The sequence below is a fragment of the Coregonus lavaretus genome (assembly GCF_964263955.1).
Source record: "Coregonus lavaretus genome assembly, chromosome: 5".
Taxonomy (NCBI): domain Eukaryota; kingdom Metazoa; phylum Chordata; class Actinopteri; order Salmoniformes; family Salmonidae; genus Coregonus; species Coregonus lavaretus.
Window position 1 is genome coordinate 59,284,873 of NC_139992.1, and position 235,628 is coordinate 59,520,500.

Here is a 235,628-nt window from a genome sequence, read left to right on the forward strand (position 1 = left end):
ACAAAATCACACAAAAATTATCAATGGAAATCAAATTTATCAACCCATGGAGGTCTGGATTTGGAGTCACCCTCAAAATTAAAGTGGAAAACCACACTACAGGCTTATCCAACTTTGATGTAATGTCCTTAAAACAAGTCAAAATGAGGCTCAGTAGTGTGTATGGGCTCCATGTGCCTGTATGACCTCCCTACAACGCCTGGGCATGCTCCTGATGAGGTGGCGGATGGTCTCCTGAGGGATCTCCTCCCAGACCTGGACTAAAGCATCCGCCAACTCCTGGACAGTCTGTGGTGCAACGTGGCATTGGTGGATGGAGCGAGACATGATGTCCCAGATGTGCTCAATTGGATTCAAGTCTGGGGAACGGGCGGGCCAGTCCATAGCATCAATGCCTTCCTCTTGCAGGAACTGCTGACACACTCCAGCCACATGAGGTCTAGCATTGTCTTGCATTAGGAGGAACCCAGGGCCAACCGCACCAGCATATGGTCTCACAAGGGGTCTGAGGATCTCATCTCGGTACCTAATGGCAGCCAGGCTACCTCTGGCGAGCACATGGCGGGCTGTGCGGCCCCCCAAAGAAATGCCACCCCACACCATGACTGACCCACCGCCAAACCGGTCATGCTGGAGGATGTTGCAGGCAGCAGGCGTCTCCAGACTCTGTCACGTCTGTCACATGTGCTCAGTGTGAACCTGCTTTCATCTGTGAAGAGCACAGGGCGCCAGTGGCGAATTTGCCAATCTTGGTGTTCTCTGGCAAATGCCAAACGTCCTGCACGGTGTTGGGCTGTAAGCACAACCCCCACCTGTGGACGTCGGGCCCTCATACCACCCTCATGGAGTCTGTTTCTGACCGTTTGAGCAGACACATGCACATTTGTGGCCTGCTGGAGGTCATTTTGCAGGGCTCTGGCAGTGCTCCTCCTGCTCCTCCTTGCACAAAGGCGGAGGCAGCAGTCCTGCTGCTGGGTTGTTGCCCTCCTACGGCCTCCTCCACGTCTCCTGATGTACTGGCCTGTCTCCTGGTAGCACCTCCATGCTCTGGACACTACGCTGACAGACACAGCAAACCTTCTTGCCACAGCTCTTATTGATGTGCCATCCTGGATGAGCTGCACTACCTGAGCCACTTATGTGGGTTGTAGACTCTGTCTCATGCTACCACTCGAGTGAAAGCACCGCCAGCATTCAAAAGTGACCAAAACATCAGCCAGGAAGCATAGGCACTGAGAAGTGGTATGTGGTCACCACCTGCAAAACCAGTCCTTTATTGGGGGGTGTCTTGCTAATTGCCTATAATTTCCACCTGTTGTCTATTCCATTTGCACAACAGCATGTGAAATGTATTGTAAATCAGTGTTGCTTCCTAAGTGGACAGTTTGATTTCACAGAAGTGTGATTGACTTGGAGTTACATTGTGTTGTTTAAGTGTTCCCTTTATTTTTTTGAGCAGTGTATGTTAACGTGTGCTATTTTTAGCACTTTTCTGGGTTGCTTGATTGTTTTCATTGCTTTACTGGGAAGCTTAGCAGAAGTAGACATGCTCATGTTATTTATGTTAGTGCAGGGTGAGTTGCACACAGTGGACTTCCTACTAGGGCACGCCGCCTCAGTGCTAACAGTATAACTCTGGTTCATAAGTACATGATTACTGCATACAATAGTTGTAGGATCAGCAGAGGCATTCAGGGAAGTTAGAGGGTACATAAATTAGGTTACTTACACTGTGTCTACCAACGCCCCTGGTATAATGTACATTTGCTGAAGCATTATCACAACTCAGCGACACAATGGTAGGGATTAACTGAGCTGAGCTTGGGTCATTGATAAGTAATTGTCTCAATGCAGCCTTATAATGGTATGAAAGGATCCAGGAACCCAAATTATTCGGATGGATCCCATCATCCTTATAGAACGTGTCTTGTTTCTAAAAGGAATCGAAATTGTCAACAAAACGTACACCCATTGAGCTGCAATAATCACTTAGCCAGTTGTGAAGAGAAAGAATCCTGCTAAAGCGTTCAATGCCACGATTCAGAGAGGGAACAGGGCCAGATATGATGGGTCTTTTATTGTCTAGCAGAGAATCAATCAGCTCTTTAAAATCCAGTTTCAACTGTTCAGAGCTGACCTTCATAATGTCATTAAAACCCACATGGACTAAGATAGAATCGATTTCCATATCTTGGCGTAGAATATTCATTAGCAGCTTAGTAATGTCATTTACTCGAGCTCCGGGATAGGACATTGTTTTTGCACCAGGAACAGTGACATTTCTTACCATGGAGCTGCCCAAAATCACGGCTGGTGAGAAGGACGAGGAAATGCGCCCACTCCAACACTTCACAGGATTCGGAGAACCCTTTATTGATGGGCGAGAGGCAGGATAACTTGAGCCCATAGCTCTCTGCGCCTGGTGCAGGCCTCCGACAGATGGAGAAGTCCCTCTTGGTCCAGAGCGGGGACGGAAGGTTGCCGACGTCGACTTTGAAATCGTAGGGGAAGGAGTCGGCACAGCGGCCGCAGACACAGATACCCCCAGCAACGAAGGTGCAGGAAGATCAGGCTCCAGGGCGGCGAAACTATTTGTTGTTTGTATCCGCCCCGGGCCTTTCATTGGGAGTGTAGCCTGCTTTGTGGGAGGCCGCTGTCTTCGGCTTCCATGGCTCGTGGCATGTGACCATCGTTGATTGGAATGCTCCTCTTGCTGTGCTCCTTCGACTCCGCTATCAGATGGGGAGGAAAGGCAGGAGATGTCTCCCCTGGCGAATGAACTCCGGGCAGTCGGACAACGACAAGGCTCATCCACCTCTGGCCTGCTGGCTCCCCTACCTCTGCTGAAGCACAGTTCCCGCTCAGCCCAGTCAAAACTGTTCGCTGCTCTGGCACCCCAATGGTGGAACAAGCTCCCTCACGACGCCAGGACAGCGAAGTCACTCACCACCTTCCGGAGACATTTGAAACCCCACCTCATTAAGGAACACCTGGGATAGGATAAGTAATCCTTCTACCCCCCTTACCCCACCCCCCAAAAAAATAAAAAAAAATAAAAATAAAATAAAAGTGGTTATCCCACTGGCTATAAGGTGAATGCACCAATTTGTAAGTCGCTCTGGATAAGAGCGTCTGCTAAATGACGTAAATGTAAATGAGGTGCATTCAACAAGCTTGAACGCCGTCCAGCCACTGGCGTAGAAAAGGTAAACATTACACTCTGCGTTTTCCCCAGTTTCTTACTTAGGCTGGTAACCTGCTTGATCAAGAAAGCCACTTCAATCCTGTAGTCCTCGGCAAGCAAACAGTTGCTATATTGGAACTCCGAGTGATCCAGTTTGTCCCGAAAACAAAACGTAGTATGTACAGCTCCTACAGCGTTGGAACCGTTAATTTACTCATTTGTGACTAACTTAGTTAGCTTTATGGCTAGCAGCTTAGCTAGCAGCTTAACTAGCTAGCTAGCTAAGGTTAGCGGCTCTGTCAAGCAAGCTTCAACCTGTCTGTTAAGCGGGATTCTGGGACAAGAAATAGCGGTCCTAGCTGTTAAAAGCTAACCGCATTGCGGAATCCTTGCAAAAACAAGTTCAGTATTTATATCTAATGAAGATTGATTATTTTTTTGTCAAAAACAACAAACCAAGTGTTTCCAGCATACAGTGTTCAGCTGCGCACTCAGCTGCTAGTAACCACTCCCCAACCTCTCTGCTCCAACGAGGCCCGGCTTCTACAGGGGAAAGCCCAGAAGTAGATGACCCCGCTGACCTGAACCTGGACTCTGATGACCCCGCCGACCTGAAGAGATGAAAAAGAGGACACAAACATTATGGGGTTTTCTCCGGGTCAAACATTATCTTACAATTAGCTAGTAACGTCTCTGTACTACAGAATGTATCAGATTGTTGGGTTTGAGGATTGTTACCAGACAGTGCTGAATCTATGCCATTACTATCTATACCCCTCGGTGCTTATGAAATATTGATGTGGACCAAAGCATGTAACCTTACAGACAGAGAGCTTGATTGGGTGTAGTTTAGGGTGTTTTATCTCTGCCCAAGCAACCCATCACCCTGGCCTACTCTCCCCCAGGTTATTTGTGTTATATAGCAAATGGAACCGGTCTCCAGTTGGGAGAAAGTCATTGTAAGTATAACCTTTCTGTCTAGAAAACATATCCCTGCCCTTACTGTTGAGAAATGGAACGTTCCACCCTAACATGATGTTGGGAATACGTTATAAACTAAAGAATGTCAGTATGTATGCTAAACCTTGTTCCTCAGTAAATGCATTATCTGCATACGAATTGGTCAGGATCCTGCTATGCTGCCGCTGTTTTGCAGTGGTGGTGGCAGAATGTTGTACTTACATTCCGGATTCCTCCATTGGGGTTGCTGAGTCTGTTGCTACTATCAGACAGGTGGTAGCTACTGTAAAGAAGTGAAATAACGAGTGGGGTTGGGATCTGTTTGCATGGGTAAAATCCAGCCTGGGGAACATTGGAACTCTCGTGTTGCAAGGTCTCCTAGCCCTGGTTGGAGTACTTGTGATATTGTTCTGCCTGTTCTCTTGCCTGACAACCTTGTTGAGGAGATTGTGTGAAACAGCAGTATCTCCTCCCCACCAGATGGTCATGACCATAGAAGTAAACTTGAATGGCCTGACGGATCTCGCCACTCTTTCACCCTTTATTGGGGATCTAAATTGCCCTATGGGAGATGATTGTCCCTACTGTGCTCGAAATGACCCCGATCCCTATGAACCCCCCCTTTTTCCCGGATTGTTATTATTAAATTATATTTTCGGGGTTCCATTCAGACCACCCCTTTCTGTGTAAAATGCCAATTTCCCCGAAACCAGAAGATGTTCAATTCTGTCTGACAACAGCTCAGATATGTAATGTATGGTGATGCCTATGGTTTTCATGGCATCAAAGTGGGAATTGCGGTGGCAGAATTTGGGGTGAGCTGTTGTAACTTCTCAAGGGATATGTTCTGTGTTGGACTGTAATGTTATGCCTTTCATAGACTCCTGGTATGTCTGCACCCTAACACAAGGCCATGTTGCTTGTATTGAAATAACTGTTGTGTAAACAATATGATTGTATTACCATCTCCCACTATATAAGGGACATGTAACCATTTATTCTTTGAGTTCTTCCCTGTGAAATCAGAGATAGATCTCCCCATGCAGCTGCTTGATTAAAGATTGTTCTATTATATCATTAAATAGCCTCTGCCTTAATCTTTGGATCTAATTTTCAGACCGAACGCTCGTTGGCGACAACAACACCAGGCTCCAGAGCATCGAAGCTGTAAAACCGGAAAATAGAAGAAAAAAAAATTATAAGACATTACAACCTTGCGAAACATCAATTCACCTCCCAAGTTTAGATACTAAGAATAACATCATACAATGCAATGAAAATTATATTCACCTTAAGCGCTGGTACTGCTTGGTCTGTGGCAGCGGCCTGAAGTACAGAGTCAGGTGTTGTTGCCAGCCATAGCTTTCCACCAGCATCGTACCATCCTCCAGTCCAACCAGCTGTGGGATGTTGACCTCTGTCACAGTGCTGTCCTTTACCACACCAGCAATCTCTGACAAAGTGTTCACTCAGGTCTTTCTGAAGCGCTGCTTGATGAGGCCGAAACACCAGTCAGGGGCAAACTTGGTGTGGCCTGTGATCAGGAAGTGAAGGTCCAGACTGTGGTGGAGCTTGTGCATGGTCCACCAGGCACAATACCAGAGCACAAACTTGTTCTTGTTAAAAAGTAGATGGGACCTGGCTGCATAGGGTCTGAAGGATAGCGCACCTGCAAACAACGACAAAAGAACATTAGAGAAACCAAAAATGTATTGTCACATCCCTGTCAGTCTTTACACAGGTCAGTGAAAGACGCGTGCCTGCTTCCCATTTATAAACATAAATAAAACATAACCTTTATTTTATCAAGGAGTCATACTGAGACCAAGGTCTCTTTTACAGATGAGCTCTGAATTACATAAATTACATAAAATACACACATCAATATAAATATAAAAGAGAAACACATTCATCAGTAATAAGGTCCTCAATCAGTATAAAGGAGGAAATGTTGCTTACATTGAGCAAAATCAAAGCTGTAATGCATCCTGATGTCTTTGCTTGCTGGTTCAGTAGGGCCCCCCAGAGACAACTGCATGTCTTGACAGGTGGTCTTACAGTCAGCAACCATCTTCTGGTAGACAGACCGCTCACTCTGAACAAGCAGGAGATGCTGCTCTTGCTTCTTCAGTTTGGCTGATTTAACAGCTTCTGGCAGATCTGAAAACCTGAAAGTTGTTCCTCTGGCACTGCCAGCACAGGTCTGTCCTGGGCTTAGTGCTTGAGATGTGGGGCAGCAATTGTCTCCACAGATTCCTGAAGGAAGACAGCCTGACACCACGTACAGTGGGGAAAAAAGTATTTAGTCAGCCACCAATGCATGATCTCCCACTTAAAAAGATGAGAGAGGCCTGTAATTTTCATCATAGGTACACGTCAACTATGACAGACAAATAGAGAAAAAATATCCAGAAAATCACATTGTATGAATTTTAATGAATTTATTTGCAAATTATGGTGGAAAATAAGTATTTGGTCAACTACAAACAAGCAAGATTTCTGGCTCTCACAAACCTGTAACTTCTTCTTTAAGAGGCTCCTCTGTTCTCCACTCGTTACCTGTATTAATGGCACCTGTTTAAACTTGTTATCAGTATAAAAGACACCTGTCCACAACCTCAAACAGTCACACTCCAAACTCCACTATGGCCAAGACCAAAGAGCTGTCAAAGGACACCAGAAACAAAATTGTAGACCTGCACCAGGCTGGGAAGACTGAATCTGCAATAGGTAAGCAGCTTGGTTTGAAGAAATCAACTGTGGGAGCAATTATTAGGAAAGGGAAGACATACAAGACCACTGATAATCTCCCTCGATCTGGGGCTCCACGCAAGATCTCACCCCGTGGGGTCAAAATGATCACAAGAACGGTGAGCAAAAATCCCAGAACCACACGGGGGGACCTAGTGAATGACCTGCAGAGAGCTGGGACCAAAGTAACAAAGCCTACCATCAGTAACACACTACGCCGCCAGGGACTCAAATCCTGCAGTGCCAGACGTGTCCCCCTGCTTAAGCCAGTAAATGTCCAGGCCCATCTGAAGTTTGCTAGACTGCATTTGGATGATCCAGAAGAGGATTGGGAGAATGTCATATGGTCAGATGAAACCAAAATATAACTTTTTGGTAAAATCTCAACTTGTCGTGTTTGGAGGACAAAGAATGCTGAGTTGCATCCAAAGAACACCATACCTACTGTGAAGCATGGGGGTGGAAACATCATGCTTTGGGGCTGTTTTTCTGCAAAGGGACCAGGACGACTCTTTTTGACAGGAGGCATTGGACCATTCTCCTTGTATGACTGGTCGAGGAGTCAGGTGTGTTCTACTGATACTGAAAGACAAATTCCAGATACAAATATTTTAGCATTATTAGGTGAGGCTTACCAAGACACACTTCTCTAAATTAATGGGTCATGTGAAAGAGAGGCTATAACCACCCCCAGCCACATCTAGCTAAGTGGGTCTCTATTTTCTAGACCTGTTCAAATGTTCATGAAATACAATAGATGGCTGTAATCACCCCCAGACAATTTGATGGGTCATGTAATTATCTGGCGAAGGGGAGTCTTTTGTTAGCTAACATTAGGCTATAACTAGCAATGCAAATGGATTTCTGAGAAACAAAAAATAGTACTACACAGATCATGTAATCATCTGGCGAAGTGGAGTCTTTTGTATATACACATGTAAGTTAGCTAGCTAACTAAACAATTAACCATAATCCCAACCCATAGAGTACTAGCAATACAAACTGATTGTCATAGCTAGCCACCATGCATGAAATGCTGTAGTATGAATCTGCAGGTAGCTAAAGCTAACCAACTAGGTTCAATGTTAGCTAGCTAGCTAACATTAGGCTATAACTAGCAATGCAAATGGGTTTCTGAGATAGTAATAATATTACTATCGCCGTTTCTTCCCCATCACTGTCATCAGAAGACTACAATGTCTGGTTCAATGAAAATGTTTTTACCTAAATCAGGGATTTCCTCATCGTCCGATTCATTTTCAGAGTCAGAGAGAGTCAGCATGGCATGATCGTCTGCCAGAAAGTAGTCCATCACAACTTTTTCCCCACTGATCTTTGTTGATAGCGTCTGCTAAATTCAGGGCAGCAATGTTGTTGAGAGCAGTAGCAACACTTTTGCAGTTCTCCATGATATCTTTCAAAAAAGCTGCGCTAGCAAAGATTATCTACACATACTGAGCAGCTCAGAAGCATACTACATGGCAGACCATTCCCAAACTATTCTCTCAGCATGTCCAGCCCATCCATTATCTCAGCCAATAATGGCTAGCGGGAATGTTCCTGTCTTTTTCCTTGGGTAAACCAACTAGGCTCGTAATTTAACCATTTTATTTGTATTTACAGATGGCATACCAGTTTGCTATTAAGGCACATGAAAATTCACATGTTCCCGAGGGCATTACTGACAATTGTATTTTCTACATTAAAATGCCTCTCCTGTGAAGTAGTGACGTGCGACATAGGCCTATCTTCCTGAAACGGGTCTCATCAGCCCAGTCAGGCAATTTATAAACTTTATCTCCACTATAAAAATCATCTAGACATTATCTCGCATTTCTTTTAGACTAACATTTAGTTTCCAACAGCGGAGATTTGTATAAACCTTGCTGTCTCTCTCTCCGAGATTTGCAACATTGTTTCAATATTCAAATTCGATCTCCTGCTGTCGCATAGTAATGAACGTGTTGGGAGTTGGGATGAGACAGACAGCAAGGCAGCTTTTCTCAGCCAGTCGAAATCATGAATCAGCATAATTTGTATGGATATATACAAAGAAATATAAATTTAAAAAAGGTACAACAAAATGAAGTGCAGCTAGTTTACAGTCTTTCCAGCTTCAGTTTGAAGTGATTGTGTTAGCTGTGTTGTTGGCTAGCTCCTCTGAACAACAGTGTCCTGACAAGAGAGCACATTTTCTATGCCAGGTGAAATCACGCCTCATTAGATTGTTTTACTTGAACTATGAAGCTCCACTCTCCATTTAATTATTATTGCCTACTGCCTGCTAAATCTATTGTTCAACTATAAAAAATTATGTTTCTTTGCAGGATCCTTGTCCTGACTTTCAAGAATGGCTGAATTGCTTCGCTTTGCTTTTCCGGTTAGCAATGCAAGTTTCACCATCCAATTATTTCAGATCTAAAGGGGTGCAAGTTTCACCATGGCACGGACAGTGACGATACATTGGCACATGAGAATTATTAGAATATAGTCAATTCTTGCATTCTAGCCATGCTGGCCTTTGTGGGCTACACTCTTAGAAAAAAGGGTTCCAAAAGGGTTCTTCGGCTGTCCCCATAGGAGAACCCATTTTTGTTCCAGGTAGAACCCTTTTTGGTTCCATGTAGAACCCTCTGCGGAAAAGGTTCTACATTGAACCCAAAAAGGTTCTACCTGGAACCAAAAAGGGTTCTTCAAAGGGTTCTCCTATGAGGATAGCCGAAGAACCCTTTTAGGTTCCAGATAGCATCTTTTTTGTGTATCTGAGACATGAAACAGATAGGTTAAGGGCATACAGCTGTCGCCATTTTATTAATGCGCAATTTGCGTAAATGGGTAATGGAAACACTTAAACCACTTAATTTATCAACAAGATTGTTAAATGGAAAGGCACCTTAGCAGGCAATTGTGAAATCTATTTTCTATGCAAACTTTCTAAATGTCGCCAAAAAGAATCACTGGACACAAGTTAATGGAAACATAGCTGATGACAATGATATGCCAATTGCACAGTTGTTTTTCATTCGTTTCTTAATTTTCCCTTTAATACACTTCCTGTAGCCATTAAAGTTGTCTTGAGAATGCAAATGCATTTACTGTACAGAAAGAACTGAACATACCGTGCATTCATCCCAGAAATGGCTAAATGAATTAGAGTTAGCCAACTAGAACTGCAAGCCTCTTCATTCAAAACACAGTCAGCTGACTGATGCCCTAGATGGGCGACGGCCATAGATCAGGAGTGCATCCCAGGAGCTCGTCTCGTGGAAAACTAGGTGCATTCATTTTAGCTTGTCGGGGTCTCTCACTGCTAACTCACTCACTGCTCCCAGATCATTGATCCTTATAAGGGGCCCCATGCCAAGTGTCAGCCAACGGTCAATTGGTCTCAGTGGTCCCCGGAAAAAGTGAGCTGCTTAGAAATGAGGAATCCTGTGATTTTATGAGAAGGACGAGGGAGCCCAATTCTGATATTTTCTTCACTAATTGGTCTTTTGACCAATCAGATCAGATCTGAAAAAGATCTGTGAAAAGATCTGATTTGATTGGTCAAAAGACCAATTGGTGGAAAAAAAAGATCAGAATTGGGCTGCTTGTGTTTCTCTATCCATTTCGATGTTGATTAGGTGTGGTGCACTGATTGAAGTCACCTCGTTAGATCTATTGGCCCAGAACAGATATAGCCCCTGGTTCTCCTCAGACTTGACTGCCCTTGACCAGCACAAAAACATCCTGTGGCGTACTGCATTAGCATCAAATAGCCCCCGCGATATGCAACATTTCAGGGAAGTTAGGAACCAATATACACAAGCAGTCAGGAAAGCAAAGGCTAACTTTTTCAAACAGAAATTTGCATCCTGTAGCACTAACTCCAAAAAGTTTTGGGACACTGTAAAGTCCATGAAGAATAAGAGCACTTCCTCCCAGCTGCCCACTGCACTGAGGCTAGGAAACACTATCACCACCGATAAATCTACAATAATCGAGAATTTCAACAAGCATTTTGCTACGGCTGGCCATGCTTTCCACCTGGCTACCACTACCCCGGCCACCAACTCTGCACCCTCTGCTGCAACTTGCTCATGCCCCCCCCCCCCCCCCAACCCCCCCCCCCCCCCCCCCGCTTCTCCTTCACACAAATTCAGACAGCTGATGTTCTGGAAGAGCTGCAAAATCTGGACCCCTACAAATCAGCTGGGCTAGACAATCTGGACCCTTTCTTTCTAAAACTAGCCGCCGAAATTGTCGCAACCCCTATTACTAGCCTGTTCAACCTCTCTTTCGTAACGTCTGAGATCCCCAGAGATTGGAAAGCTGCCGCGGTCATCCCCCTCTTCAAAGGGGGTGACACTCTAGATCCAAACTGTTATAGACCTATATCCATCCTGCCCTGCCTTTCGAAAGTATTTGAAAGCCAAGTTAACAAACAGATCACCGACCATTTCGAATCCCACCGTACCTTCTCCGCTATGCAATCCGGTTTCCGAGCTGTTCATGGGTGCACTTCAGCTACGCTCAAGGTCCTAAACGATATTATAACCGCGATCGATAATAGACAGTACTGTGCAGCCGTCTTCATCGACCTGGCCAAGGCTTTCGACTCTGTCAACCACCGCATTCTTATTGGCAGACTAAATAGCCTTGGTTTCTCAAATGACTGCCTCGCCTGGTTCACCAACTACTTCTCAGATAGAGTTCAATGTGTCAAATCGGAGGACCTGTTGTCTGAACCTATGGCAGTCTCTATGGGGATGCCACAGGGTTCAATTCTTGGGCCGACTCTTTTCTCCGTGTATATCAATGATGTCGCTCTTGCTGCTGGTGACTCTCAGATCCACCTCTACGCAGACGACACCATTTTGTATACATCTGGCCCTTCATTGGACACTGTGTTAACAAACCTCCAAACGAGCTTCAATGCCATACAACACTCCTTCAGTAGCCTCCAACTGCTCTTAAACACTAGTAAAACTAAATGCGTGCTCTTCAATCGAACGCTGCTGGCACCCGCCCACCCGACTAGAATCACCAATCTCGACGGGTCTGACCTAGAGTATGTGGACAACTACAAATACCTAGGTTAGACTGTAAACTCTCCTTCCAGACTCACATTAAGAATCTCCAATCCGAAGTTAAATCTAGAATCGGCTTCCTATTTCACAACAAAGCCTCCTTCACTCATGCTGCCAAACATGCCCTCGTAAAACTGACTATCCTACCGATCCTTGACTTCGGCGATGTCATTTACAAAATAGCCTCCAACACTCTACTCAGCAATTGGATCTAGTCTATCACAGTGCCATCCGTTTTGTCTCCAAAGCCCCATACACTACCCACCACTGTGACCTGTGCGCTCTTGTTGGCTGGTCCTCACTACATGTTCGTCGTCAAACCCACTGGCTCCAGGCCATCTATATCACTGCTAGGCAAATCCCTGCCTTATTTTAGCTCATTGGTCACCATAGCAGCACCCACCCGTAGTCTGCGCTCCAGCAGGTATATCTCACTGGTCATTCGCAAAGCCAACACCTCCTTTGGCCGCCATTCTTTCCAGTTCTCTGCTGCCAATGACTGGAACGAATTGCAAAAATCTCTGAAGCTGGAGACTCTTATCTCCCTCACTAACTTTAAGCATCAGTTGTCAGAGCACCTTACCGATCACTGCACCTGTACACAGCCCATCTGAAATTAGCCCACCCAACTACCTCATCCCTATATTGTTATTTATTTTGCTCTTTTGCACCCCAGTATCTCTATTTGCACATAATCTCTTGCACATCTAGCATTCCAGTGTTAATACTAATTGTAATTATTTTGCACTATAGCCTATTTATTGCCTTACATCCATAACTTGCTACATTTGCACACACTGTATATTTTCTGTTGTATATTTTTGACTTTATGTTTTTTTTTACCCCATATGTAACTCTGTGTTGTTTTTATCGCACTGCTTTGCTTTATCTTGGCCAGGTCGCAGTTGTAAATGAGAACTTGTTCTCAACTGGCTTACCTTGTTAAATAAAGGTGAAATTAAAAAAAATAATAATAATAATTAAAAAATGCATCAATTGGAAAGAAGATGTTGGGAGAGCTACACCTCACGTTAGCTGCAGTGTGATTTACAGCTCAACCACTTTAGTTAGCCAAAAGTAGCCAGAGTTTTGTGTTTTCCTGTCACGACTCCCTCCGAAGCTGCCACCTCTCCTTGTTCGGGCAGGCTTCGGCGTTCGTCGTCACCGGCCTTCTAGCCACTGCCGCTCCTCATTTCATAATTCCATTGGTTTTGTCTTGTTCAATACACACCTGGTTTATATCCCCTCATCAGTACCTGTATAATTGTTCCCTCTGCCCCCTTGTCTTTGTGCGATTGTTTATTGTGGAGATAGTGATGCTCGGTGGAGCTCTTTGTATTTTGCATCGCCAGGTTATTTTCCCTGTGTGCCTTGTTGGTTCCAGTGCGCCTGTTTTGCACACTGGACTGTTTTGACGCATTACTGCGTAATTCTGTTTTCTGGAATAAATCCTGTTATTCTGTGATTTACCATTCTGCGCCTGACTCCTTCAACTCACCCATCACATTTCCGCTGTTTGTTTGGCTCCATATTAGTTTTACTCCCTATCCTAAATTGGTGTGGGGTTTTTCTTTAGTTTGTCTTTTCTGAGGTAAAACTAGTGGGTTGTCACGTTCGTCGTGTAAAGGATTGGACCAAGGTGCAGCGTGGTATGCGTACATGTTTAATGTCAATAATAAACACTTGAAAAAAACAACAAAGCAACTGAACGTGAAGTTCTAAAGGCTATACATCAAAACAAGCCAAACAAACAGAAACAAGATCCCACAACATAGGTAGGCAAAATGGCTAACTAAGTATGATCCCCAATCAGAGACAACGATCGACAGCTGCCTCTGATTGGGAACCACACCCGGCCAACATAGAAATACACATACTAGATAATCACATAGAAATTCACACCCTGACCAAACCAACTAGAGATCTCTATGTCAGGGCGTGACAGTACCCCCCCCCCCCCCCCCCCCCCAAAGGTGCGGACTCCGGCCGCAAAACCTGACTCATTAGGGGAGGGTCCGGGTGGGCATTTAGCCTCAGTGGCGGCTTCGGCTCCGGGCGCGACGTCAACCTTACTGTCCTCTCCTTTTCTGGCTCCCCGTTGCACGCCTGGTCTGGTCTGGACCCCGGCGTGATGCTTCCCCTCTCAAAACTCCCACGATGCACCAAGCCCTGTCTGGACCCTGGTGTGGGAGGCCCCGACCCTGGAGAAGGGCTGACGTCTGGGCCTGGAACGGAAATCCGCCCGTGAAGCACCAAGCCCTGTCTGGACCCTGGTGTGGGAGGCCCCGACGTCTGGTTCTGGCTCTGCAGTCGTCCCGCGATGCACCAAGTCTTGTCTGGACCCTGGTGTGGGAGAGTAGACGACCGGACCCGGACTGGGCACCGGTGGAGTGGACTGCTCTGGCACTGGAGTGGAGCCGCTGACCGGAGCTGGACTAGGCACCGGTGGAGCGGACTGCTCTGGCATTGGACTGGAGCAGCTAACCGGAGCTGGACTGGGCACCGGTGGAGCGGACTGCTCTGGCACTGGAGTGGAGCAGCTGACCGGAGCTAGACTGGGCACCGGTGGAGCGGACTGCTCTGACCCTGGACCGTACCGGGCTGGGGACACGCACCACTAGTCTGGTGCGAGGAGCAGGCACGGGCCGTACCGGGCTGGGAACACGCACCACTGGTTTGGTGCGAGGAGCAGGTACAGGGCGCACCGGGCTGGCGACACGCACCACTGGTTTGTGTGGGGAGCAGGTACAGGGCGCACCGGGCTGGCGACACGCACCACTGGTTTGTGCGGGGAGCAGGTACGGGGCGTACCGGGCTGGCGACACACACCACTGGTTTGGTGCGAGGAGCAGGTACGGGCCGTACTGGACTCGAATAACGCACCACGGGTCTGTGAAGGCACCCTGGCGGCACAGTGCGCAAGCCGACGCATAGCCTGGTGCCTGCACGGTCACACGCTCCTCAAAGCGAGTGCGGGGAGTTGGCTCTGCTCTGCAACCTGGCTTCGCCAGCCTCTGCTCTAAGTACTGAGCTCTCTGCTGCTGAAGGGTTAACTCCTCTCTCAGCTCCTCCTGTTGCCTGGCCAACTCCTCTCTCAGTGCATTTACTGACTCCTTCTCCCTGTGAGCCTCCTGCAGTGCTTCCCTCTGAAGGGAGAACTCCTGCTCCTTCTTCGTTGTCAGCCCCCGTAAGGTGGTTGTCTCTTCAGCCAACCACCCCGTGTGCCCCCCAATTTTTTTTTATTGGGGTTGCCTCTCGGGCTTCCTTCGCGGTCTCAAACTTCGATTTCGCCGTTGATCCTCTCCTGCCTGGGCTTCTTCCTTCGCCCAGGGTCCTTTACCAGCTAATATCTCCTCCCATGTCCAAAATGTTTTCCCCACCTGTGTCCAGAGTGTCTGCTCCTCCTGGCCACGCTGCTTGGTCCGTTGGTGGTGGGATCTTCTGTCACGTTCGTCGTGTAAAGGATTGGACCAAGGCGCAGCGTGGTATGCGTACATGTTTAATGTTAACAATAAACACTCGAAAAAACAACAAAGCAACTGAACGTGAAGTTCTAAAGGCTATACATCAAAATAAGCCAAACAAACAGAAACAAGATCCCACAACATAGGTAGGCAAAATGGCTACCTAAGTATGATCCCCAATCAGAGACAACAATCGACAGCTGCCTCTGATTGGGAACCACACCCGGCCAACATAGAAATACACATACTAGATAATTACATAGAAATTCACACTCTGACCAAACCAACTAGAGATCTCTATGTCAGGGCGTGACATGGGTATCCATGGTGGGTGTCTTTTAGAAACCCTTTACTAGTTGCTTTGCCAACTTTCAGTGGACACCCCCATGGGTGTGTTTGAAACCCTTTCTGTTTTGGTTTGGTTGTCGAAGTGACTTCTTTGTTAGTTCCCTATTCTGTGAGCGACAACACATTGAGTTTGTATTTTGGGAGCGTCACAAACTCCTGAAATAATCAAGATTTTGCACACAACAGAGCATAGCTACAGATGTAGGATCTTAAATTGATCTTCTTTTGTAGCCGAGAAGTTTAAAAAGGCTTCTAAAATGTGTAATGTCCACTTTTAAATGTCAGACTTGATTTGCCCTAACAAAAAATGTATCAACCCCTACAAATCCATGAATTATAATCCACATAATAATTCACATTTCCTGTTGCTGCAGGATTATTTTCCTGCTGTAGCAAATTGACTCAAATTACGATCCTACATCTGTACCTACTGCACAGCTCTTAGCTCTCTCTCTGCTTAAGGCCTTCCCACACTGTACGTCAGATTAACTATTTTACGATTATTACATGTCACACTGTGCAACGTGACCAAATATAAATCTTGATATCAACCTGTCCAGATTTTACGATTTGCTTCAGTTCTGTCATCAAATTTTGCGATTGGCTTACAAGGCTACGTCAGCCGACATAGGCTACGTCAACTGCAACTGGGCATATCAAGCATGGTATTGAAAGAACAACAAGCTGTTGCTATGTTGATGATTGACAGACACTGCTCCTCCTACCTTTGTGAATGTGCGCTCCTCGTAATGAAAGCTCAACTCTCAAATTAAAGAGGCACATCACAACATGAAAACAGTAACGCTGAATATAAACCCCATAGCTCGAATGTGATATGCGCCTCCACATTATCATTGGCATTACTCAATACAAGCATTGCGATTTTGACATTCAAGGTGTGTTTGTTATTTGTAACTAGACACAGCCCATTACTTGCACCAAGTTTTCATTTTACGATGTGTGAATTCTATAGTATAATTTTTTTATAAACAAATGCATTTCTTCATTGCCGGTCGTGTTCCTATTAGTCAGTCACCGGGATCGGCTCGTAACGCCAGCCACACTACACGATGAAGGCTCAACATTTATGACACTGCCAGAACTTTGTCGAACCCTACAACCGCACATAGTGGTAGTTAATCGGCAGACCTAGACCCTGTCATACTGAACGAGCCAAGACGTCCGACAATGGTTTACGACCATTTGCCCACAATGTCTGGAATGGCAAAATCGTTGCATAAGACAGCTAAAATCATACAGTTGGTGTGGGCCTTTAGGTAACAGCTTTTTAAGGGAAGGTGGTCAGTTCAGTCATCTGGCTGGGCTTGTAACATAGGAGAGGGGTGGAAGAGGTGCCCTAACCCTTCGCTAGTACACCTTAGCCTTCATGATGAAGTGTCTTCCAGTTCCACCTTGAATCACCCCACCGTAGGCAGTCACATAAATACTAGTGGTGAGATGTTGAAGTTCAAGTGTACTAGATTTCCACTAGACCTGTCAGTATAACCTGGAAAGTGAGGATCTGTTGCGAGAGCTATTGTTTTCCCTTTCAGTTGTGTATTGAGTGATTTGCTTAAGTTAATTTGAGAGAAAGTAACAGGACGTCCTCCTGCTCTCCCTGCTACTTTGCCTCCATATGTCATATGTCATGTCCTGAAACGCCCATGACGGAAACAGTCCCAACACTTTGACACATTGTATTGAGGCACAATCACTAATACCACACACTCACTCACACTCAGCCAAGGCTCACTTGAAAAAGAGATGTCAATCTCAATTGTGACTTCCCTGGTTACATAAAGGATAAATACACATTTTTATAAATATACTCATGGGCCAATTATATTATGCTATTATTGGCCATGCTTACTAACCGATTGTCTAAACTCAATCAATATGAATAACTTTTTAGGAAAAGTTTTTCATATCATTTATATTTATTTAAGGCTTATTAAGGCTTAATATGGCCTACCTCTTATGTCGACAATAGAGACAAATTCAAATAGGAATCAACATCATACAAATTCACATAAGGATTTATTGCGTATTATTGAGCCTGACCTTTTGAAGTAAGGGCATGGAGGCGGAGACTTTCTTCTCTCTTGTTAACAAGACATGTGATTAACATTGCTGGACTTGCGCCCTTATGCAGTCGGTCTGTCAAGTTCTCTCAAGGGAATGTGCCACAGGGAAGGCTACGAACAAAGTTAGCGCGCAGGTCAAGGTAAGCGTAATATTTTACAGCATTACTGTGCTAATAATAGGCTACATTACCACTTTGTAGAAGTATAGGCCTATCGTAATGGCCCTGATGTAAAATAGGTTATTACCTTTTGCCTTCTACATTCCCAAATGTAACATGAGGGATGGTGTGATAAGGTCCCTGTTTTGAGTTGTTTCAGCATTCCCTTTGCAACTTTGATCATTTGACAAATTGATAGATATACTGTTTTCTTGAATCACTGTCAACATTGTCCGCACCATTGTTTTTGTTGGATAGCTGTGCATTCTTGCCCCAATAAATATTAATTCACTGATAAACAAGGTTTAGCCAAACTGTATAATTGGAATTTGGTGAATTAAGGTATTTTGAGAGATTGAGTATTTTATAATGACTAATTTCCCATAAGTGCAAATATATGTTCACCTCAAGCATCATACTTTTTGCAAATAGTGAAATGATACTGAGGACATTTAGCCTATATCAGTGGAGGCTGGTGACTTGAAAAATTTAGAAGGATGGGAGACCCACAGTATAGGCGCGGAATGCACGGAGACTACAAAGTCTGTTTCAAAAATCGTCAAAGACTAATTATTTTAACCTAAAGCATTTAATAAAGACATTTATAGTACAATATTATGGGGAATGGGAATGAGAGGGCTACTTACAGTGTTGGAAAGGGATCACAGCAGTGATTGAATGAGGGTATGAGGCATGAGTTGAGGTGTTCAGAGGCTTGACCAGTGCAGGACAGGATTTGACTGGGAAGACAAAAAACAATAACACAACACACTACACAGTTAGACAAAGAACAAAGAATGAGTTAGTCCAAGCAAGGAGTAAAATCATTGATGTTTAATAATGTGATTGTGTTTGTGTATGTGATTGACTCTACATACAGTAATGAGAGAAAATTGATAGGAGTACTCACAGTGCTTGGAGGGGAAACATTCAATGTGCCAGTGGATGAGCGGGCACATGAGATGTGGCTTCAGTTCATGTGAGGAGAAAGTTGACAATGGTAGTGTAGTGGAGTAGTCATCACCTCTTAATCAGGGAACAGGAGGGGACTTAGCTGTAAATACAAATAGCAGATACATTCCATTACAGCTGCGCCATCATAGGTTTGGACAACAAGTTTCTCTATGAAGTTAAACTCAGACATCTCAGAATTCATAAAGTCAAACACAGACTGTGCATTTCACCCACTTGACACATCAAAGTAGCCCAAGAACCGTTCCTGAATAAAGCCCTGATCATCCACATATCTGACGATAACTGACAACTGCAAGCAGACTGGTGGCACCATAGGTCCCAGAGCAGTGGGGCAATATTTACCCCTGGGGCCTGGAGTTTTTCCTTATATGTTAACCTAACTAGGAAGACTCTGGACCCTATAAGGTATGACAGTGATTCATCCATTGTAAAAAGGTTTTATATGGGCTATGATGCGACCAGTTATTCCTAATCAAGTCACATGGTTTAAAAAAAACTATACTTTTTTACGTGTCTGTCTGTCTGTCTGTGGGCATGAGTGCAAGTTGCCTCATCTTCAGCTTATCTCAATAAATGTATTGTGATGCCTGGGTCTGGGAAAATGTGCACAGGCTAAATTGCATGGAGTCCAGACAGAATGGCTATAATCCCCTCCACTGGAGAGTGATGTGATGGTTCTGAGTTATGCCAACACTAGGTCACATGATAGCGCTGGGCGCAGCAGACAGAGGAACCTTTCCCCACAGACAGAAGTAGGGAGTAAAATAGTATTTTAAAAATATAGGGGAATGAGGTGTGATTATGATTAGTGTTGGGCACCAATATTGATCATTCAATATGATATCGATATCATTTCATAGCGATATGACAGAGGCATGTGATATCGTTTAATACTTATTTTACCCACTTCCGACACTCTTTTGTAAAAAATTTATACAATAATGCCGCACTAGGCGGATAGCTAGCAAAGCAAAGTAATAGCATTGGTTCACCAATGCGACCAGCTTGCTAGTTCACCCAAATTACAAAATGACACATTAGTTTCCTTACCCTATAAGCAGTCTTTCGACAAGGTATGACAGCAATCCATGCTATGGTTTCGTTTCCCTGGCACCATTTCCACATGCTAACATTTTAGCATTCGTGGCACAAATCCCATTCAAGTCATGTGACCGATATTAGCATATTTTGTGCATCATGTCCAAATCAACCAAAAGTGTATAAAATTGATTGTGAAGCCAAACAATGACACTTATAGATGTTTTGAACATGATGCGCAAATATGCTAATATATACATTTTTTGCAAATATATTGAAAACGAAATACAGAAATATCTTATTTACATAAGTATTCACATCCCTGAGTTAATACATGTTAGAATCAGCTTTGGCAGCGAGTAAAGCTGTGAGTCTTTCTGGGTAAGTCTCTAAGAGCTTTACACAGCTGGATTTTACAATATTTGCACATTATTCTTTTACAAATTCTTCAAGCTCTGTCAAATTGTTTGTTAATCATTGCTTGACAACCATGTTCAAGTCTTGCCATAGATTCTCAAACAGATTTAAGTCAAAACTGTAACTCGGCCACTCAAGAACATTCACTGTCTTCTTGGTAAGCAACTCCAGTGTAGATTTGGCATTGTGTTTTAGGTTATTGTCCTGCTGAAAGGTGAATTTGTCTCCCAGTGTCTGTTGGAAAGCAGACTGAAGCAAGTTTTCCTCTACGATTTTGCCCGTCCTAAGCTCTATTCTGTTTATTAAAAAAAAACTCTCTAGGGCCTCCTGAGTGGCACACCGGTCTAAGGCACTGCATCACGGTGCTAAAGGTGTCACTACAGACCAGGGATCGATTCCAGGCTGTGTCACAACCGGCCGTGATCTTTAGTTAAGCGGACAGGTGTTAAGAAGCGTGGTGTGGCGGGTCATGTTTCGGAGGACGCATGACTCGACCTTCGCCTCCCGAGCCCGTTGAGGAGTTGCAGCGATGAGACAAGATCGAAATTGGGGAGAACAAAGGGGGAAAAATACAAAATAATCCAATAATAATAAAGTCCTTGCCGATGACAAGCATATCCATAACATGATGTAGCCACCACCATGCTTGAAAATATAAAGAGTGGTACTCAGTGATGTGTTGTGTTGGTTTTGCCCCAAATATAATGCTCTGCATTCAGGACATTAAGTTAATTTCTTTGCCAAATTTTTTGCAGTTTTACTTTAGTGACTTATTCCAAACAGGATGCATGTTTTAGAATATTTGTATTCTGTACAGGCTTCCTTCTTTTCACGCTGTCATTGAGGTTAGTATTGTGGAGTAACCACAATGTTGTTGATCCATCCTCAGTTTTCTCTTATCACATCCATTAAACTCTGTAACTGTTTTAAAGTCACCATTGGCCTCATTGTGATATCCCTGAGCGGTTTCCTTCTTCTCCAGCAACTGAGTTAGGATGGACACCTGCATCTTTGTAGTGACTGGGTTATTGATACACCATCCATAATTAATAACTTCACCATCCTCAAAGGGATATTCAAAGTCAGCTTTTTTTTTACCCATCTACCAATAGGTGCCCTTATTTGCGACGCATTGGAAAACCTCCAGGGTCTTTGTGGTTGAATCTGTGTTTGAAATTTACTGCTTGAAATTCACTGCTCTGAGGGACCTTACAGATAATTGTATGCCTGGGGTACAGAGATGAGGCAGTCATTCATGTCACTTTTTGGGCAACCTGACCAAATTCACATAGAAATGGTAGTTACAGATCTGTCATTCTCATTAAAAGCAAGTCAAATAAGCGGTATAACTGTTCTATGGGCGCTATTTCTATGATTCCCATGCTTAAGATTCGTTTTTTCGTCTTTTACTTTCGGTTTTGTACATCAGCTTCAAACAGCTGAAAATGCTATATTTTTGGTTATGGAAAAGATATTGTATTTCACAGCAGTTTAGATGGCACAATTATTCTCTACACTATCCTTGCTTGTTTTGTCACATAAACTGAAATTAGGCGAACTATTAGAATTTTAGCAACCAGGAAAGGGGATATCTTTTCATTACACATTTTCGATATTCTAGAGAATACAGACCATTTCCAATGCACATTTAGAGTTTTGTGGATTTGCACAATATCCTGACAACTTCTGAATCCAGATGTGTCTTATAGACATATATGATATCACACATGGACATTTCCTTTGGAGACTTCCTATGGCCAGATATGGGGCGGCAGGTAGCCTATCGTTGGGCCAGTAACTGAAAGCTCACTGGTTCGAATCCCCTAGCTGCCTAGGTGAAAGATCTGTTTATGTGCCCTTGAGCAAAGCAATTAACCCTAATTGCTCCTGTAAGTTGCTCTGGATAAGAGCATCTGCTAAATGACTAAAATTGAAATATGGACTCATTCAATATCCTGAGATATTAGACATCCTATTTTCTCCCTTCATGTTGACAAATACTGACTGTATACATCGCATATCTGTGTTTTCTCAGCATGTTCAAGATATTAAGCTATATTGATTCCAAATATGCTTATCTTGGTTGAGGTCCATAACCAGATCTTGATATGCTTTTTGATATGCTGAAAATACGGACGATTTCTGATGCATTTCAGAGTTTTCAGCACATTCTCAATTACATTTACATTTACATTTTAGTCATTTAGCAGACGCTCTTAACCAGAGCGACTTACAGGAGCAATTAGGGTTAAGTGCCTTGCTCAAGGGCACATTAACGTCATTTAGCAGACGCTCTTAGCCAGAGCGACTCACAAATTGGTGCGTTCACCCTATAGCCAGTGGGATAACCACTTTACAATTTGGGGGGAGGGGGGGGGGGTTAGAAGGAATACTTTAGCCTATCCCAGGTATTCCTTAAAGAGGTGGGGTTTCAAATGTCTCCGGAAGGTGGTGAGTGACTCCGCTGTCCTGGCGTCGTGAGGGAGCTTGTTCCACCATTGGGGTGCCAGAGCAGCGAACAGTTTTGACTGGGCTGAGGGGGAGCTGTGCTTCCGCAGAGGAAGGGGAGCCAGCAGGCCAGAGGTGGATGAACGCAATGTCCTCGTTTGGGTGTAGGGACTGATCAGAGCCTGAAGGTACAGGGGTGCCGTTCCCCTCACTGCTCCAAAGGCAAGCACCATGGTCTTGTAGCGGATGCGAGCTTCAATTGGAAGCCAGTGGAGTGTGCGGAGGAGGGGGGTGACGTGAGAGAACTTGGGAAGGTTGAACACCAGACGGGCTGCGGCATTCTGGATGAGTTGTAGGGGTTTAATGGCACAGGCAGGGAGCCCAGCCAACAGCGAGTTGCAGTAGTCCAGACGGGAGATGACAAGTGCCTGGACCAGGACCTGCGCCGCTTCCTGTGTAAGGCAGGGTCGCACTCTCCGAATGTTGTAGAGCATGAACCTGCAGGAGCGGGTCACCGCCTTGATGTTGGCGGAGAACGACAGGGTGTTGTCCAGGGTCACGCCTAGGCTCTTCGCACTCTGGGAGGAGGACACAGCGGAGTTGTCTACCGTGATGGCGAGATCATGGAACGGGCAGTCCTTCCCGGGGAGGAAGAGCAGCTCCGTCTTGCCAGGGTTCAAATTTTTCTTGCCAGGGTTCAAATTTGAAATCTATATTTTTCTTTCATGCACTAATCATTTTTTGATTCGTTCCCGATATCATGCATGGTATGGCCGGATATTGACTCATTAGATATCCTGTGTGGACATCTTATATTCTCTATATGAAGACAAATACTGACAGTAGGCCTACATAGTATATTTTCTCAGAACATACAATGCATATGCTCTTGACTGAGGTCCATATCAGGATCTTTATATGCTTTTTGATATGCTAAATAAGGACAATTTCTGATGCGTATCTTAGTTTTGAGGACATGTTCAATAACTTGATAAATGTTAAATCTATATAATTATTTCAGACACTAGCTAAACTTTTTGTATGCCATCTGCATAAAGGCACGCGCAAACTGCAAGCACTGTAACTGGTAGCCTAGCAACAAGAATCACATATTGTGGAGTTTTACATTTTTGTCATTTAGCAGACGCTCTTATCCAGAGGGATTTAGAGTTAGTGAGTGTATACATTTTCATACTGCCCCCCCGTGGGAATCGAACCCACAACCCTGGCGTTGCAAACGCCATGCTCTACCAACTACACAGGGGGCATTTCTGAATTTGGGCGCCACAAATGAGTTTGTAAACGGTGTGTGTCGGACTGTCAACTGGAAAAACAAAGAAGTTAACGCTAAAGTGAGTGGCTAATTTGAGATGTTTTATTTCTCTTAGTAACTACAATCAAGAATGTTAGCTAATTTGGCCAGCAGCCAGTAGGGCTAGCTAGCTAGCTAGGCTTGATAGGGAGGTAAAAGCTAGCTGGTAGCCTAGCTAGCTTACAAATAACAAAATGTCCTTCCCTTCAGGATTTTTTTAACCCACTATCAAGCCTCAAGGTGACACCTGTTAATATAAGATAGCTAGCTAGCTCCCTAGCCACTTGGCTAGCTAGCTTGTTCCAGTTAGTTTTCACATCATGAATGAAGCAGGTAGAGTGCTATGGTCATGTGAAATGACAATATTTTCTTGCTATATCTACACAATATTGATTCATGATTTATGCATTGACAGTTTGGAGTGGATCACAGTCCAACACTACCACGTTGGTTCCACGACCCCATCTTGTCCATCGTCCATAACAAACAGGGCAGGCAGGGGTATTGAGGGTGTGCAAATTGAATTTTCTGTTAAATAAATAAAATAAATGTTTTGCAAAGATTGGCCTTAGTTTGCATCTTTACAGAAAACATGTGTTGTGATAAGAGTTCTGGATTTGCTATGCTGCATTTTTAAACAGAAATAGCAGAAATGTGCTTTGGATTAAATATGACGGTGTTTGCTTTTCTGTGGCTTGTAGCCTACTACTGAATATGGTGCAAATGTATGCTCAGATATGTCACCTTCATGTGAAGAAGCACAATGATTTTCGGCACCTGAACAGGTAAAATAATTTGGCGCTGGACATTGATCATGAGTCAGATTTAGTCCATTTTCGATCAGACATACACTATATATATACAATAGATTTTGATAATTCAGCCACACCCGTTGTTGACAGGTGTATAAAATCGAGCACACAGCCATTGAATCTCCATAGACAAACATTGGCAGTAGAATGGCCTTACTGAAGAGCTTAGTGACTTTCAACATGGCACTGTCATAGGATGCCACCTTTCCAAGAAGTCAGTTTGTCAAATTTCTGCCCTGCTAGAGCTGCCCCGGTCAACTGTAAGTGCTGTTATTGTGAAGTAGAAATGTCTAGGAGCAACAACGGCTCAGCCGCGAAGTAGTAGGCCACACAAGCTCACAGAACAGGACCGCCAAGTGCTGAAGTGCGTAGTGCGTCTGTCCTTGGTTGAAACACTCACTACCAAGTTCCAAACTGCCTCTGGAAGCAACTTCAGCACAAAGCTGTTTGTTTATTATGAAATTGTTTTTTTAATGAAGATCACCATGTGCAATGCAAAGTGTCTGCTGGAGTGGTGTAAAGCTCACCGCCATTGGACTCTGGAGCAGTGGAAATGCATTCAGTGTACAGATTCTTGCGACATGGGGCTGTACATTATCATGCTGAAACATGAAGTGATGGCGGCGGATGAATGGCACGACAATGGGCCTCAGGATCTCGTCAAGGTATCTTTGTGCATTCAAATTGCCATTGATAAAATGCAATTGTGTTCGTTGTCCGTAGCTTATGCCTGCTCATACCATAACCCCACCGCCACCATGGGGCACTCTATTCACAACGTTGAATCAGCAAACTCCTCGCACACACAACGCCATACACGTGGTCTGTGATTGTGAGGCTGGTTGGACGTACTGCCAAATTCTCTAAAACGAAGTTGGAGGCGGTAGAGAAACATTACATTCTCTGGCAACAGCTCTGGTGGACATTCCTGCAGTCAGCATGCAAATTCCATGCTCCCTCAAAACATGAGACATCAGTGGTATTGTGTTGTGTGACAAAATTGCACATTTTAGAGTGGCCTTTTATTATCTCCAGCACAAGGTGCACCTGTGTAATGATCATATTATTTAATAAGCTTCTTGATATGCCACACCTGTCAGGTGGATGGATTATCTTGGCAAAGGAGAAATACTCACTAACAGGGATGTAAACACTTTTGTGCACAACATTTGAGAGAAATATGCTTTTTGTGCCTATGGAACATTTCTGTGATTTATTATTTCAGCTCATGAAACATGGGACCAACACTTTACATGTTGCGTTTATATTTTTGTTCAGTGTATACAGATGAAGTTATCCCCTGATATTGACCCTTTTCGCCCAGTGCAGTGTCTTCCTCGATTATTGAGCCTCTAACGTACACTCACTGGCTAGTTGACTAGGTAAACCACCCTGTTCTCGGATCGCTCTGACAGACATTGAGTCACGTGGCCATGGCTTGCTATATAAAGCAGGCAGACATGCATCGAGGCATTCAGTTACTGTTCGATTGAACGTTACAATAGGCAAAACGAGTGACCTAAGCAACTGAGAGTGGTATGATCGTCGGTGCCAGGCACGCCGGATCCAGTATCTCAGAAACGGCAACCCTGCTGGCTTTTCATGCACGACAGTGTCTAGGGTTTCCCGAGAATGGTGCGACAAACAAAAAACATCCAGTCAGCGGCAGTCCTGTGGGAGAAAAAAACAGCTTGTTGATGTTGCAAGCTAACAGGCGGGCCACAAACAGACGAATAACAGTACAACAGTGGTGTGCAGAATCTCGGAACGCACAACTCATCAATCCTTGTCACGGATGGGCTACTGCAGCATACGACCACACCGGGTTCCACTCCTATCAGCTAAAAAGAAGAAGAAGTGGCTCCAGTGGGCACACGATCACCAACACTGGACAATTGAGGAGTGGAAAAACATTGCCTGGTCCGACGAATCCTGGTTCCTGTTGCGTCATGCTGATGGCAGAGTCAGGATTTGGTGTATGCAGCATGAGTCCATGGACCTATCTTGCATGGTGTCAATGGTACAGGCTGGTGGCGGGGGTGTACCGCCGTCCAATCTGCAGCAACTTTGTGATGACATCGCATCAGCATGGACCAACATCCCTTTGGAACATTTCCAATTTGTAGAATCCATGCCCTGATAAATTCATGTTGTTCTGGTGGCAAAGGGGTTCCAACTTGGTACTAGATGGGTGTACCTAATAAACTGTCCGGTGAGTGTATATCTTCACCAATATCTGTACTACAGTTTTGTTTTGGAGAGAAAATGGTGTATAAAAGAATGTTGAAACACTTAAACCAATGCTATTCTATATGAGAACCAACATGGTTTTCGTAAAAACTACCCCACAGATATTGCTCTTTTACAACTTGTGGGTAACATCTTTACAGCCCTGAACAACAATGAATACGCTCTTGGCATTTTTTTATATTTATCCAAAGCATTTGACACGGTTGATGATCAAATATGACTTGCTAAATTGCATTATTACAGTTTTCATGATGATACATATAAACTGAACAAAAATAGAAACGCAACATGCAACAATTTCAAAGATTTTACTGATTTACAGTTCACATAAGAAAATCAGTCAATTTAAATAAATTCATTACGCCCTAATCTATGGATTTGCATCTGTTGGTCACAGATACCTTTAAAAAAAGGTAGGGGCGTGGATCAGAAAACCAGTCAGTACTGGGTGTGACCACAATTTGACTCATGCAGCGCAACACATCTCCTTCGCAGGCTGTTAATTGTGGCCTGTAGAATGTTGTCCCACTCCTCTTCAATGGCTGTGAGAAGTTGCTGGATATTGGTGAACTGGAACACTGTCGTACACGTCGATCCAGAGCATCCCAATCATGCTCAATGGGTGGTGACATGTCTGGTGAGTATGCAGGCCATGGAAGAACTGGAACATTTTCAGCTTCCGGAAATTGTGTACAGATCCTTGCGATATGGGGCTGTGCATTATCATGCTGAAACAAGAGGTGATGGCAGCAAATGAATGGCATGACAATGAGCCTCAGGCTCTCGTCACGGACTTGCCAAAACTATAGTTTGTTAACAAGAAATTTGTGGAGTGGTTGAAAAACAAGTTTTAATGACTCCAACCTAAATGTATGTAAACTTCCGACTTCAACTGTAGATATAGAGATAGATATCTAGATAGATATAGATATAGATATATATACACTCGTCACGGTGTATCTATATATCTATATACTCACTTGAATGAGTAGGTGTGTCCAAACTTTTGACTGGTAGTGTATGTGTGTGTATATAGGTGCGTATAGACAGTATGGACAGTTTATGAATAAAATGTTTAACATGTTGTCTTTACATTCTTTAGTTTAGTTGATGCTTTGCACAGTTCATTTGTTTTTTTACGTGTGTAGATAGCCAACTGCCAATTTTTTTCCCCATCTGCTTTAGCTAACGTTACCTAACGCCCCTCAGCTAGATGCTAGCTAACTAGCTAGCCAGCAAGCCATGTAACTAGTGACTAGCCCCTAAGTCAGTGGTGGAACCCATCCGACAAAATAGCCAGCTGCTAGCCAGCTAGCACATGATAAGAAAGATGGATAGTTGTAACAAACATGTGTTGTTTATATTATGTGTGGCTTAAGTTTAGTTGATGCTTGCGCACAGTTAATCTGGAAAGAATAAATAAATGCTGGGCCTCCCGAGTGGGGCAGTGGTCCAAGGCACTGCATCGCAGTGCTAGAGGCGTCACTACAGACCCGGGTTTGATCCCGGGCTGTATCACAACCGGCCGTGATCGGGAGTCCCATAGGGCGGCGCACAATTGACCCAGCGTCGTCCAGGTTAGGGGAGGGTTTGGCCGGGGGGGGGCTTTACTTGGCTCATCGCGCTCTTGCGACTTCTTGTGGAGGGCCGGGCGCCTGCAGGCTGACTTGTTAGTTGAATGGTGTTTCCTCTGACACATTGGTGCGGCTAGCTTCCGGGTTAAGCGAGCTTCCGGGTTAAGCGGGCAGGTGTTAAGAAGCGCGCTTTGGCGGGTCATGTTTTGGAGGACGCGTGACTCGACCTTCGCCTCCCGAGCCCGTTCGGGAGTTGCAGCAATGAGACAATATCAAAAAAGGGGGTTAAAAAAAAATATGCTTGTTGCTTGCAATTTCTTTCATCTGTTTTAGTTAACGTTAGCTAGCTAGCTCCATTGGGTTGAATTTTTTCAAACACGCTAGCTCTACTCTCTCCTACAGATCTGTGGATGGTGACGTTTTTAGCGAATTGGACAGAGATGGAATGGGCACAAATTATTTGGAAATCTAGCTACAGATTTGTTGTAGCGGTACAGCTAGTTTGTTGTAGGGCGGCAGGTAGCTTAGTGGGTAAGAGCGTTGTGCCAGTAACCGAAAGGTCGCTGGTTCTAATCCCCGAGCCGACTAGGTGAAAAATCTGTCGATGTGCCCTTAAGCAAGGCACTTAACCCTAATTGCTCCTGTAAGTCGCTCTGGATAAGAGCGTCTGCTAAATGACTAAAATGTAAATGTAAATGTTTACTCCAGTTTAGATTTAGCTAGCCAGCCAGTTTGCTTCATCCATTCGAGCAGTGACAACTATGGTGGCTCATAAGGAACTGAAACCACAACGTTACGGTGGAAGATAAAACAAATTTTTTGCCTACACATGTTGTAAAATTACGATATATGATATCGATATCAAATTTTTACAAATCTACTGATGTCGATAATGACTTTACATATTAGTGCCCATCCCTAATTATGATCTAAAAGACAAAACTGATCCTAGATCAGCACTCCTACACTGAGACTCATATCAACAACCCACACCAATGACAGCAATTTAATCTAAAGTAGTCAGGGAAGGGAAGAAAACAATTGCCTTTGGGTCTTGGCCTTGACAATTGTAGAAGCCAACATAGTAGGCCAGTGTTTCTAAGACTGAGTTGTGACAACAAACATAGATTTTATTCAAATGGGGTTCATTTCATGGGTCGTGAGAACTTGAAAAAGGCTCTAGTTGGATCATAGGCCTGAAATGTTTGGGAAATCCTGAAATAGAATACTGACCGCTACACATGGCTACACATGGATTATCTTGAAATTATACTATGCAGTAGGCCTAGACTATAAAAAGTACACAAACTGTTTAGAATACCAAACATTCATTAGAGGCTTAAGTAATGCTGTATTCCATCTTTCGATGTTACATTTTCTAATAACTTTTATTGATAAGCCATTATAAATGGTTATATATGTTTATAAATGCTGAAATGCTTATTTAGCCTAATAAAACCTAAACATACTATAAATAAATAGTTTATTATAGTATTAGCCTACTGTCTGTTCACTGTTCAGATTAAATGAATTGCCCAATTCCTTGGAGACCTTACACTGCTGTAGTCCAGAACGCTGCTGTTAAACTCAGATATTTTATGCAATGTGTTGGGATTTATGACCACCTTAATGGGAGCAATTAAAAAATACTGCCAACTATGGGACTGGTTTGGCATGGGGATACAGTGGATATGTGTGGTTATACAACGGGTGTGTCTAATCCTGGATGCTGATTGGTTAAAATTGCATTCCAGCCGGTGTTTACTCCACACGTTACTACCGGCTAAATCTATGATGTTGAAATGCCTATTTACTCTGTTCCATCTGACTGCACAATCCACTGTCTCATCAACTCAGCCAGGCAATTTATATACTAGATCTACACTGTAAAAAGCATCTAGACATTTATTTTAGCCTGGCATTTGGTTTTTAACAGCGGAGATTTGTAATAACATTGTTGTCTGTCTCTCCAACATTTGCAACATTGTTTCAATATTGAAATTCGATCTCCAGCTGTCTTATGGTAATGAACGTGTCGGGAGTCGGGACGAGACAGACAGGCTGGCAGCTTTTCTCAGCCAGTCGAAATCATGAATCAGCATCATTTTTATGGATATATACAAAGAAATGCCCCCCCAAAAAATAAAATCAAAAATAAAATAAAATAAAATAAAGAAATGCCAATTAAAAAACACGAATTCCAGCTTCAGTTTGAAGTGATTGTGTTAGCTGTGAGAGAGAAAATGTTCTATGCCAGGCGAAATCGCACATCATTAGCTCATTGCGCACAATTGGCCCAGCGTCGTCCAGGGTAGGGGAGGGAATGGCCGGCAGGGGATGTTGGTAGAGCATGGCGTTTGCAACGCCAGGGTTGTGGGTTCGATTCCCACGGGAGGGGGGGCAGTATGAAAAAATAAAAATATATAATGTATGCACTCACTAACTGTAAGTCGCTCTGGATAAGAGCGTCTGCTAAATGACTAAAATGTAAATGTGAAAATGGATGTATCCCAAAAAATCACTAGAAAACAGCTTAAACAAACGCAAATGCAGCTACTTTGCTGTTATTCTGGCTGCACTGTTTGACGTGACTGTGTTAGCCAAAGTTGGCTAGCTAGCAAGCAAGGGATAAGAACGTTGCCAGCCATCATGGCAACGGAACATTTAGAACGAACGACTGGGTCGCGTCCATAGATCTATAACAAAAATACTTAAAGACTGGGTCGCATCTCTGGCAACCGAACCGATAGACCGAATGACCAGCCGGCTTGGGTAGCAACCCTATATTTGTGTTGGGACTATATCTCATGGAAGGATTAAATAGTATGAATAAATTAATCAAAATAAAGTTTTTAATTAAAATATGTCAATCATTATTTTAATATGTAACAACACCCGTGCCAATATAGCCTTCAAACACCGGCTTCTCGATCATTATCACTTAAATACATGCGGATGCACTGAGTTGGGAAAAGGCAACTTAGCAAGACATCTAAACTAAGTGTTGGGTTACTTGAATGATTATGCTTTTGACAATAAATAAAAACATTACTGAACACCTCCCTACTGAACATTTCACACAAGATGAATACGTTCCATATGCCATTCACAAATGGGTTTGAATAACATTGCAACACAATATGAATACCAGAAATATGATTGCATTAACAGCATTTCTAAATGTATACATTTCTGGTGGGGCTATCTAACCCTGACCAAATGATGAGGAAAAGGGACATTTACGGTGGGTAGGCCTAATGTTGCAGTATTCTGGAGTGTGTTAACGGTTCCTCTGATAATATGTATTTTCTGTACTTTGTTTATGTTGGCTGTTTTGCATTTAGTCAGTCCAGAGGAACTGGTTAATGTAAAACAGAGGCAAAGTGTACAAAAATGAAAGAGCCCCCAAGTCCTCCACAATTCCTCTTACACTCTAAAAAAAATGCTAGGTTAAAAACAACCCAATTTGGGTTATTTGGTAACCCAGCGCTGGGTAAATATTTTGTGAATAACCCAACATGTTGGGATTACTCAAACATGGGTCAATTTAACCATCAGTTGGGTATTTTTTACTTTCATGCTTGGCTGACCTAGCAGCTGGGTCTTTTTTAATGTAATCCTTAGGTTATTTTCAGGAGGAGTGTCTTATTAGGGGCGTGGCTTTCAGATAGTGCTAATTGGCCACCCGTGAGAGTAAATGTAATTCCTGTTCATCATGTTAAGTTTACATACTGCAAATGTAATTTGTCCTTAAAATGTTAAGCTTTTTACACATTCTTCTAGAATTTTAAGATAATTTATTACATGTTATAAGAAGGTGGTATCTATCCAAACAATGGGATTTGCATAGGCATTTTACAGACCTTGTACACTTCTGTAAGCCTCATTGAAACTACAAAAATGTCAATGTTCAACCTTAACATGTGACAACTATACAACAGAACAGATGAACAGGAATGACATTTCTCTCACAGGTGGGTAAAAATAACAATCTGAAAGCCATGCCTCTACTAAACTACGCTTCCGGTCTTCTGATCTGACCAATTGGGTCATATCTCAATAACCTAGCACCGATAACCCAGTATCAACAATGGAACCTTTCTCTTTTTAAAGAAAACAACCCAACTAAGTGACCCAACGCCTGCAAACCAGCTGTTGGGTCAACCAAACAACCCAGAATGTTTGAGTGTCCTGCATTCCCTACCTCATGTTGTTTTGTCAGTTACACTGTCTGCAAGTATTTGTATTACTTTTGTTGCAATATAAAAACAGAGACATATTTTCATGTGTGTGGATGACAAGAGGTGAACTACATCAAAGCAAAGCTTGCAGTTATTTTTTTTGTCAAATTGCTATAGCTTTACTACTCCATCCAGCTGTATCACACATTGACTTTGGAACATCAACTGTAGTGTTTTGTGTTGTAGTTATTAGGGGATTTGGCTTTTCTTGGTTGAGTTCCTGTTCCAGGTACTTTTTTTCTATATTTGATGCCACGGTCGTTTTGTATTATAATGGTTTTGAGTAAACATTTGTCTTGTGTCTTTCTGTTGCACTATGGTGGCAATCTAACTGGTTTTCTCTCCCCATTCTTGCAGTCCAATATAAAGCAGTGAATGGTCCCCAGGCACCCAAGGTGACCATGATGCCTACCACCGCTATGGGGAAGAAGCTGGATCTCTCCACACTGACAGAGGAGGAGGCCCAGCACGTGTTTCAGGTCGTCCAGAGAGACTTTGACTTGAGGAAGAAAGAGGAGGACAGACTGGGGTAGGCAAACCTCTTTTCATTTTATGTATTATTTATCCTTTTGTTTATCCTTTTATTTGAACATAGAGGTTTGTTGGTTCACAAAAAAACACATCTCTACTTTGTTGAAATGAAAGCAAACATCACCAAGAGCTGGACTCATACAAAAGGCAGGGGCTCTCTTATATGTTTCAACTTAAGAAGGTTGTTGTTTTTGTTGCCAAATTGTTGGTTTGATTTCAGTAGGTTATATTGAAGTAGTATGGAAATATTATGTATATTGGATCATATTAGCTATTTATCACTATTCTGTCTGCCAGTGACCGATCTCGCCTAAGAATACAACAATGTCATATCTTAGTAACAATCTAATTGAGCTACTGGATATGTTGAAATGTCAGAGGTTTACTGCTCTGTAATTTGGAACAGCAACTTTAAAGATCACTTACCATGCAGGATCAATCAGTTATTCTTTATTCATTTAATGTAATTATTTTGATACATTTGACCATATATCAGAGTCTATAGACATTACATCACATTTGAATAAGGATTATCATTCCACTTTGTTGAGGGAATCATACTTTCTACCCAGAGAATACCAGAGTTGGGTCCAGCTGACAAAGGCTACTTTTGAAGATATCTACCATTGAATGTACACTGTGTGACCACGTAGATTAATAGTGTAAATTAGTGCAGATTAGGATATTTTGTTGGTTCAGACGGCTCTCTCTCCAGGAGACGTGTTAATCTGTCTCATTTTAATTGCAGTTTTCTGTAGACTGGGATTAGGAGTGACCTCAAGGTTCACCTCAGAGTCAAATGCAGTATACAGTACATACTGTACATACTTTTCGTTCCCTTAACTCCCTCTGGAGAGACACCCTAAGGCTTTTTGTTGATATTTGATGTCAACTAAGCATGTTTGACTAATGTTAAATTAACTAAAGCCTTGACGCCTGTGGTGGACTTCAGGCAAGACCAAAATAGAATTTTTAAAATCCAATTTGATTTCCATGTTGATACAATGTTGAAAAGTCGTTAAAGCAATGTCCTTTCAACCTGTTTGTACCCAGTGGGTAGGCATGATAGTAAACACTGATAGAGGGCCTCTATATATCTAAGCTCTACTGGGATGTCTGGGAGTGAGCCACAGATCACATGACCTGTACTGAAGCCCAACCGTGTAATGCCAGATAATTGGCACATTCCTGATTTTTTCTCTGGTAGAGATGGAGTCTACTAGTCAGCTGATTGGGCAGTTCATTATATTATTCCATAAAGGCAAGGTTGCATGATCCAGTTGTGGTTTGACACTCACATTTGTTTCACTTGAACTTTCACCTCACTTGTATGGTTTGGCCTTAATTAAACAAAATAGGGAAACCCCTTAAGACATTTTACAAAAACACCCTCCTATATCATAAAAAGCAGATCAATTGGTTAAAAAAATATATTTTTTTACTTGCATTGATTCTCATAGGAGTCAGGTCAGAGCTAGCAATGTTATGAAGAGCATTGACTCTCCCTTCTCACGCTGTGTGGGTTTCTAGGTAATGAGTCTCAGGACTATCTGTGCCATGCAGTAGTCAGCAGACGATGTGGACTATGTCCAGACTCCGGGAGGCACTGCTCGGCCTAGCCCGGCCATCACATGACTCTCTGGAGCGCCTCTGATGGCAGGGAGAGATAAGCATGATGGTATGGGGATAATGGGACCATCCCTGGCTGTGTCGTTGATTAGTTCTGCTGAGTCAAATCTAAATCTTGTTCATCCAATATGCAGAATTGGACGAAGTTCCATCTTACCTTTGTTTCTTTACCTCTACCAATATGCAGTAGGCAGATCTTAAACCAACCACTTGGATTTACACTTTTTGACATCACATCTAGGCCTCTGATGGAGTATATACCATGTTGGATTTCTATGTGACTCCAGTTCAAGTTAGGGATACTACTTTGATCAGCAAACAATCAACCCTGTTCAACCGTGGATCAACCCTATCACTTAGTAGTCTATTATAATTCTTCACAACATGCTGTCTGATCACACCTGAGAGGTATCTTACGAAGCAAGCTAGATCTACTCAGGGTTTTCTAAAGCTAACCAGCTTCAGTTAGCATCACATTCCAGCTCAGGCTTCATCCATACTACGACAGTGGATACTGCTCGTCCCCCTGCCTCTAACTCTAGCAGGCTTGTAACTGCGCATGCATGTTGCACATGGCTCTTCATTGAGACAATGTTAAAATATCAATCCAAGGGCGAATCAGTGCCACATTTTCATTTGTTCCCGAAATCAAAATGAAAATAAAAGTTATCTTGCAAAATCAGCAGGCTATGGTGTGAATTAGGCTTTTAGAAGTGCTGTCTTTATTTGATTACTTATCAACTTTGGTGTGCTTTGGTGTGCTTATCAATGCACAAGCACCTTTTTTCCCACTCCTATCGATACAATTATTTGTACCAATTGTACTATTATGTGTGTTTTTCCGTCATACAAAAGTGTTACTGTGCGTGAAGCTTAAAATACATTGTCATTACTAAATGTGTAATGGGATATATTTTAAAACTGAAAAATTATACCACTATTTTTTGATTTATTAATAAAATATTGAATCAGTCGTTTTCCTCAAATGAAGGGGATGATGACGCAATCTTTGCAAGAGGGAGGGAATCTGATTTCATTGGTCCTTAACTCATGGCTCAGTCATTTCATTCAGTGTAAGTGGAGTTCAGTGGCGGTCAGTGCCGTTTAAGATGAGGGAGCATGGTCTTATTTCTATTACAGCATATTGGATGACTCTCATTCATATTCCATTCACCCAGTTCAATGTAACAGCAATAGGTTTAGGCTACTACATGATACTCAAATGTTCCCTATACCCATCATTAGGTTGCTACAACCTAGCCTATGAATGAAAGTTTACAACGTAGGTGCACACAGGTCGAGAGACACATTTGAGGTACGTTATAAATGTTCCATTGCCAAACTGGCTGGCAACGTTCTTATCCCTTGCTTGCTAGCTAGCCAACTACGGCTAACTTACAGTCACATCAAACAGTGCAGACAGAATAACAACAGTAGCTGCATTTGCATTTGTTTTAGCTGTTTCCTAGTGACATTTATTTGGATACATCCATAACAATGAGCTAATGAGGCGCGATTTCGCCTGGCATAGAAAATGTAATCTCTCGTCAGGAGAGTGTTGTGTCAGAGGAGCTAGCCAACAACACAGTTTACAACAATAAGGTAATTATTAGTCCAACAGCTACAAACGAGAGTTTCTATTGGACAAATTCAGGTATGTTTATCCCCGTTTTGTTCCGTTTGCTTCCGTTTAAGAATTTTTTTTCAACAGAATCGGCAGAATGAATACACCCCTGATCACGTGTAAACAGAGTTCACTCTCATAACAGCCACATTGTATTCCTTCTCTTCCCTTCGCGTGTGGACTCCAATGCACAACAATTCAGCTGTATGTGACCAGGCGAAAAAACCTTTCCAAGCCAAACCTCTTGAAACAGCCTACATCGTTGTCACCATATTAGCTAAAGCAACGTCATAGTCAGCATAGCTAATAGAACTAAGGAGTTAGTAAACCCGCTACAATCATGCAGTAATGTTAGTGTACAGTCAGTAAGCAGTTACACCGGTGGGCCGGTGGCAATAAATTAGTAATACCAAAAGCTTAACGTTACCTTGACTTGGAAGAGTTGCAGTGTTGTGTTGGAAAGTCATAGCCAGCTAGCTAACATAGCATCTATCTGTTTGAGCAGGGTGTTTCAGTAGGCTAAACTAGCTAGCTGCATTTGCTAGCTAAGTAACTGAAACTGAAAGTGAAAAAAAATTCTCTCTTGCTTCTCCTTCATTTTGGAAGAAATTAATGTTCAAAACTGTTCAACTATTGTCTTTCTCTCTCTTTGAGTCAACTACTCACCACATTTTATACATTGCAGTGCTAGCTAACTGTAGTTTATGCTTTCAGTACTAGATTAATTCTCTGATCCTTTGATTGGATGGACAACATGTCAGTTCATGCTGCAAAAGCTCTGATAGGCTGGAGGACGTCCTCCGGAAGTTGTCATAATTACTGTGTAAGTCTATGGAAGGGGGTGAGAACCATGAGCCTCCTAGGTTTTGTATTGAAGACAATGTACCCAGAGGAGGACGGAAGCTAGCTGTCCTCCGGCTACACCATGCTACCCTACAGAGTGCTGTTGAGGCTACTGTAGACCTTCTTTGCAAAATAGTGTGTTTTAATCAGTTATTTGGTGACATGTTATTATATTTAGTATAGTTTTATCTAAAAAGGATCACTTTTAAAATGTTTTATAATTAAAACATTTATGAAATTCACTGAGGAGGATGGTCCTCCCCTTCCTCCTCTGAGGAGCCTCCACAGGTGGAGTTAGACGTGAGTTAGCCTGCCCGGAGCGGGTTAGTTCTAAAGGGTTCATTGCCATAGAAATGTACCTGGCTAAAAGGTGAGACACTAAAAGGTGAGACACAGAGGGATACCCTTCTGGTCAAGTCTTTTACAACATTAGCCGAGCGCTTGTGACCCAAGCCGCTCGTTTCCTTCGGAAAACTTGTCTTTGTCCCAAATGGCACCCAATCCCTTTATAGTGCGTTACTTTTGACCAGAGCCCTATTGGCCCTGGTCAAAATTAGTACACTAAATAGGGAATAGGGTGCCAACTGGGACGCAGACCTTGTTTTTATTCCTCCTATGTGAAATATCCTTGTTACATAACCCATTGTAAATTGATTAGCTGCTGGTTCCCATGTGTACATAAGGCAAGTTATATTTAACATGTTAAATGTCATGTCTGATTTTTCCACTTGCATGTCACATATATTACATTAAGCATTTAAATGGTTGTAATTCTTCGGTAGTAACAGGCAGGGATGTAGATATGGAATACTGATGTTCTACAGGTGTTTGGGAATGCCTGGGGAGGTGTGTGCGTGCATGCACACATATGTACTGTATGTGTGCATCTGGCCTTATTTGTGTGTATGGTTGGGTTTGAGAGCGAGAGACAGACAAGGGAGGGACATAGCAGAAAAAGAAGCACCAGTTTGGCACAAGCCCTGCCCTTTGGTCAGAAATCTAACCTGATCTAATCAACCAATAATTCCTGGCATGCTCAGAGCTCTTTTGCAGATTTGCAGAAAGCCCCCAGGTCCCCTGATGCCATGATGGTGACCTCTGCTGCTCCACATGTCTCTATAACTTAATATAGAGAAAATACAAAAATATACAGATGCACAGTACAATTAAACAGGACTAACGGTCCATTTTGTGTCCAGATAAATCTCCCATGTATATATATATATATTCAGTGTGGTTAGAAAGCCTTAGCTACAGTCACAGCTATACAGTAGGCCTAAGCATGCTTGGTTACAGTTGCTGATGGTCTATGTTTTCCAGGCCATGTGTGTCTCTATGGCTCTGGAATGTAAGTGGAATTTTATTTCCCGTTACACGGCCATGTTACAGTCACAAGGCCAATTTTAGCTAGCCAATTGCAATCTCTGAATGAAAAACAAGATTCTCTCTCTCTCTCCCCCTCTCCTTCTCTCCCCTCTCCTGGTCTGTCTCTTTCCCAAAACACAAACAACACACTGTCTCCTCTTCCTTTCCTAATTCAGCCACACAGTCCTTTGCAACATCTTGATCCAGCTATTTATTCTCTGTGTTCTCCTATGGTCTCTGTTAAAGTTAGAGCTGTTTTTGTCATGGTGCTTGTTGTTGATTAAGTCCATTGAATCTAGGACACAAATTGTTACTCGTGGTTTTAATCAGTTTTAGGCCTAGTCTCTTAGAACTGAATAAGAAATGGAATAATGGGGTTTGAGAGATTCGTGTACTGGTATAGTGTATGTGAAAATAGTATATTGTGAAGAATATCAACCACAAATCACGTTTCACTATTAACAATGGAGCTTATAACAATGGAGCTTATTCATCACTGCCTACTGTCCTTAACCCTCTAAGGTCGATGTCCACACACCCTCGGAAATCTAGAATGGCGCCGGAGAAGATGGCTGCCGTTTTACAGCCCTCTAACCAATTGTACTATTATGTGTGTTTTTCCGCGTTATTTTTAATTTATTTTGTACATAATGTTTCTGCCATCGTCTCTTATAACCAAAAAGAGCTTCTGGATATCAGGACAGCGATTACTTACCTGGACAAAGATTTTTTCTTCAACGAGGCGGCCGCAAAGGATATCCTACAGACACCCGACAAGGCCCAAATCCCTGTCATTCGCATGAGGAAGAGACGGAGATATCTTGGACGTAGGTCGGGGTGCCTTGTAAGAATCCGACGACGAGCGAGTAAACTGCCTCTCCCATCAATCCTATTAGCCAATCTTCAATCATTTGAGAATAAATTGGATGACCTAAGATTACGGTTATCCTACCAACGGGACATTAAAAACGGTAATACCTTATGTTTCACCGAGTCGTGGCTGAATGACGACATGGACAACATACAGCTAGCGGGCTATACGCTACATCGGCAGGATAGAACGGCTGACTCCGGTAAGACAAGGGGTGGCGGTCTGTGAATATTTGTAAACAACAGCTGGTGCACAAAATCAAATACTAAGGAAGTCTCGAGGTTTTGCTCGCCTGAGGTAGAGTATCTTATGATAAGCTGTAGACCACACTATTTACCAAGAGAGTTTTCATCTATATTTTTCGTAGCTGTCTATTTACCACCACAAACCAATGCTGGCATTAAGATTGCACTCAATGAGCTGTATAAGGCCATAAGTCAACAGGAAAACGCTCATCCAGAGGCAGCGCTCCTAGTGGCCGGGGACTTTAATGCAGGGAAACTTAAATCCGTTCTACCTAATTTCTACCAGCATGTTAAATGTGCAACCAGAGGAAAAAAAACTCTAGACCACCTTTACTCCACACACAGAGACACATACAAAGCTCTCCCTCGCCCTCCATTTGGCAAATCTGACCATAACTCTATCCTCCTGATTCCTGCTTATAAGCAAAAACTAAAGCAGGAAGCACCAGTGACTCGGTTAATAAAAAAGTGGTCAGATGACGCAGATGCTAAGCTACAGGACTGTTTTGCTAGCACAGACTGGAACATGTTCCGGGATTCTTCAGAGAGCATTGAGGAGTACACCACATCAGTCACTGGCTTCATCAATAAGTGCATCGATGATGTCGTCCCCACAGTGACCGTACGTACATACCCCAATCAGAAGCCATGGATTACAGGAAACATCCGCACTGAGCTAAAGGGTAGAGCTTCAGCTTTCAAGGAGCGGGACTCTAACCCGGACGTTTATAAGAAATCCCGCTATGCCCTCCGACGAACCATCAAACAGGCAAAGAGTCAACACAGGACTAAGATTGAATTGTACTACACCGGCTCTGACGCTCGTCGGATGTGGCAGGGCTTGAAAACTATTACAGACTACAAAGGGAAAAACAGCCGCGAGCTGCCCAGTGACACAAGACTTCCAGACGAGCTAAACCACTTCGATGCTCGCTTCGAGGCAAGCAACACTGAAGCATGAATGAGAACATCAGCTGTTCCGGATGACTATGTGATCACGCTCTCCGTAGCCGATGTGAGTAAGACTTTTAAGCAGGTCAACATTCACAAGGCCGCAGGGCTAGACGGATTACCAGGACGTGTACTACGAGCATGTGCTGACCAACTGGCAAGTGTCTTCACTGACATTTTTAACATGTCCCTGACTGAGTCTGTAATACCAACATATTTCAAGCAGGCCATGTAGCCATGAAGTGCTTTGAAAGGCTGGTCATGGCTCACATCAACACCATTATCCCAGAAACCCTAGACCCACTCCAATTTGCATACTGCCCCAACAGATCCACAGATGATGCAATCGCTATTGCACTCCACACTGCCCTTTCCCACCTGGACAAGAGGAACACCTACGTGAGAATGCTATTCATTTACTACAGCTCAGCATTCAACACCATAGTGCCCTCAAAGCTAATCACTAAGATAAGGATCCTGGGACTAAACACCTCCCTCTGCAACTGGATCCTGGACTTTCTGACGGGCCGCCCCCAGGTGGTAAGGGTAGGTAACAACACATCTGCCACACTGATCCTCAACACGGGGTCCCCTCAGGGGTGCGTGCTCAGTCCCCTCCTGTACTCCCTGTTCACCCATGACTGCATGGCCAGGCACGACTCCAACACCATCATTAAGTTTGCCGACGACACAACAGTGGTAGGCCTGATCACCGACAACGATGAGACAGCCTGTAGGGAGGAGGTCAGAGACCTGGCCGTGTGGTGCCAGGATAACAACCTCTCCCTCAACATGACCAAGGCAAAGGAGATGATTGTGGACAACAGGAAAAAAAAGAGGACTGAGCACGCCCCCATTCTCATTGACGGGGCTGTAGTGGAACAGGTTGAGAGCTTCAAGTTCCTTGGTGTCCACATCACCAACAAACTATCATGGTCCAAACACACCAAGACAGTCGTGAAGAGGGCATGACAAAGCCTATTCCCCCTCAGGAGACTGAAAAGATTTGGCATGGGTCCTCAGATCCTCAAAAAATTATACAGCTGCAAAATCGAGAGCATCCTGACTGGTTGCATCACCGCCTGGAGGGAAGGCCCTCAAAATTGTCAAAGACTCCAGCCACCCTAGTCATAGACTGTTCTCTCTGCTACCGCACGGCAAGCGGTACCGGAGTGCCAAGTCTATGTCCAAAAGACTCCTGAACAGCTAATCATGGCTACCCAGACTATTTGCGCTGCCCCCCCACCCCCACCCCCCACCCATCTTTTTACGCTGCTGCTACTCTGTTAATTATTTATGCACAGTCACTTTAACTCTACCCACATGTACATATTACTTCAACTACCTCAACTAGCCGGTGCCCCCGCACATTGACTCTGCACCGGTACTCCCCTGTATATACAGTGGGGAAAAAAAGTATTTAGTCAGCCACCAATTGTGCAAGTTCTCCCACTTAAAAAGATGAGAGAGGCCTGTAATTTTCTTCATAGGTACACGTCAACTATGACAGACAAATTGTGGAAAAAAAATCCAGAAAATCACATTGTAGGATTTTTTATGAATTTATTTGCAAATGATGGTGGAAAATAAGTATTTGGTCACCTACAAACAAGCAAGATTTCTGGCTCTCACAGACCTGTAACTTCTTCTTTAAGAGGCTCCTCTGTCCTCCACTCGTTACCTGTATTAATGGCACCTGTTTGAACTTGTTATCAGTATAAAAGACACCTGTCCACAACCTCAAACAGTCACACTCCAAACTCCACTATGGCCAAGACCAAAGAGCTGTCAAAGGACACCAGAAACAAAATTGTAGACCTGCACCAGGCTGGGAAGACTGAATCTGCAATAGGTAAGCAGCTTGGTTTGAAGAAATCAACTGTGGGAGAAATTATTAGGAAATGGAAGACATAAAAGACCACTGATAATCTCCCTCGATCTGGGGCTCCACGCAAGATCTCACCCCGTGGGGTCAAAATGATCACAAGAACGGTGAGCAAAAATCCCAGAACCACACGGGGGGACCTAGTGAATGACCTGCAGAGAGCTGGGACCAAAGTAACAAAGCCTACCATCAGTAACACACTACGCCGCCAGGGACTCAAATCCTGCAGTGCCAGACGTGTCCCCCTGCTTAAGCCAGTACATGTCCAGGCCCGTCTGAAGTTTGCTAGAGTGCATTTGGATGATCCAGAAGAGGATTGGGAGAATGTCATATGGTCAGATGAAACCAAAATAGAACTTTTAGGTAAAAACTCAACTCGTCGTGTTTGGAGGACAAAGAATGCTGAGTTGCATCCAAAGAACACCATACCTACTGTGAAGCATGGGGGTAGAAACATCATGCTTTGGGGCTGTTTTCTGCAAAGGGACCAGGACGACTGATCCGTGTAAAGGAAAGAATGAATGGGGCCATGTTTCGTGAGATTTGGAGTGAAAACCTCCTTCCATCAGCAAGGGCATTGAAGATGAAACATGGCTGGGTCTTTCAGCATGACAATGATCCCAAACACACCGCCCGGGCAATGAAGGAGTGGCTTCATAAGAAGCATTTCAAGGTCCTGGAGTGGCCTAGCCAGTCTCCAGATCTCAACCCCATAGAAAATCTTTGGAGGGAGTTGAAAGTCCGTGTTGCCCAGCGACAGCCCCAAAACATCACTGCTCTAGAGGAGATCTGCATGGAGGAATGGGCCAAAATACCAGCAACAGTGTGTGAAAACCTTGTGAAGACTTACAGAAAACGTTTGACCTGTGTCATTGCCAACAAATGGTATATAACAAAGTATTGAGAAACTTTTGTTATTGACCAAATACTTATTTTCCACCATCATTTTTTTTTCTCATTTTGTCTGTCATAGTTGACGTGTACCTATGATGAAAATGACAGGCCTTTCTAATTTTTTTAAGTGGGAGAACTTGCACAATTGGTGGCTGACTAAATACTTTTTTTCCCCACTGTATAGCCTCCCTACTGTTATTTTATTTTACTTCTGCTCTTTTTTTCTCAACACTTTTTTGTTGTTTTATTCTACTTTTTTATTTAAAATAAATGCACTGTTGGTTAAGCGCTGTAAGTAAGCATTTCACTGTAATGTCTGCACCTGTTTTATTCGGCGCATGTGGCCAATAAAATTTTATTTGATTTTAATTAGCATAATAAACACATTCCCATAAAGATCCAAAGGTGACTCTCACGAACACGTACACTACCAGTCAAAAGTTTGGACATACCAACTCAATACGCCATCCCATCTGGTTTGGGCTTAGTGGGACTATCATTTGTTTTTCATCAGGACAATGACCCAACACACCTCCAGGCTGTGTAAGGGCTATTTTACCAAGAAGGAGAGTGATGGAGTGCTGCTGTACCTCCAACAATGAAACTTTGTGTAAGTAATAACCACAAATCATGTCTCTCTATTAACAATGGATCTTGTTTACCATTGTCACTTGCACTTTCTATCATTTAATTTCACAGCGTAGCATATGGGTTAGATAATACCTTGGAGAGTCAATAAACATCAGTTGACAGCTAATCCTCATTTGAGAGGGGTTACATTTTCCTAGGCCCATCTGTCAGCTGTGTACCAAAACAAGTGGCGGGATGAACATTTCGTTGTTTTTTAAATCCCAGAATGAAGCTTTAAATTAATAATATTATCATATTTGATTGCATTTATATAGAGGAGAGGTGAGGTGTGATACTATGTGACAATTATGAATGAGGGGGTGATTAGGTGGACATGATGGAAATGGGGCTATGTTGGGAATTTAGCCAGGACACCGGGGTTAACATCTTAAGATAAGCACTCCTACTCTTTTATATATGCATTCACATTGATCCCCGCATTATGTAACTGTAATGTTGAAACTCGTCCATTTAGCAGAACTGCTTGGCCAAAGATTTATCAAATCCAGCTGAGGTTTTTGGGAACAAAAGGGAAAAGCGCTCTTAATGCTTAGTAGTCTGCTCTGAGCTGTGGGTTGCTGTTCAGTCTCTGGAAACCATTATGTTATGGTTTTATAATTCTGTCTTTCTCTCTCTCCCTCCCCTTAACTAAATGTGGGCTATGGAGGATGTGGCAAGTGGGGGGTAGGGGGGGGAGGGACTGGTGTTGATGGGCATCCAGGAGATATCCTTGTATGGGAACAGTCTGCTAAATTGGATCTTCCCAGAAAATGGATGTCTGGCTCCCATACCAGGATTCCCTAGGAGTGCCAGCTAAGCAGATTACTTTCTGGTTTAAGGCCATGATCAATTTAGTTTAATATAATCCTAGGGACATGCTATCCTGTGTATTTTATAAAACCTCTCAAATATCTGAGCGTGTGTCTACCTGTGAAGTTATTTAATTTTTAGAACCCTTACACAGACTCAAACTTGGCTCAGTCTGTCTACACTAAAGATCACATTGAAAAAGAAAAGATAAATATCTACTGTTTCTATAGCATGTAAAAAAGATAATGTACAAAACATTGATTTTTATTAGTTTGTATGAAATAAAATTCCAAGGCACTCTTCTTTGAAAGTTAAATTGCTTTTATTGACATAGCATATTAATGATAAAGATGATTTTTAACACATTAAAAAAGATATGTTTACACTTGCACATTTCACATCTAGCCTTCATTGTAAGGTAGTTCTTTTTCCGGGTGCCTTGCAAAAGTATTCATCCCCCTTGGCGTTTTTCCTATTTTGTTGTATTACAACCTGTAATTTAAATGGATTTTTATTTGCATTTCATGTAATGGACATACACAAAATTGTCCAAATTGCTATGAAGCCCCTAAATAAGATCTGGTGCAACCATCTACCTTCAGAAGTCACATAATTAGTTAAATAAAGTCCACCTGTGTGCAATCTAAGTGTCACATGATCTGTCACATGATCTCAGTATATATGCACCTGTTCTGAAAGGCCCCAGAGTCTGCAACACCACTAAGCAACGGGCACCACCAAGCAAAAGGCACCATGAAGACCAAGGAGCTCTCCAAACAGGTCAGGGACGAAGTTGTGGAGAAGTACAGATCAGGGTTGGGTTATAAAAAAATATCAGAAACTTTGAACATCCCACGGAGCACCATTAAATCCCACGGAGCACCATTAAAGAATATGGCACCACAACAAACCTGCCAAGAGAGGGCAGCCCACCAAAACTCACGGACCAGGCAAGGAGGACATTAATCAGCGAGGCAACAAAGAGACCAAAGATAACCCTGAAGGAGCTGCAAAGCTCCACAGCGGAGATTGGAGTATCTGTCCATAGGACCACTTTAAGCCGTACACTCCACAGAGCTGGGCTTTACGGAAGAGTGGCCAGAAAAAAAGCCATTGCTTAAAGAAAAAAATAAGCAAACACTTTTGACGTTTGCCAAAAGGCATGTGGGAGACTGCCCAAACATATGGAAGAAGGTACTCTGGTCAGATGAGAGTGAAATTGAGGTTTTTGGCCTTTAAGGAAAACGCTATGTCTGGCGCAAACCCAAGACCTCTCATCACTCCGAGAACACCATCCCCACAGTGAAGCATGGTGGTGGCAGCATCATGCTGTGGGGATGGTTTTCATCTGCAGGGACTGGGAAACTGGTCAGATTTGATGGAATGATGGATGGCACTAAATACAGGGAAATTCTTGAGGGAAACCTGTTTCAGTCTTCCAGAGATTTGAGACTGGGACGGAGGTTCACCTTCCAGCAGGACAATGACCCTAAGCAAATGCTAAAGCAACACTCGAGTGGTTTAAGGGGAAACATTGAAATATCTTGGAATGGCATAGTCAAAGCCCAGACCTCAATCCAATTGAGAATCTGTGGTATGACTTAAAGGTTGCTGTACACCAGCGGAACCTATCCAACTTGAAGGAGCTGGAGCAGTTTTGCCTTGAAGAATGGGCAAAAATCCCAGTGGCTAGATATGCCAAGCTTATAGAGACATACCCCAAGAGACTTGCAGCTGTAATTGCTGCAAAAGGTGTCTCTACAAAGTAGTGACTTTGGGGGGTTGAATAGTTATGCACGCTCAAGTTCTGTTTTTTTGTCTTATTTCTTGTTTGTTTCACCCCAAAAAATATTTTGCATCTTCAAAGTGGTAGGCATGTTGTGTAAATCAAATGATACAAACCCCAAAAAAATATTTTCCGGTTGCCTTGCGAGACCATGCTGCCACACGCCACCATGCAGCTAGCTAGGACTCTGTCTATGGTGCGGATATCCTCGCTATTCAAATCAGACAGGCACAGGATATATACCAAGTCCCTGGGATTTGGGCTTTCAGAGGAGGACAGATTTAACAGATATAACTTTTGTATCCCATTGCTAATGCCAAACAGCTGTACCACTGTATCTCTGAGGCACCATCTTGATGACCGGCCATAGCTACTAAGCAGTAGCCTTTCTATTCTGACTCCTGAGAACCGTGCACAGTTGGAAAAGAATGCCCCCATATCATGGCATAAGTCCGTTTACCAGGGGTGTATTCAGTGATTTGAAATGTTCAGAACCTTGCAGACCTGGGATATCTATAGTTTTAACTATGCTTTGTGAAAAGGTTTTTAAAAATAGGGGGAAAAAATATTTACTTTGGAGGTGACTACAACTATTTGACTACAGATCACAGAAAGTAACTACTTTTTTCAAACTATTTGAATACATATCTGAAAAAGTAACTACTTAAAAAAAAAACGTTTGAAACAGATCTCAGGATGTGACTACTTTTCAGAAACTGTTGGATTGGCTGCCTTCAACTAATGCCCGGGCAAACTGTCCAAACAGATCCTCAAGGAAGGTGGATCATTTTAAATATGTTATTGGACCATAAGCAAATGATGATCCACACTTCTTAGAAAATATCTATATAATAATCTATCGAGCTCACAAGCAACAAATGACTCAATTATTATGGTGGGAGATTATAATATGGTTTTAAGTACCAAAATGGACAGTAAAGGAAATCACACTACAAACTATCACCCTGATGCAAATACGGAAAGTATTCAGACCCCTTGACTTTTTCCACATTTTGTTACGTTACAGCCTTATTCTAAAATTGATACAATTACTTGTTTTCCTCATCAATCTACACAATACCCCATAATGACAAAGCAAAAACTGATTTTTAGAAATGTGTGCTAATTTATTAAAAATAAAAAACAAATATTACATTTACATAAGTATTCAGACCCTTTACACAGTACTTTGTTGAAGCACCTTTGGCAGCAATTACAGCCTTGAGTCTTCTTAGGTATGACGCTACAAGCTTGGCGAACTGTATTTGGGAAATGTCTCCCTTTCTTCTCTGCAGATCCTCTCAAGCTCTGTCAGGTTGGATGGGGAGCGTTGCTGCACAGCTATTTTCAGGTCTCTCCAGAGATGTTCGATCGGGTTCAAGTCCGGGCTCTGGCTAGGCCACTCAAGGACATTCAGAGACTTGTCCTGAAGCCACTCCTGCATTGTCTTGGCTGTGTGCTTAGGGTTGTTGTCCTATTGGAAGGTGAACCTTCGCCCCAGTCTGAGGTCCTGAGCGTCTCTAGAGCAGGTTTTCATCAAGGATCTCTCTGTACTTTGCTCCGAAAATCTTTCCCTCGATCCTGACTAGTCTCCCAGTCCCACTGAAAAACATCCCCACAGCATGATGCTGCCACCACCATGCTTCACCGTAGGGATAGTGCCAGGTTTCCTCCAGACATGACGCTTGGCATTCAGGCCAAAGAGTTGAATCTTGGTTTCATCAGACCAGAGAATCTTGTTTCTCATGGTCTGAGAGTCTTTAGGGGCCTTTTGGCAAACTCCAAGCGGGCTGTCATGTGCCTTTTACTGAGGAGTGGCTTCCATCTGGCCACTCTACCATAAAGGCCTGATTGGTGGAGTGCTGCAGAGATGGTTGTCCTTCTGGAAGATTCCCACAGAGGAACTCTAGAGCTCTGTCAGAGTAAGCATCGGGTTCTTGGACTCCTCCCTGACCAAGGTCCTTCTCCCCCGATTGCTCAGCTCTAGAATGAGTCTTGGTGGTTCCAAAGTTCTTCCATTTAAGAATGATGGAGGCCACTGTGTTCTTGGGAACCTTCAATGCTGCAGAAATGTTTTGGTACCCTTCCCCAGTTCTGTGCCTTGACACAATCCTGTCTCAGAGCTCTACAGACAATTCCTTCGACCTCATGGCTTGGTTTTTGCTCTGACATGCACTGTCAACTGTGGGACCTTATATAGACAGGTGTGTGCCTTTTCAGATCATGTCCAATCAATTGAATTTACCACTTGTGGACTCCAATCAAGTTATTACAGACCTCTACATGCTTTGTAAGTAGGAAAACCTGCAAAATCGGCAGTGTATCAAATACTTGTTCTCCCCACTGTAATTCATCCTGATCAGACAGGTTTTTTTTTACATGGACGATACTATAAGACAAGTACTTGAAACAATAGAACACTATGGAAAATATAGGAAACCTGGTCTGGTATTCCTAGAAGATTTTCAAAAGACTTTTCATAAAGTACAACTAGAATTTATATATAAATTCCTGGACTATTTACATTTAGGATAATCTCTCATACATCTTGGTTAAAGTTAGATATAGCAACCCCAGGTGTAAAATAGTAAATAATGGTTACTTCTCAGAAAGTATTGAACTGTGAAGAGGAGTAAAACAAGGTTTTCACTGGCAGCGAATCTATTTATTATGGCCATCGAAATGATAGCTTTTATAATCAGATCCAACTATAATATAGAGGGGCTAGAAATCCAGGGCTTAAAAACAAAGGTGTTATTGTACGCTGACGACTAAAGTTTCCTTTTAAATCTGCAATCTGGATCCCTGCACAGCCTCATAGAGGATCTAGATAATTTCTCTAACCTCTCTGGATTACAACCAAACTATGATAAGTGTACCAAATTACTTATTTCATCGTTAGTAAATACCACTTTTACATTACCGTTACCAATAAAATGTTCTGACGGTGAAGTGGACGTACTTGGTATTTATATCCCTACAAAAACAAATGTTTATAGAAAGTTATTTTAAAAAAATTGATACGATCTTGCCATAATGGAAAGGTAAATAACTGTCTATTTGATACAGATACACTACATGACCAAAAGTATGTGGACACCTGCTCGTCGAACATCTAATTCCAAAATCATGGGCTGTATGGACCTCGAGCCATGGAGCTCGAGGTCTATTTTCTTTGATATTCAAATACCGGTCTCAGAAAATCAATATATATTTGAAAGTATTTTGAATACTCTCAGAAAACCCAATAATATTTGAAGGTATTTGAATTATGCAATATTTATTTGATGGCTGCCAAATATTTGATGAAGAACTAAAAACTACAACAGATAGTTGAATTGGTCTAAACATATGATCATAAGCACATGGTTTGAATCTTAATATAGCCTATAATCTAGAATTATATAGATGAGGACATGGAATCACCTTAACACTAGAGTAGATCACTTTTGCAGCTTCAAAATGACTGACAAATATATTTTCATAATGAGTGAGACATAAGGTGGTCCTCTGTAGCTCAACTGGTAGAGCACGGCGCTTGTAACGCCAAGGTAGTGGGTTCGATCCCCGGGACCACCCATACACAAAAATGTATGCACGCATGACTGTAAGTCGCTTTGGATAAAAAGCGTCTGCTAAATGGCATATTATTATTATTATTATTATTATTATTATTATTATTATTATTATTATAAGGTAATACAGTAACACTTGACATCAAGTCCTTATAAATGTACAGTAATTTTGGGATTATTACAATAGCAACATTGTTGACACATACGACTTTGGAAATTGCTTAGCAATAGAGTTATTACATGGAATAAGGAACAGTCACTATTCATATTGTGTACACAGTAGTAACAAAAACTCTCCGCTCAATGACATGCAATTAAAATGCAATTACCAACATATTTTGTAACATGCTAATACAATGTTGCTCCAAAAGTAATACAGTTTTATTACACAGGTACAAGAACAGTTTAATGTTGAAGACATGCTCCGGAACTTTGGCGAATACTAAGTATTTTTTTTAAACCTCCTGCTTTGGCCTGGATGTGCCAATGTGTAGTTCATACACACATAATCTGTGAAAAGAATTACGGTCTTATCTCAATTAGCTACAAAATTCCTAGTTAGAAAGATAATATTTTTCTGGAAGCTGTACTGCGCCATTTTCCCAAAATCTTCCCCGACGTGGCCCAGCCCCCTAGCAATTCGAGTTCAACCAATGAGCTTCAGTCCCTCGCCATTTGAGTGAAAGCTAGCAAGATACACACAGCAGAGTAAGAGAGAGATCAATGATGTGGTGCAGATACACTATACAGTGAGGGAAAAAAGTTTTTGATCCGCTGCTGATTTTGTACGTTTGCCCACTGACAAACAAATGATCAGTCTATAATTTTAATGGTAGGTTTATTTGAACAGTGAGAGACAGAATAACAACAAAGAAATCCAGAAAAACGCATGTCAAAAATGTTATAAATTGATTTGCATTTTAATGAAGGAAATAAGTATTTGACCCCCCAATCAGAAAGATTTCTGGCTCCCAGGTGTATTTTATACAGGTAACGAGCTGAGATTAGGAGCACACTCTAAAAGGGAGTGCTCCTAATCTCAGCTTGTTACCTGTATAAAAGACACCTGTCCACAGAAGCAATCAATCAATCAGATTCCAAACTCTCCACCATGGCCAAGACCAAAGAGCTCTCCAAGGATGTCAAGGACAAGATTGTAGACCTAAACAAGGCTGGAATGGGCTACAAGACCATCGCCAAGCAGATTGGTGAGAAGGTGACAACAGTTGGTGCGGTTATTCGCAAATGGAAGAAACAAAAAAGAACTGTCAATCTCCCTCAGCCTGGGGCTCCATGCAAGATCTCACCTCGTGGAGTTGCAATGATCATGAGAACAGTGAGGAATCAGCCCAGAACTACACGGGAGGATTTTGTCAATGATCTCAAGGCAGCTGGGACCATAATCACCAAGAAAACAATTGGTAACACACTACGCCGTGAAGGACTGAAATCCTGCAGCGCCCGCAAGGTCTCCCTGCTCAAGAAAGCACATATACAGGGCCGTCTGAAGCTTGCCAATGAACATCTGAATGATTCAGAGGAGAACTGGGTGAAAGTGTTGTGGTCAGATGAGACCAAAATCGAGCTCTTTGGCATCAACTCAACTCGCCGTGTTTGGAGGAGGAGGAATGCTGCCTATGACCCCAAGAACACCATCCCCACCGTCAAACATGGAAGCATTATACTTTGGGGGTGTTTTTCTGCTAAGGGGACAGGCCAACTTCACTGCATCAAAGGGACGATGGACGGGGCCATATGCCGTCAAATATTGGGTGAGAACCTCCTTCCCTCAGCCAGGGCATTGAAAATGGGTCGTGGATGGGTATTCCAGCATGACAATGACCCACAACACACGGCCAAGGCAACAAAGGAGTGGCTCAAGAAGAAGCACATTAAGGTCCTGGTGTGGACTAGCCAGTCTCCAGACCTTAATCCCATAGAAAATCTGTGGAGGGAGCTGAAGGTTCGAGTTGCCAAACGGCAGGCTCGAAACCTTAATGACTTGGAGAAGATCTGCAAAGAGGAGTGGGACAAAATCCCTCCTGAGATGTGTGCAAACCTGGTGGCCAACTACAAGAAACGTCTGACCTCTGTGATTGCCAACAAGGGTTTTGCCACCAAGTACTAAGTCATGTTTTGCAGAGAGGTCAAATACTTATTTCCCTCATTAAAATGCAAATCAATTTACAACATTTTTGACATGTGTTTTTCTGGATTTTTTTGTTGTTATTCTGTCTCTCACTGTTCAAATAAACCTACCATTAAAATTATAGACTGAACATGTCTTTGTCAGTGGGCAAACTTATAAAATCAGCAGGGGATCAAAAACTTTTTTCCCTCACTGTATATACAAAAGTATGTGGACACCCCTTCAAATTAGTTGATTCGGCTATTTCAGCCACACCTGTTGCTGACAGGTGTATAAAATTGAGTACACAGCCATGCAATCTCCATAGACATACATTGACAGTAGAATGGCCATACTGAAGAGCTCAGTGACATTCAATGTGGCACCGTCATAGGATGCCACCTTTCCAACAAATCAGTTCATCAAATTTCTGCTCTGCTAGAGCTGCCCCGGTCAAATATATGTGCTGTTATTGTGAAGTGGAAATATCTAGGAGCAAAAAGGGCTCAGCCGCGAAGTGGTAGGACACACAAGCTCACAGAACGGGACCGGAGAGTGCTAAAGCGTGTATAAATCGTCTGTCCTCGGTTGTGACACTCACTACCGAGTTCCAAACTGCCTCTGGAAGCAACATCAGCACAATAACTGTTTTCGGGAGCTCCATGAAATGGGTTTCCATGGCCGAGCAGACGCACACAAGCATCGGCTGGAGTGGTGTGAAGCTCACCGCCATTGGAAATAAGTTGCTTTAATTGGTGCAGCTAATAGCTAGAAGCCACAGGCACCCACAAAAGAAATTCAAGCAACTTATTTATCAATTTTGTTGTGCTGTTGTTACATTTGTATTGGTGTTTTGTGTCTGATGAGCTCAGGGTGTTGTTACATGTCATTTACGATGTGCATCATGAGCAAAGTTATTGTAGCCTATCATTTCACTTCCCCTGTGAGAACCATGAGCACGGGCTGACTTGGCTTTGCTGCCCTTACGAAAAAGGATTGCAGTTAAAGTGCAGTATAACTACAGTACATTGCAGTATAACTGCAGTTAGAGTGCATTATAACTGCAGTATGCTGCAAATACTGTGTCCAAAATAACACAGTTTTTTTTACTGCAGTAATTTTGCAGTGTAACTGCAGTTAGAGTGCAGCAAAGTCAAAGATACTGGTTTCCATCTGTGGCGAAGTTTTCCCTAAATGCTTATGATAAATCCAGAACCAGCCTATTCAGCTGGCTAATCTTTTGAATATGGTGTAGTTTTAAAAAAAACAGCAACCACAGACAACACTAGCTAGCTAGATAAGGTTAACATGATATCTAGCCAAGGTTAGCATGCTAGCTAGCTACACTGACATCTGTCAGTTCCCTATATGTTGATGTTTCTCATCCACATGGAAATCACCACAAAGTTCTTTCCCACCCCCAATTTGTGAATATGTATAAGTAGCCTGCATCACTCTTCGGAGGGTGAACCTATACAAGCATTTCCGCTACAGGGCAGGAATTACGTTGAACTGGGGCGGAATTGCCCTCTGGTTGGTGCCTTCTTAAAGTTATAAAACTGTTCTTGTAGTACTGTTATTTGCTGAACATGGCAATGCAAGTTATGTCTCCCTTCTGTGGGTTCCATGTGGTATTAAGACACAATTTATACGCCTTACATTATTGACTTTATCCTCTAATAATACACTGAAATGGTTGAGTTGAGTGGTATACTAATTTATATAATCTCTGTCTTAATTACAATTTACAGTAAATATAGGGTCTAAGTAAGCACAGTTAAACCGCGTCACATCTGCCTCCAGGAATTTTCCTACCCTCAGTCTGAGGGGGTGGAACAAACAAATTGGTGGTCCTGTCAGTGACAAACGAATAGCAACACCTCACAGCACAATGCCTCTCCCCTATTTGACCTAAATACTGTATTTTGTATGTATGTAATGATATATAGGCTATGTGTGCTGTTTTTAAATTTGTAGTTCTGTCCTTGAGCTGTTCTTGTCTATTAATGTTCTGTATTGTTTCATGTTTTGTGTGGACCCCAGGAAGAGAAGCTGCTTAATGGGGATCCTAATAAAATACCCCGCAAAAAATAATGTTGTTGCTTAGGGGTGTGGCAAGTCTGCCTCTCTGTATTCTAATGGTGCAGGTGAATATTATGATATTACCTTGTAAGCGCAACGCTTCCAGCTGTATATATTATTGGGTCCTTGAGATCAAGGAAAATGTGAGTTTCTTGCATGTATGTCCAATGTTAGAATTCAGCCCATTATGCATACATGGAACTTTTCTGTCAGGCTCTACTAACTCTACAAGTCCAGTGCTGTTAAGGTACTGTATCATTATGCATGCTGTGCCTGATTACTGGCACATACTATTGGATTAGTACGCCTCAGAAACGACTGTATATCAACATCGCATGTCACGAGATCCATGTATAGCCAAGATGGCCACCAAGTACTTTCTGCAATCCACCATAATGTGAGAGACAGACAAGGGAAACCTGTTTCAACTGGCTCAAATGACCCTCATTTAGCCCCCCAAAATCACTTGTTTTCATGTGGAAAATAGAAAATAGAATTGTTAGCCTTCTCCATGTCTACATCTGATGCAGCATATATTCCTAGTTCTCTCTTCTTACTTGTTGTCTCATAAGGTTAGCGGTTGACATTTGATATGTAGGGGTTTAGTTGTATCAGGGATTCAGACTTTCCCCAGGTCAGAGAACCCACAATCTCCTGAGTTTAAAACCTTTGATATTTGGCCCCCAAAAAGTACATATGGTCCCGCTTAAAGGAAGCAATAATGCTTCGGTTTTCATCTGCAAAGTGATAGCATTTTAGCCTTTGGGCTAGTCATGTTGCTGTATATGAGATGGCTGACAATAGAAGAGGGATACTGTAAAAAAAACGGACTTGTTTCCCGGGGCCATATTTGCAGCTTATGTAAAATATATGTAACCACAGATGTGAGCGCATTTCTGTGCCATGCCTCTCGGGCTTCATAGAAAGCCTTCATAGATACCAATGCACCTTCATTACTTTGGATAGCCCAAGGATATGCATGCCTTGGTCCGTCACTGAACATATTACAGGATAGGAAAGGGACTGAATGCAGGCTTACAGAATAATTGGGCCATAGTCTTCAACTCCCATGACTGGTATAGAATAATCTATCTACTGTCTGTCCTCTCCATTTGTCCTTTCCTATGTCCATTCTTCTGTCTTTACTTCTGTCTGTCCATCCATCACTCCACTACAGCATGGTTCCCCAGCTGTCAATTTGGCCTGCAGGTGATTTTATTTGGCCCCCCAAGTTTTCTTAGCAAAATAAGCGATCGTAGCTTTCACCCCCCACTTTTTTGGATCCACTTCAATCAGTGTAGATGAAGGGGAGGAGACAAGTTAAAGAAGGATTTTTAAGCCTTGAAACAATTGAGACATGGATTTTGTATGTGTACCATTCAGAGGGTGAATGGGCAAGACAAAAGATTGAAGTGCCTTTGAATGGGTAGTAGGTGCCAGGCTCACCAGTTTGTGTCAAGAACTGCAATGCTGCTGGGGTTTTCACGCTCAACAGATTCCTGTGTGTATCAAGAATGGCCCACCACCTAAAGGACATCCAGCCAACTTGAAACAACTATGGGAAGCATTGGAGTCAATATGGGCGAGCATTCCTGTGGAATGCTTTCGACACCTTGTAGAGTCGAATTGAAGCTGTTCTGAGGGCAAAAGCGGTGGTGCAACTCAATATTAGGAAGTTGTTCCTAATGTTTGGTATACTCAGTATATGTGATCATACACAAATGTAAGCAAGGTTTGAAATTATTATGTTGTAGTCTAACATTATATCTGTTTGGGCTTCTTGTGGTCAATTTGCAGTCTACAAATTATTAGTAATTATGTTCCGGCCCCCTGACCATCCTCTCAAGAAAAAATCGGCCCGCGGCTGAATCTAGTTGAAGATCCCTGCACTATAGCCTCTCTGTCAAGCTATCCATCATCTTCTGTTTATATTTCTCTGTCAATCAATTTATCCATCCTTCCTTGGGTCTTTTGCAGGGAACTAAAGACGCAGCTAGAGAAGGAGGACACCAAGAGAGAGCTGCTGGGCACTGGGACCAGCCTGACAGAGTCCCACTGCATCCGCTGCCTGCAGCCCTTCAAGTTCCTGGTGAACAGCAAGCGCCAGTGTCTGGACTGCCAGCTATACGCCTGCAAGGCCTGCAGCCGCTACAACAAGAAGGAGCACGGATGGGTATGCGACCCCTGTCGCATGTCCAGGTGAGCCGGAAAAACATACTAATGCTAACATCTCAGCATAACAACCTTCATGCTAATATATGCTGACATGCTAGGGCCTGAAGCCTCGACAACATAAAGTATCGCAGCTGGGTGTGCGACCCCTGCCATATGACCAGGTGAACTGAAGAAACATACTAATGCTAGGACATTAGCACAATAACTGTAATGCTAATATACAGTGCCTTCAGAAAGTATTCAGAATTCTTGACTTTTCCACATTTTGTTGTGTTACAGTCTGAATTTAAAATTGATTAAAATTGAGATTTGTGTCACTGGCCTACACACTACCCCATAAGTGGAATTATGTTTATAGATTATTATTTTTTATTCATTAAAAATGAAAAGCTGAAATGTCAATGAGTATTCAACCCCTTTGTAATGGCAAGCCTAAATAAGTTCAGGAGTACAAATGTGTTTAACAAGTCACATAATAAGTTGCATGGACTCACTCTGTGTAATAGTGTTTAACATGATTTTTGAATGACTACCTCATCTCTGTGTCCCAATCACACAATTACCTGTAAGGTCCCTCAGTCGAGCAGTGAATTTCGATCACAGATTCAACCACAAAGACCAGGGACAAAGACCAGTTTTCCAATGCCTCGCAAAGAGGGGCACCTATTGGTAAGATGGGTAAAAATAAAAAAGCAGACATTGAATATCCCTTTGAGCATGGTGAAGTTAATGATTACACTTTGGATGATGTATCAATACACCCAGTCACTACAAAGATACAGGCGTCCTTCCTAACTCAGTTGCCGGAGAGGAAGGAAACCACTCAGGGATTTCACCATGAGGCCAATGGTGACTTTAAAACAGTTACAGAGTTGAATAGCTGTGATAGGAGAAAACTGAGGATGGATCAACAACATTGTAGTTACTCCACAATACTAACCTAAATGACAAGGTGAAAAGAAGGAAGCCTGTACAGAATATCAATATTCCAAAATATGCATCCTGTTTGCAATAAGGCACTGAAGTAAAAACATTATGTTTGGGGCAAATCCAACACGACACGTCACTGAGTACCACTCTTCATATTTTCAAGCATGGTGGTGACCGCTCCATGTTATAGGTATGCTTGTCATTTGCAAGGACAACAAAAAAATACAATAAAAAATGACACAGAATAGAGCTAAGCACAGGCTAAATCCTAAAGGAACACCTGGTTCAGTCTACTTGCCAACAGACACTAGAAGACAAATTCACCTTCCAGCAGGACAATAACCAAAAACACAAGGCCAAATTTACACTGCTTACCAAGATTACATTGAATGTTCCTGAGTGGCCTAGTTACAGTTTTGACTTAAATCGGCTTTGAAAATCTATGGAAAGACTTGAAAATGACTGTGTAGCAATGACCAACAACCAAGTTAACAGAGCTTGAAAAAATAAATAAAAATAAAAGTGCAAATGTTGTACAATCCAGATGTGCAAATCTCTTAGAGACTTACCCAGAAAGACTCACATATGTAATCGCTGCCAAAGGTCATTCTAACATGTATTGACTCAGGGGAGTGAATAATTATGTAAATAAGATATTTCTGTATTTATTTCCCCCAATTTTTTTTACATTTTCTAAAAACATGTTTTCACTTTGTCATTATGGGGTATTGTGTGTAGACGGGTGAGGAAAAAAACACAATTTAATCCATTCAGGCTGTATCACAACTAAATATGGAATAAGTCAAGAGGTATGAATACTTTCTGAAGGCACTGTATGCTAACTAATATATGCTAGCAACTGTAATACTAATATATGCTAGCTAATATATGCTAGTTTGCTAATATATACTTGCTTACATTTTAGCATCACAAGTCTGTTACAACCCCCAAAACTAAATGGAGGAAGGCTTCAGGCCGCTTCAGGCAACCAGGAAGTTAGCCGGACAGAATATAAAAGTAAAGGAGAATTTACATCTAAAGTTTACATCCCAATTCCTACTCAAGGTCTGAGGGCAAATAGATAGACCCTTTTATCCACCCCTCTGGCAAATCTCCCACACACCTGGTCTGATGCATTTCGCAAACTCGCATACTGTATATCTAACATACTGTGTGTGATCCAAGTACTGAAATATTGGCTCTTGGGAGAGTGGGGTAAGTCAAGCCAAAGGGTTTGTTGAGCCACCCCTCGTTTCTAGGAAACTATACACAAAATTAATCATGTGAACAAATATTTGGGAAGAGGTCATCATTTCATGCAGTCTGTGAAGGAAAGAATCACATTGAAAAAGGTGGTAAACAAGCTAGTTCCAAAAAACAGATTTTCGCAGTCAAATGAATTTATTGTGGTACAGGTTTCATGATGATTGTTTCTAAACCAAAGTAAATACTGTAGTTTTAAAACTGTTCTATACATCAGTTGGGGTCTCTAAAAACTTCAATATGAGGTCGTAAACATACCAAGAAAGTGCATCCTTGTAGCTGTGTGGGCTAATACAGTAAAAAAGCTTCCTGTGGGGAATATTGAGCAATTTGGCCAGGGGCAAGTTGAGCCAATGGTTGAGCCAATGGAAAGTTGAGTAAATTTAAGTGTTTTCTTCCCAGGTTTAATGCAAGGCATTATCGCTGGGTTATGAGGTAAGACCATGGCCTGGCCCATGTTAAAAGTGTTAAAAAAGTACAAAGTGTTTGTTAGGTGTTAAGCCTATGGTAAAATATGCTTAAAATGATGAAAATACAAAGTGATTGGGAAATAAAGATAGACATGGGTTTTAAAAAGGTTGTGGTAATATTTAATTCAGTATATACATTTGTAGGCGGCTCAACTTACCCTGTCCCTATGCTCAACTTACCACATACCCAGGATAAGGTATGTTTTAAAAACTGTTGTGTTTACATAAATTCTGATTATTTCTAGGGATACACAACATCCTGAAATATACAGCTAATGTCGGAAGTGTACATACACTAAGGTTGGAGTCATTAAAACTAGTTTTTCAAACACTCCACAAATGTATTGTTAACAAACTATAGTTTTGGCAAGTCGGTTAGGACATACTTTGTGCATGACACAAGTCATTTTTCCAACAATTGTTTACAGACAGATTATTTCACTTATAATTCAGTGTATCACAATTCCAGTGGGTCAGAAGTTTACATACATTAAGTTGACTGTGCCTTTAAACAGCTTGGAAAATTCCAGAAAATGATTTCATGGCTTTAGAAGCTTCTGATAGGCTAGTCAATTGGAGGTGTACCTGTGGATGTATTTGAAGGCCTACCTTCAAACTCAGTGCCTCTTTGCTTGATATCATGGGAAAATCAAAAGAAATCAGCCAAGACCTCAGAAAAAAAATCTGGTTCATCCTTGGGAGCAATTTCCAAACACCTGAAGGGACCACGTTCATCTGTACAAACAATAGTACGCAAGTATAAACACCATGGGACCACGCAGCTGTCATACCGCTCAGGAAGGAGACGCGTTCTGTCTCCTAGAGATGAACGTACTTTGGTGCGAAAAGTGCAAATCAATCCCAGAACAACAGCAAAGGACCTTGTGAAGATGCTGGAGGAAACAGGTACAAAATTATCTATATCCATAGTAAAACGAGTCCTATATCGACATAAACTGAAAGGCCGCTCAGCAAGGAAGAAGCCACTGCTCCAAAACCGCCATAAAAAAGCCAGACTACGGTTTGCAACTGCACATGGGGACAAAGATCGTACTTTTTTGAGAAATATCCTCTGGTCTGATGAAACAAAAATATAACTGTTTGGCCATAATGTCCATCGTTATGTTTGGAGGAAAAAGGGAGGAATTGCAAGCCGATGAACACCATCTCAACCGTGAAGCACGGGGGTGGCAGCATCATGCTATGGGGGTGCTTTGCTGCAGGAGGGACTGGTGCACTTCACAAAACAGATGGCATCATGAGGAAAATTTAAAAATTATGTGGATATATTGAAGCAACATCTCAAGATATCATTCAGGAAGTTAAAGCTTGGTCGCAAATGGCTCTTCCAAATGGACAATGACCCCCAGCATACTTCCAAAGTTGTGGCAAAATGGCTTAAGGACAACAAAGTCAAGGTATTGGAGTGGCCATCATAAAGCCCTGACCTCAATCCTATAGAAAATGTGTGGGCAGAACTGAAAAAGCTTGTGCGAGCAAGGAGGCCTACATACCTGACTCAATTACACCAGCTCTGTCAGGAGCTTTATTGTGGGAAGTTTGTGGAAGGCTACCCGAAACATTTGACCCAAGTTAAACAATTTAAAGGCAATGCTACCAAATACTAATTGAGTGTATGTAAACTTCTGACCCACTGGGAATGTGATGAAAGAAATAAAAGCTTAAATAAATCATTCTCTCTAATATTATTGTCACGACTTCTGCCGAGGCTGCCCCCCCTCCTGGTTCGGGCAGGCTTCGGAGTTCGTCGTACTAGCTACTGCCGATCCCATTGTCATCACTCCACTTGTCATGTTTTGTCAATCACACATACTTGGTGCTCATTCCCCTAATTAGTATGTGTATAAGTGTTCTCTCTGTCCCCTTGTCTTTGTGAGTGATTGTTTGTTGTGAGAGTGGGTAGCTCGGTTGAGCTACTATTCACTGTGTTTATGCCAAGGTGGATGTTTTCCCTTGTAATAGTTTTGTTTGACGCTTGGGGCGTTTTATTTATGTAAACGGAATAAACTCTGGACTTCGGTATTTTACCTCCTGCGCCTGACTCTTTCATTCACACCTCGTCACAGAATCACTCACCTGATCTGATATGGAGTCAGCAGGAGAAGACCGCATGCTTGGAGTTGTGGCAAGGGTTCAGGAGCATTCCTCGATGTTGGCCAGCTTGGGGGAAGCGATGGATTGGGTTCTTCAGGTGGTAGAACACCTGGAGAGGAGAGGATCCGATCTATCGAGACCAGCTGGTCAACCGGATCCAGCCACCTACACACCAGCCCCTGGAGGAATCCAGATATCCCGGCCACCGGCGTTTGATGGGACAGCAGCGTGATGTAAGGGATTCCTCTCCAACTGGAGTTGTATTTCTCCAGCATCTGGCCGCAGCCCCGGGAGCGGGAGAAGGTATCCGTCCTTGTTTTCTGCCTTTGTGGGAGAGCCCTGGAGTGGGCCAACGCGGTGTGGAACGAGGGAGGTAACGCATTGGAGGACTATGGGGAGTTTGCTCGTCTCTTTCAGGCCGTTTTTTATCACCCGCCTGAGGGTCGAGAGGCGGGCAAACGACTGTTTCATCTGAGGCAGGGGACGAGGACCGCTCAGGACTACGCGCTGGAGTTCCGAACGCTGGCAGCGGGGTCCGGGTGGAACGAGTGAGCCCTAATCGACAATTTCCGGTGCCACCTAAGGGAGGACGTCCGATGGGAGCTAGCCTGCCGGGATGCCATGCTATCATTCTCCCAACTGGTGGACATGGCCATCCGGCTGGACAATCTGCTAGGAGCCAGAGGACGTCCTGGTAGGGGTCTGCCCATTCCCACTTCGGACGACTCTGACCCCGAGCAGATGGAGCTGGGGGGAGCCGCCGGTCGAGAGAGAGCAGGAGGACAGCGACAGTGCCACTCTGGTGGCACGAAGGGACAATCTACCTCACGTCGCAGTAAACCTTATTTTGGGTCTGGAGGCGGTAGACAGGGTACTCACGCAACACCCCAGGTAATGAACACCCAAACGTGTTCAGAGCCCATTGTGGCGCACTATACTTTATCTATCTCCTTTTCCGATCACTTGGTAGGTTCCCAGTGTAAGTCGCTAGTCGATTCAGGCGCAGTTGGGAATTTTATGGACAGGGAATTTGCACGCCGTCAAGGCATTTCATTGGTTCCCCTAACCATTCCACTCCCCATCAGAGCACTTGGTAGTCGACCATTAGGGTCTGGGTTGGTTAAGGAAGTTACGGTACCAGTCAACATGATTACGCAGTAGACGCATGTTGAGCAGATAACCTTTATGATTATTGAGTCTCCTGCTTACCCTGTAGTCTTGGGTATCCCGTGGTTAGCCCTTCACAACCCCAATTTCTCATGGCCGCAGAGGGTTCTTACGGGGTGGTCGCGTGTGTGTCCGGGTAGGTGTCTAGGTGTCTCCGTTGGTGCGACCACAGTGGAAAGACGGTACCCCCACCGTGCGCATTCCCCCCGAATACCATGATCTGGCACTCGCATTTTCCAAGACGCAAGTTACTAAATTCCCACCTCATCGGGAGGGGGATTGCGCGATAAACCTTCGGGTAGACGCTGTACCTCCCAGGAGTCATGTGTATCCTCTGTCGCAGGCTGAAACGGAGGCTATGGAAACATACGTCACCGAGTCCCTGCGCCAGGGGTATATACATCCCCCCACTTCACCTGCCTCCTTGAGTTTCTTCTTTGTGAAGAAGAAAGATGGCAGTTTACGCCCCGTGCATTGATTATCGACCACTGAATAATGTGACTGTACGATTTAGTTATCCTCTTCCCCTCATTCCTTCAGTGATTGAGTCAATGCATGGGGCCCGCTTTTTCACCAAATTAGACCTCAGGAGTGCCTACAACCTGGTGCGTATGCGGGAAGGGGATGAGTGGAAAACAGCATTCAGCACAACCTCGGGGCATTACGAATACCTGGTGATGCCCTACGGTTTGATGAATGCTCCATCCGTTTTCCAGTCCTTTGTGAACGAGGTGTTTCGGGACATGCTTGGTCGCGGTGTGGTGGTCTACATCTATGACATCCTGGTGTATTCCGCTACGCTCGCTGAGCATATGTCCCTGGTTCGCAAGGTACTGGTCTGACTGCTGGAAAATGATCTTTATGCCAAGGCAGAGAAGTGTGAGTTTTCCAGCAATCAATCTCCTTCCTCGGATATCGCATTACCACCACAGGTGTGGAGAAGGAGGGAGACCGCATTGCAGCCGTGCGTAATTGGTCGACTCCAACCACGGTAAAGGAGGTGCAGCAATTCCTTGGCTTTGCCAACTACTATGGAAGGTTGATTCGGGGCCTTGGCAAGGTCGCAGCTCCCATTACCTCCTTGCTGAAGGGTGGGCCATCCCGGCTCCACTGGTCTGCTGAGGCTGATTTGGCCTTCAGTAGATTGCGGGGTTTGATCACCTCAGCCCCGGTACTGGCTCACCCTGATCCATCACTACCGTTGGTAGTGGAGGTGGATGCGTCCGAGGTAGGGATAGGAGCTGTCTTATCCCAACGCTCGGGCACGCCACCCAAGTGCCTTCTTTTCTAAGAAGCTCAGCTCGGCAGAGCAGAACTACGGCGTTAGTGATCGGGAGCTGCTGGCTGTTGTCCGAGCATTGACGGTGTGGAGACATTGGCTCGAAGGGACGAAACACCTTTTCCTCGTCTGGACAGACCACCGTAACCTGGAGTACATTCGGGCAGCGAGGAGGCTGAATCCTCGCCAGCCCAGGTGGACCCTCTTCTTCACCCGGTTTGATTTCACACTCTCATACATTCCGGGTACAAAGAACGTAATGGCAGACACGCTGTCTCGGCTGTATGACACAAAGGAGAGGCCCAGAGACAACACCCCCATACTCCCGGCCTCATGCATTGTGGCGCCGGTAGTATGGGCGATGGACGCAGATATAGCGCAGGCATTACGCACAGATCCATCTCCACCATAGTGTCCAGCTGGGCTGCAGTACATGCCTGCGCTTATCCGTGATCGTCTGATCTACTGGGCACACACGTCACCTTCCTCTGGTCATCCAGGTATCGGTCGTACAATGCGCTGCCTGACCGAGAAGTACTGGTGGCCTACCTTGGCAAAGGACGTGAGGGTGTATGTTTCCTCATGCTCAGTGTGCGCCCAGCTTAAGGCACCTAGGCACCTCCCAGCGGGTAAGCTACAACCTTTACCAGTTCCACAACGACCATGGTCTCACCTGAGTATTGATTTTCTCACTGATCTTCCCCCCTCCCAAGGTAACACCACTTTCCTGGTCGTTGTGGACCGCTTTTCAAAGTCCTGCCGCCTCCTTCCTCTGCCCGGTCTCCCCACGGCCATACAAAATGCGGAGGCTCTGTTTACTCATGTCTTCTGGCACTACGGGGTACCAGAGGATATAGTGTCCGACAGAGGTCCCCAGTTCACGTCTAGAGTCTGGAAAGCGTTCATGGAACGTCTGGGGGTCTCGGTCAGCCTGACCTCTGGATTTCACCCCGAGAGTAATGGGCAGGTGGAAAGGGTGAATCAAGATGTGGGTAGGTTCCTGCGGACCTACTGTCAGGACCGGCCGGGGGAGTGGTCGGTGTATGCTCAGAACTCTCTCTGCCACTCCTCCACTAACCTAACACCCTTCCAATGTGTTTTGGGTTACCAACCGGTCCTGGCACCGTGGCACCAGAGCCAGACCGAGGCTCCTGCGGTGGATGACTGGTTTCGGTGCGCGGAGGAGACTTGGGATGCTGCCCAGATTCGCCTCCAGCGCGCTGTGCGTCATCAGAAGGCCAACGCTGACCGCCACCGCAGGGAGGCCCCGGTGTTCGTATCGGGGGATCGGGTCTTGCTTTCGACCCGGATTCTGCCCCTCCGTCTGCCCTGCCGGAAGCTGAGCCTGCGGTTTGTGGGGCCATTTAAAGTCCTGCGGAGAATAAACGAGGTGACATACAGGTTGTTACTCCCCCTGATTACCGTATTAAACCCTCAGGCCGGTGGTAGCTGGTCCGCTCCAGGAGTCTGAGGTATGGGAGGTTCCTCCACCTCCTCTGGACATTGAGGGGGCCCCAGCGTACTCGGTCCATTCCATCCTGGATTTGAGGCGTCGGGTGGGGGGCCTCCAGTATCTCGTGGAGTGGGAGGGGTACGGTCCGGAGGAACGGTACTGGGTCCCAAGGCGGGACATCCTCGATCCCTCCCTTCTGAGGGATTTCCACCGTCACCATCCGACTCGCCCTGCTCCGCGTCCTCCTGTTTTCGGCGTTCGTCGTGACTGGAGTACAAGCTGCTGCCGATCCCATTCTCATCACTCCACTTGTCATTTCTTGTCAATCACACACACCTGGTGCTCATTCCCCTAATTAGTATGTGTATAAGTGTTCCCTCTGTTCCCCTTGTCTTTGTGAGTGATTGTTTGTTGTGAGAGCGTGTAGCTCGGTTGAGCTACTATTCACTGTGTTTATGCCAAGGTGAATGTTTTCCCTTGTAATAGTTTCGTTTGACGCTTGGGGCGTTTGATTTATGTAAACGGAATAAACTCTGGACTTCGGTATTTTACCTCCTGCGCCTGACTCCTTCATTCACACCTCGTCACAATTATTCTGACATTTCACATTCTTAAAATAAAGTGGTGATCCTAACTGACCTAAGACAGGAAAGTTTTACTAGGATTAAATGTCAGGAATTGTGAAAAACTGAGTTTAAATGTATTTGGCTAAGGTGTATGTGAACTTCCGACTTCAACTGTATGTAGATATCTTTGTTAGAAAGAATACTATATTTCCCTTGACTTAGTGATGTGTCAATATAAAAAAAAGTCTCAACATATACCCCAAGAACAGCTGCTTCAGATTTAAACCTTGGAGCCATACAGTAATTTACAGTGTTTATCTATTGAGTCTATGTCAATGTCTGTCCCTGTTCTGTCCATCCGTCTGTCTGTATAGCCAGTCACATATGCTTATTGAAGTCCTCTCTCTCTCTCTCTCTCCAGGGTCCTCAAGATTGGCACTTTGGAGTGGTACCATGAGAATGTGCGCTCCCGTTTCAAGCGCTTTGGCAGTGCCAAGGTGATGCGCTCGCTCTACAAGAGGTTGAGTGGCGATCTCAGCGCCTCCCAGAGTGACCTGAGAGGTGGGTACTATGGATTCCATGCCCACACCTGAACAAGCCCTTAGTAGACCACATCACCTCTATATAAACCCTTAGGAAACCCCATAGCACATGGCAGCAGTGCTACAGAGCCCACTGGGTACAGTAGGGAGTTTATTGTTGCTCAAGGTCTGCTGAAGCTTATTGTTCTAAATCCACAATAAATGAAAAGCTTTCTAGAGACACAGCTGCTTTATACAGTGGCTGAATGTTAATAATCTCTTGTCGTGATGGATGGAATGTATATACTGTAGGCTGCATCTATGGTATGGAAAAGATCACCCATAATGATTACAATGTCAGGCCATGTCAGGTTAGTGTTGTGGTGTATGCATCACCATGTTAATTCTGGAATCGGAAATTGTTTAAATCACTGGTCGTTATTTTTTGTGAACACTACTCATAAAATTATGGTGTTTATAACAGCCTATGCAGGCATCCCTTCTCAACTTACCATTTAAACTCCATAAATCCAACATTTGCATGGTATCTAACGCAGGAGCTTTTGTAATCTGTTAAAGTAACATTTTATCCATCTTTGCATAATGCTTTTTGGGTGTGTGGAAGATTTATATGCAAACTTTACTGGAGTGATACACATTACTAATTTGTCCCACTCTGTGAATTCTGAATCATAGGAAATAAGTTTATCTTTCTTTCTCTCTTTTCAGCCAGTAAGCCCTTCTCAGGGAGCTGCCTGCCAAATAGGACAGAGGGACTTAGTATTTTCCATATTTTCTGTTTTTCCGGCTCTGGCTTCCTACAACTGTGTGTGTGGAGCCGTGTTAAGAGTACTGCAGCACACAAAGGCCTGGATTCGATCTAAATGTCATGCCATTTTGTCCTCCACTGACTAGCAATGTTATAGAAATGTTGCCTCCGTTGGTCCCTTTATGACGCGGTCAGTTCCAGACGTTGCCTACGTTACCAGACATATTTACATAGCAATGAAACGCTTTGTGTATGTTTGTCTGACATGTTTAAAGTTTAACACAGTGACGATTGGGTTTAATCAAAGCAAAACTGACATTTTATTTGCCTGATGTTAACTGTACAATGGAGCTTATCTGCTAGCAACACCCAAGGCATCTTTAAAACGATGAGACCTATTACGTATTGGCCCTCATGAGTTTGTGACGTTGCTTAAAGGAAAAGTAAATCATGCAAATATGAATTATAGCGAAAAAAAGCAGAGTCACAATGGAGGATTGTGGGGAGGGTGCGGAGGCAGCTGGTTTGCTCGGTCCAGCGGTCCGCATGATCGCATGATCACATGTCTCGCTCTGTGTCTGGAATTTCATGTCTCTGGTTGATCCAATCATGCAGGGTTCAATTGGCCAGATATAGGGCAAAAGAGAACAAAGACACCGGTTTTCCTTTTTGTTAAATTATTAACACGAATTTGGGCAAATGTACATGCACACGTATTGAATGTATAGATATATACAGAAACACCCACACCTACAAATACACATACAAACAGATGTATACACAGTCTATACAGAGTCCACACGCAAGCATGTACCAGTGTGTGACGAGGTGTGAAAGAAGGAGTCAGGCGCAGGAGGTAAAATAACGAGGGGTGGCAGCCTCGGCGGAAGTCGTGACAGTACCCCCCACCAGCAGTGCATCGACCCCGGCCTCGGGGACGGCCAGGAGGACGCGGAGCAGGGCGAGTTGGATGGCGATGGTTGAAATCCCTCAACAGGGAGGGTTCGAGGATATCCCGCCTTGGGACCCAGCACCGTTCCTTCGGACCGTACCCCTTCCACTCCATGAGATACTGGAGGCCCCCCACCCGACGCCTCGAATCCAGGATGGAATGGACCGAGTACGCCGGGGCCCCCTCAATGTCCAGAGGAGGTGGAGGAACCTCCCGTACCTCAGACTCCTGGAGCGGACCAGCTACCACCGGCCTGAGGAGAGACACATGAAACTAGGGGTTAATACGGTAATCAGGGGGGAGTAACAACCTGTGTGTCACCTCGTTTATTCTCCTCAGGACTTTAAACGGCCCCACAAACCACGGGCTCAGCTTCCGGCAGGGCAGGCGGAGGGGCAGAATACGGGTCGAGAGCCAGACCCGATCCCCTGGTACAAACACCGGGGCCTCCCTGCGGTGGCGGTCAGCGTTGGCCTTCTGACGACGCACGGAGCGCTGGAGGTGAACGTGGGCAGCGTACCAAGTCTCCTCCGTGCGCCGAAACCAGTCATCCACCGCGGGAGCCTCAGTCTGGCTCTGGTGCCACGGTGCCAGGATCGGTTGGTAACCCAAAACACATTGGAAGGGTGTTAGGTTAGTGGAGGAGTGGCGGAGAGAGTTCTGAGCATATTCTGCCCATGGCAGGAACACCGACCACTCCCCCAGCCAGTCCTGCCAGTAGGTCCGCAGGAACCTACCCACATCTTGATTCATCCTTTCCACCTGCCCATTGCTCTCGGGGTGAAAACCAGAGGTCAGGCTGACCGAGACCCCCAGACATTCCATGAATGCCTTCCAGACTCTAGACATGAACTGGGGACCTCGGTCGGACACTATATCCTCTGGTACCCCGTAGTGCCAGAAGGCATGAGTAAACAGAGCCTCCGCAGTTTGTAGGGCCGTGGGGAGACCGGGCAGAGGAAGGAGGCGGCAGGACTTTGAAAAGCAGTCCACAACGACCAGGATAGTGGTGTTACCTTGGGAGGGGGGTAGATCAGTGAGAAAATCAATACTCAGGTGACACCATGGTCGTTGTGGAACTGGTAAAGGTTGTAGCTTACCCGCAGGGAGGTGCCTAGGTGCCTTACTCTGGGCGCACACTGAGCATGAGGAAACATACACCCTCACATTCTTTGCCAAGGTAGGCCACCAGTACTTCTCGGTCAGGCAGCGCATTGTACGACCGATACCTGGATGACCAGAGGAGGGTGACGTGTGTGCCCAGTAGATCAGACGATCACAGATAAGCGCAGGCACGTACTGCAGCCCAGCTGGACACTGTGGTGGAGATGGATCTATGCGTAATGCCTGCGCTATATCTGCGTCCATCGCCCATACTACCGGCGCCACAATGCATGAGGCCGGGAGTATGGGGGTGTTGTCTCTGGGCCTCTCCTCTGTGTCATACAGCCGAGACAGTGCGTCTGCCTTCACATTCTTTGTACCCGGAATGTATGAGAGTGTGAAATCAAACCAGGTGAAGAATAGGGCCCATCTGGCCTGGCGAGGATTCAGCCTCCTCGCTGCCCAAATGTAGTCCAGGTTACGGTGGTCTGTCCAGACGAGGAAAGGGTGTTTCGCCCCTTCGAGCCAATGTCTCCACACCGTCAAAGCTCGGACAACAGCCAGCAGCTCCCGATCACCAACGCCGTAGTTCTGCTCTGCCGAGCTGAGCTTCTTGGAAAAGAAGGCACAGGGGCAGAGCTTGGGTGGCATGCCCGAGCGTTGGGATAAGACAGCTCCTATCCCTACCTCGGACGCATCCACCTCCACTACGAACGGTAGTGATGGATCGGGGTGAGCCAGTACCGGGGCTGAGGTGAACAGACCTCGCAATCTACTGAATGCCAAATCAGCCTCAGCAGACCAGTGGAGCTGGAACGGCCCACCCATCAACAAGGAGGTAATGGGAGCTGCGACCTTGCCAAAGCCCCAAATAAACCTTCGATAGTAGTTGGCAAAACGAAGGAAGCGCTGCACCTCCTTACCGTGGTTGGAGTCGGTCAATGCACGGGTGTAAACCGCCATCTTTCTTCTTCACAAAGAAGAAACTCGAGGAGGGAGGTGAAGTGGAGGGACAAATATATACCCCTGGCGCAGGGACTCGGTGGGAATGCGCACGGTGGGGGTACCGTCTGGACTTTCCACCATGGTGGAACCACGGAAACACCTAGACACCTACCCGGACACTCATGCGACCACCCCGTAAGAACCCTCTGCGGCCATGAGAAATTGGGGTTGTGAAGGGCTAACCACGGGATATCCAAGACTACAGGGTAAGCAGGAGACTCAATCATAAAGGTGATCTGCTAAACATGTGTCTCCTGTGTAATCATGGTGACTGGTACCGTAACCTCCTTAACCAACCCGGACCCTAATGTGCTAGTGCTCTGATGGGGAGTGGAATGGTTAGGGGAACCAATGAAATGCCTTGACGGTGTGCAAATGCCCTGTCCATAACATTCCCAGCTGCGCCTGAATCGACTAACACCTTACACTGGGAACCTACCAAGTGATCGGGAAAGGTGATAGATAAAGTACAGTGCGCCGCAAAGGGCTCTGAACATGTTTGGGTGTTCGTTACCTGGGGTGATGTGTGAGTACCCTGCCTACTGCCTCCAGACCCAAAAGAACGTTGACTGCGACGTGAGGTGGTTGTCCCTTTGTGCCACCAGAGTGGCACTGTCGCTGTCCTCCTGCGCTCTCTCGACCGGCGGTTCCCCTCAGCTCCATCTGCTCGGGGTCAGAGTCGTCTGGAGTGGGAACGGGCAGACCCCTACCAGGACGTCCTCTGGCTGCTAGCAGATTGTCCAGCCGGATGGCCATGTCCACCAGTTCGAAGAACGATAGCATGGCATCCCGGCAGGCTAGCTCCCGTCGGACGTCCTCCCTTAGGTGGCACCGGAAATGGTCTATCAGGGCCCGCTCATTCCACCCGGACCCCGCTGCCAGCATCAGGAACCCCAGCGCGTAGTCCTGAGCGGTCCTCGTCCCCTGCCTCAGATGAACCAGTCGTTCGCCTGCCTCTCAACCCTCAGGTGTTTGATCAAAAACGGCCCGAAAGAGGTAAGCAAACTCCACGTAGTTCTCCAACGTGGTACCTCCCTCGTTCCACACCACGTTGGCCCACTCCAGGGCTCTCCCACAAAGTCAGGAAACGAGGACGGATACCTTCTCCCGCTCCCCAGGCTCCGGCCTGATGCTGGAGAAATACAACTCCAGTTGGAGTAGGAATCCCTTACATCGCGCTGCAGTCCCATCAAACGCCGGTGGCCAGGATATCTGGATCCCTCCAGGGGCTGGGGTGTAGGTGGCTGGATCCGGTTGACCAGCTGGTCAACCGATAGATCGGATCCTCTCCTCTCCAGGCGTTCTACCACCTGAAGAACCCGATCCATCGCTTCCCCCAAGCTGGCCAACATCGAGGAATGCTCCTGGACCCTTGCCACAACTCCAGGCATGCGGTCTTCTCCTGCTGACTCCATATCAGATCAGTTGAGTGATTCTGTGACGAGGTGTGAAAGGAGTCAGGCGCATGAGGTAAAGTCCAGAGTTTAATCCGATTGCATAAATCAAACGCCCCAAGCGTCAAACGAAACTGTACAAGGGAAAACATCCACCTTGGCAATAACACAGTGAAATGTAGCTCAACCGAGCTACACGCTCTCACAACAAAATAATCACTCACAAAGACAAGGGGAACAGAGGGAACACTTATACATATATTAATTAGGGAATGAGGACCAGGTGTGTGTGATTGACAAGACATGACAAGCAGAGTGTTGAGAATGGGATCGGCAGTAGCTAGTACTCCGGTGACGACGAACGCCGAAGCCTGCCCGAACCAGGAGGGGGGGCAGCCTCGGCGGAAGTCGTGACACGGTGCGAAAGTATTGCTTCACACACACATGCCGCATACGCCAGAACAGTGTGCATGTGCACACACAAACACACACACACAATCCTTTCTGACAGTGGTCCATGAGGCCCCCAAAGCTCAGAGGGTGTCATCCCCACACCACTGTCTTCTGGTGTACAGAGAGACTATGACTAAACTGACGTTGAGACTTTCCATTCTGTTGAGGAGCAAAACGACATAAAGTTTCTTTACGCATGCACAGTACAAGTCTCATTCTTCACATATGAGCATACATTGAAATTAGCAGCTATAGCAACAGTGTATCTTTATGTGTATGTCATCAAGATTATCTCTGATTGTGCATTTATTTACAGAGGGACCAGCATTACTGATGACGTCAGGGACCTTTCCTTTGAATTGTTTGATTTTACCTCAGATAGTTAGTCTTTCTCCCTCTGTCTCTCCCTCCCAGAGCCTCGTGAGGATGACACACACAGCATGCCCGAAAGCCACAGTAAGTAGAGCTCTGTGTATCTGCACAATTCACAAGCACAATGTCTTGGTCCAGTGTCATTCCATAGACACTACCAAGAATGGCTTGTCTCACTGATCACTCACTCACTCCATCCACATACAGTACAGTATGGGCTTTTCAGACTCAGTCAATTTTAAGGAGTTTGGAATCTGATTTCTTCTGTGAAGCACAAACATATTTTACCCTTTTTCAGTGACTTACAACTTTTCAGGTAATATTTAAAGTGTATGCATTTAACATTTGTAGATAAGGGCAGTCTCTCTGACAGACATTCATATTAACCAGCTAGCTAGAGCAAGATTTGATTATGGCTTAGGAAATCTGATTAGGGTAAATTGAAATGAAGTGGTATTTAATGTTTTTTTTGACTGAAAGAGACCCACGTTGTAGCTCTAGGCAGAGCCGTGGGCACTGTAGCTTGGCCACTTACCAAGCGCCCTTTGGGTTGGCTGGCACAGAGTTTGCCTGTCAAACCCCGACACATTGGTATGTCAACAGGGGTATTAGAGTCCGGGAAGTTTTAGGTCAATTAGAGTCTTATGGAATTTATTAGAGGGTAATTTTGTGAATTTTGTTTGTGTGTGCGCGCACGTGCGTGTGAGAGCATGTGTGAGCATGTGCGTGCGCATGTGTGTTTTTAGAATCTATTGTACCGTTTTTTTGCTGCATGGCCATTAGTTAATGTGCATGATCTTAACATTTACAATCTTGTTTCAGTTTTTAGTTGTTGATTTTTCTGCTGAGCAGAGCAGCTGCTCATCCTTAAATCTTCTCCCACTTAGCATCTATTTTTGTCCCTCACTCTCTCTTTCTCACTCACTCTATTCCTCTCTCTCCCTCTCTCTCTCTCTCTCTCTCTCTCTCTCTCTCTCTCTCTCTCTCTCTCTCTCTCTCTCTCTCTCCCGCTCTCTTTCCCACTCCCTGTCTCCTTGTGTCCTCTGATTCAATAAGCGCAGGAACCGGTAGAACAAAATGTTACTGAGCAAAGCAACTCACTCATAAACACACACATAAAAAGAGACTGAGAAACACATTGTGTGCTCGCACTTTACCTCCTTGTGCTGCTTTTATGCTGGCAGACAGAAGAACCATTTGATTTGCTCTCTGACGTGTGTTTCTTAAAAAGGCCACTTAGGTCCTGCACTTCCATTACCTTATCTATTTAGAGAGTTATAAAAAGAAACAAACACTATACAGCTACAACTTTGAAAAGAAAAGCACCTTTGCGCTAATGCTAAATGAGTGTTTGCTAATATGCTAATTTGTTTGGACGTTCAATGCCTTCAGAAAGTATTCATACCCCTTGACTTATTCCACATTTTCTTGTTACATCCTCAATTCAAAAAAATTTTAATAGATTTTTTTCCTCACCCATCTTAACACAATACCAATAATGTCAAAGTGAAAACATGTTTTTAGAAATGTTTGCACATTTATTGAAAATGAAATACAGCAATATCTAGTTTACTGTACATAAGTATTCAACCCACTGAGTCAATACATGGTAGAATCATCCTCGGCAGCAATTACAGCTGTGAATCTTCCTGGGTATGTCTCTAAGAGCTTTTCACGCCTGGATTGTACAATATTTGCCCATTATTCTTTTCAAAATTCTTCAGGCTCTGTCAAATTGTTTGTTGATCATTGCTAGACAACCATTTTTAAGTCTTACCATAGATTTTCAAGCAGACGTACACTACTGTTCAAAAGTTTGGGGTCACTTGGAAATGTCCTTGTTTTCGAAAGAAAAGCTATTTTTGATCAGAAATACAGAGTAGACATGTTTTATGTTGTAAATAGCTATTGTAGCTGGAAACAGCTGATTTTTTTTATGGAATATCTACATAGGTGTACAAAGGCCCATTATCAGCATCCATCAGTCCTGTGTTCCAATGGCACGTTGTGTTTGCTAATCCAAGTTTATCATTTTAAAAGGCTAATTGATCATTAGAAAACCCTTTTGCAATTATGCTAGCACAGCTGAAAACTGTTGTGCTGATTAAAGAAGCAATAAAACTGTCACGGTTCAGACAGACGACCAGAGGACCACAATTGCGTCACACCAGAAAGTTTATTAAACTTAAGGGAAAAGGGAAGTAGGGAGTGAATGAAGGCTCCAGGGGTAACAGGGATCCCGTCCAATACGCTGGGTCTGTGCCCCCCCCAGTGGCAGCGATGCGTCCTATGAAGCCGGTGGTGGGTGGTCCAGAAGTCCTGGGGGGGGGAGACACAGACACAACAGGGCGGAATGAAACCAGGCAGCAGTACAGTTCAAGGGAAATCCAAAATACGTAGTAGCAAGGCAGAAGGCTGGTCAGAGTTACCGGGATTGAAGAGTAGTCAGGAGTCGTAATGGCAGAAGCAGGTCTGGATCTCCTGAGGCAGAAGAGTATCCAAAAAACAGGCAGGTCCGGGGTCACAAAACCAGGGTGAGCCAGAAGCGCGAGCAAACAGGTTCCGGGTGTGAGCTTTGCAGACGATCTGACACCGGAGAGCTGAAAGACAGGGCCTTAAATACTGGGAGAGGTAGTGGGTAATGCAGCGCAGCTGGCAGAGTAATTAGAGCAGAGCAGAGCAGGGACAGGTGGAGCTAGTTAGGCTGAGTAGAGAGAGTGGTGAGCAGAGTGGAAGAAAATTAAGGTGGTAACCCGGTGGAGTGAGAGGCCCATGACAGAACCCCCCCCCAAGGGACGGCCCCAGAAGTCCCAAGAGCAACACCACGCCGGGCGGGAGGAGGGGAGCCGGAGGAGGGCTAGAACTCCTCCGAACGGTCCGAGTGAACGTCCTCATCCTCGGAGGAAGCCGAAGGGCCGTGGTCGGGAGATGGGACAGGTCCCGAGACAGGATCAGGCACAGGACAGGAAGCCGAGCGGGCCGGACGGTTAGGGACCCCTCTGGGGGCGGCCCCTACGGATTGCAGGTTGATCAGGATGCCGTTGGTGGAAAGCGGTGATGAGAGTCCTATCCACAATCCGACTAGCTGGCACCCAGGTCCTTTCCTCAGGTCCATAGCCCTCCCAGTCAATGAGGTACTGGAGACCCCTACCCCTCCGTCTGGACCGAAGCAGGCGGCGGACGGTGTAAACCAGACCACCATCGACGAGCCGTGGAGGAGGAGGACCAGGCGCAGCAGGGACCAGCGGACTCTCATGGATGGGCTTAATCTTAGACACATGGAAAGTGGGGTGCACCCTCAGGGAATTAGGCAGTTGGAGCCGGACAGCAGTTGGGCTAATCACTCTTATGATAGGGAATGGGCCAATGAACCGAGGTGCCAGCTTCTGCGACTCCACCCTGAGTGGCAGGTTCTTCGATGACAACCACACCCTTTGACCAACATGGTAGGTGGGAGCAGGAATTCTCCGACGGTTGGCCCCGGTAGTGTAGCTGGCAACGGATCTGAGGAGTGTGGCTCGGGCTTGTGACCAGGTGCGGCGACATCGACGGGCAAAAGCAAGTGCAGATGGGCAAGTAACCTCCTCTTCCTGGCTGGCAAATAGAGGAGGCTGGTATCCATAAACACATTGGAAAGGGGACATACCGATGGCAGAGCAGGTCAGAGAATTGTGTGCGTACTCCACCCATGTCAATTGCTGCGACCAGGAGTGGGGGTTGCGTGAAGTCATGCATCGCAGTGCCTTCTCGAGCTCCTGATTAGCCCGCTCTGACTGCCCATTGGATTGGGGATGGAATCCGGAAGTCAGACTGACTGTGGCTCCCAGCAGGTGACAGAACTCCTTCCAAAAAGCGGAGGAGAATTGTGGACCACGGTCAGAAACTACATCCTTTGGCAGTCCGTGGATCCGGAAGACGTGTTCCAGGACCACCTGGGCGGTCTCCTTGGCGGTTGGGAGCTTGGGGAGGGGAATGAAGTGTGCCATCTTGCTGAAACGGTCAACGATGGTGAGAATGGCGGTCATGCCACTTGAAGGGGGCAGCCCCGTGACAAAGTCAAGGGCGATGTGAGACCAGGGACGTCTGGGCACAGGCAGGGGCTGCAGCAATCCGGCTGGGGGCTGGCAGGACGACTTGTGTTGGTTGCAGATGGGGCAGGCTTGGACGAATTCCCGTACATCCTTCCTCAGAGAGGGCCACCAGAACCTCTGGGCGAGCAGGTTGTAAGTGCGGGTGGAGCCAGGGTGACAAGCTAGGCGGGAGTCATGTCCCCACTGAACGACCTGGGACCTCAGGTCTTCGGGGACAAAAAGGCGGTCAGCTGGGCAAGTGCTGGGACCTGGCTGGTTACGGAGAGCCTCCAGCACCTGTTCCTCAACAGCCCAGGTCAGAGCTGCAACGATGCAGGGACTTGGCAGAATCGACACAGGGTCCTTGGAGGGGGTGTCATCCTTCTGGAATTGACGGGAGAGGGCGTCTGGCTTGGTGTTGCGTGATCCAGGCCGGTATGACAGAGTGAAATTAAACCTGGTGAAGAACAGGGCCCAGCGGGACTGCCTGGAGTTCAACCGTTTGGCCGTGCGGATGTACTCCAAGTTCTTATGATCGGTCCAAACGAGAAATGGAATGGTGGACCCCTCCAGCCAGTGACGCCACTCCTCCAAGGCAAGCTTCACAGCCAGCAGCTCACGGTTCCCTATGTCGTAATTGCACTCAGAGGGGGACAACCGACGTGAGAAAAAGGCACAGGGATGGAGCTTCCTATCCTCCGCAGCCCACTGAGAAATCACAGCACCAACTCCCACATCCGAGGCGTCCACCTCCACAATGAATTGCCGGTCCACATCAGGCATCTGGAGGATGGGAGCGGAGGTGAACCTCACCTTGAGGGTACTGAAGGCTTTGTCGGCTGCTGGGGTCCAGGTGAAGGGTTGCTTGGTGCTGGTTAGAGCAGTGAGAGGGGCAGCAACGGTACTGTAGTTCCGGATAAACTTCCTATAGAAGTTAGCAAACCCCAGAAACTGTTGCAGCTTCTTTCTGTTCTCCGGAACTGGCCATGAAGTGACTGCTGATACTTTGGCAGGATCCATTTGGATACTTCCCTCTGCCACAATGTACCCCAGGAAGGCCACTGTCTTGACGTGAAACTCACATTTCTCTGCCTTGGCGTAGAGGGAATTCTCCAGAAGACGATGAAGGACTTGCTGGACATGGCGGGTGTGTTCAGACAGGTTTCTGGAGTAGATTAAGATGTCATCCAGGTAAACGAAGACAAACTTGTTTAACATGTCCCGCAGTACATCATTCACTAGAGCCTGGAACACAGCAGGAGCATTGGTGAGGCCAAAAGGCATAACCAGATACTCGTAGTGGCCTGTTGGTGTATTGAATGCGGTTTTCCATTCATCTCCCTCCCGGATCCGCACTAGGTGGTAAGCGTTTCTGAGATCCAACTTGGTAAAAATAGTGGCTCCCTGGAGCAACTCAAAAGCAGAGGTGAGCAGAGGCAGAGGGTAACGGTTCTTCACTGTGATGTCGTTGAGTCCCCTGTAGTCGATGCAGGGGCGAAGAGATCCGTCCTTCTTCCCCACAAAGAAGAAGCCAGCACCAGCAGGAGATGAAGATGAACGGATTAATCCTGCGGACAGAGAGCCATTGATGTAGTCCTCCATGGACTTTCTTTCAGGAGCAGACAACGAATAAAGACGACCCTTTGGAGGAGCTGTTCCAGGGAGGAGGTCGATGGCACAGTCGTACGGTCGGTGAGGGGGCAGAGATGTGGCTCTTGCTTTGTTAAACACCTCTCTGAGACCATGGTAGCATTCTGGGACATTGGAGAGGTCAGGAGCGGAGTTAGTAGGTACTGGCCGAGGGGGTAGTGCGGCAGCAAGCAGGCAGGTTCGGTGGCAGTCCTCTCCCCACTCCCTGATCACCCCGGTCACCCAGTCGAGCTGAGGGTTGTGCCGGCGGAGCCATGGGTAACCCAGGATGAGGGGTTGGCCTGGAGAGGGGAGCAGGTGAAACTGGATAGTTTCTTGATGGTTTCCGGACAGACCCATCGAGACCGGGGCCGTGACATGAGTGACCGATCCGAGTAAGTGTCCGTCCAGTGCCCGGGCAGGAATAGGAGGTGTCAAACGGAGGTTCTCCAGTCCCAGTTGGCGTGCCAGCTTGATGTCCATTATGTTGGCTTCGGCGCCAGAATCCACCAGAGCAGCCAGGGTGTGAGTTGAGTCAGAGAGGCGGAGGTGAACTTGCAGCAGGGGTTTGCGGTCGGAGGACTGGATGGTCATTGAACTCAACCGGACTCCCCCTATGCCCGGTGAGCTTCGGCCCTTTAAAGGGCAGGTTACCACACGATGTCCATCACCTCCACAATAGAGGCAGAGGTTTGAGGTGAAGCGGCGCTGGCGCTCTGCAGGAGTGAGGGAGGCTCGCCCAATCTCCATAGGCTCAGACTGATCAAGCTGACCTGGGTGAGTGGCAGTAGATGACAGGAGCCCAGTCGGATCTCTCCGAATGCCGGTAGTAGGTGGACCTTGGCGCCCCCTCTCACGACGACGGGTCTGTATCCTTCTGTCGATCCTGACAGTCAGTGCGATGGCTTCATCAAGAGTGGAAGGCAGTTCATGGGAGACCAACTCGTCCTTGATATAGTCAGCCAAACTATGGAAGAACGCGTCCACCAACGATGGTGTGTTCCAAGAACTTCGTCTAGCCAGGGTTCGGAAGTCGATGGAATGGTCTGCGACTGAACGTCTGCCTTGTCGAATACTGAACAGTTCACGAGACGCCTCTGCGGTGGGTGAATCCAGGTCAAACACCTTCAGCATCTCCTCAGCAAACAGGTCGAAGGTTGCACATGCGGGGGTTTGACGTTCGAACTCTGCTGTTCCCCAGAGTCGAGCTCGGCCCGTCAGGTGAGTGATGGCATACCCAACTTTAGCCCCCTCCGTGGCGAAGGTCCTTGGCTGCAAGGAGAACTGAAGTCGGCAGCTAGTCAGGAATGGCCGGACCTGGGTTGAATCGCCGTTGAACCGCTCGGGGTTTCCAATCTTGGGTTCCGGAGCAGCGGCTGCAATGACCGGGGCAGGTAACTCGGGGGCTGGGCTGGTGGGCAGACTGGCTGGGGTAAGGTTGGTGAGGAGTTGAATGATCATGGCGAGTTGTTGTTGCTGCTGCTGGAACTGCTGCTCATGCTCATCGGTTTCCATGTCGGGGAAAGTGTGCGCTGAGTCCATAATGGTCAGATCGTACTGTCACGGTTCAGACAGACGACCAGAGGACCACAATTGCGTCACACCAGAAAGTTTATTAAACTTAAGGGAAAAGGGAAGTAGGGAGTGAATGAAGGCTCCAGGGGTAACAGGGATCCCGTCCAATGCGCTGGGTCTGTGCCCCCCCCAGTGGCAGCGATGCGTCCTATGAAGCCGGTGGTGGGTGGTCCAGAAGTCCTGGGGGGGGGAGACACAGACACAACAGGGCGGAATGAAACCAGGCAGCAGTACAGTTCAAGGGAAATCCAAAATACGTAGTAGCAAGGCAGAAGGCTGGTCAGAGTTACCGGGATTGAAGAGTAGTCAGGAGTCGTAATGGCAGAAGCAGGTCTGGATCTCCTGAGGCAGAAGAGTATCCAAAAAACAGGCAGGTCCGGGGTCACAAAACCAGGGTGAGCCAGAAGCGCGAGCAAACAGGTTCCGGGTGTGAGCTTTGCAGACGATCTGACACCGGAGAGCTGAAAGACAGGGCCTTAAATACTGGGAGAGGTAGTGGGTAATGCAGCGCAGCTGGCAGAGTAATTAGAGCAGAGCAGAGCAGGGACAGGTGGAGCTAGTTAGGCTGAGTAGAGAGAGTGGTGAGCAGAGTGGAAGAAAATTAAGGTGGTAACCCGGTGGAGTGAGAGGCCCATGACAAAAACTGGCCTTCTTGAGACTAGTTGAGTATCTGGAGCAATTGTGGGTTCGATTACAGGCTCAAAATGGCCAGAAACAAATAACTTTCTTCTGAAACTCGTCAGTCTATTCTTGTTCTGAGAAATGAAGGCTATTCCATGCGAGAAATTGCCAAGAAACTGAAGATCTCTTACAACGTTGTGTACTACTCCCTTCACAGAACAGCGCAAACTGGCTCTAACCAGAATAGAAAGAGGAGTGGGAGGCCCCGGTGCACAACTGAGCAAGAGGACAAATACATTAGAGTGTCTAGTTTGAGAAACAGGCGCCTCACAGGTCCTCAACTGGCAGCTTCATTAAATAGTACCCGCAAAACACCAGTCTCAACGTCAACAGTGAAGAAGTGACTCCGGGATGCTGACCTTCTAGGCAGAGTTGAAAAGAAAAAGCCATATCTCAGACTGCCCATCTTAATCTTTTCTTTTTATTGGCCAGTCTGAGATATGGCTTTTTCTTTGCAACTCTGCATCCCGGAGTCGCCTCTTCACTGTTGACGTTGAGACTGGTGTTTTGCGGGTACTATTTAATGAAGCTGTACAGGCTTCCTTCTTTTCACTCTGTCAATTAGGTTTGTATTTTGGAGTAAATACAATGTTGTATCCATCCTCAGTTTTCTCCTATCACAACCATTAAACTCTATAACTGTTTTAAAGTCAGCATTGGACTCATGCTGAAATCCCTGAGCAGTTTCATTCCTCTCCAGCAACTGAGTTAGGAAGGATGCCTGCATCATTGTAGTGACTGGGTGTATTGATACACCATCCAAATTGTAATTAATAACTTCACCATGCTCAAAGGGATATTCAATTTATTCTACCAATAGGTGCCCTTTGCGAGACATTGGCAAACCTTCCTGGTCTTTGTGGTTGAATCTGTGTGTGATATTAACTGCTCGATTGAGGGACCTTACAGATAATTGTATGTGTGGGGTACAGAGATGGGGTTGTCATTTAAAAATCATGTTAAACACTATTATTGCACACAGAGTGAGTCCATGCAACTTATTATGTGACTTGTTTAGCACATCTTTACTCCGGAACTTATTTAGGCTTGCCATAACAAAGGGATTGAATACTTATTGGCTCAAATCAGAATGCCGCCTGAGGAGATGGCTGCCATTTTACGGCCCACTAACCAATTGTGCTATTATGTGTGTTTTTTCGCGTTATTTCTGCCACCGTCTCTTATGACCAAAAAGAGCTTCTGGATATCAGGACAGCGATTACTCACCTTGTATTGGACAAAGATGTTTTCTTCAATGAGTCGGACGCGAAGGATATTCTACAGACACCCGACAAGGCCCAAATCCCTGTCATTCGCATGAGAAAGAGACAGAGATATTGTGGACGTAGGTCGGGGTGCCTTGTAAGGATCCGACAGCGAGTGAGGAATCTGCCACTTCCATCAGTCCTATTAGCCAAAGTACAATCATTGGAAAACAAAATGGACGACCTAAGATCAAGGACATTCAAAACTGTAATATCTTATGTTTCACCGAGTCATGGCTGAACGACGACATTGATAACATACAGCTGGCGGGATATACGCTACATCAGCAGGATAGAACGTCTGGTAAGACAAGGGGTGGCGGTCTGTGTATTTTTGTAAACAACAGCTGATGCACGAAATCTAATACTAAGGAAGTTTCAAGGCTTTGCTCGCCTGAGGTAGAGTATCTCATGATAAGCTGTAGACCACACTATTTACCAAGAGAGTTTTCTAATATATTTTTTGTAGCTATCTATTTACCACCACAAACTGATGCTGGCACTGAGATTGCACTCATTGAGCTGTATAAGGCCATAAGCAAACATGAAAATGCTCATCCAGAGGCAGCTCTCCTAGTGGCTGGGGACTTTAATGGAGGGAAACTTAAATCCGTTCTACCTCATTTCTACCAGCATGTTAAATGTGCAACCAGAAGAAAAAAAACTCTATACCAACTTTAGTCCACACACAGAGACGCGTACAAAGCTCTCCCTTGCCCACCATTTGGCAAATCTGACCATAATTCTATCCTACTGATTCCTGCTTATAGCCAAAAACTAAAGCAGGAATCACCAGTGACTCGGTTAATATGGAAGTGGTCAGATTACGCAAATGCTAAGCTACAGGACTGTTTTGCTAGCACAGACTGGAATACGTTCCGGGATTCTTCTGATGGCATTGAAGAGTACACCACATCAGTCACTGGCTTCATCAATAAGTCAATCAATGATGTCATCCCCACAGTGACCGTCCGTACCCCAACCAGAAGCCATGGATTACAGGCAACATCCGCACTGAGCTAAAGTGTAGAGCTGCCGCTTTCAAGGAGCGGGACTCTAACCTGGATGCTTATAAGAAATCCCGCTATGCCCTCCGATGAACCATCAAACAGGCAAAGAGTCAATACAGGACTAAGATTGAATCGTACTACACCGGCTCCGATGCTCGTTGGATGTGGCAGGGCTTGCAAACTATTACAGACTACAAAGGGAAGCACAGCCGCGAGCTGCCCAGTGACATTAGCCTACAAGATGAGCTAAATCACTTCTATGCTCGCTTCGAGGCAAGCAACATGAAAGCATCAGCTGTTCCAGATGACTATGTGATCACGCTCTCCATAGCCGATGTGAGTAAAACTTTTAAGCAGGTCAACATTCACAAGGCCGCAGGGCCAGATGGATTACCAGGACATGTACTCCGAGCATGTGCTGACCAACTGGCAAGTGTCTTCACTGACATTTTCAACATGTCCCTGACTGAGTCTGTAATACCAACATGTTTCAAGCAGACCACCATAGTCCCCGTGCCCAAGAACACTAAGATAACCTGCCTAAATGACTACCGACCCGTAGCACTCACGTCTTTAGCCATGAAGTGCTTTGAAAGGCTGGTCATGGCTCATATCAACAACATTATCCCAGAAACCCTAGACCCAATCCAATTTGCATACCGCCCCAACAGATCCACAGATGATGCAATCTCTATTGCACTCCACACTGCCCTTTCCCACCTGGACAAGAGGAACGCCTACGTGAGAATGCTAGTCATTGACTACAGCTCAGCGTTCAACACCATAGTGCCCTCAAAGCTCATCACTAAGCTAAGGACCCTGGGACTAAACACCTCCCTCTGCAACTGGATCCTGGACTTCCTGACGGGCCGCCCCCAAGTGGTAAGGGTAGGTAACAACACATCTGCCACTCTGATCCTCAACACGGGGGCCCCTCACGGGTGCGTGCTCAGTCCCCTCCTGTACTCCCTGTTCACCCATGACATGGCCAGGCACGATCATTAACACCATCATTAAGTTTGCCTACATGGAGGAGGTCAGAGACCTGGACATGTGGTGCCAGGATAACAACATCTCCCTCAACGTGATCAAGACAAAGGAGATGATTGTGGACTACAGGAAAAAAAATAGGTTTGAGCACGCCCCCATTCTTGTCGACGGGGCTGTAGTGGAACAGGTTGAGAGCTTCAAGTTCCTTGCTGTCCACATCACCAACAAACTATCATGGTCCAGACACACCAAGTCAGTCATGAAGAGGGCACGACAACGCCTAGTCCCCCTCAGGAGACTGAAAAGATTTGGCATGGGTCCTCAGATCCTCCAAAATTTATATAGCTGCACCATCGAGAGCATCCTGACTAGTTGCATCACCACCTGGTATGGCAACTGCTCGGCCTCCGACCGCAAGGCACTACAGAGGGTAGTGCGTACGGCCCTGTACATCACTGTGGCCAAGCTTCCTGCCATCCAGGACCTCTATACCCGGTGGTGTCAGAGGAAGGACCTAAAAATGGTCAAAGACTCCAGCCACCCTAGTCATAGACTGTTCTCTCTGCTCCCCCACGGCAAGTGGTACCAGAGCGCCAAGTCTTGGTCCAAAAGGTTTTTAACAGCTTCCACCCCCTCTTTTACGCTGCTGTTTATTATATATGCATAGTCACTTTAACTCTACCAACATGTACATATTGCCTAAATTACTTTGACTAACCGGTGCCCCCGCGCATTGACTTTGTACCGGTACCCCCTGTATATAGCCTCCCTACTGTTATTTTTTTACTTAACAGTTATTTTTCTTAAAACTGCATTGTTGGTTAAGGGCTTGTAAGTAAGCATTTCACTGTAAGGTCTACAACTGTTGTATTCGGCACATGTGGCAAAAAACATTTGATTTGATTTTGATTTGATTTGAAAACATTTCTAAAAACATAATTCCACTTTGACATTATGGGTTATTGTGTGTAGGCCAGTGACACAACATCTAAATGTAATCAATGTTAAATTCAGGCTGTAACACAACAAATTGTGGAAAAGGTCAAGGGGTGTGAATACTTTCTTAAGGCACTGTATTACGTACTGTGTGTATGCATGTACCTAATGTATTTAAACGTGCACTGTTTTGCCCAGCACAGTTGCCTTTTGAGGGATAATTGAAGTGATATGGAATTGAATTAAATAAATGTCTTAAACTCACACAAGACACTTCTCCCTCCTCAGCAGATCTCTATGATGAGAACAACATGGACACCGTGGCAGATGGACGACACTACAGAGCGGTATTGCCCACTCTCTATTCTTCCTGAATTACAGTATTACCTTTTTCACACTACCGAGCCAAACTGTACTGGGCTGGCCTGGGTTCACATACACCAAAGTTCCTAGAACTGTACGCGAAAGGACAATATAAAGAGAAAATATCAGAGCCAGCACAGTATGGTTCGGGTTGGCCCTATAGTGTGAATCAGTCAATTGTGTCCTTGACTGTTTATGTTGGTGGGTAGAGGATATCCCTCTATGTCAGTGTTTCTTAGCTTGGGTCCTCGGGTGTGCCCGAGTGTTGCACATTTCTGTTCTAGCTCTGCATTAACACATGCGATTCAACTAACAAAGTGTCTTGATGAATAGTGGAATAGTTGAGTCAGTTGTGCTTGTGCTGGGCTAAAACAAACATGTACAACCTTACCCGATGAATGATTTTGGGAAACGTTTCTTTGTGGTATACTGTACATTCCATATCTTCATAAAACAAACACAAAACATAAACGTAAAAGAAACAGTGACTCATTAATGTGCATTCAGCAGTATTTGGCATCTTTTTAAATGTTGCTGGGTCTTCTCAATGGTAATCCACGCTGAAGCATTGAGACCTTGACACAAAGTAACGTGTATACACAAATGAAAATATCACATTTACATAAGTATTCAGACCCTTTACTCAGTAGTTCCGTGTAGCTCAGTTGGTAGAGCATGGCGCTTGCAACGCCAGGGTTGTGGGTTTGATTCCCACGGGGGGGCCAGTATGATAAAAAATATATATATATATGTATGCACTCACTAACTGTAAGTCGCTCTGGATAAGAGCGTCTGCTAAATGACGTAATGTAAAATGAAAACCTAGTCTAACTCTTGAGATATGCAGACTACAGTGCCTGCTTTATGTCTTTTAAGTTTTTATATGTTTGTTTTAACCCTCATACAACCAACTGGGGTCATTTTGACCCCAGAGGCATATTTTTGATCATAGCCCAAAGGTGGTTTATTCAATTCTTCCAATATTTCATGACTTTGTCAATGGATTTTTTTATTTATTAAGACACCTAATTCAGCCTGTAGTAATTTGATAAATAGGACCTTTATTTGAATATAGGTTTATCTGGGGACATAATTACAAATTATCTATACCACCAGAGGTATGAAATAAGTCTGTTTTGGTTATTCTTTATTTCAGATAACATTATTTACATGTCTAATGATGTTTTTATAAGAATTAAGTTGATATTTTGCTATGATTGTTGCTTTTTCTAATAGTTTCTTCTTGGGGTCAAAATGACCCCAGTTGGTAATCCATGTATGTATCCGTGATTTTGACCAGATAGACAGATCATCTGCTGAGATAATACACCCCATGTACTCGCCTAAGATTGTACTTTTCTATACCACGTATCGTATGACTGTACAAAACGAAATTACCTTATTTATGTGCATATACAAATCTGCCAATGGTATAAATACTTGATATAATTTCAATACAGAACTCAGATACACTCTGAATCTACATAGAGAGGTGTATTGGTGTGTATTCTCTGAAAATTAGTTATTTTAGGGCAAATCTAAAAAAATATATATATTAATTTGAAATTGGAGACATAATATTAAGTTATACATATCCTCTGAGGGTGGAGGGGGACCTGTATTAGTGATTGTGACCAGATAGACAGATCACCTGCACAGAAGGAGCACCTTGTGTACTCACCTATGGCTATAACTGGTTATAACTAGGTATGACGGTGTGCAAAATTAAAATTAACTCACATATATGCATAGTTGCAGTCAAAATAGCAAATAAAAGTATGTCAGTGGTAATTGTAATTTCCACTCAGGATCAATGGATGAATCACTTTTTTTCAATAAAATTAAGCATATTAAAAATGTTGGTGTACCGCCCCTGAATATGGCAAAATTAGTATTTACTTCAAAATTCTAAAAGCTAAATGATACTACAATCAAATTATGTAAAATCAGCTTTTTAGTAGATTGTAATTTGGAAAAAAGATGGTCACACTTTATTTGATGGTCATACTATCAACAAACTATCTGTTGATAAACAATTGTTTCTTAAGGTTAAGGTTAGGGTTAGGGTAAGGATAAGGTTTAGAATAAGGGTTAGGATAAGGCTTAAGGTTAGGCTAGTGTTCGGGTTAGTAGATAGTTAGTTGAAATGTTACTGATAGTCTGTAGATCTCTACAGATGGACTGTCCAAATAAAGTGTTACCAAAGGCTGCACATTATTTAAGGGGAAAATGTATATTTTCATTTGACGGAATATGCAAATTAACTGTAGCTGAAATAAGTCTGTTTTGGTTATTCTTTATTTCAGATAACATTATTTACATGTCTAATTATGTTTTTATAAGAATGTAGTTGATATTTTGCTATGATTGTTGCTTTTTCCAATAGTTTCTTATTGGGGTCAAAATGACCCCAGTTGGTAATCCATGTATGTATAATACAGTATGTTGGTAGTATGAGGGTTAAGTTGCTTGTACAGGTCTTTTTGAATGTTTGAGACACCTAAGTTCATGTTTATGGTTGAGACATTCCTGTGTGCAAGTAAAGGTGAATTCAGACTTCAAAAAGTGGACATGTTTGTACAGCCCCTTTATAAAAATGAATGTAGGCCCATAGTTTAGGAAAAGGCTGAAATTATATATCAACCATAAGTCATTTAATTGGTCCTACAAGAATGCTATGTGGTCTTGTATGGCTCAGTTGGTATAGCATGTCGCTTGCACCTCCAGGGTTGTGTGTTTCGATTCCCGGGACATCCCATATGTGAAATGTATACATGCATGACTGTAAGTCGCTTTGGATAAAAGCATCTGCTAAATGATATATATACTGTATATATTATTTTATTTATATTATTATACTATGTAGCACCTTCTGTATCATCGGCCTAAGCTAGGCGGTCTAAACTGTAGATTCCCTAATCTTTCATCATACAGATCTACCCATGCCCTGTTGTTTGACAGTTGGGATGATTTATAGATCTGGTCATTTGTGCTGACCCTTGTGAATGAGCAGCTGGTCAGTGTTAAGGCATTGCAGAACCAGCGCTGGCCCGGTGCATCATGGGTAAATAAATACCAGGCTGTCATAGATCATGTCACACATTAAAGAGTCCTAGGGTGCATCACAAATGGCACTCTATTCCCTATATAGTGCCCTTCTTTTGACCAATGCTGATGGGCCCTGGTCAATTGTAGTGCACTACATAGGTAATAGGGTGCCTTTTAGGACGCAGTCCCAGAAATGTCAAGTGTATGAGAAAAGTGATAGAGAGACCCTGTAGTGTCTCCTGCTGGTTTTTGTTATGACTGTTGTACAGTCTAGATTGGTTGTTTAGTTCCAAATCACAATGAATAACCAACACTAAGCACTTTCTCTCATTGTTGTCTGCTGACACAATAATCCTTGGCTCATATTCACAAAGTGTCGAGTAGGAGTGCTTATATAGGATCAGTTTTGTCTTTTAGATCATAATGAATAAGATAATATGGACCTGATCCTAGATCAGCACTCCTACTCTGAGATGCTTTGTGAATATGGGCCATTGTGTCCAAGTTTAGAAATGTAATATCACATATCCATGTATGTAGTGTAGCCTATGATTTAAACCTAATTTTGTTGTTGCAATTTAAGTGATAGTGAATACTGCTGTTTTCATGTTTATGACCACAACTTTTCCATGGTCTTACCAGTACCTCCTGCTTTGGTTACCTTGTGAAAGACAGTGATAGAGAGGGAGAGCACCCTCAAGTGGTGTAAGCAGAAAAAGTAATTTGAATGACTCAGGGACACATGAGCCAGTGTAGTTGGGTAAAATGCTTTTTTCTGCTTATGAACTGTTAATTTCTGAAACAACTCAAATCCCATCTTCAAGAGCCTCAGTTTAGCATATGGTGATCCTTTGTTATTCCAAAAAAGAAAAGGTGACACCATCTCCCATAAATGACCACAACAACAAACTTATGGTGATATTTCCATCATATGGTGATATTTACTCAAGGAACATTGTCCTCATTGTCATTCAACATATGGCAGCCCACCCAAAGCCATGGGAATGATGCATTTGCATGGCCTGCATAATATCCGTCATTTAGCAAACACTTTTATCAAACCCATGTCCCTAGCATTGCAAGTGCTGTGCTCTACCAACTGAGCCACACAGGGAGCCACACGTGCATTCCTTATTGACTCATACAGTATTGGAAAGAAGAACATCTGTTGTCACATTCAGTAAAAGCATAATCTTCCTAAAAGAACATGTCAGCATGGTAATGCTTATTTGACCAATGCTAACCCCACTGGTATACACATTAAGAGGGAAAGGTTGTATTCCAGGTATAAGGTTCTCTAATTTGAAAAAGGACACTTTTTGTTGGGACACCAATGGTCCCCTCCAGAGCTCTTGAGGGAGTGTGTCTCAGTAGTTGTTATTAGTGGAGAGTTGTCACTTCTCACCGCCTTTACCCATCTTTGGTGTCCTCCCTGTCTCCTCTCCGCTCTCCTGGTTCTATGTGTGACGGTGTCTTTATCTCTACTCTCCTGAAGATGAAAAAGGCCAAACGACTGCTCACTGTGCACCCCGTCGATTTCGGTCTGGATCTTAACTACTCCACCCACTCTCTGTCTCAACGAGAGTCCTGTCAGGTAATGTCTCGAAGAAAAAGTCCTCTGTCCCCCTTAGACTCTCTCTTAGCCCTTGCTAGTCAATTTGATGTCAAAATAAAAAGATACACCCATATAACCACACAAAGCATGCATAGATACACACACAGACACACATTTTTGTTTTACTATCGTTGTGGGGACCAAACAATTGATTCCCATTAAAAATCCTATTTTCCCTAACCCTAACCCTAATTGTAACCCTGAACCTAATCCCTATGCCTAAAATAGCCTTTTTTATGTCCCCACTTGTCAGAATTTTCCATGTTTTACTATCCTTGTGAGGCCTCTGGTCCAAACACACACACACACACACACACACACACACACACACACACACACACACATTAGTGTCTTTCTTGGCATTAACTTTAAAACAGTAACTATATTAAATTGGCCATATTTCAATATCTATTGTTTTATTCAAGCAGTCTAGTCAGCATGGTTTCCTTGGTTTCGCTTTCAAAGTGGAAAAGTGGACAATAATTCTTAACTGTGAATGTTGAGTTGCTCTATGAAGTCTGGAACACATTTGGGCTTGATTCAATAAAACAATCACATTGTACCAGCCAGATACACTAGGGGAGGCCCAAAATATCTCCATACCTACACTACCGGTCAAAAGTTTTAGAACACCTACTCATTCAAGGGTTTTTCTTTATTTTTACTATTGTCTACATTGTAGAATAATAGTGAAGGCATAAAAACTATGAAATAACACATATGGAATCATGTAGTAACTAAAAAAGTATTAAACAAATCAAAATATATTTTATATTTGAGATTCTTCAAATAGCCAGCCTTTGCCTTGATGACAGCTTTGCACACTTTTGGCATTCTCTCAACCAGCTTCACCTGGAAAGCTTTTCCAACCGTCTTGAAGGAGTTCCCACATATGCTGAGCACTTGTTGGCTGCTTTTCCTTCACTCTGCAGTCCGACTCATCCCAAACCATCTCAATTTGGTTGAGGTCGGGGGATTGTGGAGGCCAGGTCATCTAATGCAGCACTCCATCACTCTCTTTCTTGGTAAAATAGCCCTTACACAGCCTGGAGGTGTGTTTGGTCATTGTCCTGTTGAAAAACAAATGATAGTCCCGCTAAGCCCAAACCAGATGAGATGGCGTATCGCTGCAGAATGCTGTGGTAGCCATGCTGGTTAAGTGTGAAGTACGGTGGAAAATACACATGCGGAGATCATCCGTTCACCCACACGCGTCTCACAAATAAACGGCGGTTGGAACCAAAAATCTCCAATTTGGACTCCAGACCAAAGGACACATTTCCACCGGTCTAATATCCATTGCTTGTGTTTCTTGGCCCAAGCAAGTCTCTTCTTATTATTGGTGTCCTTTATTAGTGGTTTCTTTGCAGCAATTCGACCATGAAGGCCTGATTCACACAGTCTCCTCTGAACAGTTGATGTTGAGATGTGTCTGTTACTTGAACTCTGTGAAGCATTTACTTGGACTGCAATTTCTGAGGCTGGTAACTCTAATGAACTTATTCTCTGCAGCAGAGGTAACTCTGGGTCTTCCATTCCTGTGGCGGTCCTCATGAGAGCCAGTTTCATCATAGCGCTTGATGGTTTTTGCGACTGCACTTGAACTTTCAAAGTTCTTGAAATGTTCCGTATTGACTGACCTTCATGTCTTAAAGTAATGATGGACTGTCATTTCTCTTTACTTATTTGAGCTGTTCTTGCCATAATATGGACTTGGTCTTTTACCAAATAGGGATATCTTCTGTATACCCCCCTACCTTGTCACAACACAACTGATTGGCTCAAATGCATTAAGAAGGAAAGGAATTCCACAAATTAACTTTTAAGAAGGCGCACATGTTAATTGCAATGCATTCCAAGTGACTACCTCATGAAGCTGGTTGAGAGAATGCCAAGAGTGTGCAAAGCTATCATCAAGGCAAAGGGTGGCTATTTGAAGAATCTGAAATATAAAATACATTTTGATTTGTTTTATAATAATAATAATAATATGCCATTTAGCAGACGCTTTTATCCAAAGCGACTTACAGTCATGCGTGCATACATTTTTGTGTATGGGTGGTCCAGGGGTTCGAACCCACTACCCTGGCGTTACAAGCGCCGTGCTCTACCAGCTGAGCTACAGAGGACCACATCTACAATGTAGAAAATAGTAAAAATAAAGAAAAACCCTTGATTGAGTAGGTGTTCTAAAACTTTTGACCTGTAGTGTATGTACACTACTTGACTTTATGTGCTAGGGCTAACATTGCATTTTTGTGAGCAACAGGTCCGCACTTTGTAAATACAAGGGATTGTAGCTACAATAGCCTGACTGCTCTTGTTTATTGTCAATTTGTCAGTTGGTTATTGTAACTGTTGTGAATGGGCGGTATACCGTATATACCATAAACCGGGGTATTTGGAAATAGCCAGGGGATGGTTTTTCAATACCATTAAAACTATTTCTTAGAAGTTTTTCAATATTTTGTTATATTTGTAGCTACTTTTTAAGTAATTACCTGCAGTCAACTTGTGCAATACATTACGAGATAAAGCAGATCACATTCTTCATTTCACCTGTCACATTATTTTACATTATGAAGCTTACCATAGTTCCCCGGTAACAGTTGAACCAGTCATGCGTTTGTAAATAGCACAAAGGATGAAAGAGGGAGCGGGTGAGTCCAGCTGTGTATTGACAGGGGTCGTGTTTTATATTGAAAGTCAACAGTGTTTTTTTGCTTCAATAGAGTGATCAGGGACGTGCAACTATAGTTTTCCTTCCCTTCACAGAAAATACATTAGTGCAACACATTCGGCAGAAAATAGCTTAATTTTCATCAGATGACAAAAGCAGTGCAATGCTTTTTGGCTGGCAGCCACACAAGTAGCCTAAATGAGCTTACAATGAAAAAGCAAGGTATGTTTTGCAAAAACGATGCATGACCATCATATTTCTGTTTATCATAAAAAAATTATGTAGCCAGCTGCATGTCCTAATATTTTGTTTAAAGTTCATCTTGAATTTTACCAGAGAAAAGTAGGCTGGCTACACTGAGAAAAAAGTAGGTCTACCAAGTACCAGAGGAAAAAGCTACACATCAGTCAGAGCGCACTGTCTGCTGATAGAATGCCCATTTGTGAATTCTCATCCAAGTGGAGAAGTGCAACAGAAGAACAAAGTTAGTCTGACGCAGAGTAGAAATTACAATAAGAAGCATTTTAGATCTGCGTTTACAATGCGCAGCAAGAGATTTCTTACACGTTTTATTATATCCAGAAAAATGCATGTAAAAATTTTTATAAATTGATTTGCATTTTAATGAGGGAAATAAGTATTTGACCCCCTCTCAATCAGAAAGATTTCTGGCTCCCAGGTGTCTTTTATACAGGTAACGAGCTGAGATTAGGAGCACACTCTTAAGAGTGCTCCTAATCTCATCTTGTTACCTGTATAAAAGACACCTGTCCACAGAAGCAATCAATCAATCAGATTCCAAACTCTCCACCATGGCCAAGACGAAAGAGCTCTCCAAGGATGTCAGGGACAAGATGGTAGACCTACACAAGGCTGGAATGGGCTACAAGACCATCGCCAAGCAGCTTGGTGAGAAGGTGACAACAGTTGGTGCGATTATTCGCAAATGGAAGAAACACAAAATAACTGTCAATCTCCCTCGGCCTGGGGCTCCATGCAAGATCTCACCTCGTGGAGTTGTAATGATCATGAGAACGGTGAGGAATCAGCCCAGAATTACACAGGAGGATCTTGTCAATGATCTCAAGGCAGCTGAGACCATAGTCACCAAGAAAACAATTGGTAACACACTACGCCGTGAAGGACTGAAATCCTGCAGTGCCCGCAAGGTCCCCCTGCTCAAGTAAGCACATATACAGGTCCGTCTGAAGTTTGCCAATGAACATCTGAATGAATCAGAGGAGAACTGGGTGAAAGTGTTGTGGTCAGATGAGACCAAAATCGCGCTCTTCGGCATCAACTCAACTCGCTGTGTTTGGAGGAGGAGGAATGCTGGCTATGACCCCAAGAACACCATCCCCACCGTCAAACATGGAGGTGGAAACGTTATGCTTTGGGGGTGTTTTTCTGTTAAGGGGACAGGACAACTTCACCGCATCAAAGGGACGATGGACGGGGCCATGTACCGTCAAATCTTGGGTGAGAACCTCCTTCCCTCAGCCAGGGCATTGAAAATGGGTCGTGGATGGGTATTCCAGCATGACAATGACCCAAAACACACAGCCAAGGCAACAAAGGAGTGGCTCAAGAAGAAGCACATTAAGGTCCTGGAGTGGCCTAGCCAGTCTCCAGACCTTAATCCCATAGAAAATCTGTGGAGGGAGCTGAAGGTTCGAGTTGCCAAACGTCAGCCTCGAAACCTTAATGACCTGGAGAAGATCTGCAAAGAGGAGTGGGACAAAATCCCTCCTGAGATGTGTGCAAACCTGGTGGCCAACTACAAGTAACGTCTTACCTCTTTGATTGCCAACAAGGGTTTTGCCACCAAGTACTAAGTCGTGTCTTGCAGAGGGGTCAAATACTTATTTCCCTCATTAAAATGCAAATCAATTTATAACATTTGTGACATGCGTTTTTCTGGATTTTTTTGTTGTTATTCTGTCTCTCACTGTTCAAATAAACCTACCATTAAAATTATAGACTGATCATGTCTTTGTCAGTGGGCAAACGTACAAAATCAGCAGGGGATCAAATACTTTTTCCCCTCACTATATGCCTCCTCGTCTGTATACCTGAAGACACCAACACAAAAGTGAGCAGTTCAGTCATCTGCACCCAATACAGCTAGCCTTCAACAAATTCTTATAGCCTACAGTACATATTCTTACCTCTTTATTGACTGATATCCATTGAATTGTGTCCATTTTCTGTTTTAGAAAGATTTGCACAAATATGAAAAGATGGATAGTGTCATCAGAAAACAATATCAATTTAGATCATACAAGGGACAAACCTTACCTTAAACACTTTTTAATTTTTAATTTAAGTGCCTGCACCTGCTGTCCTTTCAAATTCAAATCCAAATGTTTCAGTTGGGCAGTTAGTTTCCTGCATGAACCTCCACCAACTTAGGAGGTTCCTCGATGAACCCCACCTCCTATGGGGGTTTTGGAATAACTTTTTGGGTGCAATTTTCAGTCCCAAGAACCCTAAAGGTTCTTTGAAGATCTTAGAAGAACCCTTGTTGAACCCTTAATTTTTAGAGTGTACTTTGCATCCTTCTCCAACACGGCTGAGTGGCATGTTTCAGGACTTTCCAGAGGGACGCAACACATCAAACTCCTGAGTTTTCTGGCTTTTCATGACACTTACTGTAAGCATAAAAATTAACGATTGGCATAATCTGGGCATGCAGGACATGACATAACAGTAACACACAGTAAAATATCATTAACAGTCAGAATCTAAAATGTGGTAGCAAAGGCATGTTTGCTCCTCTGCCCCTTCATATTGAAATGAACTTAGCTAGCTAAAACAACTACCGGTAGCCATATCTATGAATAAAAATAGAAGAGGTTTTACAATTGAGATCTTTTGTCTCTCGATTGTAAAACCTCGTCCTTTTAGTCGTAGATATGGCTAGCTACTAAACAGCAAGCTACAACGTTACAACCAGCCTTGAGAAAGTAGATAACAGTTTATTACTAAAATATAAATGAGTATGAATAATTTACATCAAATAAAACTAATTTCAGTGATGTGCATTGACAAACAATGAAAATATTGTTGGAGTTTGTGTTGCAGAGATGCACTTGGAAAGTGAAGGAAGAAATACACAAGATGGGTTGAATAAATGTATATATAATATTTTAGACTTTGATTTTTTTTACAAATTGCATATCAAAACAAACAAAACAAACAATTAAATCTCGACCTCCGTCCCTATATTGTCACAGAAATCACAATAGAAATCCAGCTCCACAGCCACCTCGATCCCACTGCACACACCTGCAGTGGAACCAGTGTCAAAGCACACCCATGGCACCTCAGACTCACACTCCTGCGGGGAGCTTGCAGGCGGATCACGCTCCCCGCAGCGAGCACAGCAGGTGGTGTCTTCTTTTATAAAACAAAAATCAAATTGATTAACATGGTTTGCAAATGTAGAAATACTACAGCAACAATAGTAATTGATACAACTGAGAGAGAGAAAAACCAACAGATTATGAAGTACCTGAGGGTGGTGCCATGGTTGGCGTGACAGAGGTGGCCGGTGGAGCTTTTCTGTGCTGCAGTTGAGATAAAAGTAGTGTTAGACAGAGCATGTCAATAACTCTGGAGGAAGCTGCAGAAGTTTTGGAGGAGGTGGACATACCTTGAGGGCTGGTGCTATGGACTGTAGATATATAAAGTGAGATAAAAAACAACAACATTGCAGTTCTTTTTTTTAATCATACTTTAACATATGTTTACTTGTGAAGGTGGCTGTATTCGAATTGCAGGGGGCAGGGACACCAGACGAGGCTGTTGTGGTGGTGTGACCAGGGGAGATGGAGGAGGCAGTTGGTCCAGAGGAGGCCGCTTCGGTGGTGACAGACAGGAGAGGTGGTGTGCATCGTGGTGGTGGACGAAACCTCTGACGATGGCTTGGAGGAGCTGGTGTTTGTAGTGGTGGGGTTGAGGGGACGACTATGGTGTGGCCGGGAGAGCAGGCACGTGGCCTTCTTTTGCAGCTGTGGGCTCCGGCGGCTCCTACAGGTGTTGCACACTGGGAGGCACTGGCGGTGGTGATGCAGCTGTCAGGAGTGGTTCCAGCGGGGGGTTCAGCAGAGGCGATGTCGTCGACGATCTCATCCATAGCAGCCCTCTCCTGTGCCCTCTGTGTTCTGAGGGCTGCCCTTTCCTTTGCCCTCTCCTTCTCACCCCTCTGCTGCCACCGGCAAGTCTTTTGTATCAGTCTGGCCGATACTTCAGGACAGTAAGGATGTGCCCCAGGTCCTTCGCTATCAGCCCCCCCCCCCTCTATTAGGGGGTGCTCTTCTAGGGATGTGACTGAAGCAGGGGCTGGGACTGGAGCAGGAGCTGAGGGTCCTCCTGTGGTTCCAGGAGAGGCGGTGCTGGGAGATGGCAATAAACAGGACCCTTCGATGGCTGAAGAGTCAAAAGGGAAGAGGCAACACTTCTTAAACCCTTCCACCACATAGCGCATGTCCTTGCAGTGCTGGTACGGGTAGCGTTTGTTTACCATGTAGGAGTGGTCAAAATGGCTGAAGTCTCAAGCTACCTTGGAGAACTCAGCCTTTAAAGTGCCAAAGTATGCCACATCCAGCGGCTGCAGGACATGGGTGCAGTGTGGTGGAAGACAAAGAAGTATAACCCCTTCCCTTAGTGCCGCCGAGAGCACCTCCGGGTCTATGTGGCTCTTGTGCCCATAGAAGAGGAGAATGAGAGGGCGCGCCTTCCCTGCATGCTTAATGAAGTGTTGAAACTACTTCCTGAACAGGTCACCATCAATGTAGCCACTGTTGGACCGTCCATACAAGGCTTGGGGGGGGTCTCCCAGTGTGTAGTGGCCGAAAGATAACCGGGGGGACATCCTCCCCAGCTGTGTTGAAGCAGGCCAGCACTGTGATGTGCTCCTTCGTCCCTGGAGCCTGCTGGTACACATGTTTTGCGCCCCGGGGAGCCAGGACTTTGTTCCTGCTCTTATCGCTACGAAACCCAGACTCATCGCATTTATAGATTTGTCTGGGTTTCTCCCTCAACCCACTCTCCTCCAAGTGCTTCTCATAAGAAGTGAAGAAGGTGTTCATCGTCGGACGTGTGACACACTCAGCTCTCCCCCTGTCCAGTGTGTCCTGCCTCCTAATGCTCAGAATCTTGTGCCTCCTGAACATTTCCCACCACCTCTTCCCCAGTGGTGGGATTGTCTCCCCTGGGTGCCAAAACCTAGAATAGAATAGAATATAAAATTGTCCATCCAGGATGAAAATGTTTATTTTGGCATCATCATACACATACACATTTACATCACACACAGTCAGTCCAGCATTCTACATACATAAACACATAGAACACCAAATACCTGCGTATTTCATCAGCCTCTGTCTGGTGAATGGGAACCCATGGCTGGTGCAGTAGATACAGTACTGCACCAGATAATTTTCAACCTCTGGTGCATGCAATGTGGGTGGTCCACTGCAACAACCATGAGTCAGCTGGCCGCTCAGCCTGTCCGCCAGGGTCTGCCGAGGTACACCATGCACCTTGGTAGATAAGAAAATACAACTGTTATTAGCAGATAACATTCACATACACGTGGTAATCTCCTAAAAACGAAAGATGCCTAACCTCGGCAGCCTGGCGGATAGCCATCCCTGCCCCGCAGTCCTCCATGGCATGGAACATGTCCACCTACTCCACTGCTTCCTCTTAACCTTCTCCATGCTGTGGTAGGAAATACATGTAGTTAAATAACTTGCCATTCTATACACATTTTAGAAAGATACCTCTATCTGAATATGTATAAACATTTACAATTCAAAACTAAGGCATTGAAAGGTGATGATGAAAGGTTTCACAATAACTGAAAGTGTACACACATTTTTTGTTTGACGCTGTCTAATGAAAATGTGTGTCCCAACTAGTTTAATATTGATGCATACATTGTAACGTTTGACTAAATACTGCCTCTATGTAGCCGTTGTAAGATGAAACATAGCCAACAGTGATAGGTGTCAAAAAGTTCATGGTTTAAAGATCAAAATACATTTTTACAGATTGCGCAAATGCACCCGGCAGACGACTCCAATTTTGATACGGTAAAGCTGGACAACATTCAGCTGTTTTTGGGATATGTATTATCTAACACAATTTCTTTCCTTTTATGGTTACTAAGCAGTTCTATCAACATTTAGCAACTAAGCTATCAACATTAGCAAATCCGTTAGCTATATTTCAGAGGTTAAAAGTTGGATATTAAATGTGTGGTCTGACGCGCAGTCAAATTTTGTCCCACAAAATATGTATTCGGAAATTATTTGTTCAGAACCTTTCTCTTTTTCCACATTTTTGTTACGTTACAGCCTTATTCTAAAATGTATTAAATTATATTTTTCCCTCATCAATCTACACACAATACCCCATAATGACAAAGCGAAAACTGTTTTTTTGAATTTTTTGCAAATGTTAAAAATAAAACAATAAAAATATGTATTTACATAAGTATTCAGACCCTTTGCTATGAGACTCGAAATTGAGCTCAGGTGCATCCTTTTTCCATTGATCATCTTTGACATGTTTCTACAACTTGATTGGAGTCCACCTGTGGTAAATTCAATTGATTGGACATGATTTGGAAAGGCACACACCTGTCTATATAAGGTTCCACAGTTGACAGTGCATGACAGAGCAAAAACCAAGCCATGAGGTCGAAGGAATTGTCCGTATAGCTGTGTCAAGGCACAGATCTGGGGAAGGGTACAAAAAAAATTCTGCAGCATTTAAGGTCCCCAAGAACACAGTGGCCTCCATCATTCTTAAATGGAAGAAGTTTGGAACCACCAAGACTCTTCCTAGAGCTGGCCGCCCGGTCAAACTAAGCAATAGGGAGAGAAGGGCCTTGGTCAGGGAGGTGACCAAGAACTCGATGGTCACTCTGCCAGAGCTCCAGAGTTCCTCTGTGGAGATGGGAGAACCTCCCAGAAGGACAACCATCTCTGCAGCACTCCACCAATCAGGCCTTTATGGTAGAGTTGCCAGACAGAAGTCACTCCTCAGTTAAAGGCACGACAGCAGTTTGCCAAAAGGCACCTAAAGGACTCTCAGACCATGAGAAACAAGATTCTCTGGTGGTGGCAGCATCATCCTGTGGGGATGTTTTTCAGCGGCAGGGACTGGGAGATTAGTCAGGGTCGAGGGAAAGATGAGAGCAAAGTACAGAGAGATCCTTGCTGAAATATTGCTCCAGAGCGCTCTGGACCTCAGATTGGGGCGAAGGTTCACCTTCCAACAGGACAATGACCCTAAGCACACAGCCAAGACAACGCAAGAGTGGCTTCGGGACAAGTCTCTGAATGTCCTTGAGTGATCCAGCCAGAGCCCAGACTTGAACCCGATCTAACATCTCTGGAGAGACCTGAAAATAGCTGTGCAGTGATGCTCCCCATCCAACCTGACAGAGCTTGAGAGGATCTGCAGAGAATAATGGGAGAAACTCCCCAAATACAGGTGTGCCAAGCTTGTAGCGTCATACCCAAGAAGACTCAAGGCTGTAATCACTGCAAAAGGTGCTACAACAAAGTACTGAGTAAAGGGTCTGAATACTTGTGATATTTCAGTTGTTGTTTTTTAATAAATTAGCAAACATTTCTAAAAACCTGTTTTTGCTTTGTCATTATGTGATATTGTGTGTAGATTGATGAGGGAAAAAAAACTATTTAATCCATTTTAGAATAAGGCTGTAACGTAACATTTTTGGGAAACAGTTTGAATACTTTCCGAATGCACTGTATATTACTTTTTTGAAAACCCTCATAACCTAACTTAACTTACATAAATTGTAATGAAAATCGGTTGTCAGCTAGCTAGAATGGTGTATTTAGTCGCAAAACGTACCATTATTTTCCAGTTCATTTATATTTTGAGCTTGAGGTGACTTAGACCTCCAACGTCCAAAGTTAGGCGGTGTCAGATGTTGGAGGGAAATTAACTAGGATTCCAAACAGATGTAAATAACAAGTATTGCATATCCAGCAAGCTAGCTAGCTATGTTTACTAGGAAACTGTGAAGAGAAACAATAATACAATTTACTTTTGTAAATCTCTAAAACTGAAGCTGGTTTTACAATAAGTATATTTGGCTAAGCATGCTTGATAGGCATGGCTGTAGGTAGATACTGTCTGCCTACCTACATATCTGTAAGGTCTGTTCACTGTACAACGGTTGAGGGTTATGCCATATTTCTTTATATTAGGCTAGATATTGTTGTAAATGTAATCTCTGTGCCTGTGCACATGTATGCATGTTCAACTAGTCTACCCTAATGTTGATGCTATGCTGGCACGGTTCCACTGTTGTTCAAACTGTACAATAGAGTATAATTTTTTTTTTCTTCTGTCATACAAAATATACTGTGTGGTGTCTGGGCTTCTTCCTGGAGTGGATTCTAGATACAGAAAAATAATTCCTTTGCCTGCGTATGTCATTGTAGTCAGTGGCGGCTCCTGAAAAAATTCTCAGGGGGGGCAATTTTTCTGATGATTTAGGTGACCTACACACATTTTAAAAAAGATATGTCCAGCAACAACATGAAGACAGGGGCAGCATATAAGTCAATACCAGAAGCATTTATTGACTGATCTCAAAAGTGTTGGCTTACCAGGGTTGGTGGAGCCCTCAGTTTCATCTTTGCCTCGCAAAGCTAACTCAAACACTCCGCAAAACTTCACACACTGGATTAGCCGGCTGAGGATGTGGCGGTTCTTGCTAATGTCGTAGTAAATATATTTGTTATAGTGAATATGGAATATGATATGTTGAGTAAAATGTTGTGCTAAGATCTATTTAGGTCAGGAGCTGGTTATAAGTTCTGTTCCTATCCAATAACAATGGACAAAAGGGTCCTATCTTGTCAGCCTTGTCAGCAGGTGGCCAAGGACAACACCCACGCCATAGGCCTCTCAGTTCTTCCAACTCACGAGTTCTTGCTCTGAGGACACACACACACACACACACAAACACACATCATCACTGTTAAACACACACACACACACACACACACACACACATCATCACTGTTAAACACACACACACACACACACACAAAAATCCCCTCTCTTAGGCTGAACATTTGAAGACAGAGAACCCGACTCAGAGCCAATGCAACAGTGACAGTAGCCTGGAGGGGACCTCGCCCAACTCATCAGGACCAATCAGAAGATCAGAACTACTAGATTCAACCTACTTCATTTATTGCATAAAATGTCTGCACACAATGTTTCGGGGCTCTCTTCAGATAATAATAATAATAATAATATGCCATTTAGCAGACGCTTTTATCCAAAGCGACTTACAGTCATGCGTGCATACATTTTTGTGTATGGGTGGTCCCGGGGATCGAACCCACTACCTTGGCGTTACAAGCGCCATGCTCTACCAGCTGAGCTACAGAAAGTGGATACTCATGGATGCGCATCGCAATTGTAAAATGTCAACACAATTGGAGACACCACGTCATTTTTGGAGACATGTTATTGACAGTAAACTATTGTAGATGCGACTGCTAACTAAATAAAACATTTTAGCTGGCTAGCTAATCATCTTAGCTAAATGTGGGGCAAACAATTCAGTTATTTACCGTTAATTTGAGGGATTGGGGTGAAAGAAATCGAGTTACATAGTGATACTTTACGATATACTGTATTGACAATATCGCAATATTTTAGCGCTAGTTGGCTGTACCTGCACCAAAACAGTAAACTCCCCCGGATTATTATTAAAAACACCATTATTGTTCCTTCATAGCTTGTTCTCAATCTTTTCACATTGGGAGCCAATTTGTTTTCAGCACTTTTATTTCCATGACTGATCAAAACTCGTTCTCATGGCTTTCTGATCCCTCTGCAACAGACATATGGTGCGCAATAAAATCACAGTATCGAATCGCAATACGTATAGAATCATGAGACTCGCAATGCTGATGCATATATCTTATCGTGAGGTTCCTGGCAATTCCCAGCCCAAGTTCATTTGCCACAACAAATCTCTTCGCTAGCAAACGCGATGTCTTCTCCAAAACGGCAATGTGTCTCCAGCAATGTTTACTTTTTTGACGTTCTATGGCATCTCCACTTTCCAAGCATATATGACCACATGTAATATTTTGGTAAGTGATGCAAATAGTGAACTATGTAGGGCCAGGATGTAAAATATATGTAGCTGCAGCAATTTCTCTTATCTGATATGGTAAGTAATGGGGCTTAATTTATAGCTCCCTAAGAGTTTGACGAACGGGTCCGTGCACGCGATTCCAGATATCTTTACCTCTGAATAAACTGCCTTTATTATACCATATCCACCCTGTCCAAAGTCTCTACTTGGTCTCAGTTCTCCAGTAAACTTGTGATTATCAACACTAACCTCATCGTTGTGGCGGCGGACAGCTAGCCTGTATCCCTCATCAAGTTGAGTGGCAATGTTATTTTTCCGTTCGTACCAATTTTTGGAAAATCCTCGGGTGTAGGACTTTCCGCCTTTAGTAGAAACCTGTTGAATTATTAAATTTGGTCTGGGAGGTCCTAATTCTTTCGTTGCCAATTTATCTTCATTTGTTCGCCGACAAAAAGGAACTTCTTTCAAAGACACAATCCGCTCTTTTCTCAGTTACGTTCATGGTTACGTTACGTTACGTATGACGAAAGCGCGTAAGTGCAAGCCCTCAGACACCCATAGAGATTGTATTGAAGGCTCTGAAATTTGAAAAAAATAGATTTTACATTAGAGGCTATGAGAGACTTCTGGGCGATTTTCAACCTGACTGAAATCGCCCCAAAAGGGGGGGGAGCCATTTGAAGCACGACTTTAGCCTGATTCGACATTTAGTGGCAGTGTGGCACTGTGGCAGATCAGACGTATAGATTACAACACTGATAACTACTGTTGCCGTGATATAATTGATTAGAAAAAAAATCCCTTCCTTTTCCCGTTTGGCAGTGCGTCGCCCATATCGCCCTATTGAACAGGCCGCCCCTGATTGTAGTAGAACTGAATCCCCTGAACTGAATTCCTTTCGAGGAATTAGACATTATGCTGGATTTCAAGCAGATTACTCATGAGGAGCTGAATGGCAGTTTGATCATGACAACACTCCTCCCATAGCTTTACAAGTATTCCCTGAACTTACTGTATGTTTCTTTGGAATGGCAATTTGATCATGACCACCTCTTCCATCATTTGCTGATCACGTGTTCTCTTAGCTACAGATTGTTACACCAGATAATGTGATTTAACCAAATCTTTTTGGTATACATTACTGGGAGTTACAGGATAGGTACTGTGGTGTAGCACAGAATTTTCAACCAACCTTAGCGATGGCATCTTCATCCTCGATTCGGGGAAACAGGAGTCTCATAATGTCAGTGTCCATTTGCAGGGAATCAGTTTGAATTTAGAAAATGCTCCGTTATTAAAATAAATATTTGTTTTGCTCCATAAAGTAATCCAACAATATGTGCGCTGCCATCGTGTCTATTTCAAGTCTTCTCACTCATTGATCGAGACAGGTCTCTGTCATCATGACAATATGTCGTCAAAAATCTTTGGGTAAATCACATTATCTGGTGTAAAAATATGTAGCTACAGTTTTCTGCACTTGCGTGCCTCTACACCTGAGACACACTCGGACACACTGAACTGTACTACACTGTTCAGAATTTTACAAATATCTTTGGATATCTGAATGTCTAGCATCTGTTTGATGCCACAGAGCCCTGTATAGCTTATATAAATATATTATGTGAATCCATAAGGGCAGACACATTTCAAAGATTGATAGAAGAGATCCATATTCATTTTATGGTGGGTTTTAAACCTAGTTTCCATGTGTTTGATGCCATTCCATTAGCTCCGCTCCGGACATTATTATGAGCCGTCCTCCCCTCAGCAGCCTCCTGTGTGTTCTACATGCTCTTATGCTGAGCCACACTGGCTGCGTTTACACAGGCAGCCCAATTCTGATATTTTTTCCACTAATTGGTTTTAATCACATCAGATCTTTTTCAGAACTGATCTGATTGGTAAGGCTGACACCATTTAGTCGACTGGTCGATTGTTTGGTCGATGGGCTGTTGGTCGACTGAGATTTTCTTAGTCGAGTATTGGCAAATATATTTAAACAAATGATGGTACACTAGACACTGTCTGATTCACGCCTGTCTGAGTGGACTAATCCATTGCAGAGGGGATGGCACACCAGTATCACCAGTAGTACACTTACCGTAATTACCATAGTTTCTAAGCTACAATGTTTGTTTGGTTATGGTCATTTCTGTTAATGCATTCAATATATTATTATTACAGTCTTACCATTGTCATTGTAGGAGTGGACACGTTGTTTGCAGAGCGCACAACCTAGGCTACACTTGGGAGGAAAAAGTTTTGGTTTATTTCATTCCATTTCCGAGTTGTCAATTTATTCATTGTGTTTTGTTTGGAGCGCTTCTGTCAATCTTGAGTAAGGACACGCACCTGATTACGCATAGAACTAGGCCTAGGCTACCTGGCCTGTTATAAATGTGCCCATTTAGGGATCTGATACTATTTCTGATTGTCTTAACTCACCATCACTGTGGAGCTTCTCAAAGTAATTTTTTCTTTGCCTCAAAAAGCAAGTAAACTTAGTATGTTTTTACATCCATTGAGAATGACAATAGTTCCTCAACGTAGCCTATTTAAAAAATGTTGATCACCACTCAGCATGAAAGGGGAAAAAATGTCATGCTCTGATCCAGTGGAAAAAAGGCCTACCTGATTACTTCTTATCCCTTGCGCAAATAGCCTACAACTGTGTCTGTCTGTCCGGAGCTCACTGGTATGGGAAACTCTGAGGGCCCAGAATATTTTATACAGTGTTGCAAGTTTGCTAGCATTAGTTTCAGGCCTGACCCAAGTTAATAGTTGATACTATGTTTCAAGTTCCTTGCAGACCAATGCGTAGCCAATGTGATTTATAGGATATTTATTTTTATCAGGATATTTTCTACCTGCGGGCTGCAATGTTTTTATTTATTGGCTTTATATAGGCTATTTTTACATATTGGCAATGGCAATAGAAGTTACTTTTAGATTTGTATCATTTTCATTTAGATAGAATTTTGATTAACCACATGCCATTGATTTTGAGATATGAAGACAGGTTTTTTTCTTCTGGTTAGGCTATATTGATCTCTGGCTCCCTCTTTAGTAATTTGTGTGTCTTGATTTATAATTGCAGTGCTTAAAGCGTCAGGCAAGGTAAAAAATTATCAGAATTGGGCTGCCAGTGTAAACACAGCCATAGTCCTTTATCCGGCTTCGGTAGACTGGCAATTGTGTTCGGCATGGTGAGCTGGGGAAGCTAAGACTCTTTGTGCTTATGGCGATGGGCTTGTCCTGTCTGCAGTGAACGGCCAGCTGGATAAGACTCTGACGAAAGTGGTGTAGGGCTTCTTAACCACCAACTGTCCTCTTGCCGAAGATGTGTTGGTGCTGCACGAGTCCTGGAAAGACAGACATGGTTGTGGTGTTAGCATTTTACACTTTTTGTGAAAGTCACATAGGGCAACACGCCTTTGTTGGTAAAGGTATCAACCGAATGGGACTGGCTAGCTTATTGTTTAGGAACGATGAGGGGACATTGGGAGCTGCTTTTGATGGGAAAGATCAGTCAACAAAGTGAATGGGCTGGGGGGGCTAAAGAAGGTCTTAGAAGGCAGTTCTTACACAGTATGAATACACAACAACACATTTATTGTCTAAGCACAACCCTGCACAACCCAAACCCCATCAAGGTACTGTCTGTAAACCTCCCCCAGCACATTTACTTTGATAGATCATTCTTGTCAATAGTAGCCCTTTGCAGGGGAATTTTGTAGACATGTCTTTGTATAGTGTTTTGAAAATCTGCAGACAGAAGAATGAGGTGGTTGTGTCATTACTGATGTAGCCTTCATTTTATACCTTTCAATGCCTCTTGCTGGTTTCTGTCCCACAATCTTGTTGTGCTCCATAACTTCAAGGTGTGTCCGCTCCCTCATGCTTGTGTACCCAAAATCCCCCCTTTGGGGTATTTTTTTGCAGGGCACTATGTAAGTTTTACAAAAAGAAAAGGTAAAAAGAGAAGAGGGGTAGACTAAATTGATAAAAACAATTTTTAAAAGGAGTGGTTGTCCCACTGGCTATCCTAAATTGAATGCACCAATTTGTAAGTCGCTCTGGATAAGAGCGTCTGCTAAATGACTTAAATGTCAAATGTAAATGGTCTGAAAGTTATTCTGTGGTTCTCAGTCTACCTCTAACCACCTGTTACCCCATAACACAAACACAAACCATAGAAACACTACCCAATTCATGTTTATACCCTGCTTACTGTAAATTCAGCTATCTTAGCCGTTAGCTTGTAAATATTTTGTCCAACTTACCTTCACCTTGTGCAGAGCTAGGGGTTAGAAGCGCATGTTGGTGGAATCAGATTCTGTACCACCTACAACAGGATACAGAACAATACACAATTTAACCACCCCACTAATTGTATTGATCTCGCTAGCTAAGCATACCTAACATGGACATTTTAATATTGTTAGCTAACTAGCGTCACTAAATTAGCAGCAAGATTGCTAGCCAGCTGAGACTGGCTGAGAATCACCTAACCAACCATAGACGATTTATACACATTCATCATTGCTACCAACACACAAACAGAGAGTGAGTTAGCTATATCGACAGTTCTATTTTTAGTAACTGAGTGTTTTCCAAAAAAGGGTGGAATAGATAGCTATCAAATTCAGATACCAAATAAGAGTAACATTAGCTAGCTTACGTTAGCTAATGTCAGTCAAAGATAGAACGAACAAACAATCATGTTTACTCTGCTGAAGGTAGCTAACATTCTAGCAGTGACTACCAGTATCATGCCATAAGCTAAATTGATTGACTGTGTATACCAAAAGATAGCTATTTGATTTAGCTCATGGCTTTCAGAGTTCAATACAGGACTGTAAAGTTAGCTAGCAAGCTAACTTACCCAGCTAGTCCAGCTAGGCTAGCTAACTTCCAGATTACACCAGTGAAATGAAAATGTGTGAGCTCTAGCTTTTGGTTTGGATAATTGTGATGTTTATGATAAAAACGTTTTGTTGTTTATATAGTAATGACTATATGCCGTGCCAGAGCCAGGGTGAAATTCCCCTTTAATCCTAAAACTAAACCTAAACTTAACCAATTTCTATCCTTAAGATCTGCCAGCTGAATATACACTTCCTAACCATCATTTATGGGAACATCAAGCACCACTGTAACCTGTAATTGGAGATTGTATTTTGGAAGATTCTGAAGATTACAGAGATAGTATATATTATTGTTTTATGGTGACTGAGAGACATGGTGGTGGTGATGTCTCCAGAGTCCACAGAGCAGTCTGGAGGGAGGCACACGGGAGTCTCTGACAGCCGAGGCTGACATGGCCTGCATGTTCCAGCAGATCCTGGAGGAGCAGGGTGAGAGAGACCCCGAGTTCAACACTGAGATCCTCCACAGCCGCCAGATGAGTCTGCTGGACAAGCCGGCGTGCTTCAGTGAGGACGGTGAGGACTACACCACGTGTGTTGGACGTACACGCCCACTAACATAAACGTATTCTATTGTATATATTAATGTAGGTCCTCATTAATATTAGGACACAAAGTACATACACATACATACAATGTAGGCAAGGATCAAGCCCAAATGCCTTAACTATTCTTAGGGTTGAAAGGGTGGGTACAGTGCCTTCGGAAAGTATTCAGACCCCATAACTTTTCCCAAAGTTTTTTTTAGGTTACAGCCTTATTCTAAAATTGATTATATTGTTTTTTCCCCTCAGAAATCTACCCCATAATGACAAAGCAAAACAATTAAAAACGGAAATATCACATTTACATAAGTATTCAGACCCTTTACTCAGTAGACCCGTGTAGCTCAGTTGGTAGAGCATGGCGTTTGCAACGCCAGGGTTGTGGGTTCGATTCCCACGGGGAGCCAGTATGAAAATGTATGCACACACTAACTGTAAGTCGCTCTGGATAAGAGCGTCTGCTAAATGACTAAAATGTAAATGTAAATGTACTCTGTTGAAGCACCTTTAGCAGCGATTACAGCCTCGAGTCTTCTTGGGTATGACGCTACAAGCTTGGCACACCTGTATTTGGGGAGTTTCTCCCATTCCTCTCAGCAGATCCTCTCAAGCTCTGTCAGGTTGGATGGGGAGTGTTGCTGCACAGCTATTTTCAGGTCTCTCCAGAGATGTTCGATCGGGTTCAAGTCCGGGCTCTGGCTGGGCCACTCAAGGACATTCAGAGACCTGTCCCGAAGCCACTCCTGCGTTGTCTTGGCTGTGTGCTTAGGGTCGTTGTCCTGTTGAAAGGTGAACCTTCGCCCCAGTGAAGTCCTGAGCACTCTGGAGCAGGTTTTCATCAAGGACCTCTCTGTACTTTGCTCCGTTCATCTTTGCCTCGATCCTGACTAGTCTCCCAGTCCCTGCCGCTGAAAAACATCCCCACAGGATGATGCTGCCACCACCACGCTTCACGGTAGGGATGGTGTCAGGTTTCCTCCAGACGTGACGCTTGGCATTCAGGCCAAAGAGTTCAATATTGCTTTCATCAGACCAGACAATCTTGTTTCTCATGGTCTGAGAGTCTTTAGGGGCCTTTTGGCAAACTCCAAGCGGGCTGTCATGTGCCTTTTACTGAGGAGTGGCTTCCGTCTGGCCACTCTACCATAAAGGCCTGATTGGTGGAGTGCTGCAGAGATGGTTGTAATTCTGGAAGGTTCTCCCATCTCCACAGATGAACTCTAGAGCTCTGTCAGTGTGACCATCGGGTTCTTGGTCACCTCCCAGACCAAGGCCCTTCTCCCCTGATTGCTCAGTTTGGCCGGGCGGCCAGCTCTAGGAAGAGTCTTGGTGGTTCTAAACTTCTTCCATCTAAGAATGATGGAGGCCACTGTGTTCTTGGGGACTTTCAATGCTGCAGAAATGTTTTGGTACCCTTCCCCAGATCTGTGCCTCGACACAATCCTGTCTCGGAGCTCTACGGACAATTCCTTTGACCTTATTGCTTGTTTTTTCTCTGACATGCACTGTCAACTATGGGACCTTATATAGACGGGTGTGTGCCTTTCCAAATCATGTCCAATCAATTGAATTTACCACAGGTGGACTCCAATCAAGTTGTAGAAACATCTCAAGCACCTGACCTCAATTTAATGTCTCATAGCAAAGGGTCTGAATGCCTACGTAAATAAGGTATCTGTTTTTTATTTTCAATAAATTGGCAACATTTCTAAAAACCTGTTTTCACTTTGTCATTATGGGGTATTGTGTGTAATTGCTGAGGAATTTGAATTTATTTAATTAATTTTAGAATAAGGCTGTAACGTAACAAAATATGGAAAAAGTCAAGGGGTCTGTAATACTTTCCGAAGGCACTGGAACTTTTTAAGTTTACCATTACACTACCCGAATTTTGGTAACGTCCAAGTTTTTAAAATTAATTTTAACAGATGACAGTGGCATTTTCGGGTACTTCAGATTATCACAGGTGTCTGATTATCTCTGGCCCTCTGTCTGGCCTCGTAAAATGTATAAAATAATACAATTAGATGATTTAAAAATAAAAAATTGAATGGCAAAGCTGTAAAACATTATCCTAAATATAAACCATCAACGTAGTGAATACCATTGGTGTTTAATATTAGGGTTTCAGCATGAAATATTTTTTTTACAATTTCAATATGTCTTTGTTGTAAATGTTTTGGCGCCAAACTGGTGGCAGTTGTGAAAAAAGTCAATAGACGGAAGAGATGCATCTCATTGAAAACAATGCCATTGTTGATTAGATGCTTTTTTCATTAATTAGGCTATTTTATCTTGAACCAAAACTCATGGACAATATGGAAACATATATAAAAAACGAATACTATATATAAATACATTTTTTAAAAGTTATTCAAGTACAAATGACCAAAGTTACCATAGATTGCCATAGATTACTTTGGTATTTCATTTGATAAATTACCGGTAGCTTTGCAACCCTTGCTGTGCTTGATTGAGCTTGCCTGGAGCAAAATGGAATAGTCCCAAAAGTGCAAACCCAACCTATCTGGCACTCAATATGGTATTCCAGTACTCCAATACTATTTGAACCAAGAATGCACTCTGGCAAGAATGCACTCTGCTCTAGAGGTGAAAAATAGAATGACATAACTGATCACCCAAAAGGTACACATGTTATTGCACTTGATACATAATCTCTTGCTCTTTCCTACACGGACATGGAATCCATAATAATAACTTCACTAGGCCCCCCCGTCTATGAACTCTCTATTCGGCCAGACGAGGTGCCGTACCCAGGGAACTGGATGATGCGGGCACGATCCTTCTCCAGGATGAGCCAGTCTTCGAGTTCCAGTGCCAACAACGGGCACCTCCGCAGCAGCGGACAACTGTATGGCCTGGAGGACTCGGAGGAAGAGGAAGAGTACCAGCGTCTGCCGTCGCGCCGACGTAGCCACTTCTCCTCACAGGAAAGCCTCAACCACGGGGCGCCGCCACAGGTAAAGGACACACACACTAAGGGGCTCCGCTCCGCCAGATGTATAGGACATTGGAAATGACACACCCACAAACACCATGGGACTCCAACTAGGTTTGCAGGATGGAGGATGTCTATAATGAATAACAAATGAATAGATAACCATCCATTAAGACCAACTGTCTTGCCAGGATAAGTGTATGTAAGGCTGTGTTTACACAGGCAGATCAATTCTGATATTTTTCCACTAAATGGTATTTTGACCAATCAGATCAGCTCTTCAGCCAATAATTGGGCAAAAGATCAGAATTGGACTGCCTGTGTAAACGCAACCTGAGTGTCTAATCTTGCATAATCGTTGGAGTCTTATGCTTAGAGTGGATGTCGGTGCTATAACATAGACGGGAAGAGATCACTTGAGCTGAGTTGCTTTGAGATTCTCATGCACGCATTCACCCAGGGTCCCCACTAACAAAGGGAACAACATCATTGTGACATATGGAGTGATGGAGAGGAGACACAGCTGTTAGATCAGACAGGAGAAGAGGATATTGCATCATATTCATATGTTACTACTGACTCCGACCTTTACGGTGCCTATCATAAATATTCACCCACCTTGGATTTCTTAACATGTTATTGTGTTACAAAGTGGGATTAACCCTATCAGACCCGAGACTCCAGCAAAAAACGACATTTCCTTTATCTGACTTTCATTTATCTGCATGTCCAACCCCTATATTTAGCCTCACAATTAAGTTTTCAGGACAACCAGGGATACAAGTAGAACACAAAACAATTTGACATAAACTGTTGCATTCTTGAGTTTTATTGACAATGTGTCTGGATCGTTCAAGTGAGCCGTAAGACCGATGTTCCTAATTCACAGGAGAGACGTTTGAAAAAAAAAAAAGTTTTTTCATAGCAATGCTTTTTCGGGGGGGGGGGGGGGGGGGGGCTTCTTGAACATGTGAACTTTCATGAAACAAAGGATTCTTCCTGGCTAGCCTTGATTGGCTGAGATAATGGAGGGGCTGGTCATGCCGAGAAATGAGTCCTGATTGGTCTGCCATGCTACAGGGTACTGTCTATAACATAATGGGGGCTTCCCTGATCAGTAGTAGTCTACCGCAGATTTTAAAAAAAGATAATAGCAATGGACAACTGCAAACCAGTTGCTACAGCTCTCAACAACATTGCGACCCTGAATTTAACTGGCGCTATCGACAAAGCTCAGTGGGAGAATGTTGTGATTGACTACTTTCTGGAGGACGACGACTGACTCTCTCAGACTCTGAAAATGATTCAGATGATGAACAAATCCTTGACTTTGGTAACAACAACACTGTCATTGAACCAGACATTGCAGAGTTTTCTGATGACAGTGATGGGGAAGAAACGGAGATCAATGTTATTGAACACTGTCAGTGTGAACTGGAGCGACATGACACAACTTCCCAAGAAAACTGAGCAGAAGAAATGCAAACAACAGAGGACCTTTTACTTAAAGATGCACTATGGAGAAATGCACCGCCATTTCCTGGTTGCTAAAATGATAATAGCTAGACTAGTTTAAGTTTGTGACAAAACAAGCAAGTAGAGTGTAGAGAATCATTGTACCATCTAAACCGCTGATAAATATATTTTCTATAACCAAAAATGTGACCGACCGACTCGATCTTATGTAGCAAAATTTGAAAATGTGTTTTTTACATTGGATAAAAGTAGAGACTCAGAGCTAGAAAATGGTACATCATACACTACAGTTAAGGAACAATGGGAAAGTAATTGCTTTGAAAGTTGATAAACTTGTAACCTCACTTTTAAGAAAATTGCCTTGAATGTTTTGGTAAACCTACTGGAGAGCTCTTCTTTGTCTACACCCATTCAGCATCGTTCACACCCTCTTAAGCTTTAGCCCCAACCATCTCTTTAAAGATTCATATGAGAGGCCATGTACTAAACAACAAAGACTTTTAGAACTTGGACACTGTCTCATTGGCCTAACATTATATCTTAATTTGACTTTGGTACAGGTAATGTTCTTCACATTACCGTCTCTGGTAAACAAATACTATATCAAATCAAATCAAAGTTTAATTGTCACATGCTCAGAAAACAGAAAGTGTAGTGAAATGGTTACTTGCATAGTGGAGTCTTTTGTTTAGACATGTAGCTAGCTAGCTAGCTAAACAATTAACCATAATCCCAACTCATAACGTTACTACCCTGCATGAATCCGCAGGTAGCTAACCAACCAGGTTCAATGTTAGCTAGCTAGCTAACATTAGGCTATAACTAGCAATGCAAATGGTTCTGAGATACAAATAATTTTACTACACAGATCATACACGTAATGTTAGCTAGCGAGCCAGCCAGCTAACGTTAGCTAGCTAACAGTACACTTTAACTTGAAATGAAAACAACTTTCTGACTAAATTAGTAGCTTATAATATCTGAAAATCTTACCCATATACATGGATGATGCTACTCCCGCTCTGTCACGGCTGCCATGGTTGACCTTAGTTTGAAGATGTAATCTGTGTGTTCTCTTTTTGACTCCCGGATATTTGCAATCAAATGCCAGAATTTTCTCCATCTCCTTAGCTATCATAATCTAATTCCAACTGATTTTAAAACTCAGTCCTCCAGAAAGTGGAGAGTAACACTTTTGCAGTTCTACTACTATGTGATATCATTCAAAAAAGCAGTGTTAGAAATTATTACATAAACATCTTCTTCTTCTTCTGTGGGTTTTATGGCGGACTACAACCCAAAAATATGTATTGCCGCCACCAACTGGACGGGTTGAAAAACCAAAACAAGGTAAAAAGAAAATCCATACATGATTAGGAAACTAACTTAATCCACGCAAATAAAATTAGTACATTGACAAAAACAAAACTCCAGCTACTTCCTTCTTTCAAATCTCCATATCTCTCTTCTCAGGCTCTAGGTTCTGAGAGGGTGGTACGGCTTGTGACAATATTCCAGGTAATTCTTCCGCCGCCACATCCACAATGATATCTATTTTCCTGCACCGTCTCTCCACCTTGGCAGTATCATTAATCACCATAGCTATAAAGGGCACACAGTCCACCTTCTTAACCTTTAAAATGTCAGGGTCCTGCTGGTGAAAGGCAACCCCTGCAGCCTGCAGTGAAGGCCAATCCACCACCATGGACTCTTCAGGAGCATCATTCAAACACTCAACCCTTTCACCAGCAGGTTAGGCATCTGTTTCTCAAACTAAACACTCTAATGTATTTGTCCTCTTGCTCAGATGTGCACCGGGGCCTCCCACTCCTCTTTCTATTCTGATTAGAGCCAGTTTGTGCTGTTCTGTGAAGGGAGTAGTACACAGCGTTGTATGAGATCTTCAGTTTCTTGGCAATTTCTGGCATACAATAGCCTTCATTTCTCAGAACAAGAATAGATTGACGAGTTTCAGAAGAAAGTTATTTGTTTCTGGTCATTTTGAGCCTGTAATCGAACCCACAATTGCTGATGCTCCAGATACTCAACTAGTCTCAAGAAGGCCAGTTTAATTGCTTCTTTAATCACCACAACAGTTTTCATCTGTGCTAACATAATTGCAAAAGGGTTTTCTAATGATCAATTAGCCTTTTAAAATGATAAACTTGGACTAGCAAACACAACGTGCCATTGGAACACAGGACTGATGGTTGCTTATAATTGGCCTCTGTACGCCTATGTAGATATTCCATAAAAAATCTGCCGTCTCCAGCTACAATAGCCATTTACAACATGAACAATGTCTACACTGTATTTCTGATCAATTTGATGTTATTTTAATGGACAATAAAATTGCTTTTCTTTCAAAAACAAGGACATTTCTAAGTGACCCCAAACTGTGTATATATATATATATATATATATATATATATATATATATATATATATATATATATATATATATATATATATATATATATATATATATATATATATATATATATATGTGATGGGATGTATAGACATTGTGGACAGTATGTGGACCGAATATATAGTATATCTGAAGAATATGTGTATATAATAATATATGTAGAGCAATAGTTGACTAGGATGGACTTGACTAGAATACATAATATGCAAATGAAATAGGTAAAACGGTATGTAAACATGATTAAAGTGACCAGTGTTCCATTATTAAAGTGACCAGTGTTCCATGTCTATATACATAGGGCAGCAGCCTCTAAGGTGCAGGGATGAGTAACCGGGTTGATAAACCTGTACTGACCTTGCCTTCTGGATGATAGCGGGGTGAACATGCCGTGGCTTTGGTGGCTGATGATCTTCTTGGCTTTCCTTTGACCCCGGTGCTGTAGATGTCCTGAAGGGCAGGCAGTGTGCTCCCGGTGATTTGTTGGGCTGACCGCACCACCTTCTGGAGAGCCCTGCGTTTGCGGACGGTGCAGTTGCCATACCAGGCAGTGATACAGCCTGACAGGATGCTCTCAATGGTGCATCTGTAAGAGTCTGAGAGGGTCTTAGGGGCCAAGCTGAATTTCTTCAGCCTCCTGAGGTTGAAGAGGCGCTGTTGTGCCTTCTTCACCACAGGTTCTGTGTGGGTGGACCATTTCAGATTGTCAGTGATGTGTACGCCGAGGAACTTGAAGCTTTTCACCTTCTTCATGTGGATGGTGGCGTGCTCCCTCTGCTATCTTCTGAAGTCCACGATCAGCTCCTTCGTTTTGTTGACGTTGAGGGAGAGGTAATGTTCCTTACACCACTCCGTGCAGACTGAGATAGGGAGAGATTGAATATGTCCGTAAACACTCCATCCAGCTGGTCTGCACATGCTCTTAGGACGAGGTTAGGGATGCCGTCTGGGCCGGCAGCCTTGCGAGGGTTAACTCGCTTAAACGTCTTACTCACGTCGACCACGGAGAACGAGAGCTCACAATCCTCAGGAGCAGCCTGTGTCAGCGGCACTGTGTTATCCTCAAAGCGAGTGAAGAAGGTGTTTAGCTTGTCCGGGAGCAAGACATCGGTGTCCGCGATATGGAAGTTTTTCAGTTTATAATCCTTGATTGTCTGGCGTCCCTGCCACATACGTCTTGTGTCTGAGCCGTTTAATTGTGACTCCACTTTGTCTCTGTACTGACGTTCTGCCTGTTTGATTGCCTTACGGAGGGCATAACTAAACTGTTTGTATTCGATCATATTCCCAGTCACCTTGCCGTGGTTAAATGCGGTGGTTCACGCTTTCAGTTTTGCGCGAATGCTGCCATCTATCTACGGTTTTTGGTTAGGTTTTAATCGTCACATTGGGAACAACATCCCCTATACACTTCAGTCACTGTGTCAGTGTATACATCAATGTTATTCTCAGAGGCAACCTGGAACATGTCCAAGTCTGCGAGATCAAACAGTCTTGAAGCATGGATTCGGATTGGTCAGACTAGCTTTGAATAGACCTTAGCACGGGTACTTCCTGCCTATAGGAATGGAGGGGCAAAATGGAGTCGTGATCTGATTTGCCGACGGGAGGTCGGGGGAGGACATTGTAGCCATCCCGGAATGAAGAGTAACAATGGTTGAGTGTTTTTGAAGGGCGAGTACTGCAGGCGATGTGTTGATAGAACGTTGGTAGCGTTTTCCTCAGATTTGCTTTATTAAAGTCCCCAGCTATAATAAATGAGACCTCAGGATATGCAGTTTCTAGGTTGCATAAGGTCCAGTGTAGTTCCTTAAGAGCTGTCATGGTATCAGCTTGATGGGGAATATACACGGCTGTGACGATAACCGAATAAAATTCTCTAGGGAGGTAATGCGGTTGGCATTTGATTGTGAGGTATTCTAGGTCGGCTGAACAAATGGACTTGAGTTCCTGTATGTTACGACAATCACACCATGAGTAGTTAATCATGAAACATACACCTCCACCTTTCTTCTTCCCAGTGAGTTCATTATTCCTATCCTCACGATGTATTGAAAACCCCACTGGCTGTATGGATGGGGACAGTATATCCGGAGAGAACCATGATTCTGTGAAACAGTATGTTACAGTCCTGAGGTCTCTCTGGAAGAAGAGCCTCGCCCTGAGCTCGTCAACTTTATTGTCCAGGGACTGAAAATTAGCGAGTAATATACTTGGAAGCGGTGGATAGTATGCACACCTCCTGAGTCTGACTAAAAGTCCACTCCGAATACCTCTTCTCCGCCAGCGGCATCTTGGAGCAGCCTCTGGGATAAGTTCAATCGCCTTGGAAGGTACAAACAAAGGTTCCAATTTAGGAAAGTCCTATTCCTGGGCGACATGCTGGTGAGTTACCACCTCTTTGATATCCAAAAGTTATTTCCGTAATAATGTAAAGAACATTCTGGGCTAATAACGTGAGAAATAACTTTTTTTTTTAATTATACTGCAAAGTTGCTTAGGAGCTAAACAAGAAACAAGGTGGCCATGTCTATTGGCGCCATCTTCACATATTTTTTGTCCTTGTTGTTATATATAGTGTATCGTTTTTGATATATAGTGTATTTACCAGAAACAATGTGAAGAACATGTTAAGATATAGGCCAAGGACTAGATAAAGTGTATTTTTACCTGGAGAAGTACATAATTTTAGGCTACTACTTCCACCACTTGTTTACTACACTACCTCAATCACGCAGTTTAGCACATGGCCTCACCTGAATACTTAAAGAGATGTGTGGAACTAAGACTTAAGAGGGTGTGAACGATGCTGAATGGGCGTATTCAAAAAAGAGCTCTCGAGCGAGTGTGAAAAACATTCAAGGGGGCTTTCTGGTACCTGTCTACAAGGTGGAATAACAACTCTATCACATTTCAAATAAGCATGTTTCCACCAACTGCAGTGAAGCTATTAATTAGGCTTTGGATGATGTATCAATACACCCAGTCACTACAAAGATACAGGCATCCTTCCTACCTGAGTTTCATTATGAGGCCAGTAGTGATTTTTTGTACATTTACAGAGTTTAATGGCTGTGATATGAGAAAACTGAGGACGGACTAACAACAGTGTAGTTACTAAAGTAAATGACAGAGCGAAAAGAAGGAAGCCTGTACAGAATTAAAATATTCCAAAACATGCATCCTGTTTGCAACAGGGCACTAAAGTAATACCTCAGAAAATGTGGCATTTCCGAGATTCGTTTTTTGTACATTTTATAAAAGTACATACTCAGAGCTTCAAAATGATATATCATACACTCCGTGCTCAAAGGGATGTTCAGTGTCTGCTTTTTTCTAGGTGTGGCGCACACTATATTTTATTTTATTTTATTTATTTAACCTTTATTTAACTATGCAAGTCAGTTAAGAACAAATTCTTATTTACAATGACGGCCTACCCCAGCCAAACCTGGACAACGCTGGGCCAGTTAATTAATTGATGCTACCTCAGGTTGTTAGTCAGGACGTTAGTCAGGTTGTGTCACACCCTGACCTATAGAACTCTAGTTAGTTTGGTCAGGGTGTGAATATCATGTGTGTGTTGATTCTATGTTTGTATTTCTGTGTTTGGCCGGGTGTGGTTCCCAATCAGAGGCAGCTGTCGCTCGTTGTCTCTGATTGGGGATCATACTTAGGCAGCCAGTTTTCCTGCCTGTGTTGTGGGATCTTGTTTTGTGCTTGGTGAGTTTGGCTTGTGTGTGTATAGCCTTAGGACGTCACGGTTCGTTGCCTGTTGTTGTTTTGTATGTTTATTTGGTTTAATAAACATGGATGCATTTCACGCTGTGCCTTGGTCTGACCCGTCCTTGTGACAGAAGATCCCACCACCAATGGACCAAGCAGCGTGCCCAGGAGGAGCAGAGAGTATGGCTTTGGAGGGAGATAAGAGAGGATCTGGCCAAGCAGATGCAGGCCCTGAAAGGGATCAGGGTGGAGAAGGAGAGAGAGCCCCAATAATTTTTTTGGGGGGCTAAAAGGGTGGTCGGGGAGCGACAGAGAGGAGCCCCGACCACTGCACTCGTGGGGGCTCAAAGAGGAGTCCTCACTGGAGGAGGAAGGGGCGTGGAGTGTAAAGGACGGAGACAGTCGTAGACCTCCAGCGCCGGTTCCCAGTCCGGTACGCCCCGTACCTGCTCCCCGCGCCAAGCCAGTGGTGCGTGTTCCCAGTCCGGCCCGGCCCGTTCCTGCTCCTCGCACCAGACTTGTGGTGCGTGTTCCCAGTCCGGCCCGTGCCTGCTCTTCGCACCAGACCTGTGGTGCATGTTTCCAGTCCGGCACGGCCCATGCCTGTTCCACCGGTGCCTGGTTCAGCACCGGTCAACGGTTCCACTCCGGAGCCAGAGCAGTCCGCTCCACTGGTGCCCAGTCCAGCTCCGGTCAACGGTTCCACTCCGGAGCCAGATTAGTCTGCTCCACCGGTGCCAGATCCAGCTCCGGTCGGTTGCTCCACTCCGGAGCCAGAGCAGTCCGCTCCACCGGTGCCCAAGCCAGCTCCGGTCAGCGGCTCCACTCCGGAGCCAGAGCAGTCCGCTCCACCGGTGCCTAGTCCAGCTCCGGTCAGCGGCTCCACTCCGGAGCCAGAGCAGTCCGCTCCACCGGTGCCCAAGCCAGTTCCGGTCAGTGGCTCCACTCCGGAGCCAGAGCAGTCCGCTCCACCGGGATCCTGTGCAGCTCCGGTCAGCGGCTTCACTCCGGGTCCAGACGTCAGCCCCTCTCTAGGTTCGGAATCTCCCACACCAGGGTCCAGACAGGGATCGGTGCATTGTGGGAGGACTGAGAGGGGAAGCTCCGCGTTGAGGTCCAGACCGATCCAGGGGTGCAACGCGGAGTCAGTAAGGGAGGAGACGTCAAGCCCAGAGCCAGAGCCGCCACCGAGGCTGGAAGCCCACCCGGACCATCCCCTGTTAAGTCAGGTTTGTGCGGCCGGAGTCCGCACCTTTGGGGGGGGTACTGTCACGCCCTGACCTATAGAACTCTAGTTAGTTTGGTCAGGGTGTGAATATCATGTGTGTGTTGATTCTATGTTTGTATTTCTATGTTTGGCCGGGTGTGGTTCCCAATCAGAGGCAGCTGTCGCTCGTTGTCTCTGATTGGGGATCATACTTAGGCAGCCAGTTTTCCTGCCTATGTTGTGGGATCCTGTTTTGTGCTCGGTGAGTTTGGCTTGTGTGTGTATAGCCTTAGGACATCACGGTTCGTTGTTGTTTTTGTATGTTTATTTGGTTTAATAAACATGGATGCATTTCATGCTGCGCCTTGGTCTGACCCGTCCTTCAACGAACGTGACAGGTTGTGTTTCACCCGTGCTAGCCCAGTGAGTCATCTCGTTACTCAAGATGTGTTTCACCTGTGCTGGCCCAGCTGACATTTAAGACCTGCTGGCCAAGTGCATCAGTTGGAGAGAAGATGTTGGGAGAGCTATGCTTCTTGCCAGCTGAGGTGTGAGTTATAGTGCTTCCACGTTACGTAGCCAAACAGCCTAAATCTGGCATTTTCCATTTTTTAGTTTGGTCCATATTCTTTGTTACTCCCTAACCCTAAGTTTGTGGCTTTTTCCTTTAGTTTGTCTTTTCTGAGGCAAATCTAGTGAGTTTGAGTTTATTTATTCTTGCTCACAGATAAAACTGAAGAAATGCAGAATTTACTTTACTAATAATTGCAAAACACATTTAAAATACATAACACAATACGTGACAAATAGAATACAGAACACTTAAAACATTACGGGACATTTTTCATGATGGAAATTGAAATATTAAAATGTGATTGCAAAAAAAGAGTTATTATACAGTCTGACAGCAGTGGGTAGAGTGGCGGTTCGTACGGGCAGTTATACAGGACAGTTCGTGGCTGTTTCTCAGGAGCCTAGTGGTGCAGTTACCTCTTTTTGGAGGGAGCAGGTCATTCAGTGGATGGTCAAGAGTGTGCATGTCCTTCACCAGGTGCACTGCAGCCTGCTCTTGCCTCCTCTGCAGTGACGGGAGCTGTGGTTGGACTGCTCCTCAAGGCCCTCCTCTGCACCCAGTCTAGTTGGGCCTGCTGCGTTTTACAGCATCCAACTAACAGCACTCCACTGTATTCCAGACAAGGCCTGACCAGTTTAGTATAGACTGTGACCAGATCTTCAGTGGGTAGGCCATTTCTGGCAAGAACAGTCAAAGTGCATGCGTTTTGAGGCCTTCCTCACTGACTGCTCCACATGTGTGTCACCACTGAGGTTAGAGTCTAGATGAAAACCAAGATACTTGGTTGGTGTTACCACTGGTACTTCCTGTCCTCCTAGGATTAGTGGTGCAGGTTGTGGATGGTCTCTAGAAAAACATATCCGAATTTCAACAGACTTGTTCCCATTCAGGAGCATGTTGTTGGATGTGGCCCACTCTTCCAGTTGCTTTGCCTCCAAGCCCATGGAAGTGTCCTCTTGGATGCTGGTTAATGGTATGGCTCGGGACAGCCCTACATTGTCTGCATACCCAGTGTCCAGAGTGTAACTGAAGACAACTTTTCAGGTGGACATGTGAAGGAGAAACAGATATTGTGAAACCACGCCCCCTGTGTGACACACCAGAGGTGACCTCTGACCAAGGGCTAAATGTGCCATTTGCCATCACCTTCTTCCTTCTTCCAGTGGTGTAGCTGTGGAGCCAGGCTAGTAACCTTGGACACAGTTCAATGTCAGAAAGATGTTTCAGGAGCTTTGCGTGATCTACTTGATCAAAGGCTTTGGACATATCAGCAAGTAGTGGACATCCATGGTGGCAATGTTCCCTCTAAGCTGTGCCATGCAAGACTGCAGCGCAGCTCCCCAGGACTGCCATGCAGAAATATGAGCCCACAGAGAGAAGCACGAGATTGAACTTCACTCAACTTTCTAGAGCAGTGGTCACCAACCGATCGACTGGTCGATCTCCAAAGCATTCCTAGTCGATTGACAAACAATTCTGAAAAAAACAACAACGATATAGCCTTGTGTTCCTATTTTTTTATTCATCTTGGGCTGTTCGCGCACCCGATTCAGCTGCCCTGTGCGCCATGTAAGCGAACTGTTGCCATTTTGAACCATTGTATGTGTCTGAAGGTACAAACTCTGCCTTCTCAGTGGGCCCAGAGAGCAAATTAAGTGCACTATAGGCCTACCGCTGGCCAGTCGGATGGCTCAGATGACCGTGTCTGCAGTAACATAGCAGGCATAAAAGAAAGCTACGAAGCTGATACTGTGAGATTTCAAAACGTTTAAAACCAGGACTAAAGAGAGACTGTCAACGAATACAGCAAAGAGATGCTGTTTTTATGAGGGAGTTCATGTTTAAGTTCTTACTCAGCACTGTCAACACTTTGTATTCAACACATTTATAATCCATAAAATGTGCGCTCTTCCTATTTCCACTCAGTGCTACAACAACAAGCACTGCAGCAGTTATGAACGAGTAGGAAAGTGTATCTATAGGCTTGCGTTGTTATTACTCGCGGCTTGGGTCTTTTTTAATATCGAGGAATATTTCACTTCCTCTGTTCATAGGATTAACGACATGAATTTGTGCATGAGGCAGAAATAATGCGGTGCGACTTGAGTTTTGCCAGCTGGAAGTCTGTGTCCCTTTTTGGGCAGTGTCAGTGGAGGAAAAGGAGAATGGAGGGATGTTGAGAGGCAGACCCTCAGTCTGCTGCTCTCTCCCTCCGCTGAGACTGACCATCAGATGCAGGCACCATCAGCCCAGTAAAATAAAAATAAAGAGCAAATTATTTAAATGTAAGCTCACTCAGCTGTGCTTCACACGTAATACAACAATGGATCTATTACCAGTGTGATAATATAGCCTACCTCAATTTTTATTATATCATTTAAAAAAATGGTCCGAACAACAATGCATTGGTAGGGCAATTCAAGCAAAGCCAATATGCAGTGATAATGTATTGGGCCTGTAGCTTTCTGCACAAACCTCATTGCTACAGTACTGTTTTTAATTGGTTAATGTTGCATAGGCCTGCTTTTTTTAGTCATGTTGAAAAATAAATATCTGAGCGGTAGATCTCAGCTTGCATTTTGACTCAAAGGGATCTTGACTTAGAAAAGGTTGGTGACCACTGTTCTAGAGTTTTCCCTGTTAACACTATCAACGTTTCACTTTACTGTGGCAATTGTGATCGAATCAACGCAATATTAGCCACTTTAAATGCAACACACCAAAACAAAATGAACTATGCAAGAGATTTTGTTGTAGGCAGAACGCATCAGAGTAGGATTCTATTGCATTGACACGCACTACTCAGCCCGTACTCTACACAGAGCGGTATAAACAATCAGAGAAGCAGTAGACGTATATGCAAATAGACCATTGCCATATATGGATCTGTGTCACTTCCTTTGAACTGGACTGTGTTTACAGCATGAGCAGTCGTGAGTAGATGCGCTTGTTTTGAGATCGAAGCAAGAGCTGCATGTAGCCTCGGGTGCACATGTTGTTAATATCCTTAGCTAGTTAGTGAGTTAATAGCCCAGCTATAGATCATTTGTAGTCAGCAATAGGGGAGTGATTGCTTCCTACAAGAGCACAAAATGTATACATTTCTAGACATCTTTAAAAAGTGAGTCAGGTAAAGAGCTTTTTTTTGTCTTAAAGGAGCATTGTTGTATTTTGAGACAGGCTTGAATAAGTAGCCAATAGGCAGAGGGTAGCATAATTTGTCGTATTCTCTGTAATAATGGTATGGGAATAATAACGCTTTTTATTTTGTAAAGTGGTTTCTTGCATCAAACAACACATCAACATTTTCAGTCACCTTGTCTGAAGGACAAGTGGATAAAAATGTTAATGTCAAGCCCTGCATGTTTTTGTTCTCCAAAAGTTTAATGGAATGTAGGCCTACATTGAACACCACACATTGGCTGCTACTGTAGGCTGAATGATAGAACGGCTATTTCCATGTTAAAATGTTATGGGATGCATTTTCTCCATTGTTTTTGATGGTAAGCCACTCGGGTAGGCCTACATTATGATCAAATAGCCACAGTAGCCTACATGGCCATTGTTAAAACTGTAACTTAAAGCGGGTACAGCCTCAGTGTCCACAGTAAACACGCACTGGAAGTTGCACAGAACTTTCACAATATTCAAGTTTGGGCTCAGCAGACCTGAAATCTGCTCAGTGCCCAAAACAATTAGAGGGAACATTGCATGGTGGGTGTCTTTTAGGACCCTGGTGGTGTAAAGCTTGACGCCATTGGACTCTGGAGCAGTGGAAACGCATTATCTGGAGTGATGGATCACGCTTCACCATCAGGCAGTCCGAACGACTAATCTGGGTTTGGCGGATGCCAGGAGAACACTATGTGCCCGAATGTATAATGCCAACTCTAAAGTTTGGAGGTGGAGGAATAATGGACTGGGGCTGTTTTTCATGGTTCAGGCTAGGCCCCTTAGTTCCAGTGAAGGTAAATCGTAACGCTACAGCATACTATGACATTCTACACGATTCTGTGCTTCCAACTTTGTGGCAACAGTTTGGGGAAGACCCTTTCCTGCTTCAGCATGACAATGCCCCCATGCACAAAGCGAATTCCGTACAGAAATGGTTTGTCGAGATCGGTTTGGAAGAACTTGACTGGCCTGCACAGAGCCCTGACCTCAACCCCATCGAACACCTTTGGGATGAATTGGAACAACGACTCTGAGCCAGGCCTATTCGCCCAACATCAGTGCCCGACCTCACTAATGCTCTTGTGGCTGAATGGAAGCAAGTCCCCGTAGCAATGTTCTAACATCTAGTGGAAAGCCTTCCCAGAAGAGCGGAGGCTGTTATAGCAGCAAGGGATAAACTGTCCTTAATTTTGGAGGGTGTTTTGCCTTTGTCTGATACTTCAGCAATTTATTACAGTGTTAGTTCAAGGCATGGAGATGGGCTGCATGGAAGTTAATTTGTATAATGTGGAACTCGAGTCTGATCTTGTTTTTGGTCCTGAGGTTGTTGGAGTGAAGCCTTGCCTACCTGTATAGGGGTCTCATTCATTTTGGGCAATGATTTGGCTGGAGGGAGGGTTGTGCTAAAATTCTGTTGTTTGTAAGGTGCCCAGAGTAGAGGAACCTGGTGGGTTATCAGAGAAATACCCTAGTGTTTCTAGCATGTACTGCTACACGTGCTATGGCTAAGAAGATTGCAGAGGGCAGTGTTGAGGAGGATGTCAGTGATCCCACCATGTTTGACCTTTCTGGGACTTTGTGTGGTCCTGACATCGGTAAACTGCCTGAGATGACCTGTCCTTTAAAAAAACCAAAGGTGACCCCTACAGTTGACACATCTACAGTATGTATAGGTAACAGCTAATTCCTATTTTTGCTGAGATATGTCCAGAGGAGGAGTTTGATTTAAGTTTTTGTTATTTTGACAGAGATGGTGTTCTGATGAGGAAATGGCGTTCCCACGCCACTTCTGGGCAAGACGATTTGCCCAGTATATCTCAAGTCATTCCAGTTACACTCCGACAAGAGATACTGAGGTTGGCTCACAATGGTAGTATGGCATTTCTTGTGGTCAACAGACATATGACTATATCTTGTGTAACTTCTTCAGGCCTGGTCTGAAAAAGGATGTTGTGGTTTCCTGTATATCCTGTTTCGTTTGCCAGCTGATGGGTTAACCGAACCAAACTGTGCCGGTTGCACCTTTGCAGCCTATACCTTTTCAGCAGGATTCTGGTGGACTGTGTTCGTGTTTTGCCCAAATCAAAGAGTGGTTACCAACTTCTCTTAACCATCATGTGTGCTGCTACTCGTTTCCGCAAAGCCATTCTACTGAGGAATATCACAGCTCCCAGTATTGTTAAGGCCCTTTGGGCTTCCACAGATAGTGCAGTCAGACCAAGGTAAACATTTCATGTCAAAGGTTTTCAAGCAAGTTGGGTGTTACCCATTACAGCAACTTTTTAGTTTGGATCATTTGCTGGGATTGCTAGTCTCTGTCCAGTGATCCTGCTGACCAAGGACGGGTCTGAGGAGCTATTTGGCGTTGCAGCTAGTCTAGCTGATAGCTAGCAGCATATCAAGCTAGCTGGGTTTTCTTGAGGGCTTTAACACAGCCCGCGACGCATTTAGACATTGTGGCTGGGACCACTGATTGTCCCGGGTTTGTGGCTGTCTAGATCCCTGCTGTTTGTTGTTTTCAATCTTCCCTGTGACCTGCCCTGTCTGGAACTGCGAGGAGTAACAGCGTAGCCTACATTGCTAGCTACCATGACAAAGACCAAAGCCGGCGGGAGTACCATTTTCGAGGACAGTGGTGTCTCTCTATCACACGTGAAGGATATTTTAAACAAACAAAAATAGTTCTACAAGCAGCTTCAAGTGCTTTGTCCAAATACTGGTGGATTAGACTAATAAATTAATGGACGACCTGACCAGAGAGGTCCAGGACCTAAAGAACAGTTTGCAGTTCTCCCAGGGTCAGCTTGGTGAGTTGAAACAGGAGAATGGCAAGATTACAGCAATCTGTAAATCATTGAGAGAGGACATCAGTTCTGTCTGTGAATCCATGATAACAATTATGGATAAATCAGACTCTCGAGGGACAATCAAGGCATAACAACATGGTTGTGGACGGAATTGCAGAATCTCCACATGAGACCTGGACGGAGTCTGAGGACAAAGTGAGGGAAATTATCTCTGAGAATATGAAGATGGACCACAGGAAGATGGAGGTGGAGCGCGCCCACAGGACTGGAAAACCCACCACCGGCCCAGGTGACAGGCCCAGGCCGATAGTGGTTAAGTTCCTGAGGTTCAAGGACAAGGGAGCTGTTCAAAAAAGAGCCAAGAACTTGAGGGGAACGTATATCTTTCTCAACGAGGACTATCGTGAAGCTGTGCGCCAGAAGAGGAAATAACTTATCCCAGCCATGAAAGCTGCCAGAGCGCATGGGGACATTGCTTACATCCGCCATGAGAGGCTCATTGTCCACCCTCCCTCCCAGAAGCCTGGAAGGGATGAGAGAGCCAAGCCTATGGGTTCGTATCTTGAACCCCGCAGCACACACACACACCAATTGATTAATTGACTGCTGAATGTATATTGCTTTGTTTGCTCTTTTCAATATTATGTCTATCTCTGATAAGCTACCCAGGAAAGGGCTGAAAATAGCCCATATTAATATATGTAGCCTTAGAAATAAGGTTCATGAAATCAATAACTTGCTAACATCAGATAACATTCATATATTAGACATTTCTGAGACTCACTTAGATAATTCATTAGATGATACAGCAGTAGTACTACAATAATATGAATGCTTATGGGGAGGTGTTGCTGTATATATTCAGAGCCATATCCCTGTAATGCTTAGAGAAGATCTTATGTCAAGTGTTTTTGAAGTGTTGTGGTTGCAGGTTCACTTGCCACATCTAAAGCCTTTTCTTTTGGGGTGTTGCTGTAGGCCACCAAGTGCGAACAGTCAGTATATAAATAATATGTGTGAAATGCTTGATAGTGTATGTGATGTAAACAGAGAGGTCTACTTTCTTGGGGACCTGAATATTGACTGGTTTTCAACAAGCTGTCCGCTCAAGAGGAAGCTTCTTACTGTAACCAGTACCTGTAATCTGGTTCAGGTTATTAATCAATTTACTAGGGTGTTTACAAACACTACAGGAACAAGATCATCCACATGTATCGATCACATTTTTTTTGGATCAAATTGCTTCTTCCAATTATTGCTAAACATGCACCTGTTAGGAAACTGACTGTTAGAACTGTTAAGGCTCCACAGATAGATGAGGAATTGAAAAACTGTTTGATGTTGCTAATTTTTTTAATGATTACTTCATTGGTAATGTGGGCAAACTTAGGCAGGAAATGCCAACAATGAACAGTGAGCCATCGTATTCATGCATAAAAAAACAAATAATTAAAGAAAAGCATTGCAAGTTTGAATTTTGTAAGGTTAGTGTGGGAGAGGTGGAAAAATTATTGTTATCGATCAATAATGAAAAACCTCCTGGCATTGACAACTTAGATGGAAAGCTCCTGAGGATGGTAGCTGACTCTATAGCCACTCCTATTTGTCATATCTTTAATCTGAGACTAGAGGAAAGTCTTTGTCCTCAGGCCTGGAGGGAAGCCAAAGTAATTCTGCTACCCAAGAATGATAAAGCGGCCTTTACTGGTTCTAACAGCAGACCTATAAGCTTGCTGCCAGCTCTTAGCAAACTATTGGAAAAAATGGTGTTTGACCAAATACAATGCTATTTCTCTGTAAACAAATTAACAGACTTTCAGCATGCTTATAGGGAAGGGCACTCAATATGTACTGCACTGACACAAATGACTGATGATTGGTTGAAATAAATTGATAATAAGAAGATTGTGGGAGCTGTACTGTTAGACTTCAGTGCAGCCTTTGATATTATTGACCATAACCTGTTGTTGAAAAAATTTATGTGTCATGGTTTTTCAACCTCTGCCATATCATGGATTCAGAGCTATCTAACTAATAGAACTCAAAGGGTTTTCTTTAATGGAAGCTTCTCTAATGTCAAACATGTAAAGTGTGGTGTACCATAGGGCAGCTCTCTAGGCCCTCTACTCTTTTCTATTTTTACCAATGACCTGCCACTGGCATTAAACAAAGCATGTGTGTCCATGTATGCTTCAACCATATACGCATCAGCAAATACAGCTAATGAAGTCACTGAAACCCTTAACAAAGAGTTGCAGTCTGTTTTGGAATGGGTGGCCACTAATAAACTGGTCCTGAATATCTCTAAAACTAAGAGTATTGTATTTAGTACAAATCATTCCATAAGTTCTAGACCTCAACTGAATCTGGTAATGAATGGTGTGGCTGTTGAACAAGTTGAGGAGACTAAATTACTTGGCGTGTAATCAGAGGGCTGATATAAATACTATGCATGCCTGTCTCTCTTGGCTAAGAGCTGAGGAGACTGACTGCATCACTTCTTTTTTTTATAAGAAACATTAATGTGTTGAATATCCTAAATTGTTTGCATAGTCAACTTACACACAGCTCTGACACACACACTTACCCCACCAGACATGCCACCAGGGGTCTTTTCACAGTCCCCAAATCCAGAACAAATTCAAGAAAGCGTACAGTATTAAATAGAGCCATTATTGCATGGAACTCCGTTCCATCTCATATTGCTCAAATAAACAACAAACCTGTTTTCAAAAAACAGATAAAGCAACACCTCACGGCACAACGCCTCTCCCCTATTTGACCTAGATAGATTGTGTATGTATTGATATGTAGGCTACGTGTGCCTTTTTAACAAATGTATGTAGTTCTGTCGTTGAGCTGCTCTTGTCTATTCATGTTCTGTATTATGTCATGTTTCATGTTTCATGTTTCATGTTTTGTGTGGACCCCAGGGAGAGTAGCTGCTGCTTTTGCAACAGTTAATGGGGATCCTAATAAATACCAAATACCCCTCTAGTGCATATCAGCCAGTCTCAAGGCGCTCTTGAGATATTTCATCAGACTTTGAAGTCTATGTTGAGAGCTTACTGCTTTGAGTTCGAGAAAGACCGGGATGAAGGGGTGGCCCTAGTGCTATTTGCAGCATTGGAGGATGTTCAGGAGTCTGTCGGTTTCAGTCTGAATGAGCTCGTGGTTGGACATTATGTGAGAGGTCCGTTGGAGCAGGTAAGCACTTTTCAATACAGATTGAACCGTGCCTTTGAGTTTGCCAGTGATAATATGGAAAAGACTCAAACCAAAATGAAAGTCTGGTATGATCGAATGGCCCGATGTCACCGTTGTAAGCTCGCTTTTCAGGCTCTTACCCCATAGAGAGAAAAGTTATTAATCTGGATTACCTTACTGCCACACCGGAGCAGAGACAAAAAACAGGCTGTGTCATGTCAACATGTTGAAGCCATACATCTCCTGTTGCAATCTGGCAGAGAAGTCTGCGGGAACCGGTAGCGATCCTCTGCCTGTAGCCACTGCCGTCACTGTTGACTCTAGCCATGATGGCTTTTTGGCACACTTGTCTACAGAGGAAAAAGACGACATTGCTGCACTGCTTTTAGAATATCAGGGTTTATTCGCAGATGTGCCAACTCAGACAAATGTACTAGAGCAAGACATTGATGTTTGGGACTCTGCCCCGAAATAAACAGCATGCCTATCGAGTAAACCCTGAAAAGAGTGAGAAACTCCACAGCGAGGTGGAGTTCATGCTTGCGCACGGCATTGCACAACATGGCAACAGGAGGTCGCCCTGTATATTAGTACTTAAGGCGGATGGGTCTCTGCATTTTTGTTACGATTTTCACAAGCTCAATGCTGTTACTAAGCCAGACACATACCCTTTGCCTAGGGTCGACGATTGTGTGGACCGTGCTGGCACTGCTAAGTACGTTAGCAAGTTAAATCTGCTGAAGGTATATTGGCAGGTCCCTCTGAGCTGTCGGCTTTTGTCACTCCTGATGGGTTGCAAAATGCAGGGGCCACGTTTCAAAGGTCGTTCTATGTGATCTGGAAAATGCTAAGGCATATCTGGACGATGTGGTAGTATTAAGTGCCACCTGGCCAGAACACCTTCAGGACATTATGGAGCCTGTTCAAACTATTTGCATCTGCCAACTTGACAGTTAACCTGTCAAAGAGTGAAATCGCCCAAGCAACAGGGAAATACCTCGGAAAAGTGGTGGGCCAAGGAAAAGTCGACCGGTCATGGCATCAATAACCTTCCTGTGCCAACTTCTCGCCAGGACCTGCGCCAATTCATGGGGATGGCTGGCTACTACCGGGCATTTTGGAAGAACTTTGCCCAGGCTGTTGCCCGCTTACGGATTTGACCAGTCCCAAAGTCACTTTTCGTTGGAACTCAGACTGTCAAGTGGCGTTTTAGAAGACAAGAGCCATTTTAGTCTCCTCACCGGTGCTTGCTGCTCCAGATTGCCATTCTCCATTTTCTTTGTACACATGCCAGTAATTAAGGAGCAGGTGCTATGTTCATACAGCAAGACAGTGGTATCGAGTACCCTGTGGGGTACTTTCTGAAGAAGTTAGCCTCCTATCAAAAACACTACTCCACCATCAAGAAAGAAGTGTTCGCTTTGATCCTGGCTCTTCAGCACTTTGAGATTTTGTGTCAGCTTCTACCCCGCTAGTTGTCTATACAGATCATAATCCTCTCGTATTCCTGCAAAAGACTAGATCCACAAAACGCTGACTCCTTTCACTGGAGTCTGATGTTGCAGGAGTTTCCCCTTGAAGTTTGGCATGTCCGTGGTAAGGACAACTTGTTCTTTCGAGGGTGGGCAGTCAATACGATTTTTGTGTTTAGCCAGTGAGTAGACCTGGTGCACATTTTGGTTTGGCTGCACGTTTTGCCGTATTGTAGATGTACGTTTTGTTTTGGATTGGCTCGTCCCGAGGGAATAAGTATAATAGAAAAATTGTAAATGTTAAAGTGCCTTTTTTGTCTTGTAAGGATTACTATTGTATTGGGGTGTTGACAGCCAGTAAACACCATATTTAAATTGGAGAAAGCCACAAGGACGCATTTAAGTTGATCATGTTACGTATTGGGTTTATTTTCTGTTGGTTGTGAGAACTTCTTGTGTTTGGGTTTGCACAACCACATTGTTTGGGGTGGTCCTGGGCCGAAAATGCTGTCAACCACCTAGGTAGCTAGCATTATCATCAACAAATGAAACACACTATCATGTCACCAATCTGCATATCTAGCTTTAGCTAGCTAACATTAGCTAGTTGAAATAAAGGCATTGGGCATCTTGTGGGGTTTATGCAGTGTAGCTACATGATGCTATTGTTGGATTCCTTTGAATACAAAACAGTCAGAATACAGAAGATGTTAGCTAGCTAAGTAGCCTTGTTAGCTAGCTTGAACAATGAACCCACTAAGGTTAGCAACTAACGTAGCTATCAGGCTAAAAACGCAACCCAACACTTACAAGTGAGAACGGTGGCCATTTTGGAATCACTCTTCCACCTTTCAAAATTCATTCCAATGTTTATCCGGTTTATGGATTGGTCATGAGCAGTCGTTCTCGCTTCTTTTTCTCTATTGGGGTCGAGTTGATTTAGATCCAAGAACAGAAAATGATGCTAGTTGGCTTCGTCTGCTCTGTTTGTTTCTGGCGGCTGTAGCATTAGGTTGCAAGTGACTTTCACTTCCTTTCCAGGTCTGGGGCAGCAGGGTAATTCGAGTAGATGGGATTTAGTGCAAAGACACACCTTGCCCAGAAGGTCAGCCCAAAGCAGCTCAGGGCTCAACCCCCTTTTTTTCGTTCACAGTGAAAACACTACAGAATAAGTGGGGCGGCATAGGGTTGGCCACGACCTGCGGATTTCAGTTGGAAAGGAGATGTTGGGATAGCTACACCTCACATTAGCTGAGGTGCGAGATACAGCTCTTTCACTTTACGTAGCCAAAAAAAAATCACGATGTAATCCATTTAATTCCCACTTTGTAACGCAACAAAATTTGACAAAATCCAAGGGAGGTGAATACTTATGATAGTCACTGTACATGTACGATTATTGACATGGTTATGTTTACATCTGTCAATCAAGCAAAAATACTAAACTAATTAGTTGGTCATTTTATCAGTGAATCAATCAATCAATCAATGTCCTCTCCACAACATAAATGTAGCTTATTTCACTACTTGTATCAAGTTATTTATCAGAAGATAGGAGACAGAAAACACAACATATATTTTTTAAATAAACATTTTAGCAAATATCAATGTTTCCCGAACCAATCAGACCATCTACCACTGAGGAGTAGATAAGGCCAAAGAAAACAACAAAACAAAAGGGCATTAAGACGATAGTCTGTCACAATATCAAAGAGCTTTATCTTCTCAATCCCAGTTGTACTCTCTCTCATTCCCACCTTAGAAAAGATTGAGATATCCTGTATCGTGCTAAATTAGTCTCACAGCTGGGCAACACTAGGGAAGTTAGGGAGACGTTGAAAAGAAGAGAAGAGAGCAGCGCAGACAAGTGTGCCAACAGCAGAGCAACGTGTTTGTCAGCGATCAAAAGAAGCCGTGACATCAATCTGTGCATCAGTCTCCAAACTCTTATCGGCAGCCAATGGCAAGCCTTTCTCAGAAGTGTCTATGTTAGCTCTTCCGGCATATGATCTGTCTGTTGTGTACTGGTAGACTAAGCATTCATCTTGTGTTTTCAAATCAAGAGCTAGATTCAATCAAACTGGTGCTGTACATACACTATGCATAAAAAAGTATGTATTTGGTTGCAACACTCACTATCAAGTTCCAAACTGCCTCTGGAAGCAACTTCAGCACAAGAACTGTTCGTCGGGAGCTTCATGAATATTTCCCTCATTAAAATGCAAATCAATTTATAAAAATTTTGACATGCGGTTTTCTGGATTTGTTTGTTGTTATTCTGTCTCTCACTGTTCAAATAAACCTACCATTACAATTATAGACTGATCATGTCTTTGTCAGTGGGCAAACATACAAAATCAGCAGGGGATCAAATACTTTTTTCCCTCACTGTAGCAGCAAAGGGGGGGACCAACTCCATATTAATGCCCATGATTTTGGATTGAGTTGTTTGATGAGCAGGTGTCCACATATGTTTGGTCATGTAGTGTACACTGAACAAAAATATAAACGCAACATGTAAAGTGTTGGTCCCATGTTTCATGAGCTGAAATAAAAATTCCACGCACAAAAAATGCATTTATCTCAAATTTTGTGCACAAATTTGTTTACATCCATGTTAGTGAGGGATGTAAAATGTCTTTAATAAAGCCCTTTTGTGGGGAAAAACTCATTCTGATTGGGTGGGCCTGGCTCCCCAGTGGGTAGGCCTGGCTGCCAAGTGGTTTGGCCTATGCCCTCCAAGGCCTATGCCCTCCAAGGTCAACCTATGGCTGCACCCCTGTCAAGTCATGTGAAATCCATAGATTAAAGCCTAATGCATTTATTTCAATTGACTGATTTTCCTTATATGAACTGAAACTAAGTAAAATCATTAATTGTTGCATGTTGCGTTTATATTTTTGTTCAGTGTATATATAAAATGCAGATAGCATAAATGGTGGGTCAAAAAGCACCCATTCATTAAAATTGAAAGGAATGCGGTTTTGTTTGATATAGTAAATTATGACACCAAACCTCACAGAAAAGTACATATTGTTTTAAATCGACTTTTGTTTTCTATAAAAGCTTTTAAATCTCAGCTCTAGTGATGGACTCCTGTTATGGTTTTGTGCGATTCATTGTATGTGAGGACCTCTCAATAATTGTGGAAATGTTTTTCAGAATTTAGTGGTTTGGGTGGGAACACACTGCTTCAGATAAAGTGCCTTTAGAAAGTATTAATATCCCTTGACTAATCCCACATTTTGTTATGTTACAGCCTGAATTCAATATTTTTTTAATAAATAAAAAATCTCACCCATCTACACACAATACAATGACAAAGTGAAACATGTTTTTAGAAATGTTTCCTAATTTATTGAAAATGAAATACAGAAATATCTCATTTACATAAGTATTCACATCCCTGAGTCAATAAACGTTAGAATCAACTTTGGCAGCGATTACAGCTGTGAGTCTTTCTGTGAGTCTTTAAAAGCTTTGCACACCTGGATTGTACAATATTTGCACATTATTCTTAAAAAATGGTTTCAAGCTCTGTCAAGTTGGTTGTTGATCATTGCTAGACAGCCATTTTCAAGTCTTGCCATAGATTTTCAAGCCAATTGTCACGGATTCAGCCGAGGCTGCCCCTCCTCCTTGCTCGGGCAGGCTTCGGCGTTCGTCGTCACCGGAGTACTAGCTGCTACCGATCTATGTTTCTGTGTTCGACTTGTTCTGTCTTGATTGTGTACACCTGTTTCCCATTATGTTGTATTGTCTTCCCTATTTAACCCTCTGTCTTACACTGTGTGTTGTGTGTGATTGTATTCGTGATCGCAGTCGTTAGTGTGCGGGTTATTTCCTAAAGTACGTTTTCGGATCAGCTCTGTGTCCTGCGTTTGACTTCGCCCACCGCAATTCACTGACGCCTTTGACAGAATCACACACCTACGACATGGAGTCAGCAGGAGCAGTGGTGCCAGCCGGATCAATGGAAGAACGCGTACAACAACAAGCGGCCATGATCCAGGCTCTCGGCACCGCCATGGAACGTGTGGTGAACACCATGGAGCGATGGGAGAGAGGAGGTCTTCCTATACCTCCTCCGATTACACCACCACCATCATCGATACCCATCGCTTCACCTCCGGGGTCCAGTGGGATTCGGCTCTCGCTCCCGAGGGCTTATAACGGCACAGCTGCCGGGTGTCAGGGTTTTCTGCTCCAGGTAGAACTCTACCTGGCAACCATCCACCCAGCCCCCTCGGGATACGAGAGCGTGTCCGCCCTCATCTCCTGTCTGTCCGGTAAAGCACTGGAGTGGGCCAACGCCGAGTGGGGGGGAATAGACGCCGCTACTGTCAGCTATGCGGAGTTCACCTGCCGCTTTAGGGCGGTATTCGATCATCCACCAGAGGGAAAAGCGGCGGGTGAGCGTCTAGTCCACCTCAGACAGGGGAAGAGGAGCGCGCAGGAATTCGCACTGGACGTTCGGACTCTGGCTGCCAACGTGGGATGGAATGAGTGGGCCCTCATCGACCACTACCGATGTAGCTTGAGGGAGGACGTGCGTCGGGAATTGGCCTGCAGGGACACCAACCTAAGCCTGGACCAACTGGTGGACATGTCGATACGACTGGATACCCTGTTGGCTACCCGCGGACGTCCGGATCAGGGGCCGTCCATTCCATCCCCCAGCACTTCCGAGTCTACCCCTATGGAGCTCGGAGGTGCTGCCATGAGGGAGACCAGGAGAGGGGCCGTCCCCTGCACCAACTGTGGCCGCAGAGGACACACAGATGGTCGGTGCTGGGGAGGGTCTCCTAGGAGTCGAGGCAGTAGGCAGCGCACTGATGAGCCATTCCAGGTGAGTAGGCAACCAACTCACCCATAGCTCCCTGTTGCGCATATGTGTATGAATGTTGTGTTTCCCGAGTTTTCTCCTCAGTCCCAGCATAAGGCGCTAGTAGATTCAGGCGCAGCTGGGAACTTTATCGATCGTCAGTTTGCCCATAAGTTAGGGATTCCTGTTGTGCCAGTCGATGTGCCCTTCCCTATCCATGCCCTAGATAGCCGCCCTTTAGGGTCAGGGTTGATTAGGGAAGTCACAGCGCCTTTCAGGATGAAAACGCAGGAGGGGCATGAGGAGATAATTAGTTTGTATCTGATTGATTCTCCTGCGTTTCCCGTGGTGTTGGGGCTTCCCTGGTTAGCTTCTCATGACCCCACTATTTCATGGCAACAGAGGGCTCTCAAGGGATGGTCTGATCAGTGCTTGGGGAGGTGTGTAGGTGTTTCCGTAGGGGCAACGACAGTGGAAAGTCCGAACCAAGTTCCCACCATGCACATTCCGCCTGAATATGCCGATTTGGCTCTCACCTTCTGTAAAAAAGAAGGCGACTCAATTACCACCCCATCGACAGGGGGATTGTGCGATAAACCTCCAGGTAGGCGCTGTGCTTCCCTGGAGTCACGTGTATCCTCTGTCTCAGGAGGAGACGGTGGCTATGGAGACATATGTCACCGAATATCTGAGACAGGGTTACATACGGCCGTCCACTTCCCCTGCGTCATCGAGTTTCTTTTTTTGTGAAGAAGAAGGATGGTGGTTTACACCCGTGCATTGACTACCGTGGTCTAAATCAGATCACAATAAAATACAGCTATCCACTACCTCTGATTGCTAGTATGACGGAGTCATTGCACAGGGCGCGCTTCTTCACAAAATTGGATCTCAGGAGCGCGTACAACCTAGTGCGTAATCGGGAGGGAGATGAGTGGAAGACAGCATTTAGTACCACCTCGGGGCACTATGAGTACCTCGTCATGCGATACGGTCTGATGAATGCTCCTTCAGTCTTCCAATCGTTCGTGGATGACATTTTCCGGGACCTGCATGGACAGGGTGTAGTGGTGTATATCAATGACATTCTAATATACTCCGCTACACGAGCCGAGCATGTGTCCCTGGTTCGTCGGGTGCTTGGTAGACTGTTGGAGCATGACCTGTATGTGAAGGCGGAGAAATGTCTGTTCTTCCAAGAGTCCATCTCCTTCCTGGGACACCGCTTGTCCGCGTCAGGTGTGGAGATGGAGATTGACCGTGTTTCGGCCGTGCGTAATTGGCAGACTCCAACCACGGTGAAGGAGGTGCAGCGGTTCTTGGGTTTTGCCAATTACTACCGGAGGTTTATCCGGGGCTTTGGGCAGGTAGCGGCTCCCATTACCTCCTTGCTAAAGGGAGGGCCTGTGCGTCTGCAGTGGTCGGCTGAGGCGGACAGGGCTTTTAGGCATCTGAAGGACCTGTTCACTTCGGCTCCGGTGCTGGCTCATCCGGATCCTTCCTTGGCATTCCAAGTTGAGGTGGATGCGTCCGAGGCTGGGATCGGTGCTGTACTGTCTCAGTGCTCGGGTATGCCACCAAAACTCCGCCCCTGTGCTTTCTTTTCTAAGAAGCTCAGTCCGGCAGAGCGCAATTATGATGTGGGGGACAGGGAGCTGTTAGCTGTGGTTCAAGCCCTGAAGGTGTGGAGGCATTGCCTTGAGGGGGCTAAACACCCTTTCCTCATTTTGACTGACCATCGTAACCTGGAGTACATCCGGGCGGCGAGGAGGTTGAACCCTCGTCAGGCAAGATGGGCTATGTTTTTCACTCGATTTGTGTTTACGCTCACTTACAGACCAGGTTCCCAGAAGGCTAAGGCAGACGCCCTGTCCCGACTATATGACACAGAGGAGAGGTCCATTGAGCCCACTCCCAAACTCCCGGCGTCGTGTCTGGTTCACCGGTGGTGTGGAAGGTTGATGCGGACATCGAGCGGGCGTTACATACCGAGCCTACTCCCCCCCCCAGTGTCCGGAGGGTCGGATGTACGTGCCGCTCGAGGTTCGATTGATCTATTGGGCTCACACGTCACCCTCCTCTGGTCATCCTGGCATCGGTCGGACAGTGCACTGTCTTAGTGGGAAGTACTGGTGGCCCACTTTAGCCAAGGACGTGAGGGTTTATGTTTCCTCCTGCTCGGTGTGCGCCCAGTGTAAGGCACCTAGACTCCTGCCCAGAGGGAAATTACAACCCCTACCCGTTCTACAACGGCCGTGGTCTCATCTATCGGTGGACTTTGTCACGGACCTTCCCCCCTCACAGGGGAACACTACGATCTTGGTCGTTGTGGATCGGTTTTCGAAGGCCTGCCATCTCATTCCTATTCCAGGTCTCCCTACAGCCTACAAACTGCTGACGCCCTGTTTACAAACGTCTTCCGGCACTACGGAGTAACTTGAGGATATAGTGTCAGATCGGGGTCCCCAGTTCACCTCTAGAGTCTGGAGGGCGTTCATGGAATGTCTGGGGGTCTCGATTGCCTAACCTCAGTTTTTCACCCCGAGAGTAATGGGCAGGTGGAGAGAGTGAACCAGGATGTGGGTAGGTTTCTGAGGTCCTATTGCCAGGACCAGCAGGGGGAGTGGTCGGGATATATCCCCTGGGCAGAGATAGCCCAAAACTCACTTCGCCACTCCTCAACTAACCTTACGCCTTTTCAGTGTGTGTTAAGTTATCAGCCGGTCCTGGCACCTTGGCATCAGAGCCAGATCGAAGCTCCTGCGGTGGACGAGTGGTTCCGGCGCTCGGAAGAGACCTGGAACGCTGCGCATGTACACCTTCAGCGGGCTATCAGGCGACAAAAGGCGAGCGCCGATCGCCACCGCAGTGAGGCTCCGGTGTTTGCACCGGGAGATCGGGTCTGGCTCTCGACCCGAAACCTGCCCCTTCGCCTGCCCTGCCGGAAGCTGGGTCGGCAGTTTGTGGGGCCATTTAAAGTCCTGAGGAGATTGAACAAGGTTTGTTATAGGTTATGTGACGACCCTCCCACTCTGTCTGCCGTATTCTCTCTTTGCTCTTGTTTCCTTATTAGGATGCCGGTGGGCGGAGTTGGGAGGGTCGTCAGCTACATGGGAAACACCTGGGCCGGGTGTGTCCCAGCATAAATGGACCTGTTCCACATTCATTGACGAGACTCTCTCCAGGCAGATACTTTGACTTTGGTTGTGGTATTTTTGTGGCTTTTTGGTTGTTGCTTTGGCACCTCTCAACACCTTTCCATATTACATTTATGCATGCAAACACTCACTTACACTACTGATTACTGATTACACACACCATTGTTATTTGATTTAGTTTACTTTAGTTAATAAATATATACTTTGAGTATTCCTTGTCTCCACGTGTCTCCCTTTTGTTACGAACTTGAGCCGGTTCGTGACAAGTGGGGGTTCGTCCGGGATCTTGAACTGGTTGTGTTTGGGAGAACGTGGAGTTAATGTCCAATTATGTAGGGTCTTTCTTTGTAAATTTTGTTAGTTTGTTTGAGTTTGATAGGACCAGTATTGGTTGCCTTTGGGTTGTGTACTGCGTTGGAGAGAGTACATTGGTTAGTTTCCAGGCCCTGCCCAGCCTGGAAACTCTTGCTCTACTCGCTGTTGGGACATCGGTCGGAGGTGAGTACAATCGGCTGTGTACCTCAGTGGGAGATTGGGTAGGGTAATGACATTTGCTACCTGGAGCTATAGCTTTTTCCCCTGATAGGCTTAGTGACGTGTTTTGTTTTGGGATACGTTGGGCATGGTTAAATGTTTGTTATTTTTGTGTGGTGTCTGTGGACTGAGCAGTTGTCTCGGGGGCACATCCGTGGCTTGGGGGAATCTACCAGCGTGCTGGGGGGTTTCATTCCTTGCCAGCGGGCTACAGTGCGTAATTACCCACCGCGAATCTGCACGAAGACTAGGGTTGAGTTATTGTAGGTTTTGGGGAAGCTCTATATCCCATCTCTCTTCTGTGGTGCTCGGTGTGATTGTCATTTCTCTTGTGTCTGGTGTGCTCAGCAGATGGGGTTGAGCGAGTTTATTATGATATATATATTTTTTTTTTTTCCTGATTATGGCGTCTAATGTAGACGAGTTCATTCGCTTTCCATCAGAAGAACTGTTAGAATTATGTACTAAAGAACAGCTGTTGAAGGTTGCTGAACACTACAAGGTTGAAATTAGTGATAAACGTCAAAAAAATTATATTAGGTTAATATTGAAGGCCAATTTGATGGAGAGTGGTATTCTGGATGTTACCACTGGGGCAGCCTCTGCTGAGGACACGTTGTCTCCCCGATATGTTACAATGACCGCTCCATCGGTTAGTCATAGTAGTATTCTTTTTGAACAGCAGAAAGAACTGCTTCTGTTACAAATGGAGCATGAACAAGCTAAAATGGAGCATGATCGTGTAAAATATGAAAGGGAATTGGAATTTAAACAGGATATGGAGCGTGCTAAAATCAAGCTGCAACAAGAGCGACTAGAGTTGGTTAGGGAAGGAAAGCTCTCAGGGCAGAGTTTGCTCTGGGAAGGTGATCCAGAGTTACCTAGGGGTCGTTCCTCTTTTGGTCGTAATCCAGACACATTTGATATTGTTGGGAATTTACGGTTGTTGCCCCAGTTTAATGAAAAGGACCCGGAGACATTCTTTTCGTTGTTTGAGCGTGTTGCTAACGCTAGGAGTTGGCCTGATTCTGATCGCACTTTGATGTTGCAGTGTGTGCTGACTAGTAAAGCGCAAGAAGCATATTCAGCTCTTAGTGTAGCCAACAGTGTTAGTTATGATAAGGTTAAAACGGCTGTGTTACAGAGTTACGAATTGGTCCCTGAGGCTTACCGCCAACGATTTAGAACTTTAAAAAGGGATGATCAGCAGACTCATGTTGAGTTTGCGTGAATATTATCTTCACAGTTTAATCGCTGGTGTTCCGCCTCTGCAGTTATGACTTTCCAAGGGCTGTGTGATCTGATTATGTTAGAACAATTTAAGGACACAATCCCTGATCGTATAGCGACGTACATTAACGAACAAAAAATAAAGACTGTCGCTGAAGCTGCAGTTTTGGCAGATGAATATGTGTTGACTCAAAAAAATGTTTTTGCAGAACCCCGTATTCGGAGTGAGTGGGGGCGTTCGCAGAGATTTGGGCCTCGCTCGCCGAGATACTTCGGTTCCCGGGCAGAGTTTCATTCAACTAGGGTTGAGCCTGATACCCGTGGTAAAACTGACTTTGGTCAAGAGTGTCACTACTGTCAAGAATTAGGTCATTGGAAAAATGAATGTCCGATTCTTAGGTCTAGGGGTAAATTCAGTACAGGTGCTTATGGTAAATCGAGGCCTACAGCGTTAGCAGCGCCTGTTCCACATCAGTTCACTCCTGACGCATTGTCTCATGCCCAGAGCCATGTGAAAGGCTATATTGTTCCATACTATTTACCTTTCGTTACAGAGGGTTTTGTGTCTATGTTAGGAAGTAAGAACCTAGTGCCAGTAAAGATCCTAAGAGACACAGGTGCCTCTGAATCATTTGTGTTGGAATCTGTGTTACCCTTCTCTGCGGAGACTGATTCGGGGAATAGTGTTCTAATTAGGGGAATAGGTTTGAACACTCTGTCAGTTCCATTGCATAAACTGATGTTGGATTGTGGACTGGTGAAAGGTGAGGTTGTTGTGGGAGTGCGTCCTTCATTGCCTATTGAGGGTATTGACGTGATCCTTGGAAATAACTTGGCTGGGGAGGGTGTGTGGCCTATCGTGTTTCCATCTTTAGTGGTTTCCACTAAGCCTTCAATTGTAGGGATTCCTGATGAGAGTGCTTAGAACTTCCCAGAGGTGTTCTCTGCGTGTGCAGTGACGCGTTCTATGATCCATGACGACTTGGTCACAGAACTGGCTAACGAGAATACCACAAAGAAGTCTGTTACTGTTTTCCCTGTTATCCCGTTATCTGTATCCCGCTCCGATTTAATCGAGGCGCAACGGACTGACCCTACATTAGAAGAGTTGCGGGACCAAATTGTGCCTGTGGAACAGTTGGGAGATGTCGCACAGGGCTATTTTCTCCAAGAGGAGGTCCTGATGAGAAAGTGGATGTCTCATGGTAGTTGTTTTCTAGGGGAGGCGATTAGTCAGGTTGTGGTACCAGTTAAGCTTCGTGAGTTGGTGCTGACAACTTCTCACAATGACGTTGCTGGGCATATGGGTGTGAGAGAAACCTACAATCGCATATTACGACATTTATTTTGGCCAAGACTAAAGAGGGATGTTTCTGATTTCATCAAAACTTGTCACACCTGTCAATTAACTGGTAAACCTAATCAAGCTATTAAGCCGGTACCACTGTTCCCTGTTCCTGTACTCAGTAAACCCTTTGAGTATCTGATTATTGACTGTGTTGGTCCTCTGCCTCATTCTAGAAAGGGTAGTAATTATTTGTTGACAGTGATGTGTCAGACCACTAGGTTTCCTGCTGCCTATCCTCTCCGGTCTATCACGACTAAGTCTGTGTTAAAAGCTTTGACTCAGTTTCTCTCACTGTTTGGAATCCCTAAGGTCATTCAAAGTGATCAAGGATCTAATTTCACCTCTAATCTCTTTGGTCAGGTTCTCCAACAACTCCATATTAAACACAACTTGTCTAGCGCCTATCATGCCCAAAGTCAAGGAGCACTGGAACGTTTCCATCAAACACTTAAGTCTTTGTTGAGAGCTTATTGTACTGAGATGGATAAGGATTGGGAGGAGGGGTTGCCTTGGTTACTGTTAGCTGCTAGGGAGGTTTCACAGAAGAGCACAGGTTTTAGTCCAAATGACCTAGTGTTTGGACATAAGGTGCGTGGGCTTTTATCTGTTCTCCAGGATGACTGGAAGTCTCCCGAGCCTCCTCAGTCCCTGTTATCATATGTATGTGATTTTCGGCGACGCTTGTATGCCGCTGGTGAAATGGCTAAAGAGAAGCTATCATCTTCACAGGACAGGATGAAGAGCATATATGATCGCCGAGCTGAGCCTCGTCACTTTAGTCCTGGTGATCAGGTTTTGGCTCTGCTGCCAATTGTTGGTTCTCCTTTTCAAGCCAAGTTTCAAGGTCCATATACAGTGGTGCGCCAGTACACTGAGCAAAATTATCTAGTTGCCACTCCAGAACGGAGGAAAGCACACCAACTGTGCCATGTAAATTTGTTAAAACCCTATTATTTGACCTGTTAAAGGGCTATTGGCAGGTGCCACTGACGAGTAGGGCACGTGAAATCTCTGCCTTTATTACACCTTTTGGTCTGTACTCGTATTCGGTTATGAGTTTCGGACTGCGTAATGCGCCTTCCACTTTTCAGCGACTTATGAACAGGGTTGTCTCTGGTCTGGCCGGGTGCGCTGTTTATCTGGACAATGTAGTGATATATGCAGATACTTGGGAGGAACATCTGTCCCGTATTCAAGCCTTGTTCAGACGTCTGGCTGCGGGTCGCCTCACGATAAATTTGGCTAAATGTGAGTTTGCTCAGGCGACTGTTACATACCTTGGAAAGGTGGTTGGGCAGGGTGATGTGCGTCCTGTTCGAGCTAAAGTGGTAGCTATTGATGCTTTTCCACTACCAACTACTAAAAAGGAACTGATGCGTTTCTTGGGAATGATTGGGTATTATCGTGGTTTTTGTAGGAACTTCTCTACTGTGGTCGCTCCCTTGACAGATTTGCTGAAAGCTAAGGCTGTGTACGTATGGTCTTCTCGTTGTCAACAGGCTTTCGAAGATTCAAAGAGGTTGCTTACCTCAACTCCGGTACTGGCTGCTCCTCGTGTGGATTTGTCATTTACCTTGCAGGTGGATGCTAGTCATGTGGGGGCAGGTGCAGTTTTGCTGCAAGCAGATGTGGCTGGGGTTGAGAGGCCTGTTAGTTTCTTTTCCAAAAAGTTTAACCATTATCAGTTGAACTATTCGGTAATTGAAAAAGAAGCATTAGCACTCATATGGGCGCTACAACACTTTGAAGTGTATGTCGGGTCGGGAGTAGTACCTATTGTGGTCTACACCGACCATAACCCTCTCACCTTTTTGAGGTCCATGAGGTGTCCTAATCAGAGGATAATGAGATGGTGTTTATTTTTACAATCCTTCCATCTAGATGTGCGGCACATCCGGGGGACTGATAACGTGATTGCTGATGCGCTCTCTCGTGCGCCCTGTTCCTGAATATTGATGTGACCGACCATTGATTTTGTCATGTTCTATCTTTCCTGTTTGTCCCCTCCTAGTCTTGTGTTCTTCTTTCCTCTTAAAGTTGCTTCCTGTGTAAAGGTTCCTGAGGTCTGGAGAGGAGGATGATGGTTGGGGCAAGTGGAGGTGTGAACATGTACAATTTGTCGGTTTGGGACGCAGGGGCTGGTACGTTGGTCCGGGGTCCTTGTTGGTCCCCGGTTTTATGGGGGGGGGGGGTGTGATGACCCTCCCACTCTGTCTGCCGTATTCTCTCTTTGCTCTTGTTTCCTTATTAGGATGCCGGTGGGCGGAGTTGGGAGGGTCGTCAGCTACATGAGAAACACCTGGGCCGGGTGTGTCCCAGCATAAATGGACCTCTTCCACATTCATTGACGAGACTCTCTCCAGGCAGATACTTTGACTTTGGTTGTGGTATTTTTGTGGCTTTTTGGTTGTTGCTTTGGCACCTCTCAACACCTTTCCATATTACATTCATGCATGCAAACACTCACTTACACTACTGATTACTGATTACACACACCATTGTTATTTGATTTAGTTTACTTTAGTTAATAAATATATACTTTGAGTATTCCTTGTCTCCACGTGTCTCCCTTTTGTTACGAACTTGAGCCGGCTCGTGACAGTTACAACTTCCTATTAATTACCGTATTAACCCCTCGTTCCATGTGTCTATCCTCAGGCCGGTAGTAGCTGGTCCACTCCAGGAGTCTTAGGTACGAGAGGTTCCTCCGCCCCCTCTGGACATCGAGGGGGCTCCGGCGTACTCAGTCCGCTCCATCTTGGATTCGAGGCGTCGGGTGGGGGGCCTGCAGTATCTCGTGGAGTGGGAGGGGTACGGTCCAGAGGAACGGCGCTGGGTCCCTAGGAGGGACATCCTAGATCCCTCCATGTTGAGGGATTTCCACCAGAGTCATCCGACTCGCCCTGCTCCGCGTCCTCCTGGCCGTCCCCGAGGCCGGGGTCGGCGCACGGCTGGAGCTGCGCATCGGGGGGGGGGGGGGGGTACTGTCACGGATTCAGCCGAGGCTGCCCCTCCTCCTTGCTCGGGCAGGCTTCGGCGTTCGTCGTCACCGGAGTACTAGCTGCTACCGGTCTATGTTTCTGTGTTCGACTTGTTCTGTCTTGATTGTGTACACCTGTTTCCCATTATGTTGTATTGTCTTCCCTATTTAACCCTCTGTCTTACACTGTGTGTTGTGTGTGATTGTATTCATGATCGGCAGTCGTTAGTGTGCAGGTTATTTCCTCCCTGTGTGGAGATTGTTTGTTCTCGATTTTACTTTCAAGTAAAGTACGTTTTCGGATCAGCTCTGTGTCCTGCGTTTGACTTCGCCCACCGCAATTCACTGACGCCTTTGACACCAATTTTAAGTCAAAACTGTAACTAGGCCTCTCAGGAACATTCACTGTCATCTTTGTAAGCAACTACAGTGTATATTTGACCATGTGTTTTAGCTTATTGTCTTGCCGAAAGGTGATTTTGTCTCCCAGTGTCTGTTGTAAAGCAGACTGAACCAGGTTTTCCTCTAGGGGTTTGCCTGTACTTAGCTCTATTCTGTTTATTTGTATCCCCCAAAAAACTCCCTGGGTATGCTTGCTGATGACAAGCATACCCATAACATGATGCAACCACCACGCTTGAAAATATGTAAAGTGGTACTCAGTGACGTGTTATGTTGGATTTGCCCCAAACATAATGCTTTGTATTCAGGACATGAAGTTCATTTCTTTGCCTAATCTTTTGTAGTTTTACTTTAGTGCCTTATTGCAAAGAGGATGCATGTTTTGGAAATGTTTTATTCTGTATAGGCTTCCTTCTTTTCACTCTGTCATTTAGGTTATTATTGTGGAGTAACTACACTGTTGTTGATCCATCCTCCAGTTTTCTTCTATCACAGCCATTCAACTCTGTAACTATTTTAAAGTCACCATTGGCCTCATGGTGAAATCCCTGAGCGTTGTCCTTCCTCGCCGGCAACTGAGTAAGGAAGAACGGCTGTGTCTTTGTAGTGACTGGATGTATTGATGCACCATCCAAAGTGTAATTAATAGCTTCACCATGCTCAAAGGGATATTCAATGTATATATATATATTTTTTTTATATATCTACCAATAAGTGTCTTTCTTTGCATTGGAAAACCTCCCTGGTCTTTGTGGTTGAATCTGTAAATTAAATGCACTGCTTGACTGAGGGACCTAACATATAATTGTATGTGTGGGGTACAGAGATGAGGTAGTCATAAACAAAATCATGTTAAACACTATTGCCCACAGAGTGAGTCCATGCAACTAATTATGTGACTTGTTAAGCACATTTTTACTCGAACTTAATTCGGCTTGCCGTAAGAAAGGGGTTGAATACTTATTGACTCAAGACATTTCAGCTTTTCAATTTCTATTAATTTGTACACATTTATGAGAACATAATTCCACTTTGACGTTATGGGGCATTGTGTGTAGGCCAGTGACACAAAATCTCAATTTAATCCATTTTAAATTCAGGCTGTAACACAACAAAATGTGGAATAAGTCAAGGAGTGTAGATACTCTCTGAAGGCACTGTATGTTCTAGTGTCATAGTTTCAAGATTACTTGTATTTGAGACAAAAGTCTCTGTTCCCTTGTTCACAACTGGATTGGTACATTAAGCTCAAACTCAGCATGGTTGGAATGACCCAAAACCCATGGCTGAAGCTTGTGCTTTAATCTTATACACAGTGCTGGTTTTCACACTACAACACATACCATACAGTCACAATTGGTATTTTATTGTCTTCTTCTCTCCTTTCCTCCCTTTCCTTCCTTTCCTCGTCTCTGTGTGTCTCTCTCTCTGCTGTAGATAACTGAGCTGAACAGACGCATGTCGGTCATTGAGAAACTACTTAACCGTCTGGAACAGAAAGTGACATCCCCCTATGACCAGGTAAAGGGCCTTACCCCGAGAGACCATACAAAGAACAGAATGTTTGGGACAGTAGTGCTCTCTACACCAGTCTGTTCTAAAGCTCATCTTTCACTATTATTTGTATGCTCAAAAGCCTTCTGTTAATGAGAGAAGAGAGGCCATACACACTCAAATCTCATGATTCATGATTTGTCACGCAAGTCTGAGGTCATCTTTGCATCAACACTTCAGAGACCTCGTGTCCAAGCCATCAGGTGCCAGGGGAAAACCAGCAGACCTTTGAAAATGTGTCCTATGCTAGTGACAAATTGAATTTCCCCTTTTGAGGATCAACAAAGTTTATTAAGTTAAATTCAAAACAAACAAGGCAGGCTTTGAGCTTGATTGCTCATTATTGTTTGCTTCCAAACCTAATCGGCTTGACATTTTAAAGAATCCCTTCAAAAGTTTGGGGTCACTTAGAAATGTCCTTGTTTCCGAAAGAAAAGCAATTTTTTTGTCCATTAAAATAACATCAAATTGATCAGAAATACAGTGTAGACATTGTTAATGTTGTAAATGGCTATTGTAGCTGGAAACGGCTGATTTTTTATGGAATATCTACATAGGCGTACAGAGGCCCATTATCAGCAACCATCAGTCCTGTGTTCCAATGGCACGTTGTGTTTGCTAATCCAAGTTTATCATTTTAAAAGGCTAATTGAGCATTAGAAAAACCTTTTGCAATTATGTTAGCACAGCTGAAAACTGTTGTGCTGATTAAAAAAGCAATAAAACTGGCCTTCTTGAGACTAGTTGAGTATCTGGAGAATCAGAAATTGTGGTTTCGGTTACAGGATAAAAATGGCCAGAAACAAATAACTTTCTTCTGAAACTCGTCAGTCTATTCTTGTTCTGAGAAATTAAGGCTATTCCATGCGAGAAATTGCCAAGAAACTGAAGATCTCGTACAACGCTGTGTACCACTCCCTTCACAGAACAGCGCAAACTGGCTCTAACCAGAATAGAAAGAGGAGTGGGAGGCCCAGGGACTTTGTTTTTAAAAAAAGAAGCAAAAGGCAAACCTACAGCCTAAGGCCTAAGTAAAAATAGTGAAAATAAAGAAAAACCCTTGAATGAGTAGGTGTGTCCAAACTTTGGACTGGTACTGTGTATATACAGCTCTGAATAGGTGTGTCCAAACCTTTGAGTGGTACTGTGTATATACAGTACCAGTCAAAAGTTTGGACACACCTACTCTTTCAAGGGTTTTTCTTTATTTTCTTTATATTTTTACATTTTAGAATAATAGTGAAGACATCAAAACTATGAAAAAACACACATGGAATCATGTAGCAACCAAAAAAGTGTTAAACAAATTAAAATATATTTTATATTTGAGATTCTTCATATAGCCACCCTTTGCCTTGATGACAGCATTGCACACTCTTGGCATTATCTCAACCAACTTCACCTGGAATGATTTATCCAACAGTCTTGAAGGAGTTCCTACATACGCTGAGCACTTGTTGGCTGCTTTTCCTTCACTCTGCCGTACGACTCATCCCAAACCAGCTTAATTGGGTTGAGGTCGGGGGATTGTGGAGGCCAGGTGATCTGATGCAGCACTCTATCCCTCTCCTTCTTTGTAAAAAAAAAAAGCCCTTACACAGCCTGGAGGTGTGTTGGGTCATTTTCCTGTTGAAAAACAAATGATAGTCCCACTAAGCCCAAACCAGATGGGTTGGCCTATCGCTGCAGAATGCTGTAGTAGCCATGCTGGTTAAGTGTGCCTTGAATTCTAAATAAATCACAGACAGTGTCACCAGCAAAGCACCCCCACACCATAACACCTCCTCCTCCATGCTTTACGGTGGGAACTACACATGCAGAGATCATCCATTCACCCACACCACGTCTCACAAAGACACAGCGTTTTGAACCAAAAATCTCCAATTTGGATTCCAGACCAAAGGACACATTTCCACTGGTCTAATGTCCATTGCTCGTGTTTCTTGGCCCAAACAGGTCTCTTCTTCTTACTGGTGTCCTTCAGTAGTGGTTTCTTTACAGCATTTTGATTATGAAGGCCTGATTCACACAGTCCACTCTGAACAGTTGATGTTGAGATGTGTCTGTTACTTGAACTCTGTGAAGCATTTATTTTGGCTGCAGTTTCTGAGGCTGGTAACTCTAATGAACTTATCCTCTGCAGCATAGGTAACTCTGGGTCTTCCATTCCTGTGGCGGTCCTCATTCGAGCCAGTTTCATCATAGCTCTTGATGGTTTTTGCAACTGCACTTGAGTAAACTTTCTAAGTTCTTGAAATGTTCCGTATTGACTGACCTTCATGTCTTAAAGTAATGATGGACTGTCGTTTCTCTAAGCTTATTTGTGCTGTTCTTGCCATAATATGGACTTGGTCTTTTACCAAATAGGGCTATCTTCTGTGTATACCCCCCCCAAACTTTTGACTGATAGTGTGTATACAGTGGGGTGAACAAGTATTTGATACACTGCCGATTTTGCAGGTTTTCCTACTTACAAAGCATGTAGAGGTCTGTAATTTTTATCATAGGTACACTTCAACTGTGAGAGACGGAATCTAAAACAAAAATCCAGAAAATCACATTGTATGATTTGTAAGTAATTCATTTGCATTTTATTGCATGAAATACGTATTTGATCACCTACCAACCAGTAAGAATTCCGGCTCTCACAGACCTGTTAGTTTTTCTTTAAGAAGCCCTCCTGTTCTCCACTCATTACCTGTATTAACTGCACCTGTTTGAACTCGTTACCTGTATGAAAGACACCTGTCCACACACTCAATCAAACAGACTCCAACCTCTCCACAATGGCCAATACCAGAGAGCTGTGTAAGGACATCAGGGATAAAATTGTAGGCCTGCACAAGGCTGGGAAGGGCTACAGGACAATAGGCAAGCAGCTTGGTGAGAAGGCAACAACTGTTGGCGCAATTATTAGAAAATGGAAGAAGTTCAAGATGACGGTCAATCACCCTCGGTCTGGGGCTCCATGCAAGATCTCACCTCGTGGGGCATCAATGATCATGAGGAAGGTGAGGGATCAGCCCAGAACTGCACGGCAGGACCTGGTGAATGACCTGAAGAGAGCTGGGACCACAGTCTCAAAGAAAATCACTAGTAACACACTACGCCGTCATGGATTAAAATCCTGCAGCGCACGCAAGGTCCACCTGCTCAAGCCAGCGCGTGTCCAGGCTCGTCTGAAGTTTGCCAATGACCATCTGGATGATCCAGAGGAGGAATGGGAGAAGGTAATGTGGTCTGATGAGACAAAAATAGAGCTTTTTGGTCTAAACTCCACTCGCCGTGTTAGGAGGAAGAAGAAGGATGAGTACAACCCCAAGAACACCATCCCAACCGTGAAGCATGGAGGTGGAAACATCATTCTTTGGGGATGCTTTTCTGCAAAGGGGACAGGACGACTGCACCGTATTGAGGGGAGGATGGATGATGCCATGTATCGCGAGATCTTGGCCAACAATCTCCTTCCCTCAGTAAGAGCATTGAAGATGGGTCGTAGCTGGGTCTTCCAGCATGACAACGACCCGAAACACACAGCCAGGGCAACTAAGGAGTGGCTCCGTAAGAAGCATCTCAAGGTCCTGGAGTGGCCTAGCCAGTCTCCAGACCTGAACCCAATAGAAAATCTTTGGAGGGAGCTGAAAGTCCGTATTGCCCAGCGACAGCCCCGAAACCTGAAGGATCTGGAGAAGGTCTGTATGGAGTAGTGGGCCAAAATCCCTGCTGCAGTGTGTGCAAACCTGGTCAAGACCTACAGGAAACGTATGTTCTCTGTAATTGCAAACAAAGGTTTCTGTACCAAATATTAAGTTCTGCTTTTCTGATGTATCAAATACTTATGTCATGCAATAAAATGCAAATGAATTACTTACAAATCATACAATGTGATTTTCTGGATTTTTGTTTTAGATTCCGTCTCTCACAGTTGAAGTGTACCTATGATAAAAATTACAGACCTCTACATGCTTTGTAAGTAGGAAAACCTGCAAAATCGGCAGTGTATCAAATACTTTTTCTTCCCACTGTATATATACAGGTGCATTGTGGAAAAGTTAAGTCATTTAAATAATTCAATTGACAAAATGAAACTCATATGTATCGTGGATTAATTACACAAAAAGTGAAATAGTTAAAGCCTGTATTTGTTTCAATCTTGATGATTACGGCTTACAGCTCATGAAAACCCCAAAATCAGAATATGACATAAGACCAGTGAAAGAAGGAAATGTTATACAGACATGTCAGCATTCTGAAAAGTATATTCTTGTACATGCAGTCAGTACTTGGTTGGGGGTCCTTTGCATGAATCACTGCATCTATGCGGCATGGCATGGAGTCGATCAGCCTGTGGCACTGCTGAGGTGTTATGGAAGCCAAGGATGCTTCGATAGCGGCCTTCAGCTCGTCTGCATTGTTGGGTCTTGTGTCTCTCATCTTCCTCTTGACAATACCCCATAAATTCTCTATGGGGTTCAGATCAGGCGAGCTTGCTTGCCAAGCAACTTGGATTCTGTGCCTCTCCACTCTTCCTCCAGACTCTGGGACCTTGATTGCCAAATGAAATGCAAAATGTACTTTCATCTGAAAAGAGGACTTTGGACCACTGAGCGACAGACCAGTTATTTTTCTCCTTAGCCCAGGTAAGACGCTTCTCACATTGCCTCTGGTTCAGGAGTGGCTTGATACGAGGAATGCGACAGTTGTAGCCCATTTCCTGGATATGTCTGTGCGTGGTGGCTCTTGATGCACGGACTCCTGCCTCAGTCCACTCCTTGTGAAGCTCCCCCACATTTTTGAATGGCCTTTGCTTGACAATCCTCTCAAGGCTCCGGTTATCCCTGTTGCTTGTGCACCTTTTCCTACCACACTTCTTCCTTCCACTCGACTTTCCATGAATATGCTTGGATACAGCACTCTGTGAACAGCCAGCTTCTTTAGCAATTATCTTTTGAGGCTTTCCCTCCTTGTGGAGGGTGTTGATGACTGTCTTCTGCACAAGTGTCAAGTCCGCAGTCTTCCCCATGATTGTGAAGCCTACTGAACTGGACTGAGACCATTTAAAGGCTCAGGAAAACTTTGCAGGTGTTTTGAGTTAGTTAGCTGATTAGTGTGACACCTTGAGTCTACAATATTGAACTTTTACACAATATTCAAATTTTCTGAGATACTGAATTTGGGGTTTTCATGAGCTGCAAGCCATAAATCATCAATTTTAAAACAAATACAGCCTTGAACTATTTCACTTTTTGTGTAATCAACGAAATACAGTGGGGAAAAAAAGTATTTAGTCAGCCACCAACTGTGCAAGTTCTCCCACTTAAAAAGATGAGAGAGGCCTGTAATTTTCATCATAGGTACACGTCAACTATGACAGACAAAATGAGAAAAAAAATCCAGAAAATCACATAGTAGGATTTTTAATGAATTTATTTGCAAATTATGGTGGAAAATAAGTATTTGGTCAATAACAAACGTTTCTCAATACTTTGTATATACCCTTTGTTGGCAATGACACAGTTCAAACGTTTTCTGTAAGTCTTCACAAGGTTTTCACACACTGTTGCTGGTATTTTGGCCCATTCCTCCATGCAGATCTCCTCTAGAGCAGTGATGTTTTGGGGCTGTCGCTGGGCAACACAGACTTTCAACTCCCTCCAAATATTTTCTATGGGGTTGAGATCTGGAGACTGGCTAGGCCACTCCAGGACCTTGAAATGCTTCTTACGAAGCCACTCCTTCGTTGCCCGGGCGGTGTGTTTGGGATCATTGTCATGCTGAAAGACCCAGCCACGTTTCATCTTCAATGCCCTTGCTGATGGAAGGAGGTTTTCACTCAAAATCTCACGATACATGGCCCCATTCATTCTTTCCTTTACACGGATCAGTCGTCCTGGTCCCTTTGCAGAAAAACAGCCCCAAAGCATGATGTTTCCACCCCCATGCTTCACAGTAGGTATGGTGTTCTAACTATCCTAGCTAACTAACTGGCTGAATAAGTTGACGACGGACTCGCTCAAGCTGTCGGGTCTAACCCACAACATTAGACACGGACACGGACGATCTGCTTGCGTGTTGATACACTGGTGGTTTGTTGTGGCTGAGTATTGGCGCTAAACCGTGTTGTTGGAGACTGGCATGCTAGCTGGCTGTGGCGTCTTATGACGAGGTGCCCGGACGTTTTTCACGGAATAATACTGCACCTAGTTAGCTAGCTGAATAAACTAAGTTAGTCTATTCCTAGAAAACATTGAACCGCTGTAGTTTACAACAATTATAGTTTCTGAGGTGGAAGTTGGGAGAGTTATATTTGGGAGTTGTGGTGAGGGAGGCCCCGCTCTCTCCTTTCCCAGATGTTTAGTTAATTTCATTCCGATCTCCTCTGCATTATTGTAGCCATCTGCTGTTGCCTGTCAACTATGCCTCTGCCTATCCCTGTTCTCTCCTCTCCGCACAGGCTACACAAACGCCTCACACCGCGTGGCTGCTGCCTCTCTAACCTGGTGGTCCCTGCACGCACAACCCACGTGGAGTTCCAGGTCACAGGCAGCCTCTGGAACTGCCGTTCTGCTGCCAACAAGGCAGAGTTCATCTCAGCCTATGCTACCCTCCAGTCCCTCGACTTCTTGGCGCTGACGGAAACATGGATTACCACTGAAAACACTGCTACTCCTGCTGCTCTCTCCTCGTCTGACCATGTGTTCTCGCATACCCCGAGAGCATCTGGTCAGCGGGGTGGTGGCACAGGAATCCTCATCTCTCCCAAGTGGACATTCTCAATTTTTCCCCTGACCCATCTGTCTATCTCCTCATTTGAATTCCATGCTGTCACAGTCACTAGCCCATTTAAGCTTAATATTCTTGTCATCTATCGCCCTCCAGGTTCCCTTGGAGAGTTCATCAATGAGCTTGACGCCTTGATAAGTTCCTTTCCTGAGGATGGCTCACCCCTCACAGTTCTGGGGGATTTCAACCTCCCTACGTCTACATTTGACTCATTTCTCTCTGCCTCCTTCTTTCCACTCCTCTCCTCTTTTGACCTCACCCTCTCACCGTCCCCCCCCTACTCACAAGGCAGGCAATACGCTTGACCTCATCTTCACTAGATGCTGTTCTTCTACTAACCTCACTGCAACTCCCCTCCAAGTCTCCGACCACTACTTTGTATCATTTTCTCTCTCCCTCTCCTCCAACACTACTCACTCTGCCCCTACACAGATGGTAATGAGCCGTCGCAACCTTCGCTCTCTCTCTCCCGCTACTCTCTCCTCTTCCATCCTATCATCTCTTCCCTCTGCTCAATCCTTCTCCCTCCAATCTCCTGATTCTGCCTCCTCAACCCTCCTCTCCTCCCTTTCTGCATCCTTTGACTCTCTATGTCCCCTATCCTCCCGGCCGGCTCGGTCCTCCCCTCCAGCTCCGTGGCTTGATGACTCATTGCGAGCTCACAGAACAGGGCTCCGGGCAGCAGAGCGGAAATGGAAGAAAACTAGACTCCCTGCGGACCTGGCATCTTTTCACTCCCTCCTCTCTACATTCTCTTCATCTGTTTCTGCTGCTAAGGCCACTTTCTACCACTCTAAATTCCAAGCATCCGCCTCTAACCCTAGGAAGCTCTTTGCCACATTCTCCTCCCTGCTGAACCCCCCCCCCCCCCTCCTCCCTCTCTGTGGATGACTTCGTCAACCATTTTGAAAAGAAGGTTGACGACATCCGATCCTCGTTTGTTAAGTCAAATGACACTGCTGGTCCTGCTCACACTGCCCTACCCTATGCTTTGACTTCTTTCTCCCCTCTCTCTCCAGATAAAATCTTGCGACTTGTGACGGCAGGCCGCCCAACAACCTGTCCGCTTGACCCTATCCCCTCCTCTCATCTCCAGACCATCTCCGGTGACCTTCTCCCTTACCTCACCTCGCTGATCAACTCATCCTTGACCGCTGGCTATGTCCCTTCCGTCTTCAAGAGAGCGAGAGTTGCACCCCTTCTCAAAAAACCAACACTCGATCCCTCTGATGTCAACAACTACAGACCAGTATCCCTTCTTTCTTTTCTCTCCAAAACTATTGAGCGTGCCGTCTTTAGCCAACTCTCTTGCTATCTCTCTCAGAATGACCTTCTTGATCCAAACCAGTCAGGTTTCAAGACTGGTCATTCAACTGAGACTGCTCTTCTCTGTGTCACGGAGGCTCTCCGCACTACTAAAGATAACTCTCTCTCCTCTGCTCTTGTCCTTCTAGACCTGTCTGCTGCCTTTTATACTGTGAACCATCAGATCCTCCTCTCCACCCTCTCTGAGCTGGGCATCTCCGGCGCGGCTCACTCTTGGATTGCGTCCTACCTGACCGGTCGCTCCTACCAAGTGGCGTGGCGAGAAGCTGTCTCCGCACCACGTGCTCTCACCACTGGTGTCCCCCAGGGCTCTGTTCTAGGCCCTCTCCTATTCTCGCTATACACCAAGTCACTTGGCACTGTCATATCCTCACATGGCCTCTCCTATCATTGCTACGCTGACGACACACAACTAATCTTCTCCTTTCCCCCTTCTGATAACCAGGTGGCGAATCGCATCTCTGCATGTCTGGCAGACATATCAGTATGGATGACGGATCACCACCTCAAGCTGAACCTCGGCAAGACGGAGCTGCTCTTCCTCCCGGGGAAGGACTGCCCGTTCCATGATCTCGCCATCACGGTTGACAACTCCGTTGTGTCCTCCTCCCAGAGTGCGAAGAGCCTTGGCGTGACCCTGGACAACACCCTGTCGTTCTCCGCTAACATCAAGGCGGTGACCCGATCCTGTAGGTTCATGCTCTACAACATTCGGAGAGTACGACCCTGCCTTACACAGGAAGCGGCACAGGTCCTAATCCAGGCACTTGTCATCTCCCGTCTGGATTACTGCAACTCGCTGTTGGCTGGGCTCCCTGCCTGTGCCATTAAACCCCTACAACTCATCCAGAATGCCGCAGCCCGTCTGGTGTTCAACCTTCCCAAGTTCTCTCACGTCACCCCGCTCCTCCGCACACTCCACTGGCTTCCAGTTGAAGCTCGCATCTGCTACAAGACCATGGTGCTTGCCTACGGAGCTGTGAGGGGAACGGCACCTCCGTACCTTCAGGCTCTGATCAGTCCCTACACCCAAACGAGGGCACTGCGTTCATCCACCTCTGGCCTGCTGGCTCCCCTACCTCTGCGGAAGCATAGTTCCCGCTCAGCCCAGTCAAAACTGTTCGCTGCTCTGGCACCCCAATGGTGGAACAACCCCCCCCAAAAAAAAACAATTGTTATCCCACTGGCTATAAGGTGAATGCACCTATTTGTAAGTCGCTCTGGATAAGAGCGTCTGCTAAATGACGTAAATGTAAAATGTGTTCTTTGGATGCAACTCAGCATTCTTTGTCCTCCAAACATGACGAGTTGAGTTTTTACCAAAAAGTTATATTTTGGTTTCATCTGACCATATGATATTCTCCCAATCCTCTTCTGGATCATCCAAATGCACTCTAGCAAACTTCAGACGGGCCTGGACATGTACTGGCTTAAGCAGGGGGACACGTCTGGCACTGCAGGATTTGAGTCCCTGGCGGCGTAGTGTGTTACTGATGGTAGGCTTTGTTACTTTGGTCCCAGCTCTCTGCAGGTCATTCACTAGGTCCCCCCGTGTGGTTCTGGGATTTTTGCTCACCGTTCTTGTGATCATTTTGACCCCACGGGGTGAGATCTTGCGTGGAGCCCCAGATCGAGGGAGATTATCAGTGGTCTTGTATGTCTTCCATTTCCTAATAATTGCTCCCACAGTTGATTTCTTCAAACCAAGCTGTTTACCTATTGCAGATTCAGTCTTCACAGCCTGGTGCAGGTCTACAATTTTGTTTCTGGTGTCCTTTGACAGCTCTTTGGTCTTGGCCATAGTGGAGTTTGGAGTGTGACTGTTTGAGGTTGTGGACAGGTGTCTTTTATACTGATAACAAGTTCAAACAGGTGCCATTAATACAGGTAACGAGTGGAGGACAGAGGAGCCTCTTAAAGAAGAAGTTACAGGTCTGTGAGAGCCAGAAATCTTGCTTGTTTGACCAAATACTTATTTTCCACCATAATTTGCAAATAAATTCATAAAAAATCCTACAATGTGATTTTCTCGATTATTTTTTCTCAATTTGTCTGTCATAGTTGACGTGTACCTATGATGAAAATTACAGGCCTCTCTCATCTTTTTAAGTGGGAGAAACTTGCACAATTGGTGGCTGACTAAATTCTTTTTTCCCCCACTGTATATGAGTTTCACTTTGTCAATTGAATTATTGAAATTACTTAACTTTTCCACAATATTCTAATTTATTGAGCAGCACCTGTGTGTGTGTATATATATTATATATATATATATATTTTTTTATTTTGCTGCCTCTTGGCCCCGCCCACAGGCCTGGGCCCATGGGCTTCTGCCCCAGTAAAACCTGTATTAATCCGGCCCTGTCCATAGATGCCACATATCAAGTTTCGTGCAGATCAGTCATTGGGTGCCAGAGGAGTGGCGTTTTATATGTTTTTCACAAATATGAAAAAGGCGGAAAATCCATCATGGCTGGACCTTATGGGTCCCTGAGGCAAAATAAATCCTTGTGAGGAGAGGGACCTATGTAGGACATTTTACGACTTTCGGTCAAACGGGGTGAGGGGCGTGACCTTTCAAATTTACCATTTTCAATCGCTTGTTATAGCGCCACCATCTCGCCAATCAGTGTAATTTTGTAAATGCCGGATCTCTATGGCCAGATGCATCATTCACCCAAGGTTCGTCAAAATCGGGTCAGTGCTGTCTGCGATGTCGCGTGTGATGAACGTACTAACGGACTGAGACAGATCCTCAGATCCTCTGTCCCTCATCCCCTTATCGTAAGGGACAATAATGAAGAGGATCATAAATGCTTTTCTTTAAAGGTTTTTGATTTTTTTTCATAACATAATAAACATTATGCCATTGTGTAATGAAATTAAGCAAACAAAATAACCATATTTGTAAGTGATGACTGTCATGTCTTCCCGTTCTGTGTTTTCCTAGGGCCAATCCTGTACTTCTCCCCTGCCCCAGTGGGAGGAGGTGGACCTGGAGGAACTGCAGCTGAGACAGAAGCTGGACCAGCTGACGGGCAACATCAGTGACAAGGGCCTGTCCTCGGAGGAGGATGAACCCAAGAGGCCCCTGTCCCCCAAGGATAGCCCAGGGAGGAGAAGGCGCCTTAGTGGGGACGTGAGCCCATCCGTGTCCCTCTCCAGACCCTCCTCCAGACCGGGCATCATGATCAGCCCACCCATCAATGAACTGCTGGAGCCCTCTGAAGTACAGGTTGAGAAACGCAAGGCTGACCGACTGGGTTTGACCTCAGTCATCTGTGGGCCACAAGATTGTTAGCCCGTCGAGCTAAAGCCAAGGCAATAGCTCAGGGAGCTAATGCAAGTCTTTAGGTCTCAAGCAATGTTACTCATCATAGTATTTCACAGAACCACCTCCATTTCACCATATTACACACCTCCAATCCTAACCTGAGATATTTGAGTCAATGGAATATTTGCGTGAAAGTTTACTTAAAAGTTAATCACTAATACTCATACGCACAACATTACAAACATGCGTACACACATATTGTAAACTAACATGCATATTGTAGCAAACACATCACACCTGCACTGTGTTATGGAAATATAAACTTACAAGCAGAAATTAATGGTACAATTGTAAGGCAACCAGCTGCAATAGGATTTTGCAGCTGTTTTTTATTTGTGTGAAATTTTGTTGAGAACTCACAATTATATTGCAGCCTTATAATTGTACGTTGAATCAACATATACTTTTTTTGTTGTGTAGGTTTTGCCTGAACTTTTAATCCTGAAGTCTTTTAGCGATATATTTGACCTTTTTACACTGGATATCATTGGATGGAGAAGAGCTTTTTAAGCCACTTCACTGAAGTGCACGCTCAGCCATTATTCAAGTTTCTGTGCCTCCCTGTTTACATGTTCCTTCACAAACAGCTTGTATCCAACAGATTTACTGAAAAATAGGCAGAACTGGGAACATATTTCCTTTAAGTGGTCACTGCTCCAAATTCAAAACTGTTTCAATACAGATTTCGATCATATTCTCTTGAAACAAGCAAAAGTAGTGGGTATTTTGGCCATTTTTGTATTGAAACGTGTTATTATCACCTGACCATAAAGGATATTAAAGCGTGATAAGGTGTTTATTCAAACAACATGTCATTTAACACCTAATGTCACAAAACACCAAGTTAAAACCAACTTTTTAGAGCAGATATTTGTGAGCACAAACAATGTATCTATTCATTAAGTTGTAAAGACTCAGGGGTGGACAAACATTTAAGATGTGAAGCCATCTAATGGAAAGCACAAACCATGCAACACCTGAAGTTAAAACCATTAAATGTTTTAGGGCAGATATTTGTAAGCACCTAAGCCACATCTATTCATTCAAGATGTGAAGCCAGAATGGTGGACATTTTGTGCTCAGATATTGAAGATGATCATTACTGAACTTACAAACCATTTGTTACCTTAGAAACAGAACAGAAGTTCAAAGGTCAGGCGTTACTCTAATAGAGCTCTTTCTTTCCCATCAGCCCCTGTTTTTAGCACAACCTTTTTTGAAACGCGTCGTCTGGGTTTGACTTAATGGCTAAAGTAATGTATGAATAGCAACTTGATGAAAAGAAGGACATACAGTACATGTAGCCAAAAGGATTATGACTCTCTAAAACCACACTGTGCTGGATAGATACATTTTTCAGGATGAATGAAGAATTCTGTCTCTTTCATATCTTTCTTTAAGATATCATTTTTCTTATCCACCTGTAGCCTTTGGTGAGCAAGTCTAATAGCACAGTTTCTCTTATTCTAAACTTAGCCAGTAAGTGAATAGAAAAATCATCAGTTGCTACAGGTAGGACATGGACGTGTACAAACAGACCAGCTATGACCTCCGTAAGGCAATCAAAGAGGCAAAACGACAGTACAGAGACAAAGAGGAGTCGCAATTCAATGGCTCAGACATGAGACACGTTGCAGGGACTCCAGACAATCACGGATTATAAAGGGAAAGACAGCCACGTCGCGGACACTGACGCCTCTCTCCCGAACAAGCTAAACACCTTCTTTGCCCGCTTTGAGGAAAACAACAACGAACCGCCGATGTGGGCCCCTCCGTTCACTGTGGACTGTGTGGCCGGATCTCTGTGGCCGACGTGAGAAAGACATTTAAGCGTTAACCCTCTCAATGGTTCTGGCCCAGAAGGCATCCCAAGCCGCGTTCTCAGAGCATCTGCAGACCAGTTGGTTTGAGTGTTAACGGACATATTCAATCTCTCCCTATCCAAGTCTGTTGCCCCCATTTCTTCAAAATGTCCACCATTGTTCCTGTACCCAAGAAAGTGAAGGTAACTGAAATAAATGACTATCGCCCCGTAGCACTCACTTCTGTCATCATGAAGTGTTTTGAGAGGCTAGTTAAGGATCATATTACCTCCACCTTACCCGACACCCTAGACCCACTACAATTTGCATGCCGCCCCAATAGATTCACAGACAACGCAATCGGTATTGCACTGCACTCTGCCCTATCCCACCTGGACAAGAGGAATACCTATGTAAGAATGCTGTTCATCGACTACAGCTCAGCCTTCAACTACATAGTGCCCTCCAAGCTCATCTCTAAGCTCAGGGCCATGGGTCTGAACCCCTCCCTGTGCAACTGGCTCCTAGACTTCCTGACAGGTCGACCCCAGGTGGTGAAACACTTCTGCCACGCTGATCCTCAACACAGGGGCCCCACAGGGGTGTGTGGTCTGTCCCCTCCTGTACTCCCTGTTCCCCCATGGCTGCGTGGCCACGCACTTCTCCAACTCAATCATCAAGTTTGCTGACGATACAACAGTGATAGAATGACTACAGTGGTAGTCATTCTATAGCTAGAGGACTCCTAATATCTCCAGAAATGATTAAGACAAATATTATACTGTTGTTGTTTTTGTAATTAGTGGCTGTATTGGAGGGGGAGTGGTTTCTCCTCAGTAATTAGTACCGGGAGGTGTGCTCTTCACCTCTGCAAGGCAATTATCAATTAGTGTTAGTACTTCAGTCTCCCCTGTTTTCTCAGCGGCAGCTGTAAGCAGTGGTCATGTCAGTGGCGGTCTTGTTGCAAAACTAAGACGGTTGTACGGAGTGGTTCGAGGAAGGCTCCACACCACTCTCTCACTTGAATATCTTACCTAGTTATTTTCTGATGATCTCATTTAGCTCTTTTGTAGCTTTGGCAACTGTGTATGTTTTCTATACCTGTTCACTCCTCTCCCTGTAGGCTTTACAGACGCTCCCCATCCCTTGGTTGCAACAGTTTGCAACCCTTCTAATTTGGAATTCCTGGTCTCTAGTAGCGTTCGGAAATGCCGATCTGCGGTCAAGAACGCCAAGTTCATCTCAGCCTATGCTGCACTTCAGTCCCTTGACCTTTTGGCCTTGACAGACATGGATCACCCCAAAGAACACTGCTACTCCAGCTGCTCTCTCTTCATTTGACTACGTTTTCTCTCATAGTCCAAGAGCATCTGGTCGTCGTGGTGGTGGCACGGGGCTACTCTTCTCTTTTCTCCCTCACTCACCTGTCCATCTCCTCATTTGAATTCTATGCTGTCACTGTCAATTGTCCACTCAATATTAATTTGATTTGATTTTGATGTACAGTTGAAGTCGGAAGTTTACATACACCTTAGCCAAATTCATTTAAACTCAGATCAGAAGTTTACTCAATTAGTATTTGGTAGCATTGCCTTTAAATTGTTTAACTTGGGTCAAACATTTCGGGTAGCCTTCCACAAGCTTCCCACAATAAGTTAGGTGAATTTTGGCCCATTCCTCCTGACAGAGCTGGTGTAACTGTGTCAGGTTTGTAGGCCTCCTTGCTCGCACACGCTTTTTCAGTTCTGCCCACACATTTTCTATAGGATTGAGGTCAGGGCTTTGTGATGGCCACTCCAATACCTTGACTTTGTTGTCCTTAAGGCATTTTGCCACAACTTTGGAAGTGTGCTTGGGGTCATTGTCCATTTGGAAGACCCATTTGCGACCAAGCTTTAACTTCCTGACTGATGTCTTGAGATGTTGCTTCAATATATCCAAATAATTTCCCTTCCTCATGATGCCATCTATTTTGTGAAGTGCACCAGTCCCTCCTGCAGCAAAGCACCCCCACAGCATGATGCTGCCACCCCTGTGCGTCACGGTTGGGATGGTGTTCTTTGGCTTGCAAGCGCCCCCCTTTTTCCTCCAAACATAATGATGGTCATTATGGCCAAACAGTTATATTTGTTTCATCATCATGTTTCATCAGACCAGAGGACATTTCTCCAAAAAGTACGATCGTTGTCCCCATGTGCAGTTGCAAACCATAGTCTGGCTTTTTTATGCCGGTTTTGGAGCAGTGGCTTCTTCCTTGCTGAGCGGCCTTTCAGGTTATGTCGATATAGGACTTGTTTTACTGTGGATATAGATACTTTTGTATCTGTTTCCTCCAGCATCTTCACAAGGTCCTTTGCTGTTGTTCTGGGATTGATTTGCACTTTTCGCACCAAAGTACATTCATCTCTAGGAGACAGAACGTGTCTCCTTCCTGAGCGGTATGATGGCTGCGTGGTCCCATGGTGTTAATACTTGCATACTATTGTTTGTACAGATGAAAGTGGTACCTGCAGGCATTTGGAAATTGCTCCCAAGGATGAAGCAGACTTTATTTAAATTTATTTTGAGGTCTTGCCTGATTTCTTTTGATTTTCCCATGATGTCAAGCAAAGAGGCACTGAGTTTGAAGGTAGGCCTTGAAATACATCCACAGGTACACCTCCAATTGACTCAAATTATGTCAATTAGCCTATCAGAAGCTTCTAAAGCCATGACATCATTTTTTGGAATTTTCCAAGCTGTTTAAAGGCACAGTCAATTTAGTGTATGTAAACTTCTTACGCACTGGAATTGTGATACAGTGAATTATAAGTGAAATAATCTGTCTGTAAACAATTGTTGGAAAAATTACTTGTGTCATGCACAAAGTAGATGTCCTAACCGACTTGCCAAAACTATAGTTTGTTAACAAGAAATTTGTGGAGTGGTTTAAAAACGACTTCAACTGTAGATGTAGAGAGGAGTAAAAGGCGCTCAACCAACGTGATATGTGATAAAATTGTATGAGCACCGAGAAGGAAAAGGTGCAACTCTCACTCACAATGAAAAACGTGATACTTTATATATACATCTATTAAAAACATGAAGTTTCGGCCGCCAATGTCCTTTATAAGATGTGCAGATGTATCAGAACATGTTTCATAGATGCAGAATGGTTAGTCACTGGCAGAATTGTGTACATAATGCGTGTTAGAAGTTAGCAACTATGAATAACTAATTCCAGTACAATTAGGTAGGGAACATAGTAAGGCCTTCGAGTATGAAAAATGTATGTACTCACTAACTGTAAGTCGCTCGGGATAAGAGCGTCTGCTAAATGACTAAAAATGTAAATGTAAAAATGTGTTACAGTGGATTTTAGGGTAGCCTAAGGTTATATTCATTTTATGTCATTCATTTAATGTCCCAATCTTTCTCTGTAGGCCTATTTTTCAACAGGATATTCCAGGAGCCGCCGTGAGGACAGTTCTCTGAACCGCTACCGTCCTACCACCACCACGGAGCTGTTTGAGCTGGAAGGCATGGTGGCGATGGCCGCTGCCACAGTACAGAGCACAGTGAGCGAGGTAGGGGTCAATTTACAGTGAGGTCCAAAAGTATTTGGACAGTGACACATTTTTTGTTGTTTGGCTCTGTACTCCAGCACTTTGGATTTTAAATTATACAATGACTACAAGGTTAAAGTGCAGACTGTCAGCTTTAATATGAGCGTATTTTCATCCATATCGGGTGAACCATTTAGAAATTTCAGCACTTTCTATACATAGGCCCCCAATTTTAGGGAACCAAAAGTATTTGGACAAATTCACTTGTGTTAAACTTTGAGTGCTTGTTTTGGACCCGGTACAAAGATCATACCCCCAAGACTTGCTAACCTCTCACCATGACCAATTATGGGGGAGATTAGCATTTTTTGGGGGGTATGATAGTTATGCAGAGGTGGGACCAAGTCACTATTATTTGAGTCACAAGCAAGTCTCAAGTCACAGGGTTGAGTCCCAAGTAGAACGTGTTGAGTCTGGAGTCAAGTCCAAGTCATGCATTCTAAGAGCAAGTAGAGTCGAGTCACAAGTTTCCCCCAAAAAAATAATCTATACATTCAGTGACTTGATCTTTGTCTATTTATTGAGGCTACCAGACACGCTTTTCATTATTTTGTCTACAACACATTTTGATTATGTAATTGTAAAATAGGGACGTAAGGGCATGAAATCAGCAGAAGGCAAGGCAGGTTGACGTGCTCAGAGTATAGATTTATTTACAGGTCTTGGTGATCCAATGGTGAAAGGGCCATATCATACAAAATATACATGTAGATTTACCAAATATACACGGGTAATAGCCTGAAAGAAATAGCTTGTATCTGGCTATCTGAACGGACACAGGTAAAGGGCAAGACTGCACAGCCTCCCCTTGAGAAACCAAATAAAATCTGTCTAACAGGATCTCAATCAGGTAGCCTACATAAAGGTTGCGTTCCCCTGCTCAGACATTGCATGCATCAACCAATGGTTGCAAGTCATCGACTGTGTCATTGACTGACAGATTGCTATAACTTATGATGTGGTTAGCTGATACATAAAATACAGTTTCAGGCATTGTAAGCTGTGGCATGTGTCAGCAACATCTGGGCAGAGGAACACACCCATAAGCACTTGGCCCCTCTCAGGACCCAATTGGCAATTACAGCAAATAAGCTGGTTATACAATGTAAAAGGTAATTTCCACATCCATTGTACATTGGTACATTCGTCTTAATCAGACTTAAGAATTATTCATGATTACCATTCATACATGGAACAATAATTGTATCTTATTCAACATACTGACTCCAAAGCATGGCGCGCAGGCCATGTAGCGCACTAAGGTGTGCGCGCTCCTATTATGCAAAACCAGAATGACCGAAACGTAGGACACAGAACTCCGACATAACTAGGGAAATATGAATAAAGGAAACCATACGTTGAATTAAATAAACAGAACTTGAGTCTTGTGAATGTTCATGTGCACAATAAACATCGCGCCCACTGAGGGTAAGAAATGGTAATTGAAAATGTACCGTATCAAACAAACAGATGTCTAAATGTTGCAATAAATGGTAAGGGCTGGAATAATGAAACGCTAGCAATTATTGTAAGGTTAAATTAAATATAGATTTACCACATATGCATTTAAACATGTGAAAGCAACAGCAAACATTTCAACAAGAGAACAAATCGCTTTCCACTGGCAGGTGTAATGCATATGCAGGGAGTCAGGAGCAGAAGGTGAGTTTAATAATGAAACGATACAAAATAACAAACATTGAGCCGCTTACTGAACGTGAGAGAAAACAATACTGCCTGATGACTGAAGCTTACTGAGGGCTATATGAAGGGAGAGTAATCAGGGTGGTGATGAAGTCCAGGTGTGCTTAAGATGGGGAGCAGGTGTGCGCAATGATGGTTGCCAGGTGTGAGCAATGTGGGTTGCCAGGACAGGTGGTTAGTAGACCGGCGACATCGAACGCTGGAGGGAGGGAGCAGGAGTAGGCGTGACAGCGGGAGTTTGGAGAATGTCTATGGTGCTTCTTCGCCACAGTAATAATTCATTTGAATAACAAATTCCAAATGCACGCTTAATACTGCAAGTAAATGAAAAATAAAATAAAAAGTAATTATACATTTCTGTCAATTTTGACATTCCAAAAGACCAGTAGGCCTGTGCTAGTAATTGTTGCTTAATACCCCATTGTTGATGAGCTTGCAAAGTAAACAGTTAATATTCTTGATCACCAAACAATTTTTAGAACTGCATATTTATTTATTATGGTAATCCTATCTCCCTACAATTTGTCGTTTGCTCTGCACCTGATCCTATAGCTGTACAAGAAATCAGCAATATTTTCGCTAGCTCACCCGACCTGTGTAGCGTGACAGTTTTTTGTTTAATCAGAGGGCCGAGTGTGCGTTTCACTAGCCAAGTTTTTTTTGCAAGGGCGATGCTACGGCTACTGTCTCTAGCTGCTGCGTGGAGAGTAATTCGCTACAAAACCTGGCCAGATCATTTCAAGTCATCAGTCTCAAGTTAAAGTCGAGTCCCGAGTCTTGAGGCTCCCAGTCAAGTCTCAAGTTAATAGAAAATAAAATAAGTAGAGTCTCAACTCATTCAATTTGTGACTCGAGTCAGACTCTACAACTCTGTATTTATGTCTCTGTAACTTTCTCACTCATCATTATTTACGATTCATTCATGACATATTCTATTCTTATTTACAATAAAAGTGACTCTAAAATTACACAATATATTATTTACCATTAATTTCTATTGGGCACAAAATAATCTGAAACACAACCAAAACAAACTGCAAATGCCTCCAACAAGTTTGTAAATGTTCTAAACAACACATAATATTGTATAGTACCCTCATTTTGGTTTCAAAACTACAAGTTCTACAAACACATGCTTAGTACTGTTAGAAAGGTAAGAACTGTATGATTCTGATAAAGGTGTCAGAAATAATGTGAATATCACAGAGCTGGGGGTGTCCCCCAATTGTCAAACGTTGGGGAATAAGAGATTTGAAAGTCTAGGTTTGACATAAAATACAGTGCATTCAGAAAGTATTCAGACGCCTTTACTTTTTCCACATTTTGTTACGTTACAACCTGTTTTCGCTTTGTCATTATGAAGTATTGTGTGTAGATTGATGAGGAATTGTTTTTATTTAATCCATTTTAGAATAAGGCTGTAATGTGGAATGTGGAAAAAGTAAAGGGGTCTGAACACTTTCCGAATGCACTGTATGTCACCAAATAGTGTTCGAAAATTATTATTTTTAATGGTGTCGCTCTAAACATGCACAAATTCCCATAGGAACACAGCCATTTTAAGTGTAACAATTTTTCGTCTTACAATAATATTTTTTTTGTTAATATCTTCATGTTTTTGATATACAATCAATGAATTAGGTACACCCACCTAAAACCATGTTGGACCCCTCCCCTTTGCATCCAGAACAGCCTGAATTCTTTGGGGCATGGATTCTACAAAGTAATGGAAACGTGTGTTGCTCAATTGGTACACCAAAGGTATGTGGACACCCCTTCAGATTAGTGGATTTGGCTATTTCAGCCACACATGTTGCTGGCAGGTGTATAAAATTGAGGACACAGCCATTGGCAGTAGAATGGCCATTACTGAAGAGCTCAGTTACTTTCAATGTTGCACCGTCATAGGATGCCACCTTTCCAGTTCGTCAAAGTTTTGCCCTGCTAGAGCTGCCCCGGTCAACTGTAAATGCTGTTATTGTGAAGTGGAAACGTCTAGGAGCAACAACGTCTCAGTCGCGAAGTGGTAGGCCATACAAGCTTACAGAACGGGACCGCGGAGGGCTGAAGCGTGCAGCGCGTAAAAATCGTCTGTCCTCGGTTGCAACACTCACTACAGAGTTCCAAACTGCCTCTGGAAGCAACGTCAGCACAATAACTGTTCCTCAGGAGCTTCATGAAATGGGTTTCCATGACTGAGCAGCCGTTCACAAGCCTAACATCACCATGCGCACCCCACAGAAATGTTCCAACATCTAGTGGAAAGCCTCCCAGAAGAGCCGAGGCTGTTATAGCAGCAAAGGGGGGACCAACTCCATATTCATGCCCATGATTTTGGAATGAGATGTTTGACGAGCAGGTGTCCATATACTTTTGCCCATGTAGTGTATCAAGGGACCTAACGTGTGCCAGGAAAACATTCCCCACACCATTACTCCACCGCTACCAGCCTGTACCAGGCTGGATGGGTCCATGGACTCATGCTGCTTACGCCAAATCCTGACTGCCATCAGCATGACGCAACAGGAACCGTGATTCGTCTGACCAAGAGACGTTTTTGTTGTACTGCGCCATTATTTGTCTGTTTGGGGTCCTGTTAGCTTGCACGATTCTTGCCATTCTCCTTCGACCTCTCATCAACTAGCTGTTTTCGCCCACAGGACTGCTGCTGACTGGATGTTTTGTGTTTGTCGCACCATTCTCAGTAAACCCTAGACACTGTCGTGTGTGTGAAAAGCCCAGGAGGGCGGCCGTTTCTGAGATACTGGATCCGATGCACCTCGCACCGACGATCATACCACGCTCAAGGTCGCTTAGGTCACTCATTTTGCCCGTTCTAACGTTCAATCGAACAGTAACTGAATGCCTCGATGCCTGTCTGCCTGCTTTCTATTTCAAGCCATGGCCACGTGACTCACTGTCTGTAGGAGTGATACATTTTCCTGAACAGGGTGGTTACCTAATAAACTAGCCAGTGAGTGTACATATGAGAAGAAAGCTGAAGTTTCTACCTATTTACTGATGTAAATATATCCCCTATCTGATTCCCAGTTCGTCCATTGTAAGCAGTAAGAGATCACATGACGTCTCTTGGCCACTTGAAACCAGTTGCGTCTGGTTTGGGTGGTGAGTCACTGTGCCAAAATGGCCTCTTAAAATGACCCTAGCAATCAGGGCTTTCAAGTTATCGAGTTTTCTTAAAACAACACAGACAGGTGAGAACTTCAAACTTATTTTCCCATTTACTTTTCCTATTGTAAACGAGTGAGATAGATCAACGGTGCATGTGGATGATGCATACGAGGCAATGTGGATAGAGAAGAAAATGCATTGCTTAACAATGACCATCAGGGTATACCCTTTCCATGCATACTATATTTTCTGGGGATACCCCCCAAACTCGCTGGACCCAATACCGGGTCCAAAAGAACCGCTCAGAGTTAATTTAAAGCTGACAGTCTGCACTGTAACTTCATAGTCATTATATCATTTCAAATCCAAAGTGCTGGAGTACAGAGCCAAAACAACAAAACATTTGTCACTGTCCAAATAGTTTTGGACGTCACTGTATATACCATAGAACTACCATTTGAATTGTCAAAGTCAGACATTTAGGGGCGCTTTCCCGGACACAGATTAAGACTAGTCCTGGCCTAAAAAGCATTTAATGAAGATTTTCCATTGAGCATGTTTTTTTGTCCAGCACTAGGCTTAATTTTCTTTTTCAGTTTTAAAGCAAATTTCCTGCAATTCTACACATTTTGTAATGACTTATGCCATGCTGATATCAATGGGGGCCCCCTGGAGGTACGTGCCCGGCCGGTATTCGGCCATGATTACCAAATGTTTAGATAGCTGGCTAGACTAACTATATAGCTAAAAATTGTTAGCTGACATGGCTAATTGAGTGACAAGCATTTCACTACACCCACAATAAGATCTGCTAAATACAGTGCATTCGGAAAGTATTCAGACCCCTTGAATTTTTCCACATTTTGTTACATTACAGCCTTATTCTAAAATTGATACAATAATTTTTTTCCCCTCATCAACCTACACACAATACCCCATAATGACAAAGCAAAAACAGGTTTTTTGAAATGTTAGCAAATATATAATATTTACATACAGTAGAAGTCGGAAGTTTACATACACTTAGGTTGGAGTCATTAAATCTAGTTTTTCAACCACTCCACAAATTTCTTGTTAACAAACTATAGTTTTGGCAAGTCGATTAGGACATCTACTTTGTGCATGACACAAGTAATTTTTCCAACAATTGCTTACAGACAGATTATTTCACTTATAATTCATTGTATCACAATTCCAGTTTACATACACTAAATTGACTGTGCCTTTAAACAGCTTGGAAAATTCCAAAAAATGATGTCATGGCTTTAGAAGCTTCTGATAGGCTAATTGACATAATTTGAGTCAATTGGAGGTGTACCTGTGGATGTATTTCAAGGCCTACCTTCAAACTCAGTGCCTCTTTGCTTGACATCATGGGAAAATCAAAAGAAATCAGCCAAGACCTCAGAAAAAAAATTGTAGACCTCCACAAGTCTGGTTCATCCTTGGGAGCAATTTCCAAACACCTGAAGGTACCACGTTCATCTGTACAAACAATAGTATGCAAGTATAAACACCATGGGACCACGCAGCCATCATACCGCTCAGGAAGGAGACGCGTTCTGTCTCCTAGAGATAAACATACTTTGGTGCGAAAAGTGCAAATCAATCCCAGAACAACAGCAAAGGACCTTATGAAGATGCTGGAGGAAACAGGTACAAAAGTATCAATATCCAGAGTAAAACGAGTCCTATATCGACATAACCTGAAAGGCCGCTCAGCAAGGAAGAAAACACTGCTCCAAAACCGGCATGAAAAAGCCAGACTACGGTTTGCAACTGCACATGGGGAAAAAGATCGTACTTTTTGGAGAAATGTCCTCTGGTCTGATGAAACAAAAATAGAACTGTTTGGCCATAATGATAATACAGTGGGGGAAAAAAGTATTTAGTCAGCCAACAATTGTGCAAGTTCTCCCACTTAAAAAGATGAGAGAGGCCTGTAATTTTCATCATAGGTACACGTCATCTACGACAGACAAATTGAGAAAGAAAAATCCAGAAAATCACATTGTAGGATTTTTAATGAATTTATTTGCAAATTATGGTGGAAAATATGTATTTGGTCACCTACAAACAAGCAAGATTTCTGGCTCTCACAGACCTGTAACTTCTTCTTTAAGAGGCTCCTCTGTCCTCCACTCGTTACCTGTATTAATGGCACCTGTTTGAACTTGTTATCAGTATAAAAGACACCTGTCCACAACCTCAAACAGTCACACTCCAAACTCCACTATGGCCAAGACCAAAGAGCTGTCAAAGGACACCAGAAACAAAATTGTAGACCTGCACCAGGCTGGGAAGACTGAATCTGCAATAGGTAAGCAGCTTGGTTTGAAGAAATCAACTGTGGGAGCAATTATTAGGAAATGGAAGACATACAAGACCACTGATAATCTACCTCGATCTGGGGCTCCATGCAAGATCTCACCCTGTGGGGTCAAAATGATCACAAGAACGGTGAGCAAAAATCCCAGAACCACACGGGGGGACCTAGTGAATGACCTACAGAGAGCTGGGACCAAAGTAACAAAGCCTACCATCAGTAACACACTACACCGCCAGGGACTCAAATCCTGCAGTGCCAGACGTGTCCCCCTGCTTAAGCCAGTACATGTCCAGGCCCGTCTGAAGTTTGCTAGAGTGCATTTGGATGATCCAGAAGAGGATTGGGAGAATGTCATATGGTCAGATGAAACCAAAATATAACTTTTTGGTAAAAACTCAACTCGTCGTGTTTGGAGGACAAAGAATGCTGAGTTGCATCCAAAGAACACCATACCTACTGTGAAGCATGGGGGTGGAAACATCATGCTTTGGGGCTGTTTTTCTGCAAAGGGACCAGGACGACTGATCCGTGTAAAGGAAAGAATGAATGGGGCCATGTATCGTGAGATTTTGAGTGAAAACCTCCTTCCATCAGCAAAGGCATTGAAGATGAAACGTGGCTGGGTCTTTCAGCATGACAATGATCCCAAACACACCGCCCGGGCAACGAAGGAGTGGCTTCGTAAGAAGCATTTCAAGGTCCTGGAGTGGCCTAGCCAGTCTCCAGATCTCAACCCCATAGAAAATCTTTGGAGGGAGTTGAAAGTACGTGTTGCCCAGCGACAGCCCCAAAACATCACTGCTCTAGAGGAGATCTGCATGGAGGAATGGGCCAAAATACCAGCAACATTGTGTGAAAACCTTGTGAAGACTTCATTGCCAACAAAGGGTATATAACAAAGTATTGAGAAACTTTTGTTATTGACCAAATACTTATTTTCCACCATAATTTGCAAATAAATTCATAAAAAATCCTACAATGTGATTTTCTGGATTTTTTTTCTCTCATTTTGTCTGTCATAGTAGACGTGTACCTATGATGAAAATTACAGGCCTCTCTCATCTTTTTAAGTGGGAGAACTTGCACAATTGGTGGCTGACTACATACTTTTTTTCCCCACTGTATGTTTGGAGGAAAAAGGGGGTTGCTTGCAAGCCGAAGAACACCATCCCAAAATTTATGTGGATATATTGAAGCAACATCTCAAGACATCAGTCAGAAAGTTAAAGCTTGGTCGCAAATGGGTCTTCCAAATGGACAATGACCCCAAGCATACTTCCAAAGTTGTGGCAAAATAGTTTAAGGACAACAAAGTCAAGGTATTGGAGTGGCCATCACAAAGCCCTGACCTCAATCCTATAGAAAATGTGTGGGCAGAACTGAAAAAGCGTGTGCGAGCAAGGAGGCCTACAAACCTTACTCAGTTACACCAGCTCTGTCAGGAGGAATGGGCCAAAATTCAACCAACTTATTGTGGGAAGCTTGTGGAAGGCTACCCGAAACGTTTGACCCAAGTTAAACAATTTAAAGGCAATGCTACCAAATTCTAATTGAGTGTATGTAAACTTCTGACCCACTGGGAATGTGATGAAAGAAATAAAAGCTGAAATAAATCATTTTCTCTACTGTTATTTTGACATTTCACATTCTTAAATAAAGTGGTGATCCTAACTCACTTAAAACAGGGATTAAATGTCATGAATTGTGACATTTTTGGCAAATATATTTGGCTAAGGTGTATGTAAACTTCCGTCTTCAACTGTAAGTATTCAGACCCTTTGATGTGAGACTCGAAATTGAGCTCAGGTGCATCCTGTTTCCATTGATCATCCTTGAGATGTTTCTACAACTTGATTGGAGTCCACCTTTGGTAAATTAAATTGATTGGACATGATATGGAAAGGCACACACCTGTCTATATAAGGTCCCACAGTTGACAGTGCATGTCAGAGCAAAAACCGGAAGACACTCCTCAGTAAAAGGCACATGACAGCCCGCTTGGAGTTTGCCAAAAGGCACCTAAAGGACTCTCAGACCATGAGAAACAAGATGCTCTGGTCTGATGAAAACAAGATTGAACTCTTTGGACTGAATGCCAAGCGTCATTTCTGGAGGAAACCTGGCACCATCCCTACGGTGAAGCATGGTGGTGGCAGCATCATGCTATGGGGATGTTTTTCAGCGGCAGGGACTGGGAGACTTGTCAGGATTGAGGGAAAGATGAACGGAGCAAAGTACAGAGAGATCCTTGATGAAAACCTGCTCCAGAGCGCTCAGGACCTCAGCCTTGGGCGAAGGTTCACCTTCCAACAGGACAACGAGCCTAAGTACACAGCCAAGATAACGCAGGAATGGCTTCGGGACAAGTCTCTGAATGTCCTTGAGTGGCCCAGCCAGAGCCCGCACTTGAACCCAATCAAACATCTCTGGAGAGACCTGAAAATAGCTGTGCAGCTACGCTCCCCATCCAACCTGACAGAGCTTGAGAGGATCTGCAGAGAAGAATGGGAGAAACTCCCCAAATACAGCTGTGCCAAGCTTGTAGCATCATACCCAAGAAGACTCCAGGCTGTAATCGCTATCAAAGGTGCTTCAACAAAGTACTGATTAAAGAGTCTGAATACTTATGTAAATGGAATATTTCATTTTTTTAAATATATATAAATTTGCTAAAATGTCTAAACCTGTTTTTGCTTCGTCATTATGGGGTATTGTGTGTAGATTGATGAAGAAAAAAAACAATTTAATTAAATTTTAGGCTGTAACGTAACAAAATGTGGAAAAAGTCAAGGGGTCTGAATACTTTCCGACTGCACTGTATGTGTATGCGACCAATAACATTTGTGAAATTTGTCAGTGACTGACATAACAAGAGAAAAACTGGTGGTACACAACCAAATTCCACCTGGTGTATTCTTCCTCTCAATAGTAAGGTGGGGGGGGTGGGGGCTAGCGATCGGGTTGTTATTATGTCGCTTATGTCTGGAACCGGCACTGCCCCTTAGTGTGGTCAAGCATTAGAGATGGGCAACCACCATATCTCAAGCCAGACACTTCAAACCAAGGAGGCACATAGTTCAGAAAGGTCTTTAAAGATAATCTGTTTCTGGACTAAAAAAGCACTTTCAATGGAGATTCTTTATTCAGCTGTCTTTTTAGTCCAACAGCAGGCTTAATCTGCGTCCAGGAGACACAGACCCATTGAGTTATTTTCCTTCTCCCCTGAAGGTGACAGACATCGAGAACAAGATCGCTGCCCTGAGTGCTGCTGGGATGTCTGTGGATATGACCAGGAGAAAGGTAAAGTGGGTGGAGCCTGGGACCTGTCAAAATCAGATTTGAGTATCTCTATACTTACCCATGATTTTGATTAAAACAGGACCCCTCATGTATAGATTGCGTAATACTATGGAAAACAAAACATGGTGCTATGTGTATTTTTCTTAAAGTGACATTTTCACCCATAAAGCCTCATTACAAGGTACTTTTTTCCAGATCAACTCCCATGTCACCATAACATAGCCGTAGAGTGGAAAGAGATGTCTCGGACTGATTCCAATGTCTTTAATTTGAATCAGACTACTGCTGAGTCTTGATGTGCGTCCAGGGTCCTCCTCACAATAGCATTACATTTTCTTCTCTCTTGTTTCTTTTAGTCAGCAGTCCCTCCCCAAAGAAGGAGAAGTGCCTACGACCTTCCCACAAGTAAGAACCGAAAATGCTGCGCTTGCAGAATCTACAGGGGCTCGTAACCCTAAAGTCTTAACCTTGTTTCACTTAGAACATGGTAGGATTGAGAAACACTGCAGAGCTCATTCCTGAGTGTACCAATTGGCCAAGAATCTTTGGAACACTTCCCATGCTTTTGACAGTCATAAGAGTATATGAGTAAAGCCATAACCGTGTCATACATTGTTACAGGTTTATAGTATGTCAGTTATCATATGTTTCTGGTTGGTCGTCAAAATAAGCTGTCACTACATGGCATTATCAAATTTTTATGACAGCACTATGTCAGAGTGAGAGCTATAGTTGAACTAAAGAGTCACCAGGAAGCTAGCTTGATCCCAGATCTGTTTGTGCTGTCTTGCTAACTCCTATGGTGATTGAAGTTGGCAAGACAGCACAAACAGATCTGGAACTAGGCTACCAGGAACCTCCCTACATGAGAAAAGACATGCTTGTGGGCGACCCCAAAAACACTTTATAGAGAGGTTGCAAACAGTGGTTGCATTCTAATAGTCTCTCCTTTCTCCCGAAGTGTGCACTTGTTCACTTCCCTTCATGGATTTGAAAGGAAATTACTGGTATATGGAAACTCACTCTAGCCAATGCCTACACCAATCCAATGTTTTTAAACTTGTTGGGAGTAGTGAACGAGTGCACACTTCAGGAAGAAGGAGACATTATTGGGACGCAACCTGTGTGTTCCAACTTCCAGGTGAAGAGGAAGAGTTTCAGAGGAAATCAGTCAACAAGGGCTCCCTGACCAAGTGGAAAGGCCCCATCTCCAGCGCACCATATCCTGTGTGGTACGACCCAGTCTCAGGGTGGTTGGTGCTGGGTTCACCAGTGGTTGGTTACACTAGGCTTATACAGGCTGGGTTGGCTATGCCTGTTGTTGATTTGTGGTTGGTTTGTGGTTGCTTAATGCTTAATTTGAGCCGGATCCTGGCACCTCTGTTTTGGACTGTTTCGTATCGGAACCCATTTGCCAGCATGTGGTACCTCTCATGGCATGAAAAATAATTGTCACTGTTTTCAATGTAAAAAATTATAATAAAAGCCATTAAAGTTAATTCAAGTTGACTCCTCTGTAATTCTCCTGCCCCCTAAAAAACGTAATGTGAAAACGCATGCTGATATTCAAAGAATTGATTAGTGTTGGGCCGGCCCGGGTTTAGCCTATGGTTTGCTTAACATTGTAGCCTATATAGACCAACGCGTGGCCATTGCTGTGGTGAGAGAAGCGTGCCTGTATCTGTCACAGAACTAGAATGAGATTCACTTTCTATAATCCCTCTCCTTCTCTCTGCTCTGATAGACATGAGCCTTCAACTCTCATCTCTCCAGTGTTGCACTTCATAATTTATTTCCTTATAGAATAAAAGCCGCGGGAAGGGTGCTGAAGGTGCTGCAGCACCCATGATAAATTGAAATACATTTGCCAAAGTTATAGAATTACTTCTGTCTGTTCAGAAATAAATGAAATAATTCCTGAATACTACACCAGGAGTAGGCCTATAATTTAGCCACAGAGTATCAATCGTTTATTTAAAAAAATTGGCTAGCTGTGGATTGTGTGTAGCCCAATCTCAAGGCATGCCTACAGTCGGGAACGTGCGGCAAATCTGTCAGTGAACAGCATGCAGCCAAAACAGGCCTTTCGCAATAGTTCAAAAACAATCGCGGGAAAACACAGGTTGGAAAACAAATGGCTCCTGCTGAAAAGAGAAGACTAATCTGTCTATAGACTACCAAGTTATAAACTTTCAAATAGGCCTATTGAGCGGACAGCATTGTTTTACAAAGTAAAACAAGATAGATAAGCTTTTGGCACGAGCACATCAGCCATCACCGGTGAGTGAGCTGTGCATCATTGAAATGGAAAAAGCTTTTTAAGGACTATAATTTCCTCCTCATATTGTACAATATGTGTGTCTCCACACACCTAGGCCTAGGCTATTGATTGATTTTTTATGCGTTCCGGTACCTCCAGAGCCCCCCAGGTCACCCCCCTCTCGGGCTCACTTTTTGTTCTGGCACCTCCCAATTTACAAATTAAGCACTGGTTGCTCTGTGTGGTGTTTCTCTTGTTGGCGTACTCCATACTCTCTGGGTTTATTCCACATGGGGTTGGCATGTGGTTGGTTTGTGGTCCGTTTGTGGTTGGTTTTGGTTAATATGTGTGTTGATTGGGTTTCTGTTGTTGGGGTACTCTTTCCTTCTCTTTGAGTTATACCACCGGAGCATAAACAAGGTGAAAAATGTACAGAATTTAAACTAAAAAATAATATAATTACCTGAGCTCATAAAATGGTGTTGATCTAAGAATCAAAACATGTTTTCTTGTTTTGGGCTCCAAATGTCAGGCTGCAGAGGTAGAATGATTCTCTTATTTCTACATTGCATAGTCATTAGAACAGGGTGGTGAGGCTTGGAGTCATTCAGGCTGAACCTTTGTTCACTTTTCTTTGTTGTCAGTTGCCCGTGTAGGCCCTAAGCACCGTGATGCACTCAATGACGTTCTCTATCCCATTGATACTCCCATAGAGAAATCAGCCTTGATTGTTTTTGCACTGCTGCCCTTTTAGTGACACATACTTTGAACACTGATAAGAGGAATATGATGAGAGAGATATAGAGAAAAGGGAGGGATGAGGAAAAAGGCGAGCGAGAGAGAGTTGTTTATGGTGCTGTTCTATGCCAGAATGTATTTCTTATTCGGGTGGATTTAAAACATGTGGTTACACCACTAGTTCGGTTTAAGACGGTTCTTAGTGGAGGATTGCTGTATGCATTGAGTTGCCAGACTTCAAGAGTTTTACGGGAGTGCTGTACGAGTTGGGAAGAATACTGTAGCCTACACACAACACTTTCTCATCAGCCCCTTAGGTCTAGTTAGTTATTCAGCCTGTTTTAGGTGGCCCTAAATTATTTACAATTTGTGGTCCCAGTCTTTTCTTTTCAGCTCATCTCAAAACTCAGCGTCAAGAGTATTTATGTGACACATTTTGAACTATTCTTGTGTCCCAATGTCCCAGTCAGTCATGTTTGGGATATTCATCCAATCACTCTCAAATGGATTTAAAGCTTTCTGTCCCCCTCCTCCCCATCTCTCACTCTCTCTATCTCGCTCTCTCCATTCTGCAGAAACCAGTAATGGCACAGGGTCCATGAGGAGGAAGTTGAGCATCTTGTGACTGAGTACAGTGATTCTCATTTCTCCTGGAGCAGGAGTAAATTTAGAATACTGTGTTAAGTTCTTTCATTGGCTATAAGTTATTGTGAACTGAACCAGGGTATAATGCCATTATCTGTGTGTGTGTTTGTTTGTTTATTACATTTATCCAATATTATTTCTAATAATATTTATATTCAAGATTGTGAAATGTTATGCTTCATGTTTCAATGTCTTAATGCATTTATGTTGGGGGGAAAAAATGATGTAACTGCCAACTGTATTAAAATGTACTTATGACTAGACTTATTAGACATCCATAGTACATGAACTGTAATCACATGTTTGAACTACTGTTGAATGAGTCTGTTGAAAAGCTTTTTGTGGGTTGTTTGTAACTGAGATTCTAGAGTAATTTGCTTTATTAACTTCAGATGACACAATTATATGTGGTGTTTTCTCCAGAGAATTGCAGCTGTTTCTCAGATAGGCTTCATTCCATAGGGTTCATGGAACACTTTCTATTAACCAAATCTCAGTGGTCAATTGATAAACCAATTCCAGGAGGCACATATGGTTCTCTATTGGGTTCCTGTCTATATCCTTTCTGACATCAAGGAGATTGAGTCATGGTCTGCGTCCAGACCCGGCGCCAGAACAAATCAGTTGGACTGCCTTTGATTTCCATAGGGGGGCCCGTTTTTTCACAGAACCTCCTATGTGTGCACACGCTTGCGCGTTCACAATTGTTTAAATGGCTCTAATAGTAAAGACCATAGGCAGCTTGTGAGTTTCAAGTTTGGGGAAGCTTACAATTTATCCTATCATTTCCACCGATCTGTGTGACAGTAATGATTATTTTTATAAACACATTTTCAATAATAACGTTTTCATTTATCAAAATCACTGGCTTGGTGATTATCGAGGCCGGTAGTGTTGGAAAGATTTTTCAAATACTGAGGAACTATCATTCGCAATGGATGTTAAAAAAACAGACTTCATTGACCTGTGTGAGAGGAAGAAAAAATTAGTGGTGTTCATGGTGATTTAAGACAATCAGAAATTAGGCATTGCCAAATGGGCACTTTCCTACATATGCATTCATTCTGGAGAGAGATGTACCATATCTTTGCCACACTCCCCCTACCCTTTTTCTTGATGCAGCATTTTAAATTATACTCAAGACACATTATCTTCACACATATTTTAGACGCTTTTCTCTGACATGCGCAACTCAATCAGCTAGACCTATTGCCACGCACACTACCCACATTGCAGCCTTCCCAAACACACTTCTGATTTGAAACAATCCACAGCAAAAAAAATTTAAGAAGCAAATTATCCTCTGTGGCTAAGTCATGCTCCCTGGTGAAGTTTTGAATGATTTTATTTAGACAGGAGTAATTATATAATTTGGGCGAAACATTTATTTATTTTAGGGCAATCCAGCATCTTAACTGTAGACTGTGCACCCGCCAACTTTCCTTTCCAATTAGCAAGAGGCTGAAACCAGAGATCTGTATATAATGACAAGATGCTCATGTCTCCACCCTAACAATGGGAGTCTTTGTCCCAAAGGCAGGAAGGCAGGCGACAAGCTTAGGTCTGCATATTATTCCCATAGAAACGCATTGAAGTTATACTGGACATATTTTGGCAAGAGTGAGCCCTCTTGCTTCTCCTCTTCCTCTCTGCTGAAGCTATATCACAGGAGAAAGCATCCGAGTGAGCGAAACAGCGCCCCTCTATATGTAGCCCATGTATCTGATGCCGTCTGGTCAGAAATGGTATGACATGCTATACTCCTTTGGTCCAGACAGCATCATATACATGGTCTACACATACTGAGACAGAGGGGCGCCGTTTCGCTTGCTCGGATGCTTTAACTAAGATTGATGCGTCTTTCTGTCGGCGCGTGTCTCGGTCAAATAAATGATCAATATTTCAATATTTTATTTGTACGGTAGGTCGGCCCAGGCCCCCTAAGGCCCGCCCATTACGCTGGGCCTGGATGCGTTCAAAATCTCACCCTATTTCCTATATAGTGCAATTATTTTGACCAGAGTCCTATGGGGTTCCAGTCAAAAGTAGTGCACTATAAAGGGAATAGGGTGACATTTCATGATGTAGGTGTAGGAGACAGACTGTTCAAATAGATACAGCCATTTTATGCTGGAATATTATGGCTTATATTCAAGGAATGCACACAATCACGCACACAAACATTGGTGTGTGAATGATGCAAGCAAGAGGTTAGAGCTATGTAGTGATTGCCGCTATTGTACTCTACTTAGTCTACCATGTAAAACAGTCTCTCATTAATTTAGCTATTAGTACAATATACTTAATACTGCATTTCTGCTACTGAATTGCTCTGTATATTTGAGTCATCTGAATGAATGAATTTGAATGAATTTGTATCCTCTGCATGAACTCTTAATTGCTATTTTATATTTATTAATAGATATCCTTAAAATTGTACATTACTACAAAGTATTTTAACCATGTTTCCAATACTAGAGTGCCAAGTAATAACTTCTTTGACATTGTACTAATTAAAATGTAAACAAAGTAAATGTTTTTGACTTTTTGTCTTTTATTCATGCCTCCACTTTTGTAATTAATGACTTGATAAATTCAAGGTAAATGATATTTATTTCAACAACTACCTTTTCTCCCAACTTATGTTTCCTTATCCGTATGTTTAACATCTGTCTGTTATTATTCAGCCACAAGTTTTCACACCAATAATATTTTTTTATATAATGGTGAGTAGCTTTGTACATTTTTTGTATTTCTAGCAGATGGAGTCTTATCTCATCAGATTTTAACCATAGACATAGGATTAATTCTGTCTAAAAGAAAATGTGGCGATATTTTGATCATGACATGCCCTTTGACATAGGGACGGAATCAGATACTCCTAGGATATTCGTTTTCTTTGGGCTGCTGCTTATTGAAAAGTATGCCTCATGCCTGGCCATTGCCTTTGCAAGAATGAACACTCTTTCACTTTGATCCCTCTGAAAGGTCTCGCTAAGGTCCACTGGTGTGAGACTAAGATGTTTTCTATGTCGTTACCACCAGCCTTGTCATGAAATGGGCTCTGAACGAGCTGAATGCCTGTTGCGAGTGCACATAGACACACTGCAGGAATTCCATTACAAATAGCTACCATACATTACTTTATGCATACTGTTTCACTCTTGTCCCATCTATATGGGACCACCCATTACAGTCAAGACAAAATCCACACAACCCACATTGCATTCTGCCCTTACAGTGCCTTGCAAAAGTATTCATCCCCCTTGGCGTTTTTCCTATTTTGTTGCATTACAACCTGTAACAGATTTTTATTTGGATTTCATGTAATGGACATACACAAAATAGTCAAAATTGGTGAAGTGAAATGAAAAAAATAACGGAAAAGTGGTGCGTGCATATGTATTCACCCCCGTTGCTATGAAGCCCCTAAACAAAGATCTGGTGCAACCAATTACCTTCAGAAGTCACATAATTAGTTAAATAAAGTCCACCTGTGTGCAATCTAAGTGTCACATGATCTGTCACATGATCTCAGTATATATACACCTGTTCTGAAAGGCCCCAGAGTCTGCAACACCACTAAGCAAAGGGCACCACCAAGCAAGTGGCACCATGAAGACCAAGGAGCTCTCCAAACAGGTCAGGGACAAAGTTGTGGAGAAGTACAGATCAGGGTTGGGTTATAAAACAATATCCAAAACTTTGAACATCCAACGGAGCACCATTAAATCCATTATTAAAAAATGGAAAGAATTTGGCACTACAACAAACCTGCCAAGAGAGGGCCGCCCACCAAAACTCACGGACCAGGCAAGGAGGGCATTCATCAGAGAGGCAACAAAGAGACCAAAGATAAGCCTGAAGGAGCTGCAAAGCTCCACAGCGGAGATTGGGGTATCTGTCCATAGGACCACTTTAAGCCTTACACTCCACAGAGCTGGGCTTTACAGAAGAGTGGCCAGAAAAAAGCCATTGCTTAAAGAAAAAAATAAGCAAACACGTTTGGTTTTCGCCAAAAGGCATGTGGGAGACTCCCCAAACATATGGAAGAAGGTACTCTGGTCAGATGAGACTAAAATTAAGCTTTTTGGCAATCAAGGAAAACGCTATGTCTGGCGCAAACCCAACACCTCTCATCACCCGAGAACACCATCCCCACAGTGAAGCATGGTGGTGGCAGCATCATGCTGTGGGGATGTTTTTCATTGGCAGGGACTGGGAAATTGGTCAGAATTGAAGGAATGATGGATGGCGCTAAATACAGGGAAATTCTTGAGGGAAACCTGTTTCAGTCTTCCAGAGATTTGAGACTGGGACAGAGGTTCACCTTCCAGCAGGACAATGACCCTAAGCATACTGCTAAAGCAACACTTGAGTGGTTTAAGGGGAAATATTTAAATGTCTTGGAATGGCCTAGTCAAAGCCCAGACCTCAATCCAATTGAGAATCTGTGGTATGACTTAAAGATTGCTGTACACCAGCGGAACCCATCCAACTTGAAGGAGCTGGAGCAGTTTTGCCTTGAAGAATGGGCTAGATGTGCCAAGCTTGTAGAGACATACCCCAAGAGACTTGCAGCTGTAATTGCTGCAAAAGGTGCCTCTACACAGTATTGACTTTGGGGGGGTGAATAGTTATGCATGCTCAAGTTGTCCATTTTTTTGTCTTATTTCTTGTTTGTTTCACAAGAAAAAAATATTTTGCATCTTCAAAGTGGTAGGCATGCTGTGTAAATCAAATGATACAAACCCCCCAAAAATCCATTTTAATTCCAGGTTGTAAGGCAACAAAATAGAAAAATGCCAAGGGGGGTGTGGCCTGGGTGGTCAAGCGGTCAGTGCCGCTGCCAACAGCACACATGTCCGAGCGATGGCATGGGTTTGAATTCGACCAACCGCCTATGTGACTGACCGCCTATTTCCCCACTCTCTCTCTCCTCTCTGTCCAATAAATCATACAATACAGAAGGAGTGGGATTGCACAACTCATTAAAATAAATAAACCATTACAGACATCTAGATAGCTCTAGATACTGTAGTTAAATAATATAATAATTATCATAATCCCTTTGCTGGACATAAAGTATTCCATATACTGCGCCCCTCCATTTTCTCACCCCTTATTCCAAGATTAAATGTAGGATCATGAATAAAGGTTCATGAATGGAGGATCATAAATGGAGGATTGTGGTCATGGCTATTTACAGAAAGCAGCGTACCTTGCCTTTTAATAATTAATTTCTTCAGGCCATTGTATATATGCATATTCATGGTTTGTAGGTATATCTTGGTAATTTTAGATGACACAGTATGGGTGTCACTGAGGATGTGTCACGGTTCAGACAGACGACCAGAGGACCACAATTGCGTCACACCAGAAAGTTTATTAAAACTTAAGGAAAAAGGGAAGTAGGGAGTGAATGAAGGATCCAGGGGTAACAGGGATCCCGTCCAATGTGCTGGGTCTGTGCCCCCCCCAGTGGCAGCGATGCGTCCTATGAAGCCGGTGGTGGGTGGTCCAGAAGTCCTGGGGGGGGGAGACACAGACACAACAGGGCGGAATGAAACAAGGCAGCAGTACAGTTCAAGGGAAATCCAAAATACGTAGTAGCAAGGCAGAAGGCTGGTCAGAGTTACCGGGATTGAAGAGTAGTCAGGAGTCGTTATGGCAGAAGCAGGTCTGGATCTCCTGGGGCAGAAGAGAATCCAAAAATCAGGCAGGTCCGGGGTCACAAAACCAGGGTGAGCCAGAAGCGCGAGCAAACAGGTTCCGGGTGTGAGCTTTGCAGACGATCTGACACCGGAGAGCTGAAAGACAGGGCCTTAAATACTGGGAGAGGTAGTGGGTAATGCAGCGCAGCTGGCAGAGTAATTAGAGCAGAGCAGAGCAGGGACAGGTGGAGCTAGTTAGGCTGAGTAGAGAGAGTGGTGAGCAGAGTGGAAGAAAATTAAGGTGGTAACCCGGTGGAGTGAGAGGCTCATGACAGAACCCCCCCCCCAAGGGACGGCCCCAGAAGTCCCAAGAGCAACACCACGCCGGGCGGGAGGAGGGGAGCCGGAGGAGGGCTAGAACTCCTCCGAACGGTCCGAGTGAACGTCCTCATCCTCGGAGGAAGCCGGAGGGCCGTGGTCGGGAGATGGGACAGGTCCCGAGACAGGATCAGGCACAGGACAGGAAGCCGAGCGGGCAGGACGGTTAGGGACCCCTCTGAGGCGGCCCCTACGGATTGCAGGTTGATCAGGATGCCGTTGGTGGAAAGCGGTGATGAGAGTCCTATCCACAATCCGACTAGCTGGCACCCAGGTCCTTTCCTCAGGTCCATAGCCCTCCCAGTCAATGAGGTACTGGAGACCCCTACCCCTCCGTCTGGACCGAAGCAGGCGGCGGACGGTGTAAACCAGACCACCATCGACGAGCCGTGGAGGAGGAGGACAAGGCGCAGCAGGGACCAGCGGACTCTCATGGATGGGCTTAATCTTAGACACATGGAAAGTGGGGTGCACCCTCAGGGAATTAGGCAGTTGGAGCCGGACAGCAGTTGGGCTAATCACTCTTATTATAGGGAATGGGCCAATGAACCGAGGTGCCAGCTTCTGCGACTCCACCCTGAGTGGCAGGTTCTTCGATGACAACCACACCCTTTGACCAACATGGTAGGTGGGAGCAGGAATTCTCCGACGGTTGGCCCCGGTAGTGTAGCTGGCAACGGATCTGAGGAGTGTGGCTCGGGCTTGTGACCAGGTGCGGCGACATCGACGGGCAAAAGCAAGTGCAGATGGGCAAGTAACCTCCTCTTCCTGGCTGGCAAATAGAGGAGGCTGGTATCCATAAACACATTGGAAAGGGGACATACCGATGGCAGAGCAGGTCAGAGAATTGTGTGCGTACTCCACCCATGTCAATTGCTGCGACCAGGAGTGGGGGTTGCGTGAAGTCATGCATCGCAGTGCCTTCTCGAGCTCCTGATTAGCCCGCTCTGACTGCCCATTGGATTGGGGATGGAATCCGGAAGTCAGACTGACTGTGGCTCCCAGCAGGTGACAGAACTCCTTCCAAAAAGCGGAGGAGAATTGTGGACCACGGTCAGAAACTACATCCTTTGGCAGTCCGTGGATCCGGAAGACGTGTTCCAGGACCACCTGGGCGGTCTCCTTGGCGGTTGGGAGCTTGGGGAGGGGAATGAAGTGTGCCATCTTGCTGAAACGGTCAACTATGGTGAGAATGACGGTCATGCCACTTGAAGGGGGCAGCCCCGTGACAAAGTCAAGGGCGATGTGAGACCAGGGACGTCTGGGCACAGGCAGGGGCTGCAGCAATCCGGCTGGGGGCTGGCAGGACGACTTGTGTTGGTTGCAGATGGGGCAGGCTTGGACGAATTCCCGTACATCCTTTCTCAGAGAGGGCCACCAGAACCTCTGGGCGAGCAGGTTGTAAGTGCGGGTGGAGCCAGGGTGACAAGCTAGGCGGGAGTCATGTCCCCACTGAACGACCTGGGACCTCAGGTCTTCGGGGACAAAAAGGCGGTCAGCTGGGCAAGTGCTGGGACCTGGCTGGTTACGGAGAGCCTCCAGCACCTGTTCCTCAACAGCCCAGGTCAGAGCTGCAACGATGCAGGGACTTGGCAGAATCGACACAGGGTCCTTGGAGGGGGTGTCATCCTTCTGGAATTGACGGGAGAGGGCGTCTGGCTTGGTGTTGCGTGATCCAGGCCGGTATGACAGAGTGAAATTAAACCTGGTGAAGAACAGGGCCCAGCGGGACTGCCTGGAGTTCAACCGTTTGGCCGTGCGGATGTACTCCAAGTTCTTATGATCGGTCCAAACGAGAAATGGAATGGTGGACCCCTCCAGCCAGTGACGCCACTCCTCCAAGGCAAGCTTCACAGCCAGCAGCTCACGGTTCCCTATGTCGTAATTGCACTCAGAGGGGGACAACCGACGTGAGAAAAAGGCACAGGGATGGAGCTTCCTATCCTCCGCAGCCCACTGAGAAATCACAGCACCAACTCCCACATCCGAGGCGTCCACCTCCACAATGAATTGCCGGTCCACATCAGGCATCTGGAGGATGGGAGCGGAGGTGAACCTCACCTTGAGGGTACTGAAGGCTTTGTCGGCTGCTGGGGTCCAGGTGAAGGGTTGCTTGGTGCTGGTTAGAGCAGTGAGAGGGGCAGCAACGGTACTGTAGTTCCGGATAAACTTTCTATAGAAGTTAGCAAACCCCAGAAACTGTTGCAGCTTCTTTCTGTTCTCCGGAACTGGCCATGAAGTGACTGCTGATACTTTGGCAGGATCCATTTGGATACTTCCCTCTGCCACTATGTACCCCAGGAAGGCCACTGTCTTGACGTGAAACTCACATTTCTCTGCCTTGGCGTAGAGGGAATTCTCCAGAAGACGATGAAGGACTTGCTGGACATGGCGGGTGTGTTCAGACAGGTTTCTGGAGTAGATTAAGATGTCATCCAGGTAAACGAAGACAAACTTGTTTAACATGTCCCGCAGTACATCATTCACTAGAGCCTGGAACACAGCAGGAGCATTGGTGAGGCCAAAAGGCATAACCAGATACTCGTAGTGGCCTGTTGGTGTATTGAATGCGGTTTTCCATTCATCTCCCTCCCGGATCCGCACTAGGTGGTAAGCGTTTCTGAGATCCAACTTGGTAAAAACAGTGGCTCCCTGGAGCAACTCAAAAGCAGAGGTGAGCAGAGGCAGAGGGTAACGGTTCTTCACTGTGATGTCGTTGAGTCCCCTGTAGTCGATGCAGGGGCGAAGAGATCCGTCCTTCTTCCCCACAAAGAAGAAGCCAGCACCAGCAGGAGATGAAGATGAACGGATTAATCCTGCGGACAGAGAGCCATTGATGTAGTCCTCCATGGACTTTCTTTCAGGAGCAGACAACGAATAAAGACGACCCTTTGGAGGGGCTGTTCCAGGGAGGAGGTCGATGGCACAGTCGTACGGTCGGTGAGGGGGCAGAGATGTGGCTCTTGCTTTGTTAAACACCTCTCTGAGACCATGGTAGCATTCTGGGACATTGGAGAGGTCAGGAGCGGAGTTAGTAGGTACTGGCCGAGGGGGTAGTGCGGCAGCAAGCAGGCAGGTTCGGTGGCAGTCCTCTCCCCACTCCCTGATCACCCCGGTCACCCAGTCGAGCTGAGGGTTGTGCCGGCGGAGCCATGGGTAACCCAGGATGAGGGGTTGGCCTGGAGAGGGGAGCAGGTGAAACTGGATAGTTTCTTGATGGTTTCCGGACAGACCCATCGAGACCGGGGCCGTGACATGAGTGACCGATCCGAGTAAGTGTCCGTCCAGTGCCCGGGCAGGAATAGGAGGTGTCAAACGGAGGTTCTCCAGTCCCAGTTGGCGTGCCAGCTTGATGTCCATTATGTTGGCTTCGGCGCCAGAATCCACCAGAGCAGCCAGGGTGTGAGTTGAGTCAGAGAGGCGGAGGTGAACTTGCAGCAGGGGTTTGCGGTCGGAGGACTGGATGGTCATTGAACTCAACCGGACTCCCCCTATGCCCGGTGAGCTTCGGCCCTTTAAAGGGCAGGTTACCACACGATGTCCATCACCTCCACAATAGAGGCAGAGGTTTGAGGTGAAGCGGCGCTGGCGCTCTGCAGGAGTGAGAGAGGCTCGCCCAATCTCCATAGGCTCAGACTGATCAAGCTGACCTGGGTGAGTGGCAGTAGATGACAGGAGCCCAGTCGGATCTCTCCGAATGCCGGTAGTAGGTGGACCTTGGCGCCCCCTCTCACGACGACGGGTCTGTATCCTTCTGTCGATCCTGACAGTCAGTGCGATGGCTTCATCAAGAGTGGAAGGCAGTTCATGGGAGACCAACTCGTCCTTGATATAGTCAGCCAAACTATGGAAGAACGCGTCCACCAACGATGGTGTGTTCCAAGAACTTCGTCTAGCCAGGGTTCGGAAGTCGATGGAATGGTCTGCGACTGTACGTCTGCCTTGTCGAATACTGAACAGTTCACGAGACGCCTCTGCGGTTGGTGAATCCAGGTCAAACACCTTCAGCATCTCCTCAGCAAACAGGTCGAAGGTTGCACATGCGGGGGTTTGACGTTCGAACTCTGCTGTTCCCCAGAGTCGAGCTCGGCCCGTCAGGTGAGTGATGGCATACCCAACTTTAGCCCCCTCCGTGGCGAAGGTCCTTGGCTGCAAGGAGAACTGAAGTCGGCAGCTAGTCAGGAATGGCCGGACCTGGGTTGAATCGCCGTTGAACCGCTCGGGGTTTCCAATCTTGGGTTCCGGAGCAGCGGCTGCAATGACCGGGGCAGGTAACTCGGGGGCAGGGCTGGTGGGCAGACTGGCTGGGGTAAGGTTGGTGAGGAGTTGAATGATCATGGCGAGTTGTTGTTGCTGCTGCTGGAACTGCTGCTCATGCTCATCGGTTTCCATGTCGGGGAAAGTGTGCGCTGAGTCCATAATGGTCAGATCGTACTGTCACGGTTCAGACAGACGACCAGAGGACCACAATTGCGTCACACCAGAAAGTTTATTAAAACTTAAGGAAAAAGGGAAGTAGGGAGTGAATGAAGGATCCAGGGGTAACAGGGATCCCGTCCAATGTGCTGGGTCTGTGCCCCCCCCAGTGGCAGCGATGCGTCCTATGAAGCCGGTGGTGGGTGGTCCAGAAGTCCTGGGGGGGGAGACACAGACACAACAGGGCGGAATGAAACAAGGCAGCAGTACAGTTCAAGGGAAATCCAAAATACGTAGTAGCAAGGCAGAAGGCTGGTCAGAGTTACCGGGATTGAAGAGTAGTCAGGAGTCGTTATGGCAGAAGCAGGTCTGGATCTCCTGGGGCAGAAGAGAATCCAAAAATCAGGCAGGTCCGGGGTCACAAAACCAGGGTGAGCCAGAAGCGCGAGCAAACAGGTTCCGGGTGTGAGCTTTGCAGACGATCTGACACCGGAGAGCTGAAAGACAGGGCCTTAAATACTGGGAGAGGTAGTGGGTAATGCAGCGCAGCTGGCAGAGTAATTAGAGCAGAGCAGAGCAGGGACAGGTGGAGCTAGTTAGGCTGAGTAGAGAGAGTGGTGAGCAGAGTGGAAGAAAATTAAGGTGGTAACCCGGTGGAGTGAGAGGCTCATGACAGGATGTGAGTCATCTATGTGCTCATGATTGGCTTTGTGTGACTATTTGAGAAGATGCATGTTCAACTTGACCTCTCAACCAAACTCTAACATTTAAAAAAAATAGCTAAACCATCATTTATACCCATTTATGCAACTGCAACATACAGCAAGTGGTTAGGGTAAGTGGATCATTTTATGAATGCTAACGAGTGGTTAGGGTTTGTTAAGTGGTAGGGTAAGGTCAAGTTTAGCCAGCTAATGTGCGCAGCGTCACCAAATGTACAGATAGGACGCATACAAACGAACAATGAATCGGTTTATTATCATGCCTCTCAAGTAATAACAGGCTCATGATAAAGATGATGTCAATGTTTAATATCCATGTACACAGAAGAGGCGTGATACCTTGTATCTACATTGTGTGTGTGTGTGTATGTGTGTGTGCATGCGCAGTGTGACATCAGCGTCCCCTCTGTGGAGATATAAACAGACGTCCAGAGCAGGTCCTCTTCTGAATGACTCTCCACTACAGCCATACACTGCAACTCCATCCACCTCACAGGAGAAGCAGAGGCAAACCAAAACACTTCAGCTCTCCCTAGACCCATAGACTAAATACACTGAGTAGCTCTGGTCTATCATACTTTTCACACTCTAGTAGCTAGCCATCGGAACAGAAGATTCTCTGAAGATTCTCCATTCAAGCACAGGGACAACCTGAAGCCTGATTTTCTGTCCACCTCATTTTCTGTTCGTCTGTCCATCCTCCTATATCTGAGGTTCCTAAAGCCAAAGGATACTTGGCTCTTCTCCACAATGTAAGTCTTCACTTCTATTCTTTACTCTTAAGTGTCCTTGAATTAACTCTAAGATGTGTTATTTTAATAGCAGTTGTTACATTTTGAGCATATTTGATTCTTGTTTTTTGCATGCCTGAAGCATATTTGATGTCAAGTGAACTCCATGACCAGTCTATCCCCAGGATTCACCAATAAAAAATAAAAAATTGTGTGTTAGAGGCACTTCAATTAATTTCATAGCCACATCATTTCAACCCCAAAAAATCAATGTGAAGACGTTGAATCAACATGGAAAACTGATTGGATTTGCAAAAAGTCATCAATGTAAGGGCATTTTGTTTTTTTTTCAACCAACTTTCAACCAAAAATTTTCCAACCTAAAATTCAATTCATCAGGGCATGGACTACAAGGTGTTGAAAGCGTTTCACAGGGATGCTGGCCCATGTTGACTCCAATGCTTCCCACAGTTGTGTCAAGTTGGCTGGATGTCCTTATGGTGGTGGACCATTCTTGATACACACAGGAAACTGTTGAGTGTGAAAAGCCCTGCAACGTTGCAGTTCTTGACACACTCAAACTGGTGTGACTGGCACCTACTACCATACCCCATTCACCCTGTCTTGCCCATTCACCCTCTGAAAGGCACACATACACAATCCATGTCTCAATTGTCTCAAGGCTTAAAAATCCTTCTTTAACCTGTCTCCTCCCCTTCATCCACACTGATTGAAGTGGAATTAGCAGGTGACATCAATAAGGGATCATAGCTTTCACCTGGATTCACCTGGTCAGTCTATGTCATGGAAATAGCAAGTGTTCCTAATGTTTTGTACACTCAGGGTATTGTTGTGCTATTTTCTTGTGAGTCCATGCAATGTTTACAGAATTGTTTCATGCATAGTTTGGTAGTCAGTGTATTGCGCTTATGATAGTTTGGCAACAGTCTGGCAACAGAAGACAGACATGTACTAGGAGTTTTGTATTGTGTTGTACTGTATCTTCTGATTGTTATTCAATTAACACATTAATCTCTCATATTATAAATTCCAGGACTATAATCAATTATTCGATAGTACCTTTATATTGACAAAGTTATGTTAATTGGTTCTGGTTGGTAATTGATTTCTATTATTATTTGCATGATGAATGCTATTTGCTTTCTATGAACCTATGCTCATTCAGCAGAATTAAATTCTAAAGTAAAACTTTATTGTTCCAGATTGACGTCTGCCCCAGCCTATGACTCAGTGATCGACATCTGTATGGTGACCATGAGGGTGTGTGCTGTGCTCTATGCCCTCATGTTACTGCTGTCACAGACACTATCCAAAACACACGTTGGGTATCCACAGCGCTCCATGGAGATAAGAAGTATGTTCTTTTCCAATCTCTGTCTTTCTTTACTCTTCATCCTCCCTTTAACTTGAACTAATTTACTATAAAGTCGTATGATCGCTCTCGCCACTTTCATTCTTTGGACCCATTTACACACTCGCTCTCCCTACCATGTTCTTGTGTACGCTCCTCTCATTATCTTCTCTTCTAACTTCTCCCACAGTCCCTTTCACCCCACAGGTTCTGTTACAACCTCACCTATATTTCTCACCTCCCCCAACAATGACACCATTATTTACTTTCAGAAAAGTTGTTATCTATTTTTCCTCCAAAAAATTATTTGTGACACTCAGATCCAGACATCGATGCCTCGTGGTACACAGGACGAGGGATCCGACCAGTAGGACGTTTTGGGCGACGGACGACAGGGAGAATCCAAAGGCTGGCCATTGCCACACATAGATTATGTGTTCCCAACATGGACAACGAAGACTGGCGAACGGATTAATGACATCATGAAATTGTTTTGCCTCTTTATGTCCATTTATTTCTCCTTCTTTTTGTTTGTATATTAAGAGGTGATATGACTGAATAAAAACATCTAGAAACTATAGTGTCTCATGATGAATTCTGCTCTTCATATATACAGTACATCTGTCTCATATTGTGCATTTGTCTTGGCTTTGATTCTAAATTGTAACCTTTAACCTTGGACATTTCTGGACAACATTTTTTGTTACACTTTATATTACAGTAATTTTACAGTGAGGTTCAGGGCCGGACTGGGACCAAAAATTGTCCTTGGCATTTCTAACACACCGGCCCATTATTTTCCATGAGGCCCCCACATTGGCCCATTATTTTCCTCGAGGCCCCCACGCCGGCCCATTTTATATTATTAGCCAGTTAATAATTTCTGCAAGGTATGAAGGCTACTAAGGTATAAAGACAGTAACATAGGCAGGAAGCTAGTAGGGAACATCGTACAAGCGATAAAGGTTAAAGGGCTACAGCATAAGAAAACTGTTGGAGGAGGTTCTCTTCTGCACTGTGTGTAGAACAAGTATTTGATACACTGCCGATTTTGCAGGTTTTCCTACTTACAAAGCATGTAGAGGTCTGTAGTTTTTATCATAGGTACACTTCAACTGTGAGAGACGGAATCTAAAACAAAAATCCAGAAAATCACATTGTATGATTTTTAAGTAATTAATTTGCATTTTATTGCATGACATAAGTATTTGATACATCAGAAAAGCAGAACTTAATATTTGGTACAGAAACCTTTGTTTGCAATTACAGAGATCATACGTTTCCTGTAGGTCTTGACCAGGTTTGCACACACTGCAGCAGGGATTTTGGCCCACTCCTCAATACAGACCTTCTCCAGTTCCTTCAGGTTTCGGGGCTGTCGCTGGGCAATACGGACTTTCAGCTCCCTCCAAAGATTTTCTATTGGGTTCAGGTCTGGAGACTGGCTAGGCCACTCCAGGACCTTGAGATGCTTCTTACGGAGCCACTCCTTAGTTGCCCTGGCTGTGTGTTTCGGGTCGTTGTCATGCTGGAAGACCCAGCCACGACCCATCTTCAATGCTCTTACTGAGGGAAGGAGGTTGTTGGCCAAGATCTCGCGATACATGGCCCCATCCATCCTCCCCTCAATACGGTGCAGGGAAATGTTGAGGTTCAAGGAAATGTTAGTCACCACCAAGCACTGTACCCACTCCGTGCCTACAGCGCTCTGCCTCCAGAAATATATCACTCTTTGTCCCCTTGAAACCAGGTGCACAGGGCTGTGTTATGGAAAAACACTACGCTCATATGCCTCAGACGCATTGCGAGATACCCCAGTTAACTGGGACACTCTCAGCCCCTACAGTGTTATTGACTTCCGAGAGTCTGTTTTTCGAAACCTATCCAGAGTGATTCCACAGTCTGTTAGAAATGACTACCCTATGAGGGTTGTTTGGAGGCTCCATTCCCACATAGTGGTGACAAATGCACCCCTAAGGATGGAAGCACACTTTGTCTAGGTTGATGCCCCACGCCTTTCCTCCTCCTTGCCTGGCTCTCTCCACTCCATTAAAATAGGCTTATCCCTCGATGACCAGGGATGCCTTGATATGCGGAGATCATTCTCCTGCTTACAACCAGCCCTGCTGGTTGCCATTACGAAGGGATCCTCAGACCCATGCACACAGAGAAATCTACAATCTTCACCCATGCCATGACCTTCTGGGAGTGACCCGTGAGAGGGAAAGATTGAATGAGACACACCTGCCACTCGGGATCATCAGCATCCAGAGTGCCAGTGCCCCTATTTATGCTCAATGTGGAAACTAGTGATGTGTTTTGAGAAGTGGTCTGGCCTGAACAGATAATTTGTTCATGCTCTGTATTCGGGGTGTTTAATGCTTCATCGCATAACCTTTTTTGGACAGAGGGAAGATCTCCACTGCCAAGGTCCATTTAAACCACTATCTCTGCCTGTCATACAGTGTTATGAGTACTGAGGATACGAAGAGGCAGGACGCAGATGCAGGAATCAACAATGTAAAGGTTTACTCAGTAGGAGAGCAACGGGAGGAGACGTGACAGTACCCCCCGGACGTGCGGCTCCCGCCGCAGGACATTGCCGACCAGGAGGATGACCCCGAGGACGAGGAGCGGCCATTCAGGGCGGCGACGGTGGAAGTCCCGAATTAGGTTGGTGTCCAGAACGTCCCCAGCTGGAACCCAGCTCCTCTCCTCAGGACCATGCCCCTCCCAGTACACCAGGTAACGGAGACGTCCCCCACGGAACCTCCCGACAATATCCAGGGGCGGAGGGGGCGTACCAAAGGGGACGGCATCCGCCAGAGGACCAGGAACCACCGGCCTGAGGAGAGACACATGAAATGTGGGTGAGACACGGTAGTGAGGGGGAAGGAGCAGCCGGTACGATACCTCATTTATCCGCCGGAGGACCTTAAACGGCCCCACAAACCGGGGGCTCAGTTTCTTGCAGGGCAGGCGGAGAGGGAGGTTTTTTGTGGACAGCCAGACACTATCACCAGGCTGGAATACGGGGGCCTCACTGCGGTGGCGGTCGGCTTGGTCCTTCTGCTGACAAATGGCCCTCTGGAGATGGATATGGGCGGCGTCCCAGACCTGTCCGGCCCTGTGGAACCACTCGTCGACAGCGGGTGCATCGGTCTTGCTAGGTATCCAAGGGGCCAGGGCCGGCTGGTACCCCAGGATGCACTGGAAGGGAGTCAGCCCCGTGGAGGAGTGAACGAGGGAGTTCTGGGCATATTCTGCCAAGGGTAGAAACCTCGCCCACTCACCCTGCCGGTCCTGACAATGGCAACGAAGAAACCTCCCCAGCTCCTGGTTCATACGCTCCACCTGCCCATTCGACTGAGGCCTATAACTAGAAGTGAGGCTGGCCGTGGTCCCGATCTTCTCCAGGAAAGCCTTCCACACTCGGGAGGTGAATTGGGGGCCACGATCCGAGACGATGTCCTCCGGAAGTCCATAATGCCGGAAGACCTGTTGGAACAGGACCTCAGCAACCTGGAGAGCAGAAGGAAGACCAGTTAGTAGCAAAAAACAGCATGATTTGGAGAACCGATCTATGACCACCAGGACTGTGGTGAAGCCGTCAGAACGTGGGAGGTCGGTGACAAAGTCTATGGACAGGTATGACCAAGGTCGCTGAGGCACTGGGAGAGGAACCAGTTTGCCTGCCGGGGCGTTCCGAGGTGTCTTCGTTTGGGCAGCAGTTGATATAGCGGGAGACATCAGTAGCCAAGGTGGGCCACCAGTATTTATGTGAGACAGAATGTAGGGTGCGCATCATACCGGAGTGCCCTGCCATAAAGGTGGTGTGCGCCCAGATCAGCAGGTGGTCACGGACCCTGGTGGGTACATACACGCGCCCCGGAGGGCCGTTGACAGGCGCTGGGTCCTCCTGAGCCGCCAGGTGGATGTCTTCGTCCACATCCCAAACGACAGGTGCAACGATGAGAGACGGTGGCAGGATAGGACTCCCCAGATTCTTCCTTTCTCCAGTATGGTGCATCCTGGCGAGTGCGCCGGCTTTCACATTCTGGGATCCTGGGCGGTAGGACAGAATAAACTGAAAGGAAGCTCTGTAGGCCCTTGATGGTGGTGGGGACTGGCCATGACCTGACAGCATCCATCTTCGCTCTTTCCATGAACACCCCCTGAGGTCTGATCCTGTATCCCAGGAAGGAGATGGCCTGTTGGTGGAAATCGCATTTTTCCCCCTTCACCAACAGGCTGTGTTCCCGGAGGCGGAGTAGGACCGCTCTGACATCCCTGACGTGCTCCTCGAACGTAGCCGAGTAGATCAGGATATCGTCGATGTACACCACCACCTGTCTACTCAGCATGTCTCGGAACACGTCATTGATGAAGGACTGGAACACGGAAGGTGCGTTGGTGAGGCCGTAGGGCATGACGCAGTATTCATAGTGGCCTGAGGTAATGCTGAATGCCGTCTTCCACTCGTCTCCTTCCCGGATTCAGATCAGGTTGTAGGCACTCCTCAGGTCCAACTTGGTAAAGTACCGGGCCCCTCGTAGCTGCTCGATGGCCGACGGAACCAGAGGGAGGGGGTACCGGTACTTGGTGGTGACTGCGTTCAGCCCCCTGTAGTCAATGCATGGTCTCAGTCCTCAGTATTTTTTGGCCACCAAGAAGAAGCTGGCGGAGGCAGGAGAAGTAGAGCGTCTGATGAACCCCTGTTTCAGGGTCTCCACCACATACTTCTCCATGGCCTCAGTCTCCGCTATGGAGAGGGAGTAAATGCGACTCTTCGGGGGTGTTGTCCCTCCAACAGGTCAATTGTGCGGTCCCAGGGCCTGTGAGGAGGGAGACACTTAGCCTTGGAGGCAGAGAAGACATCGGAGAGATCTGCATACTCACGTGGAATGTTGGGATGGAGGGCGGACTCCGGACTCTCCACTGACGTGGAACAACAAACCACCGGCAGGCAGGTCCTCCGGCATGAGGGGGACCAGGCTGTGATCCTCTTGGTGATCCAATTGATGGTGGGGTTGTGTAGACTGAGCCAGGGCAATCCCAAGACGATCCGGTGAAGGGGTGACGTGACGATATGGAAGGACAGCTCCTCGTGGTGCTCCGGTAGTGTGGGAATGGTGATGGTGATGGGGAGAGTGACGTGCGTAATGGTGCCTGATCCAAGTGATTTATTGTCTAGCGAGGTGACGTGTAGCGGAGAAGGCAGTGGCACGGTGGGAAACCCCCATTCAGAGACCAGCTCCCTATCTATAAGGTTCCTTGCTGATCTGGAATCTATCATTGCCGTGGAAAGCGAAGAGAAGGAAGAACCATTCACTGTTAGGGGAACTAAAAACAATGGTTTGGTGACAGGTGATGACGAAACACTCACGGAGCGGCGACGGGAGTCATACCGTCTAGATAGGGAGCAGCCAGGATATCTGTGGTCCGTGGTGGTGTAGGGGGTGCTGCCCACCTCCATGGGTGAGGACTCGGAGGCAGGGCGGCTTCCATAGATCAGATGGGGTGAGCGTCAAGGCTCCGGGAGGTGTTGGGAATGCCGTCGGTCTCTCAACATGTTGTCAAGACGAGTGGAGGTGGCGATGAGGGCATCAAGGTCCATCTCGTTGTCCCGACATGCGAGTTCCATCGTGATGTCCTCCCGTAAGCCTCTCCTGAAGACCGTGCGCAGAGCACGCTCATTGCAGCCGGAAAGACACCGCCACCGTGCGAAAGCTGAGGGTGTACTCGCACGCAGCCCACTCTCCCTGTTGTAGCCGGAGGAGACGCACACCCCCTGTCTTTACCCTCCGTGGGATGATCGAACACCACCCTGAACCGAGCGAGGAAGGTGGAGTAGACTGCCGTGGCCCAATCCAGCGCCTTTCCCTTCAGTAGCGAAATCACCAGTGCTATCCTGTCTTGGTCCGACGGAGATGCCCCACGCTGACGCGCCAGATACAGTGAAATCTGTAGCAGGAAGCCTCTATATTTTGTCGTTTTTCCCGTCATAGCGCTCCGGCAGGGCGAGGGGTCCCTCAGACGTTGGTGATAGCCTGGGAGGAGGTGGACTGGGTGCACTCGCCGCTCCCTGAGCTGGAACCGGAGCGATGGTCAGTTTATGCAGCGTTTGGAGCACATCTATACATAACATTTACAGGGGGAACGCTTCTCTCTACCTATAGCCTGCCTTGCTTAAGGTGAGTCTTCCTCCGGCCAGTCACTGAACTCTCACATGCATTCCCTCCCAAGAGCGACCCAGAGCGACGTGCACCAGACGAGACCTCCGAGTCTCGATGGGATAGCGCGTCTGCATTGCCAAGTGCTCTCCAAGTCGCCTCCATCTCCTCTAACTGAAGCTAATTGTAGAGATTTTTTTTCTATTGATAATGTCAAATTAACAGCCACACAGAAAGACTCATGTGAAGGTGAAATTACAGAGGAGGAACTTCTGGATGCAATTAAAGACTTTAAGTCCGGGAAAACTCCAGGGTTGGATGGCATACCAATCGAGGTATACCAAACCTTTTTTGATATACTAAGAGGACCGTTATTAGCATGTTTTAACCACTCCTATGTAAATGGTAGATTATCTGACACTCAAGAAGAAGGTCTGATCTCATTATTACTGAAACAGGATACAAGTGGAAAATATAAAGATCCAGTCCATTTACAAAATTGGAGGCCCCTTACACTTCAGTGTTGTGATGCAAAAATCCTAGCAAAATGTATAGCGCATAGAATTAAAAAGGTATTGTCGGATATTATTCATTCTAATCAGACAGGTTTTTTACATGGAAGATACATTGGAGATAATATAAGGCAAGTATTGGAAACAATAGAACACTATGGAAAATATGGGAAACCAGGCCTGCTATTCATAGCAGACTTCGAAAAGGCATTTGATAAAGTTCGACTGGGATTTATATATAAATGCCTGGAGCATTTCAATTTTGGAGAATCTCTTATAAAATGGGTCAAAATCATGTATAGTAACCCTAGGTGTAAAATAGTAAATAATGGCTATTTCTCAGAAAGTTTTAAACTGTCAAGAGGAGTGAAACAAGGTTGTCCACTATCGGCATATCTATTTATTGTGGCCATCGAGATGTTAGCTATTAAAATCAGATCCAATAATAATATCAGAGGATTAGAAATACAGGGCTTAAAAACAAAGGTGTCATTGTACGCAGATGATTCATGTTTTCTTTTAGATCCACAACTAGAATCCCTCCACAGCCTCATAGAGGATCTAGATACATTTTCTAACCTCTCTGGATTAAAACCAAATTATGACAAATGTACTATATTACGTATTGGATCACTAAAAAATACAATTTTTACATTACCATGTAGTTTACCAATAAAATGGTCTGATGGTGATGTGGATATACTCGGAATACATATCCCAAAGGAAATAAATGATCTCACTTCAATAAATTTTAATAGAAAGTTAGCAAAAATAGATAAGATCTTACTACCATGGAAAGGAAAATACCTGTCAATTTGTGGAAAAATCACCCTGATTAACTCTTTAGTATTATCCCAGTTTACCTATTTGCTTATGGTCTTGCCTACGCCTAGCAAACAGTTTTTTAAATTATATGAGAAAAAAATATTCAATTTTATTTGGAACGGCAAGCCAGACAAAATTAAAAGAGCATATTTATATAATGAATATGAATTCGGAGGACAGAAATTATTAAATATTAAAGCATTAGACCTATCACTAAAATCTTCAGTCATCCAAAAGTTATACTTAAATCCGAACTGGTTCTCAAGCAAATTAGTAAGATTGTCTCACCCACTGTTCAAGAAAGGCCTTTTTCCCTTTATTCAGATTACAACCTCTCATTTTCAGTTATTTGAAAAGGAAATAATCTCCCAAATGTCACTATTTCTAAAACAAGCCATAGAAAGTTGGTTGCAATTTCAATTTAATCCTCCAGAAACGACAGAACAAATAATGCAACAAATATTGTGGTTAAATTCAAATATACTAATTGACAAAAAACCTTTATTTTTTGACAGAATGTTTAAAAAAGGTATAATCTTCGTAAATGATATCATCGGTAGGACTGGTGGAGTTATGTCGCACATGCAGCTAACAAAAACATATGGAAATGTCTGCTCTACCCAAAATTACAACCAAATAATTGCAGCCTTACCGCAAAAGTGGAAGAGGAAAGTTGAAGGGGGAGAAAGTAAGGAACTTGTCTGTCGGCCTTGCATTAAAGAACATAATTGGTTAAGGAAAACTGTGATAAATAAAAAAGTATATCAGTTTCACTTAAGGACCAAAGGATTGACAGCCGTCCCATATAGATTGCAAAATAGTTGGGAAGAGATCTTTGACGTACCGATCCCATGGCATAGTGTTTATGAACTGACACGCAAAACGACACAGGATTCAAAAATTAGAATCTTTCAATTTAAATTATTATATAAAATTCTTGCTACCAATAGAATGTTATTTATATGGGGGATACAATCTTCCCAGCTCTGCAGATTTTGCTGTGAAGAGATAGAATCATTAGATCATTTGTTTTGGTTCTGTCCATTTGTAGCTTGTTATTGGACACAGGTCCAGGAATGGCTAAAGGATTGCAATATTTACCTGGAACTAACCTTGCAGATAGCATTACTGGGTGATCTGAAAAGTCATAGTCAATCAATCAATAATATAATAATACTTTTAGCAAAAATGTTTATTTTTAATTCACAATCTGTAGAAGCAATGAGAATAGAAAGGTTCAGAACTTTTGTAAAACATCACAGTACGGTTGAAATATATATGGCAAATAGAAATCCTATATGGATGGTGTTAAGAGATAGATGGGAGGTATTGAATAGAGTTGAAGGATGGGACTAATAACAAATAACAACAAATAATAACAAAGATAGCTAATAATGTAAGCATACTGTGTCCATAATAAGTATATAGGTTGTATGTTGGGAGCTTTTGGGAAAGAGCACAGTTAGAAAGATATGGCATTTAGAAGCAAACCGGATGGACATCATGAAAATGATCGAAGAGGTTGAGAGTAGAAGAAGTTCAGGAGCAAAAAAATAAATAAATATATATATATATATAGAATTATTGTAAAATTAACTCTGTCCATAAGGTGTAGATAGTAAGTATAGACCGGAAGTAGAGGCCTGGGCGTTGTTGTTCACTAATTTACTCCAAGTAGGGAAAGGATGGTGGGGTTGAAAAGTAATAAAGGGGAATATATATATATAAAAAATAAAAAAAAAACATGGGGGATTGGAAGTGATGCAGACAATTACATTGATAGAAGATACAATCTATCTGCAATATTAAGCTGATCCATTCCCCCCAAAAGAAAAAAAATATATAAAAAATAAAAAAATGAAAAGTGCTCTCCCCGATCGATGAACCACCTGGAAATTAAAGGGTTGGAGCAACAGGAACCATCTGGTTATTCGGCTGTTCGTGTCTCGCTTACCCGCCATCCACTGGAGGGGCGCATGATCTGTGACCACCCGGAATCGGCTCCACAGGAGATAATACCTCAGGTATTCCAGGGCCCACTTAATTGCCAGTGCCTCCCTCTCCATCGTCGCGTACTTCCTCTCCCTGTCGGACAACTTGCGGCTTATGTATAGAACGGGACGTTCCTCCGCCCCGTCCCATTGAGATAGAACAGCCCCCAAGCCGGTGTTGGAGGCGTCGGTGTGGATGGTGAAGGGCTGCTGGAAATCTGCCGGTCTCAACACCGGCTCAGAGCACAGTGTGTCTTTGAGGTGGAGGAATGCCCCTTCGGCTTCAGATGTCCATACCACCCTCAGTGGGGTGACGATGATGGCGGCGTAGTTTGGGATGAACCGCCGGTAGTACCCCGTTAGGCCCCCCTTCTTGTCCCTGGGCCGCGGCCACTCCCGGATGGCCTGGCCTTCTCCACCTGGTGTTTGATCAGACCGCTGCCGATGGTGTAGCCGAGGTATTCAGCCTCGTTCAGTCCCAGGCCGCACATCTTTGGGTTGGCTGTCAGGCCGGCCGCCTCCAGGCTGGCCAGCACGGAGCACAGCTGCCGGAGGTGGTCCTCTCAGTCCTCACTGTGTATTACCACATCATCAATATAGGCGGCCGTGAAGGGCTGGTGAGAACGTAACAGTGTGTCCATAACCCTCTGGAAGGTGGCGGCCGCTCCGTGCTAGCCGAAGGGGCGGCGGACGTACTGAAATAGCCCATCCGGGGTGGCAAAGGCGGTTTTGTGGTGGTCTTCGGGCACCAGAGGCACCTGCCAGTACCTCTTGGTGAGGTCGAGGGTTGATATATAGCACGCTTTCCCAAGCCGCACAATCAGTTCATCGACCCTCGGCATGGGGTAGGCGTCAAACCTGGAGATGGCGTTAAGGGCTCTGAAATCGTTGCAGAAGCGAATAGACCCATCGGGTGTCACCACCATCATATAACATTATTACACCACTACATATCTACAATAGAAAATGTACAATACAAAATGTATAATACCACCATACAACACAATTACAATGTATGCATATGCGTGTCTGTACCTTTGTGTGTCTCTTCACAGTCCCCACTGTTCCATAAGGTGTATTTTTACGTTTTTTAAAACTGATTCTACTGCTTGCGTCAGTTACCTGATGTGGAATAGAGTTTCATGTAGTCATGGCTCTATGTAGTACTGTGCGCCTCCCATAGTCTGTTCTAGACTTGGGGATTGTGAAGAGACCTCTGGTGGCATGTCTTGTGAGGTATGCATGGGTGTCCAAGCTGTGTGCTAGTAGTTTAAACAGACAGCTTGGTACATTCAGCTTGTCAACACTTCTTACAAAAACATGTAGTGATGACGTCAATCTCTCTTCCACTTTGAGCCTTGAGAGATTGACATGCATATCATTAATGTTAGCTCTCCGCGTACTTTTAAGGGCAGCCATGCTGCCCTGTTCTGAGCCAACTGCAATTTTCCTAAGTCCCTCTTTGTGTCACCTGACCACACCACTGAACAGTAGTCTAGATGTGACAAAACTAGGGCCTGTAGGGCCTGCCTTGTTGAAAGTGTTGTTAAGAAGGCAGAGCAGCGTTTTATTAAGGACAGACTTCTCCCCATCTTCGCTACTGTTGTATCAATATGTTTTGACCATGACAGTTTACAATCCAGGGTTACTCCAAGCAGTTCAGTCACCTCAACATGCTAAATTTTCCACATTACTCATTATGAGATGTAGTTGAGGTTTAGGGTTTAGTGAATGACAAATACAATGCTTTTAGTTTAGGAAATATTTAGGATTAATTTATCCCTTGCCACCCATTCTGAAACTAACCGCAGCTCTTTGCTAAGTGTTGCAGTCATTTCAGTTGCTGTAGTAGCTGACGTGTATAGTGTTGAGTCATCCGCATACATAGACACTCTGGCTTTACTCAAAGCCAGTGGCATGTCGTTAGTAAAGATTGAAAAAAGTAAGGGGTCTAAACAGCTACCCTGGGGAATTCCTAATTCTACCTGGATTATGTTGGAGAGGCTTCCATTAAAGAACACCCTCTGTGTTCTCTTAGACAAGTAACTCTTTATCCACAGTATAGCAGGGGGTGTAAAGCCATAACACATACGTTTTTCCAGCAGCAGACTATGATCGATGATGTCAAAAGCTGCACTGAAGTCTAACAAAACAGCCCCCACAATCTTTTTATCATTAATTTCTCTCAGCCAACCATCAGTCACTTGTGTAAGTGCTGTTCTTGTTGAATGTCCGTCCCTATAAGCGTGCTGAAAGTCTGTTCAAATCAAATCAAATTTTATTGGCCACATGCGCCGAATACAACAGGTGCAGACATTACAGTGAAATGCTTACTTACAGCCCTTAACCAACAGTGCATTTAATTTTAACAAAAAAGTAAAAATAAAACAACAACAAAAAAAAGTGTTGAGAAAAAAAGAGCAGAAGTAAAATAAAATAACAGTAGGGAGGCTATATATACAGGGGGGTACCGGTGCAGAGTCAATGTGCGGGGGCACCGGCTAGTTGAGGTAGTTGAAGTAATATGTACATGTGGGTAGAGTTAAAGTGACTATGCATAAATAATTAACAGAGTAGCAGCAGCGTAAAAGGATGGGGTGGGGGGGGGGGGGGGGGGGGGGGGCAGTGCAAATAGTCCGGGTAGCCACGATTAGCTGTTCAGGAGTCTTATGGCTTGGGGGTAGAAGCTGTTGAGAAGTCTTTTGGAACTAGACTTGGCACTCCGGTACCGCTTGCCGTGTGGTAGCAGAGAGAACAGTCTATGACTAGGGTGGCTAGAGTCTTTGACAATTTTGAGGGCCTTCCACTGACACCGCCTGGTATAGAGGTCCTGGATGGCAGGAAGCTTGGCCCAAGTGATGTACTGGGCCGTACGCACTACCCTCTGTAGTGCCTTGCGGTCGGAGGCCAAGCAGTTGCCATACCAGGCGGTGATGCAACCAGTCAGGATGCTCTCGATGGTGCAGCTGTAGAATTTTTTGAGGATCTGAGGACCCATGCCAAATCTTTTCAGTCTCCTGAGGGGGAATAGGCTTTGTCGTGCCCTCTTCACGACTGTCTTGGTGTGTTTGGACCATGATAGTTCGTTGGTGATGTGGACACCAAGGAACTTGAAGCTCTCAACCTGTTCCACTACAGCCTCGTCGATGAGAATGGGGGCGTGCTCAGTCCTCTTTTTTTTCCTGTAGTCCACAATCATCTCCTTTGTCTTGGTCACGTTGAGGGAGAGGTTGTTGTCCTGGCACCACACGGCCAGGTCTCTGACCTCCTCCCTATAGGCTGTCTCATCGTTGTCGGTGATCAGGCCTACCAATGTTGTGTCGTCGGCAAACTTAATGATGGTGTTGGAGTCGTGCCTGGCCATGCAGTCATGGGTGAACAGGGAGTACAGGAGGGGACTGAGCACGCACCCCTGAGGGGCCCCCGTGTTGAGGATCAGTGTGGCAGATGTGTTGTTACCTACCCTTGTTGTCAAATTGTTTACTGTAAAATAGCATTGTATCTGGTTAAACACCATTTTTTCCAGAAGTTTACTAAGAGTTGGTAACAGGCTGATTGGTTGGCTTTTTGAGGCAGTAAAGAGGGCTTTACTATTCTTGGGTAGTGGAATGACTTTTGCTTCCCTCCCAGCCTGAGGGCACACACTTTCTAGTAGGCTTAAATTGAAGATATAAACAATAATAATATAATATGCCATTTAGCAGATGCTTTTATCCAAAGCGACTTACAGTCATGCGTGCATACATTTTTTTTTGTGTATGGGTGGTCCCGGGGATCGAACCCACTACCTTGTCATTACAAGCGCCGTGCTCTACCAGCTGAGCTACAGAGGGCCACTTATGGCAGATATGGCAAATAGGAGTTGTAATATCGTCCGCTATTATCCTCAATAATTTTCCATCCAGATTGTCAGACCCCGGTGGCTTGTCATTGTTGATAGACAACAATATTTTTTTCACCTCTTCCACACTCACTCTATGGAATTCAAAAGTACAATGCTTGTCTTTCATAATTTGGTCAGATATACTTGGATATGTAGTGTCAGCATTTGTTGCTGGCATGTCATGCCTAAGTTTGCTTATCTTGCCAATGAAAAAGTAATTAAAGTAGTTCGCAATATCAGTGGGTTTTGTGATGAATGAGCCATCTGATTCAATGAATGATGGAGCCTAGTTTGCCTTTTTCCCCCAAATTTCATTTAAGATGCTCAATGCTTTTTACTATCATTCTTTAGATCATTTATTTTGTTTCATAGTATAGTTTATTTTTATTTTCATTTAGTTTAGTCACATGACTTCCTAATTTGCAGTACGTTTGCCAATTGATTGGGCTGCCAGACCTATTTTCCATTTATTTTGCCTCATCCCTCTCAACCATACAATTTTTCAATTGCTCATCAATCCAAGGAGATTTAATAGTTTTTACAGTCATTTTTTTAAATGGGTGAACGCTTAATCGTAACTGGAATAAGCAATTTCATAAATGTTTCAAGTGCAGCATCTGGTTATTTCTCATTGCACACCACATACCAGCAAATATTCCAAATAAAATAAAATCAAAATCAAATCATATTTTATTTGTCACATGTGCCGAATACAACAGGTGTAGACCTTACAGTGAAATGCATACTTACAAGCCTTTAACCAACAATACAGTTTTAAGAAATAATACCTAAAAAAATAAGAAATAAATGTAACAAATACTTAAAGAGCAGCAGTAAAATAATAATAGTGAGGCTATATACAGGGGGTACCGGTACCGAGTCAATGTGTGGGGGCACCGGTTAGTCAAAGTAATTGAAGTAATATGTACATGTGGGTAGAGTTATTAAAAGTGACTATGCATAGATAATAAGCAGAGAGTAGCAGCAGGTAAAAGAGGGGGGGGGGGGGGGCAATGCAAATAGTCAGGGTAGCCATTTGATTAGATGTTCAGGACTCTTATGGCTTGGGGTTAGAAGCTGTTTAGAAGCTCTTGGACCTAGACTTGGCGCTCCGGTACTGCTTGCCGTGCGGTGGCAGAGAGAACAGTCTATGACTAGGGTGGCTAGAGTCTTTGACAATTTTGAGGGCCTTCCACTGACACCGCCTGGTATAGAGGTCCTGGATGGCAGGAAGCTTGGCCCAAGTGATGTACTGGGCCGTACGCACTACCCTCTGTAGTGCCTTGCGGTCGGAGGCCAAGCAATTGCCATACCAGGCGGTGATGCAACCAGTCAGGATGCTCTCGATGGTGCAGCTGTAGAATTTTTGGAGGATCTGAGGACCCATGCCAAATATTTTCAGTCTCCTGAGGGGGAATAGGCTTTGTCGTGCCCTCTTCACGACTGTCTTGGTGTGTTTGGACCATGATAGTTCGTTGGTGATGTGGACACCAAGGAACTTGAAGCTCTCAAACTGCTCCACTACAGCCCTGTCGATGAGAATGGGGTCGTGCTCGGTCCTCTTCTTTTTCCTGTAGTCCACAATCATCTCCTTTGTCTTGATCACGTTGAGGGAGAGGTTGTTGTCCTGGCACTACACGGCCAGGTCTCTGACCTCCTCCCTATAGACTGTCTCGTCATTGTCGGTGATCAGGCCTACCACTGTTGTGTCATGGGCAAACTTAATGATGGTGTTGGAGTCGTGCCTGGCCATGCAGTCATGAGTGAACAGGGAGTACAGGAGGGGACTGAGCACACACCCCTGAGGGGCCCCCGTGTTGAGGATCAGCGTGGCGGATGTGTTGTTACCTACCCTTACCGCCTGGGGGTGGCCCGTCAGGAAGTCTAGGATCCAGTTGCAGAGGGAGGTGTTTAGTCCCAGGGTACTTAGCTTAGTGATGAGCTTTGAGGGCACTATGGTGTTGAACGCTGTAGTCAATGAATAGCATTCTCACATAGGTGTTCCTTTTGTCCAGGTGTGAAAGGGCAGTGTAGAGCGCAATAGAGATTGCATCATCTGTGGATCAGTTGGGGCGGTATGCAAATTGGAGTGGGTCTAGGGTTTCTGGGATAATGGTGTTGATGTGAGCCATGACCAGCCTTTCACAGCACTTCATGGCTACAGACATGAGTGCTACGGGTCGTAGTCATTTAGGCAGATTACCTTAGTGTTCTTGGGCACAGGGACTATGGTGGTCTGCTTGAAACATGTTGGTATTACAGAGTCAGATAGGGACATGTTAAAAATGTCAGTGAAGACACTTGCCAGTTGGTCAGCGTACACGTCCTGGTAATCCGTCTGGCCTTGCGGCCTTGTGAATGTTGACCTGTTTAAAGGTCTTACTCACATCGGCTATGGAGAGCATGATCACACAGTCATCCGGAACAGCTGATGCTCTCATGCATATTTCAGTGTTACTTGCCTCGAAGCGAGCATAGAAGTAATTTAGCTCGTCTGGTAGGCTCGTGTCACTGGGCAGCTCGCGGCAGTGCTTCCCTTTGTAGTCTGTAATAGTTTGCAAGCCCTGCCACATCCGACGAGCGTTGGAGCCGGTGTAGTATGATTAGATCTTAGTCCTATATTGACGCTTTGCCTGTTTGATGGTTCGTCGGAGGGCATAGCGGGATTTCTTATAAGCTTCCGGGTTAGAGTCCCGCTCCTTGAAAGCGGCAGCTCTACCCTTTAGCTCAGTGTGGATGTTGCCTGTAATCCATGGCTTCTGGTTGGGGTATGTACGTACAATCACTGTGGGGACGACGATGCACTTATTGATGAAGCCAGTGACTAATGTGGTGTACTCCTCAATGCCATCGGAAGAATCCCGGAACATATTCCAGTCTGTGCTAGCAAAACAGTCCTGTAGTTTAGCATCTGCTTCATCTGATTAAAACTCTCTTGGTAGATTGTGTGGTCTATATCTTATCATGAGATACTCTACCTCAGGCGAGCAAAACCTAGAGACTTCCTTAGATATTCCTTAGATACCAGCTGTTGTTGACAAATATACATAGACCGCCACCCCTTGTCTTACCAGAGGCTGCTGTTCTATCCTGCCGATACAGTGTATAACCCGCCAGCAGTATGTTATTCATGTCGTCGTTCAGCCACAACTCGGTGAAACATAAGATATTACAGTTTTTAATGTCCCGTTGGTAGGATATTCGTGCCTGTAGTTCGTCCACTTTATTATCAAGCGATTGTAAATTGGCCAATAGTATCGATGGCAAAGGCAGATTAGCCACTTGTCGCCGGCTCCTTACCAGGCACCCCGATCTCCTTCCTCGATATCTCCGTCTCTTTCTACTGCGAATGACGGGGATGAGGGCCCTGTCGGGTGTCTGGAGCAAATCCCTCTTGTCCGACTCATTGAAGAAAAATTATTTCGGTAGGCCATGCATTGCTTCCAGGTATCATCAAAGGTATTATCTAAGTGAGTTTCAGAGATAGTCAGAATATGAATGTCATTTGTTACAAGAAAGTTATTGACCTCATGAACCTTGTTTCTTAATATGGGCTATTCTTAGCACTTTTCTGGGTTGCATAATTGTTTTTAATGCTTTACTGGGAAGCTTATCAGAAGTAAACTTGCTCTTGTTATTTATATTGGAGCTGATAGTGCACGGTGAGCTGCACACAGTGGACTTCCTACTAGGGCACACTGCCTCAGTGCTAACAGTGTAACTCTGGTTCATAGGCATGATTACTGCATACAATAGCTGTAGGATCAACAGAGGTATTCAGGGCAGTTAGGGGGACATAAATTAAGTTACTTACATTGTGTCTGCCAACGCCCCTGAGATAATGTACATTTGATGCAGCTTTATGACAACTCATTGTCACAATGGTAGGGATTAACTGAGCTGGTCTTGGGTCATTGAGAAGTCATTGTCTTAACGCAGCCATGAAATGTGTGGACAGAGTCCAAGAGCCAAGATGATTTGGATGGACTCAGTCATTCCTGTAGAGTATCTCCTGTTTCCAGATGGTGTCAAAGTTATCTATAAAAGTGATTCCAACAGAGCTACAGTAATCTTTAAGCCAGATGTGTAATGCCAGTAGCCTGCTGAATCTTTCACACCCGCGGCCCAACGATGGTACCGGACCTGAAATGATTGGCCGCTTTTTGGAATCTTTCAATGCTAGAATCAGTTCTTTAAAATCAATTTTCAGAAGTTCCGAGCTAGCCCTCCTGATGTCGTTTGACCCCACATGGACTTCGACAGGGTCAGCTCCCGGCATCTGTGGTAGAATAGTCGGAAGCAGCCCTGTAATGTCCTGTACTCGTGCTCCTGGGTAGCACAGGGTTTTTGCACTGGGAACCGAGATGTTTCTCACCATAGGTCCGGCCGTTCTTACGCCTCGAGTGGTTTATAAGACCTCTCGAGGACCGAAGGGTGGTGGGGCCCGATGGACCAGAGCCGGCTGTAGTATATGTGGTAGAGACCCCTGGGCTGGAGACAGGGTAGAGGATGAAGGAGCAGGAATCTCTGGAAGCAGGTGGGCGAAACTGTTGGTCAGCAAGATGGGATCCCCCAAAGCCATTTCAGCCCCATTCACCAAAGACCGCTGCCTTGCGCTGGGCTTACGGTGTGTGACGTGCCTCCACTGGGATGCAGGATCGATAAGCGTGGCATCCGCCAGCTCCTCATAAAGCGTCCTTGCTCCTTTATTCTCCGAGGGGGGTGGGAGGGGGGGCTGGGATGGGAGGTCGGCGTAGAATGGGGAGGGAAAGTGAGATGGGAGGGGAGAGGTGACTTCACTAGGGAGGGGTCTCTGCAGGGCAGCTCTGGACAGTCAGTCAGAGAGTGGCAACATGGTGGCGAGGCAGTGGCACGACGACCAGGCTGAGGAATAAAAAAGGAAAAGGTCTTAGAGTGGGACCTATCCAGGATACGGTGCAATGTCTCAATTTGCTCACTCTGGACGTCCAACTCAGACATATTTTTCTCAATAAGCTGACAGTTTCCACATTGGAAATTTGTCCGGACAATATTATCCCGGAACTGTGAAAAGTAGGTGCAGCTCCTACATGGGATGAAATGTTCACTGTAGTCTCTGAATGTGGTTGTTGCCATTCTGGAAAAAGTCAGTTTCCCCGTATGGCGGAAAGTGGTAGACACCATTTTGGAACAATTCTGTTACAATCCATGCAAATAAAATAGGTTGTCGAGGAATCAGCTAAAAGTCAATCAATCCACACAGTGTGATAGTCAGTTAAATTGAATCACACAGTTTGTAGGATCACCACAGTCATAGGCAGCAAGCCAGAACCCAACCACAGGCTAAAAACCCAGCCAGCACTAGGACCCACAATAAACACAACCAAGGCACAAAATTCGCCAGCATAACAACAGCAAGGAGAGAGCGGTGACTTACACAATGCGATTGAATGCTGGGGCCCATCAGCAACGCAATGGAGGCTGTGTTACCAGTATGATAGCCAGGAGAGAAGCACATTGGAGGGGATGTAGTTTCCAGTACAGGTCGGTGGAAAGCCAGGAGGGTGGCAAGCGCTACACAGGGACACGGGAGAGTCAAAAAGAGCGCATCCAAGTGGAGTTCAAGTTAGGTAGTAGTCCAAAAACATCCAAGGCACAATGTCAAGTGGAAGGCACAATGTCAAGCGAAAGGATAGAGAGAAGAGGTACAAAGTGATAGCATTGTGTTGGATGGACTGTACTTCTAACATCAGAGTATAGACTGATGCCAGTATAACATAATGATGAACAGGCTCTCTCTCTCTCTCTTTCTCTATTTTTCTCTCTTTCTCATCACACGCACACATGCACACATGCACAAATAAACACACACAAACTTTGCTTAGGTTCAAGTATGTCTGTCAACGTCTGCTATGGCTCGAAAGAGGCAGCCTCACACTCTAACCCACACATACACAAAGATACATAATCACAACACACTCATGTGTATAGTACATACATAAACACTGACACTTTCACACACAGGCAGTGACACTTGTTTGTGTCATTGGAGAAATATGAGACACATACACATTTCATTTGATGGAAGGGAACAGAGAGACACTGTTTCTAATTGATATCAGTTGAAAAATCTGCCATTGACAAAAAGTCAGGGAGCTTACATTTATCCAGCTAGTGCCTCGATCAGTTTCTTTAAGCCTCAACATGTTCTCAGTCAAATTCATACTGACACCGTCCCAGATTAGAAATGTATTTGGCCAGCTCAATTTTGTTGTTGCATTTCTGTTGTGAACATCAGAGAGGCTATTCTCTTCATATTGGTTCATCTCTGTGACTATTATGAGTGAGCACTGTCTATTGACTTTACATTATCAGTTACATAGCACCATTCTCAAAATATATTTTTTTCTGGTTTATGCCAAACCCCTTCTCTATTTCAGATGGTAAGTTTTAGAGTCTGGTTAGGAGGTTTGTCCACGATCAGTCAACGTCAAATATACGATTGGTGCCTTATCAAGACACAAGGATCTTTATTGTTCCATTTCAGTATAAAGATATGCAGCTACATACATAAGTAAAAGATACACAAAATATACAAAGATGAACAAAGTAAAAGAAACAGTAGAAATTGGGCAGGGGGATTGGATGCAACAACAGGCACTTTAACATTTCCAATGAGTTTTCTTGTACAAATAAGAGAGGTATGGTTTGATTTAGGTTAACCTTAAATCTTTGAACATACAGTTTCTCCCCAAAAAATATCAGACACATTCAAACAGCACACATTAGGGTCCAATGGAGGGGCAACAGGATGCAAGTGGGTGCTTTAGGGTCTCCGAGCGGCGCAGGTTCACTAACTCTGTCTCCTGCCACTCTGTCAGACTGCTTTGATGCTCACTCATACACCTCTTCACCCTGTTGGCTGAGACAGAGAGGGATCACACACACACCTCATCCATATGCCATTCAGCACTTCCACAGCCAGCATTAGTTACTACAGCCACAAAGTCACAACTTCCAGACTTGTCTCCATGCTGTTTGTTGCTATTTGGCTACCTGCCAAACTTTTCGGTTTTGACTTTTAATAACCGTTTAATCAAAATCTGCATTTAACACATTTACAAACGTCTCCGTTTTTTCCTCGCTCAACTTTTTTCATTCAACTTTTTCACCCCGGACGCTTTATCTGGAGATGCTTCTACAGGACCTCCACCAGCCGAAAAAGCTAAGTAGTAATATTAACACTATGCCCCCAACCAAGGATCATCAAAAGCCGTGCTATAAATTCTAGGACAAGCCAAAGATTCCTAGATGCCCTTCCAGACTCCCTCCACCTACCCAAGGACGTCGGAGTTCAAAAATCGGTTAACCACCTAACTGAGAATCTAAATGTAACCTTGTGTAATACACTAAATGCAGTCGCACCCCTAAAAACAAAAAACATTTGTCACAAGAAATTAGCGCCCTGGTATACAGAAAATACCCGAGCCCTGAAGCAAGCTTCCAGAAAATTGGAATGGAAATGGCGCTCCACCAAACTGGAAGTCTTCCGACTAGCTTGGAAAGACATTACCTTGCAATATCTGTCACGGTTTCGGCCGAGGCTGCTCCTCCTCCTTGCTCGGGCAGGCTTCAGCGGTCGTCGTCCCCGGAGTACTAGCTGCCACCGTTGTATGTTTCATGTTCGTTTGGTTTTGTCTTGATGTTGTACACCTGTTTCCAGTTAGTGTTCATTAGTGTCCTATTTAGTTCTCGTTGTGTGTGTCAGGGGTTGTGTGTGATTGCGCTTCTGTTTGGTGTTCTGTGCTACGTGTTTCCCTCCGTTGTTTTGGAGAGGGTTTTTCGCACATGTTAGTGCGCCTTTTGTTTGACGCCTGTGTGCGCCTTTATTTCGCCTCCGGGCTTGTTGAGCTTGTGTACTAAGTGAATATTTCACTAAAGTCTTTTGGACTTAGTTTCTGCGTCCTGCGCTTGATTCCTGCACCACACCCACCTACAGCACCCGTGACAGAATCACACACCTTATAAATGGAATCAGCAGGAGCAACAGCCGCACCTGAGTCGCTGGAGGAGCATGTCCGCGGCCAGGATGACCAGATCAGACAACTGGGGACCGCTCTACAGGATGTCATCAACACCCTGCACCGATGGGAGTCCAGAGGGGTACACACCTCCACCTACCTTGCCACCACCATCGGTCGGTCCACCAGTCCCAGGTCCGGAACCCAGTGGGATTCGGCTCTCGCTCCCGTGGGCGTATGACGGCACAGCTGCCGGGTGTCAGGGGTTCCTCCTGCAGGTGGAGCTCTACCTGGCCACTGTACACCCGGTGCCCTCGGGACATGAGAGCGTTTCCGCCCTCATCTCGTCTCACGGGCAAGGCGTTGGAATGGGCCAACACCGAGTGGAGGAGGATAGACGCCACCACCATCTCCTACGCGGAGTTCTCCCGTCGCTTCAAGGCCGTATTCGACCATCCACCTGAGGGCAAAGCGGCGGGGGAGCGTCTATTCTACCTTAGACAGGGGAGGAGGAGCGCACAGGCGTTTGCACTGGAGTTCCGGACTCTAGCGGCAGATGCAGGGTGGAATGAACGGGCCCTCATCGATCATTTTCGATGTAGCCTACGGGAGGACGTTCAACGTGAGTTGGCCTGCAGGGACACCAATTTCACCTTCGACCAGTTGGTCGACATGTCCATCCATCTGGACACCCTGCTGGCCACCCGTGGACGTCCCGAGTGGGGTCCGTCCATTCCACCCTCCAGCACCTCCGAGCCGAGCCCTATGGAGCTCGGGGGTGCTGGCGCTAGAGAAAGGAGGAGAAGGAGCCCGAGGGGGCCTGTCCCCTGCACCAATTGCGGTCGTGGAGGGCACACTGCGGCCAGGTGCTGGGGGGGGTCTCCAGGAGGAGGAGACAACAGGCCACGCACTGGGGAGCATTCCCAGGTGAGTAGACGCCCCACTTACCCAGAGCTCTCTGTTGTGCACTTTTGTATACCTGTTCGTTTTCCACAGGTTGCACCTCATTCCCAGCATAAGGCGCTAGTAGATTCAGGCGCAGCTGGGAATTTTGTTGATCGGAAGTTTTGTTTAGATTTAGGGATTCCCCTCCTGCCTGTTGACAAGCCTTTTCCCGTTCATGCTTTAGATAGCCGCCCGTTGGGGTCGGGGTTGATTAGGGAAATCACAGCGCCACTTAGGATGTGTGCGCAGGGGGGTCATGAGGAGACTATACAGCTATATCTGATCGACTCTCCTGCGTACCCGGTGGTGCTGGGAATTCCCTGGTTAAGTACCCATAACCCTGCCATTTCGTGGCAACAGAGAGCTCTCAATGGGTGGTCTGCTCAGTGTGAGGGGCGATGTCTGGGTGTTTCCGTGGGGGCGACTTCGGTGGAAAGTCCAAACCAAGTGCCCGCATTGCACATTCCGCCTGAATATGGGGATTTGGCTATTGTGTTTAGTAAAGCTAGGGCGACGCAGTTGCCTCCTCACAGACAGGGGGATTGTGCGATAGACCTCCAGGCAGGAGCAGCGCTCCCACGGAGCCACGTGTATCCTTTGTCTCAAGAGGAGAGAAAAGCTATGGAGACTTACATAGCCGAATCTTTGAGACAGGGATACATACGGCCCTCCACTTCTCCTGCGTCCTCGAGCTTCTTTTTTGTGAAGAAAAAAGATGGAGGGTTGCGCCCGTGCATTGATTACCGTGGTCTCAATCAGATTACTGTAAAATACAGTTATCCACTCCCTCTGATTGCGACCATGACGGAGTCATTGCACGGAGCGCGGTTTTTCACAAAACTGGATCTCAGGAGCGCGTATAACTTGGTGCGCATTAGGGAGGGCGACGAATGGAAAACAGTGTTTAGTACCACCTCGGGTCATTACGAGTATCTCGTCATGCCATACGGGTTGATGAATGCTCCGTCAGTCTTCCAATCCTTCGTGGATGAGATTTTCCGGGATATGCAGGGGCAAGGGGTGGTCGTGTACATTGATGACATTCTAGTGTACTCGTCTACCCGAGCCGAGCATGTAGCCCTGGTGCGTCGTGTATTGAGGAGGCTGTTGGAGCACGACCTGTATGTCAAGGCAGAGAAATGTCTGTTTTTCCAGGAGTCAGTCTCCTTTTTGGGTTATCGGTTGTCCGCGTCAGGGGTGAAAATGGAGGTGGACCGTGTGTCAGCCGTGCGTAATTGGCAAACCCCAACCACTGTCAAAGAGGTGCAGCAGTTCTTGGGCTTTGCGAATTACTACCGGAGGTTTATCCGGGGTTTTGGACAGGTGGCAGCTCCCATCACGTCCCTTCTGAAAGGGGGTCCGGTGCGCCTGCAGTGGTCAGCTGAGGCGGACAGGGCTTTTGGGAGACTGAAGGACCTGTTTACGTCGGCTCCGGTGCTGGCGCATCCGGATCCCGCCTTACCCTTCCAGGTCGAGGTGGACGCGTCTGAGGCCGGTATAGGGGCCGTACTCTCTCAACGGTCCGGCACGCCACCTAAACTCCGCCCCTGTGCTTTTTACTCTAAAAAGCTCAGCCCGGCGGAGCGAAATTATGACGTCGGGGACAGGGAGCTGTTAGCTGTAGTTCAGGCCCTTAAGGTGTGGAGGCATTGGCTTGAGGGGGCTCAACACCCTTTCCTCATTTTGACTGACCATCGGAACCTGGAGTACATCCGGGCAGCGAGGAGACTGAACCCTCGCCAGGCTCGATGGAGTATGTTTCTCGCCAGGTTCGTATTTAAAATCACGTACATCCCTGGGTCCCAGAACGGTAAGGCAGATGCTCTGTCCCGGCGGTATGACACGGAGGAGAGGTCCGTTGAGCCCACTCCCATACTACCGGCGTCTTGTCTAGTGGCACCGGTTGTGTGGGAGGTGGATGCTGAAATCGAGCGGGCGTTGCGTGCCGACCCTAGCCCTCCACAGTGTCCTGTGGGTCGGAAGTACGTTCCGCCCGAGGTTCAGGATCGACTCATTTACTGGGCTCACACGTCACCCTCCTCTGGACATCCGGGTATTGGCCGGACAGTGCATTGTCTTAGCACTAAGTACTGGTGGCCCACGTTAGCCAGGGATGTGAGGGTTTATGTCTCCTCCTGCTCAGTGTGCGCCCAGTGTAAGGCGCCCAGACACTTGCCCAGGGGTAAGTTACAACCCCTGCCCGTTCCACAACGACCCTGGTCCCACCTCTCAGTGGATTTTGTGACAGACCTTCCCCCCTTGCAGGGGAATACCACCATCCTGGTCGTTGTGGACCGGTTCTCTAAGGCCTGTCGTCTTCTCCCTATGTCGGGTCTTCCTACTGCCCTACAGACCGCAGAGGCACTATTTACCCACGTCTTCCGGCATTACGGGGTACCCGAGGATATAGTGTCTGATCGAGGCCCCCAGTTTACCTCCCGAGTCTGGAGAGCGTTCATGGAGCGTTTGGGGGTCTCGGTGAGCCTTACCTCGGGGTACCACCCGGAGAGCAATGGGCAGGTAGAACGAGTCAACCAAGATGTGGGTAGGTTTCTGAGGTCGTATTGCCAGGACCGGCCGGAGGAGTGGGCTCGGTATATTCCCTGGGCGGAGATGGCCCAAAACTCTCTCCGCCACTCCTCTACCAACCTAACCCCCTTCCAATGTGTGTTAGGTTACCAGCCGGTTCTAACACCTTGGCAGCAGAGCCAGATCGAGGCCCCTGCGGTGGATGATTGGGTGAGGCGCTCGGAGGAGACGTGGAACGCTGCACACGTCCATCTGCAGCGGGCCATCCGTCAACACAAGGCGAGCGCCGATCTCCACCGCAGTGAGGGGCCGGTGTACGCACCTGGAGATCGAGTCTGGCTCTCGACCAGAAACCTGCCCCTCCGCCTGCCCTGCCGGAAGCTGGGTCGGCGGTTTGTGGGGCCTTTTAAAGTCCTGAGAAGACTGAACGAGGTGTGTTATAGGTTACATCTGCCTATTGAATATAAGAATATTAACCCCTCGTTCCATGTGTCTCTTCTCAGGCCGGTGGTAGCTGGTCCACTCCAGGAAGGTGAGATAGGAGAGACTAGTTAGTGTTCATTAGTGTCCTATTTAGTTCTCGTTGTGTGTGTCAGGGGTTGTGTGTGATTGCGCTTCTGTTTGGTGTTCTGTGCTACGTGTTTCCCTCCGTTGTTTTGGAGAGGGTTTTTCACACATGTTAGTGCACCTTTTGTTTGACGCCTGTGTGCGCCTTTATTTCGCCTCCGGGCTTGTTGAGCTCGTGTACTAAGTGAATATTTCACTAAAGTCTTTTGGACTTAGCGTCCTGCGCTTGATTCCTGCACCACACCCACCTACAGCACCCGTGACAATATCGAAGAGCCCTCACTGCTGCTCGATCATCCTATTTATTCAACCTAATTGAGGAGAATAAGAACAATCCTAAATGTATTTTTGATACTGTCGCAAAGCTAACTAAAAAGCAGCATTCCCCAAGAGAAGATGGCCTTCACTTCAGCAGAGATGAATTCATGAACCCTATTCCAACTAAACTACTCAAAGAGCTACTTCCTGTGCTTGGCCCTCCTATGTTGAACATAGTAAATGGCTCCCTAACCTCCGGATGTGTACCAAACTCACTAAAAGTGGCAGTAATAAAGCCTCTCCTGAAAAAGCAAAACCCTGAAAATGTAAAAAACTATCGGCCTATATCGAATCTCCCATTACTCTCAACATTTCGACCCCATAATAGCACTGAGACTGCACTCGTGAAGGTGGTAAATTACCTTTTAATGGCATCAGACCAAGGCTCTGCATCTGTCCTCGTGCTCCTAGACCTTAGTGCTGCTTTTGACACCAACGATCACCACATTCTTTTGGAGAGATTGGAAACCCTAATTGGTCTACACGGACAGTTCTTGCCTGGTTTAGATCTTATCTGTCGGAAAGATATCAGTTTGTCTCTGTGGATGGTTTGTCCTCAAATCAATTGTAAGTTTCAGTGTTCCTCAAGGTTCTGTTTTAGGATCACTATTGTTTTCATTATACATTCTACCTCTTGGGGATGTCATTCGGAAACACAATGTCAACTTTCACTGCTATGTGGACAACAAACAGGTGTATATTTCGATGAAACATGGTTGTCACGCCCTGACTTATGGGACTCTAGTATGTTGAGTCAGGGTGTGGAGTTCTATGTTGTTATTTCTATGTTTACGTTCTAGGTGTTGTATCTCTATGTTTGGCCGGGTGTGATTCCCAATCAGAGACAGCTGTCGCTCGTTGTCTCTGATTGGGGATCATACTTAGGCAGCCTGTTTGCAATCATTAGTTGTGGGATCTTGTTCCGTGTATAGGCTTGTATTGTGTTTAGCCTGAGGACTTCACGTTACGTTGTTTTGTTCGTGTGTTTATTTTGGATTTAATAAACATGTATGCATTTCACGCTGCGCCTTGGTCTGACCCGTCCTTCAACGTCCGTGACAATGGTGAAGTCCCAAAATTGCCTACCCTGGAAGCCTGTGTTTCAGACATAAGGATGTGGATGGCGGCAAAGGTTTAACTTTTCTTAAACTCAGACAAAACTGAGTTGCCTGTTCTAGGTCCCAAGAAACAAAGATATCTGCTGTTGGATCTGACAATTAATCTTGATGGTTGTACAGTTATCTCAAATAAAACTGTGAAGGACCTCTGTGTTACTCTGGACCCTGAACTCTCTTTTGACGAGCATATCAAGAATATTTCAAGGACGTCTTCGTAACATTGCAAAAATCTGAAACTTTTTGTCAACAAATGATGCAGAAAAACGAATCCATGCTTTTGTCACTTCTAGATTAGACTACTGCAATGCTCTACTCTCTGGTTACTTGGATAAAGCACTAAATAAACTTCAGTTAGTGCTAAACACGGCTGCTAGAATCTTGACTAGAACCAAAAAATGTGATCAAATTACTCTTGATGGTTGGCTTCCTGTTAAGGCTAGGGCTGATTTCAAGGTTTTACTGCTAACCTACAAAGCATTACATGGGCTTGCTCCTATCTATCTCTCCGATTTTGTCCTGCCGTACATACCTACACATACGCTACGGTCACTAAACGCAAGCCTCCTTATTGTCCCTAGAATTTCGAACCAAACAGCTGGAGGCAGGGCTTTCTCCTATAGAGCTCCATTTTTATGGAATGGTCTGCCTATCCATCAGAGAGATGCAGACTCGGTCTCAACTTTTAAGTATTTACTGAAGACTTATCTCTTCAGTAGGTCCTATGATTGAGTGTAGTCTGGCCCAGGGGTGCGAAGGTGAACGGCAAGGCACTGGAGTGACGAACCGCCCTTGCTGTCTCTGCCTGGCCGGCTCCCCTCTCTCCACTGGGATTCTCTGCTTCTGACCATATTACGGGGGCTGAGTCACTGGCTTACTAGTGCTCTTCCATGCCGTCCCTAGGAGGGATGCGTCACTTGAGTGGGTTGAGTCACTGACGTGATCTTCCTGTCCGGTTTTGCTCTCCTTTGGGCTTGTGCGGTGGAGGAGATCTTCGTGGGCTATACTCAGCCTTGTCTCAGGGTAGTAAGTTGGTGGTCTGTTGATATCCCTCTAGTGGTGTGGGGGCTGTGCTTTGGCAAAGTGGGTGGGGTTATATCCTGCCTGGTTGGCCCTGTCCGGGGGTATCGTCGGAGAGGGCCACAGTGTCCCCTGACCTCCCCCTGTCTCAGCCTCCAGTATCTATGCTGCAATAGTCTATGTGGTGTCCTGTGTGAATTTAAGTATGCTCCCTCTAATTCTCTCTCTCTCTCCCTCCCCTCCCGGAGGACCTGAGCCCTAGGACCATGCCTCAGGACTACCTAGCCTGATGACTCCTGGTTGTCCCCAGTCCACCTGGTCGTGCTGCTGCTCCAGTTTCAACTGTTCTTTCTGCGGCTATGGAACCCTGACCTGTTCACCGGACGTGCTACCTTGTCCTCAACTTTCTCTCTCTCTGTACTGCACCTGCTGTCTCGACCTCTGAATGCTTGGCTAAAAGCCAACTAACATTTACTCCTGAGGTACTGACCTGTTGCACCCTCTACAACCACTGTGATTATTATTTGACACTGCTGGTCATCTATGAATGTATGAACATCTTGAAGAACAATCTGGCCTTAATGACCATGTACTCTTATAATCTCCACCCGGCACAGCCAGAAGAGGACTGGCCACCCCCCAGAGCCTGGTTCCTCTCTAGGTTTCTTCCTAGGTTCCTGCCTTTCTAAGGAGTTTGTCCTAGCCACCGTGCTTCTTCATCTGCATTGCTTGCTGTTTGGGGTTTTAGGCAGGGTTTCTGTATAGCACTTTGTGACATCTGCTGATGTAAAAAGGGCTTTATAAATACATTTGATTGATAAGTCTCACCAAGCAGTGTTGCTTACTCACTTTTCTTCTGTATAGACCATATTGTTCCATTATAAGAAATAATGAACAATATATGTTTGTCTATCTGCTGCCCTCTAGTGGACTATCTTTAGACATACACATTCAAATATGTCACAATTATGAATATCAAAGAACATAAATTGAGAATTATAATGATTCTTATAGGTGCCTGACTACTTACCAATAGCCAGCATCAGATCACTGACTTGATTCCCTGACTTGGCCGAGGTCTCCATAAAATGCAAGCCTCTGTCAATGGCAAGACTATGTCCTTCCTATGAAATGAATAGAGAGGATCAAATAGTAATTGAATATGAGTGGTACATTGCACTGCTGTCACGTGGTGACCAATGTGAAAGTACAGTACAAAGTGTATATGTGTGTGGGGTGGGGGAAGGGATGTTTATGTCAGAATGGTCTTCATATAGGAGTACCGTCAATATATCCACATGGGACATATGTATGAGTCTCCCTACAGTCTGGGTGAATGTGTTTGTTTGATGCTACATGTACAGTGTATGTGGTGTGTTATAAGGGTTGGTGCAAGTGTGACTATGCATGAGTGTGTATTTCTGTGTGTGTTGTTTATATACAGTGAGTAGAGTACCTGTAATGTCACCTGTCGCAGCTCTGAAAGATCCCCCTTGCTCCCTACTGGTACCAGCTCCCTAAGCCACATCTGGGCCCTTATGAAGCTCTCCTAAACACAAACACATACAGTTGAAGTCGGAAGTTTACATACACCTTAGCCAAATACATTTAAACTCAGTTTTTCACAATTCCTGACATTTAATACTAGTAAAAATGCCCTGTCTTAGGTCAGTTAGGATCACCACTTTATTTTAAAAATGTGAAATGTCAGAATAATAGTAGAGAGAATTTATTTCAGCTTTTTATTTCTTTCATCACATTCCCAGTGGGTCAGAAGTTTACATACACTCAATTAGTATTTGGTAGCATTGCCTTTAAATTGTTTAACTTGATTGAAACTTTTCGGGTAGCCTTCCACAAGCTTCCCACAATAAGTTGGGTGAATTTTGGCCCATTCCTCCTGACAGAGCTGGTGTAACTGAGTCAGGTTTGTAGGCCTCCTTGCTCGCACACGCTTTTTCAGTTCTGCCCACAAATGTTCTATAGGATTGAGGTCAGGGCTTTGTGATGGCCACTCCAATACCTTGACTTTGTTGTCCTTAAGTCATTTTGCCACAACTTTGTAAGTATGCTTGGGGTCAATGTCCATTTGGAAGACCCATTTGAGACCAAGCATTAACTTCCTGACTGATGTCTTTAGATCTTGCTTCAATATATCCACATAATTTTCCTTCCTCATGATGCCATCTATTTTCTGAAGTGCACCAGACCCTCCTGCAGCAAAGCACCCCCACAGCATGATGCTGCCACCCCCGTGCTTCACGGTTGGGATGGTGTTCTTCGGCTTGCAAGCGCCCCCCTTTTTCCTCCAAACATAATGATGGTCATTATGGCCAAACAGTTATATTTTTGTTTCATCAGACCAGAGGACATTTCTCCAAAAAGTACGATCGTTGTCCCCATGTGCAGTTGCAAACCATAGTCTGGCTTTTTTATGCCGGTTTTGGAGCAGTGGCTTCTTCCTTGCTGAGCGGCCTTTCAGGTTATGTCGATATAGGACTTGTTTTACTGTGGATATAGATACTTTTGTATCTGTTTCCTCCAGCATCTTCACACGGTCCTTTGCTGTTGTTCTGGGATTGATTTGCACTTTTCGCACCAAAGTACATTCATCTCTAGGAGACAGAACGTGTCTCCTTCCTGAGCGGTATGATGGCTGCGTGGTACCATGGTGTTTATACTTGCATACTATTGTTTGTACAGATGAAAGTGGTACCTGCAGGCATTTGGAAATTGCTCCCAAGGATGAAGCAGACTTTATTTAGATTTCTTTTGATTTTCCCATGATGTCAAGCAAAGAGGCACTGAGTTTGAAGGTAGGCCTTGAAATACATCCACAGGTACACCTCCAATTGACTCAAATTATGTAAATTAGCCTATCAGAAGCTTCTAAAGCCATGACATGATTTTTTGGAATTTTCCAAGCTGTTTAAAGGCACAGTCAATTTAGTGTATGTAAACTTCTTACCCACTGGAATTGTGATACAGTGAATTATAAGTGAAATAATCTGTCTGTAAACAATTGTTGGAAAAATTACTTGTGTCATGCACAAAGTAGATGTCCTAACAGACTTGCCAAACTATAGTTTGTTGACAAGACATTTGTGGAGTGGTTGAAAAACAAGTTTTAATGACTCCAACCTAAGTTTATGTAAACTTCCGACTTCAACTGTACAGTGAACTACAGAAGTATGGGTGACACATTTCGAGCATGCAATGATTACATCAAGCTTGTGGCTCTATAAACGTGTTAGATGCATTTGCTATTTGTCTTGATTGTGTTTCAGATTATTTTGTGCCCAATAGAAATGAATGGTAAATAATGTATTGTGTAATTTTGGAGTAACTTTTTGTGTAAATGTTAATAGAATATGTTTCTAAACACTTCTACATTAATGTGGATGCTACCATGGTTATGGATAGTCCTGAATTTATCGTGAATAATGATGAGTGAGGAAGTTACAGACACACACGTCATAACACCTCCCCCCATGACTAAGTATTTATAGGTCTACTATATAAGATCTCTGTCTCTTTCTGTATGTCGGAGCTCTCGGTCCAACACTCAAGAGTGTGGGGTCGACCAGCCTCATTATTGCAATAATGAATCGATATCAAATAAAGATTGATTGTTTGAAGAAATGACAGTCTCTCTCACTTGATTAGATTTTCCACCACAATACTTGGCGACCCAGATGGGACACCAAACTCTATCTGCTGACAGCTCCTGAGGACCTAGGTTAACCGTGCACGGGGGCCACACAAGGAGCCCACACTAATCAGGGACCTGCCTAAGATCTGGATATGGTGGATATGGTGTCCCGAACAGAGACAGATAAATAGCGGGAGACTGACATTTCTTGAAAACAATTATTAAATGTTTTTTTTGAAGAAAATTGAGCTCTGAGGGAACTGCCATCTAACGTTAACATCCAGACCTGTGTGAACTAGTTAAGATCATTTAACGTTAGCTTCCAAACTTGTGTGGGCCAGATAACCATCCAAACCTGTGTGGATGGAAACTAGAACCTGTGTGGACTAGTTAAGACTTTAAAGCAAAAACCCTGTGTGGGTTAAAGTCCTGTGTGGGCTAGAGACCTGTGTGGACTCAAAAGCACTATAGAAATTTAGAGAATGCATTACAATGATATGGTATAAAATAGTGAGATGTACGTGTGAATGTTTTAATCCTCAACCACTTATTAAAGTTAGAAAATATTCCTGCAGGTTAGAAAGAATATTGTAAAAGAAAATTAATTAATCAGTGGACTGGTAAAACATTTGGTTAGGATTGGGAAACCAGCTATTAATTTAAACCCTACACGTAAATTTGCATAGGAGGAACTACCATGTGGGTACAATATAAAAAATTACATAGTCATTCAAAAAATAAAAAATAATTTGATGGAGAAAAATGACTCCTTTTGAATTATAAGAAAGGAAGACGTTCCTGACCATATAATATTTGTTTTGTGTGTTAGTTCTGTTTCCTGAGTGTGTGTGTGTATTGAAGAGAGAACCGTGACAGATTAGGTGGAAATAGGAGGGCAACTAAGTAAAAAATAAAAAATAAAAAATCCAATAATTATGTGTAAATTGAGATAGGCTGGTGACTGAGTGAAGTATTTTGTTTTCATAGAAAAAAGTAGATAAGATTTAAGTAAGACGTTAAAATAGGTTTGAACAACATTGTTAAAATACAAAAAATTAAATAAATTGAATGATTGTAAAGGAAGGAAAGGGGAAGGATAACTGAACTCTTACAATACAAAGCCTGAAAACTAATGGAAGAATGAAAAATGACATCGATGATACGCAGAAATTGGTTGAAGGAGATTCTAACAGAAATCTAAAACTACTCTGGGAGTGGAACGCGCGGAACAAGAAAATAATATAGACAGCATGGATTTGCCTAAGATATAATTATTTGGGCTATACTGTTGCATGATGAGCGAGGAAGAGGGCTGGGTAGCCTAATACATGGAAAAGAAGGAACTGCACGGGGTCGCCGGCAGTGGAAGTTGCCGAGAGAGAGATTAACTTGGAATTATTGACGAGACAAGGACATGAGGCTGAAAGCTGAAGACAGATATCTCATTAACTGGGCTTACGTGTGGACTTCCATTTACAATTACAAGATGACAGACTGAATTGGCTGGATTAAGTGAAGTTTAAGAAACGCAAAAAGCGTGTGGGCATTGTGACCATTCTTCCCCAAGTTCCTGACTGAAAAATAAATGGCAAAGGTATGTAGAAAAATTACCATCAACAGCTTGCTGCAGTAATGCCTGCGGCGGGAAAATTATTTGTGGGTTAAATTATTGGGTTATAGTTACAGTGGGGAAAAAAAGTATTTAGTCAGCCACCAATTGTGCAAGTTCTCCCACTTAAAAAGATGAGAGAGGCCTATAATTTTCATCATAGGTACACGTCAACTATGACAGACAAAATGAGGAAAAAAAATCCAGAAAATCACATTGTAGGATTTTTTATGAATTTATTTGCAAATTATGGTGGAAAATAAGTATTTGGTCAATAACAAAAGTTTCTCAATACCTTGTTACATACCCTTTGTTGGCAATGACACAGGTCAAACGTTTTCTGTAAGTCTTCACAAGGTTTTCACACACTGTTGCTGGGATTTTGGCCCATTCCTCCATGCAGATCTCCTCTAGAGCAGTGATGTTTTGGGGCTGTCGCTGGGCAACACGGACTTTCAACTCCCTCCAAAGATTTTCTATGGGGTTGAGATCTGGAGACTGGCTAGGCCATTCCAGGACCTTGAAATGCTTCTTACGAAGCCACTCCTTCGTTGCCCGGGCGGTGTGTTTGGGATCATTGTCATGCTGAAAGACCCAGCCACGTTTCATCTCAAATGCCCTTGCTGATGGAAGGAGGTTTTCACTCAAAATCACATGATACATGGCCCCATTCATTCTTTCCTTTACACGGATCAGTCGTCCTGGTCCCTTTGCAGAAAAACAGCCCCAAAGCATGATGTTTCCACCCCCATGCTTCACAGTAGGTATGGTGTTCTTTGGATGCAACTCAGCATTCTTTGTCCTCCAAACACGACAAGTTCTATTTTGGTTTCATCTGACCATATGACATATGACATTCTCCCAATCCTCTTCTGGATCATCCAAATGCACTCTAGCAAACTTCAGACGGGCCTGGACATGTACTGGCTTAAGCAGGGGGTCACGTCTGCACTGCAGGATTTGAGTCCCTGGCGGCGTAGTGTGTTACTGATGGTAGGCTTTGTTACTTTGGTCTCAGCTCTCTGCAGGTCATTCACTAGGTCCCCCCATGTGGTTCTGGGATTTTTGCTCACCGTTCTTGGGATCATTTTGACCCCACGGGGTGAGATCTTGCGTGGAGCCCCAGATCGAGGGAGATTATAAGTGGTCTTGTATGTCTTCCATTTCCTAATAATTGCTCCCACAGTTGATTTCTTCAAACCAAGCTGCTTACCTATTGCAGATTCAGTCTTCCCAGCCTGGTGCAGGTCTACAATTTTGTTTCTGGTGTCCTTTGACAGCTCTTTGGTCTTGGCCATAGTGGAGTTTGGAGTGTGACTGTTTGAGGTTGTGGACAGGTGTCTTTTATACTGATAACAAGTTCAAACAGGTGCCATTAATACAGGTAACGAGTGGAGGACAGAGAAAACTCTTAAAGAAGAAGTTACAGGTCTGTGAGAGCCAGAAATCTTGCTTGTTTGTAGGTGACCAAATACTTATTTTCCACCATAATTTGCAAATAAATTCATTAAAAATCCTACAATGTGATTTTCTGGATTTTTTTTCCTCAATTTGTCTGTCATAGTTGACGTGTACCTATGATGAAAATGACAGGCCTCTCTCATCTTTTTAAGTGGGAGAACTTGCACAATTGGTGGCTGACTAAATACATTTTTTCCCCACTGTATTTAAGGTTGCTTTAGATGTGATTTCTTTTGATGATTGTTTTGTAAGGGAAATGTACTGCTTGAAAAGCATTTTCTGCTGTTAGCGGTTTATAGTTGTTTAAGGTTGTTTTAGATTTGTAAGGGAAATATACTGCTTGAAAAGCATTTAACAGTGGGAAGCAGCGGCCCATTGCATACTACTCTAAGAGACTTGACAGTGTAGTAAGAAGGTTGGGATGTTGCCTCAGAGCTGTAGCAATGTCAATGTGCCCTTTAACCTTTAAAGTTCCTCACACTGTTCATGCTCTCATTTCACAGGCACGTACTGCTCACCTCACCCCAGCAAGGCTGCTCCATTACCAGAATACCTGCTGTCAAAAAACACCTCAAGAAAAACCATTAGTGGCTTATGAGGTAACCACAGCTGCCACTAACATAGAAAGTGCTAAAATACCACCCAATCTGTCAGCTCATGCTGCAGAATTGTTTGCTCTTACTAGAGCATTTATTTTGGCTAAGAATAAAACTGTTACGATTTATATTGACAGCAGGTATGCATTTGGGGTTGTGCATGACTTCGGTACGTTCTGGAAGCAACGTGGGTTCCCCACCTCATCTGGTAGGACAATTTCACATTCTAAATTGGTTGAAAACTTGTTGGAGGCTATTTTGTTGCACTTCCCGTCTCTGTTAAAAACATGTTTTCTTTACAGGATTTTGTATCATTTGATTTACACAACATGCCTACCACTTTGAAGATGCACTTTGAACATTTAAATGTTGCCCCTTAAACCACTCGAGTGTTGCTTTAGCAGTATGCTTACGGTCATTGAGCTGGAGCAGTTTTGCTCCCGAGTGGCGCAGTGGTCTAAGGCACTGCATCTCAGTGCTTGAGGCGTCACTACAGACCCCCTGGTTCGATTCCAGGCTGTATCACAACCAGCCGTGATTGGGAGTTCGATAGGGCGGCGCACAATTGGCCCAGCGTTGTCCGGGTTTGGCCGGTGTAGGCCGTCTTGTAAATAAGAATTTGTTCTTAACTGACTTGCTTAGTTAAATAAAGGTACAATTAAAAATATATATATCCCACGGGGGGCCAGTATGAAAATGTATGCACTCACTAACTGTAAGTCGCTCTGGATAAGAGCGTCTGCTAAATGACTAAAATGTAAAAAAAGAAATAAAAGCTGAAATAAATCATTCTCTCTATTATTATTCTGACATTTCACGTTCTTAAAATAAAGTGGTGATCCTAACTGACCTAAGACGGAATTTTTACTAGGATTAAATGTCAGGAATTGTGAAAAACTGAGTTGAAATGTATTTGGCTAAGGTGTATGTAAACGTATTACTTCAACTGTACATATATAGCTTGACAATAAAGTTTATTTCAATGAGAAATACAAAAAACAAGTGAGTAATTTCCCTGGCTATTACTTTATTGTTGATTATAATAAAACAACTTTAACACAACCATCATACACTTGCATGTCCTGCAGGAATGCATGGCCTGATTTTTTATTATTATTTAAGATTTATGTAAAACCTAATAATATCTTGGCCTGAAGGACCATGTTTGGTATGCTGACCACACCGCCCGCGTCGCGTGCGCGAGCATTGCAAAATAAATGTACACATACATGTTATTCAATCATTGCACCCACATTGCTCACGAGCGTCTGCGTAGCCAGGCGCTAAATAGAACTTGGTTCTATTTGTGACGCTTGATGCGCTGCAAGTCCGGCCTCTCCCATCTCCTCATTGGTTTTTAGGCGCATATACCCACGTGGGTGATTGAAACTGAGGTCCACACTCCAGTCGGTGGTGGCAATGCACCTTAAAGTTGATTGCCAACCACCTGTCAAGGGCTGATGTGGATGTGGTGTTGGAGTCAGGCGCAGGACACAGAAGCTTAGTCCAACAGACTTTACTTGTCAAAACACGACAATACAAAAATAACGGGCCTCAACACAACGGAGGCGAGCGATTACGCATACTGTGCGTCAATACACAAAATACAAGAGATGACGCATACAGTGCGTCAAAACACTAAATACACGAGAGCAAATACACATCACCAACGGACAGGCGGACAACAACACACAACTACAAACAAAACCAAAGGAAACGTATAGGTGACATAATCAATACGTGATATGGAACAGGTGCACTAATCAGACAAAACCAAACAAACATAGATAACATCAAACGGTGGCAGCTAGTACTCCAGGGACGACGAACGCCGAAGCCTGCCCGAACAAGGAGGAGGAGCAGCCTCGGCGGAATTCGTGACAGTACCCCCCCCCCCCCTTGACGCGCGGCTCCAGCCGTGCGCAGATCCCGGCCTCGGGGACGGCCAGGAGGACGTGGAGCAGGGCGCGTAGGATGACTACGATGGAACTCCGTCAGGAGGGATGGATCTAGAATGTCCCTCCTAGGCACCCAGCACCGTTCCTCCGGACCGTACCCCTCCCACTCCACGAGATATTGTAGACCCCCCATCCGACGTCTCGAATCCACGATGGACCGGACTGAGTACGCCGGAGCCCCCTCGATGTCCAGTGGGGGCGGAGGGGTCTCTCTTAACTCATTCTCCTGGAGTGGACCAGCTACCACCGGCCTGAGGAGAGATAGATGGAATGAGGGGTTAATGTGATAGTCATTAGGCAGTTGCAACCTGTAACACACCTCATTCAATCTCCTCAGGACTTTAAATGGCCCCACAAACCGGCAGGGCAGGCGAAGGGGCAGGCTTCCGGCAGGGCAGGCGAAGGGGCAGGTTTCGAGTCGAGAGCCAGACTCGATCTCCAGGGGCGTAGACTGGACCCTCACTGCAGTGGTGGTCGGCGCTCGCCTTCTGCCTGCGGATAGCTCGCTGCAGATGTACGTGGGCAGCGTTTCACGTCTCCTCCGAGCGCCGAAACCACTCATCCACCGCCGGAGCCTCGATCTGGCTCTGATGCCATGGTGCCAGAACCGGCTGATAACCTAACACACACTGAAAGGGGGTCAGGTTAGTAGAGGAGTGGCGGAGAGAGTTCTGAGCCATCTCTGCCCAGGGGATATACCCCGACCACTCCTCCGGCCGGCCCTGGCAATAGGATCTCAGAAACCTACCCACATCCTGGTTCACTCTCTCCACCTGCCCATTACTCTCAGGGTGGTAACCCGAGGTAAGGCTAACCGAGACCCCCAAGCGTTCCATGAACGCCCTCCAGACTCTAGAGGTGAATTGGGGACCCCGATCAGACACTATATCCTCGGGAACCCCGTAGTGCCGGAAGACGTGGGTGAACAAGGCCTCAGCGGTCTGTAGGGCAGTAGGGAGACCCGGCATTCGAATGAGATGACAGGCCTTAGAGAACCAATCCACAACGACCAGAATAGTGGTATTCCCCTGAGAGGGCGGAAGGTCCGTGACAAAGTCCACCGAGAGGTGAGACCACGGCCGCTGTGGAACGGGCAGGGGTTGTAACTTCCCCCTGGGCAGGTGTCTAGGCGCCTTACACTGCGCACACACCGAGCAGGAGGAGACATAAACCCTCACGTCCCTAGCCAATGTTGGCCACCAGTACTTAACACTAAGGCAGTGCACTGTCCGGCCAATACCTGGATGTCCAGAGGAGGGTGACGTATGAGCCCAATAGATGAGACGATCACGGACCTCGAGCGGCACGTACGTCCGACCCACGGGACACTCTGGGGGAGTAGGGTTGGTGCGTAACGCCCGCTCAATTTCCGCATCGACCTCCCATACCACCGGTGCCACCAGACAAGATCCGGCAGTATGGGAGTGGGCTCAATGGACCTCTCCTCTGTGTCATACCGCCGGGACAGGGCGTCTGCCTTACCGTTCTGGGACCCTGGGATGTAAGTGATCTTAAAAACGAACCGGGTCAGGAACATGTTCCACCTAGCCTGACGAGGGTTCAATCTCCTCGCTGCCCGCATGTACTCCAGGTTACGATGGTCAGTCAGAATGAGAAAAGGGTGTTGAGCCCCCTCAAGCCAATGCCTCCACACCTTTAGGGCTTGAACCACGGCTAACAGCTCCCTGTCCCCTACGTCATAATTACGCTCCGCCGGGCTGAGCTTCTTAGAATAAAAGGCGCAGGGACGGAGCTTAGGAGGCGTGCCGGAGCGTTGCGACAGTACTGCCCCAATACCGGCCTCTGACGCGTCCACCTCTACCTGGAACGCTAAAGTGGGGTCCGGGTGCGCCAGCACCGGAGCCGAAGTGAACAGGTCCTTCCGTTTACGAAACGCCCTGTCCGCTTCAGCCGACCACTGCAAACGCACCGGGCCCCCCTTCAGCAGGGAAGTAATGGGAGCTGCTACCTGTCCAAAACCCCGGATAAACCTCCGGTAGTAATTGGCAAAACCCAAAAACTGCTGCACCTCTTTAACAGTGGTTGGGGTTTGCCAGTTACGCACGGCTGACACCCGGTCAATCTCCATCTTCACCCCTGACGCGGACAACCGATGACCCAAGAAGGAGATGGACTCCTGGAAAAACAGACATTTCTCTGCCTTGACATACAAGTCATGCTCCAACAACCTACCCAACACTCGGCGTACCAGGGCTACATGCTCGGCTCGTGTAGCAGAGTACACTAGGATGTCGACACTACCACTCCCTGCCCATGCAGGTCCCGGAAGATCTCGTCTACAAATGATTGGAAGACTGAAGGAGCATTCATTAACCCGTATGGCATGACAAGATACTCATAATGACCTGAGGTGGTACTAAATGCCGTCTTCCATTCATCTCCCTCCCTAATGCGCACCAAGTTATAAGCGCTCCTGAGATCCAGTTTTGTGAAGAAACGCGCTCCGCGTAATGATTCAGTCATACTCGCAATCAGAGGTAGAGGGTAACTGTATTTCACAGTGATCTGATTGAGACTACGATAATCAATACACGGGCGCAAACCTCCATCCTTCTTCTTCACAAAAAATAAACTTGAGGACGCAGGGGAAGTGGAGGGCCGTATGTATCCTTGTCTCAGGGACTCAGCTATGTATGTTTCCATAACCGCCGTCTCCTCTTGAGACAGAGGATACACATGGCTCCGCGGAAGTGCCGCACCTGTCTGGAGGTTTATCGCACAATCTCCCTGTCTATGAGGTGGCAATCACGTCGCCCTCGTCTTGCTGAACACGAGTGCCAAATCCTCATACTCAGGGGGAATGTGCATTGCGGGCACTTGGTTCGGACTCTCCACCGTGGTCGCCCCAACGGAAACACCTAAACATCGCCCAACACACTGGCCAGACCATTCCTTGAGAGCCCTCTGTTGCCACGAAATGGTGGGGTCATGGGTGATTAACCAAGGAAGCCCCAGCACCACGGGATACGCAGGAGAGTCAATGAGGTACAACTGAATAATCTCCTCATGACCCCCCTGCGTCTTCATCTTTAGTGGCGCTGTGACCTCCCTAATCAACCCAGATCCCAACGGGCGGCTATCTAGGGCATGGACAGGAAAGGGTGCATCAACGGGCAGGAGGGGAATCCCTAACTTAGAGCAAAATATCCGATCAATAAAATTCCCAGCTGAGCCTGAATCGACTAGCGCCTTATTTTATTTTTTATTTTTTTTATTTCACCTTTATTTAACCAGGTAAGCCAGTTGCTGGAAATGGAAATGAGATGCAACCTGAGGAAATACCACAGGTATACACAAGTGAACAACAGAGAGCTCTGGGTGAGTGGGGCGCCAACTCACCTGAAATGACTCCCCAGTGCGCGACCTGTTGCCTCGATTCCTTGGAGACCCTCCCCAGCACCTAGCCGCAGTGTGTCCTCCACGGCCACAGCTGGTGCAGGGGACGGCCCCCCTCGGGTTCTCTCTCCTTCTTTCTCTAGCGCCAGCACCCCCGAGCTCCATTGGGCTCGGCTCGGAGGTGCTGGGGGATGGAATGGACGGCCCCATCTCGGGACGTCCGCGGGTTTCCAGCATGGTATCCAGTCGGATGGACATGTCCACTAGCTGGTCGAAGGACAGATGTGTGTCCCTGCAGGCCATCTCTCGACGAACGTCCTCACGCAGGCTACACCGATAGTGATCGATGAGGGCCCTCTCATTCCACCCCGCATCCGCCGCTAGAGTCCGGAAATCCAGGGCGAACTCCTGTGCGCTCCTCTTCCCCTGTCGGAGGTGGAACAGACGCTCCCCCGCCGCTTTACCCTCAGGAGGGTGATCGAAAACTGCCCTGAAGCGGCGTGAGAACTCCGCGTAGCTGATGGTGGCGGCGTCTATTCCCCTCCATTCGGCGTTGGCCCACTCCAACGCCTTGCCGGAGAGACAGGAGATGAGGGCGGAAACGCTCTCGTATCCCGAGGGCGCCGGGTGTATGGTGGCCAGGTAGAGTTCCACCTGAAGGAGGAACCCCTGACACCCGGCTGCGGTGCCATCATACACCCGGCGCCCTCGGGATACGAGAGCGTTTCCGCCCTCATCTCCTTCGTGACACCACCATATAAAGTCAGAAGAAGAAGAAGACTGAAGGAGGAGAGATTACTAGACACTAACTAGGTCTACCATTTTATCTGTGGATTAATTGTTGACGTAGAGGACCTTGTGCATTTCAGGTAAAATAACAACCCAATGTTTATATCCCAGGACAAATTAGCTAGCAACAGCAAGCTAGCTAGCTAAATGGTCATGAATGTTTCATGCTTTTTGACCTGTCCCCAAATTAATATAGGTGGTTCAGAGTTCGTTTTGATATTCCAACCTGCGCGTCCTGAGTGCGTCTGGTGTGGATGAACAAAATCAACATGCGCGATGGCGGACGCAAGCGTGCCTGGTCTAGTCAGCATGTTACGCTGATAAGGTGATATTGCATTGTGTGACGTGTTACTTAATTGTGATTAATTCCAGGTGCTGCTGGTTAGTGAGGGGCAGGGTGTTGTGAGTAAATGCCTTGTGTTTCCCTGTGTCCAGCAGATGGTCGAGTTGGGGGTCCTTGCTGGGTGGTCGGACAGTCTATTGATCGGTCAAGATGGCGAGAAGGGGAGTGTGAGAGAGGCATGTAGGTCAGAAATGGCGGGGAGTAATGTGAACTAAATGGAGGAAATTTAGAAAAATGTGGTGAAGGAACAGCTGTGCTGTAATGAGAACAATATGGGAGTCAGTTCTGATGGTATGAAGCGGGAGGATGAGGGTCAAGGACCGGAATTGTCGGTAGTGGAAAGACATAGGAAGAAGAGCGATCATGATACAGAAAGCAGTGGAGTGTCTAGTAAAGAAAGCATGAAGAGGGCCAAAGTAGGAAGCAAGAGTAATGATGTTTTGGAGTGGAAAGTGGTGATAGTGTTTGAGACCACAGGGCCTTACTTACACCCTATCCGACGAACTAATGCTGTAGAGAAAGAGGTAAGTGAAATTAGCTTGGTTCACTTGAAATGGTAGATTGTTAATATTGTGTGGTAGCCAGGCTCAGCAAGAGAAGATTCAGAAAATGGAAATGCTTAATGGGAAGAAGATTAAAAGCTGTGTCCCTGGTACTTATGCTAGATTGAAGGGAATCATCACTGGGGTCCCAATATCTATGTCCGCGGATGATTTTAAAGAAAATGTGAAGGGAGGCAGAGTGATTGAGGCCAAAAGGTTGATCAGTAGGAAAGAGGGTCAAAGAAGTGAAAGCTTATCAGTGATGCTGAGGTTTGAGAAAGTATTGCCGGGAAAAGTACAGATAGGATTCCTTAGTTTCAATGTTAGAGAATTTGGCCCATATGCACTGCGGTGTTTTAAATGCTAAAGAATGGGACATGCAGCTGCTCAGTGTAAAGGAAATAAAATATTTGCCCCTCCACATTTGGCACATGATTACGGTGAATGTGGAAGCATTGTGAAGGTTAAGTGCTGTAATTGTGGGGAAGAACACAGTGCAGCATTTGGTGGATGCCAGGTACAGAGAGAGGCTAGAGAGGCTCAGAGATATAGGATCAGATTGGTAGAACTACAGTGCGGACTGGTGGAGCTTACATGGACGTACCTGTAGTAAGTGGACCTACTTTCAGGGCTAGTGCTTATGATTGTCTTGGCATGGTTTCGAGGCCTGTTCAGAAATCTTATGCTCATGAATGTGCGGTGTCAAAGGACACTTTGATAATTAATAACGTTGACTTCATATCTTTTATTGGTAAGGTTATCAATACGACTCGGGTAGTGGAAAACAGAAATGCCAGGTTGAAGGTTATTGTGGAGAAGGCAAAAGAGATATTGGGGGTAACAGATGTTACTGTTGAAATGGTTGTTGACATGCTGAACAATCCTAAGTGTGGAGTGTTTCAGTATGATATAGATCATGTTTAATGGGGTTGGGGAGGGTGTGGTAGAAGTTAGGGATTTATTTGGTTTTGAATTTATTTTCATGGTAGAACAGAATTGGGCAGATCATGATTGATCGTACATTCCAGCACAGTAGGTGGCGGCATGCACTTTGAACGTTTGTTTGCGGACTGCTATGATATCATGGAAGAAGAAGTGTCCAGCAGATCCCTATTACTTGTGAAGGTTGGTGTGCCTCAGGAGGACGGGAGTGGTGAATGTCTAAAATCCAATAGTGGCAGTCCTGGTATTGTGAGTATTTTGGCAAAGTGTGCCTATATCTCCAGGATCCATTCTCCTCCGCCCTGGGCAAGCCCTCAACTGGTTGCATTTGTTGTAATTATTGCTATTAATTTTATTGCGAAACTAACATTGAATATTATTATTGGATAGTGTGTGTAGAGCGCTCCATTATTTATTGATGATTGAATGGTGATAACATTGATGGTTTTCGTTGCTGCAGTAAATAAAACAAGCTCTGTCTTGTTATTTACATGCTCCACCCTAGCCAACTGGCCGCAAGATGGCGCTATTATTCCTTTTACAGCGTTTGTCATCTTACGTCCGACTTTAACGTGCTCAGCCGGCAATACACTCGTGTCCCCCCATTGATCGGCTCTTCCATAAAACATCCTATATTCAGGCTGCAAAGGCATCGGTTTCCTCCTTAACTCGATTTCAAGGAAAATTCCACCCTAAAACTATATTTTGGTATGTTTCATTAGTCCATTGTTTATACAGTCCCAAAATGTTTTGCATGTCAGCATCATATGCATCA

At 44.8% G+C, this 235,628-nt stretch overlaps 1 protein-coding gene and 1 long non-coding RNA gene across 2 annotated transcripts; one reads left to right on the forward strand and one right to left on the reverse strand.

Annotated features, from left to right (window-relative positions):
- Window positions 1–33,489: 33,489 nt before the first annotated feature.
- Window positions 33,490–178,433, forward strand: LOC311129682 (melanophilin-like; the record flags this gene model as incomplete). The annotated part of the gene is made up of 14 exons (XM_084162080.1): window positions 33,490–33,617; window positions 56,915–57,136; window positions 66,777–66,916; window positions 72,968–73,009; window positions 85,373–85,428; window positions 89,988–90,086; window positions 108,225–108,396; window positions 111,162–111,415; window positions 147,379–147,462; window positions 158,555–158,839; window positions 164,163–164,306; window positions 174,739–174,810; window positions 175,167–175,215; window positions 178,384–178,433. The coding sequence occupies 14 exons, from the start codon at window positions 33,490–33,492 to the stop codon at window positions 178,431–178,433; spliced, it is 1,797 nt and encodes a 598-aa protein (XP_084018206.1).
- LOC311129683 lies at window positions 96,002–102,172 on the reverse strand. The gene is made up of 4 exons (XR_014613300.1): window positions 98,419–102,172; window positions 98,153–98,333; window positions 96,302–98,016; window positions 96,002–96,186 (listed from the first exon to the last, which is right to left on the reverse strand). It is a non-coding gene; the product is annotated as an uncharacterized lncRNA (long non-coding RNA).
- Window positions 178,434–235,628: the final 57,195 nt, after the last annotated feature.